Consider the following 282702-nt stretch of genomic DNA (forward strand, 5'->3'; position numbering starts at 1 on the left):
AATACCGATTAAAATTTGATTTTGTGTTGTTAAAAAGGCATTCGTGGACACTTGACAGCATTTGTCTCTTTTGTCCATTTGACAATATGGCAACAATACGTAGTGTTGTTTATCTACTTCGCCGTTTGATAATTGTGTGTTCACTCGATCGCGGGGCCTTCATTATCTCGCTGATTTTATTGCTATTTTTCTTCCTTCTAAGTTGGAGGGATCAGAAGGGACATTTGGTTTTCCATAAAAAAGACCAACGTAGTCCCCAAAATTCTCATTCCTTCATTGTGGGTACATTCTATACTTCACTCAGACTAAATTAAAAAAAAAAAATGTAGTTGTTTTTTTCGGGGTGTTTTTGTTTTTTAAATGGCTTACCTTAACCAGAATATCATATCACATTGGAGCCTGGTGGGTTCATGCACCTTTTGGCGGTGTAAATCCTTGTGGTGGAAATGAACGATATGGAAGTATGGTGTCATGGCAACCATATTCCGTCTCCACAAGGATTTACAGGGCTGGTATTTGTTCTTCATTTTGCATTTCAAAAGTAAAATTTATTTAGCATAACAAGTGTTTAGAAGGGTGAGAATGGAGTGTGGGGCTCTGTAATGGCATGATTTCTTTTATTAGTTTTTACTAAACCTCTACTCTGCGGAAATTCATCTATCGCAGGGGATCATGGAACGTTCACTGACAAAATTGAAGGAACACAATACGAAATGGCAGATGGCAGTTTGCATCACAGTCAGGAGATTTCGGTTTGTTTCTCCACTGGAAAAAAAAATTGGTGGAATTTCCATGTTGCTGCGTACTCTGGTCTCCTGCCACGTCCCTAAAACATCAAGACCTTGAATTAGCACTTTACTGTCGGCGTGTATGACTTTGTGATTTGCTGCCACCTATTCCAGAGTGTAAGCCACTTCTCACGCGGTCAACCAGCAAATCTTTAAAGTCAAATCACTGGGTGTCAGAGATGCCATGCACATTCAAGTCCTGACAGTCGTTTGTCATTTTTACCAATTACACATTGTGGCTCCCAGGAACACATATAAAAGTGTCAACATTTCATATGAGTGGGAAAACACTTCAGCCTTCTCTACTGTTGATTGATACAAGCGGCCCACTTCGTGAGTGCTGTGAAATCACACCACTAACCCCCAACTAATCAGATCAGGGTGACGGCAGGAGCACATGGGAGAAGAGAGCACGGGCCTAAATATTGACCGCAAATATTTGACAAAGGGTAAGTCAGTTGGATAAAGGAAAGTCCTACTTCCCAACACACACGCACGCACACAAACACACACACACACACACACACAACCTCGACGCAGACTGGAGTGTGCAAAGCAAATAGACAACCTTGCACATTATCTCTTTAGTGGGCTGCATACACAACTTCTCAGAAACTACTTCTTACCCAACTGCGACAGAATTGTTATTCCACGAATTTTTAAGATGGTCAAAGAATCTAATCATCGCACTTTATCCTTGAAGGGAATAACAAATTCTAGTACACGACTGACAATGTAACAGACACACACACTGTTGCATACTTGACTGCTCATCTTTTGGAAGATTCCAAGTGGAAATTCAAATGGATGGTTTAAAATAAAAACTATTTTACACACGTATTTCCAGGCAGACAAAACTCAATCGTTGTAACATAAGGGAATTACAGCACCGGGTTCTTGTACACAACAGCAGTCATCCATGCAAAAAGCTCGATTAAATGATCTGGAAAATTGGGGAGGCTGATTTTTTCTTGCCAATTTATCTGTTGCAGCAAGTCATAGATTAAAACAACAGTGTATTTTGTTTGTAATGAGTTACAGCAGTGAGGACCCCAAGGCATCCAGCCAGGATTATCAAGTGCAACAGGTGATCAAAGTTCTCCCTCAAATGGACAAAATCTGAACTGCATGTGATTATTTTTTTTAATACCATGTCAGTCACACGTATGTGTACATTTTTCAATCAAAATGTGATCAATTATATGTAAATAGTTTATTAATTGTCGTTCAGTGTTATATTTTTTCAAAAACGGTGCCATTAACTGCTTGTGTTTACTTCGTAATATTTTTCAGTTTTATTTTTCTTACCCTAATCAATTTCTATTTGACAAAGCAGCTCTTCAAAATCAGGTTTCTCTGATTTGGGGCAATCTTGCAAATCGCTGGAAAAGCCATCAGACGGATGAGGTGTGCCCTCTAGAGGAATATATGAGCAATGCACGCGTCTGATCCGATACATCAGGGTGTTGCAAGCTTGTCTGATGTGCTGTGTGAGTTCTGACATTCGTAAATACGTTATTGTTCTTGGAAGTCATATTATTGCTAGATGCAACTTTTCCAAGTTACACCAATTATGTTTTGGGTCAGTTTTGTCATCTACGATCTGTTGCGCTATTGCGCAGTAGTACACAGCACTTTAATCAACCCTGTATTGTAAGCCTAATAAACCTACGTCGTCCTCACATTCTATCGCAAATTAAGGGCTCTAAAACGACTTTAATTACACTGACATTGTATGTAAAGTGCCAGCGCTCAAGTGCTGGCGAGAGGTTACTTTTCAAAGGCAGGTTAATGGACGTAAATGATTGCACACTTTAATGCTGGCAGCCTGACATTGCACAAACTAGGTTTACTCAAATGTGCTGTTCAAGACGGCAAAGTCGGTAACTGTGGCTTAACCAAGCAAAATATATATCGTTTTTATTTTGATCATAATAGAATTTTCAGTGCTATATCGGAATAACAAAATATTCCAAAGTATATGGGGAAACGCAAGGTGTGTTTTTTTTTCCAATGTCACCTTAATCAGAATTTTGTTCTTTTTAACGGTCTTTTATTAATGTTTACATTATTTACTTTACTTGTTTACTTTGATTGTTTACTTTGATTGAATTGAGTTTTTTTCAATGATACATCTATTATGAAATGAATCTTCTTGGCCAACACACTTGAGAAATGAGGAGAAACACACTTCTGTCTCAAGGGGGTTTATTATTTGGTTGCATAAAGAGTACAGACAGTCTTGCATAAAAGAAAAAACAAAACTTAACGTCCCATAGTGCACATATGTTGCTCTATATTGGGGAAGCTGAAACGCAGGCAATAGAGGGTGGTGCGTGACGTCACTGGTCAGCTGACGGGTTTGTTTTGCTTGCTTTCGGGAGCTCGTCATAATAAAAACACAGAAGGAAGGAAGCACGTCGAAACACATCGGGTAACGTTAACGGCGACTGCCATTACAGCACAGCTCCACGCGTCGATTGTAACGACCGTGTCGTCAACAGCGGCCCTTTTGTTTGCTAACACCGCCATTTACCTCCGTTGTCAATTGGGACGACGACTTTGACGCAGTATGCCTTCAGAAAAATCCTTCAAACAAAGACGAACATTCGGTAGGTATTTCTCTCCCCACATTATTCCCACTTGTTTTTCTATAGATTGTGTGTGTATATTTGTAGCCGTGCTCTGTCGAGTAAAAAAACGTATAATGCGGCCAGTTGAGCTTTTATTTGAGCCAAACTGAAACTGCGTCAAACACAAGTAGGGCAGATGGAGGTTTGTTGACTGGAAGGCCTCACTGTATTAATACTTTATATGTAAAGCATACGACCAAATTGACACGTTCAAAGGAGTCTATATAAAATTCCGTAGCTGACCAAGGGTGAATTCTTCCACAAATGTTTTTTTTTTTTTTTTTTTTTTTTTTTTTAGAGCTGTGGTAGAAAAACAAGTGTCGAAACGGGGCACAGGAGTGAGCTGCAGGATTGGGGGATGGGACGCTTTCGGGAGGAGCAAGAAGTGTCCCGACAAAAATACATTTGATTAAAGTTTCTACTTATATTTAGATAGCATTGATAGACGGCGTAGAGCTCGAATGTGTCCTGTTTGCACTTGGCAGTGTCCCACTTAAATTTCTTTGATGATCATAATAGCAGTTGAAAGTCACGTTTATTTTTCTGTTTACGCAAGGAAAGCACGTGTGGCGATTCGAGCAGCAACATGGACATGTGTTTGTCCTTTCTACCACCCTGGTCAATGTTGTTTATTACACCCCGGCTTCTATTACAGCTACAGCGCCTTGTAATTACTCGGATAACTTTGTATTATCTTAAAAGTGCAAATTAGAATTATGTACACTTGTACAGTAAATTTAGTCACTACCTTGTGGAACTTAAACAGTTGTAAACAATTTGTTGGGCGGGGGCTGCTTGTTAATGGCAGGGCCCTATTCCCTGCATATAGCACTTTTTATATTGTACTCTTGTTTTTAATTATTGATAAAAAGGAAAAAACAGATCTAAAGAAAATAGTGCAGTAAAAAGTATTTCCAAGTTCATTTAAACAGCCTCTCCTGCTGGACATTATAGCTGGTACTAAAGCAAAAACAAATACCACTTGTCTTAGTGTTTTCAAAGCATAATAGTTTGATTTTTCTAACTGTTAATACTGTGTTGCTTGGCTGCATTCTAAGACAATAAGGCAAATCATTATTGTTGGGTTTTTATTAGTGATGGGGAAAATAAAGCTTCAACTTTGCTTTCTGATTTAGTTGACTCATCAAGATGGCACTCACTGTTCAACATCAGACCAAAAGTACGCTGAATTGCGATTTCATGAATCCCTTGATTTCAACATCTAGATGACTCAGCAATTCGCTCACAAAGCAAATTTGATGCTTTGTTTTCTCATCACTAATTTTTACAACAGTTACGATTATGGCTTCATTTCAAATTAGGGCATGAAATCGGATCCTTGTTGACCATTAGTTCCTCAGCTAAATTCAATCAGAACATTAAATCTTTTCCGGAGAATGATCAAAGTAAAAAGTTAATGAAGAAATACTATTTCATGATACTGAGAATATTCATGAATCAAATAATTGCTTGTTAAAAGTACTGTAATTAAAGTTTGGCCAAAATAGCCATTTTAAAACACACTCTTATGAAACAATTACCTCCTTGGTGGTCATAAGACATGTATGACATGTAAAGTCAAAGAAGTGTGAAAATTGTCTTATTCCTTTGACCCCACAGTCAAAGTACGCATACATATATCGAGAGAAATGAAATGCAGTGCACTTGCGCTTTATCTACAGGTGACCAAAGTGCTTTACAAAAGCTTACATTCACCAATATAGTGGATGACTTTATTTCAACCAAAATGGCCCCTTCCGGTTAGTACAAAATACTTGATGAGGTGTCAATCTCTACCAATGTCTTGCCAAGATAGTTCCGTGCTTAGAAAGGGATAAGTCAGCATTATCACAATTTCCATGACAATAAAGACAAGAAATGCAGTAATGGAAAAACCCCACCCATCCCCCTCCTTCTTAAGACAAACACATGCCAGCTCTCAGGTCCAGGGCTTCCTTCTTGTCTCTCCTTTCATGTCCACTGAAAAGGGGTGAGTCAGACGTGTCAAACATCCACAGAGCTTCCCTGTTCCTGCGCACTGAACGTAACCAAATGAGATGTTATCACAGGACATTATTCTACATCTCCCAGTAAGATAAACAGTTTCAGTGTGAAAATTCGATTTGAGCGCTGATTTCAACTGTCACAAGAATTGAGTGGCTGTAAATAACCAGATGGCATGACTCCTAATGTGCCATTAAGTCCACACTTATTGAACCAGAACCACAACCCTTTTGTACACTGGTTTTGAGATGATCAGGTCATTGTTGCAGTTCCATTTGTTGTCATTTGGGCCAGTGGCATTGGCATTGCAGAAGGTTCAAAGTGCACAAAGCTTTATGCAAGGAATTACAGCGAGGGAGGGGCATTAACAACGTTTCAAACTGTTGAGTAAACCCTCGTCAATTATGTAAAGATTTATTTATTTATTTTGTGGAGAGATCATGTTTTTCTGGAAAGGCTCATAGTAGTAACACATGAGCTGTACTAGTTAAATAGAAAATGAGTCGCGGTATAATTTGCTCATGCAACGAGTTTTGAATAAGCCCATTATGCCCGCACTTGGTTTTAGTGAGCAGTTCATTTAGTACATTGTCCTCTTGGGCTTATTTTCCGCTTGATGTCCCACATTATGACAATATGTTAAGAGCTTTATCTCGATTAACACAATATTTGTGAAATGTTGTTGTTACTAACTTGATATGTAGCCACAAACATGATGAGCCAGAATGCTATTAAAAACTGCTCCTCATCCACACTCAGTACTGTGGTGGTGTCATTTGCATTTATGTGCCACCATCGGAAGCCCTGTGTTGTGTTTATATGGCCATATTTAAAACCTTAACGTTTGCCTTTACTAGGCCACGCCCCTTAAACGACCACATCCACTACACAAATACAACAGTACGTACAGGGAGTTCTATTCCTTATAGTGGTGATGTAACCTGGATTTGAACAAAAGAGCATTGACGAACAACTAATTGTTGGTAACTAATCAGATTACATAGTATCATTTGTCCGACCGCTTTCTTTTGGAGCAGTGTGCGCTGTTTCCCGCCCGCTGACACTGCGTTTGCTTTTGTGTCCGTGCAGATCAGAGAGTAGAAGATGTCCGACTGATCCGGGAGCAACATCCTAACAAGATACCCGTGAGTGTTCTTTACTGAGGCTCCTTCGCTCCTCCAGCTAACCAGCATGCCGAGTTATATGGCTCACCAGTTTTCTGAAGCAGAGCCGTGATTGGCTGTGACCTCAGTCCTGCCAACTGTGATGTCATTTTCAGTCGACAGAAAGTGGCAAAATGGCAGCCCCCTGATTTAGATGAACATGCTAAATTCAGATTAATTTGAATGAAACCGCATCAAGCACAGTCTGCATGTGCCCTGTAGGTGATCATCGAGAGGTACAAAGGAGAAAAGCAGCTTCCCATCCTGGACAAGACAAAGTTCTTAGTGCCCGACCATGTCAACATGAGTGAACTCATCAAGATTATCAGGTTGGTCTTTGAGATATTTTCCCTGCGCTCTTATGTTCTGAATTGCATATGAAAGAATTGTAAGTGTAAAAGAATGTCAATTTGATTGATTTATTTTGCTGTGACAACCAGGAGGCGCCTGCAGCTCAATTCCAACCAGGCTTTCTTCCTGTTGGTCAATGGCCACAGCATGGTGTCCGTGTCGGCCGCCATCTCGGAGGTGTACGAGCGAGAGCGCGACCAAGATGGCTTCCTCTACATGGTGTATGCCTCCCAGGAGACCTTCGGGGCCGCCCCAACTCCCCAGTGATCAACCTTCCTCTCTTAATCCTTTTGGCCAGCGATCGGACAATTAGTTTGTTTTTTTTCTCCCCCTCCACCTTTCCTTGTTGTTTCCAGTATCTACGCTGTCTTCTCACCACATTAGTCTTGACTGTACCAACTAAAACACAATCCACTGAACGTAATCGCCAAGTAGAGGCTTTTTTTTGTTTCGTGGGTTCTGACTGCAAAGAGAGGAGAACCAGTTTGTGTGCCGCACAGGTGCACCACAGTTAGAACCCTCTTTATTCTTGATCTTATCCTGCCGGCTGTCATGGCAACGTCGCTGTTATTTCCGTCTTGTGGCTAGACGAATATTAGACCTCCTATCTGTTCATTTCAGCTCGCGATTTTACACAAAAGCAGTGCGGCTCCACCGCTTTTATTTATATTTACAATAGTAACAGAACAAAGCTAACGTTGATTTGAAGCTTAATGGAGACGAGTGCAAGTTAGGAAGCAAATCAACAACAATCATTGAGGCATTGCTTATGTAGACGCTGTGAAAGAAGTGGATGTAGCCTCCTGGCCCGATGCGGCATCAAACGATGACTCAGCGGGTGGCAAATGAAACATTTAAGCTGTGTGTTCATTTTGTAAATAATGTCAGATCAAATCTACCATAAAGCTAAGGGTTCTTTGGCAGGTGTCTACTTTATCATCAGCAACTTCGCTGTCATAGTAATGGCATAATGCGCATCGATATTGTGCATTAGCTCCACCCTTGAGTCTGAATATTGTGACTTCTGGCTCCACAAGAGGCTATGTCCCCTTTTTATACTGTATCTTTATTATAGATGAGTGGTAAGTGTGATCGCACTCCCCTGTATGCGGTTTCAAATATTTTAACATTTATAGAAGATGCAAGAACGACATTGAACGCATAATGTAAGAATAAGTGCAGTTCTATTAAAGTTAGCAACTTGAGTCTCGAACACTACAATGAGTGGTCGAGAAACTTGCTTCATTTCTTGTATTCAGTCACAAGCAATTAGAAGTTGTAGTAGGGGAAACGAGTGACTACAAGTCCCTTATGTGTCTAGTGTGGTGGATTTCCGAGTGCTACCGTTGCGATTCAACACATCGTTGTCAGTGAGAGGCTTCAGCCTGGTCGCCCTGTCTGCACATGGACCTTAGTGCTTTTTATGTTTGTCAGCTGCTTTTATATCACAGTATTTTATCATTTTGGTTTGTTTAATTCAACTTTTTTTTTCATTGTACAAGTCTTTAGTTTCTGTTTGTGCTATTGGACAAGTCCAAGCCACCGTGTGTTCCAGAGAGGGGGAGCATTGGTTTGTGTGTCTTCCAGCCCCTCGGGTTCTCACGTGCGTTCACATCAAGCAATAGCCAAATGTGTGTTTGTGTTGCTATTTTGTTAACAATAAAAAGTTGAAAAAAAGATTGAAGTCATATTGTTTGTTTTTGCCCAGAAAGCCAACTACAATGGAAAGTAGTATCCCCCAAATTATTTTTTATCCACCAGTTTCAACACACAAACACACACACACTCCCACAACAAAAAACATATCTGTCTATTGCAGAAGCTTATGCTTCCTACTGAAAATTGGTGATGTGCATTCCAGTTCTTTTAAGTGAACGGAATCTTTAGAATCAGTTCACTCAAAATATTCGTTCAAACGAATCGTTCACTTAAACCAGGGGTGTCAACCTCCAGTCCTCGAGGGGCCGCGTTCCAACATGTTTTCCAAGTTACGCTCGTTAAACACACCTGCGTGAAAAGATTTTGGTCATTTTCACGTTCGGCAGGAGCTAAAACTTTTCACGCAGGTGCGCTTAACGAGGGAATCACACAGACACTCCATTAGGTACACCGCCATTTTCAAGCGTACCTAATAACAGGCCACTTTATTAGGGAAATATCATGGTCAAAGGTCACAGGTGTCAAGCTCTAGTCCGGGGCCGCGTTCCAATATGTTTTCCAAGTTACCCTCGTTAACACACCTGCGTGAAAAGATTTTGGTCATTTTCACGTTCGACAGGACCTAAAACTTTTCACGCAGGTGCGCTTAACGAGGGAATCACACGGACACTCCATTAGGTACACCGCCATTTTCAAGTGTACCTAATAACAGGCCACTTTATTAGGGAAATATCATGGTCAAAGGTCACAGGTGTCAAGCTCTAGTCCTCAGGGCCGCGTTCCAATATGTTTTCCAAGTTACCCTCGTTAACACACCTGCGGGAAAAGTTTTAGCCACTTTTACGTTCCGCAGGAGCTAAAACTTTTCCCGCAGGTGCGCTTAACGAGGGAATCAGACGGACACTCCATTAGGTACACCGCCATTTTCAAGTGTACCTAATAACAGGCCACTTTATTAGGGAAATATCATGGTCAAAGGTCACAGGTGTCAAGCTCTAGTCCTCGGGGCCGCGTTCCAATATGTTTTCCAAGTTACCCTCGTTAACACACCTGCGTGAAAAGATTTTGGTCATTTTCACGTTCGCAGGAGCTAAAACTTTTCACGCAGGTGCACTTAACGAGGGAATCACACGGACACTCCATTAGGTACACCGCCATTTTCAAGTGTACCTAATAACAGGCCACTTTATTAGGGAAATATCATGGTCAAAGGTCACAGGTGTCAAGCTCTAGTCCGGGGCCGCGTTCCAATATGTTTTCCAAGTTACCCTCGTTAACACACCTGCGTGAAAAGATTTTGGTCATTTTCACGTTCGCAGGAGCTAAAACTTTTCACGCAGGTGCACTTAACGAGGGAATCACACGGACACTCCATTAGGTACACCGCCATTTTCAAGTGTACCTAATAACAGGCCACTTTATTAGGGAAATATCATGGTCAAAGGTCACAGGTGTCAAGCTCTAGTCCTCGGGGCCGCGTTCCAATATGTTTTCCAAGTTACCCTCGTTAAACACACCTGCGTGAAAAGATTTTGTTCATTTTCACGTTCTGCAGGAGCTAAACGTAAAAAACACATACAAAGCGAGGTTCCAAGTCTAAAAGCACATATTGGAAAGTGCACACACCTGGGATCGAACCAAGTGCTTACCGAGTGAGAGCCCGTATCCTTTACCAGTCGGCTATTTCGACCTGGCAATTCATGGCCATCTGCACTCTTTTGTACTAGTGATGTGCATTCCAGTTTAAAAACTGAATCTTTAGAATTGGTTCACTCAAAAGGTTTGTTCAAAAGAATCGTTTCTTATTTATTCTTTTTTCTTTTTTGGATGCCATTGCTGTTACATTGCATAAATCATACTAAATGTTACATTAATGTTCAACAAATGAAAATATTACAGATCTCCAGCAACCTGCTCATGGCCGTATCGGACATTTTTGGAATAATGTTGCAATTATTTGAACACTTGATTACTTGTCTTTTTATTTTGATGAAAAGAAATCTTTTAACTGACTAAATAACTATTTAATGACACAAATGGACTTTTTCCAAGTTTAACCAAAAGTCTATTGAATGAAGCCCAAAAGCCTAAAATTTTCAGTTTTATTGTTGTTATTGAAATACTGGCATGAAAACATATACACATTTTGAATGATTTTACCAAATTGTCTTGCTGCTGTTCTGGAAAGTTACACTTAAGGCTGGCTTTAAGACATCAACAACAAAATAAAGACATCAAAATAGACCTTGAAATTTGAGCACTCTTTCTACAATTTACAAAAGACCCGCCCACTCACATTCGTATAACATTAAAAAAAAAGACATTCAGTAATAATCATTTTAAATAAAGATGGCACATACTCATGCCGCGCCCTCCAGGGGCCCAGATAGTGAATAGGACTAGCCGGCCTTATGTTAATATTTGTCTCGGTCCTGCCCAGACACTTAACAGTCAACTTGGTTTCAATGATTAGGACACAATCCTGAGCTTTCTCTTGTGTAAATTACACACAATAATGTTGTGTCTTTCACCTGCAACAACAATAAACACTCTTAAAAGCAGACATGACAAAACTGGCACTTATTGGTCTTGCCTGAGTGAATGGCGAATGAAGAAGTGATGCAAAGTCTTTACAAACAGGTTTCACTGTGATAGTGAAAAGGCAACCTTAAAAAAAATCCGTACAATGCAGTATTAATTATACACAGGAATCAAGGTGTTCTGTGCTACAGTCTTGTTCTGTTGAGACCAACTCTAAACAATTGAATTTCAAAATGTAGCTTCCCTTCAGATGCAAGTTAGGAAATAGATAATACTACTGTATTGTGTAATAATATATATATATATATATTTTTTTAAACAAACTCTAGGTCTTTTGAGCCTACCAAAAGTTTAGAAGTCCAATAAGGATAAAATAAAACAAATGAAACAAAACATTCACTTGCCCAAAGAACAGGAAGGCTAATTTTTGGAAGTAGGTCTAACGTGAGAGCAAAGTCAAAAGACATGCCATTTACTGTATACATTTGTTCTGTGGTCTATGAATGTGTTTGTCATTATCAGTCCGAAAAGGCTTCCTGCACTTATGGATGCTGTCAAAATACCTCGATGGTTTCCTCTTCCGCTGTGTAGTGCCACTTCCAGCTTTTAATGTTCATTTGTCCTAGTGGCATTTGGAACCGATGATTCTTGCCACACAAGCTGCTGTCTACTCTGAGCTGAGGCAACAACAGCTATGCTCGCGGTCAGAGATGAAAAGACCAACTAGGCGGTTTGACACCAGCTTGAGCTGAACAAACTTTGTGGTGAAGAGGGCTGAATTGTGGCTGGAAAAAATATTTTTGTGTTTCCAAATTCACTGCGGGCTCATCAGTCCCCAGAGTCCTTATTGTCAGAATGGGGAGTGTACTTCAGTCGAAAAGTGCCTGTGAAATAAACAGCCGAGACATCGGGTCACGAATCCTTACTTTACAATTCAGACTTAAGAGGTAGACAACTCAAAAATGCTCTTAACAATAATATGTTCAATGCGACCAATTATAAGTTCTAGTCTAAACACAGTATTTCAATTCATATTGCGTTTGTGGAATATGACTTGACCAATATGACCATTTTTATCCATCTGAGAGGCTGTCCGTTTTGCAACTTGCTGTTGACTGAAAATGACATTGCAGTTCTTCAGGGTCAGGTCACAACCAATCATGGCTCAGCTTGCGAAGGTCACATGACCAAACTCAGATAACAGCTTCGCCATAATTGGTTGTCCTGTTAGGGTTCCAAAAATGAAAATGTATTGAATAAAATAATATTAATAAGAATAGTGTTTAGACTAGTGGCACTCACACAACCTGAAGTGAAACAACTAGCAAAACACACTAGTTGAAGCTCGTCAATCCATTTTAACAGATATTTGAGTGTGAATAGTTTTACTTATTTACTTGTACTTGAGTCCAGAAGTTTAATCAGTGCTTCTCCTTTTACCTTTATGAACACAAGCATCTGTATTCATGTTGAAGTTCAGATTGAGTATTTTTGCCCACTCTGCTGTTTTCCAAATGTGTATGGTCGGTGACATTGTTTACGAGTTGACTCACCTTGCTGTGATGACTCCATGGGTGGTTGTTTGCACCCCTCTGCTCTGTGCCCATGGCCACCACAGTTGTAACAAGAAAGGTTCCCCGCTATTCGCTTCTGGACCGCGTTTCCCAAGATGTCATGGGGCTGGTAGAAGCTAAAGCCCTTTTGCTGGTCATGTGACCCAGGGCTCTGGCAGTACAGGGGAGGTGGTGCCATCATCGGGTAGGAATAGGGCGCGGTAACGGTGCCTGTGGTGCTAGACGAGGCCATGAGGGGGCTGAGATGGAGAAGAGGGCCCAGAGTGAAGACAGAGTTGGCTGAGAACGGCTGCAGGTAGCCGGACGCAGGCGCGTAGGTGGACAGGGTGCCGTAGGCGCCGCAGTTGCCCCGACATCCACACGAACTGCAAACGCACATGGACTGGGTGTGGCCTTGACTTGGATCCAATGAAGTGCCGCAAGAGGAGGAGGAGGAGAGGCCATGAGGGTAGTATATGTTGCCAGGCACTGCGGCTATAGGGACGGTACTTGTGGTTGCCATGGATACAAAGACACTTGCGCCGCTGGAGCTAGCCGATTGTGAGAGGGACTTTATGGACGGGCAGGAGGTGGCAAAAGTGGACAAGGAGGAGGCGGGTGGGTACGAGTAGTATATGGATGGAGAAGAGGATGAAGAGGATGAGAGGTGAAAGTGGAGAGGAGGTTGCGACACATGGTGGAGGCTGTTTGAGGTGGAGGTCAGAGCACAACTGGTCTCGACCATCAGACTCATGGCAGTCCCCGAGTCATGGGGGGAGGAGGAGGCGTCCACTTTCAGTTTGAGCCTGGGAAGCAGGTTCTCCAGCCTCACGCCCATGCCTGCACCCAGCCCAGGACTGAAAGCCACGCTCGTACCGGGTGGACCCGAGGCTGCCATTTTAGTTCTGTCCTCTGCGCACAGGGGTTGCGACCTGAGCTTTCCTGGGGAAGATAGAATTCGCGCCTGGTTTGAGAGTGAAGAGAGCAGGCTTTGAGGGTAGCTTCCTTGTGGGTGGTAGTGGGAAAACGTGAAAGGAAGGTGGGAGGAGCAGGATGCAACGGCAGGAGTGCTGATATCCGTCTGGACCGGAAGGACCTGCGCCGTGGGCCGGCTGGGGCCTGCCGGGCAGCTGGAGTTCAGGATAAAAATGCACGAGCGCTCTTTCTCTTGACCGCCTCCTACAGCATCTGGACCTGACACACCTGAAAAAGACACACAGACTGCTGTGCAAAATGATCCTGAGCCATATATCTCTTCACAAAGAATTGTCCATCTTTCTGGTGATCTGCAGTGAAGCAACTTACGCCGGTAAACGCTCCTGTCCAGAGCGGCATCACAGCAGAGGGGCGTTCGGGGGGAACACGAAGAGCTGGAGTAGCCAGAGGATGAGCTGCTGTCTGCGTGGATGGGCTGATGGTGCAGCACGCTGTCCACCTCCACTCTCAGCTCTACTGTAACACATGTGGGACTACTTTTTGTTGATACAAAGAAAGGATCGATCATCACACTGATCTGCCGAAGAGCAGAAAGCAGAGACAAAAAAAATCTGGACAACCTTTTGTAATTGCTGCTCCTAAATATGACATTTAAAATGCTTACTGTTCTTTTCTTCTTAAAATGTAACTTTTCTCAGATTCAGTCTATATGTTGGGAAGAAAAAAAACCGCATTTGTTACCTGCAGTGGAGGTGTGGGTGGATGGTCCCATATGACTGGAAGGCATCACTCGAGCGATACCACCACAGGTCCGCTTCTCCAGCTTCATCTCCCTGCTGGTCCATAAATAAATAAAAATAAACAATCAGACAAAATAAACATGAAAAGAAAAAAAAATGCAAAGTGTACATCCTCACAACTACAGAAACCTTAAAGGCTTCCTTGGATTTTTCCTCAACCATAAACCAAGCACATGGACCAACAAACAAACTTGAGAGAAAATGTGTACAAAATGGGCTGGTAGTGCCCAGAAATCAGCACCAGAGGGCGACATCAACGCTCAAAGCAAGCTGGACTGCTCCCTTTCAGCGCCATCTGCAAATCTGCTGTATGAAACTTTCCATTTTGTTTGTCTCGTTCAAGCAGGCACACGCACTCATACGCAAATGCCTAACAAATGGAAACAGGGTGAAAATGGAAAACGTGATCAAATGATAACAGCCAGGCTTTTCACGTGTTCATGTTGTGTTTTCTATTTCTGAGTTCCAATTTATGCACATTTGGTTGCATGCCCAAGTGTTTTTGCATTTCTTTCCCTTGATTATCTAAATCTTAGCTCTCGAGTCTACTCAAAGTTCATAAACCGTGATGTGTTGCACGGTCTGCTGAGTGTGTAGATGCCAATCGGTTGCCAAATTGTGAGTAGGCAAACTCAAGCAAGGTGCTCTTATGCAGGATGTTTCCACATCACCACTTGCTGTCCCAGAATGGGAAGAACTCAACGGGTAGCTACCAGCTGGCTCTTCAACGTTTACCATAGTGCTGTAAACCATTAGTGTAGCTTGTTTGCAATCAAAACATTGAAAACAACTTTATTAGACACTTTGGATAGGACTAAGAAGGAAAAAAATGATGTGCAAAACAAATGCGTGATCCTCAAACACAACTTCAACTAAGATCTCAAGGGCGTATCCCTTATTTCAAAGCGTCCTACTCAAGCAAGTTCTGCCTTGCTAGTCATGGAAGTTCAGTACATAAGATTGTTCAAAACAGTTCAGGCCAGATTGATATAGCAAATCAACTGCAGTGGGACCAAGAGAAAAAAGTCTGAGGCTTAAAAAGTAATGCAACTTACTCTGCTGACTTCTGTAACTCCAGCTGAGTCTTGAGTTTCTTCTTTGCACCCTGGGTTAAGTCGTACTTGTTTAAGTCATCTTCTGTCAGTGCTAAAAACTGTATCAAAGAGAGAAGCCTCATATCACGCTCAAATGAACTATTTTTGATAACCGGAAGTCTTGTTTGAAACTGGGCCCACCTCTTCCATTGTCAGCTGTTTGAAGACAGGATAATATTTATGTAGGCGAAGCTTGCGCAGCCAGTCCAGGATGCCATTTTGCTCCGGCGCGTTTGCCTGGGACTGTGATGGAGACTGCGCGTGGGGCTGAGAACGGGACTGAGAAATTGAATACGAAAGGGACTGAGAATGGGGCGAATGCTGAGGTTGGCTCTGGAGCTGCAGTGGGTGAAACGGGGACTGCTGCGGCTCCGAATGCGCATGTGGGTGAAGTAAAGGGCACGCTTTGCTTTGGGGGTGCGGCTGGGAGGAAACATCGCCTCTGCCGGAGAGGAAGCCCTGTGCGGGCAAGGCTGGCACCGTGGGAGGGAGGGAGGACAGCTGGGGAGAGTAGTGCGGAGAAGGATGTGAGAGAGGGAGAGATGAGAGGTGAGGGGTGGAGCGGGTCAGGGCAGAATTGTGAGTGCTGACAACAGGCTGGACACTGGCCACTCTGTACACCGCCCTGAAACAGGACAAGCTGTCAGAGGTCAGAAATGCTGCACATGGCGTTGATGAGCGAGTGATGATGAAATCTTACCTGCTGGCTCCTCGGTATTGCACCATACAGCCGGCTGAGCTTGCTGAGTGACAGATGACAATGAAAATATCATGAACATGCTGTAGAGTTTATTGCACACAGAAATGATGTTCAGGTAATTCTTCTCATTTAGATTCTATTTTGGTTATCAAGATGATGCCATACAAAAAGTAGCTAAAGCGAGCAACAAGCATAATGACATGTTGAGCATTGAAAACGAGAACTGAAGGTGAGGATAAGCGATACAGAAAATTGATGAATGGCTGAATTATGCGGTGTGGTGTGTATTAGTGATTAAAAAAAAATCCCTTTCTGAAGAGCTTGGAAAATGGTTGAGGCTCACAATCCGAAGTGCTCAGCCGATTCAAAAATTACAACTCGAGCCACAATTTTGAGAGTGAGTCCGAGATCTACTGTTCATGGTATTGGTTTCTGCAGAATAAATGTCCCCCCCCCCCCCCCCCCCCCCAAAATGCAATTTATACTCCAGAGCGACTCATATATGTTTTTATTCCTACTTCATTTATGAACTAGTGCGACATATATTCCGAAAAAAAAACAAAAACATTTTTGAAACACTATAATTATGCAAGTTCCTTTTGGAACAAACAAATTTATAAAATTTGTTATTTTAAAATAAAAAGGTGAAAATGTATAAATTAACAAACAGTGCATTGGCTATAAATGCATATTAGTACATGTTTTTTGTATGTCAATTTTGTAATTGTGGCTTGTAACAATTACGCAGTCCTAGACTAGAGAATTGTGCTGCGCATTGTTGGTCACAGCGAGGTCCACAGCACGCTCCGAGAGAAGTAAGCACACATTTTTTTCCCTTGCCAAGTGCCTTGACTGAGCCGATAACCATAAAACAGTCTGTGGAAATGAATGATAGACTTCCAACATGCAGTTTGCAGCACTGGAATTGAAATCAATATTTGTTATGACATACGTGGCAAACTTTTCGGGGTTAGAATTACAAAGACGGCTGAAAACTTGAAATATCTTCAAACAGAACAGGTGACGAGGTAAGCGCTCTATGCACCTTGGACTGGACACCGTCAAAATGAAGTGTTCTTGCTCTGACATAACAAAATATGTACATATCTGTCAAAAACTATTATGCATGCTAGGGTACGACAATATACAGTGCAATTACACAACGCTGAATACTGACATTGACACATCATCCCTTGTGGTTTGACTCACACACACCCACACCCGCGCACACATACTGGAGGTTAAAAATACGCTCAAATGAAGTCCCATTCGTAGAATCAAATGCAAGCATTCACACAGACACACAGACACACACACGAGGTCACCACACTCAGCTTCCCAACACAAACATACCACAATGAATTCCCACACCAGACAAAAATAGATGCTGTCCTCTCCCGGTAACACCTTCAAAACACACACCAAAAATTCTACAGCATCACTACCACCATCTCTTCACTGATATAATATAATAATAATATAATAATCAATATTCATCTCTCCCAGCACCAACACTGCATAACCAAGCGTTGGTGCGTTGGTGCGTGCGTGCGTGCGTTCGTTCGTTCGTTCGTTCGTTCGTTCGTTCGTTCGTTCGTTCGTTCGTTCGTTCATTCATTCATTCATTCATTCATTCATTCATTCATTCATTCATTCATTCATTCTCCAAACTATTTATCTTGGCTAGGGTGGCGAGCATGCTGGAGCCTACCCCAGCCGTCATAGGGCGAGAGGTAGGGTTCACCCTGATCTGGTCGCCAGCCAATCATAGACTGCATAAACAAGACAGGAAATATTCCCTCTGGTATCACTGTCGCTACCTCTAAAAATAGATGCCACATGTTTCGCATCCTCTCGACAGACTTACATGAGTGTCATTGAGTCGCAATGGGAATGAGTACAATTAAGAAAGAACAGACTCACTATGGTTGGAGGTTAATGGGCAGGTTGGAATGACAGGAGCTGTGGGAGGGGAGGGAGGCATGTTAGGGAGGGAGGAAGAGAGATGAGACAGGCAGTTGGGTGAGAGAGCCCTGGTGGAGGTGAAGAAGATTTGGACGCTGTGGTGCTGGAGGACATGGCTGGGCAACATTGTCAGACATCTGAGGGCAGGTGGAGAGAGCAGACAGTTACAGGAAGAACACACAAGTGCAAATATTAACTTGTATCGAAGGTGGAAAACCGGTCCGGTTCTGGCTTTGCATTTTGACATTCTCTCGGTTCTTATGTAGGCTCCCTATGGCTACATCGACTTCCTCCCATTGTCTAAAACGTAACTTTGTTTTGGGCTTAATTTCCAGTGGACGTGAATGTGAGGGTAAGAGGTTGTGTGAGTCCGATTTGGACAATGTTTTCCTCTGAAAAGAGATGGGGAAGAAAAACTGCCTCACTTTGGCCCTTTATTTACATAAAAAGAGTTTTTGGATTTGGAGACATAGTTGGTTGGTGCTGCTCATGTCTTTGAGCTCTGATGGTTAAGGTAGTGTGGACGCCACTGAACAATTGCAATCCAAAAAGGACAAAAGGTTTACTAATGGCTGACAGAGAACGTTGATTTTCAAGACAGTCACAAGTCTTGGTGCTATCGGCTCCTGGTTAGCTCATCAAAAATCAGACACAACCGTGGCTGGCATTTGAGAAATGTCTGATAAATGGTTTGGAAGATGTCAATCATCAAGGTTCAATATTGTGTGCTGTTCCCCATCATCGGTGCTTTACTATATTTCACTTATGCTGTTAAAGAACAATATTCCAAAGTATGAGATGATGGTATTTTGTTTTCTTATTTAAAAAAAAAATCTGAAATTCATCATTCATTGTCTAATCTAGAAGTCAGCTATCATCCTCCACAGGACTGAAACTAACCTGGCATCCGACTCACTGGACTGAGGCAAGAGCTTCTCCATTCGCTCATCAGGAAATGCCTGAGACAACTGTGAAAAAATTAAAATGAAACAAAAAAAATTACTCATCAGCACATTACGGCATAGTCATTACCAAGCATCAATCATTTTAATCAATTTAAATATCCAAATATGAGTGGGCGGTGTAGTCCTCACCTGTGAAAGTAAGTCGCTCACCTCCTGTTGACTTCGCACAACTGATGTAACAAAGCCATCAGACCAGCTGGCCTGAAGGTTCCGGGAAAAGAAGAATAATTTCAATCGTGTTTAAAGAAGGTTTGAGCAAAAGTGTTAACCTACGTTTACCCACCTCAAACATATAATCACTTTTGTCTTCAAACTTATGTGTCACTCCTCGCAAGGCAACTCTTTCAACTGCCACTATAAAAGCAATCGACAAAGAAAATGTACTTATGTCTGATCAAGCACAAGAAGTGCTCTGAAAGCAAGAAAGCAGAAGATAACATTCGGTGAAATTAGCACGAATCTCACATTGTGGAAATGCCTGTTCCTTCTCAGCCCTAGAGACATATAAGGGATTTTTTCAAATAATGAAATCGTTTCCAGGTAAGATGTTTGTGGCTCAAATTGATCACAATACCCCAATGATCAAGCACTTTAGACATACGCATTTAGTATGCTAGTTTTAGAGGCAGATGTGTCTCATTCAATGTACTAGTCTCCATCCTGCCCACATACCGCGAGGTAGCCAGTAGCCAGTACGACATTCATTCATCATTAGATATTCAATGTGGGCCGGATCTCGTCAGTAAGTGTGTTGCGCTTGAGGTTTGGCCGTACCTCCTCTTCTGCCTTGCTCAGCGGTGAGTGTTCGCAGCAGTGGGCTTTCTGCTTCTACTATATCAGCTAAACAGTGCACAGTAAGTCAGCATTTTTTTTCATGTTGGGTACCAACTGTATGAGCAGCATCGACCTCCAACACAGAGTCCGCGGGCATGTCAAGAGGTGTGCGACATCGCCCGGCTTCTTCAAATTTGCTTCATGTCAATACATATGGGATGAAATTGATTTCAAATGGCATCATGGGTTTTGTAGATGGGTGTGATGGGAAAATAACCTCTACACATGAAAGGACTCAGACTCCATGAGGCAGCTTGAAAGCATAGCAGACACGCAGGGACAAGCAGCTGCATAGAGAACAGAGGACATGAAGAAAGAAGGCCGAGGTTTGGACGTGTATGGTGTGTACAGTATGTGTGAGTGAAAACAGTAAACGTTTTGCTGCATGCTGCTTAAGCGGCCAAAAGAGTGGGTCGAATACTTTATTACATACAGTGAAGATGTTTTCCTAATGCTGTGTGTTTCCTAATGATGTTTTGGATTTGTGAAGGTGTAAATCATGTGCCTCCACTTCTTCACAATCATGTTTTAATGAGCTCAAAATGACTGTTGTGTGTGCCTGTGCTCATGTTGAGCGTTTTATGCCGATGACAGCTATGCGATGTGACCATGAGGTAATCTGAGAGAGGAGAGTATTGTGTTTCAGACACAGGCAGGGAGCCAGACAGTATGGTCTAGACCAGGAATGGGCCTACACTCTTGAGTGGTCCTTTGAATCATTTTTCCCCCAAAACAACCAAAAAAAAAATAAAAAATTTGGAATAAAACAATTGGAGAGGTTGATTATAAGCATTTCATTGAGCTCTCCCCAATTTACTTATTCAATGATTTTTATTTTTATTTACTTATTTAGTAGCCCTCCAATTCAGTGAGCCCTCACAAATCAATTTCAAGGATTTTTATTTACATATTTAGTTGCACTGACGACGAATTGTGGCAAAGGTTGCCCATCCCTGGACTACTCTTGGTAAAGTGTAACTTTGTTTAATATAAATTCACTGGATCTCACAGGATGGTTAATTTTTAAATGGTTGATTAAGGAAGATAAGCTACAACACCTCCAATTTCCAAAGTTCCGCGGCCCCCCATACCCACATATACATTGCCTTCTTTTGCATTTATTAGATCTGATCCAATGGCAACGGACAGGTCATAACTTGAGTTTTGGTGATCCAACCAACTAAAACGCTCCAGTCCCCCAGGCTCCTATCCATGCTGTTTTAGATGTGTCCCCCCTACAACACACCCGACTGAAATGATCAGGATCCTTATCATGCTTCTACACAGTTTGGGGATGAGCTGATCATTTGTATCAGGTGTGTTCGACGAAATCAAATTCACTGCGGATAGAATCGGTGTTCTTTGGATCTTTGGAAGCCACACGTAAAAATGATCAATCTTGCCATGCCATTCATTGCGGGCAGATACTTGATGTGATAGTACAAACAATTTTGCATCTGTGTATATGGATACACAGTACAAACGCCGTAGCCAAACTATTTCCACATAGGCACATTTAGCAGGCCAAATCATGACCAACACACACAACAATAAGCATAATAAAGTCCTGCATATTACTATTCAGTCAATAAAGTTGTACTATCGAGATGTTGTCTACATGGGCCATCTGAAGTTGCAACCATGAGTGAAATGAATCCCAGAGTGATATACAACACGGCAATTCCTGAGGGTGCATTCTTGAAGCTTAGTGATGTTCCGTGGGACTAGCATGTTACATCTTGCCCGACGAGGTTGGACCGGGTGCGGTGTACATAGTTAGACACACGTTTCATATGCACCGGTTGGAAGTTCAGGCATTCATCATTAGGTCAAGCTGATGATGACAGTGAAAGGCTATTTATAGAATATGATAGAGTGTGCAAGGAGGCCGACAGGGGTGTCAATCATATCAAGCCATGATACTTCTCCAGAGGCTCACCTGTTCCTCTTTTCCCCTGATGACTAGTAGGTGTTGCCGCAGCATCGTGGCCCTGCCCAACAGTTGGAGGAGGAGGTGCGAGGTCGAGGTGAGGAGCGATGGGTTCCTGGCTAACTGCTGGAGCTCCTCTTCCAATTTTCACCCCTGATCCAAGTGCAGGGGCTGTACTAGCCTCTCTGGGCTGGTTCTGGAGAGCATGAGGGAGAGACCATTCAAAAAGAGAGACGGAAAGAAAGAAGGAAATCTGCAATTTTAGCCTGATCTCAGAGGAGACTAAAGGGCTCCAGTCCATCCCTTCATTTCCTGATTAGGAATTGTGCTCCAATGCTTTGATCCATCGATTCTATACCAAACTATGTAAAAAGAATTTGTGGTACATAATGCAAATATTGTAGCATACTGTCTTTGCAAAAAGCTTGAATTTAAAACGGATAATAATGCTGTTTTCCCCTTGCTTGTGCATATTGAAGCAAACCTGCATGAAACATGCAATTGGGACAGTCTCATTCACATCACATGGGTTGGGCTTTCTCTCAAAGTCTCATAGCACAAACACTGGAAGACACATGGTTTTGATTATGGACATAGAAAACATACTCAAAGACAACAGTTAAGTTTTGTTTTAATGGGAAAAAATTGTGCCTTCTGTTCTCTGTGTTGACCAATTCATAGCTCATGCTGGGCTCAGGTCAAAACTTTAAGATCCCTGGAGCTAATGTCTAGTCTGCTGCAGTTAAGAAAGGCACTGTAACATCCATTAGAAAGGTTTAACTCTCAAGCTACACAAAGAGATCCAGAGGGAGAGAGGATTGCTAGCTTCCTTTGGATTCACTTGAGACACACACACACACACACATGCGCGCGCACACACTGAAGCAAACCACAGAGGGTTGATTTCAGCAATAAGAAATGTGCTGAGCTGCAGTAAGTAGGAGCCAAGGGCAACAAAACACGAAATACAAATGCTCTACTCTGAGCAAGGGTACTTTCCCTTCACCGCTCACTCATGTTTAAACATTTGGCCGAATCCTCTTAGGTTTGAGAAGGATAGAGAAGACATCGGGAGGAACAAAAAAAAAAAAGTCAAAGATTTAATAAACTGATTTAAATCTATAAAGGGCAGTCTGCCTCGAGTTTGATGTATTTTTTCAAAACATATTTTTAGCTGTTATTTTAAGACATGGTTAAGAACTTGAGTCAGAGCATTGATGCATTCACATTAGTGAAGGGCTTGACTTTGGACAGAGACACGATGGGGAGGAGCGAAGCGAGCCGACATGCAAATCTTGCTAGTAGTTTGAAAAAAGTCCCCTTTAAATCTTAACAGCAAGTTTTAAACAGACTGATTGCATGCAATGTTTCAAGCCTGTTTTGAAATACAATAAAATACAGCATCTGGAAACATTCTGCATTTAATGGAGCTCTTTTATTATTGTGCATTGTTAGTCATGCAGCTCGATATGCACGTCATACAAACGATCAGACAAAGGAAACATTTGAATAATAATAGAATGCATTTTATATGGCATTTTTCCATACACTCTGACGCTTTACATACACGAAGAGTAAAAAGGGCTCTGTCATAGTCAGACCACACAGCTGGGATGCCTTCCACCATGTGAGAGTCAATTATATCATGTTCACATGTAATAGTGCAAGAGCACAGATGAGCGCTACCATTATTTCTCTGCCATCAATTCATGACAGTCCTACATGTTTTCGAATGATGGTCTGCAACACCCCCAATAGAGCCATCGACTTCCCAGATTCACAGCCTCATGCGTTGTGTGTGTGGATTAGCATGAGGTCAACTACATTAGGGTCACATACCAGAGAAAATGGCAGATGAATTTGAACATCTGAGCTGGATACAGCTGTTAGATGTTAACAGTTTAACTTTCCATGAAAGACACAGTTGCCAAACCGTCCTACCTTGTGCCAGCAAGTGCAAGGTGAATGACAGAGATGAGCAGGAGACACCGGCAAGGAGGCCGCACTTGTATCAGGAAGCGAGCAGCCAGAGGGAGACAAAGTGGCCAGGCCAGGCAAGGACACATTGTGCTGGGTATAGTGGGGATGCAGCTGAGTGTAAGAGAGAGCCACTTGATCATCACATGGGCCTGCTCCTTGACCGTCAATGCCGGCTTCTCCATAGCTCACCTGAAATATCCAACATGAACTAAATATACAAAAATGCATCTACTTTCACGAAGTCCTCTGTTTTTGATCAATCTGAACAACTATCAAAAGTAATGCTTCCAGCATTGTTTAACAATATATGCAACATTCATAAAGTGCATTTCCAGCCAAGCATATTTTTTGTGGCTCGACTTAATGTGCATATTACAAGCAGTGGGAGTGCTGTGTAGCACTATTTGTAACCACACCTGCGCCCCCCCCCCCCCCGATAAAACGAAATGTCAAATGACCAATGCGTGATGTAATAACAATATATGCGGTCATGCAGCAGACTGTTTTTACGACAGTCGGGTGAAACTACTGGTATAATCCTTAAAGAGGAAGTCAACCCCAAAATGTTCTTTGTAATAATATGTTCTGTGAAGCCCAACTAGTCAACGCTGTGTTGCAACTAATGTTTCTTTTGTATAATATGAATTTAAAAGCCAAAATCCACCTGTTTAGAGCCATATCAATGGGCTTAGCATCAGAAAACTGCAGTTTGTGATCAGAAACCTAGCAACTGTAAAGTTTCGACAAGTGTGGGCACATACAACATATTATTGTAAAGAAAAACTGGAGGTTGACTTCCTTTGAAATATTTGTAGACTGAAGTTACGTTAAGTAAACAGACTCACATTCTAAGTAATAATAGTAATAATATATGTAATACAAAATTAAAAGAAGCACGTTTGGATGTTTTTACATTTTGAAGTGTAATATTCGTGCAATGCATATGCAACCTGGACCACCAGCTAGCTTCACATTATGGTTTTATAATTGAAATTTAAACTAAGCATTCTATTGTTTTGTCTTCATAACACTTACAGTGTAGTTCCATTATTTCAAACGGGTCCAACCCAATGTCAGAGGTTGGCCAAGGTCACAAAACAAATTGGTAGAGCTTCAACTACCATCACCGTGACGTAATTCATTTGATCCTAATTAATTCCAGCAACAGGCAGCGTGATGAACTAGTGATCAGCAAGTCCGCCTCACAGTTTGGATGCCTGGAGCTCATCTCCATCCTTTCAATGTGGAGTTTGCACGTTATCGCCGTGCTCTCTTGGCTTCCCCACATTTAAAAATCATGGATGTTGGCTTAATTGAAAACTAACTAAAATAAGTTGTCCATGTAGGTGTGAACAAAAGTGTGGATGCTTCTTTGTCTATGTGTCTTGCGATTGGCTGGCATGACGTCCTGAGTGGAGACTACCTTTAGCCATAAATCAGCTAAAAGGATAAGTGGGAGTTAAAAAAAAAAAAAAAAAAGGATGGATTTCAGCTTTCTTAATCAACTCACTATACAGCTAAAGATTATCTCGATTTAATAAAAACATGCACAACAGAAAATCCTTCCACGGACAAAAAGGGAAAAAGCCACCTCACTTCTGCTTTTGCAGACATCACTAAAACCTTACTGTCAATCAAAGGAGACGTTTTCACCTACACACATATCATTTACACAACTGAGGTCTGTTGTACGAACAGGTGAGCCGTCATTGACTGACAAACCTGTAATTTTCCATTTAAGACGCCATTTGAGTCTCATCTGGAATATATTTCCTCGGACTGGTTTCATAGTGTCTAGGTACTTTGCCTTACCCTTCTCTTCCAATAAGTAGGTGAACTCGTCACTGTGTTTAGTTTGTTGTCTTAAATATTGTGGTGTTGGCAATTGGCATATAGGAGTTTCTAATGCTGGCCTGCTTTGTGGCCAAAATCTGGGGAAAATCAAATGCACTGAATATTTATATATGAATATAATATAGATAATTCAAATCCCATGCTTCAGAATTGTGAGGCTGACATGCTGAATAGCAATGTATCACCACGCTAACAGTAATTTATCTTGGACAACACAAATCAGATCAACACATAGGGCCCTATTGATCTTGGTGTAAAAAATGGCTTGTCTTCATTTTTGTGCCAGGGCAAGTCTAGTTTAGCCTGTTTGTGAATTTGGCAGAAAGCGCCAAGTGTTTTTTTTTTTTGTTCTTTTTGGGGGGGCCTTGGGCCATCAGGCCAAGGTTAATGTGAGCCCTGCATGTTCAGTAACAAAAACATTTACCTTTCAGCGATGTACTATGCATTTGGGGAAAGAAAATTGCTTTTGCGAAGGATTATTAACCACCGTCTTGCTACTTGTTTAAATTGCTTTAGAAATATGCACTTACTGTCTTGCAAATGTCAATTCTGGTATGAGAAATGTACCAAAACGACTGGGAAATTGCAATCAACCATTGCATTATGTGTACTTGAACCATCTAATGAGGGGTCACTACAAGAAGAAGGGAGGAGGATGAAGAAGAAGAAGAAATGCATTTACAATAACAGTGATCACTGGATTAACAGTCAGACAGTCAGACAGATAACTACATATAAGGTTATTTGAAATAGCCTTAAGGTTTTTTGTTTTGTTTTGTTTTGTTTTTTTTCCATCTATGGCATTCCACGGTTCTCACCTGCAGGACGTCCTGTATCTCGCCGAGTTGCTGCCTCAGGACCCGTTTCTGGTGGAAGCTGAAAGCCGGGTGGTTTGATGCCATAGTGAAAAGCAACAAAAACTGCTCCTCGGCCCTTCCGTCGTTTAAGGCCAAGCCGTAGTTGTTGATCACCGTGTCTATATGTGTCAATGTCTGGTACAAGACCCACGCAGCCTCTCGGTTGTCCGAGCCGAGCAGGGCGAGGGATACCAGCAGCTTACTCCGCACCACCTCGTCCGTGATGTTGGTGAGTCCGGATAAATCGGTGGGGTTGTTAGCTTTGATCTCGGCATCCCGGAGCGAATGGTAGTCCTTACGGGCCAAGTCCTCCAGGCAGGAGCCGAGGAAGCGAAGCTCGATGGGGACACAGAGGTCCAGCAGGCCACACAGGAACTCGGCTCTCTGGGCAGAAGTGAGGGACGAGAACCAGCGGTACACTCCTTCCCTCTGGACGTGGCTGTGACTCTCCACCATAGTCAAAACACCCACTGACAGCGGGTCCGAAGCTTAACCAAAAAAAAACAAAAAATGGACTGTCTTGTCAAATAAAAGTAAAGACATACAAACAAAAACAAACAGAGGGGCGCGCAGCCAAAAAGTCAGAGGCACTGTGAGAGCTATTGAGTTCACCAGCCAGAGCTCTTTCTCGTGTCACACAAAGATTGCTTGCTTCCCTCCACAACTCAAAGAAATGGGTGACACCGTCTCGAGGGGTTATAAATCAACTTGCCGTTCCACTCTAAGTATTCTACTTGGCGTTCAGGACAACCTCCGCCTGCTCCCCTTGCGCCGGTCGGACCGCAGCTCCAGTGATAGCCGAAGAAACAATAAGCACACGGCCAAGCAAACGTTCTAAACAGTCGTCGCCGCCTTCTGCCACTGAAAAAGTCACGCAGTCATCTTAATATCAACGGGCATCTTGCCAAGAGTTCGCCGAAAGTTAACAGCGGCTCCGAAAAGTTTGCCGAAAGTGAACATAAAAGCGAAAATGCGACGTTACCTTGTGAAACAACACTGCAGAACAGTACTTTACCGAAGGACAACCAAGAACGCGCTCGTTGTATGCATTAGTGTGTTGTCTTCATCCTGCTGTGGCACGAGATAGATTGAAGAAAATAACAGCTGGTAACAACACAATCCGGTGATTTGTCAACCGGTGGTCTGCGGCCATCTAGCGGTTCGTGGTGGTATTGCAGGTGGTCTTGATTTAGTTTCCATTTTATTTTGTCAATGATTTACCCATCTAAATGATGTCAAATGTAGCAAATGTAGCTTCGCAAAATAGACATACAAATCCAAATAAATATGTATATTGTTTGTACTCAGGTCTTGGTGCTGTAATTTCAATTGGCCACCAGTAGATAGCAGCAAATCTCCGTGTCTAAAGCCACGCATGGCGCAATGTCGCTTGGCCATTCGTTTAGACAAAAATTAAAACCAGTTATGTTGTGTTTGGAAAATTCCGTTTTGGCCTGTTTTGTTTTTAATCTATTAGTTTAACTTTACAATGTAAAGTTCACATCAACCGCTTTCTGTCATTGACAGCACCTAGGAAGAACGATAGGCACCGGTTGTTATAGTAACCATGCTCGGTACTCCCCTCCAAAATACAGAAGTCATGTACCTCTACTTCCCCTGCAGGGATGATGCAACTCACACTCAAAGGAAAAACACCAATCTTTATTTTAAACACTTTAATTAATTTCTTCACGTAAAACAAAACAAAACAGAGTACGTAATTCCCAGAAATAAAGAAAACAGGGGAAGGAAAGGAAGAAAGAAAGATTCAGATATAGAGAGAGCTTGGCATGCTGTAACATGCTGCAGTGTAACAGGTGTATCGTCACCAGGCTGACAACAAACAGCAGCAGAACCTTTATCAGTCTAGGACCCAAATGAATGAGATTATTATCTGCCTCCTGGTTTTAACACATGAAAGATGGAGAGAAATGACAGAAATGAGACAACAGCTGCGATGCGGTCAGAAAACCAGCAGCAGCTCACTGTTTCCTGAAATAGTTGGCGGTGGCAAGTGGAAGAGACATCCTATCACCCAAAGGTTGCACCTTTGTTTATACTCCCATAAACTTTCATTAATGCGAACTAGAAAACAAATAGGACGGCACTGTGACGCACTGGTTAGCACGTCCGCCTCGCAGTTAAGAGGTTGCGGATTCGATTCCACCTCAGGCCCTCCCTGTGTGGAGTTTGCATGTTCTCCCTGTGCCTGCGTGGGTTTTCTCCATTTCTCCAGTTTTCTCCCACATCCCAAAAACATGCTTGGCAGGCCGATTGAGCACTTCAAATTGCCCTTAGGTGTGAGTACGAGTGCAGATGGTTGTTCGTCTCTGTGTACTCTGCTATTAGCTGGCAACCGGCTCAGGGTGTCCCCCACCTACTGCCCGATGACGGCTGGGATAGGCTCCAGCATGCCTGTGACCCACGTGGGGGCAAGCGGGACAGATAATGGATGGATAGATGGATGGATAGATAGCAAACAAATACAGAGGCTGATCTGCCAGATGGATTTTATAGACAAATCCTTTGTATGCAATCATGAAAGTCAGTGTCAGGACTCCCATTAGAGTGCACTAAAGTACTTTGATTTGTTATTGAATCTTATGATTTCTAAGAAACATTACAAACACAAACTTTGACCCTTTGCATAAACGTTATGAGCAAATTTCTCAGGCCGCTATACGTGAGTTGGTGTTTTAATGACTTTTCCCACAGCGGTATGATATACAGAAGAAAACAACAGACACCATTGTTGAGATTATACAAAACACAAAATGAATTTCAAATAAACAGAGTGGTGGTGCATGGGTGCTGGATAATCAAATTTGGGTGTATATTCATTTTTATTGTGGTTAATTCCAGTCTGTTTGAAGTATGAATCAAGCTTTGCTCAGCCTAAAAACACAACGTAACGTGTTAAGATGCATTTTCACGCAGATGCCCTCTTGGTATTGTTTGTTTATGTGATGGATTACCCCCATACACCCAAATACAAAATCTAACAATCCAAACTAGGGATCTAGTAAACATACATGCATTAACATTTAACCAAAAAAAACTTTGAAATATGGGCATGAATTGACAGTTAAGTTCCAATTAATTGAGTACAGTCTTACTCAATTTTCCACATGTTACTGAACTTGCTAACTACTGCACTAAAGTTGCAGCACCGTCACCTCTTGCAACTAGCTTACTTTTGTTTAGTATGCAATGAATCAATCTTCAGTTCAGCGCAATCGGTAGAATTTGTTGACGTACTTCATGAGACATCTTGTGGGGATAAGCTAATACGTTTTTGGCTTTCTTCAAATTCAGTCATGGAAGATACACAACTAGGTCATTTTTCATGATGAACCCAATATGCAGTACAGGTAATTTGACCTCCTCTATTTTTTTTTAATTCACTTGTCCAAGTGTTTCTGAGAACCGACTCTCTCATTTGACCTCTACTAATTTGCTTACAGGGAAAACAGGATAACTGGCGATACCGCAACCTGAGCTTCACGTACAATCCTAACACACGTGGAACAGAAGAACAGCAATGCAAGGTTCCTTTTTATCAACTTGGGCTTTTGTTTATAATTGATTTAATAACCAATATCTTCCATGTACTTTTAATACCTTTAAAACATGGCTCAGCTTGCCAATGTCACATGGCCGAACCCAGATCAATTAATGCCATTTCAGCATACTGCAAATATATTTTAAAGAGTTTGAGTAAACTGTATTAGTGACCAGAGAGAGAGAGACTTAAACAGAGGACTGTTTAAATACTAATTCTAACCGAACCAGGAAACTTAAGGGTCGATTCTTCGATCGAGCGACTCTATTTAGCTCCTTGCTCGAGATCGAGTTTTGCAAAGAGGACCAAAAAAGATGAACATGTGAATTCAAAAAGGTTTACAGAAGGTCAAATGAAATTTATCGTCAAGGGTTACAGTGCATATTAGGTTCACTCTGAAATTTCCCCCTAAATTCCAGCTTATATTGTTGCCTTAATTGTGACCTGCTTGTACCCCACCCACCACGTACCAAAAGTCAGCTGGGATGGATTTTGTACAGTCACATCTACAGTGATGCACACGTTTAACTTGAATATTGTGCCGAGGAGGGTCTGCGCTGAACTACCACCAACTCAGAGTTAGAAAAGCTCAACGACTGGTGTTTGCAGGTGGCAAAGAGTAGGAGGGAAAGACAGAGAGAGCATCGATGATGGAAAAATGGTGGTACGTTGGATGTGGCTGAATAGAGGGCATGTCCTCATGAGACATTCTCTTTCTGCTCATTGCAAACATACAATGGCTTTTTGGAGGCACACCGTTGTCATGCACTTTACTCGCAAATGAAAGAGTGGAATGGGAATCAAGCCAAGAGTGTGTGTGCATGCCCGGGTTACACAGACAGGCAGCCTCCAACAGTATATCTGGGTGGTGCTGTGAGTCAGTCCCTGCATTTGTCTCTCTTGACAGAGATTAAAGAAATACAACATCAGAAGGAACATTTGGGCAGGCGGAAGAACCAAAAAGCTGGAGTCATATTGAGTCAAGTGAAGAGCTTACAAAATAAATAATATATCCATCAACGTATTATACATGAGAGAAAATCTTCATAAAGAAATATTACAAATCTGTTGTAAACTATGATTTGAAGATGGAAAAGGTATATATTTTGTCTTCAGACTGTGGAAGCAGGCATTACTTGCTATAATGCCATGGCCTGGGAATCAGACCAATTTCAGTCAATATGTGAACTAGTCAAGCTCACTTTAGTCCAGTTTCCGGACCGTATTATGCAGCCCACTCGCCAAGGCTGGCGTACGCTTCTTACATCCAGGTCATTGGGCGCTGCGCTGCAGTGTCGCCATCATAGGAGCTGGACTAAGATTTGAACGCAAATCAACCATCTTTAGCCCAAAATGGATCGTAGCCCTCCGTGTCCTCTTCAGGTGGTTGCCGTCATTTTTCCAGGAACACACAGGGACAGCAGATCCCTCTTAATAACTATGGAAGTTTACAGTTGTAGCACGTATGGGCTCATTCCAAAAACAATGCTATTCTTAAATAAAAAAGTGGACAAACAAAAGAGCCACTCCAATGTTGAGAAGAATCACCATGCCAACCAGGATAACGCTGTAGGCCTGCAGAGGAGACAAATAAAAAGGCTTAATCGTCAGTCAATAATGACAATCTGGTGTCTTTGCAATTGCATCCATCTCAGTTATTCATTTAGGTTACGCACATTCTCCATGTCCAATAAACGCACGTCCCTTGTAGGTGAACTTAATCTAGTCATTGCATGAGAGCAACATTGTATTTATCTCAGTGTGATGATAATTCTGTCCTGTGAACTTGTGTGACACAAATCCCGCTTGGTTCTCTGCAGCTGCAAACACACACTCCATCGCACCAGCCCCCCTTCCGCTGTTGCTGACACCCACCCACCGATTGGCCGCTGTCGAAGCAAGGCATAAGCTGTTCCCTAGCAACAGAGCGCTAGTTAACCAATAGGGGGCATCTGAGAGGAAGCCCTACTTTGCCAATCTGCTGTTACTAAGGTGCAGAGAGCCCCAGTGGGCTTCTCTTAGTGCCTGTGTGTGTGTGTGTGTGTGTGTGTGTGTGTGTGTGTGTGTGTGTGTGTGTGTGCGTGCGTGCGTGCGTGCGTGTGTGTGTGTGTGTGCGTGAGTGAATTTGCTTCGCACACTCTATACCAGTCTGCGCAGAGGTTTTGTGTGTGTGTGTGTGTGTGTGTGTGTGTGTGTGTGTGTGTGTGTGTGTGTGTGTGTGTGTGCGTGTGTGTGTGTGTATGTGTATGTGCGTGCATGTTCATACGATGCAACCAGCAAACCACGACATAACCTCACAGAGGCCCTGTCTGCTGTAGACTAATGATATCAAAGTAAAATAATTAAGGAGTGTATGCACACAAAGAGTGGGTTTGTATCCGTCTCGCAGGTCTGAGGTGTGAGGGTTCGATTCCAGCTCTTTTGCTTTCCTGTGCGGAGTTTGCAGTTCTCCCCGTACCTGCGTGGGTTTCCTTCCACATTTCCAAAATATGCACAGTAGGCTGATTGACCACTCCAAATTGTCCGTAGATGTGAGATTAATTACCATACTTCTCAGACTATAAGAGGCTACCTTTTTCTTACAATTGAACCCTGTGGTTTAATGATCAAAGAAAACAAAAGGCATCAATACAACCATTTCATTTCTATTTGATTGGCTACCAGACTCCCACCATCGCTGGCAATGGACGAGATGCATTAGCGATTTTCAGTGAATTTTGATATTCGAATTTGGTTGTTCAGTGAATTTTGAACATGTTTCAAATTCCCTTGCCACACCTAAAGTACAGGCGACCGTTTGGCGAACATTCGCGACCTGGAACGAACCCAAGATTGGCTGCCTTCGAAAACATTGCCGATTGTTCACCGCTCAGTCTGCTTGTGATTAAGGTCATTTGTATGAGCCATTTTTATCCGTTTGTGTTATTTTTGCATTGTTGTAGTTTACCCCCCATACCACTAGAGGGCATTACCATGCATTGTACTTGGAAGCTATCAAACCCACGGTGAATTTGAACACTGGTGGGGTTGACAGGAAGCCAAGAGTTTTCAATTGTGTCAATTCCTTATAGCTATTCATGTTTACGGTGAGAAACACACGTGGTTATTTTGGTTACTTTTATGTTATGAGTTATGTCCCGTGTTGTTTCATTTGGAAAATAAACCTGCACGTCTTTTCTTGACCTACTCTCCGTCTGCTTACTACGTCAAGTGCAAAGGCATACATTCTAACTCGACGATATGGTTTAGTCTCATTCAGTTCTTTCTTTTCCCCGTAATGTGGAGCTCCACGGCTATGAACGCAAAGCGGCCAATATATGTCCACATTAGTTTTCATGGCTAAACGTAACTGTTGCGGCTTTTGTTCAGTTGGGTTCTATAGTCCAGAAATTGTGTTGTGCTGTGCATGGGTCTTACCGAGTGGCCTTTGCGCTGGATGACTTCCTGTTGCTCTGGTGCGATGGGAGAAGACTTCAAAGGGGGGGAGAGGGTGAGGTCCCGTCGTATAGGCCGAGCATCCATCTTGTCGCCCAGTCGTACGCTCTCCAGCTGGTCTTTGCCTTCCCGGCCCTCTCTTCCTTCCCTCCCGTCTCGGTTCTTATGTCTCTGTCGTTGCAAAGTGTGTGAGCGCCCCTCTCCGTGAGAGTGACTGTGCCCGTGCTTCTCTTCCCCGTGCCCATGGGGCTTGTGGGTCGTGGAGTCTCTGGGCTGTAAAGGCTTCATCTCCATTTCATAATTGCTCATTTTCTCTTCGTCCTGCTCAAGAAGCCGCCCTGCCCTGCTGTGCGCCCCCCTGTGCCCAGACGTCCAAGAGGCAGAAGAGGATGTCTCTGTCCATCTGTCTCCTCTGGTTTGTTTATGATTGGATGAAGTATGGTCCCGAGACTTGTGATTGAGGGAGGTGTGTTTGTGTCCATTGGTCCTGCCGGTGCCTTGTCCGCTAAGTCCACCTCCCCCTTTGTGGAAGACTCCTTTTCTCTTTTCCTCACCCCAGCTTTTGGCCCGCATGTACTCCACCTTGCCACCTTCACTCTCCTTACTGCCTCCCTCTATCACGACATGAATTTCTGTCTGCCCTCCAGGCCCTTCTTTGTCACCCCGTTCTCCTGCTTCTTTCCCCCTGTCTCCGTGGTCAACTGCAGTCTGCCGGTGAAATCGAGCACTTTTGCTGCGTTGCGCTGGCCGAATTAAGGCGGGAGGACTGTGGGGAGGGGAAGAAGAAGGGGGACTGAGATCTGGTGTGGCGTTGGAGGGCTCATCTGAGCCTGTGCTCCTCACATAGAGGTCGGGACTGTCTGCGCTTCCGGCGCTACTGGACAAGCCTTCACCTTCCACTTCACTGGACACCTGACACTTGGGACGTTGCACCTCCATGCCTGCGACAAATAGATTGCAAAATTAATCGTGGCACAAATTAGTAAGTATTGTCATCATGTCACTGATTTAAATCGGACAATTTTTAGAATGTATTTATTTGCATCCCTTAAAATCAGTCTGTGAATTTCAAAAGTAATTCCATTAGGTTTGCATAAATATTTCTGTTTGTCTATGCTCCATATTTCCAAAAGGGTGCATGCATGCAACCTGTCAACAGCATTTCAAATTGAAGAATATGGTTGGGTTTTTTTTTTTCCACCAGCATGCTTTGCTGCTTCTGTAAATAGTTACTGTGGTTACAGCTAGTTACAAGTTTTATCATTAGTATTACGTCTTGTTTGTGTTCTCTTGCTGCATGATAGTAGTCGTTTAATTTTTTGTGTGTAATTTTGTGGTGCTGTGAGCGAATTTGGTTTTTTATTTTAGTGTCCCAAAAAGTAGATGGCGTCTATAATGATGTAGCACTCCCTGACCCTACCTGATACATATAAAACCAAGCAATTTAACAAACTCAACAGTAGAGAAATTGACAAGCCAATTGAAAAATCAAAAATTAAAACAAAAGGAATAAAAGCCTTGGCTCATTTCAATGAATAAAAAGAAGTGTGTACGCGTGTGTGCGTGTGTGTCATTATGCTGAGCACAGTATGGAGGTGGGGCTTGGCTACCTGCGGTGTTTTATAGGTCTGACGGACAAAGGCAGAAATAAAAAGTTCAAGGGTGGTTGACATTGACCTTAATACAAACATGATTTTATTAAGCGTGCTCTGTACACACTAATCTAAGGAACTGCAAGCAGACACAGGCGGATAATGTAACAATGGCCAGTTGGATCACCAAAGGGAAGTGTTATGTGAGCACTTCGAGATGGCTTCCCATAATGCCTGCATCTTGATCCAAATCACATCACATTACATGCGCTACAACTTAAACCCGCTCTGAGCTGGTCAAAAGTCAAGTCAAATTTTTGGGACTAAATTGTTGAGAGCCCAAAAAGCAGGTAGGTAAAAAAAAAAAAACGCAGTTGGTCCACCAGAATGCAAACTCCATACAGAAAGGTGCAAGCCAAGATTCAAACCCAGAACTGTACAGCGGTCTCTAAAGCCTCATGTATGGTGCAAGACTGACTAATGATCTGTTTAATTGGTCGTTCCCTAAGATTTGTATCTACATTACACACGCAATTCTTAAGCGCTGTACAAAAATGTGGACATGGGCAAATGTATATAGCAATTCTGTGAGTGTGTGGGGACCCACCGTTTCCCGGATGCTGGAAGGAAGGGGAGAACTGCTTGGCAGTGACTCTGGCCATGCGACTCTCCTCTTGAGCTTTCTGGGCCGCTCCAACAGCTGCCTCTCCTTTACCCTGCGCATGAGCAGTCCTGACACACAGAAAAAGGAAATTTAAAAGTTGTCAATTCATAAACAATGCAGCCATGTCTTTGCGGTGAGCTGATACTGAAATCCAAAATAGAGCTATGTACATGAATCACTGCCTGCTTTGTAGAAGTTGTATCATTTCATCTAGATACTTAATTGACCTTCTAATTTGCTTCTGGTTACTCTCTGCTGTGACACACAGTTCAGACTTGCTTAAGCCATTTTTCCATTGTACTGGTTCTACGCCGGAAGAGCCATGTTCTGCCTTGTGTGGTTAATTTTCCATTCCACTTTCCTGGGCTGTGCGATGTTAATGGAACCGTTCCTCAGAACCTCTTCCAACCTATTTCTCGACTGCAGGCCAAGGAGGGATGTAACATTGCTGTCATCTGATTGGCCAACAGATGCGGCAAGGAACCCCACTGCTCACTCCCATTTGCTGTTTTTAAGGGAGTGAGACAAAGCCACCTGCCGGCTGCCGCCAAGTCATACAAAAACAGTATACACAGTGCACATACAGCCATTAAAAAAAGATTTTGAAGACCTTGAAGACTGGAACTGGAAATGCCTGGCCTAGTACATTCGTTGGACCCATACATTATCGACAACAAAACCAGCTCATACGAGTTCAATTTAAAAGGTGATCGATATTTTGGTGAAAACCAAAAACTCACTTCACAAGGGCTTTGTGTTTTTAGACATGTTTTCTTTGTAACTTTTAGTGGCACCAGACATTCAAATGAACACTGCACGGTTGTCATTCAAGGAACACTACAGGTCACTACAGAAAGACAACGTGGTCTACAATAAAGAAAGAAAATTGGGATATATTTTAGGGCTATAAAACAGGCACTCGCTCTCGCTCTCATTCACTCTCATCTACTTCTGGCAACATGGGTGCCACTTGCAAAAATGAAATTGTAAATATGATTAAGTATTGTTGTGAAACACAAGATATATCTGTGTGTATGTATACAGAGGTGGAGAATTTGAGCTGGTTTACCTGTGTGACCTGTGGCAAAAGCTAAACTGTGCTAGAATTTTTACTTTCTGGACCTGGATTCTCCACCTGACTGTGTATTTTTGTGCCTTGGCTGCAGCCAGCAGAAATTTTCATCTGAGTGAAAGCTTCTGTGCATTTGATGGGCTATAATTTATTATTCATATTTTTTATCACCACAAAACTAGACTCAGCCACTTGTGAAATCTTATGGCAGAAATCTTCAAACTACACTGTGAGTGTACAGTCGACGCATGCACAGATGAGGCAACAGATTCCAAATCTAAACTCAAACTTATGTATACTTTATACACCGCACAACTCTGGATAACACTCAATACCAACCTTGTAATGTGCTAAAAAATATGAATCACATACAGAAGTAGCTGGTACTTCTCTTACAACTTACACGGAAAAGACGAAATCAGAAAATAGGAGCAAAGTAACGTGGAACGTGCTTTGATGACTACGCACGCTGAAAGTAAATGATGAAAACAGGTGAGGAAGGTGGACGGTGATGGAGAGGCGGGCAGCTGACAAGACAAACAGGCAGCTTGGCAATGAGCCATAATGACTCAGATAACAACCTGCCCACGAGTGGATGTAGAACTGGAGGAGATAGCCTACACAGTGATGAGCGTATGAGTGGCATGTGTGTGTGTGTGTGTGTGTGTGTGTGTGTGTGTGTGTGTGTGTGTGTGTGTGTGTGTGTGTGTGTGTGTGTGTGTGTGTGTGTGCGTGCATGTGTGACAATCGCAGGAGAGTTGAGTAATACAGCAAGAAAGCGCGAGCGTAAGACCAACAGTCCAAAGTGAGGCAACCATTAAATCAAAAACCAGTCCTCATTAAATTTGCTGGTGAGTTGGAGTCTATCCCAGCTGGCATTGAGTGAGAGGCCAAGGGTCATTTCTTGACTTCCCCGGTCCATAGGCAAGAAGGACCACAAAGCTTCTCCCCAAAATAACTAAGACAGAAGATATATCTTAATTTTGGTGTCTGTGTGTTTGACAACAAACCATTTAGCAGAGGGGCCCATTAGGGAGATTCCTAAATCCCGACAAGTGAATGCAGTGTCATCGGGGTGTGCAGTTGACCTGTGTCTCAGTATAGTGTACTTAAACATTTTATCCATCTAGATTATCTTACTTTGTGCAACCACCTCACAAAAGAAAATTGACTCAATTCAACAAAAACCTTTTTCATTGTCGGCCTATTCGCCACTAGCAATTAAGATGCAACTCCACGCATGAGGGCCTCAGTCATGAATCGAATCTACTACATCTCTACTTCGAGGCAGAAGTGTGTCAACCAATCATTTCTTTCTTTCTTTCTTGGATGGACAAGGTTCATCTCACACTAAAACGATGCGCCGTAAAAATCGAACATATCACACACTGTGTATGAATAGCAGACCTATTGTATTTTTAACTATTTATTTCCCCAATTCATTGTAGCTTACAAAACCACTTTATGCTATGAGGAGGAGCAGATGGGGAAATGAATGCAGACATCTCATCCCATCCCATCCCATCCCCACCCTCTCTCTAAGCTCTTTTTGCTCTCAGGGCGCAGCAGCCGTCTTGATGCAGTGTTACATGTCGATGGACATTGATTTTCACCTCGCTGCCTCTTTGTTTCTCTTACCCTGATGCACACGCTTCGCCAACCATGCAATCGTACACGTTGATTTCGAAACGCCACTTTATGCTACGGGGATGGGAGGACTGGAAGATGAATGATACATTTGTTATTTTTTGCCAATCGCGGTGCAACAAAGGTATGATTTCTCCCACATCAAAATCTCTTGCGCTGATCATTTTACCCAGCCTGAATTCACCTTGGTCGTCACAAGACACAAAAAGACATCTGAGTCATTGTGCTATGGTGTACATTTTGTCTTCTTTTTAAAATAGGGTTGAAGGTTTTTTCCAACGATGAGAAAAATATTTTACTTCTCTTACCTTTTCTTCGATTTTTTTCCTTTGACTGAAAAAAAGAAGTGTCTGAAACAAAAAACCTGAAACCTCTTAGTCACTCTCATTACTTTGCATCTCTTCGCCCACAACCACCTGCTCCTGTACTGTAGCAATAAAACATCTGATAGCAACTAAACAAAATTATACCACTTGATCCCTTCACGAGAGCGAAAGGAGAAAGAGAGAGCAGTGATACGAAGTCTGAGATGAGAGTCGGTAACAAAAGAGATACTCAGAGGTGTCTTTGATAAGAGAAGGGAAAGCGTTCTTCCTTATTCAACATTAGTGAATCATTATCATTAATTGCGAACCAGCTTAATTACAGACACGCTCAAACGACTCAAGCGTTTAAGTGGAGGAGAAAGGGGGAGAGCAAGCACAATGTCTTCATTATTGTATTCAATGACCAGAGCTCATTCTTAGTGAGAAGCAAGTCATGCAAGTTGTGACCTTGGGAGACCTCCAAGGACATGAGAAAGAGAGGGCGGGGCCACGGGAAAGGACGCTGATCTATTCCTCTTTGTGTCTGTGTGGTATGTTATGCAAGTCATGTGGGTGTTATTTTTATACATTATTATCAATATGGTAAATCTTGTCAAATAAAAGAAGTGGAACAAAAAATTGAAAATTAAAATTGATTGAGCGATTTAAAGTGCTCAAAATGGCTCGCTCTTTTTGAAGATGCAACGTTAATGATTTAACAAACATGCTGTTTTGGGGTCTCGTAAAAATTATGCAAGTAGGAAGATTCCGCCCAAAGTCAGCAATGATGTCTTTGTGCCCATGCTTTTTCAAAGAATGTGACTTTTGAATTCTACACCTGTTGGGTTTTCATTAGGCGATAAATACACTGAAGTGACACTCTTCAGCAAATAAAGTGGCGACGTTTTCAGGTCATTGATATTTGAGCAAAATGTATGACTCAAGAAATGAACAGCAGGTCACACCTCGCACGATAGAAGGAAACATAGTCCATATGTGCCTTAAAACATGAATAACATTCATTTTAATGTATTGTTCACTTGCTTGCTACCTGGCTTGTTCTTCCTCAGTGTCATTTTTCAATTCCAGCTTATTTTATGGCTAATCGACAGCATGTGCAGTGGAAAAGTTATTATTCTCTAAATCATTCAAGCCCAAAAGTGAATCAAAACTTAGTATATTGTCTACTTGGCAATTTTCCTAATCAGCACTGGACTGCATGAAAAAGGAATGGCAGCACGTGTATTTTACTGGCCGTAGCAAATGAGCAGGCCTTTTAAAAAAGGTACTACGACAGTGTTGCATTTGGATTTGACTGCAGAGGTTTAAAGCGTGACATTGGAAATAGAGTACAACAGATTGGTGACAGAGTAAAACGACCCATTCATTACATTATTAACTGAAATATATGAATTGGTCAAACTGTGGCTCAGGGTTGCACAGATTCACGTCCATCTGCCAGTATCACAAACATACTGAAGACCCAAAATGTAAATAATTACATCTAAAAATGGAAGTGACAACAGCAAAGGATAAGTTTAACACAGAATGATTTTCCTTTATTCTAAAAAAGAAACTTATTTGGGGTTGCAGTCTTCAGTGCACGGCACAGTCTGTCATTTTCTGGACTGTATGTATTGGTCAACATATGCACATCAGAAGATTCAATGGTATTGACTTTATGTAAGGTTTTGGTCCCATGCATTCGAGTGTTAAATCCTTCAGCAGAGATCATGAATATGGAAATCACAACTGCAAGCCCGCTTCCTGATCTTATTCAAGCCCCCTGCATGTGTGTGCTTCAGCTCTCACGTGGTCCAGCTTTGGGAAATAAAAAGTATGTATAGTAGATAAACTAAATCATGAAAAAAAAAAAGGTCATATCTGAGCTGGGACACTGGGAGACAAAATAAAATTGGGTTTACTTGAATCATGTGCGCCAGTCCAGTTCCCAGGACTTCTACACAAAAGTGATTTTTATGGATAACTGTATAAATTAACACAATGATATTTAAGTTTTACAGAATGAAAACTGCATTTTGTGAAAAAAAAAAGGCAAAGTTCCTATTTACTGCCCCGCTACGCACATCCATCATATTAATTACATACGTCAAATTCTCATATATGCCAATGAAAGCAATTCACAATCAAGAAGTAGGTGTGTGTGTGTGTGTGTGTGTGTGTGTGTGTGTGTGTGTGTGTGTGTGTGTGTGTGTGTGTGTGTGTGTGTGTGTGTGTGTGTGTGTGTGTGTGTATCGTTCGAATAATGTCTGTTTTTTTGTTGTCATCTGAATATAAATGTCTATATTTCAAAAAGGACTGGGAAATACTTTCAGTGTTTACGAGATGTCTTGTAAAACAAGCTCGAAATGAGCTGGTCTGGATGGATGCATGCTTTTGATTCATTTTGCTTTGTTAGATTCTCACAGAAAATGAATAATGCCCAAGTGCGTACATTTACTGATTAGAGAAATGACAGGAAAACCCACATGAAGACAAAATGATATGAGATGCTTTCTTATTGTTTTTTTCTGTCTGGCTGCTGTGGTGCTGGAGATGTGGCGGGCAGTGGCCTTAACAGAGTCATCAAGTCTAATTGGATTTCCTCTTTCCTAATTTAGTTCATGTATTAGTTTGCATGCACACAGAAATGACACAGTGTGTATGCAGACAAACAAATACCAAAAACATCAAAAACCAAAAACACACCCCTTATATAATTTTATGCTCATAATACCAGAGCTACAATCTATAATGGTTTGTAGTAAATTAAATTAAATTAAAAAATGTATACTGAAGGGAAATTCAATTAACTACTATCGTATATTGTGTTTTCACACATTACACAACGCAGAGAACCAAATCACACACGTGCGAGCATAAAAACAACTTGCAATAGCATGTTGGGGCCCTTTTTTGTGTCCCTGAGCTGAGTTTGGGAAACGTTAGGGCTCAAAGACATCTCAACAATAGTCAGGAAGCAGACGAGCATCTCTCCAACAACTGACCTCAGTGGGATTCAAGCGATCAGGTGAGCAGGTGACCAATATATTATCTTCCTGTTTGACATTGCATTGGAACAAAAGTCATTGCTCTTCAAGTGAGTCATCCCAGTCTTAAGCGGATTCAGATAGTTTCGCGTCATTTGGCGCACGACTTGTACTATAACCCCCTTAATCCTACTTCCACCTTAACTGTAATCCTGTTCTTAATCAGGCAGAGATAAAATAATAAACGATTGGGCTGATCCGATAGTAGGACAAGGAAGCACGACCAACAAGATGAACATAAACTGCACTGACGACAATCCAGATGTAAAGTTGCACTCACATGCTAATCCAAAGACATAAAAGACAATATCTGTAGCAGACCAAGATCAGCTGTCTTCAACATTACAAGCAAACCACGCTAGAGTGCGTTTGAACTGTACAACAGCTCTCAAACTGGTCCCATGGGTGCCGATTTAGCACTTCCGGCTTAACCTTTCAGGCTTGCGTGGCAAGTTCTTGCACAAAAATCACCCAACAACAATTTTTGCTGCTTTTGAAATTCCTCTGAAAACTTAATATAAATTCGGCAAAGTGACTCAAAAGCTGAAATGCACGTTTCCCCTCAAAATAAAACAAATTTCTTTGCTAAACATGCAGTTTGAACATTTTTTTTTAAATAAAATAATTTAAAAACAATTAGATGACAGTGTGTGGCGAACGTTTCTTATTTTTCCTTGATGTTTTCTTTTTAGGGTTTTTTTCTTGCTTTTCTGGGCGAATGTCCTTAATATTTTCAACTGTGGGCATGTGAAGCCCTTTGAGACTTTGTGGTTACTAAATAAATCTGATTTGACTTGACGCAGCAATCTACAGCGTGATTGAATGCACCCTGCCTAGTTGCCAGATGCTGTGTTAGAGAACAACAGGTTGGGCGAATATTGCGCTTCCCTGTAGTCAAAAAAGCATTTTGCTGGATTTTTGATTGGTGATACTGTTTTGCTTTGAGTCTGGTCTGCCAAGGAGAAATATGATAGTCATGGTCCCATTCTGTCATGGTAGGAACTAAAATGTTGATGCAGTACACGGATTCTTCATTTGACCACATACTGTATGCATGCATTCAATTGCCATTGTGGAGAAGTGACAGATGATTCAAACAGAATGAATGTGGGGCTAAATGTCCATTTAAAATATATAATATAGATGAGTTTGGGCAAGAAGCGGGTTACTCCAATTCACACTGAAGGACAATTTAGAATTTTCAATGAACCCAACATGTAAGAGGAAGCTGAATATAAACATGGGGATAACCCATATTGGAGCCTCCAACGTGAGAATGTGCTGAAAATGAGAGAGTCACATGTTAGTTTGTGTGACTAACTACCTGGAAAGCGCAATCTCTGCTTTCTGGCGTGCGATGTCCGCTGCCTTCTGCGCTGCCTCCACGGCTCGGTCCACCTTCTCTCTGATTTTACTGGCCCGGAGTGGGATCAGGTTCTTCTTCTTGCCACTCACCAGGATGTTCTGCTTGTACTTCCCTTCTTCTTTAGTTCCGTCAGGAAAAGCCGTGCAGCCGTAGCCGTGGCGTTTGTTGCTCAGCCACTCCCCCTCATACTGCAGCCCATCAGACCGCCGGCTGACTCCGAATCCTGTCCTCTTGTCATTTTTCCACTCCCCGCAGTAGGTCTCTGTTGCCGTGGCATCCACATCATCATCAGCTACTGCCAACTCTGCATCTGCATCTCCAAGGCTAGAAAGATGAACTTAGTTAGGTTGATGTTGTTTGATTTAATCGTAAATAAATAAAAATGGTTTTAGACTAACAAACCGTTTCAAGAATATACTACATGTACAGGCTCTTTGGTTTAAAGATCTCAAATTATAGTCAAATTTCAAAATTCCGACATTGCTGTTTTTCTCAGTGGCTTTGGTAGATTTCTCTGATCAGAACTGACACGTGAAAAACAGTAGTTGCATTGATCAAAACAATTCATACAAATGTCGAAACATCACGGTTCCTACACAAAAGCTATTTTCTTTCTCGAAATGTTTAGTGCATAGTATCTCAAAAGTAAATATCTCTCTCACTGCCGAACATCAAGTCTTTCTGTCATGAGTAAGTCAATTGCTCTGTCAGGTTGTCAATATACAAGCGTACAATTGAGGTTCTCTGGTGTAAACTGCCGCTTTAGCTTTGATGACAATTTTTCAAAATTGAGAGTTACACTATGTGGAAGATTCATTGCAAGACACTGGGCAAGATTTACATTTCACATTTACTGTTTACACTGTCATTTGTTGACAAACCATATCATTGTGACGCAAAAAGGAAAAGACAGCACTAAGTGATCACACACACAATGATGAATAATAATGAAAATATTTTGTTCAATGAATTGATTTTAACAATGATTCAGAGGGATTGTCCCATGCTGTCGCCATATTTGTGAATGAAACCAGATGACATCCACCACAAATGTCTGCGGAGCGCCGTATCTGTCTGCCAGGTATAGTCTATAATCAATCTACTTTTTCTCACCGGAATTGCAGATGGTCCGTTGAACTCCCAATGAGGCATAGCGTGTCTATTATTCCAAAATACACTCAACTAGACCATTGCCTGGCACGAAAATGAAGCCACACTCGTTTTTAGGCGGAGCGCAAGGGTGTCAGTCTACCTAAATAGGGCCCCATGTGTGTCAAACAGAATTTACGGATCACTCCAAAACCATTGATAGCATTGAAAATGAATGCCAGTTCAATTTTTCTAAAGAAACAAATACACGCAGAGAGCTTGTTGGTGAAATATTGACCATTTTGACCTCAGCGGTGCTTCAAAATGGATCATTTTCCACATATTTCAACCCCAACCAACAAGGAGCACAATAGAATTGTCAGGCCATCATTCTATTTCTAAAAAAAAAAAAAAAAAAAAACTACGCATTAGATCCGTTTGTATCAGCTTTGCCGATAGCAAGATAAGCTTTTGTCAGCCACTCAGCCCACAAACAAGTTAAGAGCTGATGACAGTGGTCTGTTTAGTGCCTTTAAAAATAAACCACCTCAATCCTGAATGCCTGGAATTTGAGACTGCAGATTTCAAGAAGTGTGGAACTTCCCATAGGAAAATCTGCTCTTTCCTTTCTTGCTCATCCCTTGTCATTTCTTCTTTATTCAATTAACTGACACACGGGGATCTATCTCTTAACCTGCGTCAATCTGCACATAAGCAGGTTAGACCAGTCCAGCACAAGTAGGTTTGCACAGCTGTGTGCATAAACACAGAGGATTTTCATCCTCCCAATAATAGAAATAATAATAATAATATGGTTGATTCATTTATGTCTACAAAGAGTCAGAGAGTTTGTATTTGTAGATGAAATACGTCTAATGTCCACCACACAGAGCTCAAAATCTGTCTTCCTGTGGATCAGTCAAATTCACCCAAATCACATTCGATCAGCAATGCCAGGATTTAGATGTTGTCTGAGCAAGCGTAAGTTTATCCTGACATTCTGCTACCAAGTTGTCATTCTGCCAGGAGCATCTCCAAGAGCACAACCTTACTGTCCTTGATCACCCAGTTTGGCAGGGACCATGTCCGCTAATGTGGTGTCCACAAAATGACAGCCCTTTATCACTCAAACCTTTTGTTTTTTGGCAATATGATGAATAATTACAATTTATCATTTTATCAATAAACAATCATGTGCTTTACTATTTTTTGCTTTTCTTTTACCTAATTATTTTTATTTTCATTTTACTTAAAGGGCTTGCTGAGGTTGGCATACTGTAGCTACCTTGGGACCTGTGCAGAATGAATGAATGAATGAACGAATGAATGAAAACGTGTGAATCCCAGACACACAAAGTATATTATTTGGCCAAAAAAAGAAGCCCATGGATTTACCATGCATCATTGGCTAGGATATATTATGAAACAAATCACACCCATCAACAGAGCAATTAAGCAGCCAAGAGAATCTTTTGTTCACTGCCAAGTTATAAAAATGAGTCTTTGAGCGAGCAATTCTGTGCTTTGCTGGATCATGAAGTAACATTGCAGCTCATTTTATAATAGAGATCCAAACTAAATTTATCTGCTCATGATTTGGCATCTCAGCTGGACAGAGATCTGCAATTTCCAAGGATGATATGGAAGCACTATCATGTCAAAGCTAAAAAAAAATGGGAGCAAAGCACAGTTATCAGAGATTATTAAGAGCTATTAGCATGATCAATGCTATCTTCTGATAACCGGCACATATGTTCAACAAAGCCATATCAACAAATCTGCACAGTATGATTTGGTGGCATGAAGTGTGACAAAATGCTGCTTCCTCGACTAAAATGTCTTTAAAACTAGATTTATACTTTTCCTCACCACTTTTATTTGGTACCAGTATATAAACTGGAAGACTCCGAGATTCTTCTCGCTGCTTGATGCCATCTCATACCTGATGGTAGAATTGATGTCAGACGCAGCTGAAGACACAGTACTCATCCCAGCTTCACTCCTGAACGAGCTCTGTTTAGACCTTTGAGAAGCCAGAGAGCTCCTGGACTCAGACTTCCTCAGCTTCAGCCCGGACAGAATTGACCTCCTGAACAGTCCGCTCTTGTGCTTCCCCTTTAGGAGCTCAGTTTCACTGTGTGCCGTCAGTACGAAGCCCCCTCGAGACACTGCGGGACTACTGCCGCTGCTTCCTGTGCTGCACATGGAGACGCTGGTGGACAAGGTACCAGGAAGAGGTGGAGGAACAGGAACGACTGCGCCGCTCCGGTCAAGTAGAGCTGTACCGTTGCTGTGTTCCGAGCTGGAGCGAAGGGAGTTGATGGATGTACGGAGAGGGGAGCGGATGACGGCCGCCATGCCATACGGGACACTTTGGCGGACACCATAGCCATGCCGCATCCCACCAACCCACTGGCCCTGAAATGTGCCTGGGGAAAGAGAGGAAAAAACATTCAACCCCATCTGATATAACGTACAGGTGCATGGTTACTACGCTAGTGACATAACCCAAATTCAGCTGCTCATGGAGCAACATGGGTCAACTAGATGGTACTGGATGACCCTAGCTTGCATACTGGCTACGAAAAAAATATATGATTCATGACGTGTTTACTTTAAGTGCCAACTACTGTCAGTTATTTTGTTGGATCACATGGCCTTATTGTCAAAGAAAGATTAACTTGCCCAATGTACTAAAGATTATAAAGACAGGAAACGTGTGAGAATGGAGGAGAAACTGCCGTTATGTGAGAAGCTGTGGAAGCTTATAATAACAAAACTGAACACAAACTTTCACACCTTCATTTCATGAACAGAAACTCAATATCAGGGGTCACCGACCTTTTTGAAGCTCAGAGCAACTTCTTGAGTACCGATTAATGTGAAGGGCTATCATTCTGATATCTCTGAAATAATTTTGCTAAAATTACCCTTAATTTGTATTATTTTGTTATTTAGACCTTTTTTTCTTTTTTGTATTGCAGTTAAACTCCTGCTCTAAATTAAACAGAAAATACATTTTCTAAACAAAGCCAAATAACACCTCCTGGTGGGATCCTGGTGTTGCTGTCCATAATGGGAAGTGCCCGACCAACTGATACTGCATAACACAGATTCGCTACTGCATGATAGGACTTATATTGCAATGTTGCTGAAAAGTAGGGCAACTGTGTGTGTGTTTCCATTGTTGCACCTCTCCCTCAACCGCACACACACATAAACACTCTCGCTCTCAAACGGAAGTGTGTTCCAATAGAGTACAAGTGATCCATCCCGTCTGTCGTGGTTGTGATGTAACAGGTCTGTGAATCATTCTGTGGCAAACCCACTAAAGCAAACTATATGACCATTTAAGGAATGCAGCTACGCTCCCTTTTTCTGTCGTAAACACACGCAACCATTTCCCTGGTGGTCTTAAGTGGCACTGAAGTGGGAAGTGCTGAATGAAGCCATTTTTATAAACCACTTGTATTGTTGCTTACGTTATTCAACAAAGTCACACAATAACGACGTACAAGGACTGTTAAAAACAAATATATATAGTACAGTGAGCTCATTACAGTCCATCCTTCACATTCTCACTACCGTATTGGCCCGAATATAAGACGACCCTGATTAGAAGACAACCCCCTCTTTTTCAAGACTCAAGTTTGAAAAAAGACTTTTTGAACAACAAATTAAATTTTTACAAATAATAATTACAGTACACCTGAAACAAATGATTATAACAATATATTCGAGAGAAAAAGCATGTTATTTTGCCTCATTCAAATCGTGCAAAAACTGTCTATCACATCTTAATATCTGAACATTTAAAGATGTAAACTAAAGGGCAATCACATTTGTAAATGAATGGCTTCTGGTTTTTGAAATGTAAATAAATCAATCTACTGTGATAAAACAACAAAATTGCAATAACTGCATTAACCATCAAAGTGAAGTCTAACTGTAACTGTAGTCTTGAAATAAATCTGAATAAGGAAAAACATTGCAATAAAATATTGCAAACTGCTACCGCTATTTTTATTTTTATTCTTCGTGACAGGGGTTCGCTTTGGCCTGGGGAGTTAAGTTCAGCATTCACTTTGAAGATATCTGGCGCCATCTAGCGTTGTGAATGGGTATAATGTCTAGAACCCGAATGTCAGACGACTCCCACTTTTCTTATTTTAATGTAAAAAACACCGTCTAATATTCGTACCAAAACGGTATATTGCACACTTTGAAGTAATAATTTTTTTGCTTCGGTTCATAATACTGTGATTTGAGTGTAGGCCTGCCCTTATTTGGGCAGAATCTTCTTAACTTTCTTTTTCTCATACACACACAAAAAGTGCCTATGTCAATGACATCTGGCCAGCACATCTGCTCAGGCCATTGTAATCATTTCAGCACACAGCTGCACCACCGTATGACAAGCAGATCAAAGTACATACAAACACCCATGGAAGAGTGTGACAGGATTAGCATTTTATTAAACACCCGCCACAATACTTGGTTGAGGCGAAGGAGGCTGGGCTTGGCTTTAGATCAATGCATGAGGCTTCAAAAATACGACTGCCACTCACAAACCATGCCACATCATCTCCATCATCTCACATTCGTCAGAACGAAAAGGAAAACATTATTATAACTGTGATGTAGAGCTCTGCAAAAATGCACAAAGTACTTCCGTTTGACCCGTTCAATTATAATTCCATGGGATTAACTGCTGATCTGGCAATAGACAAGATCATTTCATCATTAAACAACTGCCAAGACCAAGTCGGAACTAACTCGCATCTGGGTGTCGAGACTGAATTCCTTTGAGTACTATGAAAACCCAACTGCTATTATATAAGTAAGTCAGGGACAAACAAGTGAACTTACTTATTTAAAATTGCATTTACGTAACACATAATAAATGAGATTCGTCATGTTGGTGATGAGTTTATCCACGGATCTCATTTGAGGGATTACAATTGCGGAATTAAATTTCTCGGAAGTAAGGACCTTGGAAAGTGACAAGTGGGTGTGAAAGTGAACGGTGCCAATTTGTGTCTTCTAGCGTACTACAGTTTTTCTCGGTTGCTTTGGTACTCAGATCAAAATGTGCAAAACAGTAAGTGCATTTCTAAAAAGAATTTGTACAAATGGCAAAACATGATTCCCCGTAAATACCATCTCAATGTACCGTAATTTTCGGACTATAAGTCGCGTTTTTTTTCATAGTTTGGGTGGGGGGGCGACTTATACTCAGGAGCGACTTATATACATATATATGTTTTTTTTCACTTTTTTGGGCATTTTATGGCTGGTGCGACTTATACTCCGGTGCGACTTATAGTCCGAAAATTACGGTATATGGAAAGGAGGAAAAACTGCAGCACAATTGGAAAACAAAACTAATACAAAAAAAAGTAGAAATGTGAACATGGGGCAGCTGCCTTAGGAGAAATTGTACGTGCAACACTGTAGGAATTTACAGTGCAATCTTCTGACTTACTTGGACGACAAATTATCATTCCCATCAGAGCAATTACTTTCACATATTAGCTGTTTCAGAAAACTGGTTGATCACTGATTGACTTTTTTGGTCAGAATATTTTCAGATTCACAAAAGGTGAGAAATGTACCAAAGCAAGTGAGAAAAACAATGGCTTGACCAACCAACCTTAAAGCAACATCCAGCGTGATGCCTCAGTGAGTAAAATATGCAGGGACACGAGGCTACGTGTCGCTCTCCATGGTGCTGAAATATAGTCTGCGCAGGTGCCGTTTGCTGGTGTTGTCCTTTTAAGATTCAACTCAAACAGACCATTTCAAATATAAACTGTGACATGCACATTTTAGATGCATCAGTCAGAGCGAGGTAGAGTGTTTCTTCATTGTCAAAGAGATGGATGAGACTTTGTCCTCGTCAATGACCGCATATGCAACAGCTGACGAGCTTTTAGTCGTGTCTCACTATTGACTGTGTAACGTAAAGTTCCCTGTGCATACAGTCGCAACTCACATGCCAAAACGATTTTGCGGCTCCTGCCCGGAGGCAAACAGGAAGCACTCGTGAATTATATGGGCCTAGAATTCAGGCCGCGGCAACTGTAGCACGAGGAGCCGTGCAAAAGAGCGTTGACGTGGGGACATCAGAGTTGTGGAAACATTACAGAAGCTGAATTCCTAGTTATCGTCTTAACCAATTTATAAATCCATTCGCTGTCTTTAAAATCCACAAAGTATTCATCATCAATGGATTTAGGTGCCCTGCTGCAAGGCTTTAAGATGCAGCTTTTGCAGACACTGGATGTACGGTACACTTTTTTTTTTGAAAGACACTCATTATAGTGAGGACACACAAGCAAAACATACTTTTAAATGTAAAGAATCGATGGTAAATAAATCAATTTACATATAGACCTCCAGGCACCTTGTAAAGGAAGGAAAACAAAGGGTTGCATCCTCCTACCCATTTTTTGGTAGCCTGGTGTTCCAGTTCCTGGCTGGAGACAAAGGCAATATATTGTGACCATTTGCCTCAAGGTCAATTCAATTTGAATATTCAGGCTGTGCCCTTAAAGAGAGGGACACGGGAGAAGCGAGCACACTGTGCAGACGTCATGAACTGGGGAGACTTTGTGAGATCAGAATGTGAGTGGGATAAAATCTTGATCGAACCATGATGGCTGTGTCAGAGAAGTCCTTTTCCGTCACCACCCAGCTTTGCCCGGTGGCCACTTCAATATACCACAGCAGCTTTTTGACAAAAACATCTGCTCTACGTTTAGCTGACAACATCCAAGAATGGCTAGGAAGAAAACATTCAACTAAGAACTGAACAAAATCCTGTTCAGCATGTGTGGAAGGAGGTGAAACAGGCAATATGAAAAAGGGGGTGGAGCACTTTGCTTCTTATGAGTAGGCCTCAGTAACTGAGTTGTTGCAACACGCTAGGCGAGGAAGACAACCGCCTTGAGCCCCCGCAGGAAGGCTGAGATCGGCCCCAATCTTATTTTAAAAAAGTACTGCTTTAATACTACAACAACAGCATGTGACAGTCGTAAAATGCTTAATATCAACAACTCCATTTTAACAGTCATTGTAATGATGCTTTGTCAGTCTTGTTGATAACGTCGCACATAACTTTCTGGCATGATTTCTCTGCCGCTTCTCCCCAACTATATAAGTACTGAGAGTGGTCCTTTCATTCACACTTGGGGCAATTATGAGTTAGTAATAAAACCACGGTGCATTTAATTACAGTATGCGGTTAGCAATCAAGCTATGCCCACAACATTCCTAAAAAAAATGCATCATGCCTCAAGTGCCTCGCAGAGAGCACAGAGTGAGACGATAGCAAATTGGATGCCTCCGCTATGAATTGGGGGACTACTCGTGGATAATAGCTAGCAGCCGCTAACGGATGGATGTTGGGTCCATTCACAATCTCGCTCCACACCACCCATACATCCTCACAAAAATAACACGGAAGGGTTTCAATGCTGTTTGTTATGTATTTTAAATACAAAAAAGGCATTTTAAATGAAATTCACTTATTAGCAAATAAAAAAGTTATAATTTCAAATTGCTTAAGATAACTTTGCATGTTCCAGTTTTATTTTTTGGGCGAGGGGTGATTTCCTCTTAAGGTTCTACAACAAAATTTAGCAACAATTTTGTCAGTGTGAGATAACATGCCGTGCTTGACATTTATTATTGCTGCTCTGAGATTGTATTCTTACCGTTTTGTAACAATGAGAACAGTAAAGCCAGTGTGGGGAATATTGAGTAAAGGTCTGTAGCATGTGAATCCTGCATGATGTAGTAATCAGTATAACAATCTGATTAAAATATTGGAATCACAAAACGTGGTATGTCAAAAATAAACATAATAGTGAAACAGTGGCAATGGATGTTGTATAAGACAATTTTATAAATGTTGAGCAGCGTTTTGGTTGTTGTAGAATTATAAATGTTGGATTAGTAATGTTTGCACGTATGGTCATTGATCAGTTCAATATGTCAAGCGTGTTAATCTGTCACCCATTTCTGATAATCCAGAAAAGAGCCCACACAAAGTGCTTTCTGGGCAAACTCCCTCAATGGTATGTCCAATTATTACTTAATCAGCACTGATCCTGGGCACATATCCAAAAAAGATTTTGGGAATTTTCGTATGACAGACAGCTCCACTAATCCGCATTTCAAACATCCTAACTCCCTCTTACATAAGAGAGGCATGTGCATATTATTATTATGCTGATACAGTCCGGTATGTGTTTTTTGTGCAGAATCAGCAGGGAAGGAAGACCCTTTTGGGCTTCATGCTAATCTGGCACTAGGAAGAGACACTGAATCGCACTCTCATATGGCATGTGTGTGTGTGGGTGCGAGAGAGCGCGAGAGAGCGAGAGAACGAGAGAGAGAGAGAGAGAGAGAGAGAGAGAGAGAGAGAGAGAGAGAGAGAGAGAGAGAGAGAGAGAGCTCAAACAGAGGAGAAACTCATCAAACTAATATAAAAACATACAGGTAGACAGACAGACATAACAGCCAACGCAGCCAGCAAGACCATCAAACAGCAGGTCGGCAAAACGGGCTTGCGGAGGAGCAACTACTGTCAAGTCGGTTCAAAACTGAACCTCTGTAAATTACCGAGTGATGCCACTAAAGGATTTTGCTTTGCCCCTTTTTTCTCCTTTTCAATTTTTCAAAATTCCATTTGGGGATTTTTCATCTGTAAAAATGATTCACTATATTATATATGTATTGTAATATAACATTGTAAATACAAGGACATAGATGCAAGGAATTTTTTTTTAACAAGCTTGTTTAATCTATTCGTAAAAGCAAGATTTCTTTGTTGTGTTCACACAAAAAGTGTTTGTGTGCATCCTTGAAGTCTAACAAATGTGTTGACTGCATGTTCCTTCCAAACAGTCAACTCCATGCATTATTTATAAACGTTCTCCCTTTTTGCCAACAAGCAGGCTTCTTGTCACGTTTTCTGTCCTAAATTTTAGGCAGCCGTTCACCAAAGCTCTTCCTTGCTCAGCACGATGCCTCTTAAATTGCGTACAATAACACTCGTGTGTGCAAACGTGTGCATGCTTTATTATATCGGCGCTTGTTGAGTGAGCAACGCTGACATCAACACTTCAGATTAAAAACTATTCTAACGAGTCAGAAACTCTAAAAGGGAAACTATTCAGTAGCATGGTGGCGCAGCACGTTCCTTGAGGATTAATGCATTTTAATAGGCTTGGCATAAGGGATGACCTCTCAAATAGCAAACAAAACAAGAGAGTCTGACTTAAATACTGCATACTGATTCTCTCCTTTTCAAATCTTGCTGGGACAAACAGTCACAGTGCATATGGGAAAGAGAGTCACTGAATTCCAAAATGTAAATATTCGCAGTGGTGTAACACATGACACGACCACACTGAGTTGCAATGCACAGCAAGGGCATTAATTCACAGGCAGGCGGTGCCGCTTGTCGGCCGTATAAATTGAGATGCAGATTTACAGATCACTGATAGCCTTATTATATCAAGATAAGGGCCCCTATTGTGGTAGACTGGTGCACGGATGTACGGCATAAAAACTGCATTTTCAAGTTTAATTTTGGGGAATTTGGTAGACAGCGTTGCGCCTCGCTGGGTATTCTGACGAGCCAGCTAAAAGCAGGTCTAAATTGTGGCGCGGGGGGTGTGAGGCAATTTTGGTGGATTTGATCAAGACATATTTTGAGATTTACCGACGCATGTGGTGGCTGTCATTGTATGTCATTCATAAAAATGACAAAAGGATGTATTAATCCGTCTAAATCATTGTAGGAATCAGTTCATTCCTTTAATTATGATTATTATTATCTTGGGTATATTTTTAAATTAACTTGATCTTGTGAAGACCAATGAAAAAACAAGAAAATAATCCCTTAAAGCAACGCCATGGGTCAAGTTATATTGATGTCGAACAAGTTGTTCCGAACAACTGGAAGCCCAACCTTTTATCCATTTGCCACTCCACATTTATGATTATCTTGTTCAGGCTTGTGGTGAACAAAAGACTACTTTGAGGCAAAGGTAGACTAGAATGTTTGCCTTTCAATCGCAGGCTAACAACTAGCATTATCAGTCCATCTCCAATTCTAAGGGAACTCGCCTCTGCATTTATGGTACAAGAAGTGTTATTGTTTTTTTGTTTTTTTGCTTGAATGGTTATTTGCTATGTCTGTGTTGTTGTGTTAAGCAGTCAGATACAACTGACTACCGTAATCTCTGGCTGTTACTGCTGCGTAACACAGTGACAAATAATCTGTCTATTGCTCTCTTCCTCATTGTGCGTATATACGTGTGTGTGTGTGTGTGTGTGTGTGTGTGTGTGTGTGTGTGGATGTGGATTGTAATCAGTCAGTTTAGCTCCTCATCTCAGTAAACACCATTAGCCCAGAAGGCCAAGCCAACCAATCAGAGCCTGGTACAGGCCTTCGAGTGGCCAATAGCAGAAAGGTACAGAGTCTCTCGTGACACGCTGACCTGCTGCACATCGGTGTGCGTTGCTATGGAAACCCACTATACTGTATAGAGTAGCTCTGTGGAAATGCAGTGGGATGCGGGAAGAAAGAGAAAGGTGGGAGGAGAGCAAACGTAGGAGAGAAGTAAAAAGCCAAACAGAAAGAAGAGGAGAGCTGCTTCATATCAGATGTAGTGGAGGGGAGGGAGGGAGGGGGGAGTGGAACTGCCCGTTGATACATGACAGAGAAAGACTGCTGGATCTATGTGCACTCAATGGGAAACTTCACTGCACAAGTATAGAATAAATAAGGAGTAATACTTTAGTAAATGTCAAAAGATTGTGAGTAATTGATTTCACATTCAGACACAATTGTAAACAGAAAAAAATAGCAGTTAATATGCATTTGTAAACTGACCGAGAATGAATACTTCACATATTTAATAGTAAATAATAACCAGAAAAAATAACAATATTGATAGAAAAAATAATCAACTCACATGAATGCATTGTCATAGTTTAACTGTGTCAATGATATAATTTGAAGTAGACTCACAAATTATATTAGCTTCTTTTTTTTTCAGCAAGTGAAACTGGTATTAAAGACTTTATTCTGGAAATTATGCGAGGTAGGCAGAGTTACAGTTCAGATGCAAAGTTTTGCAGTGGTTAACTTCTTTTTATATTTGAATGACGGTTAGTGAATGCTTTTAAAAAGGAGTTGCGTAATGCTCATCTGTGACGTGACCCATCTTCGGATTAATACTTTGGTATTCGACAGTAATGTTAAGACTGAATGTTTTTGAAATCTTGTTAAGGGTGACTAATTTTTACACGTGCATAACCATGAAGAACACTTGTCTGATGCGGTTTTGGTTGAGCGGTCAGCCAAATCGGGGCAATAAAACTTGCCCATGCATAAAAATCTAAATACCGTACGCCAACATTTCCGCATGTGCCATCTATGACAATAGATTTTAAAAAAAAGTTGAAACGCATTACAGTGATGCAAATCCTCCCCCTTTGCATGATTTTGCCCACACCTATTATTCACAACCTCCCTTGTCCTGATAAAAAAGTACTTCCGACGACGATGATCATCCAAACAGGCATCGTTATGCCATGACTGATTCATGCAAACGTACAGCTGTCCATCCAGCTATCCTTTACATTGTCTCCTTCAGCCCATCTGTCTGGCCACACGTCAAGGCATCTCTGTCCTGATGAAACCTTTCAAAGTAATCTCGTCTCTCGATATCATCGCAGCGCTCACAATGGAGTGAGGATGCGTGCAAGTGTTTGTGTGTGGTCTAGAGCAGTATTGTCCCGGAACAGCCTGCTGTTCATAGTAGACTTATATAACTGGTCTGCATGCATATTACTGTCAGCGCTTTTGCCTTGGTTGCATTATGTCTTTGTATACGCAATGTGTCCCTGCAAAAAACATCATTGATCGTGAGCGCATTTACTCAAAAGGGATTTGATAACGTCAAATGATCACACCCAGTTGAGCTGTGTTTTAGGGCCCTATTTTGGTAGACAGGCAGGCGCACGTACACCGGATGTAAATAAAAATGGCACAGACGTTATCGTGTCAGGGCAAGTCTAGTTTACCACATTTGGGAATGTTTGTAATTAGTGTGTCCCTATTAGTGTGAAGATTTCAAACCTCCACTTTGAGACCCGTTTTCAAATGTGTTTTTTTTTTCCAACTTTTACTTTGAGAGCTGTTGCCTTATCAGGGTCTAAAACAAGGCCGTATGCTATGTAGCTATGCGCTTAGTTAATGGCGTACAGGCCTGTGTCAAAAACAGAGAAAATGAAAAATGTCTGCAAGATAGGACGACCCAATAAGACCTCTAGATAACCTCTTCCGTTGTACCTTTCTGTCACCAGCCTCCGTCAAACCTTAATCAGATACCAGACAGTTTACCCATTTGATCCTTTGACAGGCATTCACTAAATTCTCTAAATGTTCTCGCCTTCAAACTAAAAGCATGCAATGTAAAAGTCTTTCCCAACTTACCTCCATCAGAGTACGTTTCAGTGCCGTATCCGTCTTGCAGGCCATTGTTCCACGTTCCCTCGTACTTGCCGCTCATCCCGGTGCTCTCCCGAAGGCCGTAGCGTCCCTTAAAACCATGCGTCCATTCCCCCTTGTAGACCCATCTGCCCTTGTTCTCGACGCCCACACCGTGTCTCTTGCCCTGCGCCCACGTGCCCTGGTAAGTGTTCCCGCTGGGCCACGTGTAGACGCCCAGCAGCTCAAAGCCATGGGCCCACGACCCACAGTACTCGCCTTGGCCTTTGGGTCCCGTGCATATCCCGTGACCATGCGCCTTGCCCTCTTCCCACCCGCCGCAGTATGACCCCCCATCGTCAAAGTTGAATCTGCCTCCAGTGGACATGCATGAAACAGGTCTCGGCAATTCACCTGAAGCCTCGACAAAAAGAAAAAGAAAAGAAAAAGAAAAGAGAGGGAGAAGAAAGGAGGACAGGTTGGTGCTAAAGGGATCAGTCCATGGAGTTTAGGTTTGAGGTGGAGGTCGGAGGAGTAGAAGAAGAGGGAGGAGCGGGTGGGTGGGAGGGAGGGAGAGAACTCCCACTCAGTTCAACACAGGCCTCTGTGCTCGGATGCCGTAAGCTTTACAAACTGAGGAAGAAGAAATGAGTTGACCCTGCACGGCGGCGTCAGGGATCTCCTGGTGGATATATCACACCATTCTCCTGCTTGCTTATTTGGAGCACCAACTCACAACTTGCCGGCTCCTGCCCGATGTGAGGGAAGAGGATGGTGGTCCCATTTCTGCCACTATACGCTGAAAATCAAAAGCTCCAGCAGTCCGCCATGGGCCGGCCTCCGCGCTCCATGGCACGCATTCACCTCCGTTCCTGCTTTCAGCTGCCTCCTATGTGACTATGCCGCCGCCGCCGCCTCCTCCTCTTCCACCTCCTTCTCCACCTCTTCTGTGGCGCGTGGAGCACAGAAGTCTCCCCAATGGTAGCTCATCAAACATCCACTTAGGCTTCCATAATCAGGATCAAGGCCCCAACTGCATGTGACATGCTGTCAGATTTATTAAAATAAAAAAACTTTCCTTTCTCCGACATTGAGGTTTATCTTCTTTGACTCTGCTCTTGCTGATCAAGCTTAGTACATAATGTTAAATCACACAACTAAGTCCATCTGTAGCTCACTTTTGGCTTCACACACACGTAGAGTCAGGGAGCACACGCATACTTAAAAGGCAGGGATAAAAATCAGGGGCAAACATGAATTAATTGCGCTTTGCTGTTTTTTTCTCTGCCAGCAAGCAGCAATGCGGTCTCCCCTCTTTCAGATGCACACACCCACACACACAATGAAAATAAATAAGTGAATAGATGAATATCTCCACCCGTGTTCCTCCTGCGGCTTCTGTCTCAGTCTGTCTGCAGGTCTTTAATCCACTGCGTCCATAAGTGGTTTATCCTCTGCGTGGGTTGCCTTCAGTTTGATGAGATAATATCCATTTATATCATCTTGTTTTGCTCTCTTCGGTGCTCTTCAGCATCCCTCGCTCATCTCCACGTTTCCCCATGGAGAAGCGGCTGACGCATAACCTGCTTGTCTTGCTCCCACAATTTCTCCTTATTCTCTCTCTCTCGCTCGCTCGCTCTCCCTCTCTCTCCTAGAAAATCTGCTCATTACAGAGGACTGTTCCAATGCAGGCAGCCAACCCCGCTCTCCCCCTCCTCCTCCTGCTCAGAAACACGCTCCATCTTTTAAAGTGACACGCTCTCACTCACTTGTAGCTTTTCAACATATCCACACCTCAAACGTGCAGATTGTGCCTCATACCGACAATGATTCTTGCACAAAGCACTTTTGCATACGCCATGTAAAAAGGGAGAACCAAAAAGCAAGCAAGCAAACAGTTGGTGTTTCTATTCTATAAGTGATCTCGCTAACTACTGCCCTGGTATGCATGGATGAATGGACAGACGGACAGATGGTTGGACAGACTGATGTTTCGTTAGACTTGATATGGAGAGGAATAAATTTGGGAACCCAAGCCACACAGCCGATTCAAGAAACCAACAGTATATCTGATAGACAGACAGCAATGCCACTTACTCGCCGTTGCAAGAAGTCAAACCTAGCCTTGGGTCTATTGAGGGCCATCATGTGAACGTTCTTCAGAGACAAAAATATAAACACAAAAAAAGGGGAGAACATTTTTTTTTGGTGGAGGAGTGCTTTTCTGTGAGCAGAATAATGCATTTGTTGTCAAATGGCTTCAATTCTGTTGATGTGTGTTAAATTTCCTGTTCTGGGCTAAATGTTACCATTAACATAATGTTAACATGCAACAAATAGTCTTGTTTTTTATTTTATTTTTTTCATCTCTTTCTCGAATAAGCGATGGTACATTTAATGACTGGAATTGTTCAGCTATACAGTATATCTGACAACTTTGGCATTCTCTTTGTTGAAAGTTGAAATCTTGAAGTGACTTGCTCATGGCCATGTCACTAATTACGTTTCAAGCATGCACATGTACAAACAATGCTAATATGTCCTTCGGAAGAGATTATGTACCCAAGTGCAACTCTTCCTCTCAGCAGTCCTTCTGCTCTTGTCCTTGCCCCTTCTGTCTACCAACCTCTTGGCGTGATAAACCCATTCCGGGCCAGATTACGATAATAAAATCACAGTGAGTTTAGGGATTAAGGTTGAGGCCTCTAAACATGCAAGATGGTGGAAAGAGAGATTGGGGGGAGGGGAGCACAAGGGATCTGGAGGAGCAATGCATGTGACTGCATAGATAAAATAAAAAATATTTAAAAAAACACGACATCACCCATGTTAATTCAATTGGAGCCAGGGACCACGCTGATAATGTTCACTGAATATTTGTTTTTCTTTGGGTTTTTTTTTGGGTGGGGTGGGGGGTGAAACAACCTTGAAGACAAGTCAGACAGATCTTGTATGATGCAAAGAAAAATAACCAAAAAAGAAACCTTTTAACGTAAACTGAGTTGAATTCTCATAAGTTTTCTTTTGAGATTTTAATTTGGGGAATATAAAATGATTTCAGAAATTTGAATGTTTGACTATAATGTATTTTGAAGTGTCAAAGTCAGCGTATTCAGCAGCATGAACATAAACCGACCAAAATAATCAATTCATAACATCAACCTATAGGCAACTATACGTCACTATCGTTGGTGTTATGCAAGAAAAAAAGACGTCCTGATTTGGGTGTGTAAATAAGCAAATAGCACACACACGTACGTACATGCCTGTACATCTCTGACGAATACTACGTCCGCCTACGTCAGCAGTGCATCCTGAAAAAAAATTCTCTTTGGCTATTTATAAAAGCTTTTTTTGGTCCCAGAGTTAAAATTGAAAAGGGGGAACGCAAGAGAGGAAAGAACAGGGGCTACGGAAGACAGCCTCGTTCTCATCCATCTCTTCTCCTTCTCTATTATTCATCAGCCTCTTCTCATCCCTCATTCTGATGGAGAATAAAATAGGTCAGAGTGGAAAGACTGGTGCTCAACCCGTGATTGATGTCTTATCTGACACGGTGCGCACTTTGTCCTCACCACCTTCTCTGCACCGCATTCTTAATTCCTCTTTTCCTCCATCTGCCATCTTTTCGCTGCCCGCTTTTCTCTGAGCTCAAGTGTCAAAAAACAACCGAATTGTGATACTGAAATGTGTGAACAATGTAAAGAAATGTGGACTTGGCCATCCTTGTCAGGTGAGATTTTCTTTTTCATTCAAGTGTAAAAATACATTTGAAAACCAAAGGATCATTTTTCCTAATTCACATGAGAGTGTGGGTTCCTATAATCACATGCCAAAGTATCATCATAAAAAATAACTTCTTGTAAAATTGCCTCAGGAGTAATGTAAAGCCACTATTTGGAACCCAAATGTATACATATACTGAATATTTTGTTTACCTTTGCTGTTTCTTTTACTTTAGTCGGGGTCTCACATTAGCAGATGCTGGCCTGTACAAATTTGATACATACAAAGAAATACACATATTCTTACTTTTTAACATGTTTTGCTTTACCTATTAAGATGATTAAACCATTTTTTTGCACTGCACACATTTTAGACACCAATTCACTAATATGACATATTTGATATTCACCAGATTATATCACTGAATATACAAAGCCAGAAGCAGTTCTGTCAAAGCCTCATGGTGGCCCTGCTTCTGTCAATGTATATATTTCTGCAGGTGTCTAGTCTTCCCCTGCTGGCCGTGATGAATATTGCAGGTTAGAGCTCAATCATTTGGGTCAGGCGTATCAACACCCTGGACATATTAGATTCTGAAATGTGACTCATTTTTGATGGAGATGTACATAAACTGTTAATAGACCACCGATGTTACATGAAAGTAACACTCAGAGCTTTATCAATGAAGGATTGGTAATACATGTACATGTTTTCTGTGGATGGGGTTTATATCAGCTCTGATACCCTAGACAAGGTCACAATTACTCCTATGAGCAATTAAAAGTCTTCACTTGACCCAAAATGTTGCTAAGACAATTTGCATTACAAGTTCAATGACTTAGCTTGCATAAAGCATAACATGTAAATAATGTATTTTACAAAGCGTGGTTGAAGTCAAGTCATTCAAACATCCTGCGCATGGTCTTCATAGAAGACTTTAGCCATAGCTAAGGCTACCTTGGCGACTTTTTTGTCCTTGGCATCCGCACCCATGTTGGTGCGTGCGAGTCCGATCCAGTACTGCTCTGTCCGGGCCTGGTAATCCGTCAACGTCTCCCCATCCTTTGCTGTTGGGTGCTCATGTTCATCTGGACAATGAGAGTTTCATCATGTTCTTACTTGATTCAACGCTGCATTGAAGCCAACGGCAGTGATGTCATCATGAGCTTTCGAGATTTGATCTTGATATCTTGTGGGAGCAGCGGGTTAGATGAACTCTCCGCTTTTTAGGTCGATTGGGTCAAATTGCCCCCAACTTCCTGGGTCAGTCCAATTTTTAACCCCAAACCCTTTTACCCCTTCATTGTCAGGGTGTATTTTAATTTAACATGGTGTTGGCGCAAAATTAATATTAAAAAAATATATTTTGATCTGTTACCATAAAATATCAACATTATAAGTTAAACCCATGGGAAATTAACAAAAGTCCACTTGGTGAGGATTTTCTTTTTTTGTTAATAATGTTGACTAATTGGTGAGATTACAAACCAACAGGTAGGCCAAAATAGATGGAGAACAATCCCTTGCCTTCCTTATCAGACTCCTCTTCTTCTTCTCCTCCCTCTGCTCCTCCAGCCACCTCTTCTTCTTCTTCTTCTTCTTCTTCTTCTTCGTCGTCATCGTCAGATTCAGACTCCTCCAGCCATTCTTGGGTCTCTAAAAAGGGTGAATCATAAATCCAGTGAAAACTCACACAAACACAGATTTTTATTGCGGAATTTCCGAGGCGGTCTTGACGAGCTGTTTTGTCGAACTGGCTGACTCACTTGGATCCATCTCAACCAAGACCTCCCACTGGTCCATCTTGTGGAGGTCCAGACAGTAGAAGTCGTTCAAGGTGAACTGGCGGCTTCCCACTTCAAACATCCCGCCGTAGAGAAAAAGCTTGCCCTGACGCACCGTTGCCATGGCGCTGGACCGTGGGCAGGGTTCCACTAGGGCTGATTCTGAAATCAGAATGCAAGAGGCAACACTGTTTTGTTTGGAGGTGTTCTTTTACCCCCATTCTCTTTTTCACATAAAACACATATTGAATGTTTATCAACATCCATGCTAATTTCTGTGATCCAGCGACTGACCATCAGCTGATGTAAGCACGCGTTGCCTCTTATTTGGAGAACTATGTGACTTTGTTTCCACAAAATTATGTTGTATAATAGTCGCCCATTTCTTGAGAGCAGACTTGAAATTAGTAGAGATGTGCAATTTGATCTTGGTCATCTTGTGTCAGATTACATTTGATAGCAAAAGGATTCTTGCTTATGCTTTTTTTTTTTGCGCTTATGTTTTTTTTTTTCTATCCTGGAAGACTACTGAGAAGGCCAGCTGATCTGACCTCATGTCTGGTGAGAACTCGGTAGTGTTCTTGCTTCGACAAAGGCAACAACCTCTGAAGAAAATGGTGTGTGTGCAGAGACGAAAACAAATCCACTGATTCGGTGACACGAGATTGCAATTCTGTGAGGGTGTGAATTCGATCATACCATCCTCTTCTTCGTCATCCTCCTCTTCATCATCGATGGCCTCCTCCGCCTCCTGAGCTCCAGGTAATACTTCCTTGATGGTCATCACTGTGCCATCTTCTGTAACAATCTCCTTGATGACTTCAGTTGGCCCCGTGGGAGCATCTTCTACTTCCTCCTTATCTGCTACTTCCCCCCCAGCTTCATCCTTCTTCCCTCGCCGACGTTTCTTCTTGTCTGACTTGTTACCCTAAAAGGACACATCAAGAGACGTCAGTTGTGTTGGTGGACCCCAGCGATACCGCACTTTATCATTTGCATACCATCACTGCATTGTGGATGATAAAGCGATTGCTTTTTCTGCAGTTGATAGTCACTCACCCTGAGTTGAGCGGGATACCAGCGGTTCTTCACTGTGTCGTACAAGTAGAGGTCATTATAGAAGTCACCTTCCAGTGTTTCCTCATCTTCTTCATCACAAACCCCACCAAATAACACAGCGCGCCCTAACGGGCCCACCGCCATGGAGAAGCCAGATCGGGGAGGCGGCTTGTTTCCAGAGGGGCTCAATCTGGACCAAGTCCATTTCTCTGGAAAACACAGACAAGGTGCAAGAGCAATAATGTGTTTCAGAATCCCAAAAAATTGCTACTTTACATTACATTGTGCTTACGGTGGTCGTACCTTGGCCATCTTTACCTTCTTGCTTGAGTAGAAACATGTCAGAGTGGATCGTTCCCTTCTCAATGTCCTTTTTCAGTTTCTATGTGAACATAGCATCTATTAAGTCATGAGGACATTGCATTGAAAGTTAAAGTGGGACCTTAACCTGGAAGTGTAATTTGTTCTGTCCCCACCAATTTAACCATTTAAAATTCCTTACTTTATTTGAGCACCTTTCCCCCCCCCAAAAAAAATCAACAAATAGCACAGTAGTGTAATATAAATAGCCGAGTGAGTGTCAGCACATGTGAAGCGCTCTCATAACTCCAATTGTGGCCCACAAAACATTGAAATCATAATCACACATGCTTACCAGTTTCGAGTAACCTCCATATATGATGACACCAGAGCCATCAGGTGTAGAGGTCATCTGACAGGCGGAGCGTGGCAAGGGGGCAACGCCTGACACGGAGAGGCGTGACCAAGAGAAAGTATCCAGGGAGAACGAATGGATGTCATTGTAGTAGATAAAATCTCTGTAAGATGGAAAACGCGCAGATGAAGAATGTGTCGGAGGAACTATTTTATCATAAATAGAAATTTACAAATGTGACCTGCGATCTTTAAGTTTGAATTGGCTGGGTGATAGGTGAACATGTTGCCTACCTGGTGCTCTCATGGAAACCTCCAAACACCAACAGCTGTCTTTTGCTAAGAGCCATCCGGTGGCCACTGCGACCCGATGGACCACCAGGTGCTCTAGACAAACACATCGAATTTGCTTAAAAAGAGGCTAAGCACCAAATAGTGCTTCAATCAACCTCAGTTATGTGTTTGTAATATCAGGTGGCTCTTTGTACAAGCAATAAAATGTCCAATAAGGTTTACTGCAAATCAAAATCAACAAGCAATAGACTTTAACTGAGCCTGGCGTACTTGATATTCTCCCAGGTACATGTAGCAAGGTGCAAAACCCAAAGGTCCTTGTAGTGGTAGAATTGTTCCCCGTTTGGCGAAGCAAACTCTCCTCCAAACACCCACAGCTGGCCCCCACCTTGAGAGACCGCCACTGTCTAAGGAAGGCGATGGTACACAAAGGGAGAAAGGAATATGTTATATGTTACATATATTAGGTATTGCACTTTAGGAAAAAGGCAAAAATGGCGGTTTTGCAGGACAACACATGCACGCCTAAGTTAAAAGGTCGATTTAAAAAAATAACATTGTCATGATGTACCTGGTGAGAGCATCGTGGGGGAGGAGGGTTGGGGATCTCAGACTTAACCCAACTGTTCTTTTTAATGTTGTAGAAAAACAGATCATTGTACAGGTATGTCTTTAAATACAGAAAAAGAAAACAAGAATTCAGATTAGGTTTGAGAGAAAAAGCAAATGAAACATGATATCTACTGATTCTAAGGAATTGACAGCTAAACATATTTATAGGCTCAGAAAAAGGTTTTATATTACCTTCTTCCCATTAAAGAATTCACCACCAAAAAGGATGAGCTCATCTTTGTCTGGGTGAGCAGTAAGTGTTGCACTTAATCTGGAAATTGTTAAGAAATGTTAAGAATGACCTCACAAGTTACAGTATTAATAAAAATGAGGCTTTCAAACTAATAACAAAAATAGGTACATTTTTGAAAGTATGGATTGCAGTGTTTGGGAACTTTTCGGTTTTGAGTGATTATGTGACATTGACGCCGAAATCTCACCTTGCTGATGGAGGAGAACATGCAGTCTCTACAACTTGAGTCTTCTTGGCATCTATGCTCTGAAATTCAGCAATCAGAGCCTCCAAATCTTCCTTGAATAAAACGGCAGGTTAAAATTGCTTTTCAGTAATAATGCTGCACAGCAGTGAATTTGTCAAGGGGTAAACACTCATGTTGGAATTGATTCTCTACAAGAGTGACCAGATTGGGGTTTCTGAAAAAGAGGACACCATTTTTTGGGAGGCAACGGGGTGGGGGGGTGTTAGCGCTGGAGTGGCCTGTCAAAAACTTCAGGTCTTTGGATTTAGCAAGAACAGTGGCTCGGTCACCAAAACAAGCTGCATGCACTACCTGCATATGATTGTCAAAGAAAGACACAGCCAATTTTAAAACTAAAATCAAATGACTCAATTTTAAACAGGCAACTGATTTCCTGCAGGTAATTCAGTTTTGGATGCCACAATGCATGCTGGGATGTGCAGCAGGGGGGGTTTGAATGCCCATGATGCCTTGAGTGTTTGCAAACAGCTTGGTTGGAAAGCCTCAAAACCCATTAGGTTTAGGTGCACATTAAATTTAACCAGGATAGGGGGTGCACCATTTCTGGAGGTACTACAATACCAGATCGATGCGTGGAGTGGACGGAGCAAGCCCCTATTCCATCTCCCTGTCCCAAAAATCAATTTAATATATGGTCCCCAGATAGGGGACGTATCAGATATTAAACTGATAAGAACAGATACTACACTTGATCTTAGCAAAAAGGTCGAGAAGCGATAACCCCAAAATGATCAAACGGGGACGACCTCATTCCCAGCACGACAACCTTAAGTGAGAGTGACAAACGTCACGTGGCGACAACAAGTTATTATTATAAAAACAAATACATATTGAGTATATTGCTGGGTACTACATGTCACGTGACCCATGGTGGTCCAATGAAAAAGCACCAAGAAAGTTATCTCGATTAATGGCATTAAAATCTTTTTTGACACGCAAAGAACCCAATTACAGATGTTCACGAATATTAGAAACAAATGGTGAATTTTAATAGGACAATTATGTTGCTTTGCATGCTACAAATGAACAAAATGTAGTGATCCAGCGACAATAATTTTGTTTTCAAACCTATCTCCCGTGAAACAGATGTGGTTTATAAAAGTTAACAAATAAATTATTATTCAAGAAAAAGGCAGCTATTTTAATCTCTAACGCATTTAATTTGATTTTAAGCATTACAAACGTCTACAGAATTACGAATTAAGAAAAAAAGAAACTTGACAAGTGCTGTCTTATAATGGTCATATGTAAAACAACTGTCACCTCTTCACGTTTGGATCTCTTGGAAACCTTTTTCTCCATTTTGGCAGCGGTCTTCTCTGCTCCCTTCCCCTTCTTTTCGTTTTTGCTTTTTTTACCCATTGTTGCTGGTGATTTTATTCAGTGATAAGCAATTAGACGGTTAAATTGCCCTGCATACAAACTTCCCACATGTTCAGTAAAACACAATGCCGTGGCTCATCAGCTGGCACTATCCGGCTCAGCAACGTGCCTTCGTGGCGGCCACGAAAGTGGGGTCAAATTCTCGTCAAACCTAATGAATGTACGTTAAAGTCATTCAAAACGTGCTTATCTCTCAACCGATTTTCACGAGGTTTACTTTTTGTCTGTCAATTGGACAACCACCTAGTATGCATCGTGTCTATGGCTGACAGCTTTTGCTTCCGGAAACTTGATGCACCGTCTAAATCTGACTGCGCCATCTAGCGTATCGGAAGATAACTTACACTTTTTTATTTTTTTTATTGACTGAGATTACTTTAGAGCTGTGGCAAAATCATTGTTCAGGGGCGCAGATAGGATTTGAGAACAGGATTGACAGAGACCAAGATAATTAAAAAAAATAAAACAGAAAGCTAACGTTGAAACTCCGAGCATGCAAATAGTTTCAGAGAATTACTTATTTACTGTTAATGTTATATATTTATTGTTCCCTCATAGCAAACTTGTATTCAACAACCTCTTTTATTGAGTTCACTTACTGTACTTAATTCAGCATTGTGATGTATTATTTGTCATATGTTATTTGTTTTATATTATTTGTTATAGTATGTTTAAACTAAGTCATTTATATATATTTCTGAACAAACAGACTATTTATTTAGATGTTGAAGTGAAGCACCACTTTACCTCAAATGCTTTTGAGGTCAAATCATGAGCTTGCAACCATGCCAGCAGTAACAATCATTGCAAATTTAGGATTTAAACTCATCTCAATTAATACAAAACTTAAAATGATATCTATCAGGCTTGGTGGTGCGAAGTGACGGGTCAAAATACTTTGTCCCTGTCTTACCAGTAAGAAAGAAGGCCTCGTATGGGGTGCAGCAAAAACAACGACTATTTGTGTAACATGAATGAATATTTGTGCCCATTTATATACAGTGCATGAGGAATGTCACAGACAGCCACTGATGAATCTTCACACCTCTACACAGGATTTTGCTTGCACATCAGTGCTCTATTGAAACTATAAGGTCATATAAGAATGTGATGATTTGCAGATTGTCTGACAACCACCTTTATTTGTAAACATTGTGACACTGAAAATAAGGACAGAGGGAGTTGATAAAATTACACTACACTCTGTAGCCCAAGGGAGGCGTTAGTGTGTCACAAAAATGGAGCCTCATGAGGAAAGGGGGGGGGAAATAAAAACTAAAAATAACTGAACCATTTCTAAGAACATCCTGCTGTGTTCTTTGATAGTTGGAGATTCGATGTTGAATGCTTCTTGTTGAGTTGAAAGTGCTTGAAGATTTTATGGCCTTGTTTGTTACAGAGAAATGGTACCCGCTGCAAAATTAAAAGTGCCAGTCAAAAGCATGTTTACAAATGAATTGCCATCTGCATCTATAGCAAATAAATCATCCCTCTGTGGTTTAATGAGATTCTTTATCTTTCATCTCTGCTCCTGCTTCTGTTCTCATATCACTTCCAGCAGAAGGCTAAAATGTTTCAGAAGAATTATTGATTTGATGCTGAGTGTAATCACCATTTGCAGTCATCCATCAATAAATTGTTATATTGTTTTCCTTCTACAAACGCTGGCCAAAATCCCTCACCTGCACACACACACACACATGCATTGACTTCTCAGCTGATCAAATGCTTCTAGGATATGGCACATGACCTTTCTCCTCACCACTGCGTACGGCATACCTTTGTTGATTTTCTGAGACACCTCACGTGTGTTTGTGTCTTCATCTTGTCCAGCTTGCACGTTAGCTCTGCAAGCACTCAACAAAATCGTTAACACTGACATAGTGATGATGTTCCTGGTATGAAATACATATTGTGTCTTTTGCTGGGAGCCAGAGCCTCCAAGAAAAATGAGTCAAGTCACGTGAGAAGCCATGAGACCATTGTTCTTGGAGTCCAGACTCACCGAATACAGTCAAATCTAACTGTGGTTTGCAAACGTGTTTTTGCAGCATTTGTTTATGTGCCAGAATTAACGGACCAATCTGACATTTGACTTCCATTTTGCTAGTTTGAGTCGATGAGGTGGACGAGTGGACAGGAACAGGTTGTGTTTGAGGTTTTAATCTTGCATCTTTTGCTTCCAAATATACCAAAAGGTGGTAAACCAAATTGCAAATATAAATGCAAAGACTTGCAAATGAAAATTGAAACGCTAACCGCCAACCCTCCGGTTACTAAACGACCCGCTCTACTGCCTGAGCCACAGCCGCCACATGTATTTAGAGATTACAGTTTACGTATTTGGATTTAGTTGGACGTAACTCAATTCAAAATACACAATCAAACTCATTCAGGAGTGATTCATATATCCTGGGGTATGGTGAGCTCTTGTTTACTAAATTCCACCTACTTGACTCATTCATCTTCTGCATTGTTTATGTAAGCATATGAAAAGCAGAGATTATGGCATGTAATTTCTCCAAACAGTTTGTTGATGGTAATGAAGACACATGGTCACTTTGCACCTGAGGCCTTGTAAATGAACGTTCAGTTGCTTCAACGTCAAACGCATCAATGAGTCAGCACGTTTGCGTCAATACTCGTGTGCCGGGTGTCTGGTGCAGAGCCTGCGCGTGACTCTGGCTGCAAAAAGAGAATAAAAAAGGGCAGAGATGATGCGATGGACAAAGCTGGAAACGAGAGGCAATCACTCGGGCTGCTAATGCAATTACTGTATGACGCACAAAGCCGAGTGGTTGGAATATTCATCCACAGTTTGCACTTTTGTACCATACAAATACACTACTGTTCAAAAACTTGGGATCCTTAGAAATATCCTTATTTTAAAATTTGTATTTTTTCAATGAGGGTAACATTAAACTAATCAGAAATACACTGTACATTGTTATGTGGTAAATGACTATTCTAGGTTCGTTTCCACCTCCGGCCCTCTCTGTGTGGAGTTTGCATGTTCTCCCCGTGCCTGCGTGAGTTTGCTTCATGTCCTCCGGTTTCCTCCCACACCCCAAAAACATGCATGGTAGGCCGATTGGGCACTCCGAATTCCCCATAGGTGTGAGTGCGAGTGCGGATGGTTGTTTGTCTCTGTGTGCCCTGCGATTGGCTGGCAACCGGTGGCTAACCCGTGTGCGTGTGTCAGCATACATTCTACAATCTATTTTAACTAACTGATATAGCTAATGTGTTTGTTTATGCATGTTTCAGCCTCCTTGTAGAAGTGCGTCTTGCTTGTAAATGTCACTCGATGTGTTTGTTTTTCAACAGGGGGAGTGAATTCACTGCTGCACGGACCCAAACTGTTTGATGTATTACATCCTCTGTGTTCTGTTTCCTCTCTTTCTTTATGAGACAATGTGAACAATCAAAGTGAATGGGAATAATAAACATCTTCAAATCCAGTGCATTTTGTGTTGTTATTAGTCCATCCATTTTTTATACTCCTCAGGAGGGTGAGCTCTGGACTAATCACTAGTTCCTTATTTAACCAGAAAACCTTTGAATAGCTGTAACCGAATATTCCTATTTATATAATCGGATCTTGAGTAGAGTCACAGCTGGGTATACCCTGGATTGAACACCAGTCGATCACAGGACTGACGAATACTTTACATTTTGATCCAAAATCATTTTTAAAAAATGCATTAACAGCAGAGAAAATGTAACTAAAACATAGTACGTACACAGAATTAAATTGCACAGGAAGATTTTTTTTGCCTAAGAATTCTAAGACCGAAAAAGGAAAACAGAGTCTGGATCTAGGTAAAGAGGCATTACCACAAAGTTCAAGATGAAGTTCAAGTTGGAAGATGAGTGTCAAGAAATTCCACAGATCTAACATGGAGATGTTGTTGTCATTATCAACCTTTGCCAAAGTCATATATGAATTTGATGTAAGTCCTAGTGAGGAAGCTCTCGGCATACATCATGACTGTGGCATAAGGGTGTCAAAGCAATCATACATCAGTCATCCACATTCACTTGGCCTTCGTTTAATACGCTGAATTCTTGAGAGGATTAAGTTGTTGCCTTCTGTGAGCATTCATCGGCTGAGTGTCATTTTGACATCAGTGAGCCAACTCGTCCCCAATGTAATCCCCCCGCAACACTTTACTGCAAATAAACAGTCACATGTCACCATTGTTGAACAGGTCCCGGAGGAAACAAAGGCTCCGTAATCTATTAGGCACATGAGTACTGTTCAACACTTTACCCATATGTTATCATACAGAGATAAAACAGCAACATATATGTGTTGATGCTTTCCAAATGCTAAAAAAACAACAACATGAAAACCAACACAATCTTCTAGAAGCAAAACCAAAACTCAAATGAAGCAGTGAAACTAGGATTGCATGTGAACAAAATTTAAAGTGCTCACAACTAACAATGCAAGTAATAAAAGCATTATTCTTGACAGACGTTGCCCAGTTCACATATAATTGGGAAGTGTCTGAAGTAAAACAAGGTGGTCTGACCAAGACACAGGGATCCAAATTGGGAAGGCGGCAGCAGCTATTGGGACTCTGAGACCGCTTTTCAAACACAGCATATTTAAAAAATTAGATATGGGTTTGATGGTTTGACAAATTACCAATGAAAAACTTTAGACGCAAAAGCCCGTGCATATTCAAATGGAGATACTGAGTTGGGATAAATAAGCTACATACAAGTGGAGTCTAAGAAAAAAATGAGGCAGAGGAATCCATTACTGTTAAGTCTCAATATGAGATCCAAAGAGCTTTCACTATCAGTGAAGCAAGCCATGCTAGGTTTGGTGGGGTCATCAGAGAGATCGCAAAAACATTAGGTTGAACTATTTTGAACATTTTAAGAAAGAAGGCACCTGTGAGATCAGCAACACAGCAACAGGACCCAGAAGGCTGCGGAAAACAACTGTGTTGGAGGACTGGAGAATTCTTAAACTGTTGGTGAAAAACACCTTCACAACAGTTGGAACAATCAAAAACGTTCTCCAAAGATAATAAGAGACGACTTTACAAGAGTGAACACAAAAGGTTCACCACAAAATGAGTGAAAACATCCTCAATTCGGCATCTGCTGATGACCATGTGCTTCAGACCTCAGGCTATTAAATGTTAAAGTTTGAGTCAACATTGTTAATTCATCCCATCACTATCTGATTTCACGATTTACTGTCTGATCCTGTGCCACTTTAATGTTTGCCCTCTTTGTTGTGACTTCAATCCCACTATATATTCATTTTAGAACAGTTCTGAGATGTGCAGTACATAAAATGAAACAGTGACCTACTAATAATAGCAGGAGATAAGGGAGGAAATACTCTCCAACCACCCCTCTACAAATTTTTAATGGGTTGCTGTTGCTTGTCCACCATCTTTAATGTGTCTGTTGCTGCATGCAGTGGTCAAACATAAGCAGTGTTACGCGTCAAATGGTATTTGGGCACCTTTAAAACAATCACGACCCAACCGAACAGAAATAACACGAAAAACATAACGTAACACCTAAAAGCAGGACAAAACAATTTATTTGAAAAGTTTTTCCATAAAATGAACTGTAAACAAAGGAGATTAATATTAACCAACAGTGTTTTCTAGAAAATAAATAAATAAAATATCTACAGTCCTAAACAAGTTAGTTTCCCCATCCACATCTCATCATGTCTGCAGGATTGTACTGTACTTTTAAGAAAAGAAAAAAGAATAACATGATGTACGTTGTGCAACATTGTCTCTATGGCAACAATTGGGTGCCTAAAAGGTGAGGAACGCATCTTCCGAAACCATGAAAATGAAAACATGATGACAAGACAAACTAGGGGTTCATAATGTGTGTCAACTATCCCCAAGACAAGAAACTAAAACCGTTTTCGACATGAATGAAGCATTATTATGGAGCTCTTGTCTATCGCCCTCTTCTTACATTAAGGACATACCCACATGCACACACCAGGACAGAAAACATGGACCTAACATTTTTGGGTGTTGATTACAAAAAAAGTCCGATGTGCATTATGACCATATTCCCATACATGTGCTAATCAACTGACTCACAGACTCATGAATCGTGTTTGCATGTAGCATAATTTCCAGACCAGGGGCCTCTATTTTTTTCCCACGCTTTTGCTGCTTAAAGGGGAAGTCAACCCAAAGATTTCCTTTATAATAATAGTCTAAACAGGCGGCTCGGTGGAGCGCTGGGTAGCACGTCCGCCTCACAGTTAGGAGGGTGCGGGTTCGATTCCACCTCCGGCCCTCCCTGTGCGGAGTTTGCATGTTCTCCCCGAGCCTGCGTGGGTTTTCTCCGGGCACTCCGGTTTCCTCCCACATCCCAAAAACATGCTTGGTAGGCCGATTGAAGACTCCAAATTGCCCATAGGTGTGAGTCTGTATGCTTTTTCGTCTCTGTGTGCCCTGCGATTGGCTGGCAACCGGTTCAGGGTGTCCCCCGCCTACTGCCCGATGACGGCTGGGATAGGCTCCAGCACGCCCGCGACCCCCGTGGGGACTAAGCGGTTCAGAAAATGGATGGATGGATAATAGTCTAAACATGGCATTCTGATTAATAGTTCTGATTAAACGTTTGTGGAATATGACTTAAGCAGCAAAATGTACTTTTTATTATCCATCTCAGGCAGCTATTTTGCCACTCGACCAGTGGTTCTTAACCTTGTTGAAGGGACCGAACACCACCAGTTTCATATGCGCATTCATCAAACTAGTGAAATATTTTTTTTTTAAATTCATGTTTTTTACTGGTGCACAAAATGAGCCGTGCATGAACATCACCTTGTTCAAAGAACAAAACCAACACAATGCATGAACTCAACAAATTACATACTGGCAAATCAGAATTTACACGATAAATCAGGTTTGTTCGGACCTCCTCAGTGGAGGCTCTGTCGAACCCCTGAGACAGACTCACCCCTAGGGTTCGATCGAACCCAGGTTAAGAACCACTGGTCTAGACTGAAAATGACCCTATTTGTGTATAAATTCCTTTCTCTTTTTTCGACTTAAGAGGGTGTGGCTCAGTAGTCCGGAAATTACGGTAATTAAGATGTGGCTGATACCAGCAACTCAAAGGTTGAGTCGCTACCCAAAGATGGTTTAACAAACATTATTAGACTAGAGACTAATACAAGAAAAAAAAGTTTTTTAAAAAAAATAAAAGGCTCCAGCAATTTTTGTTTTGTTTGAATTTCTTCCTGCTACTTGGCCCAAGGTTGTTTAGAACTGAACTAAAAATAAAAACATACATCATAGAAGAATATAAAGACGACCCTAACATAAGTGCAGATTAGTCAGTGACTAACGGAAGTCAACACAGCAGCGGACAAAAAGTTGTACACTGAAGTACAGTACTTCAGACTCATGCATGATGTGGTCTTCATCACTTCTTGGCATCACCCTGCAAAGTGTATGTGTGTGTCTGTGTGTGTGCGTGCATGTAGGCGTGTGTGTGTTGTGTGTCGTTGAGAGAGGATAGCGAGTGAGAGAGATCATCAGGGCTCAGGGCTGTTGAGCTGTGATATCGGAGGAGCTTGGAGGAGACGATCGAAGCTCTTGAGACACCTAAGGCACCACCTCCATTGCTTTCTGGCAAAAGACCGTGGTTGAGACTGCAAAACACACATGTGCAACATTGCCACAGTTATCCACTGAAGTAGAACCGCTGCTTTTACGGAAGGACGACTCAAAGACAGCGAGCTACTCACAAATTGAATTCAACAGCCACTTGGGTTTGTTCTTCCATACTACACCAAAGAAGTAGACCGGTAGACCGGTGGCAATGATGCCAAAACCAATCCCGCACTCTTTTGGAGTCTTCCAGAAGGATACGATGATGAGGAACAGGCAGGCGAGCACAAAGCTCACCGGGAGCAGGATATTCACCTGCGAGAGAGGACGAAAGCATCAAATAAGGAATTTTAGATCCAAATGTGAATCACATCAAAGATGCTATGAAAGTAGCCAACAAACACAGATACAGGCAATACTGAAATTGCCATCACACAATTTGACCAGAGAGTGTACAATGTAGCTCTGCTGGGTACGAGTGAATATCTGGAAATGTAGCAAGTGCAAGTGGAATGTGGGCACCTTTGATCAATTGCCCCATGCGCTTCACCAAGCACAACAAATGGAACTGGTGGGCAACAGGAATGTGACAGGCGAATAAAGGAGATAGTGAGGGAGAGGGAAACAGTGAGAGGAAAATGAGACGACAGACAGTCTACAGTTCAGCTTCTCATTTGTGGATGTAACAATTGCTTCCCAGCGTTGCTATTTCTACGGTTCCTTGCTGGCTATTCAATTTTCAAGAAGGCAAAACAAAAGTGACAACTTCAGATAAAACGCTTTCAGTAGGTTGCATGTGAGCGTTCACATGCTCGTATGCAACCAAATTGCAAGGATGGCACAATGGTCCTCTGTGTGTTTGGCGAGTCCTGCAGCAAGTGGGCCAGTCACTATACCAGCAGCTGACAGGCATTCAGTTTCTCTTCTGTCCTTTAATCTCAAATCAGTGTTCCTTTATTATTCTCAATGAATGAATGAATCTTTGTTGGCAGCGTGAGACAAAGACAGTGCACTGCTAAAATTGCGACCAAGTTCAATATTAAATGAATATGAGTATGCTGTTCAAATGTGGCAATAATTTTGCATCAAACCTGAGCTACTATGATGCCAAAACATTGTTGAGTAGATGTTAAGTTTTGTTAATGACATCTCCAAACTCTTTAGATGACCTCATCACTTTGTTTTGCCTGTGCTACTTTTGATTTGTACCAATTTATACCTGCCTTTCAGACAAATATTGTTCCCTGCTGTCATCTGATTGGTTGATCCAATCGTCTCACCTTAATTGGTCTTTCTAACTCCGGCTTCTTATGACGGAGCCACATCATCCCAACAATCGCCAAGGCGATGCAGAGCCAGTTGAAGAAGCTGAAGAAGTTGATGACGGAGAAGATGTCATTGGAGAAGGCGTAAAGCAGTGTCATTAGACACTGGCGAGAAGGAAAAAAACAAGAAAAACATTATTGAATACCATGTGAGTGTTTTCACTGAATGTTATGGTTCAGAAAATTCTACTGCAATTCTTCTGTCAGAGCCCTCATTACAAATTGACTTTGAAATTAGTGTGACAAATTCCCTTACTATTAATTCGAACTAGTACTGTTTCTGTATTTGTAACTTAATTGACCAACATAAACAAAAAAGACCCCGATTAACGCTTTGAGCAGTCACCCTTTTGAAAAAAAAAATACATATAACAGATTTGTCATCTTATACCCCCCGAAATGTCAATCTTGGAATTTTAAAGAAACATGCATTTTTTATCACCCCATTTATAGCAGTTCTCAGTTGTCTTTAAAAAATAATTGCCTGTTTTGGTGGTACAGTCAGGATGTGAGCTACTTTGCCAAATACTGTATGTATACTGGGCGAGTGACTAGTATTATTTTGTTAACACGATGATTATGGGCAGAGGTGGATTTGAGCGCAGCACACAACCCTCCGAAACATGGACTGTATTTTCCATGACACCCCTTTTGAAGGTAACCTAATCCATGAGAAAATTAAACTTATCTGAAGGGGATAATAAAAATTTTACACAGTATATCATTTTATTAAACTTTACTCACGGTGAATATTAGAGAAGGAAGCGGGGTCAGTAAGGTCGGATGGATCATTGACAGCAGACAGGGCAGGTGTCCTTCCCGGGAGCCCACAAAGAATAACCTATGATGACCAGGAATAATAAGAAATTACATTTTTACATGACTAGAAATGCGGTCAATCTGAATTTCATCCGTTTGCGGAAAAATGGATATTTGTGCAGTTGTTACCTTGATGATGTGAAGAGAGAACCATTGACAGACCCAAAGCAGGACAAGCCCACAAACACTGGAATGATCCAAGCCATCACACCAAGGTGTTTATTGCCAAAATCCTAAAGGACAATGAAACGGTGAGTCCACAGTCTCCACAATATTTGTACTTTGATTATGTCTATAATAATTCAGCAGAGGAACACAGCACAGTAGTAGACTAGGTGTAAAAATAAAAGTGCTCAATCTTGTTAATCTTGACATCAAGTAAACATGACCTCGTTACTCCTCCTAATCTCTAATTTCTGCAATTCCCAATTCTTCCATACGGTAGAAGATTTAACTGTGGATCGTTGGGCTACTGTACTGCAGTGGAAAAATGTGACCGGTAAAAAAACTTGTGTGACCGGTATGTTGATGATAAAGATGATGTTAATGTGATAACTGAACTAAGGCCTGCTCGGCACCGGACACACGCTGCACTCAAATGCATGCGGGTGGTCACGTTTTAATGTGGTGATGTCACTATTTACACAGGAGACAAAACCTGGTTAGATTGATCACCTTGTTAAAACAGTAACCACAGTTGTTTTTAATGTGGCGATGTCACTATTTACACTGGTTGGATTGATCACCTTGATAACACGTAACTGTTTTTTTTAAACCAACTGCTAAAAGCCCTTACCACAGCCACAGCCTCCGAGTTGAGCATCTCGTCAGTTGAGAGGGTGGTGAAATACGCCAGGTTGGTGAGAACATACACTGCTGTCACGATTGGCAGAGAAATGATAATGGCTCGAGGAAGATTTCTGAAAATGACAGAAACAATAATATTGAATATAGTTTTATTTTGGTTTGATCGCTGACATGACAATCAGTCGTAGACTTACTTGTAAGGTTCGATCATCTCTTCAGTAACAAAATTCAAGTAATTCCTGCATACAGGAAGGGGAGATAAAGCTTGGTTAAAATTATTTGGAAGTATGAAGGAAATTAGAAAGGAAGTTGGGATGATCATCCATGTTCATCAAAAGTGTGTATACACTATGCAAAGTCATTATGTGGTGTTATTTACAAATTATTTACAAATCACAGAATGGTGACAGATGTGATAAACAAGATATGGATGCAGTGCAATGGTTCACAATTTGATTCAACTTACCAACCACCGTAAGCAAACAGGCCACTGTAGAGCGCCAGACCGATGCTGCCAAACTCATACTTAGAGCCGTCAAAGGAATTTTCAGGGAGAAGTGAATCGGTGCCACCTGACGAGAATGAAGAAGAGAGAGAAAATAGGGCACAACTTCAGAATCATTTCTTTCCAAACGATAATAAACACCTCAAGGAATGTGTAGTAGCTGGTGTCAATGGAGCAATGCAGCAACAAGTAGCGAGTGCAGTGCCGAGGTGACCATCCTAGTTAGCCAGAATTAAGATGAAGTACATTTATTAAACTAGACTTGTGCATGTCCCCCCCCCCCCCCCCCCAAAAAAAAAAAACTGTATGTGGATGATGAAAGAATTTCAATATTTAGAGCCGTTTCAGACTGGCTGAGGCGTGCAATTGTTGTCCTGGAGGATGGATCAACTCAGCGCAGGAATCAAACTCCAAGAAGTGAGCCGGACAACTGTTGAGAAGGAGTGTTGAGTAAATAACTTCAGCTCACAGCCCCTCCTGTAGAACTCCTGATTTCTGCTGGTTTCAGGGCATCTGAGGCACATTCCTGACAGGGCTAACCCTCGCAACTTGTACACACCACATTCTCAGACACAGCGTCGGTTACTACCTCAACAGCCCCCGGGCATGTTGCTATTAGATGGGTAAACCCTAAACCTACTGTACATACTACGCGTGAGAAATACCGAATGGCCGAAGTGCTTGTTGCTTGTACAGGACATTACAACGGGCCACCCAGGGATGGCGCTAAACTGGGGTTGGTGGGTGTTTTAGATATTATTGTTAATTTAATTAAGAATGTGCGAATGTTTGTTTGTATATCCGTCTTTATATATTGGCTGCTGACAAATTCAGGTTTTACTGTTTCTTCCCCAAGGTCAGCTGAAATAGGCTCCAGTTCACCTGTGACCCTTGTGTGCATCAGTGGTAATACATTTGACAAAATGGATGGATGCGTGGAAAGTTGGAACACTTGTTCAGACCCAGGCCAATTGTGGTTTAAAATGACAAAGGAGATGGTTAGAAAATGCAACAAAAAAATAAATAAAAGCTTATAAATGTTGGGGTACCTTGACCAATCTTGACAAAGCCAATGATGATGATCAGGGCAAGAGCCAACAGCTTGGCTGCAGCGAAGAAATCCTGAACTCTGGTCGCTGCCTTCACGCTGTAGCAGTTCACAAAGGTCAACAAGACTGCCAAGCCAGAAAAGAGAAAAGAGTTAGCCAGTGAGAGAGAAAGCACCTTTATGTAAGTGCTCTTTGCCGTTAACAGAACATAAACTCGTTCTTGGGAGCTTATTACTTTCAACACGACAACTTGATCGTCTCCCCACCCATGTAGAGTCTTGGCATGCCTCATCTACCACAAGGCACAGCGCACCATTAAAAGCGAATAAACCAAAGCAGCAGGTCCCTTCACAGTTCCTAAATCAGGTCGGAGCCACAACACAAAGATGAGAATGGGCACAATGAGGCTCTGTATTCACGAGAATGACAGTCTAGTGTGGAGAGCACACATACCTAACATAAATCAGACTCCCCAAGCATATAACAGGCTGATCATTCCATTTTGGAACAGACATGTATCGCAGGCATGTACGTACTGACTTCTCATGCTTGCACATATTCTTTTTAAATTAAGATAGCCAGGTAAGAATAAAACGGTGCCTCTATATAGTTCTCATGTGGTTTAACACTGGATTAGCCCTCGAACCATATGACGATTATAGGATTAGGTGCTACCACACATGCTAATGCATTAGTTGTTTATGTTCCTACATGGGCCCGTATTTATATGTGGTGAAATTTGGAGATTATTTGAGTCCATTCCTGTTCAACTAAATCTGTAACGTCCCAAAAAAAAAAGGCATTCACACTGAAATGACTTGATACAGAACAAATATCAATAAGCAAGGAACGCCGACACAGATATACAGTATTGTATTGTGTTTAGGACTGTACAATACAGTATATCGAACAATTGCGTTTGCTTATATATGACATTGACCAATCAGATGCAACTTTAAATGTGTATTGCCATCCAATAGGAGAACATTGTCTAGGGGCATTACTAGCATTAAAAAACTTGATTAGATTAATACATTGAAAATGCTTATTTTGGCACATGGGGAAAAAAATCCTTCGTTAATGTAATTTCTTTCATTAGGTTATATTTACTTTATATGTAAATGTATACATAATATACTGTATTATTACAGTACTATATTATATTTGCATAGAATTTATATATACAGTACATTAGTATTGCAGTATTATATCTATATCTATGTTATTTGTTTATTTATTATTTATTCATCACTCTTATTATTCATTGTTTGTGCCTTCTTGTTTTTATTTTGTGTTGTTTACTTGTATGTATATCGTGTACTATGTCTTGTCACCGTGGGATAGTGGAAACGTAATTTCGATTTCTTTGTGTGTCTTGGCATGTGAAGAGATTGACATTAAAGCAGACTTTGACTTTGCTCTCTAAATAAACCTATAGTATTCAACACTCACATCACATTTCACGTGTTTATATCCAATATCATGCAGCCCTGATTATGTTTGAAACTTGAAACATTTGAAATCTATGACTCTAACCAAAAGAGCCCTATAAAATTGTCTTGATGCAAAACAAACAACATGATCAGATCCGATGAATATATTTGAGTTTTTTGTTTAAAACTTCCTTCCTGGAAAGCACATAACCTTTAAATCTGAACACGATGATGATTATTATTATTATTATTATTACTATCATTATTATTATCATTATTATTATTATTAACAACTATATTGGTAGTAGCAACTACTTCATCGCTCACAATTATCGTATTTATTATCGTCATAAAGTTTCCGTGTAATTCATAGGTGAAGCATTTTTAAAAAATCAAATATAGTAATTCATAGGTTAAAGCATTATAAAAAGTCAGATATACAAAAACAGAAATACTGATACAAAGAATGAATACAAGTGAAATGTCAGCTTTAATATTGAAAATCTGTAATTTTGTGCACTGTACGTGAATGACGTAATATCTCGTGCGAGTAGTTTCCCACTGTGGCGCCATACATTAACAAGCGTGCGCTTTTATGTCGCTTTTTTTTTTTTTTAACCCTATTCGGGTACAAAAACGGAAAAGATAATCGATTATGGCCATTAAAATAAAATACATAAACAGTGCGACAATCGTCAATTTCTAACTTGACGAGAGGTTGCATCATCCAGGCGGCCAACTGTCGAGCTCGGATACTCACGGATGCAAAGGCAGGCCACTAGTTTAGCCCCGTTCTCCGGTACCGAGCACACGGGGAAAATGGGCTTGAGGAGGTACGTGGCGAAAACGTAGGCGACAATGTACTGCGAGGACGGCCGGATGATGAGCAGTTCGATCCAGAGTTTGAGGAAAGCCGGCAGCGAGCCGTACACCTCAAGGATGTAGGCATAGTCCCCTCCGGACTTAGTGATGGTGGTCCCCAGCTCGGCGTAACACAGCGCTCCCACCGTGGAGAAGACCCCGCATACAGCCCACACCACCAGGGACAAGCCCACCGAGCCGCACTCCTTCACCACACCAGTCGGCGTGACAAAGATGCCCGAGCCGATGATGGTGCCCACGATGAGGGCCACGCCGTTCATCAGCGTGATGGTTCTCTTTAAGGCGACCGTTTCCTCGCCTGTCTCTCCACCGGCTTTGGCGGGGCTCCCCAGCATCTTCTCCGTGACCTGCGGGTCCTCGTCCTTACTCAACGAGGAGTTCGAGTTTCTTTTTTTAACCCCCGACATGGTTTCGTTAAGTTCCCTTTTCGTGCTTCCTTCGTTATATGGTGGCACACGTTACGGGCTGTCTTCCTCGCGGGCCGGTGCGCTGCCTGATGCCGGCCAGGCTCAACCACGAGGCTTCCGCTGAGTGAGTCGGCGTGAATCAGGGCAGCGTGTTTTCTACTCCACGGACGCTGTGCGCTGAGAGCTACCCCGTGTTTCCATTTCGTTCCTCCTCCAAGGCCAGCCTCATTGGGCGAGAAATTCGGTTCCAACCACTTTCGTACTTTTCTTCCCTCTAGCGGACAAAGTTGAAACGACACCTGTTTACATAGTGTGCGTCCTTAATAAAGCGACGCCACATATTTCATCGTATTTTGTGACGGCACGACACCAAACAAAATCGTCACAACGGCAGATGCACAGGTACCATCTAATGGAACAACCATTTTTGTTCTTCCTGTTACAATACATTGCGAGCTGGCATCAATAATTGAACAAAAATACACTTCTTGTCGTTAGTGAAATTTCACAAGGCACACCGGGTATAAAAGTGACCAAAATGAAAAACAACCTGCTAGTCTTTTGTGTAAAGAGAAACTGCTTTAATAGCATTTTATATCAAGTAATTTCTTTTTACGATCGTCCAACCAATGTCAGTAGTTTGTCTTTAAAGAAAATCAAGTATGAAGACACGTGCAACAGTTTGAAACTGTGTGACTTATGTAATAAAAACCACAATGAAGTGTTCCCGAATGTCATTATTTGTACCCCCACTATATCATAAATGATTGTTATTATTACGGGTTTTGACAGGACTGTATGTTTTCATATTCCCCCACTGGCAGATTTGTTTTCCAAAACTATCATTTGACATTTACTGAAGAACTTGCCTATTTGTTGTTAGTCTGCTCAGGCAAAACCCTGTCTCATATTAAAATGTGACTTTGGCGCAATCTGGTGGCATCTTCATGTCATGCACCGTTGTTGAGCTGAGGCGATGGAGTTTTTATTTAGTCGGGCTTTCAACTTTCTCAACTAAAAATTAAGCATTTTTCCTCCATCTTGTGACATCTATAGTAGGGCCTGACCAATGATTTGGAAGGCTGATTCATTTTCTTCTGCCAAATATCACCATCTGCCTCAACAAATTCCCATCGGTTAGCCCCCCATCAATTGTTTTTATTTTTATTCATGTTTAATGTTTTAGTAATGTTTTATTTTTTTTTTGTCATGAGTTAACTAGAGTGAACTTTGATGGAGTGACATACTGTAAACAACTCAAAGCAAGCACTTCATGTTCTATTTGGAGAATTGTGCCAAGGAAAAATTAAAAACATGTGCACGTGGGAGGGCTAAAACTATATTTAAAATGTAAGTCCGTGTGTTCTCGATCGTCGCCTATTTTTGGGTCTGGAAGGCATTCCCCTGTTCTGAACGGGGATTCACTGAAATGGCATTTGTTAGTCGTTCGAGTCCAAGAGACGCTGTTTCAATCTTGCTGGAAATGACTTACAATTGTTTTCTTCTGAAATATATGGCCAGGCTTTGCCCTGCGATTGGCTGGTTGCTAGTCCAGGAAGTACACCGCCTCCGGCTCCCTCAGTTGGGATGGACTTCTCCATCTTACCCAATATAGAAAATGAATGGCTGCGCAAGGATTTACAGGCCATATTAAAAATGGCGTGTCAGATCCGCTTTGCGGGCCTTGAGTTTCACACCTGTGCATTAAATTCTGCAGGACAAAGACTGTGATTATAAAAGCTAGCCAAACCAGTTTGTTAAACTCTGGAAAGGATAATTTCTTATGAGTAGATGCCAAGTTTACTTAAATGAACCATCAAAACAGCAAGGTAGTGTTCGCACATGAAATGATATGCATGCGTAAAATACCAGTCTGTACAGGTATGTTCAGTTTTGTTGGAGCATGAAGTTCAAGTGGATCTTGTTTCTTTCAGTAAAAGCGGATAAAACCAGGCAGACTGGTTTTGTAATCACAGGGAGACTATGCGGAACTTGATTGCCCTGACGCACCACGTGAACTGGAGAACGTTTTATTTAGACTCTTCTACTCTACATTTGTTTTCGTTAGAAGGCAACATGAGTCATGTGTTTTCATTACACAGCAGCTCTAGTATTTGAAATGTCCTTTTTCGCAAGGTAGTTTAGATCAGATTACAATATGTATCGATGATTTGTAGTTGTAACCAATTTGAAAAAGACCTGTTGTTTCTTTCAAACTAAATCTTAAGTAAATGCGCATGTCAATTGGGTTTACTTTCATTTAAGAACGGCTCAGATTCTATTTGTAGTGAGGTGTAACCCCGTGGCTGGCTTCGGGGTAAAGAGCAGTGAAAAGAATTCTCTAAAATTGACTACCGTGTACTCAACCCACAGCTTTGTAGTGTGAGAGAAGGAGCTGTGCTTCGTCAGTTGTTGTCAATATGAGAACATCACTAGGATAACTTTCATGAGCAGCTAAATAGAATCCCAGGCTGAGTGAATGCTGCAGCTGCTGCTCATACCATCTTTGTATGCCAGTAGGCGGGGTCACCAACGGAAACTTACTGTGCAAGTGATAAGCCCCGCTGCGGTTAAAACTGACAAGTACTCTTCCACACTCTTCCTACTCACTGAAGTAGACACACAGTTGCACTTCAGGTAGCTCCAGACAGGTCATTTCCTGTGCTCAATCCATATATATTGGCCGGAGGGCGCTCTGCATGCCTGGCCTCCCAAAGCCTGAAGAATGTAGGATAATCATATCAAGTGAAGCCTCCAACCAAGAGACAGAAATACACTATGATTCATTCATTTAATTTAATGCACTCATTTTAATCCCTCTAGGATGAGGTTTCATTTACTCTACACTGACTCATCCCACATTTGTCAAATTCTAAATCCATCCGACCGCCCACCCGCCCGCCCGCCCGTCCGCCCGTCCGTCCGTCCGTCCGTCCGTCCGTCCGTCCGTCCGTCCGTCCGTCCGTCCGTACATCCATCCATCCATCCATCCATCCATCCATCCATCCATCCATCCATCCATCCATCCATCCATCCATCCATCCATCCATCCATCCAGCCATCATCCATCCATCCATCCATCCATCCATCCATCCATCCATCCATCCATCCACACTGACACCGATGAGTGTTGCGCAATTTCTCAACCTAACATGCATGTTTTTGGACCGTAGGAGCAAGCTGGAGTATCCAGAGAAAATCCACGCAAACATAACTATTAAACTCTGTGCAGGAGTCGAACCATGCTGCCATGATTGAATAAATATTGCTTAAAATAGCGAACGTGTTATTGAAGAAATGTAAATGTAAATGTATGTGATCACCCCAATGTCTCATGTGATTTCAACAATGATCTTTTTTCATGCAGCTATGACCTTTGGGCTCCTGAATAAGTCAAACAACACGCCCACACTTCCGTTTAACAATTGCAGTTATGAGAGACATTCATCTGCGACGATGAGAAAACCCAAATCCAAGTCACTCAACTGTGGTATGACTGTGGTATACATTTGCATACTGTAGGTGCCTCCAACATCCCAAAGAATCTGAATGATCTGACACATCAAAAAAAAAGCTTTGCCACAAATGATGTCCATTCATTCTAAATCAACAGTATGGCTAATGTTTTTTTATTTTTTTTTATTATTTGGCAATAAAAGCTGAATGCTTCTGTGAAATTTGCTGACGATTTTAAAGACCATGTATGCATGCTTTAATTCTTTATACTTTGTATGATTTGATCCAAAAATGTCAGAGAGGTTTTATTAAGACACCTGGGAACCGTTTTAAACTGATATTTTAAAGATAAATTATGTCATTTAAAATCGTAAAATGAAAATAGTCTTTGCGTTACTAAAGTATTTGAAGTTGTTGATGTGACGTGGATAACTGCAATTATCAACACATACACACACAATACATACAAATACACAATCAGGCCTCATATTCAACAATCAAGGGAAACCCAGAGGAGACTGAAAGCTGCGTCCCGGTAGACCGCGAGCCTTCGACTCCACAGCGAAACACAACAAACAACCTGCAAGGTCAGCTTCAACGGCCACTGTTCTAGTTGGAATGCAATACAGAGTAGTAGCACACCCAGCTGTAGTAACAGTGTAAAGGAGTTCATAAACAACCCACCCTTTGGACCCCAGGTGTCTGGGTGGGGGCCACTAAACATCCCTTTCTTGTGTCAGGGGGGCTTCAAAGGTTTCCGTGGGGATTTCTCAGATAGGCATCGACCAACATTTATTTTCAAATTTGTTCCTGCTTTGATTGAGGCCTTTGATTTGTGAGTCATCCGGAGAACAATGGGGTTAGTTTGGGGGGAAAAAGAAGTAGAGGGTAAAAAAAATCCCCCCGCCCTCCCAAAAAAAAAAACCCAAAAAACACCCATTTTAGGCCCATCTGTAAAACATTGAGTGTTGGTGTTTTGTCTGCTGTACATTGAATATAAAACAACATTGCCTTTGGGTAGCTGCATGATATTTTGTTTTGCTGGGGTAAATGTTATTAATTTAAAAAAAAACAACCTATGTACAAATTCCCACGAGGTAGCAAGTGGAGGATTATGTTGTTATATTTTCCCAGTTCTTTATCTTTACTGCTCGCTAATAGTAAGTGCTAATAGCAATTACCAAGAGACTACCTTCTCAGTTCAACTATTTAATATATGCCAGAAAGAGGAGCCTTTTCTGTACGATTGCTTGTGACAATGTGTGACCTTGCAGTCTTGGAATACACAAAGAAATTTCACAGCAAGATAATGGCACAGCTCAAGCTACCTAGCTAATCACCTTATTAGAGGCCTACTCTAACTGTGTAAAATGCTGTGGTGGACTCCATGGATCTCAAAGATGAACAAGACATTCTAAGAGTCAAAGCAGGGAAAAAATAAGTCCTGACTTACAAGAAACCGTCTGTGACAGAGCAAATACAAGTGATCCGTGTTTTCACATATTTATTTGGATATGCTCTAATTCTTATATGTTAGCAACAGAAAGAAAACACAGAGTTTAATGAAGTCTTGGAGCAAAAAGTCTGAACAATATTTTCACGTTCATGTGATAGTTAATGAAATTCTATTTTCCTGGGAAACTAAAAAATGTGATAGCGCTGTATGATTTCAACTTGTACTTGTGAATAGTATATCAAAGTGTGAAAGAGTTTTTTGTTTTTTTTAATCATATAAGGCCACATTTTAAGTTTGAAAATGTTTTTTGTTGTTATTTTCTTTCGAATTTCTTGAATGCTAGCTTCTGGCTAGAAACAACACAAGAAAGGCAGGTTAGAAATATTGATTCAACATACTATTTAGCCATTTGTATTCATATGCAGAACAATTTTGAGGAAACGCGAATCCTTAATTAATAATAATAATAATAAAAAAAGAGTATACTGATCAATTATATATTCACAACATTGAATGCACATTATGGATTTTTCTTTCTTTAGGTCCAACAATTTTGGTCAGGATCATGTTCAGTGTATTTAAAACCACAGCATTGAATTGTGATAAGATTACAAAAAGAAAAATCACAGACACAAAGTTATTCTTGTATTCCACATCAATGTATTGCTATGACATGAAATAATATCAATTTTCTATTCATCTCCATATGGATTATCAACAATTTGTTATCATACATTCCCTTAAAAGCAAGGGCCTCAAGAAGTAAAGCGCTCCAGGAATGTTGACTGCCTTACGAACAAATAAGCAGCCATAGTATGTATGTAGTGCATACATAGAAAGTGTGCAACATATAACATGACTATGGACATTCCGTGATGGTCGGACTAAAATACAATATGGTTTGTAAGAGCTGCAGATGATAAAAGGCATCATGAATGTCAGTATATGATAATGACAGCAATTGATTTGTAAAAAATAAAGCATGCTACCTTCGTAACGTCAGACATATGTCATACATAACCTGTAGGCCCACAGAGTCAAAAATACATTGAAATCATCATTGAATAAATGTTGATTGTAACAAAAGAAGCTACTATACAGTCATTGAGATGAAACAAAATTGTGTTCAGATAGGCATCAAGGAAGTTTTGCATAAAATGCCATGATACATGAAGACAGTCAAATGCATCTGCAAAACACATAATCAAGGCAGTGATGTGTTGCATTAGATGAAAAACCACAGACAATTATATCAACACAAATTGTTTTGATGCACATTTGTATACCAGAAATATGTCCAGCATACAGACCACCTCCACTCATGACCCGCTCATCGAGGTAAGTATGTAGCCCTCATAACATCTATGCCTTGTCACTCGGGCCCCAAAAAGGACCTACTGGCGAGATGGCTCAGGGCGGGATTCTGTGCTCCTAAGAGAAAAGGCTACTTTCAAGAGAGGAGGGGGGAGTCATCTTGGATGGTAATGTTGGGATTCTAATGACAACCGTGAGTGCTTAGCTTTTCTTCATCTCAAATCACGATGAACAGTCTGCGTCATTTATGATCACAGTCAGACACAGTCTTCAAATAGAAGCATTTTTGTCCAGAAAGTACCCAAAGAACCGTTTTCTACACTGTCAAACTTCTGTCGCCTCATCCCAAATCCCCTCTGACCCCCATTTTGTAATCTGCCTCACTGTGTTTGTTCTACACACTGTCTCAAAATCTGTCCCACTTTGCCAAATATTGCATAGTAAGCTTGACCCCTCAAGGCACACTTGTTGGATATGATTGAGAGTTGGGGTTGACTACTTTTAAATCTTCAGCATTGGTAAAATAGTTTCAAAACAACTAATAATAAAATGACTACACAAGGAAGCGGGTGACGCTTCCTTTTAAAAAGCCTTGAACAGGCCTTGAGTGGTGGAAACTATCACACCGAATGTGGCAGTAGACGTAAACACAAGACTTGTGAACAAGGTCATTTTAGACCACTGTGGAGATTCCTTTTTTCAATTACCCCAACATGATGAGGACAATTTGAGGCTCTGCAATTCAACTGTGGAGGTCCGCTTAACAGAAATCAAGGAACTGTACTAGATGAAAATATCCATATGGCATGTGCGAATATATGTGTTCTGATTAAATGCCAATCAATGTTGCTTAACAACTTTTACTTTGTTCTGCGGGAAGCTTGTCAAAGTCAGTGTAAGTAAAAAACAAAGACTCAGTATAAAATATGACGTAATGTAATCCACAGTGTACAGTACTGTCCATCAATGTGGTGGAAAAAAATTGGTGGTTACTATTATACCGACTGTGGCCACCATTGCTTACCTTAAGCTGCTTGATTTGATAGAAACTCTTAAACATAAAATCATTAAAGTGCCAATTGAAAATAAATACAATTGAGGTGAATATGTATCTGTTAAACTACAGATTTCACCTGTTATTAGTTTGTAAAACCAATAGCCAAAAAATTAAATGGCATTTTTGAAAGCTACCCTGAAATAAAACTTTCCCCACATCCTTCCAGTACCATTTGTAAATGTAAAAAAAAAAGAGAGCTACCGTTTGGACTTTAAAATACATTTCTATGATCAAAATACACCAACTGTAAGAAGATGCAACGCACTGCACTTGGTGGAACCAGTGGGTGTGCTGATCATCTTATTCAGACGGCAATTCCTTCAGGAAGGGACTAAAGGAGGAACGCACAGTGCGACCCTGTAGGGGCTGCTGCACACGGAAATTGTTCACCATGCTCTTCTGAACCTCCTCCTCAGCCGAGGTGAACAGAAGGCTCCGGAAGACAGCAAGCTTGGAGGGGGGACAAAAGGCAGAAATTTCACATGAGCAGGCATAATTACTTATATCAACACTTTCAGGATTTCAAATGATACTGGTTAGAAACATTGTGACATCCTAAAAAAAGTAAGAAGCAGTTCAATGAAGTTGATGAATGGCAGCAAACACACATTATTTAGGCTGACACTAAAATGTGTAGTATGGGGGGGCTTGATTACTTAAGAGGGCATCATCTTGAGCATCCTCAACATAAATCAACATGGTAAATATAACAAAATCAAACTCTACTTATTGGGGGGGTAATAAATTGTTGCCCCCCTGGTCTGCTCCAAAAGTGCAACAACAACCTAGGTACCAATAGAAGACAAAAAGTGGACAGCTTTTGACGTCACAAGAAGCTTGACGGGCAAAGCACTTTAACGAGGTTCTGAACAAACATCAGAACCGCATGTCCGGCATGCAGAAAATGACCAGCGTTTCAAGGTAGAGCCAGACTTTGGCGCCGAACTAATTAAGCAACTTCTATTCAAAGGTATTTGGGGGAAAAGGTTAAGATACCAAAGAGGGACAACTTGAGCGGTTGTAAGAACTGCCGCAGAATTATAACTTTAGTGAAAAAGAAAATCACCGTGCAGCATCTTACAGACAGAGACAGGAGACGAAAAGCAGAAACAGGCGTCATTGACCAACTATTTGCGCGACACATCATTGAACAATGCAAAGAATAGCAGAGAGGATTTTTAATAGATTTGAAAAGGACCAACTCAAGAATGTATGGATCCACTATAGTGGACCTCATCAAGACATTCTATGCATTTCAAATGCAGGTTAGTCTATCTATTAGGTAAGAAAGAAAGAAAGAAAGAAAGAAAGAAAGAAAGAAAGAAAGAAAGAAAGAAAGAAAGAAAGAAAGAAAGAAAGATAAGGATGTGCAATGTCAGCATTGCTGACTGACATTGTTATGACCTCGGCGTTGGGCTGTATGACAGAAGACAAAACAAGAGGTCCGAATGGAGACATTTTCCCAACACCGTATTTGGGGATTATTTAACGGCACAATTACATAACCCAAACAATAAAGCCAGGGATGCATTGAGAATGCTCACCAACATATGGAAGTCTCAATAAAATAGAAGGACAAAGCTCAAGTCATATCAGAGCTAAGTTCTACAGACTCCATGATTGTGCCGTGAACTGGAATGAAAGCCAATTAGGAAACTGGCGCCGTTACCTGACACTAATTAAGAAGCACTTGGTGGTGTTCAGTCAGTGTATGTATGATGTTTCTCCCAGATCGGAGTCACCACACAAACTAACAGCTGAACTTCTATTACAGTACTTGTGCTCATTCAGCATCGTGTTGTCTGGAGACCGGATTGCCCTGTGGCGCCATGCTGCCTCTCACAGGTTAGTCTTAGTACTGCAACAAACATCTGGTATTGGGGACCAGCATTGTCAGTGGAGATTTTATGTGTGGGACATGGGCGCTAAAAGGTGATGTAAATTTTGTAAACTGTCCACCTCATGTACCTGATCATGGCTAACTTCTATGGGCTGCTTCATGACGATCCAGGTGACAGACTCTGTCAGAGGAGGTGTTGTCAGAGAGCCGTGATACGTCCAGTAATCCTCAGTGTTGTCCGGCAACAGGCAGCCAGGGTCAAATTTTGTAAACTCTACCACACTTCCCTACAGACACAGAACACAATTAAGGCTATTTTCAAATACAAATGTTATTTAGTATTCAGCGTTAGTATATTAATGCAATTTGTGGAGACTTTATAATGATTAATGATTATTTGTAACTTAATAATATGATTCGAATAGGCATGACAAGCATTACATGATTGCACGTTTTAATAATGCATTACCAACAGTCATATTTGATGGCATGATTGAATGAACAACTGGATTGTCGCTTAGTAATAAGTAAGACGCATGAGAGCATGTCAGTCTCCTGAAAATGATACAACCATGTATGTGACCTTCATATACATTTACCAAGCCACTTTATTAGGTACATCTGCAAGATCTAGTAACAGGTCAAATGTGAGAGGTGTAGACATTTTTTTCCTAAACAAGGACATTGTCAGAGAGCATTTATTTTTGCGTATACGTGTGTGTGTGTGTGTGTGTGTGTGTGTGTGTGTGCGTGTGTGCGTGCGTGCGTGTGTGTCCGTGTGCAATAGTGGATTTACCTTGTGTCTGATTGCAGGGAGAGCATCCACCAGTTTCTGCAGGCCATTGTGTCTCTTCCCCACCTACACAAGTGTAGAGTTGTTTAGATTTGGGATGTGTATGGTACATCATTGGGTCATTCTAAACGCTTCAAATTTTGTAGCCCATGTCGAAATTCTTTTACCATATGTTGTGTAGTGCTAGGTAGTAGTAAAGTCACGAGACAATTTAGCAGGAACAAACAAGTTATTTCAGACTCAAGTCAGTAGCAGCCAAACTAAGCTCCTTTGACATCAAAACAGGAAGTAATTGTGTTTCTCACTTCTTTCTCAAAGTAAAATTGTGTGATACCTTGAGAAAGACTCCAATAACCCCAAGGCCATTGTCCTCCATAACTGCCTCCTCAAACAGACTGTACTTATCAGAGTTCCAGTGGACCAAGTGAAGCTGTGAACACAAACAGAACACACGTCAACCATTAGCTTCAAAGCAGGTGCGAGGGGCAATAAATTATGAACTCAAGCTTTTCTTTGAGTCCCTTGGGTGCATACTCTCTGACCCAGATACTGTACAGTAAGTACTTTGTGACTAATCGGAGCCACTGCAAAAAGTTACGGCACATATTGGTCCGCATGAGTCTTGCGATTACAGGTTATACTTTACTACACAGGTGTCAAAGTCAAGGCCCGGGGGTCAGATACGGCCCGCCACATCATTTTATGTGACAAATTGTGCATCAAATCCGTGTGTCATTACTAGAATTGCAAATTGTCTTCACTTTTAATAATATCTTCTTTTTCATTTTTTAATATTTGACCAGTTTTTACTCGTATGATTTGAAAACGAGTTATTTGTCAGTTTGTTTTGTAGCTTTTACTCTATATAATATGAGGTGCTCATACATTTATTTAGGTTGACAGTCATAATGGCCCCCCGAAAGAAGCTATGACTACAATGCGGCCCGCGAAAAAAAATGAGTTTTACTAGGTGTGGTAGCAGGGAGACGTCTGAAAATGCATGGTATTTATTTTGACTAATTTTGCCCCTCTAGGCCTCATCATCGCTGCACATTGAACTCTTTATTCTTGTTTTTACAGATAAGACCCTGTTGATATCATATTCTGAATTTTTATCTTTGCAGACATGCAAATTGTGACTAATCATCAGCCTTATCTTTTTCTCTGATTTGTTCTAGCCTATGTTGTTACTTGTTTATTTGTTATCTGAGCGATTCTGGGACCTTGGGTATTGAATTTCTTGCCATTTCATCTGGAAATGTGTGTTATGAGAATAATATTCCTTGAATCCTTGAAAATAGTCTTTGTTTGACCCTGTCAGGGAGGTACTGTTTCGTGTAGTTTATAGTAGTAAACTGACTTTTTCTGGAAAAAAAATCACGCTGTGATTTAACTAATTAAGGAAACCAAAATGCTGTATTAGTTTAAAAAAAAAAACAGCTATAATGAGTTAAAAGCAGATGTCAAAATGTGTTCAATGCACTGTATTAATTTAAAAATGAGCTATAATGGGTTAAAAGCAGATGTCGAAATGTGTTCAATGTACGTACAGTAAAGAGCAAAACTGACAATAAAAGGGGACTCATTTTATAATTTCTTAAAACATGACCAATAATTTAAATAACTGATTTAAAAGCTGCGATCAAAGGTTGTATGAGTAGTACAATGAGTAGTTTTATGACAATGTTATTCTGGTTGTAAACCTTAAGTGATAAGTTACATCAATGGGACTAACAGTACATTCAGAAAAGAAAAAAACTACTCACACACACACACACACAAGCCAACCCCCAAGGAATTTGCAACACATTAACGCAAAGGTAGCATTCCTAGCATCGGCGATTTGGGTTTGGCGAAGGACATATACAGGTGGAAGACGCACCCATAACTGTAGAAAATTGCAGCAGTAGAAACACACTTCGTGTATCAGTTATGCAACGAGTAGAAAAGATTCATTTCAATGTGAACAAAACACAAGATTAGGTTATCAACCACACTTTTTGTTACTTAAAACGGAAGTCAACCCCAAATTATTTTTGCAATGTTGTATGCGTCCTCACTAGTCTAAACATGGTATTTACGTATAATAATATTGCATTTGTGGAATAGGAGTTAAGCAGCAGAATTTTGTCTTAGGTCACAACCAATCACAGTTCAGCTTCAGGAAACTGGTAAGCCTCATCGTTTGAATGTTATTAACAATTAACTAAAGTTCACTTATTAATTAACACTCAAAAGCTAACACATAATATACTGTAGCTAAATGAATGTCTGTAAGAGTGATCATGACTTGCATTCAATAAATTTTTTTTACCACTCATTGTGTTAGGACAGCGGGTGAGCTGAAGTCCTTCCTATCTGACTTTGGGTGAAAGGCAGAGTACACAAGATTCGAACCCAGAACCTCTCAACTATGAGGTAGACGTGCTAAACACTGCTATAATGTTCTGCCCTAATCATTTCATACTATGTTTATATTAATAGTTATAAATATTATTATTCTTGTTTATGGACGTTACTTAAACTTGCTGCACTTGACGTCCCATTTTGGTTCATACATTTGTGCCTTTTATGCATTAATGTGGCACATTTTTCCACAGAACAAAAAGTAAGATAATCACTGTTGCTCATACGTACGTGCCACCATCGAGTGGAACTTCTAAGGTGAGCATAATTTGCTCTCCTGACCACAGCAAAGGACTAATAAGGGAAACAGCACAGTAAAGATTGTAGCATACCTCTGCGGCGAATAACCTCCTGTCCACGGTGTGCTCCGACCCCCAGGCGTTGCTCTCACCCCAGTGGAAGTGAAACTGGCACAGCCTAAATTTGTCTTGCAAAGGGCCCCCTTGCAAAGCTGTGGCGGCAAATGAGAGGACATACTATGTTGACATTAATGCGAAAATGTAACAATGACAAGTACAAGAGCTGACAACCTCACATTTGACCTTCTTCCAACACACACGTGGCTAGTAAGTAAAGCAGCTAGCAACATCAATGAGTGCATGAATGTAGACACTTCTTGCTTGGACATAAAGTTATAATCACTGAAAGGTTGCAACTGTAAAATGTAAATAGAACTAAAAAGGAACCTGAATACTGATTTGACCTAGCCAAGCCGGTGTCATATATAATTTAGAATTGATTCATGTTTCAGACTAAGACAGCTTTATTATATGAGCCATTGCGCAATCTAATGAGATTGAATGAGTTCAGGAGTTGGATCAAAAATTCTGCCTTTTACAAAGCTAATAATGCTCCGTTTTGATAATTGTATTATAAAGGGCCAATTTGTCGTAAATGACAGTCTGTGGTCTGTTAAATAGAGTAATCAAATGTTGTTATCCACATCTTAATCTTTTCGTTTCCCCAGCAATATTTTAAGATCATAATACAAAGACACCAAACATGTGACCTAAATCAGTGATCTTTCTTTTTAAACACATTAGCACAAGCAATCTGTGACAAAACATTTGTTATCGGTCAGTTTCATTGCGCAAGCCCGTTATTTTTTTGTGAATGAGTGACACAGTTACAGTCACATGACAGTCACAGGTCCACATGCTGGTTTTGTATCTGTGTTTCTTCACTGTAACGTTACGTTCATATCTGAGGCGATCTTTGAGAGAGGCTGATAGAGGAGAGCATCTTTTGCGCATGGCTAAAATCTCAGTAAAACTACTGTGGAAATGGCAAAGAGACAAAAGTTCAATGATCCGCTTTATTTTGAGAAGATCGACTCGTGAAAATTGAGCAGAAAATCACTTACTTGACTTGTCCGTAGTGTCATCATATTCAACCAGGAAGGAATAACCATTATTCCAGATTTGTTGGCAAGTTGTTGGGTCATAGTCAGCAATCAAAGGTTTCAACTGGGAATCAAAGACGCTCTTGCGGACGACAATATCAATCGGCGACTGGCGGGCACCTCCGGGAATCGCGAGGGGTCCTTGCCACATAGGGTGCACTGCATAAGGGAAGGGGTGGTTAAGAGAAAGAGGAGAAATCTGTTAAAAGAGACAGTACCCAGAAACACAAGACAAAGAACAAACCTACTTTCCATGTTGTATTCGGCTGCTTCCTGCATTGATACACAGCAGTCCATTTTAAAATAAAGTTTTGACGATGTCACTGTGAGAAATGACTCAGTAATGTTAAAAAAAACACATAAAGAGACTGGCTTCTCGGGCCGCTTGGAATAACTGAATGCAAAAATAGCAGCTGAGTAAGTCATTCCACTTCCTTCTAGCCGTATATTTCTTCCTTAAAGGTAATGACTAAATAAGAGCCAAGTGGGCTGGCTGTACAGAAAGTGAGTGACGTGCGGAATGTCCTGGCACGCCCCCAGCTTCACTCCACAGGGAGGGGAATCGGACCGGGAGACCCCTGGCTGGGACAAAAAGCCTTCTCAAGGACCAGACTAATTACACGAAAGTCAGCTTTTCCCTGCCGGCCTTCTTGTGATCGGATCTTTCCCTGAAAATCACGGAAAACAAATGGCAGCGTATAGGAACAGACGCCCGAGCTGCCTCAAGCATGAGCGAGAGCATCGACAGGGTAACAAACAATCATTGTGGTGCAGCTGCCAAGTATTCAGAAACAAACGCTGATTGTCTTCATCTTCAATCATGCAGCACAAGGCTTAAGGTTTCCGCTGCGAGCAAAGCTTAACAGGTCTGACTGGGAGATGACCTTCATCTCCTTAAGCCTTTCGCGACTCCTCCTGGGAGCACTTGGCTGCCTAATTCTGTTATTGCAACGGTGCGAATGACATGCTTTCAAAGCTTTTCACGCTGTGCGGCTGCTTGGAGTCATCGACATCACCAGTCTTCCTCACCACAAAGCAGACAACAGAACGAGAACAATGCTGAAAATAAATGGAACTTTATAAACTGTAACGTGCTGTATGTAAGATTAGTTTTCTGAGCCTGCCATGTGTGGAAGCAAGCTAAACAGCAAGAAATCGTAACTACTTATTGTAGTGTAACTCTCGGATTTCGCTGTCTCTACAGTTTGTCTTTAGATAAAAAAAAAAGACTGTCTTTGCTTCAGCAAATAGTTTTTGTGCCAAAAGAAACATACCCCGAATTCTGTTTCTTTTTATATATCCAGCTTTCTAGCTTGGTTAATATGAACTTGATTTTATAAGTACAGTACTGTACGTCAATGTAGCTACAAAGAATGGCAATAGCGACCTCTGCTGCCTTACGTGGTAATTACACGAAGCGGGAGTATTGTCTGATCAGAGTGAGACGTAGAGGGGGGAAAGGCATTCATACTTCAATTCAGTCATGAAGTATTACAGTACGGGTTATGATTTGCTCTACTAATATGAGCTTGATTTTACAAGTAGAGTACTGTACATTAATGTAGCTACAAAGAATAGCAATAGCGACCTCTGCTGCCTTATGTGGTAATTACACGAAGCAGGTGTATTGTCTGACCAGAGTGAGACAGAGAAGGGGGGGAAAGCATTCACACTTCAATTCAGTACAGTGAAGTATTACAGTACGGGTTATAATTTGCTCTACTCGCGGTAGTAGGCTGCATTAATAGCTACCGATCCTTACCGCCGATGCGCAGTTGTGTAAGATAGTTATTAGTTTTGCTTTGCAGTCAACACATTGCACTTATCTTGCTTGCTAATGCCTTGCACTTAAATCTGCAGTAACACTCATCTCTGTTAGAAATAAAATCAATGCAAAATAGCACAAACAATCTCATTGGGGTTGCAAATGAGCTGGAACCTATCCCAGCTCACTTTTGGGCGAGAAACAGGGTGCAGTCAATGCAAAACAACCATTTGCACTTCTGGACAATTTGGAGTCTTTATTTAACATTCATGTTTTTGGCAGGAAGCTGGAGTACCCAAAGGAAAGCTACGCAAGCACAGGGAGAACACGCAAACGCCACACAGGAAGGCCAGAATCGAGCTACACCCCCCCAAACCTTGAAACTGTCAGAAAGATGTGCCGAACCCCAATCCTGTAAATTTGGTTTTGTACACACAGAAAATTTCAATGGGCAAATTAACGTTTGAAGTATTTAACCTGACAACATAAGGTGCAGCGATGAAATCTGGTACAAATTGTATGTCCCAGTAAATAGTTAACCTCATATCAATGTGCTTTTAAAAGAGCAGTCAGAACCGGATTTACCATGAGTCTGCACTGTCCTCTAAAAAGAATGAATGATTGTGATCATTTTGTTTGTAGAAACAAAATAATTCAAGAAAACATTATGTAGAACAATATGGGTTACAAATTGCATCCTATGTTAGTTCATGTGAAGGTACCGTAAGCCCTTTAGCCTTGGGGGAGGTGAACTCATGCATGATTTGCCTCTGAGTCAGACACCTTGAATGAGACTGCCCACACAGGTTCAAGTTGGCACAAGAAAACGAGAAAGGCCGGTTTATGGGTGTGGCAAAAAAAGTTGCCGACATTTCTCACGGGGGAGTTTGTTCGCATGATTTGAGTCTGGGTTTAAAATGCTTCGCTAGCAACATGCTCAATGTGTTGCTGCAGTGTTCAGAATTGAATGGAGTCCAAAATACTGGACTGTGTGTAGTCAAACGTCAGTCAAGGTCTACCCAGAAACACGTCATAGTGATGCTTGTGAAAAGCAAAGCATCCTGAATTGTAGACAGATAAGGAGATTAACTACACGAGCTCATAAAAGGACGTCTGTATGCTACATGTAGTGATCAAAAGCTGGGGAAAAACATTGCGGTATCAGTGACATGCCTTCCAAAGCCAGTGAAAACAAACATTTGGTCCGAGTTTTCCAATATACTCTGCACGTTTCCAACATCAACAATGCTGCCGATTGCCAGCATCTCTCTCTCACACAGTAGAATGGACACACAATTCCCAAGCATATCGTGGTGTTTTCAAGAGCAGGTACATACTCACTTTGCGACAACACAAATCTACTTGAGCACGCTGTCAGATTACATCCTCGAACTGGAGTGAGCCGCAAACTCTTGCTGGCGTGTCTGAAGAGCTGTCGGTGAAGCTGAGAAGCCAGAGGTCGAATTACTGATGATAAAGTCACCATCTTGATGCGAGCCCGCGTTTCCTCTTTCTAATCTAACAAAAAGCTTTCCGAACCGACAGCTAACCACTGTTGTTGGTAAACTAGCCCAAAGTCAACTGTCAGGTAGACATGAAGGCTTCACTGACGGACGGCAGGCTGCTTCGGTGTGTCTGCTTCCGTCAGTGAGGCGGGGAGAGGGCAGTTTTTCCGTCACGCGCTGCCTCAAAAACACATGGAGAGAGAGAGAGAAAAAAAAACGATCAGATGTTTGTAGAACGCCTCTACGTTCGAAGTTTCTTAAATGAAAGCAGATAAGTAGAGCCGTTGAGACGGGGTGGCCAGGACCCCCTTCCCAGGAAAGGACTGTTGACTACAGACGTAATGGGGAGGGTCTGCGTTGTCGACCAATCAGCGTCGACCTCAAAGGGGAGGCAGTGTCAATATAGTGATGGTTGCATAATACATACAAATATGACATCTTAAAATCGATTTTCACTTATTGTTGAGATAAGACCATTCACTTCTTTTCCAGACGTATTGTAAAAAAATGACCACTTTAATTATGGAAAAATATGAGCACGTCTGCTTTTTTATCACTACATCATAGACATCAAACGCATATACGTATTTCATTTTTTCACAATACATTTTGTCAATGCTTGTCTAAAAGAGGGTTTTAACCATCATAAAAAAAAGTGATCCCCCCCCCCCCCCCCCCCCCCCGCACAAATGGCTTTCTTGCATAAGAACTACAATTCAAGGACAGCATATGACTGCCGAACAGCAAAGTGCAATAATTTATTTTGTGGATTTTCAACCAACTCACTCAAAACTTATATTATTTAGGTACTATGTCCTGAGTGTCATTACAAATCCACAAAATTATTTGAAGTTGTAGTATAGGTCAGTATAAGCCCCAGTGAAAGTGGATTAAGCCGTGTCTATCATGCAGTGATGAAAGTTGATATTAAAACAATACAGAGAAAACGGACCGGGCCGGCCCGCAAATGGCACAAATCCGTGTATAATTGACGGACATGGAAATATCTTGAATTTTTAATTTGTAGTCCAAAATGAAATTTAAAAAAATACATCAATAGTGCTGATAAACCTTTAGTACACAACACCTTTTGAGTCTTCTCTATGAGAAGTGCTACTTACTTATCACTTGCTCATCCTGGTTGCTATTGTCATTCTGTACAACTCTGAATTTTAATCCTTTAACACTGTAAATATTTACTGGAATAGCATAAATGCATACAAAACAGATTCATCTGATGTTGGCAGAATGGTACACCTTGCGGATTGGACAACTGACATATCTGATAGAAGTCATCAGATAAAACTACATTTTTCTCAAAGAATTCAGTGACATAGATAGTGAACACCCACCGTTCTTCTTAACATTCTTTGAGCCTTTCCATAACAAAGACAGACACAAAAAGTCTGCTTATAAATTTCTTTTCCAAGTTTATTGGTCCAAAAAGTCTTTCAAGGCCTTCCAACAAACGTGATCACAATGAAGTATGACATTTTCAATAATCCGTGTATTTATAGGTAGGTCACTGGTCCAGACATCTCATCTGCAATCCTCCAGAGCAAACGTGTAATTTTAATTAATCTGAGTGAATTTAATTTTCAACTTTTTAAACAAATTTGCCATTTATTCAAACACAACCAGACACCATGGATCATCAGAGGCCGTCGCAGTGAGGGATGAAATTTTTCGACTGCTGGTAAAGGTAGTAAACTGTGCATTTGAGTCAGAGTTTGCAAGGTTCATTCAAGATTGCAAACTTTCCCAAAAGTCTGGTGAACGCTTAGCCAACATTTGTGACCTTAAAAGAGCCCTGATGACAACGCAACATTCGATTTCAAAACACTTGTTCAGCCCTCAGTTAAGGCGGCAATGCTAAATTCAAATAATTCACTGCTGTAATGCCTCGCAATTGTTATATTGGACTGGCAAAGAACTGCCGACATTGCAGATGGCATCAATACCACGACGAACAAACAGATGTACAGGAGAGGTAACACACATCGCCTTCATGGTACCAATTACTCAAGTGCCTCCATGCCGTTCCACCTGAGGTCAGATCTGAAGCTTGTCTTTCTTTACGCTTCCGTTAAAAACACCACCAAGTCTGTTTTTCTCCCATCATAACATTAAATATTACATATAAAGAAAATGGTTTTGGTTCAAACAGTATTCCTTTTGTCTGTTGACAACGCACATAACCCGACCTAAATAGCATGAGAAATAGAATTGACATCTCAAGAAATACAAAAAAAAAAAAACATATTTAGTTTTTTGTTTGAATATCATGTTGTTTTATAGTTACTAGAAACAAACGATAACAAAAAGCCAAATATTTTAAGAATGTATTTACAAAATCATCTGATAATACCAGGGAGAGTATGAAAACTGCCTGGAGGAAGGAAACAAAACAAAAGCTGAGAATTGCTCTTTGTAAAAGGTGTTTAAGTTTACTGTCTGCCTTGATACAAAATTGTAGTAGTTCGTGATCCTCCAGGAACCGAGAGGAGAGCTTAGTCCAAAGTGATGATGTCATCATCATTATCATCATGGTCTGCTTCTGCACTTGACTGGTCTGTCCGTGGGCGCTTGGTGGGAGTTTCGCCAGGTTCTGCGTTTGCATGCTTCCTCTTGGTGGTGCTTGTGACTGCTGCAGAGCTGGACGATGCCTCAGCATCAGCACCATCATCAGAGTCCACAACCATAACGTCATCGTCCTCTGCTGGGACTGAAAGGTGGAGGACATGCTTACTAACATGATAAAGTGTAAAAGAAATTCATGCATCATTAATTCTTTTTCAATAGGCAATCAAAAAACGGTTGTGGGCATCATTATTTGACATTTATTTTTTTACCATAATTTAAAAATCGGAGACATGGGAAGAAATAAAAAAAGAAAAGAAGTTGTTACCAACCTTTAGAGGAGGTAGACGGCTGGGCCGAATCATTATTGCCGTTGGCGATGTTGTGCACCTCTCCCTGGTTGTTTTGGGGTGGGGGTGCTTTGTCTGGAGCTTCACCAACCACTTCAAATTCTACATCCCTCTCGAGATCTTCACTACCAGTGAAAACACACATTGTTTTTTTTTTTTTTAATCAAAGAACAAGGACAATACTAAAGCTGTGCTTCACACTATACAGGCGACATACCTGTGCAACACATTAATGAGGAGTGTGTAGTCTTGGAGGAAGTCATCAGCTTGTAGTCGACTGCCATTCCGAATCCCAAAGTCAGAAAGAAATTTGCTGTTGTTGTCTATTATACAAGAAAGCAAGACATCAAAAGTCAAGAGTTTAGTTTTGTGCATTCATTGGAATGATATGGCTCAAAACAGCACCACTTTGACTCATTTGAACAAAATGGATCAACACTGTTTACCTTCAGTCTCTCCTTCCTCTGAGGAGATGAGTATTGTCCCTTTTCCATCTTCTATCTGAACATCTGGCGCTACCATGCCGAACCGCTCCTTTAGAATCTGCATGCAACAACAAAATGCATGGAGATAAAAAAATGAAATGGAACACAAGATTTTGCATTATCAGCAAATCCAATCAGCAATGGGGAAGCCCCAAAGCTGTTATCTTATTGATAACCAGCTACCAAGTTTTGCCAGTATCAGTGACTGAGAATATATTCTCACAACAAAAGAAAATATTTGCTTTTTCAAACTAATTATTTAGATAATTTTGTCTGTGCACACCCTGCATTGGTATTAAAAGTGTGAATAGAAATTTCAAAACATTATTTAAATCCAGGTATGTGCCAACACATTATAGCCTTGATAGCTGCACTTGTTCTATTTTTCCCCACTTTTTGCATTCATTCTTATGGAAAGAATTGCTCCTACTTAGAAGCTTTTCTACCTACGAACCCGATCACAGAACAAATTAAGTTCGAAAGGAGAGGTTTCACCTGAGTATGAAAAACACTAGGCTAGCTGCTATACATATAAATCAAGTACGGAGCAAACTGAGTTTGCCTTCTTGTGCCACATGACATATTTCAAGGTCGCTGCGCAAACTATCTCATTGTGTGCCATTAGGAACCTTGTAAACTGAAACCACTGCAAACCCCCCTGTAAGATATTTAACCACCAATCAAGAGTTCCTTGCACAGGCACTAGTTTGCTAGGTTTTGAGTGACATTATCTTCACCAATCACCTTGTCTTGTAGAGAGAGAACCATTGTTTTGTGGACGTTAACTTTGACAGTCACTTCAGGCTTGTTGGCACACACGTAACAGTTGGCCCCAGGTGGGTCCAAGATGCATGGAACTAGCAACTTCTTCCTGAGGTTAGGACACTTGTTCAAGAAGATCTGGATATGAGATACAAACAAAACAATATTAACAATCTTCGATCACTCATTTTGTTTGTGACTAGGGAAAGAGTAATGAGGACACCGTAGTGAGAGGGATGACAGGTTTTGGCTCGTTCCAATAAATTATAAAGCTCAGGTTTGGAGCATCTACCAGTGGTTTTCTACTTTTTGCCTACAGTACCACAAAAACATAAAATACTTTGCTCCCCAAGTCCCACCATTAAGACAAACATTAAATACAGTCATGTAGTGGGCCCAAGTGTTCTTGAACATCGGAAAAAGAAAAATGAAGTTAAACAATTCAATTCAAATATATTGCACGTAAAGATGGAAGACAATTTGTACTAGGGCTGAAAGTTTAAGAAAAAAACTATTACAGTTTTTCTGACAGATACTGCAGTTTCAACTCAATTTGCGATTTGCTTGAAATCAAGCTTCATTGTACAATCCACAATGTGCCGCAACATTTCTAAACATGACAGAAAATGACATACAATTAAAAACATTCAAACCTTTGACTAGACTTAATTGCTTCAGAGACTGTATGCTTTATGAAATGGTGTATTTATTGTGTAGATCTCAAAACCCAGTTCTCTGTGGTGCAAAATAGTGCAAATAACATTGGTATAAAATTTTATTGAAATTGAGCTCATCACAGCTGAAGTCAGCTGTTAGTATGTTCCAGTGTTAGCGCGTGCTAATTTGCTAATATAGCCGTAATCTTAGTTTATGTCTAGAATACGTATTAATCGTAAATACAAATTTCTGTTCATAGCTTCTAGCTCTCTTCTCGAACGCGGCTCTAACCAAACTTCTGTGAAAATTCTCCTGTATAAGGAAGCACTTATTTTGTGTCTTTCCCAACTCTGTATTTCACTTTAACGATCGTGCCCGAGATTGCGATTTCGGTCCTAAAAGGATATATCGTTCAGCCCTAATCTGTACCTTGATAAATGTTTCAAAAGAAACAGATTAATACAAATACTTCGAAGTAGTAAAAGCCAAAAGTGATTTTTGTCAAATAAGATTTTATGTTCTTAGTTGTGATGGAGGAACTAACCGTGCGGCAGGATTCCATTTCCCCTGCCAGAATCTTGAGTGCCTCCAGCACAATGAGTCCGGCGATGACAGCATTGGTTGTGGCAATGGCCGGGATTATGTTACCTGCCATGGCTGGTAAAACAAATGCAGTTAAATGCATATGTTCTTCACCAGAGGGTGCCACGTGGAAGCAAAAATAAAAGAAACCAACTTACACTTGACATCGAAGCGACTCTTCATGTTCATGCTGAAGATGTACATTCGGAGGTTTGCTGCTGCAGTAACAAAATCCATGGAAGGAGGATCATCCTGACAAGACAAGCAGGGACTATTGTCACACAAGTCATGCAAAACATAGCAACAGTGAATTTCAAAAGTGGAGAATGTAATGTGCGCTATTGTGTGGTAAGACCAAGATAAGTGCACGAATGTAGACAACGACAAGCTATTTCACCAAACAACTTCAACTTGTTAATTTGGTTATGAGTAAGATGCTTTTACTGAATTAACTGAATTCTATTTGGATTTAATTTGAGATCATTTAATCATTGATAGGTCTAAATACATTTTAACCCAGGGTAAGAACGCAATTTGTTTGTTCGCGCAGTTGGGTTTTTTATTTGATGCATCCAAATGTTTTTAAATGTATGCAAGTTTTATGTCAAATGTATTTCACAACAAACGTGAAAATATGAACGCTAGTTGGAAACGTGTTACCTTATCCCAGACGAGCTCTGCACCGTCTCCTTTCTCAGCCAACAGTGAGTGGAGGGTCTCCACGCTTTCTCGGAATAGCTTACAGTAGCCCCAAACACCGAGAACCTGCTGGTCCTTTAAACCTGAACCCGGAGACTCCTCCCGAGGGCACCCTGGGTGCAAAATAATACCAAAGTCACTCTAACACACAGCGTCTTAGAACACTGAAAGACACCATCACCATTTAGTATTTTCATATATTTGGTTAAGGGAGTTACAACAGCTGCCTGAATGATCCGCGACCCACCCCCAAAAAGCTATCAATGCAACAGCTACCTGAATGATCCGTGACCCCCCCCAAAAAGCTATCAACACACCAGCGTTCTCCAGCTGCTGCCAGTCCAGTGGCGTAGGAGCTTTCCTCTTCTTCCACAGCTTGTCCATTGTTAACAAGTACATAATGTCATCTTTGAAAAGCTGGAGAACAGAGCCAATGAGATCAGATTAGCAGTGACACTCAATTCACTTTAACTGAAGCAAGGGTAGCATCCCACAGTTGATGTACTACCTTACTTTGGTTCTACTAAATACTACACCAAACCAAACAGGTAAAAGAGAAGAACCAAATTATGTGGACAAAGATATGACTCTAGCTGCGTCTTGTGAATATTTCAGTCAATGTTTGCTCGTTGCATGGCTAGTAGTTGGTACCTTGTTGAAGAGTTTGATAGCATCATATTTATTGCGGCGTGCCCACTGCTTGGTAGAGACGCGCTTGACATCTCCATCCATTTCTGCGGCCGTGGCACGAGCTGCCGTTTCTTCAGGGTTCCCTGTTTTGCACAACACAATTTTCACACTCAAGTTCGAAAACTCGCATTCTCTCGAGGCTTTCAACAACCACCCAACAGAGATTTAGCAAGATACACACCTAAATGAGTCACTACGAATCAACGTGTCTTAATGAATGTTGTTAAAAACGGAAATGCTCCAACTCACATGAAGCCTCTGGATCGGCTGTGTCGGGAGACACATCTTGATCAGCATCCTCCTCTCCAAACAGCTGGCTGGAATAGAACAAAGGAAACGAACACCTTTGGTCACCCATTCAATAGTTGATGATAAGCGTATAGTACCTTTGTTTTGGTCAAAAGTCATGCATCATTGATAGCTGAATGAGACTCACTTGAAGAGATACTTTGCCCAGACAATGCAGTGAATGGGTTCAGATGGTGTATTTCTTATAGTGCAACCTGGGAAGGTCTTCTGGGCAGGTTTAGGTTGGCACTCGTAACACTCAGTCATTCCCTGAGGGAGAAAGGAGAACAAAATGGCTTTTGTATTAAACTAAATTCTACAAGTGTATTAATTGATCAACAACTAATCAATTATAGTAATTGCTAATGATTTTTGATCGATTCATGGCTTAGACATGGCTTCCTTAGATTTTGTCAAAACCCTCAAAATTTCAGCCTCTCAACTGTAAATATTCTCATTTATGATAGCAGACCTTTGTGTTCAATCAATATTTAATAATCAATATTTTTGATTATTTTATAACATTTTAAGGCACAAACCAGTTAGTGAACCATCATCAATTTATGTTTGTGCATTTTGTCTGCACTGTTCGAATGTCCTATTTTAGGATACTTTGACATAAACTTGCTTGCATGTTTTCATTTGACAACACAACAGCAGATATTGGAACAGTATATCTTCAGAGGAGGGACATTAAGTGAGCACCTTCTTGATTACTGTAACCTGTCCGAGGTATCCTGCTGTGCCGCTCTCAATGAGAGGGATGTCGGCCGCCAAACACATCCTGTTCACATGGTTGCGAGCAGCTGAGGACATAAAAAGTCAATTAATATCCTCATCATTTTGAGAAAGTTGGAAAACACACCATTGAGCCCAGGCGTGCCCACCTCGGTTATCCAGAGCGTTCATCACCAGGATAAAATCTTTAAAGAACTCCACGTTGTAGTCAGGACTGTTGGAAGAAAGAAATTGTTCCCCTTTAAATCTATAATTTGCACAAATGGTATTTGTGGAGCAAAATGGATACACAATAAAGACAATTACTTCATGATGCTGTCATGGTAGGCGGTGATATTTGCAGAGGGGCAAAAGTGCAAGGCACTCTCTTTGGCGACCTGGCAAATACAAACACACAATCTGAAGTTACTGGAGCACAAATCCAGCAACTGTGCATCGTTCCTCCAATGGCAGGTATCTCAAGATGCCACTTACCTGTGCTTTAGACTTGCCAACATGCTTCTTCTGAAAGAGGAATTGGCGATTCAAATTGCTGACATCAATTGTGTCCAGGTCAATCTGAAAGATAAATTATTTCATAAATCGCATGCAACATCTTAAATCATCTCAACACATAGATATGAGGAACTTTATACAGATGACAACACAACGTGAAAAACACAAATGACAGAGTGAGAGAGGTCAACTACGATTGACTACCGGATCAAGATCTTGGGGGCAGAGACACGAGAGAACGTATGATGTAGACAAGCGTGTCTATTATTTAGGGCGATTTTTGCTTATTTTTCAGGAAATGTTGAAATAATTACAGCACTCTGCAGAGTACTGTGATATGGTGTCATGTCACATTTCTTCTTGACGTGGGTGCCACCCAGTGTTCGGATAAACTGTTGACAATCTAAATGTTAACTTGAATTACTCTTCCGTCTACAACTTTATTGTACTTATGAATTAAATTAATGATTAAATTATTAATTTCATACTCATTCAGGAATATGCTACCACTTTGAACCCAAAAGAAATTCCATGCCAGCCCGACTAGTGATTAGCTTTGAATTTAATCTGTAAATAAATGGCATCTGTAAAGGGATGCTTTTCCTTGGGTATAATGAACCACATTTCCTCCATTCAATGGACCTGTCATTCAAAAGCAAATCTTTTTTTAGTAATGCTTATCTGAGCAGTACAAATGGTGCAAGGAATTGACCTAGCTGTCACTATTGCACACAACCTACAATCATGGTTATTAATTTTTTAACATCCATCAATCCATCCATCCAAATCTAAATTTAAAAGTGACACCCACAAGACGCAGAAAATTGGAGTGAAACTTTGCATGTAATTGATTTTTTTTTTTTTTTAAATTAATCAGCCAATTAATCTGTAATGTGTATTTTCTTTTCTTTCAAAAATCATCATTGGCCTCAGAAAATCCATATTGGTCAGGCCCCAATGACAACTACATCTAATTTTAATGTAGCTTTTTTTGTCCCCAAATTCACAACATTAGCAAAGCTTTTTACTCACAATGTAAATTCATTTACAAAAGTATGAAACCAATAAATTCATTTGAGCAATGCTTTCATGTCCAAATTGATTGACTTTGTTCAAAGACGAACCGGCATGCTGTTTTGATACTCATCTGTTTTTCAATCTCAGTACAATGTCAGACTATTTTGTGTGCATATAACTGCCAGTAATAATTCATTGTTACTTATAGGTTCATCAAAGTCTCTACATTCACATAAGTCCAAAAGTTGAACCAATACTTGAAATGTAATCATTCTTATACTTGTCAAGAATCAGCACTTCTACTCAAGAACAAATTGCGAGTACTTTTGCCACATCTATGATCACAGTGAGCCATATGTCCCATGGAGGCAAAATATGATTCAATACACCATTGGAAACAAACCTTGCGGCTTAAACTTTGTTGACTTTAAGTTGATTATAATCGCAATAAAGACATCGCATACGTCATTTGAAGTTAACAGTCGTGTTAATGGCGCCAAAATACCTCTAGCTCTGTGTGTACGTACATTTTACGAACGTAATTGCTCCCAAACATTCAGTTCAGTAAAAGATGAAGCGAACCATAAACATGCATGAATATATTTGTGCCTCGTCTTCTAGTAGAAGTCAGACATTAGTGGTTTAGTGCTGCACAAAGACTTCACATGGTAGCACGCTAGCCATTCTGTTCACAAAGAACTTAGCGCGCTAGCCGGCTAAGCTAATAGGCAAACAAACAGACCACTTCGATGTTTTTGAAGCCAGTGAGGACGAGGTTCTTGAGCAGCTCACAGCCGATACCTCCCGCTCCCACCACTAACACTTTGGACGTCGAGAGGGAGTCAGCCAACTCCTTTCGGAGGGAACCCACAAGTTGAACCATGTTGATGGGTACAGCCTCAACCTCAGCCTGTAGCACCAGGATGCTCGCAGTTAGCTTTGGTATCCACCGCAGACCGACTGTAAAGACGATGCCCCGCATAGACATGAATAAGGCTGCAGATTCCTAGTTTGCCGGCATACGTCATCTTTTCCGCCATATTGAATGTGTCAGCATGCACGAAATTTATATACAATGAAAAGGGACACGCTCGCAAACACACGCACGCACACACACACACACACACACACACACACACACACACACACACACACACACACACACACACTTTTGTGAGAGCAATCATCTAAGATCCAGAAATATATATTTGATGTGTGAATTTTCTGAATCAAGAGTAATGACATTCTCCTTTTTTTAAAAACTCAATTTAGTATATATTCATGTATTATGATCATCAATATTATCAATTATATCAATTTTGCCATTAATGATCACGCGGGAGAAAATGCCCTATAGTGGTCATATAAAGCCTACGTAAAAAGTGGCCGAACATAAACCATAGGTTATTGCCTTGTAGTAACCTCACGTCTGTGCATCGGTGTAAATACTCAACGGGAGAGCACAGAACACGGTCGGTAAGCACTGAGGTTAAAATGTGTTCAGGTAATTCAAAGACAGTTTGTGATCTGCAGAAATTTATTGAGCGTTAAATACACGCTGGATAACATAATAAAACGTCCTACTGAATCACGTCCACGCACGAATATTGACGAAAAGGGAAATTTTGGGAGTACCCTGAAGGCAACAGCAGCTACGGGGAAAGTGGTGAGGGTTCATACACTCTTCTCTACTGTCATTTGGACTCATTCTACCAAGGGGACAGCAAGTACCGCATTAAAACTTCTGCAAGTCACCTTCCTCACGTTGCGTCTTCAGTAAGTTATAATGTCAAGTTTTATAAACTGCTGTAGAATGACGAATGAGACAATCACGTTATTCTTTTCCCGTAATCTTGTCAGAACCAACAGTGCGTAAATAAATAGGTGAAAATCAATCGTGCAATGAAAACACCACTCTTTTATTTGTCCTTGTGCGTGCGTAGGTGTGTGTGTGATTAAGCCACAGTTGAATTCATCAGCCATCCCGCAAACCAGAACAACAAAGGCTGCCCACAAACTGTTCGTAAGGTTACTGTTATTATATTAACTTTTTTTGTTTTGTTTTTGTCTCAGTTTTTCTCCCCTGTTTTTTTTTCCAACCAAGCCCCTGCCAGCAGTGTTGCCAAGCCCAAGAGGAGACATCGGCCAACATTGCAGCCGGAAGAAAGAACACTAAAGAACAATGGGCTCCCTAGGACAAAGTTGGCCTTTGCTGACTGTTGGACTTTTGCTGGGGCTTCATCACACCTCATGTTTCTGGGTCCTCAATGTTGTCTTCCCTCCCGATTTGAAACCTCAAAACCATAGCAACATCACACCTCCACTCATCATTGGTAAGTGAACCTTACACTGTGAAAAGTACAGGACACTGAAATGTACTGCATTTATAAAAAGTAAAAATCCATTCATGCTGTCAGTTGTATGAGAACTTGGCACAAAAGTGTTTTCACGCAAAAAAGTTTCCTTCATTCCCCTTTAAACCCGCCGGGTTAAAAATAGAACCGACCCAGAAAGTTGGGTCGATTTTGGGTGATTTTGCAAAAAGAAAAAAGAAAAACCAACCCATTAAAAAAAAAAAGATCATTTTGTTTTGTGTCGGTCCAATTTCTAACCCAAATTGTTTAATTGTTTTTTGACACCACTGTTTTAAGAGTGTTTATTAACTTGCATTGTTCATACTTGTTGTAGTGAGTTGAGGAGTTGCATTTGGATAAAAATAGTGCTCTGCCACTATCTTGTGGCATATTGGTGTCAATTTAAATGAGTTGAGGAGTCTCATTTGTTGCATGTTGATTTTTGTTATTCATGGCAAGATTGCCCTCAAATAGCCTCAAGACAGAAAGTGTCAGGGAAATCACTGCAATACTATTGGAATTAGAGATGGCAATTATCAATTATTAATTGACCTGAGTGAGGTTAAACCATACAGAGAATGGATATTAACTGAATGTTTATAAATGTGTTTGTTTGTTTGCTAACTTTTTCCCACTTTACCAAATCATGCATGCAGTACAGTAATCAAATGCATGTCTGTCTCTGAAAGAAGTCAATAGAAAAGCTTAAGCAACCCTTAAGATGCTCACAATGCTCAAGTCTATGAATCTGAAGAATTGAAATTCAAATAGCACTAGTTTTCAGGTGTTCCATTTTGAAGGTCCCATTGTAAAGAGATTAGATTAGATTATAAGGTACCTTCTGGACATCATGTGGGTGGTAGTGTGCCAGAGGTAAGCGTTTGTGAGCTTGGGGCCCACACAGCTGTTTGTTTAGTGAAACAAACCTCAACACTGACTAGATGTTTGTGACCAAGCTGTTCATTTACATGTTGAGTCATGAGTTTAAACTAAATGAACTACATCAGTTGATTAATATGTACATTTTCAACGCATGGACTCTATGCTATCACGGTGTTGCATTTGTATCCTCTACATTTTCTGTTACACTGTCAGCAAAACAAATATTACTGGAGTTTCAACGGGACTTGTTTTTCACTTTTGGGCGTTTTATATGCTCATCTCAGAGACTCAGACTTGTTTTTGCAGTTCCAGGAAACTTGGGCAACCGTCTGGAAGCTAAGATAGACAAGCAGGAGCTGGCCCACTGGATGTGCTACAAGAAAACCGATCACTGGTTCCCCTTGTGGATTGACCTCAACATGTTCATGCCTATTGGTGTCGATTGCTGGATCGATAACATTAGGTAACACTGACCCATATGCGTTTCATCTATTCTCTGCTCACACACATGGAAAATACTGTCGGAAAATAGTTGATGATGATTTTTTTGCTGCTCCCCGCGATCAATGACATTGGAAAATTATTTTGATATTTTCTCATGTGATTTTTATTGCTGGAGTCCTATTAGAGTGTGTGTGTTTATAGTAATGTCTGAAACACATTTCTGCGTTCAGACTTGTTTACAACAGGACAGCAAGACGATCATTCAACTCGCCAGGGGTGCAGGTGCGGGTGCCAGGGTTTGGACAAACCTATCCCATTGAGTTTCTCGACAATAGCAAATTGGCTGGTGAGATGCATGAATCTGTTGGTCAAATTGTGGATATTTATAAAGACGTAAAAGTCGTAAAAAAACACATTTCCTACCGACATTTGTCGAGCATACGTCAACATTTATATTGATGTTGTGTAAACTCCACAGACTGAAAAAGAAATGAATTGATTGTGTGCATTATTTTGAAATGAAACTGTGAGATGTATTTATTTCCATAAGGGTAATATTGCAGTTACGAGATGCTCTGTGTTTTGCAGGTTATTTTCACACTATGGTGCAGCATTTAGTCAACATTGGCTACACTCGGAATGAGACTGTCCGTGGAGCCCCGTATGATTGGAGATTAACTCCGAGTAAGTGGTAAAACATTATGGCATAGACCACACTATATCAATTATATGAGGGTTGTAAGATGATCATCAGAAAATATTGGCATTTCATACTGTGTTATTTTTTACTTTGTATTTAAAAATGAGTATGTAGCCACGCCCCGAGAGTATGGATGACGTAAAGGAGCCATATCATATCTAAATCATCTTTTTGGAAATGTTAGGGTTAGGATTTTTCACCCAAAATACCCCAAACTGGTGTTCTCCATTCACTCCTGCTCATCCAATTCTCTAAGCAGCAGCTCCGCCAGATCAAACAAAAAACAACCATACTGCCCCTGCAGATTAAAAATACGCCCAAGTTCCCAGAGTAGCTGGCCCTACGACTGTTCTGATTTTGGTTCATCAAATAAATTATAAAATGTTTCCACATTTCCGCTGCAGTGTACTAAAGTACTAGTCATGGCTGTTTTCAACATAATTTTGAGATGTCCTACTTTGTGAGTGGACATTGAACGCACCTCCAGTCGACTGACGAATTTGTGTGACGAAAGCAGAGGTGGATCAGGGGTCTTACTTTCGGGATAGAAAGATAGCCAAATAACTAATTTCTTAAGAAAGGTATTTTCTTTTAGGACCTGTCTCAAATTGTTTATTGATTTTTTTCCCCCACTTTTAATTATTTTTTTCAGTTTTAAATACTTTTTTTTTATTGCTTTCTCATTTCAAATCAAGTCAAATTTAACCTGTGCTACTGGAGAGTTTTAAGAAAATTTAAGAAAAACTTTTAAGATAAGTCACATCATTTGAAAATTGTTAATTATATTTCAAGTTGTGAATCTTTTTCTAAAAAAATAAATAAAAACAGGAGTCTGTGCAACAACAATGGATGGATGGATGAATGTAGATGTCCTTTTCTCGCCCTCTGACAGATGAGAACGCAGAGTATCTCATGAAGTTGCAGGAGCTGGTAGAACAGATGTATGAGCAGTACCAGGGGCCTGTTTACTTATTGGGACATAGCATGGGCTGCCACTACGTCCTCTACTTTCTCAACCATCAGCCTCAGGACTGGAAGGACAAGTACATTCGGGGCTTCATTTCCCTCGCGGCTCCATGGGGGGGCGCTGTTAAAGTACTCAGAGTCATGGGATCAGGTCAGTGTTTTCCCTTGTCAGTCAAATTAAAAAAATTCAATCTGAATAATGTGATGCACACCACAGAAATAAATGGCATATGTTGTAGTGTAGTACAGGCTCTGTTTAAAAACAAAGTTTTTTTTTTTTTTTTTTTTTAGGAGAAAATGACGGCCTCCCAATGATTTCCAACATTAAGATCCGAGAGGAGCAAAGGATGACTTCAACGAATCCATGGATGCTGCCAACAGAGAAGGCGTGGCCAAAGGACCACGTTTTCATATCAACACCAAATTTTAACTACACGACACAGGACTACCAGCGCTTCTTCCAAGACATCAATTTTGAGGATGGCTGGTAAATTCATACTGCACATGACATTTTTCGATGTTAACTTCATCCAGTTTAGTTTAAAATGTTCTGCTGACCAAAATTGATTTCATATGCATTTGTATTGTGAAATATTCTCTTTTTGATTTGGAGATGCCTGACACATTCATCCAAAATTGCAATTATGAAGCAGTAGTGATTATCCTGTCTTTTCATCATTTGTAATAGCAAACCAAAAATGTCATGTACCCTTCCATATCATCACCAGTAGAAGTTAAGGAAAAATCAGATCAACTATCTGACAGCTGACTAACATTTGGTTGGTTTCAGGTACATGAGCGAAGACTCGAAGAACCTGACTGCTGATCTCCGCCCACCTGGTGTTGAGGTGTGGTGTATGTACGGCGTCGGACTACCCACTCCAGTCACGTATATTTACGATGAGGGGTTTCCCAACGCAGACCCCATAGACTTTATTTACGACGATGGGGATGACTCCGTGGGCAGCCGAAGCATGAGTCTTTGCAAAAATTGGGCCGGGCAGCAGGAGAAGCCTGTGCATGTTACGGAATACAGGGGGTTGCCACACTTGGATATTGTATTCAATGAAAAGGTGCTCAATCAAATTCAGCAAATTTTAGAGGGGAAATCAGAGCTGCCTAAAGAAGTTGATGTCAGGTCTGGCCAGATATAGCAAACTATTTTCAAGTTATATTGATTAAAAAGCACGTGCAGCAGGCCTGGGAATAGCAGCAACAATGAATTGTGCATGCCTGACCTCAAGTTTATTAAAAAAAATATCCCTATAAGTACTCTGAACGTTGAACTTTTCAACATATGATTTTTTGTTGTGAATAAAGATGTTCTTTTAACTGGCATTTTAGAATTTTTTTTGTGAAAATTTGATTTGCTTTTAATAATTTAATATGCTAAACGTGTTGTAGCTGTAGAGTCTGAAGCTACCAAGAACCCATCCAGTTTTACTGTGCTATCTACTGTAAACCCAAAATGTAATTTCGTGACGGAGTGAAAAGCAGCGTTACGGTTCGACTCATCTGAGCTCGATGACTTCGGCCTTGACTGAGGTTGCGTTACCAGATGAGATTGCTCTCCCTTCTGCTTTGAATCTCGTGACCGCGTCATCATCATCTTCATCTTCTACGCAAACAACACCAACTATTAAAGGGTCGACAAACGAGACAGGAGAAGTTAGAAAAGCGTAATGGCTCTTCGGCTATGAGACATCGGAAGTCATGGATGGTAGACCGCGGGTAACCGCCTTCTCGCTTCTCAGAGTCGCTTTGCTATTGTGGCTGTTTTCTGGAAGGAGCTCCTGCAAACCTGTGGGAAAATGTGCGGGCAACAAGCCGTGTCAGTCTCCGAGACCTCCGGTGGTCCTCGGTAAGTGTTTACTCTACTTCCCTGCTTTACACTGGCTTTGTTTACACCACTGTTGAATGTCAACATTTGACAAACGAGAGAATTACCAAACAGTAAAGGGGTGAGGAAAAATTTCTGTTGTTTTCTTTTCGGATCCTGTCAACATTTTGTGATTGCGCAAGCACTAACAGATCTAGGTTTGTAAAATAATCGTTTCGACTAACTTTAAACTGACATCGCCACTCGTTTTTACAATTATATTTGCATCACGTAGAACTGTAGAAGTGCGACTCCAGTCGTTTTCTTAACACTTTTAATTGCATATAGCATCGACGGATTGCGTCCAACGTTTTTGTGCATTTCGTACCATTACGAATTGTATTAGACAAAGTCACTGAAAATTAAAAGGTGCAATTAAAACATCTCGTTTCCTATATTTGGAGACGTCTGTTGACAGAGATATCACGAGACAGTTTTTATGCAGCCAATCAGATTCCTCGGGGAAATTTGAGCCAATCCCGTCATTTAATTGCACGATACGTCATGTGACTCTTTTCATTGCAGGTTTATACAGTAATCCAATTTAAACACCATTACCATTCTATCCTCCTTGTTCTCCGTACCGACTTGATCAAATGTGGTTGAGTAGTGGAAACCTTATCTCGTGTGTACTTATTCTGTTGACATGAGGTCAGGGTAACAGTTTGTCTGGCTGCTGTTGATAAGCACACAAAAAAAAAAAACCTGGCAAAAAAAAAAAGTGGGGGACTCACCAGTCTCAGAGGATGTTCAGTCAGATGTTTAAATTTGTAGAAAAAAAAGTCAGATCACAGACATGAGAGAAAAGGGGCAACTTTTTGTAGATAAGAAACACTTGAATAAATTAAGGAAAAAAACTATATACTCAATGAGATAAATGGGCTGAGCAAAGGCAATAGTGGACTAGTTTTGTGATTCCATCATTTTTGTCAAGGGTTGAAGTTTGGGCAATCATTCATGTATCAACCTCCTCCACTGAATTAGTTTCGGAATGTTTCAGACTACTTTCGCAACATTAGGGGTGTTTTTTTTTATTACACAAACCAATCTTTTCCCATTTTTTTTTACCTAAACCAAACTTTTCTTGATGAAGAAATATATGTGACGAATTGTTAGCTAACAGTTGAAAATGAACGATCAATGTTTTGTTTTTGAGGCAAAACAATACATATGTTGTTTATGAGGCAAAATGGCCACGTGGACTCATGGCCATCAATGGTCAAATGTCAATGCGAACTCAGAAAACGATCTGTAGCTGGAGACATCCAAACAACACGTTGCATGATACAATAGCTGCTGGATAAAGTACATCTTTTGAGCACCATCCAAAATTCAGACAAGATCTTGCACATGCGTGAAAATGAATGTTGCTTGCTGCTGTATATAGTAATTCCAAATTTGAAAAAGGGCTGACATTCATATTTCTTTCGATGAAATAAAAAAAATATTGCTTTGCTTTTGACATAATACTGACAAGCTTGATCATCATAATCAAATCAGATTTGCATACCATTTCTTTTGTAAATATGGAGTGCGCTTTGTCAACACCTTATATGTGTCTGTTGGATGATTGCAGTTCCGGGAGACCTGGGAAATCAGCTGGAGGCCAAGCTGGATAAACCCAGTGTGGTTCATTACATTTGTTATAAGAAGACAGACTCCTTCTTTACTTTATGGCTCAACCTGGAGCAACTTGTGCCTGTTGCCATTGACTGTTGGATGGACAACATAAGGTATGGTACCTATCAATCAAATATGCTGCTATTCAAAGCTTACGTTCCTAAATTCTTGCTTTTGCACTCATTCTTTAATAGATATTAGTACACTGGTACCTTGACTTGCAAGTATCCCAAATTATGAGCTGTTTGAGTACGAGTTGTCGTTTGATTCGTTTTTCTTCCCCCTAAAAACATAAACGGAGCAAAAAAAAGCATGTTTGGGATGCTGCATGGGATGACTGGCATGTCAAGATGGAAATTTATTTGATAACTCAACTAAATTGTGTTACAAGCTTTCTGATGCCACAAATTAAACCGGTTCCACTAATTTAGCATTCTACACAATCAATTCCATGCAGTTTTGTCAGTGTTGTTCATGTTCTAGTGCTGTGTGGGTAAAAGAAAAGTAAAAATCTGATAGAATTAAGGTTGATGCCACCTCCCCCGTATTATAATTGATGTCGTTTTAAATTGCCAAATTTCCCTTCCAAATATAAATCAATTCAGATCGTTTGGAACTTAAACCCTGACCATCCTGCTTTTCTTTACTTTTGTTTCGTGAGATGAAGTGGAAGATTCCAAATTGATTTATAAACATGTTTTGAATGGTTGTATGTGCCCGAGCTGTGCTGGTCTTGTTGACACAAATCATTCATCCTTCCAAAGGTCACTTTTCCCAATGAGAGCTGATGCAAACAAAGCTCAAGGCAATCTTTAACACTTGGAAATACATTCACAAAAACTGCTAAAAACTACATTTAAAATGATTATTATTTAAGATTATTAAAGAAAGCATGCGTGAGGCTTAGCAACCTTCCCGTTGCAGGTTAATCGGTAATCTTGGGATTGCTGTGTCATGCATTCTAAAACAATTTCAATTTTTAGGGTAAATCATCAACATTGAATGTGTCAAGGTTCAGTTTGATTGACGCATGGGTGAAGCCAAAAACAAGTATGTAAGTCAGGGGTGCAGAAAACGCATACCAGAATATTATTATTCAGAATGTTTATGATTTCATATCTTTTATTAGTCCCTCAAAAGAGCAATTTTGCATTGCATTTGTTTGGTGCCGCTATACAATATTGCATGACTCATCTATTTATTTATTTAAAATGTTTTTGTCTCTCACAACGGCATCAAATACTGCAGATGGAATTGATATGTGTACTTCATGAGAACATTCTGCATTCTCCTCTATTTTCAGTCACGTATTAGTTGAGAAACATTTTTATTTGATGGATGCCCACAGACAGATCTGAGCCCAGCTGTGCAGGAAACGATGTTTCTTGTAGTAGCACAAATCAGAAACAGAAGGCCAAAAAAAACTGAACATGTTGCCAGAAAAGGTGATGCAAATGCAGTCAACCTGTCTTCTTGTGACATCTTTTACCACAGATGCGGAACTAACACCTACATAAGGGCTTGTTTTTCACATTGTGTGTGTGTGTGTGTGTTTGTTTGTGTGTGTTTGCAGGCTGATCTACAACAGAACCACACACACCACCTCATCGCCTCCCGGGGTGAACATCAACGTGCCGGGATTTGGCCAGACGTCCTCGATGGAGTATCTGGACCCTAGTAAACGTGGTGTGGGTGAGTGTGGAAGAATAAAAGTTTGCTTCCAGTCTTAAACAGTCACCATTTATCAACAGTACTGTGCGCGTGATATAAAATGAATGGCTGGACCACAAGAAAGAACGTTATGTTCGGCTATATTTGCTTCTGCCTAAAATGGTCAGCCTACAAGACGTCCACTGACGAAACATGTTGCGGTTGTCCTTGTAATTCACAATATGTCAGAGGTGGCAAATTCAGGTCCAGAAAACAAATAAGGCTGCCACAGTTTGCCTTGAGCCACAGGAGCCTCTTCTCAGGGAGCTTGCAAGCCAAACCGCGGTAGCGTTTTTACTTTCTGGACCCGGCCGGATTTACCACCTCGGCTGCCTGGTAAACTGTTGCACGAGTGTAAACAAAGAACGTTCATTTAACATCATGTGCTGTAGCTGAAATTGCCTTCATTTGTTATTTTATAACAAATTAAAATGATTATTGTTTTTCGGGAAATGCTGCAGTTATATGTTATTTTATACAAAAAAAACAAGTGTCTTATTGTTTTTGTAAAAGGGCATTGGGGCAATATTGCAACTTTATATTGATGTTATATTGATGTATTTCGCATCACGTTGATGGAGTCTGTCGGACTGTGATAAGTATTGAATACACACACACGCAAACACACTGATTTGTGATCGCACGTCTGAGCTGTTTAAAGACGGCCATTGTCTGTGCTGCTTAATCACATGCGACAATCTTGATAAGCGTGATGTGATATACTCAACTCATTACATTTGTCAAACATCAATTGTCTTTCCTTGACGATTTAATAAAACAATCTCACTGTGGCTTTTAAACAAGGAAACACTATCTTCAATTCTGAGCATCTTTTTGTGTCGAGATGAACTGACTGCTTTGAAGTAAAATGCCCTTGAAAAGATACCAATGCTTCCATACCACTAAAAGCAGCTTGTCCCCTCTTCTGCCTTTTAGGGATGTATTTCTTTAATATCGCACAGGCACTGGTGGACTGGGGCTACACTCGAGGTGATGACGTGAGAGGTGCCCCCTATGATTGGAGGAAAGCACCCAGTAAGCACAACACACACTTATGTGAGCAACTTACCCATCAGCTCCTCAATTTTGACTTCCGAGATGCCTCATTGCTTTCTTCACAGATGAGAACAAGGAATACTTCCTGGCATTACAGAAAATGATCGAGGAGATGGCGAAGAATGCGGGCGGGCCCGTGGTTTTGATTGCCCACAGTATGGGCAACATGTACACGTTGTACTTCCTCAACCAGCAACCTCAAGCCTGGAAAGACAAACACATTAAAGCGTTCATCGCTCTGGGAGCGCCGTGGGCTGGCGTGACCAAGACACTGCGTGTGATCACCTCTGGTGAGAGAAGAAACCGTACACTTTTTTTGGGGGGTGGTACCAGACCACTATGACAGTTTGAACCGCTGCTACAGTTATTATTAGCTGTTATATTTTATGAGAATTTGTAAATAATGAAGAGGTGGCAAGTCTAATCCTTAGCGCATCTGCCAGTTCTGAGCTTTTGGGTTTCGAGTCTTAACTCTGGCCTTCGTTTGTATATTTGCACCATACTTGCCTGTCTTTTTTTTTTTTTTTTTTTTCTTCTCGGGGTTCCTCGATTTTATCCGGCATTAAAAAAAAAAAAGCATGTTAGGGTAATTGGAGTCTCTAAAACAAGGGATCGCCAAATCCAGTCCTCGAAATCTGTTATCCTGCATGTTTTAGATGTTACCCTCCTCCAACTCGCCTTGTGTGTGCTTACAATACTCACTGGGTAATTATGTTTGCCTGTTTGAGAATTAAAAAAAAAAAAAATTGAAAAGTAAAAACAATCAATTATTGACTCGTGACGCACCACCCAACACATCAGATGATTCAATACACCACTCACAGTTCGACTAAGCCACATTTCTCCTTCCTTTTGTTCCTCTCTGTCTCCGTCCAGTTCCTCAAAGGTGGCTTTTTCTGTTTTGTGTTGCAGGCGACAATAACAACATCCCTGTCATCAGACCGCTGAAGATCCGCACTCAGCAACGTACAGCCGTGTCCACCTCTTGGCTCCTTCCTTATTCCCACACCTGGCCTAAAGATAAGGTGTGCACGCTTGTTTATTAATCGTTTGAGCTCGAAAAACTCACCACACTTGTGTGACGACGACGTCACAACAATCTGCTGCTTCTATGGCACAGGGCGTAATGGAAAAAAAGCCAGACCTCGTAAAAACATTTAAAGCATTCCTTATAACCCGTGAACACAGCGGTTGACTCGTGAGACACCACCCGACACAAATACCTCAACTATGCCATCAGGTATCAGAAGTTAACGTTAAGAGTAGAACAAAATAATGACATAGTCAATACAATGACAGCAAATAGAAGTTCTCCTTTCCACATTTTCCTGAAAGACAAAGACCTGAAAGAATGAGAATTCTGGGAGTCTGCCTATGGTGTCACTCTTGTTTCACCAGAGAAAGAGTCCTACCAACCTAATACTCGGATCCATCCGTATGTAGGTTTTGATCCAGACCCCCACCACCAACTATACCGTGATGGACTACAAGCGACTATACTTTGACCTCGGTTTCGAAGACGGCTGGCTGATGCGTCAGGATACGGAGTCGCTGCTCTTTGACCTCACACCGCCGGGCGTGCCCGTCCACTGCTTGTACGGCTCGGGTGTTCCCACCTCGGAAGCCTTCCAGTACAACTCCAAGTTCCCCGACGTGGATCCCACCGTGGTGATGGGCGATGGCGATGGGACAGTCAACCTGCTGAGCGCCATGCAGTGCAAACGCTGGGTGGGTCGCCAGAAACAGCCCGTCACCTTGCACGAGCTTCCTGGGAACGAGCACGTCAACATGCTGCTCAACGTCTCCACCGTGGCCTACATCAAGAAGGTGCTCTTCTAGACTGCGGCAAGTTTGCCAACATACAGAAAAACTCGTCTCGTCCATTGTGCTGTTCATCTCGTCATTTGCGCTGCTCTGTTATTTGCTCGTGCCGCAAACGTGGGCGCAGCAGTGACCTTTTAACCTCCTGTAACATCCATTCGTGTTATCTAATTAATGGCTGCTGCCCAAGTACTTTTTTGAATTAAAGAAATTGTCAATAAATTTTGTATCGTCAGAATGTTTACGGATAAATCCTTTTTAGCTGTCCAAGAAGGCATTCCGAGTGCAGTTAATTTGATCAAGGAGGCAAAGCAAGGTGACTGGATATATAGCATATATGTCATTCAAATTTGATCTTTAAATCGGTCCATATTTTTAACATTTTTTAATCGTATTTTCCCCAAATTTTAAATATAATTTGCATTTATAGGAGCTTCTGTGGCCTTTTACATTTGTGTTCATTTAGTGTGACATACTATAAATTCGGCACAGTTTTAAATAAATTCGGATTTCTGTTTACGATTCAACACTCCATAGTCACTAAATGAGGAATTATGAATATCATAACATTACAATTTTTAGGAAGAAACTTTCCAGATGTTGAAAAGCTGACCTCATTCTTGAGGTAATTAGGGTCAATTGTCATATCAGTACATGTTTTTGGTTTTGTTCGTCAGGACTGTTAAGGTCCCAACTGTTTCTCATATTTAACATGAACTACACACTGGTTGCTGATTATTATATTTGTGTTTAAGAAGTATTTTTAGGAATATGTGTCTAAGAATATTTTGTTCTGTCGCTTAAATTCTATACTCGTCCCAGTAAACACTAAAGACTTAATATTTGGGTTGGTTTGTCAAACTAAAATATTGTCTACCTGGTTGATTTGTATGAAATTGATTTGACAGAACATGGCATGCTGTTTCTTTTTTTGTTGGAAATCCAATGACGTTAAGCCTTTGCATGCTGCCTTTTATTTTCTATCGCAATTTGAGATGATTTTTTTTGGCTCAAGACAATCAAGTGTTGTGCTTCTCCAAAGGTGATTGTGCTCGTGGAAATGACTTCATTCTCTAACTGGAGTAATTGTATTACCTGACTGAACAGTCAATTAAGTACTGCCAGTGATAAATTGTTTATTATACAAATGATTTCTGTATGTTTCATTTTGAGTGCCCTAAATTCTAGTAAATATATCTCAAATATAAAAGGAGAAAAATAAGCATTGGTAGAACATGCAAACTCCATGCTGCATGTTTGCACCGACAGTTTCATTTTATCTCGCGCAAACACGAGAATCTTTGCAGCAAAGCCCTTTTATAGTTGTAATAGTGTTGCTAAAACAATTAAAATGACACAGTATGGATATGTACATACATATACACATTATGTATACGAGCATATGCCGCCTTTTGGCAATTTTGAAAGAAATACCCGACGTTAAATGTTGCGACTTACCAATGGTGCATTCACCAAAACGCCATCTATTTTCTGTGGCTCTTTATCAGGATTTCAAGGAGCTGCAGTCTAGCATAGCTGATTTAAGGTAAAAGAAGGACTTCTTGGACACCCTAACTGTTTGCCCAGTCTACCATAGAACACATTTCCGGAAAACCATTCACACTTTTACCGTGTCACTGAATGGGGATTGAAGCACACGGATCGGCTGGAGCAGGGCGACCAAATGCAGCTTAGACCAGCGTTTACTGAAGGGAACTGACATGACTTAACAAAACAATAACTAGACTGACTGACCGGAACGTGAGACAAGAAAACAACAGGACATGGAGACATCAAGACATAACGACGACGACAACACAATGATCCGACCGGAAGTGACACGCAGACAGGACTTAAATACGAGACAGGTAACGAGATGTAGGTGACTGTGATTAGTACATAATTTGTGAGTTGACACAGGAAGGGAGGGGCGAGTACACAGACGGACAGAAACCATGACAACCTAGACACATATAGTAACACGGCTGGGGACGAGACGTGACAAAATGAATCACTAAGCAGCAAGTGATGTTCACAAAAATGTGGTGTTACTGTGAATGAACTGAAAATATAAGCAAGAAAAGAAAAGCCTACATGCATGTTTGATTGCTCAACCTTTAATGGTTAAATCAGTATTATAACACATTACATTTCAGTCTATTTATTTTTATTATTGTTCGGCCTGGTCTCCCGAGAAGAGCTATACCATCTCAGTGGGACACTGTAGAGTAAAGTAAAGCTGAATTAAAATCAGAAGATCATTACGCCTGCTGCCTAATGTGTCTACTGTTGCTGCTGAGAAGTCTGGGGTAGGCGGTGCCGAGGGAGCGTCCGTGTCGGACGACCATCAGCTCCATTTGACACTGGTCGATGTTGACCAGTACTGTGGTGCTTCTCTCCGTGTTCATGAGGAAGATAACGGTGAAGAGGGCCATCTCGAACTCGGGGCTGGTGCCGATGAAGGAGCTGCCCACGGGTTTGAGGACGCTGTGCCAGCTGAACTGGAGGCTCATGACATGGTCGTCCTCGTCGGGCTAAGAGGGATGCGAGCGTTTGGTCACGTGACGGCCATAGCGACGAGAGACAGACTATTGTGACGTACCAAGTCGTGCTGTCTAGCCTTGTAGCCTTTGTAGTCCAACAGACTGCCCTTTTCTTGCATGTAGAACTGGATCCAGTTATGGAAGCCTGTGATTTCACTGCTAGATTTGATCTCTCCAACAAACACATGCTCAAAGCCGCAGGAGTCAGGCCTGCAAAAATGATTCCAAACATGAGTTGTAAATTCCAAATATTTTGGGTGTCCCTTTAATTTTTTTGTTTTTTTTAGCCAGGCAACATAGTAGACAGCTACAGGGTTTAATGACATCTCGACATACCTTAGTTTACTCCATATAAAGCATCCAAATTCACTCTCTGTCTCAAAATATGCACGAGGTCATTATGCTCTTACCCAGTGTTCCTCTGTCTGTGGTAGAGGTGAAACCAGATCAGGAGCAGCTGATTCTTAAAGTGTCTCAAGTTAGATGAAGACTGTCCTTTACTCACCAGATATCTGTGAGTGTGCTGCAAATAAATAAATAAATAAATAAATAAATAAATACATTTACATAAGTTACATAAGTTACATAAATACATACATACACACATACATACATACATACATAAATCTCGACTGAGATGGGCTTCAGTTAAATCGAGACCCTAATGAAAACAAGCGCTATTACATAACAAGAAAAAAAAGACAGCGATAGTCAGCCCCCTCCCACAAATTCTTCAAGCACTGGTACGAGTCCAGTTTGCATTGAGGCCGAGAGAACGAAGCATTCCACATCTGCACACAGATGTTCCACATGTTTACTGTTCTGTGTGTGTGAAGGAATGTTTCCAGTGAAAAGCTGAGACAGCTGCAGCCTCACCCAAGAAGCCATTCAAGAGGGCCAAAAAGAACATTCTGTAATATTTGTTGCATGAATTTAGCCATTTCCTCCAAAATTGTTTTATTATTAATGCTGATTACATACTATCTAATTTGAACTTTTTTCTTTTTTAACCTAATCTAAAATTGACCTGCCTGGTCCATTTTAAAAACCAAATGTGGCCCTTGATCACAAAACTCAGCCCTGATAGGAAGTCATGGACAGACCATCCAACCATATATGAACCGTACCTTCATGACTTCTGTCTCTAGGATGGCGTCCAGGAACCGGCTGGTCTCTACCCGCTCCACGGCGGTGACTCGCTCAGCCACGCCGGTGGACCTCTCGTAGTTATCCAGCAACCTCAAAAGCCCTGAAGGGCCATTGATACAGTAGAATTAGACATTTACGCCCACATGGACCCCAGTTTCCTTTCACAAACTAGAATCAATATCATCGCTCACACTTTTGACCCAATATGATGGTATCAAAGTGGTCACTAACTGGAGATGGTGGTGGTGTTCCTCATCTTGACTTCATTGACGTTGGAGAAAAGCGGCAAAGAAGCATGATCAAGTACAATCTGACTTCCAGGGCTCACGAACTCTGCTCGGCCCTTGCACAAACAAAAAGAAATATGTATTTGTAATCAACATGAAAAAAAAGACACACCAAAATCACAGTGGATTCTACATACTTGAACAGAGACGGTGTAATCTACACCAGGCGTCATTCGATTCGTATCCAGTCTCCAGAGCTCGTTGAAAAGGTTGGAAAGTTCTTGGTTTAATACCGGTCTGTCATGGGAATATTCAGCAGTATTATATTGTTTTGCAAACATGTACAACAAAATGGTAAAGTTAGCAAGTACAAATAGGTTGTTACTGTGATCAAGTCGTTATTTCAGGTATTAGTGCTTTACTTGAGTATTTCTTTTCTTTTCATGATTTTCTACTTTTAAGTCAAGTTATCCATACATTCTACTTGTTAGTTTGCCAAAATACAACTGTCGAGGCCTATGACATGATGTATAACAGACAAACAAACAAACAAACAAACAAACAAACAAACAAACAAACAAACAGTAACGTATTTGTTACTAGTATTAGCACTAGTGGTATTAAAAGAAGTGACATATTTCGTGTGAAGTTTTCCTTTTTTTTCCCCCTCCATTTTCAAAACAGGTAGTGTATTTTGACGTTTAAAAATATACTCTCTTGTTGAAACAGTACATTTCAATCTGTACTTGATTACTTTTTTAAAGTGCTTTATTCTAACACAAATCTCTGGGGGCGAATTCTACTTAAGTGTCACTTCTGACAAAATAATTGCAGTACAGTACCTGGATGCATTCAGTCCACTGAGGAAGACTCCAAAGAGGAAGGCTACACATATCCTGATAAAAAAAAAAAACATAAGAATTATCTCCCCTTTAAAAGGTGCATGAAAAAAATCGAGACCAAAATACAAACCTCCAAGTCATGATGCTTTTTTCCTCGTACTTCACTTCTGGAACGTACAGCGAACACCCAAGACTGTGCAGGGGTCTGGGGTCGTGTCCGAGCGGACAATTTTGCAAGTTATACCAATACGCATGCGCATAGCAAAAAAAAAAAAAAGAAAAAGCTTACTAGAAATACATATGCTGGCCACCAGAGGGGGTTGTCCCTCATTAACAAAAACAACTAATTGAACGCTCAAAGAAATATTTTAACAGTTGAAATACCCATATTACTCTTTTTTTTTTTTTTTTTTTTTACTTGAGTTAAAAGCTACACTAGACTTAGAATCTCGGTTCAGGCTTTTTTGAGTGGCATTCCCATGTTCTCCTGTGCTTGCATAGGTTTTGTGCAGGCATTCCAGTTGAATGTAGAGTCCAGTTAATTGAAAACTTTACATTGTACATAGATGTGAGTGTGACTGATGTATTGTCCATACAGATTCGTGCCTTGCAATTGGCTGACAATCCGGCTAGTTTCACCTACAGTTCACCCACAACCCGGAGGACAAACACTTCAATACGTCTAAACAAAAAAAGAAATCTCAAACCCCACAGAGGCACAAACCACTGTGATTTAAATTACTTTATTGATCTTTGAATTAAAAGTAGCATGAAGTTATTCATGTTCTCTGTCAGGTCAGTGGATGCATTATATGGCTACTACTGAATATGACAGCTACTTTAAGCAGAAAAGGTAATAAAACAATTTCGATTAGCCAACAATGGAAGTAAGAACTAAAGTGGAGAAAAAAAAAAAAGAAATGTAACAATTCTTAATAGTAATGTGTTAGCCCAAAAGGTTGTACTGTTTCATGTATTGATGCAAATGCATGCAGTATATTATTGTTGAAATGTTCAGTGTAATATAAAATATACGACAACTTACTTTTAACTAGAAAGGTACTTTTTTTTGTAGAAAAGATAGCAGCTGTCATTTAGAAATATAACTTTATCTCCCCTTGTCAATAACATTGGGTTGTCACCCACTCAACACTAAGTAGGTCATTTAAAAGAAATGACATCTTAAAATGGCATAATCTCTTCTCAACTTTGAGTTTGATAACAACCCCCCATAAACATGCCAGCACATAACTTAGTAGAAAATATTTCCAGAAACCAGCTGGCAGGCAGTGGCGTTGTCCTCAATGTCCTCCCCCTTCTTTTGGCAGTAAAGGAGACACAACGAAACGACTAACATGAGCTTGATGAAGAAGGATATGGCTCATCATTGAATGGAACACTAACAAAAAACTGCTGAGCTAAGAGAGCATGCGGGTGGAAATTCTCTGTTGTTTTTTTCATTCACATCAAGACCAGGTCACATGGTGCCGTCAATCTCATGCAGTGGAGTCGTCATCCGTCACGCTGTGATTTGGGGAGTTGGACAAGCCCTTGAAGAATTCGTCTTCTTTCAACATGCTCTGCAAATGGAGAAGATCATATCAATTCAGAGTCTGATCCAAGTCCACTGTCAACATTCTTGAGCGTTTGTACCGTTAGGTTCTGGATTCCCTCTGAGAAAGCGCCAATTTGTCTGACAGTTCCCTCTGAGTCGTCCATCTGTTTTACGGAGAGCACAAGTGTCACATAAACATGTAGTAACTGAACAGGTTTGTTTGAAAGATAGAAGCGGTCCAAGCTCACATGGTCCAGTCGATCGAGGTCGTCCTCATAGATCTGGAGCTCAAAGCCTTTTTGGAAGCTTCGACCCTTCGGCATCTCCACGTCCATGGGACACACGTACTCCTCGTTTTCCTCCTGCCTTTTCTTCCTCAGACTGCCGAAGTTCCCAAACGACAGCTTCTTCGGCTGGTGTGGTAATTAAAACGAGGGACGGTTATAACGGCGTCCTTCACAGACTTTGACAAACTAACCGAGATTGTTAATTCCTCGGTGATTACATTCCTAATCTGGCACTGATGCAGATGTGCCAAGGACAAAATTACCACAGGGTCACAAAGTGTGGTAAATGCCCTTAAAGGGCTAATCTCCCTGAGTCACAAGTGTTTGAACACGTAACAAGAATATTGGCGTTTTGCCTGGGTTCATAAAAGGTTGCAAAAGTTTTCAAACCGTTTTTCTTGTCTTCTGTCTTTTCTTGTTCAAAGTTCTTTTGCGACAAGAAAAACGGTTGTCGACTATTAACTCTGTCAGCAAAGGTCTTTGCGACCGTTTGCAACCTTAAACGGACCCTGAAGAAAAAAAAAACATTCAGGCTGTGCGCAAATCCTCACTAACAGGGCAAGATCGAAAGCCTAAACATGATTTGAAAAAAGTTGCTCATTTTAAACAAGACTGTGTTCCATTCTGTTCCTCATTATAGCAGACATTTACAACTCAACTTTACGCGAGTCCCCGGTGAAGAAGGCCCAGCCCACTAGTGGTGTCACCATTAACCATGTTTGTCTTAACAAGTGACCATTAAACACAGATTTGCCCAACGAGCACATAACAAGCCTGAAGAAGCACCAGTTGCCAACCAATGGAGAAAATAACCATCAGAAAAAATGCTTACTATAGAAGTGATGTTACCTTGACCTTGGTGGTGGCAGTCAGCAGAGTGTAATCTGGGTTTTCCAGACACTCCTGCTTGAGCTGCTGAGCCTCTGAACCAACAAGCAGGTTGAAATGTGTAGCCAAGTGGCGACGCAGCAGCGTCTTGTTAGGGGGGATGTTCAACAGCAGCGCCATGGTCTCCACGTTAAACCTTGGCTCCAGCACCTTTAAGAAAAACAAAGGCTCTCCAATTCAAGTGATGCGTGCACACTAAATCAATTCAGCACAGCGACTCACCATCAAGCCTCCGTGCACGCCGCTGCCTCTCAGGTTGGGAGCGTATTCGGCCAGATCGGCGGAGCGCAGCCACTCCATGACCCTGTGGTTAGTCCACTGGGAAATCTCTGCTGGGGAAATATTGTTCTGCGGACCCAAGGAAGAAATCAGAATGAAAATGTTGAAGAGTGAACGTGAAGCAGCATCCGCGTCTACTGGGCAGGCACCTCATCAGACGGTCTGCGGCGCAAGCAGTTGGGCTCATAGTTGTTGAGTCGCAGCACTTGGATGGCTCTTTTGATACTGAGGTGGTGCAGGACGCTTCCCACTTTCATAGAAAGCAGGTCATCCTGAAGGAAAAACACACTAATGATTAACAACAATAAATGATTCTCAAAATACCATTGAAAAAACAAGTGAGCAGAAAGAACGTGCTCGAGTAGCATTTTTTTGCAAAGTTTATAATTATCATAGCATATATTCTGTTATACAAACCTATATCAATACAGTAAGTATACATACCTTTTGGTTTACAATATCTAACTAAATGGAAACGGTTAATCTTGCAGCCATTGTTGCCCAAATGCACGAGTGATGCGAACCGCTCTCATCAAATGAACCAATAAATGAACCTTTCAGGTATTGAAAAGAGTGAAATGAGGCGACATTCATAAACTGCTAGCAGCTTAAACATTCCATCTTGAAACAACAGAAAAAATGATTCTCTCCTGGAAGAAAACGATACAAAACGCATTTCTTAATGAAAAACAACATTTTTTTGTTTGACAGGGGACTCGACCAGCGAGAAGACGAATAAAGGCGCCCACTATCAAAAACACTCACCACAGTCATGTAGTGCAGCATGCGGCCATCTACCCGTCCCTCATCAAACTGGGTCTTATACTGTGGCAGCCCAATGTCATCCAGCCACCCTGAGGAGACGAGCAGAACGAATCAGTGAAATTGGGATTTTCCAAGCATAGCCCAGAGAACAGCTGCGACTTACTGGTCACCCAGTTGTAGTCCAGCTTTCCCTTGTTGTCCTCTTCCTCCGAGCCCAAAGCCTGCAGAGCCAGCTGCAGCTTCTTCCGGTGTAGCGGGTGTTTGATGCCCAGCTCCTGGCGTGGCGAGAGTGATTCGACATGTTTTAACCATTTGTTATGACTTTTAATAGGTTGAAAGGCAACCTCTGTTCTAATTTCTCTCTCTCTTACCCTTTCCAGGTCGTGTTGGGACGCATGGAGTAACGTCTGTCCAGAAGAGACCCACACATGTGCCATGTTCACGTAAAGACCAAGACCTTGCTCTTGCAGCCACTCACACACTTGGTCCTTGGACCAGCGTGCGAAGGGAGCGTCCACATCACTAAGAAAGTCCCAAAGCAGCTTGTTAGAATCAAACTGAATAAGGCAACAACATGTATTTTGTCAAGAGGCTTCAGAATAAGAAAGCTCGATTGCGAACGTGATTACGAATCAAACGCTTACTTGTTGACTCGCTGGAAATCACGAGACCAACCCAGTCTAGGTCCAGCTGTGGCTCGGACTCCCCCCCTCTTAAAATCTCCAACCGGCGGGTTGTCATCCAGGGTAAACGTTGTGGACTGGCTTCTCTTAAGCCTTAAAATAAGAGATGATTTGCCTTTTGAACATAAGCAAGTCTGAATCTTGAACATGACAGCATTTAAAGGTCAACGTCGTGTCATAATAATAATAATAATCCACTCACCTGCCAAATAGCTTCTTAATTCCTTTAGACTTCTTCTTTCCCTCTGGTGTGGTGGAGAGCGTGTGAGTGCTGTCACTGTTAGGCGACCTTTGCGGCATTCCAGCCAAATCTAGGTGATCGGTGCCTTGGTGTTCAGTGTCAGCTGTGCAGACAAAATGGACACAAAACATTACTGGCATGATGAGAATCCGATTGCGCGTCTTTGCGGAGCCAGAAAGCAGCCGGACGGACAGGTGACGACTCCTATGGAGACGTGGCGTTCAAAAGCAGAACTGTTTACATGCGGAATGGTGCATGCAGACTAAAACATTCAACAAAAAAAAAAAAAATTCATGCTCTTTTTTTTTTTTCTTCCACTAAATGAGGCAGAGCTAAGAGGTTTGGTTGCAAATGGAGAAACGTGGCAGGTTCGTTCAGATGCGTGATCCTTTCGGTTGGATACACATTTGTGTTTGGGGGTGGCTGTGGAGCGAAAAAAGAAATGCATGCAGGCACGCAGGCAGGCATATCAGCATACACAACACCACTGTTATGTCTCAGACAGCCAAAGTGTGACTAATGACGAGAGTTTTGCCGTTAGGACACTGCAGCTGCTAAAACGTGAGCCGAGCGATGAGTTGAGAAAAAGGCGGCGTTATACAACAACAAAAGTAGTTTCTTCAGTCCTTCCTGTAACGACCGCTGGGCTATACTGTACCTAGCATAGGCGCGCTTGCACTGCGGTTGCGATCTTCATGTGTCACATAAACACACAAAACATCACAGGTGCCCAACAGAAAGAAAAAAAAAACAAGACAGACAAAATTCATGATTGAAAACCCAAACGATTGAAAAGGAATTGACTTCTAAATAGGAATTCACATACAAAGGTCACACAACACCATACAAGCAGACTTGCATAATCAAATGAGAACCACAGTTTGCAGCAAATGATGGCCTTGTGCGGTTTATCCCATGGGTGTGTCTGTGTTCTAAAAAAGCTCCATGGCGGAAGAGAAAACTACATTTTCAGTCCCCTTAGCGCGTACCAAGATTCTGGGAGACTCCGGTCTTTTTGCCGCCACGCAACTTGAAGAAGCCCTTCCCAAAAGATGAGCGGGCCTTTTTGGACCCGAAGCTGTCGTCCTCCGTGGTGATGAGCGAGGCTGCGGTAGAACTCGGTGGTGGCTTCTCACCCGTTTGAATGTCTTCGCGTGTGTTCTGGATTGGAACACACATTTGGAATGTCACAATGTAGTTTGTCGGGACCATAGTAAACAAAGGACCGTCGACCAATTATTCTTTTCAGCAAAGTAAATCTTACCTTCTCATTTTTGCTTCTTTCAACATGTTGATGGCTGACAGACTGACTTGTATCTTGGCTGCTGTAATGATGAGATCAGAATTGCAGGGTTTGAGTTGAGCTTTGCGAGTTTGTCTGCAAATTTGGGTGTCGACAGACGCACGCAATACATGGGGAAAATGAAATGTAGAAAAATCCCTCTTGGTTGCCGGCATAACTCAAAGCCTACAAGAAATATCTTTTTCTTTTGATATTTTTCAAAGGATGTACCTATCTACATCTGTAGCTGCAGACTCTGCGGCTTGGTCAGGATCGGAAGTGCTGGACGAGGGTGAACCATCTTCACACAGTCCATTGAGGATCTCCAGCTGCACAGAAGATGAAGACAAGATAAACACAAGACACACACAGAACCCAAAGTAGTGTACACTGGTTAGACCAACTTCCTTTCAAGGACTCTTCCCGCATTAAGTACACGCAGAGAACTGACATAAGAAATGATTCAGTTAATTGGATGTCAACATGTCAGCTGAAGGTGCGACATGCGTGTGTGTGACAGTGTTTTAAATTTGTCACATGGTGCTGGCAAACCTCATCTGCGTTCTTTTGCTCATCACCATCTGTAAGCTGGTTTGTGTCTCCAGACAAATGGCTTGACGACAGGCATGAAGCATCAGCGTGAGACACCGCGTTCACGTTCCCATTAGGATTCTCTGGAAATCAATGAAAACAAATACGACGAGAAGACCAAATGAGATTACACAATAATGTGCTTGTTTGCTAACAATAACCCCATCACACACTATTGTCTCCAAACATAAGACAATAATCAATAGAAAGCACTGTCAGTATTTTTCAGACATTATTAGAAGTAATCAATTAAAAGACTGATCCAACCTTTTTTTCCTTGCACTGACATCACCATTTCTTGAACTTTCTTGTACCTCTGCAAGGACTGCTTTAGTTCCTCAATCTTAAGGTCCTGCAAACAAGAGTCTTGGTTCAACTAACGCGAGGAGTAAAGGGCCAAACCGTGACATGTATTCTCGGAAGACAAATGAAAGCGATTGCTGGCAACTGTACCTTCTGTTCATTGGCTTCCATCAACGATTCAACTGCTTTCTTCATTCGCTGTACTTCGAAGTCTAGTGAGTAACAAGAGTTATTAGATGTGTGAAAGTTAGCTGGGCAAGCAGAAATAACACAGAGTTTGCAATTATACAACCTCAAATCTACCAAAAAAAAACATTTTGTGTTTTTTTTTTTAGGTTTATTTTTGTACACATATCAGGAGGCTGGCTGTTTCCAGAATACTGGGCTCTGTGGAAAGTTGAGGGGAAGGGCAATTTGCACAAGCAACACGATGGCATCGCAAGGATCTTACCTGGGTTATGGAGAAAAGGAACTGTAGCTGCGGTCCTCTTTATTTTTATATATATTTTTAACCTGTTTGCTCAACTCTGTAAATGCAATATTTTTGGAAGTACGTTCAAATCTGTATCCTATTGGAAAATATTAAGTTATTATGCTCAAGTGATTAAAACAGAAATGAAAACAAATGTTGATCAACTCAGGAAATACTTTTAAATATGACTAATAATACTTTGAATATTTTTGGAAGCACCTTCAAATCTGTATTCTATTGGAAAATATTAAGTTATTATGCTCAAGTGACTAAAATATAGAAATTAAAACAAATGTCGATCAGCAGATGAATTCCAATTATTGTTTTCTGCATGCGATTAAATGGGCGAGCGTCAGTGGCAGACGAGTTACAGTGTTGAATGAACACATGAAAGATCAGTGAAGAAAAGGAACAAATATGGACACGTTCAAACAATGTCGCACACCGCTGAGCACGACAGCAACGGTGGTTAGCGGGCCGCACATTGGTCACTGGTGTGAGCAAGAAATGTTTACAGGAGTTCCAGCGGAGTGGAAGGGGGGGGGGGGGGGGGGGGGGGGTCAGGGTTACTGGGGTTGAGGCAGAGGGATGAGTGGACAGCCTGAAAGGTTACAAACACATTTCATTCCTCATTCTGGTCAAAAACACAAAGCAAACCGGCCTTGTCGCTTCTGCAGCTTAGATGTTAAAAACAGTGGATAATGTTGGTTTGCTTCGGTTTTAAATCCTTAGAAACAACAAAGTTTGTGGGCGTTTGCCATGTTCTCAGGGCACCTATTAGCGCTCTGATGGGCAAACACAGTAATGGACAAGCAGAGTTCACATGGCTCATGCTCGTTCATGCAAACAGGAGTTGAGATGGGTGCAATAATGAACAGAAGCATAAACCCTCTTACGTTTCTCTTTCAGCCTCTTTCTAAGAGTTTCATCTGGATGAGAGAATAAAAAGGAACAACATGGGGAAAACAAAACACAATCTGCAGTCAGTCGTGACTTCTATCAAAGAGGGACCCCATTGCCTCGGCGATTCAATGACCTGACGTAAGTTAACGTCATGCGTGCTCACATTCAGACTAAATCATGTGTCCCACCTCTCTCTGCAGGATCTGAACTGTTTGAGGCCATGGCTTTGAAGCCCGCCTCATCCTGTAGTTTGCCCTTCTCTCCGTCTTTGCCCTCCAACTGCCTTCTCAGCATGACAAGCTCCTCCTGTCAAACGCAGGAGACATGTGATGACATATTCTTCTCAAAGACACCCTGCCTAACCTCACACCAAAGCACAACACAAAAAGATTCACAGATGCTGAGGTGGCCAACGGGCAAGCAGACCACACCTAGGGTGTCTCTCATCAATCTTATTTGCAAACCTCTTTCCTCCTTGATGCTTTGGCCACGTTCCGCTACATATTTTTATTCCAACATATTATTGGGACTCTCAAGTGTTTAAAGAAGGAATCAACCCCAACAAATTTCCTTGTAATATTATGTTCTGAGCAGCCAAACTAGTCAAAATACAGTGTTCGGGTTCATGTTTTTTTTTTTTTTTTTTGGAATATGAAAATAAATGGGCAAAATCCACCAGTTTTTTTTTTTTTTTTTATCATCTCAGGGGGCGGCCATTTTGCCACCCACTGTCAACTGAAAATGACATCACAGTTGCCAGTTCTCAGGTCACATCCAATCACAGCTCGACAGTTTTCTGAAGCTGAGTCATAATAGGTTGTGACTTGAGACAGGGCAACTGTGATGTCATTTTTAGTCGACAGGAAGTGGCAAAATGGCCAATGAAATTTGTTGCTTAAGTCTTATTCCACAAATGTAATCGTTTTCAGAATGTCGTGTTTAGACTAGTGGGGGCACATATTACCTATTACTGTAAAGAAAATTTATGGCTGACTTCCTGCATCGAGGATCAAGGAGGTTCCACCGAGGCAAGACATCTCATAAGTTATCACATTTCTCCCTTCTGGGAGGATTTCCTCAACTTCTTGATTGATTGTCTGGGTGGGAGGATGACCTTATGACTTCAGAGAAGCTTGCAAGTAAGAAAAAGAGAGACACCCCTGCTCTGGAAGTAATGTGTGTGGGGTGGGTGCAGTAAGCACTGAGTGGAGTCAGCTAAAAGAGGATAAAAATACAGCACACGTTATAAACAAATATTAGGAGTAGGAAGCAAGCATGTAAAAAAAATGAATGCGAGGGAGGGTTTAGCTTTCTTTAATTGGTGTCTGTAGTCTTCATTTCTAATGGTACTTTTTGGTTAAAACAAAGCTTAAAAAAGGTATGCAAGGCAACTGAATCTCTTTGGCATCCTTAAAAAAAAAACAGAGGTGGAGCTGAAGGAAGGGAGAGGCCAAACCAATAATCATACAGCAGACAACAGTGATCTTGTAAAAGGCCGACCTTCAGAGCCTGCAGTTTGTGCTCCTTCCTCTGTTTCTCATACTGCATCTGGCCCATTTTGATTTTCTGGCTAGAAAGCTTGGCCATTAAAGACTAGCAGTAGGGAGGAAGAACCGACACAATGAGAGAAAATGTGCAAGAATGTTAAAGTAAAAGTGACACACTTTCCAGACAGTGGTATTGGGACACACACACCTTCGGGTGTAGCACACGATCAGGTGTTTAAGCTAAACCCCTGAAAATTATTTCTTCTTCTGACTTTGTAAGAATAATACGGGGAAGACCTAGCATGACTTGGCATACCGAGTAAATCACGTTTGAAGAACGTCTGAGCCCATTGTAGCAGCAAAAGCCAACTCCGCAAGTTTAGCGACTTTCAGTCCCAGTACCTTTGTCCATATCAGGGATGGGCATTACAAAGCAATACATTGATTTTGGATTATTAAATGTTGTTAGAATTTCATTGATACACCAACTCAACTTGGTTTTGTCAAAGTATTGTTGTAGCTCGTATAAATATGGAGGCATATTTTGGCCAAATGGGTGATAAAGGAAATGGGAAGTTTTCAGTAGCAAATTTTGAGCATCTTTGCTTAATGGTTTGGTTTTAATTGCATGAAACAAACATTTGCTGGAATAATGATTTGCTATTTGAATTAATATGAGGAAATATGTTTAAATGCCCAAACAATACACTGTATTGTTGTACTATACTTGAATTAGTAATTGCATAAAGCGCACAAAAAAAAAACAATGATGTGTGATGGTCTAAACATCAACTATCTTTACACAAGCAATTGTTTCTACACCTAAATCTCGATTTTACACGGACTTTGGGGTACAGAATTTGGGAATTGCGTTAACCACAAAAGCGCGTAGTATAGAAAGGCATGATTTAGTTGTATTGGGTACACCCCAATTCTAGCCATATAGAAACATAGAAGTTACTTGTTAAAGCCTTATACTGTATTTCAGTTCGGAACATATAAAATAAATAAAATTTAAAGCATTTAGGTGGTGTTACGATTTGTAACGGTTGTGCACATTGCTCAGTGATCTAGGTAGTGCAAGATTATTTGTATACTTCTTTCTGGAACACAAAAGAAAAAACTGTTGTTTAATCTCATCATTTGAAGTGATGGATTACAGTTTGCCTTTGACGAGGTTTTACTGGACATTGACCACAGAGAATAAAGAAAAGGTGGAGAATAAAGCTTCAAGCCAGAAAAAGAACTGCTATTTTTAAAAACAATGTGAGTTTCAGTATAACAGCTCACCTTTGTTGTTTTCAGTTTCTTTTCATACTGTTGCTTTTCGCTCTCCATTTCCGTCAACCTGTACCGCAGTTCATTAATCTCCAGAATTAAATCCTGAAAGAGAAAACTTCAATAAAGTGATTCTTTTAAGGACTGCGAATAAGAGACAGAAATGCAGACACACATTTTTCAGCTAGATGATCATTTCCCAGATCAAATGGCATTAAGCTCCAACAAGCTCAAATTGCAGTGTAAAAAATGCCAATAATGTAAATGTAAATAATGTAAAGAAGAGTGACTAGGAAAATACGTGACACAAAGACTGTGTAGCATTTGCCTGCATACCTCACTGTCCCGAAATCGTTCATCAAAGTCCAGTCTGTCTTTCTGTATGGAATTCAGTTTCAACTTTAGATTGGACAATTCAGTTACCAGCTCCAGTTTTTGGGTCTCAAGCGCTGTTCGGCACATAAGTTCCTGTCATGAAAAAATGTCCGTATTGGCAAAAATGGCAGATGACAATGGTAGAGGAAAACAACCACGATCAATACTTGTGACTGTCTAAAGCTGACTGACCTGTTGTAGCATTTCCTCAGTGGCGTTGAGCTTCTCTCTGTGTTCATCCAAGCACAAGTCGAGGTCCCGAATCTTTTCTCCCTGAGCGTCCACCTGGTCCGTTAGCACGCTGACCTGTGTGCAAGACGACATCAGTCTCCTTCGAAAATCATTTTGTGTGTCTGTGCCCCCTGGCCTTACCTGAAGCACCAGGGACTCCTTATCACTCTCGATTCGAGTAAGCCTTTCCTGATAGTGGTCCCCGGCTCCCACAGAGAGGTGCCCGTTGGACTACGATGACAGGACACAGCATGGATAAGTCAAAGTTCACTGTAGAGGGATATTAATTGGGAATGCTCGAACAATATGAAATGTTTTGTTCCTCCATGGCAGAAGGGAAGGCTCATGGTTAGACTGCCAACACAGGGTGAATTACATCATGACACAAAATCTGTGGCGTCTAGCTGGCAGTGGGCCATCCATTTCCCAAACCCAATTTTGGTCCCACAGGATCAGCATTTTTTCTTCTGACAAAAGACAACAGTTCACGCATTCCAAAGGAAATCCACAAACAAGGCAGTCATGTTTCCACTTAGCAAACAATTTTGTTGTCGCCTCTACCAATTGATGCCTGCTTTTCTGGATTAAGCAACGTTAGCAGCAATAAAATGCAAACGTGCAGAATTAAGCCAGAGAAAGCAAATAAAGAAACCCAAACAAGCATCCATATTGCCATCAAATTCCAACACAATACCATATGTTGCCTGTTTGTCTTTAGCAAGGGGTACAATAACACAAACACATCATTAAAATGCCTCTAAAATGAATGTATGGCATCATGCAGCACATAAGCCATTTGACATGAAATAATCATTTTATGGGGCGAAGAATAAGCTACTGTGACGAACATTCTACGCATGAATTGGAGGCACTCACCATACGACCTTGGAGCCACTCGACAAGACTTTCAGCTGTGGAGTCGGGGATCTGGCAGCGAAGACTGGTCCGTCCATCATTATCCAGCAACTCCAGAATGCCTCTGAGGTCTTCCAAAAGGTGAAGAGCTCGTAAATTGCCCATGAAAGGAGAGCTGGGTGACTGACAGTCATACAACCCATTGGAGTAGTCAAGAGCCTTGGACCCTAAAAAGAAATAACAGAATATGGGAGTGATAATAATAATAAATAAAATAGTAATAAAGCAGACCTCGTTGGCCTTCTGATTATGTACAGACACAAACCTGCTATAATGCCATCCATCTGCTCAAGAGCAGCTGCCAACATGTCGCTGGCATCCGCCATCATCTTCAGACGCTACAAAAAAACTGGAAAGAGACAATAACAATTTGTGAATGGAAAAACTAGAAGGAATGTGTTTATGGATATTTGAAATTGGAACTATTAAGTGAATTGACTCTTTTGCTAGGTGGGAGGAAATACAACAGCGTGTTTTTTCTGTCAAGTATGGAAGAGGTTCAAGTTCACTGGACCTAAATATGACAGCACTACCAAATGAAGACAAAATACAAATTCAGAAAACTTGAGTCCTGAATAAACTTTGACTATGACAAAAGGATTCAATATTGATTGTAACAAGATAAAATGCTTGGGCATAAAATTAACTTTGATCAGAAAAAAAATCTGGTCAATGAAGCCCTTGTGAATATCAGTGAGACAATTTGCCAAGAATTTCGGCTCAATGACTTTCCGCTTAAATGAGTCTAGTACTTTGTTTGCGAGTGAAGTCAAGATGCATTTCGGGATCCCAGTATTGGAAAATAGGCAAGATGTGGATTCTTTTCTCCTGGTTAATCAAAAGGTATTACGATCACGCAAGGACAAGTACTAGTAATACGGATTTCTAACCTTAAAGGAAAAGTTGCAGTCATTTAATCCTCAAAATGCCTCTGACACATACAAACTCTCTTTTTTTAAACGGCTGCCTCACATCCTGGGAGTGGCCAACATTGGACACATTTTTAAACTTGATGCAAACCACCCACAGCACTGTTATTTTAGCATTCCTGTGGGCAAATTTTCCACTTCGTGTAAACTAAGCAGCCACTGAAACATACAAAATATGAGCGTTGAGAGAACAGACAAGCCCGCAAAGTCACTACTATGCTTAAGTCATTGTGATTTTCAGTATCTAGGGAATCTTGTTTTATCTACACGACATTTAACTTTACACAGAACACATCTGTTTTATTCTGCTTTTTTATTTATGAAAAGAAAAAGTATCTAAACATCTCTGTTCATGTGAGACAACAAAATGTGAAAAAAGTCACTTGAAAATAGACTAAAGTAGTCATTTGTATTTTTGGTCTGCCCACATTCAGGTTAAAAACCTGCCTCAATGACACGTCAGCCTGCTGATGTCAGCAAGAGATGACAACCCGACTTGGCTCATTTGTTTTCTGGGTTTGGTCAAGTGACATTCGCAATCTGAGCCCTTAGGCATTGTGATGTCACTTTCGGTTGATCGAAAGTGGCGATACAAGGTACATATAAATGTTAGTCTGGTTACTGTCCCTTCAAGCCTCTCCTGCAAGACGTAGAAGGTAATATATGGCACCACTGTGCGCGACTTCAGAAGCACCAGTAACAGGGAGTCATTTCTCAGTTTTCCCAGAGTGGTTTCTCAGAACCAGTCGGTTCCCAATTAGATTTTTTGAATCTGGACTGAATCAGAATGAATTTATATTTGTGCATTCTATGCCCTGGCAACTTGGAATAATGTCCTGTTTTTCCACAAAAGGATGGAAATTAAACTTGTTTAAAAAAAAAAAAAAATTTATGGTTTAATCCACAAAATAATCCAAAGATTAAGCGGTTATTAAAACAAGAAGAGAACAACTTTTGAACACACCATAGGTGTAAATGTGATATGTTTTAAGCATCACGAAAACATAACAAGGCAAGAAAAAGCATATTTACTTCTGCCTTCTAGCAAAAATTCTTCCAATACAAGACCAGACACGCTGCTCAGATAAGTGTGATCCATGCGTGTGTCACCACTAAATTAGTGTTATGACCATGCATGTAGTCGTCATGAGCAGTGCAGGGACCTAGGCTCAAAGAAAGCTTGATTACAAGGAAGCCCAATATGTCTTTAGATCTCGGAACAGTTTCATCCTCAAGAAAAGCTGGAACACAACTAATTTGCCCAATTGTCAGTGTGTCTTGAGGAAATACAATCTGAAGCCTTAACACAACGTAGTGAGTAAGGTCAAATGGAATCCTTTCTTGTACACAGATTCATACATATCTTAAATATTTTTGATTTTTTTTTTTTTTAACCAAGTAGCCTTGAGGAGGAGATGTTGTGTAACTCTGTCTATATGTAAATATCCCATCTGTGCAACACATCCATCAAAAGAGACATCTCTCAAAGCGTCAGTCCCCAAAACAAAGTCTTACTGTCTGACCCTCTCAGAGTAGCACCCAGGGCAGGCACAAAGATAGCCATTGTTGCTGCTGGGCTAGCAGGGTGTTTTGACTAAAGAAAAGAAAGAGGGGGAAAAAATGCAGCGGTACATTACACAAGATATGTGGGGGAAAGAAAAAAAAAAAAAACACCTGCCCTCAAACACTGAACCAGAGCGCTTCCAAACCCCGAGTCTTGCCCTAAGGTGAAAAAATCCGTACAATTAAGGAAGACAAGCAGAGAATAAAAAAACTGGTGCGAGAGTAGACCACAACAATGACTGTTTCAATCCATCAGCGCAAATCCCTCCAGGCGGTGAGAAGAGACACACTCAAGACAGCGCAAGTATTCCAGCAATCCAAAGGACAACAATCTTCTATTCCTCAGCCCCTGACTGACCTTGTCTGCACTGCCTCTGTATCAAGGAGAAACGATGATTTTAGGGAGTCTCGTCTAAAAGAAGCCATTCAACTCACTTTCACAGCTAGTGATGAGACACTGAAAATAAAGTTTTGTGCAGAGTTTGGAGTAAATCATTTTTAAATTGTGGTCAAAGAGCTAAATCCACTTGAGGTTGGAAAAAGTGCACCAATAAGAACTCAGATTATTGAACTTGTGACATACTTAAAGGACAGGCTAGGCTATTTTTAAGTGACCCGTTCAGTAGGTGCAGTTGTCCAATAATCTCTAAGCTGTTAGTTTGATCCCCACCACCTTGACTTCGAGCAAGATATAGCAGTGCCCTTATTTACTCTTGATGGACATTATACAATGTGAAGTGAAAGGTTAACGTAGTGCATAACGGGGATTCTGAATGCATCAACGTCGTGTTCATAAACAGTACATCGTATGATTTTATTCCATCCCTTCATCAGACACCAATGCTGTCTTGCAAAAAAAAAAAAAAAGAAGCGAGATGCAAACTGTGTACTTGCAGTCTACTTGTGGCAGCCGCTAAACAGCAGTCGCCTGCTCTCGGAATAACCTGCAGCTATTTACAACTTAAGCAAGTAGATTGCATCATCATTCATTTTACACAGCAAATCAACAAATGATGTGTGAGTGAGAGATGGATGTAGCGATGTATTATATATATAAAAAAAAGAAAGAACAGAATAAGGCACCCATCTTCTGCAAGTCTACTGGCAAAAAGGAAATGGATCATGGTGTGATTCGGAATACCATGTGATTAAAAATGTCTCCCGTCTGTACGTTTGCCAAACATCTTAGCAACCGGGTGTTTACTTTGGAGAGTAGGCCGCATTCCTTACATTTGAACTAAGTGTACTCCTCTTGACTTATTTCGGTATTTATTTGACTTTGTGTTTAAATCTTGGCACCAGGCGTCCCACATCAGTGGCTGTGATGCATATGTTGAGACGCAAAATAAAAAAATAACGTTTTATTTTAAAGAGCCAGTGCAGTGAATGTTTTGATTTCCCAGTGTATGACGCATTGAAATGTCTCGCTGCCATCTTTCTCCTAAGGATATCCCATCACCCGATCACAAATTTGCTGGGTCGATGACTACAGCATGTGTCACAAATATAATGCACTTACATCATCACTTGAAGGAAATGGTTTGTGATAAAAGTTTGCTTGCATCTCTGCTGACAATATAGTAATGTGTGGTCTCTCTGAGACACCATAATACACATGCTCATCGTGTTAATTCACCACTGAATGGCAAAACAAATTCTACACACTGTCCCTTTAATGTTAGAGGAGCAACATACATTTTCAAATGTAAAATAACATTTAAAAAATGTCAAAACTAATATACCAACATGCTGAAATGAAATACTCGTTATTTATTTCCCAAAGTCACAGAGCCACTGCAGAAAGATCGAAGAGTCACATGTGGCCGGAGGTTTTCAACATCTGCTCTTAAGGCTGGAGCCTACCCCGATTAACTTCAAGCAAAAGTAGCCACTCTTTCACAGTGCACTATGCTCACATTCACACCATCGTTGTGTAGGAACTGAAACTGCACAGAAAACACGTTATCCTGTGTATGCAATGAATACACACTACTCAGAAACAAGTTAAGGATATTGTGCTTTGGGTGCAATTTCATGATGAACATAAAACGCTTGATCTTTTCTAAACTTTTGACGCACGCGTCCAATTTGTTCAGTGTTTCAGTACATTGTGCACTCGTTCTTTAACAAGGAATTGGACCGCAAAATTCTCAAGAGGTTTTTGAGCCATGAACTGACCAATATATTTTCACTTAAGTCCACTTCTGCGCCTTTCAAGCCTCTCTGTATCTGTTTTAACCTGTTGATTACATTGGGGACACTCTGAGCTCAGTCTCCCCTTCATTCTGAGAACCTCCCGACAAGCCTCACAATAGTGAAATGATGATTAGGTGTCAAAATATGAACTATATGATCAAGAGGACTGTTTGAAAACCAATTGGAATTGAACCAAGTCATCTTTTGGTGACAAGCTCCTTGGCAAAAACAACTTGAGTAGAAAATACAGAAACACAGAATAGGTTGCACATGTGCATTTGAAAGTTGAGGTCAAATTCAGTTCACCTGTAAAGGACACAATGTGTTACAGGTTAATCCTGAAATTTCACCCTAAAGCCAAATATCTCCAACCTGTACGCGAGTAGTGAGGATAAGCGGCATAGAAAATGGATAGACAGCTACGCCCAACCTCGGAAATTATTACACATTTCCTCACAAATCTGAAAAATAAATAACTTATTCGAGAAAAGTCCTGAATAAATGTTTCCCCATGGTCATGACCTCCACTCACGATGTGCTGTCGATCTAAAGGAGCTAGAATTAGAATCACAGTGGTTTGTTGACATTGTCATTGGAGCAGCTCATTTTCAGACGATTGATATTGTCCAGGGCAATACCGATTGTTATCGCAGGATAATAACTGGAATGAGCCGATGATCAAATGTCAGTGTTTTACAAAAGCGCAAACTCTTTGCTTGTGGAATAGGTAAACACTCAAGGAAATCTCTCCAGACTGCCTCTCTTCGTTCTCAAACAGATGACCTGATATGTGCTAAAGACAGAGGCAGTCATTACCAAGACCGCGGTGGCAGCATTTAAAACCACACTACAAAGAAATACATACTAACAGACGTCGTTCGTGATCTGTATTACATGTGAAATTGCTTTCAATTTAAAATGTTAGGTTATGCAATACACGGGGAGTTCATGGGAAATTGTGACAAAAAAAAGAAATGGATGAAATGTAAATTGCATTCAATGAACTCTTTCTTTTGGGTTACAGCGATGGCACCGTTACAATCTCGGCTTTGTGGATAGTTGTGGAAAAATAGGAATTCTAGTGGTGCAACTATGTGGAAACGTGGACAAGAAGCTACGCAGTGCGAGCCACGACAGCGAATTATTCCAACTAAAGCGCAGATTTCTTTCTCTCTTTTTTAACACAAAAGTTTAGTGGGTACCTGAAATCATCGCCAAGGGGACAAAGTCACTCACCAAGACACAGGGCGAAATATTTCACCGTTGACGCTGGTCTAAAAGCTTTACTAAAACCTCAAAGTGTCGAGTGGCTTGTTCGTAAACTTCTCCGTGTCCACCAGTGCAGCCGTGGGTCCACATCGCTACGCCATGATGGTCCCGTCACAAGACTGCTGGAAAAGCGGTGACGTCACAGCCGGAGTCCTGAGCGCAGATTGAGGAGTGGTTTAACGTGGGGGCGTGGCCGTCTGAATTCCTGAAACATTCACGTACAGTCCCAAAAGGAGGAAATACTGGATAGAGAAATAAGAAACTGGTAATCTGAGATGATCATTTGTTTGATAACGTTTATTTTTTTTCAACAAAAACAAAAAATAAACTATCATACAATTTGATTCGTACAGCTCAGCCATCAACGGTATTTTTTATGTGCTGTTGTACTTTTCAGAGCATATAGTATTTACTTGTATATTTAGTTTGGTGCAACTCTAGTCAGGTACCTGAAATACTCATTTTAAAAAAATATTGCAGAATGAAACCTGAACAAGGTTGCGTTCGAGTTTTTGCTTGAGTACATTCTTCTATCTGTGTAGGCTTCTATGCTCACTGCCAGACTTTGATTACAACTGTACCTCATAGCTCCCACTCTGCGCTTGTATACTTGGTGCAAAAACAAATCCATGTTTGGACGGTGCATCCCACTAGGTATCCCACCCATCCATCCATCCATCCATCCATCCATCCATCCATCCATCCATCCATCCATCCATTTTCTGAATCACTTCTCCTTACAATGTTGCAGGTGTGCTGAAGTCTATCTTAGCTGACTTCTGGGAGTAGGTGGGGGACACCCTGAACTGAGTGCTAGCCAATTGCAGGGCACACATAGACAGACCATCCACAGACATGCTCAGACCTATGGGCAATATGTAGGCACGCGGGAGAACATGCAAAGGCAACATGCAAACCGTGCCGCCCACGTTGCATCCCATTTTTACAAAACATTATCTGCACACAATGCTATAATGCATAAGATTAGCTACTATATTATTATTGTTGGATCATCTCTTCAAACAAGCAAACAAATAATAAATATTATAAATATACATTATCCAAAATCTTAATACATATGCAAACCACCATCAACACAGAAATGTAACACAGGCATCACTGTCTCAGCTGTCTCATTTATAGCTTTATAAGCTGAATAATGTGAAAGAAACTTATTTCTAGAGATTTCGATCAAGAAGTTTGAATCAAGAATTGACAAAAAAAGTTTCAATCAATCCTAGACTCCCATTGCCAAGTCCCTCTTCGGGGGCCTCTCTACCCTCACGGTGCAGGGATCACATTCCAGCATCTTTCTGATCCAGTCATCATCCAACGCTCCCTCTATGAACTCCTCCACACTGATGATGGCTACAGGCAAAACAAGGACGGGCAAAGATGACACCAAAACAAGCAGATAACAGGATATACCAATGTTTGCAAATGTTTTCTTGCAAACGTAACAAGAGAGTGTGAAAGTGTGGAGGCCCTCTTAGTTCCAGCTGATGAAAAGTCAGAATTGAATATTTTTCAACGCACCTATCTGGCCACCCAACTTATTTCATTTGAGTTGCGCAGGTTATAAAATGGTGGGAAACGTTTTGAAAGGATTTACGTGGCATTTCAACGAGAAGGGGTTTGTAGACTTTACAGTATATCCACTCTAGGCACAGTAAAAAGATTGGAAAATAAATGTTCTCACCATTTTTGTCTTTGTCTAATCTCAAAAATAGCTGGTCAGTGCATTCTTCAGCTGTTAGGGAGTTTGGTTCATTTAAATCCACTGCTTCATTCATTTTATAAACAGCCTGGGAACATATGGAGAACACAAACTAGGTGATGTCAGGAATGACGCGTCAAACATAAACAGAAAACACACCTGCATAATGCCCAGCATCTCCTCCCTTATGATGGCACCATCTCCATCTTTGTCAAATAGCTTGAAGGACCAACGAAGCCTCTCCACTGCCGAGCCTTCAACGAGCATACTGATGGCCATGACGTACTCCCTGAAATCTACTAACCCATCCTGGAACAATAGGTGCTCTTTTTTTACGACAGCTTTGTGCTCACGATTGTATTCAGTGTACATTTCTTACCTCATTTTTGTCCAGCGTGCGGAATATCTCTTCTGCATACTCAGCTGACTGCATGCCCACTGTTACATTACAGAAATGCCTTTGAAACTCGTGGAGAGTAATGAGTCCACTTGGGCATTCATGAATAAACATTCTGCCGCAAGACAAGGAAGATACATTTCCATTTAGGGGTAGAACAGTTTTCATTATTTGTCATGTAATGTTGACGTTTTAAAAAAATAACATCACAATCTAAAAAATGATGTAATAAAACATGTGTTTAGGTTTTAGAACCACTGTAATTTTTTCAGCTAAGAGATATGTATTGATTTGCAGGATTAAAATCGATTACATAAAAATTTGGCCAGAGTGTGAATAAGTTTAACTTTGGAATTGTTTGACATGAAGCAAGGAAATTCTATACAATAAATTGGATGTCAAATTAATGAGGGGAAACACGTCCAAGATTAATGCAGGCAGATTACGTGTGCTGGAAATCTTGACTAAATCCTGCAGATGAGTGCTCAGATATAAGTCAAATGATTTTGAACCACTTTTTCCCTAAAATGACTCACATTCATGTCTTCAGATAGTTTGATTTCCTCTTAAATAATTAAATCAACTTAAAATGTTACAAAAGATTTTAGTCATAAGGGAAGTGCTGCATTTTGTTAAGCGAAAAAAAGGCAAGCTGGTGGTAACACACTTTCTTGCACTCTTAAATTCCTAATCATGTTATATACATACATTCAAAAGCACAAATGAAATAGACATTACCTGGACCATTCGTAGAGCTCAGTAATATTCTTTTCTTTCCAGTGAGACATGCTTGCAGCCTGCCCCATTCTGTGGAGCAATCAATCTGAGTTGAGCCTTCACTTCTACACAACAAACAAATCCCAGCTTAGCATTGCCTTACGAGAGTGCATCTGAAATGTATTCAAAGCTGATCACCCCAGTGGGTACGGTCAGACTTTTTAGAGATAGGATGGAGAAAAAAAAAATCCTTACCACTATTCCAAACTGGCCAGATTTGTGGAGTGTACGACTACATACTTGTCCTCTGGATAGATGAATAAATACATTTGCATGCCCCAATTTGAAGGTTTATATTTGCAAACAAACAAACAAACAAACAAAACAGTATCGTTTCCTTTCAAAAGTTCAAAGTCCAGACGTCTGCATGTTCTCCTCGTGCAAGCATGGCTTTTCTCCGGGTACTCTGTTTCCTCCTACATTCCAAAAACATGCTTGGTAGGTGAATTGAGCACTCTAAATTCTTTGTAGATTTGATTGTGAGTGTGAATGTTTGTTTGTCTCTGTGTGCTCTGCAATTGGATAGCAACCAGTTCAGGGTGTACGCTGCCTGGTACCCAGAGACCGCAGGGATAGGCTCTGGCATGCCCGTGACCCCCGTGGGGGCAAGCGGTACGGAAAATGGATGGATGGAACTTCAAAGTAGAGCTGCATCTCGTGATTATTTTAATAATTGATTAATTTTGCAATTATTTGACAAATATATCTGATACACAATGTTATAATTTACGCTTTATTGAAAATGCATTATCTCACATTCACAGTGTAGAAAAATGCGTAAATGTTTTATGATTCAGTCACAGATTTGGATGGAACAAGCCAGAAAATAGGTAAAAACTTGTATTTCAACGTATAAACAAAAAATTCAACACAAAGATGATCATGGATACATGGGGGACTACAAAAATCTGAGAATATACGTATACTACTGATAAGGTGAAATTCTGAGGAATTGGACTATTAAAAAAAGCTAACGATTAATTGATTGAAATTTGATACAAAAAATTATTCATTTGCTCATTGATTAGTTGACGATAAATTGTTGCAACTCTCGTTCAAAGCTTAGAATACTTCTAGTAGTAGTTATACATTGAACTTTGCATCTAATTGACAGTTTCTGAGAAAAAAAATGCACATGGGGTCATGTTGGCCCAACATGACCCCATTGGCATTTTAATTAACTCGAGTTAATTAAACTACCATTTATTAACAAGACTGCCTGGTGAGACATGCCACACTTGTTAATTGTAGCAGCAATATGCCATAGACAAATACAGTACGGGCTTCCTCTTGAGCCAAACATGAAAGAGTAATTAAACTCTGAGTGGCTGAAAACAGTACACCATGTTTTACAAATGTCAAATTTAAGCTTAAACGTCCTGTGCATGGGTAGTCAGGTGTATGAATGCTCACACGCACCAGTCAATCATGGCATCATATAAAGAGCCATGCGACAGGAAAGAGAAAAGAAAAACATAAACTCAAAACACGATATCCGAGCGAACAAAATCTATGAGGTAAAACATGAACCCTTCCTGGACGGCGGCGTCTCACTCACAAAAGAAGCTGAAGTGGAGCGTGACAAGAATGGGAAAATGTAGAGCTACAACAACCCACAAAATGTGTAGAAACTAACGAGCTTAACTAGCATCGGCGGAAAAACTGCCCTGCTCTCCAGGTAGTTAATGGTCAGGTAGTTAATAGCAAAGCTGCGATCACGGCGTCTGCTTTATTCAAATCATGACATGTCAACACAGTGTCAAGTCAAATGCAGCTCTGTATTTAAACATCATACAAGTAGCCCTATTTTCAGTTAGCTGAGATGTCACACGTGAAAATAAAACAGATCGGCTTATTGCATGTTAAAGTGGAAATGTCCAAAGGCACTTTGGACAGAAGCAGGAGTGTCCACGGGTTTAGAGCCTTAATCTGTGGGCCCCTTGTATTTCGAGCATACGACACATAATTATTCATCAATCATAAATAAGTAATAATAAAACCTGCAACAGTCCCAAAAGGATAGCAGTAGGAACAATGGCAGTAAGGATACATGGAATTATAATATATAGCTCGGCTGGTACTCAGTCTTTGGGCGTGTTGGTTTCGGTGACTGAATTGTATACAAACACTATGGGTGAATTTCTAAGAAACAGTGGCTTGCAAAAGTATTAGATAGTATATAAAAGCCCCCTTGAACCTTTTGCCAAATCTCAGGTTTTAACAGATATGTATATTACATATACAAGATATTACATATATATATATATCTTTGCTGCAGGTGACATTGTGTCTAAGGAGGAGGAATACTAGTTAACCAGTCTGTGGGAGGCAGAATTGTTAATGGTTGGCAGGGGATCAAATACTTATTTCCCTGGATGAAATGCAAATCTATTTATATCCTTTATATAATGTGGTTTTCTGCATTTTCTTTTCTATATGCTGTCTCTCATTGTTAAAAGAAAACCCTACCTTTAAAATTATAGACTGTTCACTTCTTTGTCAGAGGGCAAACTCACAAAATTAGTTAGAGATCAAATACGTATTTCCTCCACTCTATCTATCTATCTATCTATATTATATATGTACATTTATTTACATATATATGTACATATATATATATAAATATATATACACACACATATCTATATATACATACATATATTTTATATATACTTATATATCTATATATACATATCTATATTTACATATATATGTATATATATATATACACACACACACATATATGTATATACACATATATATATATACATATATATTTATACACACATTAATACATACACACAATCAAGCAGTGGAGCAAAATTCTAGGTATTCTAAACCCTTTTTTGTTTTTTACCAAACTGAAAGTGGGTCATGTAAAATAATTCAGCCCCCCTGAGTTCATACTTTGTAGAAGCAGCTTCGCCTACGGTTACAGCTGCAAATATTTTGGGGGTATATCTATCAGTTTTGCACATCGAGATACTAACATTTTTTCCTATTTTCTCCCTTGCAAAACAGCTCCAAGTCAGGTAGATTGCATGGAGAGCATTTGTGAAGAGCAATTTTCAGACCCTTCCACAGATTCAGGTTTGGACTTTGACATTCTAACTGCATATGTTTATTTGTGAACCATTCCATTGTAGATTTTGCTTTATGTTTTGGATCATTGTCTTGTTGGAAGATAAATGGCCATCCCTGTCTCAGCTCTTTTGCAAACCCCAACGAGTTTTCTTCCAGAATAAGCCACTGCATCTCATCCTTCACAAAGCACTTAAATACAAAAGGCCTTCATTAGCACACATACACAAAATGTCTAACAGGGTAACAGATGATCTTACAATGTGTTAATTTTTTTGATGATGAATAATACAACTTTTTGCAAATTGAAATGCACCCTAATAAAATATACTATATCAAAGAGCTGGATTAGTTCTGCCTTCATTGACATAATTCATCTAGACTTTTTTTTACAACTGGACGCATTCCACTTTATGGTAAACATTGGGGAGGGAAGACCCAATTCTGTTCCCACACAATTTGCACCAATGTTTGCAGCAAGGTTCATAAATGCATGCCTGGGTGAGTTTTGCAAGGAAGTATGAGGCCTGGCCCTACAAAGCCATTAAACACAACTGTAATAAAACACAACAGTGACTCTAAAATAGGGAGCTTTCCCAGAGTAGTTCAAAGTATTAGTGCTGCAAAGGGGCTGAGATACATATTTGTAATGAGCAGATGTCCAAATACTTTTGCCACAATAATGTGTATGCTTATTTTTAGTGTGTAGTAGTTTGAGACACCTCCAACCCATGAAAGGCTAACTGGTTCAATAGCTCTATCCCACACAAGCCTTCCTGTGTAGTGTGTTGCGTGCAAGGACAACTGTGGACTAAACATGAGGTAACGCCGACTGAAAGACTCTCATTCAAATGTCAGATCAAAGTACAGCAACAGAAATGTACGTGTATCATAAACATTTGTGGAATGCATGATGACTAGTACGTAAAATAATCCCTTAAATCTCTGAATAGATGACTGCCACTGATAAAAACCTTCTTATAAATCAGACCAAAAGTAAGAACACAGTTGCACATGTGAACAAAACAATTACACGTTTCAAGTTTAAGTATGTAAGGGAATAATGTAAATTGTTAAATACTGCTACAGCTGCTAAGAACTGCGTGACTTTACGTTAATAGTGGGTGGCTATTTTTCACCCCCCCATCAGTCCTGAGTATTCACCTTTTATACTATCACACTTGAAAAATAAACTATATCATAGCTTTAATAAGACAGATATGAGGTGATTGATGAGCCATTGTCTCTTAATGTCTATTTAAGTGGTATTATGAATTGCACATGCGGGTAATGCAATGTTCATAAACCAACAGGGACAAAAACGTGCTCTGAGGCAAAAGTGGGAAGGGGGAGGTTCACCAACAGGAGTAGAATTGCTCCTTTTTCATCAGAGTTCGATGGAACACAAAAAAAAGGGAGGGGGGGCAGTTCAGTGCATTTTTTGCATCACTCTCATCCTGTGTTCAAGTGTAGGTGGAAAACATAAGCGGAACTCCCAAACCGCTGTTTGTCTCAACAATGTTCTTAATGACAACAGATTTGCCTCATTAAATTATCATTTTTCCATGGCAGGCAGATTGCAGTAAGGTTTTGGAGGCACATGTAGATCCTCCCGAGAAAAGCCAGTGTTCCTTATCTTTGGCGACACAGTTGCCTATTAAGAAGAGTCGTTCACATAGCTTATCGTAGGATTGATTCATGAATCAAACACAGCCTGACAGAGCATTTTTGTCACTGTCTCGGCTTTCAACTGCGGATTCTATAAGGACCAGTGCATCTCTTCAAAGTCCTCGCCTTCACCCAAGTTGGAGTCTGTCTCCAGGAGTCTCATGATCACTGCCATCGCTGCTTCGTCATTACTAAGACTGCCAAGGCCCGGTTCAACCATGCTGTCCAGGTCTAGCTGTGAGCTGTCCTCTGTGGTGGGTTCAGGGTGAGAACAAAGTTATGGACGTGTAAAGAAAATTGGATTGGAAACAACATAACTGAGGGAGATACCAACAAATGTAGACAAGAGAACAAACAAGCACATGCACGGACACCATTTAAATGATGGCATTGGAAAAGAATTATGGAATGTACCCATTAGTGTCTCCCTTCCAGGAATAAGCGCCCCCTGAAGCTCATCTTCTGAGTTGGACTTTTCTGGCATCTCCTCCTCTGTCACATCCCCATTTGGCACCTGGACAGCAAAATACATGGTGGTGAAATGAAACTGTGGGGGCTAAATATAACTTGGCAAGGTAGATGGTAACACACGCTATTAACAGAACCGCTCCTTCAATAGCATGAGAACATGTGTTTAAAAATCTTCTCTATGTCAACACCACAAGACATCTGTCTCAGTTAAAGTATGTCCAATTTTTATTGTATTCCACTTCTAGCTACACTCCTAAAATAGTAGTTTTATATTCATGCTCATCCTCAAGCAGCAACAGTTTTTTTTGTCTGCCGAAGCCTGAAACATTGTTTTTTTTTTTGGTTCATTTAAAAAATATCTAATTCATGAAATTTTGATGGCAGCAATGCTTTTATTAAGGAACTACTAAAAGGTATTTTCAAACAGACTTTGAATGAAGAGTTTAGAAATTCACTCACATTGTTGTTGACACTCACATTGTGGTTGACTTGGTGATGAGTCGTGGTGAGTGGAGATTTGTCCAGCGGCAGACTAAATGGGCTCACATTACCACTGGAGGGTGATGAGTTCATTCTAAAACGGCACAGAAAATGAACTTCAATTATATCAAGACATTTCTGACAATGCAAGTTTACAGAAAATAAGGAGGGAGAGGTAAAGTAGACACTTATCACAATTATTCCTCACCTATTAAAGTCAAGCAGCTCATTGGCAATCTGAGTCCCAATGGTTCCAGCGTATATCATCGTACCAGGTGTGGTAGAGATGCCTGGTATTATCGGAAGAGATTTCTTTCCATCTTCTAAAATAAATGAGCGGGAACAGTAGATGTACCTTTACCATACTTACTTCCAGGACTCAAGTTATTTTACAACACCATACAATGAGTACTTTTTAAGTCATTTTAACTGACCTGCTACAGCCTTAGAAGACTCTTCAGTCTTGTTCCCTGACCGACTTGTTTGACTGTGATCATTCCTGAAGTGAGAGAAAGGGAGAGCGCTGACGAAATAGCTCCCTACATTTAGCCGATAAAAATGAACCCTTGAAGCTTCTACTTACGATATGACTGTATTTGTTGACACGATATATTCAACTTCTTTGGTCCATGGGTTTACAAAACTAAACCACTGACTTTGCAGCGTGACAAAAGAGCCATATTTTGTTTTAAACTTATAACGGTTCGTGTCTATTTTCTCCTTACTTCGTAGCACTGGAAGATGGAGACGCAGCAAAAAGGAATTGTGTTGATATAGCTCTCGCCCATTTAGGCAGAGGGATTGACTGTCAAGAAATTTAACTTACCTTTTCGATGACGGTCAGCTAAATGCGCTAAGTCGTCTTGATGGAAGTACTCGTAGCATGAAGTACCGAGCAATTCTTGGGGAAGGTAACCAAGAATGGTTGTTGCTCTGCAAAGAGTCACCAATAATTAGAACAAAACACTTGTGAGTAATAGCAGTGTAAATTAATGTGTAAAAGCTATGAAATATGACTCAAACATCCTACATGGTTACATTACCAACATTTGGTACGAAAGACTTTGAAAATAGCTCATTTGGAACATGGATAATCATGATATAGAACAGGGGTGTCAAACTTTTTTTTCGCGGGTCGCATTGTAGTCATAGCTTCTTTCAGAGGGCCATTATGACAGTCAACCCAAATAAATGTATGAGCACCTCATATTATAGCGAGTAAAATCTACAAAACAAACTGACAAATAACTCGTTTTCAAATCAGACGAGTAAAAACTGGTCAAATATTTAAAAAAAAAAGATATTATTAAAAGTGACGACAATTTGCAATTCTAGTAATGACACACGAATTTAATGCACAATTTGTCTTCGCGGGCCACATAAAATGATGTGGCGGGCCGTATCTGGCCCCCCGGGCCTTGAGTTTGACACCTGTGATATAGAATCATAAAATTATATAATAAATTTGATATATAATATAATAAATTCCCCAAATGTTTCACACAGAAAGTTTGGAAAGTATTGAAGCACTGAAATTCCAGTTTACCTTTGATCAACAAAGGTAAACTTGCCATCCATGGTATAGCGTGTGACGAACTCTGTGGGTTTGACCCGGAAAGCTCCATTAACTTGCGGGGACGAGTTGGAGTGGATGCGCCCCACGGCGACCAGACAGCTGAAGTGAGAGCTATCCTGCTTATCTGCGTCGCACTGGCCCTCTGCTTCCAGCTGACTGGAGTGCCAGCTACGCATGTAGCCTGTACAGTGGACTGTGCAGTATTTCTGCGACTCTAAGTGCACACAGATACAGACCAAATTGAAATAGTACGTTGGGATATTAATACAGTGAAACCGCGATTTACGAATTTGTCCCGTGATCGTGTTCGTAGGTCAAAAGGTTCGCAAGCAGAAGGGATTTTTCCCATAAGAACTTTACCTTGAAAGACGTAGACAGCTTGCTCTAGTCTAGGAGTAGGCGCTTGAGAGACAGTGGGCTGTGGGAGATGGCGAGTGGGAGAATCCATGCACGTATGCTTAATTTCTACATTTGCGACACCCTCTTCTGACTACCCTCACATCTTTTTGATTAGGAGACATGATTGACTGTGTATGAACTTGTCAATATGCTAACACGCGGGGAAGGTAGGGTAGAGACACACGTCACCCGACATGCTCCGACAGTCGCTCACGGGTTCAGATGTCAAATTTGGTTCGTAATGGAGGCAAAAAAGTTTGGAGACTCCGGTTCGTAACTCGAAATGTTCGTAAGTAGAGTTTTCTCAGAACTTCAAAAGCAAAGAGGCAACATAAGGCAAACGGATTCACAGAATCACTTGACTACCTTTCTTTTTGGACGTGCTGGCTTGCAAGTCCTTCTCCTCAACTTTGAGGTTTTTGTTGCACTTCATGCGATAGAAGAAGGAGCGCCGTGCACCTGAACACAATCGTGCTGCGCCCACTGGAAGGTCAGCCTGCACCTGCAAACCAGCTGTAGATACGACAGTATCACAAATGTTCTCACGCGAACGCACACACTTAGGAAACAAAAATAATTCTTTTACTTTTTGCATCTATTAGCCGTTCCCGTGGGTACAGTTCAGAAGCCGACAGCTGCTCCTTTACTTTGCCTATGTCTTTAGGGTGGACATAATCAAAGAAGCTCTGTCCAATCAGTTCCACCTAGAGGGAAGAACCAAAATGTGTCAACCTAACCTACAATGATGACCAAGAAGTCAGAACCATAGTTTTAATTATTAACAGGGTATGGTGATAATAGATGTCACACCCCAGAACACATCACTAAATGGAAGTCAAGAATTCATTTTATACACAGACCATGGACTACGTTATGACAACTTGCACAATATAGAAGTTCAATTATTCTTTGTGCCTACAAAAATGTATATTTTGTTAATTATTAATTGGGCAAGACGTTTATTATTGTTGTAGTAGTTTGCGGGCTTGTAGTACTGCATCGTCAAAATGGAGCACACACGATACAATTGTTTGATAAAGCCCTTGTATTGAATATCTGCATTCTTGTGGTTGTTGCTGATTGATGATGTGTACTCTGTTTTTAGGTGTGTCGCATTAAGTGTGTCAGGAGATGCTGCAGGTAGAGTAAAAATAAAAACAAACAAAACAGATAAAGCAAAAACAAGTGTTACCCGACTATAATTTAATATCTTCGTGATGGACTCAGAGACAAAAACAATTTTCCCACGATCACAGCCGACTACAAACAGGAACCCATCCGCAGCCTGCCGACAACAAAAAAGAGAAAATCTGTACGGTGCGCCACTGTGAGAACATGGTCAAGACACCCTCACGTTACCAGAGAGACTACACATATGAAAAGCCCCCAAATTAGAATTAGTGGTGCTCCGATCATCAGCCAGAGATTGTGAAGGGCTAATTTTCCTGAAAAAGTACATGATCATCATATTAATCAATGCAAAACCCGGCCACTCACATCTCATGACGTACCCTCCCCCTTTTCTTAGCACTACACGGACACATGGCAAACTACACATTAGGGCTGCTCGATTATGGGTAAAAATCATAATCACGATTATTCTGTTTAATATTGAAATCACGATGATGTTTTTGAAATTGGAAAAGCATGTTAAAAGGTTTTATTTTGAAATCTAAGAAGAGAAAACCTAGCATCCTTGAACAAAAATAAACTGCCGTTCAAAACCATTCAATGGTTTTGAAATGAGCACGTTCACAAAAACGTCCATGGAGCAAAAATGTGCTACGTTCAGTTCACGTTTGTCCAAAATATGAACACTATAACACTGCCTGTTAATACGGCCTACATCTCCACTCTAAACACATGCGGGGGCGTCGCTGTTGAGTTGCGCATGCACGTCTCAGAACAGAAACACCAAATAATCGTTTGGCCTCGATTATATTAATTTTGAGATCATCTGAAGCCAAAATCGTGATTATTAGAATGTGATTGATTGGGGAGCCCTAATACACACACATGTTGCAGTGCAAAGATTTTGCGACTTAAGAATGTGCGGTGATCAGGATCGGAATCGGTTGAGCTCACTGGTGGATGATCGTTAAAACCCTGATCGGAACACCCCTAATTAGAATAAAGCATGGCAGGTTAGTGCAAATGAAGTCAGATGGCTACCTTTAAGATAAGGTCTTGGAGCTCCTCATCAGGCAGGAATGACGGTTTATAGTTGGTGTCAGAAAAAGAGCTTGCAGAACCTGGAGTGTGGGAGAATTCAAAACCATTCGAAAATAAGTGAATCATGCTGCTTAATTCTTATTCCACAAACACAATATTAATCAGAATGCCGTGTTTAGACTAGTCGGGGCACATACGACATATTCTAAAGAAAATTTGTGGACTGACTTTGCCTTTAAAAAAATACTTAAAATATACAGTATATAGTCTATCACAATTTTTCACATATTACAAGTAGATCTGTAATGGAGATTTAATCTACCACATTAAAAGGGGTCCACTGTAAATCCTATTCCTAGATTTCACATTTCATTCTCTTAATATTCTGGGAATTATGAATAAGTGGTGAAAACAATACGGGACATCCCAAAACACATTCCAAATATAATTCATCTATATTTATAGGGAGTGATGATTCATTCCGAGTAATATCTGGTACCTCTGAGGGATTTGAGGTGCTGAACGGCCATTCTGAGCACAGTGAGTTTGTCCAGCTTCCGAGACATTGGGTTACATGTTGGAATCAAGTCTGACAGCTTGTCAATGAGCGTGTTCATTTTGTCCCGCCTTCGTTTTTCTATTTGGCTGTGTGGCTCCCTGCATAGACAAACAATGATGTTTTCTTTTACCCCAGGAGCGCAACAGCATATTCCACATTTGTTTGGGATGTGTGGTGTCAAAAGTGGTGTTTACTACCTGAAACATTTCATTTTGGCATGTTGATCCTCTCCATCTGTGCTGTAGAGAAAAAAAACCTTTCAATTTGACATTATATTATTATAAAATGGTGTAAAAAACAAAAAAAGAAACACTGTAAAATGCAGACCACACCTCAATATTTAGTACGGCACACACAATATTTTGATTAAATTATTTTCAAAAGTTTCCAACAAAGTGGAAATTTTATGCATTTCTTGATTTGAACGCAGCAGCGGGGTTGTTTTTAGCTACCAATATTGGAATCAGTTATCGGTCGGGCTCTAGTATACATTTCCCAGATAGATAGGTTCAGTACAATTACATGTGCACTCGCACGTGAACACCTACTCGTTTTGATCCTCTTCCATATCTGCATTGAGGATGGGGGTCAATCTTGTTTCCCTAAGAAGATGAAGAAACAGAGACAATAGTCATCATCGGCAGTCATTTTATTAATTTGTGTTTACTAAAGGAAACAAAATTGATAACATACTGTGTGTAGTCTTACTTACTGGTTGTCCACACTGCCCTTTCGCTTCCGGGGCATTTCCATGCTCAAAGACATGCCAACCATCGAGGATGGATTCATCAGGCTGGGTAGAGGGATGCAGTTCATTTGGTTTTCCTCAACCAGCACATCATCTAGGAGGGAAAAAACAGAGCAAGCTGCAGGTGGATGGAAATGCCGCATGAACGGGAGCTCCCAGAAGTCGAATGTTTCTCGGTGTAGAAAACTTCAAATTTCTGTCATCTTTGTAATATTTTGGGAAATCTCAATACAGTTGAAGCTCGATTTTACATGGATTTCACCATTTTGTATTCCCATAGCTCGAGGGCAGTCTTTGTCACAGCTAATACAATTCCGCACATCCTCTGATGACAGGTAATCACTGATGTATGTTTAAACATTCTGGATGCTTCTCTGTGGTTGCAAAATGGAGCGCTGTTGCGACATCTTCTTGTCAAACGACTTGAAATTAGTCACGGAAATTAAATCACTTGCGCTAAGGTTGTGTGTTGTTTTCCAAATGCTATAAAGTTAGTGCTCACAGTTAAAAAGAAAATGTATGTATTTACGATGAAAAAAATTGGGGTCCATGACTAAACCGCGTTAGACAGAAAGTCAAGTCAAATCAAACCAAACCAAACCACATAGAGTCGAGCTTCAGCTGTATTATAGTAATGCAATATATATCGACTACACATATTGGGGAATACAGGGGTGACATTGATGACAGTGCAGAGATCAATAAGATTCAATGTTTAAAAAATACTTCTATTGTGTACATTTTCCATAGTTTAACAGTAAGAGGATCATCTATTAGGCAACAAACCAGGGGTTGTCTCGAGTCATAAATCTCCTCCATCTGAAAAGAGTGAAAATCGTGGCTTGCCAAGTGTTCAAAGAAAAGCTTGCATGCGAGAATATTATTGGACACAGATGTCGATGAGTGAATGCAGGCACTGCCAGCGGGATACTAAAGCTTAGCTTCAGTGGTTGAGGCGCTCACAGGCTACACATGACACTATACATACACTAGCCTGCACCTCTTCAACACAGATGAATCTTTCCCCCCAAAGCCATCCATCCAGCAATCTTCTATGGCAGAGATTTCCAAAGTGTGGGGTATCTATCACAAATTGTATAGTGGGAGTAGGTTCAGGAACTTTGGAGGCAGAGGCTGCAGTGGTAAACAAAATTGTTATGATGATTGTGATGCTAAAATAGTTTTGACATACTATAGTTAATGTTTAAATGTCAGAGATTAATATTACATACCCCTAATAATCTATTGCCCTTTCTGCAAATGCGTCTAAAATGTCAAAATGGCTAAGAGGTTCGGTTTTCTAAAATATTTGTTCACACAGCCTTCATACATGTTAAGATTTTATTGCAATCGAGTATAATAAGCGTCACATAAGGACTTGTTTCAATGTTACTGGATCACCCGCCCCCAAATAAATGCATGTATTTGGCAAGCTACTAAGGCTCAAATAAGAGAACGGCACGAGATAAACCAAATGCAGGCAAAATCCATGACCTCTATTTTTAGCTCTTTTCCACGCTGTGACCCAAATAGTAATTAAAAGATCATCTGCTTGATAACTAGGTTATAGAAATGATTGGGCATCCCTACATGCATAATCCTGGTCTCTACATTGATAGCTCATAACCATGAATGAACATTCTACTGAAGTCATATCTGCTGTTTCCAACCCCAAAGACTCACTTAGTTAGTTTATACAAAAATCCTCAGTGTATTGACTCGCAGTGCAGCGACTGATCCAATCAACTGCTATTTTTATTTTTTTATGGTCGTTGAATTGTTTAGATACCCTGTTTAATTTAAAATTGTCCATATACTCAAAATTACAGCCTCCCAAGCAAAAAATATTCTCCGATTTTTTGTAGTCATTCTTGAATGCAGACTGATTATGTTTGCGTTTTCTTTTTAATGTTTCTGAATACAGGGATATAAATTAAAATCACTGAAAAAAATCTGATTCATCAACAAAATTAGGTATGAACGAGAATCGATACCAAATATCGGTGCCGATACCACCTTTATTACAAGCCGCCCATTTGTAACCTTTTTACGATCAGGAACTGGAAATCGGAAGAATCGAAAATTGCCATAAATTTAAAATGCGATTTTAATTCTTTATACCCTTATATTAGTGCATGTCAAAATATGACTTAAGTGCATTCTGTACAAGATAAAAACAAATCTGTTGGGCTGTCACAAAATTATGTGAGACCCTAGCGTGTAAAATTGACAGTGAATACATTTTTGACATGCAGGTATGTCCAGCTGCGATATGAAACAGAATTATGATTTTTCATGAATTTTAATCACAAAGTGTTGGGGGTTTGTTAACTTTAAACTGGCCGCCTTAACGTGATATATTGATCATTTGATTCGATGGTGTACATACGTATAATAAATATGAAGTCAGCATAAGTGGTATTTAAACATCCAGTCCTAACATGGGGGGAAAAAAGCTCGAATGGGTACTTTTGAGATCCGATAAACAGGCCTTGCTACAATGCTAGGCTAACATTCATTTGATTTTGCTCGTCTTTCAGACTGCTCACGCTTTCATTTCAAATGGAATTATGACAGATCGACACGGTCTTGTTAGGCAGAAGTGTCTATAAATGTGAAAGATAGTTAAGCGTTGCATAAAGAGTCGAAAGGGTGACTTGGCTCTACTGATCTACTGACCTACTTTTGGAATCAGCGCAAACTTACGGTCACCGTTGCGGAATAAACAAGCGGAACGGCAACGCTTATCACGCTCGCCAGAAAAATCCCTACGCGACACGTTGAGCCTGGACGCAGCAAACAATCAAATTAGGGAGAATTGCATTAAATGATTGAATAACCTCTTGCTTCGTCGTCCGTTGTGTCACCGCCGTCGGCGGCAGTATGCTTGGCCGCCGCCATGGCTGAAGCCGGTGCGCTGGGGCCCACGACTCCACGGCATAGATGAGGCGCTCGAATTGCGTCGGAGATCGCCTTCTGTCTTTACCAAGACGAGGAGTTAAATAAACAACGAAAGACACATTGTTTGCAGCTGTCCAGCTTTTATACGATGAATACAGAGAAATCGTCTCGGAAAAGCGAGCGCGGAAGAGATGGCACTTGTCTCCTCCTACCGGATCACCACCGTATTTCCCTCCTGTCACGCCACTCCAACACTCAGAAAGTCATTGTTTTCATTATTTGTCATGACTGAAGTAATAAACTTGATTAAAGTCAAACTACTAGTGTATTTTATTGCGCCGTTATAGTAGGAGAAGGATGAACTATATACCTATGAACGGTATTTCCTCATGGAGACAGCCATAACAATGTACACTGCTAATATAGTATTTCTTTCAAAACACTTCATAAAACGATTTGGCCTGATAATACTGTATTCAAATATTGATGCATACTGATCAAATATATTACGTATTTACTGGCAATTATTTTAATAATTCATGCTTATCTATATATTTCACATTCTTCATTAGAAACGGTTAATTTCAGTTGGCGTTTGGTACACAATATTAATGTAATTTTACTTGAAATTTGTATTTCACAATTAGAACCGAAACTATATCTACACACAGCAATGTATTGAATTAATTTATTATTAATTCATGATAATATGCCTTTTGTAAATGTATTAAAAATGAAAAAAAAAAAAAAAGAAGCGATTTGCATGTCTGCTCGGGGTTCCAGTTTCTCATGTGGCCCTTCTGCAAATTTAATTGCCCAGCCCTGGGCTATATCGTTGTGTGCTTCCCTAATGACCTGTCCAGGGTATTAAATCTGATTTTATCCCATGTCAGCTAGGTTGGGCTCCTTCATTGTTATCATTGAATAATAAGACAAATAATGTCACATTCAATGGCAGCACTCACTTAAATTATCAGTTCACAACTCTTATTCTGAGATATTATGTGTTTAGATTATCAAACTACTGCTGGTCAGAGGCATACATTGTACTGCAGTGGCTTCAGGGCTGCATTAATCTCGCAACACTTCTCACGCTGACCACAAGATGGTAGACTAGTAATGTTATGAAACCACGGCTCTGAGTCCATTTCACAATTTTTAAGTTTATTTGATGTGAAGTGAATTTGGTAAACTGTTCTGTCATTTGAATAAGTAGTACAAATTTATTCAGTTTTATTTAATTTGCCAGGAAGCATTATTTATTATTTACAAATAAACTGTTGTGTCATTTGAACAAGTAGTACAAATTTATTCAGTTTTATTTAATTTGCCAGGAAGCATTATTTATTATTTACAAATAAACCTGTTCTGTCATTTGAATAAGTAGTACAAATTTATTCAGTTTTATTTAATTTGCCAGGAAGAGAGGAAAATTTTATTATTTACAAATAATATAATTTTCCTCTATCTATGCCAGCGATTTGCAATTAAATGCTTTTTCGTTACACGGCACATGATAGTAAATCGATTTGTGTATGAATTAAGACAGGATCATCATTATTTTAATATCATATATAAATATCTATCTATTAATCTCTTCTGAGGTCTTCCTCTTGCTCTCTGGTTGGGAAACACTGCTTTAGCGAATCACCTACATACAGTTTGGATGAATTAACCTAATCAAAAAGTAATAAATAAAGACACGAAATGATGTAAGAAATAAAGTATACCAGTTTCCTCTCTTTCAATTTTTCAACACCAAACCTATCCAACAACATGTATTAAGACACAGTTATGCTGTAAATGTTTTTTCTCACATTGCTCACAAAAAGTTGGCCGCATACAAAATGTCAATCATTTGAAATGTTCCGTTTCTTGAGCTGGAGAATTCAGAAACAAATGGACCCCCCTGTTTTTCTTTTTAAATTATATTCAGACAAAGCAGACAAGTTTCGATAAAAATTCAGCATTGGAGTAGCGTATGTAATAATAAACTTAATAATGTCTCGTGAAAAAGGGGTCTTTTGTTGCCTTTTCATTTAGAAGTCAGGCAAAATGATAAAATAGCAGCCATGGTAACGCTTCACCATTATGAGGTCTAGTTCTAGTTCACTTCCCCCCAGTGTTGTTCCTGTTGGCTATGCCAAGTGGATGTGTGATGTACCAAAGCTACTCTGTCTATTTGCACAATATTAAGGCTATGTCAATCATATCAAGGCTAAATAGTCTGCAAGTGGCTGGCTGTCTATTCTCACCTAAAGTCGTTACCAAATGGCAGATACACAACAGAAGATGGACAAATATTAAAGCTGTGTTTGCCAGCAGGCAAAACAATTGCTCTGTGTTGACGTAACAACGTCTCTCACTTGACTAAGAGACTTGTTGAAGTTGGAACATCCCTAATTTCAAAACATTATTAAGTGAAATCAATGCAAATAATATAATAATGACTGTAGCAATACACCGTAGCAAATAATATAATTCCCATTTAGGAACATGTACTTTGGTCTCGCCAATCTCATGCAATTTTGGTCTTGTCAATCTCATGCATCTTTCATTGTTCACCTGACTGGCTGAGATCAGATGAACTCACAGAGATGACGGTGGCGCGAAATAGTGATATATAGATGGTGACGATAAATAGGATGAGAACGGAGTGAGCGAGGGGTTGGACAACACTTGCACCTCCTTTCTGGGAGTATATGACATGGAGAGATAGCACAAAGGTGTGCCTTCAGTTTAGCTGTGTATGAAAATGATCTCTTGAAGCCGTTAAACTAAAAACTGGATCCAGTGCTTTCATATGCGCTCGACTTACAGACAAGTCCTTCTCTCAAATGGAACATCTCGAAGATGAAACTGGCACTAAGGGGTACGCCAACATCACCAAGCCCTCCCTCTACCTCACTGAGACCCACTGAATTATTGGACTGAGTGGTTTGGTAACGGGCTTTATATCCACTTAAAGGTGGATCCAAATCTTTGGGCCGCAAGCTCACCAAGAATGGAGATCATCTAGTGGATTTTTCAGGATTCAGAAGTATCAAGACACATTAGGAAAAAAAAAAAGACACCAACATGTCTTTGGAAGCTTTGAAGGGGCAGATGCTAAACCCTGGAACAGAAGAAGTGAAGAGTACGGTGGGCAACTCTTTAGGGAAACTGCAAAGGTGAGAGGAGTTTTTTTCCCAACAGTTGTCTGCCTCGATGGAAGATATTTAAAAAGTATTTATTATTCACTCAGTGTGTTGTGACGTCTGCTGTCAGAGGGATAAAAAAAATTCGAAGATGATGCAGTCCATACAGTAAACACTAAATTGTTGTGCTTGTAATTTAAGCTTGGGTCAATTTTAAAACAGTAATACATACCTCATGTCTGATAAATAATTCACAGTGCTGTGTGTGTGTGTGTGTGTGTGTGTGTGTGTGTGTGTGTGTGTGTGTGTATTTAGAACCAATGCAACAGTTGTATCGAGAAGACTCTTCCTCTCATATTGCTGCTTAGTTTTTCCATTCTTAATTTACTGTGTTTTGTTTTCTATCGTGAAGAGTTGCAAAAAGGTAGCAAACTGAAGTAACAAACATGAGAATCATCTTGAAGTAGAAATAATTGCAATTTGATACATGCCACCGCAAATTACACTCACAATTTTCAACATGTTTAATCAATATCTCTTTGACACAACATGATGACATCATTGGTTTTTCATAAGAAGACAATATTTTAAGTAGACATTTATCCGAATAAAAATATGTTCTATGTGCCCCTACTAGTCTAAACATGACATTCTGATTTGTATTGCGTTGTGAAATATGAAGTAAGCAGCAAAATCCACCCGTTTTTATCCACCTCAGTGACTGACCATTTTGCCACTTGCTGAAAATGACATCACAGTTGCACAGGGCTCAAGAAATGACCAATATCAAATATATATACATATATATATATATATATATATATATATATATATATATATAATATATACATATATTGAGATATATACACATATATATATATATACATATATATATAGTATATATATATATATATATATTATATATATATACATATATATATAATATATACATATATTGAGATATATACACATATATATATATATATATATATAATATAGAATATAGAACATGTTACATTAAATAAAGAAAATAACTTAACTTATCTCATTAGATTGCACACGTGGTGGATACTTAGTGAGTTCAAATATTTCAATCAATCGCATCATGCAAACCTTGTGATTGACTGGCAACCTGATTTAACCTGCCCCCTGCCTAAAGTCATCTTGGGATAATCTCCAGCTCACCCACGACACAAATAAGGACAAGTGAATTCTACTATTTTCTGTGCAGGAAAATTGATGGCAGCAATGTAGAAGAGGAGAGCCACATTGAGTTGACAGAGGATGGGCGTCCGGTGGCATCTATGACTCGTCCTGCTCCGCTGCTGGATTGCAGCTGTGGCGGTCTGCCCAAGCGTTACATCATTGCCATCCTCAGCGGTCTGGGCTTCTGCATCTCCTTCGGCATCCGTTGCAACCTCGGTGTTGCAATCGTGGAGATGGTTAACAACAACACTGTATATGTGAATGGAACTGAAGTCCTCCAGGTAGACATTTGTTTGAGATATATTTAAAGAAATTCTATCTTGATAGTTAATCAAAAAGCTGTGTGCTTTCATTATACACAGTCCATCTTTTTCTTTTTAGAAAGCTGAGTTCAACTGGGATCCAGAGACAGTTGGACTTATCCATGGCTCTTTCTTCTGGGGCTACATTGTCACTCAAATTCCTGGTGGTTTCATCTCAAACAAGCTGTCTGCTAACAGGTCAAATCTATTTATTGATTTTATTTGCTTGGCTTTCTGTAACTACCAGTTCATGACACTTGTTGCTTGCTCTCAACTGAAAGCAGACGGATTATCGTTGTATTGATTCAAAAGAAGATACTTGCAAACATCTGCTTTTACAACTATCACAATTTTTTTTTTTAAATTTCCCGATTCATTGAATAATCAACAAAATTATTGACAGATTATTAAAATATTAGTCAATTGTGTCTTTTGTCTTCACTAGAGAGGCATAAATCTAACTCTATGAAGGATTTTGCAAGATATGACTTCTTTTGGTTTGTTTGCTTATGAATGTTTCTCCCAAATGAGATTTATATCATTAAAATAAATTAGTGAGCACTGCCATTCATAGCCAGTAACAAGGTGAATCACTTGAGTTACAGTAGCCTCACTATTTGACAAGAAGTAGGTCACTCATATTGTTGTTTTTACAAAGTCTCAATATATTCATGAATATGTAATTAATCCGGCTCCTCATAAAATAAACCTCGCAGTTTCTCGAATAACTGGATTCCACAGGTATTGGAAATACAGTTTATCCAGTTGATGCCAAGAGCATTTAGATTAGAGTGCGTGTCATTATCGCATAAAAAAACATAGTATATTTATTCTTCGGAACAAAAAGACAAACACCATTGAGAAACAGCCCAAGAGTGTTGTGTTTAAATGGTTAAACCTGTTCAGTGCTCCGAGCAGTGCCGATGAAGCAGATAGTCATCCTGTAATAAAAGCTTCACAGGAAAAGAGGACACGCCACTGACAGAGTTAATAATGAAAGATCCTGCCTCTGATTTCTTTCTGAAACACCAGCCGCTGGAATATTACAAGTGTCACTTACACTGTTTTGGAAAAAGAGAGCAGGGAAGATTCAGAGAAGGAGAAAAAGGGATGCAGGGAGCAGAGACGACATTCAAATAGAGTACAGGAGTGTCAAACTCACTTTTGTCGCGGGCCTCGTATGCAATCTAACTGCGCGTTATTCATCCTTGTAATATTCAGTACTCACTTATAAATACAGTTGAATTGAATTTTGAAGACAAATGAAAGTATAAAAAAGATATTAATTTTCTGCAAATGAGTAAAGCGGCCAGGGACAATTAATTACTAATTAATTATTAATTAGTAATTAATTAGTAATTAATGGTCAATGTCTGCTTTTTTTTCTCATCAGGGTGTTTGGAGCAGCCATTTTCTTGACGTCAGTGCTGAATATGTTTATCCCGTCCGCAGCGAGGGTGCACTATGGCTGTGTCATGTTTGTCCGCATCCTTCAGGGCTTAGTTGAGGTAAGAATAGGAATAGAGAATAAAGAAGTTACAAAGAAATGACTAAAGGACATGCTTTCATTCATTTTGGCACATTTCCCATCTAGGGTGTTACGTACCCAGCGTGCCATGGGATGTGGTCAAAATGGGCCCCGCCTCTCGAGCGCAGTCGACTAGCAACAACATCCTTCTGCGGTGGGTTAAAGTTTCTAAAGCAACCATCGGTTCATCCATTTTCTATATGTACTGCAATTGTCCCCACGAGGGTCACGGCTGAGCTGGAACCTCCACTCCAGTTTCTTGTCAGAATACATAAATTGTCAGTATGTGCGAATGGATGTTTCTCTCTATAAAATGACACGTGACGAGCTGGCGACCAGTTCAGAGTGTGCAAAGTCAGCTGGGATCGTATGTTCCAGCTCACCTTTGACCCCAATGGAGACAAGCGGGATAGAAAATAGATGGATGGAAGAATTGGTCGTCAGGGTTAAGCGATGCAAGCTTGTTGCGTAAATACGTTTTTGATCGATGTTCGCATGCATGAGCAATGTACTCATTGTGGACACTTGAGTGTGTTACAGAAAGGTTTCATATAAATCAGATTTTTTATCTTTATCTTTTAGCCTACTGTTAAAATTAAAAATACTAGATGCACTGTAAAATGACCACATGACCTAGCATTATCTTATGGTAATAAACCGTAAATCCAAATACACTACTACAGTTAAAGCAGTAAATTATTGGCCTGCCCGGTGCCAGTAATTTACTGTTATTACCGTAAAAGTCTGTACAGCGTGCCCAACAAATAACCTCAACCCCATCAAACGAGCTGACTCAACATCAGACGTGGAAAAATTGCACATAACTTTGCTTAAGTTTTTCATTCTGTGTCCTGTAAAAATTGTCTGAAATGAAATGCATCTTGTTCCAGGATCCTACGCGGGAGCCGTGATCGCCATGCCTTTGGCTGGTGTGATGGTTCAATTCATTGGGTGGCCGTCAGTATTTTACATATATGGTAAGAAGGTAATTGTCAGCATCTGTTAAATGTAAACATAATTAGTGAGAATAAAGTGTCTAGAGCTGCCCTGAGCATTACGACAATAAATCAACGAACTGTGAGAGAGGAAATGGTCATGACATTTCAAAGTAGAAGCTAGTCATCCTTTAGTTTTCACACTGGAAACTAATTCCACAAATTAATTTAACTGATCCATAACAGCAAGTTTGCATAAATCATAAATCACTTACCAGTAACAAATCACCAATTTTAAGCATTTACAAATAAATAAATACAATATTTTCACAGCCAACCAACATGCAAGAAAGGCACGTGGAATCATTAATGGATGCCTATCGTCACCAACCAATCAAGATGTTAGTTGGACTTTGAATGCGTTGCGCAATAAACCTTATCTGAATTGCTATGGAGATTGATTAAAATGATTAACAATGACATCAAATTTACATCTTGCTAGATGTGTTTTAATAAAAAGCCACTCCGCTTTTTGGGTGATATGATCTCATGATTTATTGATATAAAACAGCCCTTTCCTGTCTGGGTGCTGTGACTCATCTTTTCATCTGAATAATAATGAAGCTTCTCAGGTAGCACGTCAAAGGTTTCAAATTGGTTGAATGATTCTGCCTTGCGCTCATCAATACTTTAAAAGGATTTTACCACATAGGACGTTCTCGTCACTCCTTTGTTCCATTGACAAAAAGGTGTTTTCGGAATCCTGTGGTACGTCTTTTGGCTTCTGTTGGCCTATGGAAGTCCTGCGGTGCATCCGACCATCACGGACGAGGAAAGAACGTACATTGAGTCCACCATTGGTGAAACAATCCACTACCAGAGTGTGAATAAGGTATTATTGCAAAGATTATTTCATGCAATATGTCAATGTAACAAACTCAACACCCCCCCCCCCCCCTTTTGCTTCTTATGCAAAAAGAAATTCAAGACACCGTGGCGTCGTTTCTTCACTTCCATGCCAGTCTACGCCATCATTGTGGCTAACTTCTGCCGCAGCTGGACCTTCTACCTGCTTCTCATCAGCCAGCCGGCATATTTTGAAGAAGTCTTTGGATTCCCAATCAGCAAGGTTCAGACCTCGTGACACAAAGACGGAGGAGAGCAAGAATCATGGCAGCGTTTGATGTTAAGACTATTTGTTGCTTTTACAGGTGGGGATCCTGTCTGCTGTGCCCCACATGGTGATGACAATCGTTGTTCCGATCGGAGGACAGCTAGCGGACTTCCTGCGTAGTAACAAAATCATGACGACTACAAATGTGAGGAAACTTATGAACTGCGGAGGTAGGTTGAGGAAACCATAGCAACCTGTAGACCAAAGGTGAACACTCGGAAATAAATACATTCTTCTTCATTAGCCCACAAAGGTGCATACTGATTTACTACCAGTTGACAAATCTTAGTATATTTGTTAGTGAGGCAAACATGAATTATTTGCCTTCTAGCTGGTATTTCATTATCATCACTTCTCTTTGCAGGCTTTGGTATGGAGGCTACTCTGCTGTTGGTGGTTGGCTTTTCACACACTCGTGCGGTGGCCATCACCTTCTTGGTGCTTGCTGTTGGCTTCAGTGGATTTGCCATCTCAGGTACTGCAGTGATACCGCAACTTTTTGAGAACCTCATGTGAGCCTCAGGCACCAGTGACAGAGACAGAGAGAGCTATAAATGTGCATAGGCGTACAAAAAACGTTTTTGGACAGCTGAAATAATAAATGAAATGCAATTTGCACTCATTTCAATGGAGGAAGTGGATTTGAGATCATAATAAATTGTTATGATTGTGGTCATAGAATTCATCTACTGCACGTGCAGAAACTTCCAGCAGGCATTATTAATTCATGTTGTTCAATAGACAAGCACGTGCTTCCATACTTTGTTGGCAGGCTTTAATGTCAATCATCTGGACATCGCTCCTCGCTATGCCAGCATCCTGATGGGTATTTCCAACGGGGTGGGCACTCTGTCTGGGATGGTGTGCCCTCTGATTGTTGGAGCCTTGACCATTCACAAGGTACTTTTTTTTCTCGCACAGCTGAACGACTATTTTATAGTTGTGATGAAAGTTCAGTCAAAATAAATTTATAGATATTTTATACAGGAGGTACAATTTTTTCTAATGAAGTTATTCATTTTAATTTTATAAATCTTGTACTCTCTATGGCAGGGGTGTCGAACTCATTTTTTTTCGCAGGCCACATTGTAGTCATAGCTTCTTTCGGAGGGCCATTTTGACTGTCAACCCAAATAAATGTATGAGCACCTCATATTATATACAGTAAAAGCTTCTAAACAAACTGACGACTCGTTTTCAAATCAGACGAGTAAAAACTGGTCAAATATTTTAAAAAAAAAGAAGATATTATTAAAAGTGACGACAATTTGCAATTCTAGTAATGACACACGAATTTGATGCACAATTTGTCTTCGCGGGCCACATCAAATGATGTGGCGGGGCCGTATCTGGTCCCCGGGCCTTGAGTTTGACACCTGTGCTCTATGGGTTCAATGTAAAGGCGTGGCACATGGGTCGCAGAAGAACACATTACATTCCTTCCTTCCTTCCTTCCTTCCTTCCTTCCTTCCTTCCTTCCTTCCTTCCTTCCTTCCTTCCTTCCTTCCTTCCTTCCTTCCTTCCTTCCTTCCTTCCTTCCTTTGTTTCTTGGTTCTATTCTATTCTATTCTATTCTATTCTATTCTATTCTATACCAATCGTGATAAAAATAAAAGCTCCAAAGATTGTGAGTTTGGAATTTTATTTAGTATCAAGATGGACTCTGCTCAAAGAAAATTGATGGACACATTCAACTTGGTTAAAAGATGAGAATAATTCACCATTTGGAAAAACTGCAGCAGTATTTCTAGTGCAAGATTGATCACAATCCCTTTTATCTCAGAGGCATATCAAGCAGCAGTGGCAGTGTTTTGTTCAGGATATTCCTTGACTTTATTCATTCCTCCCTTCCGACAGACCCGTCTTGAATGGCAGAATGTCTTTTTTATCGCATCCATGGTGCACTACACAGGGGTCATCTTCTACGCTATCTTTGCTTCGGGAGAACAACAGGAATGGGCCAACCCCGAGAGTACGAGCGAGGACAAATGTGGCTTTGTCAAAGAGGACGAGCTAGCTGAAGAATCTGAGCTCAAAAACGAGAACATGAAAATGAGTTACGGAACCACGGATAATGCGTCAGATCGTAAACACGGCTGGACGAAGAAGAGAGGGGTGACCATGCAAGAAGAGGATGAACATTGTGCTAATGAAGACTACCTGAATGGATACCAGTGAGCAGCTCTGTGGAGGTTAAGACCTTCACACTTTACACCTGTGGAATTCAAGCATAATGTCCTTCAAAAACGTTCATCAATTTATATGAAAGCACCTGTTTAAGAGTGAAGACTTGTGTTTGAAAGCAATTCATCACAAAAGAAGAAATGTTGTATCTCGATCATGATTTTAATAATAATAATAATAATAATAAATTCATTGTAATAATCCGAAACAAGAGCTGTAACAAAAACTGTGACTTCACAAAAATGATAACTCTCATTTTTGATTAACACGATTAGATAGAGGCAGGACGGTGAAGTTGTGGCTACCCTGTCGAATTTCAATCTTCTTGTCTGGCATTCACAAACATCAATTAAATGGAGTTACTTAATTAAAGACTCAAATTGTCCATATGTGTGAATGTGAATGGTTGTTTGTGTATTAGTATCTATCTTGTGACTGACTAGCAAGTACGTACTTAAGATGGCAACCCGCCTCTCGCCACTCAGCCAAATGGGTTAAGGCTCCAACTCACCAATGACACTTAATGAACTTAAAAAAAAATGGATGGACTATCAGAGAGGTATGTATTTGTTTGAGTTTTGGAAAGAGACACAATGGAGTGCAGTACATCACCTCAACTAAAACTATAACAATTATAAACAGAAACACAAATTATGAAATCGATACACCTGTCAAAGACATTCAAAAGTGAGCATTCTTCGTTTTGATACAGTACCTCGTGTGATCTTGGCTCATTTGACTAGTGTATTCGTGAAAGTATACTATAAGGTGGTATTTGATGAGTGCTTTTCTTTTCTGAAAGTACAACAAAACTGTCCCTATCTCTGACTGTTTATATTTGTAGGTGTTTACATTTTGCTATTTTTTTAAGGCTGAAGATGGCTCTGTTTCCCATCACAGTGTGGTAAACATCCTTTGTCTTATCTATGTTCATACAGTGCTTCAAAATAATTACTTGACAGGATATTCTTCACTGGTGTCACACATACAGTGTTCTTTTTTTTTTTTTTTAATAACCTGCTTTTTGAGACAATATTATTATTGATCATTCTTGTTGTGCTAAAGTCCTTGTGTTCTCGTGTGTCTGTGTATCTTTAACCCTGACCCTCACACTACATGGACGGGTAGAAAAAAAATAGCCTTTCAGCTTTTTGTCAATGTTAGATGTACAGTTGTAACTGTCCCTTCACAGAGTCCAGCACTGGTGGCTTGTTCCCAAACACAAACCACAGAGTCCAGCAGCCAATGGCAAAGGTTCTGTTTATTCCAGAGAGACTTTTCTGTTGACTCAGAACAACGCCATTGAATGGAGCAACAGCCCATCAATGATTAAACTATTGTTTATGGGGAATATTGAGGGGGGGGAAAAAAGAAATGTCTCATCCTATGGTCGCGTGGACAAGCAGAGAGACAAGGAAAAGGATACAGTTAGATGCAGTCCACAATTATTTAGGCATTATTGTATTTTTATCCACTTGCGCAAAGGTCAAGTGTTGAAGTTTAGGTTTAATTCAAGAGCCTTGTATCATTTTTTTCAATTACAGCTGTTGAATTAATTTCATGACTACTTTGCCGCCATTTTCAAGTATTTGGGCAAATGAGTTGCATCTGAGAAGTCGCTTATGATGACTTGAAATAATGATAGTAATAAAAATATAATCAAAATAAATATAATGTGTTTCTATAAAGTGCTTCACTGTTGGTTTTTAACTCCGACTTGAGTGTGCTCTGCACATACTAAGTGGATGCACTGTATGTTCCTTGTATGTGTTTGTGTATGTGGGTGGGATACTCTGATTACCAGAGACTACATGCGATAGCCTCTCAGTCTTTTTGAGATAAAGAGAGGCTTTTTTTGGCAAGTGTGTTTCAGCGGGTTTGGGGGTGGTGGGGTATGAGGACAGGGATGGACAGTTTAATTAATAACCACCATCCTTTTCTCCCTGACCTTAGCTGGTCGCACATGCTTTAACCGAAGCTCAGACACAAGCATGGTGCATTAGGAAATATTAATGGGTGCTGTTTAATTAACAGTGTGGACATCTGAAAACGCAGGGAACAAAGAGATTCAAATAGTGGGACTCATTCAGCGAGGAGAAGGTAAGGACCAATCGCGCATGTTTCATGATGGTGAGCCCACGTGTGTCCAAAAGTGTGTGCTTGGTGGCGGATGAGGTGTCGAGCTGCTGTGTGGGCAGTGGGTTGCAGTAGGATCCCTTGGGAAATTATTTTAGTTCATCAAGTATTGTTACTGATGGCATATAAAGTCTATAGACAAACTCGAACACATTTGAATGCCGGAAAGGAATGAACTTTCAAACTTGCTGTGCTTTGCTGTGCTGGTGTATGTTGACATTATGTTATGGCATGATTTGTTAAAATGAACATAAGAAAACTAAAGTTGGCTAGATTAAGAGTCAAAGCATTGTCACAATAATGACCAATTTGTTGCGTAAAAATCAGTGCAGTTTTCTCAGTGCATATGAATCCAAAACAAAAAAATAAACCAATGGCTCAATCAAAATGCATTTGGATATTTTATTCATCATACTGTACCAGTGTGAGGATGACATCCGAGTAATCCGACTGGACGCCTAGAGCTGTGATCGTGTTACGACATAATTGATTTTTTGTGTGAAATTTTGGCTTGGATCATCCCGTAGAATTGTGCGATATTTCACAACCATTAAGAGGAAGTCATTGTCTACCCCTATCAAGGTGGGCTCATATTTTATTCATTAAGTTTGAGTACCTCTATCATGCAGTTGAGTTAAGGATGATAAAAAAGACTAAACGTTTTCATTTCCTAAGAGGAGAACAATACACTGAGGACTACAGTTGTGACAAATAAATCACAGCATGTCATAGAAACTCCCGGGTTCCATAAATAATCTCCCATGTGGTGTCAGGAGCATTCCGATTGGAGTCTCAATATGTGCAAATATAATGCCTTGACATCACTGCTTTTTTTATTCTCATGGATATGAAAACAAGCAAGGGGAGAACGTGCGCTAACTTACCAGTTACCACACAGGGAAGCCGATGTTCAAACCAAGACCATCAGAACTGTGAGGCAGACCTACTAACCACTGCTGCTATTAACAAACCCATTTATTTAAGTGATACCTCTAACAGAGTTGAACTGATATTAGCAAAGGCGGAGTCAACAGCTGTTGTGTGATAATACAAACAATATTGGTGCATTAGATTGTGCAGGTAAAATGAGCAAAGTGTCCAGTTAGTCTCACAAAGCTAGAGAAAGAGAGAGTTTGTTAGGAAACCTCCAACATTGTACAGGCAATGGAGTAACACTTGTTTCTTTCATGACCTTCACCTGCCACCTCCCTGCAGACAGCTCAACCCTGTGTGGGAGAGAACACTTGACAGGTTTGTTGATGTCCACACTCACAAGCTTCTACTTAATTACTTTTCAATGAATGTGTCACTGGCTGCTACAGGTAGACCCAGATGAGTGTTGAAGAGATCTTCGCTCTTGTTACAGTGGGAAACGGACACGGAAAACGTCCGCGTGGCTCAGTTTCGCCTAACAAGCTTCCTTCATGAATGAGTGGGTGGGCCCCGACATTGATGTGGTGGGACCACTACAAATCCCACCCACAGATGAATTTTCCATCTCAGAGAACTCCCATTTATTTGGTAAGTCTGCTTGGCACGAGACACATATTTGCTAATATATAGGCAACTGATTTGGATTTCTCTTCATTCTTTTGTCAGCTTTGTACCTCACACATAAACATAACACAATGAGGAAGAATGTATAGAAATAACCTCACACACACACACGCACGCACAGACACACACACACTGTGCTGTGTGTCTGTAAGGGGCGTGACCTAATGCGTGACATCCAGAGTTGTAGTCATGTTGGCCATAGTTCCGTGTTAGTGTCTGCTCCATTTTCCTTGAGATTGTTTCCATTTTCTGCTTGTGTGTTTGATTATTTGGCCATTCACTAAATGGCTAAAGCCCGTACCTTGCTGGGCCGCGAGGGTTTGCACACATAGAGAATGTAAAAAATGTCATTGGGGTTCCTAAAAGGTTGCAAACAGTTTTTATTGTTGCAAAGAATGTCTAAATTTTCTTTGCAACAAGAAAAACTCTTGAAGACTATTAGAACTGTTGGCAAATGTCTAGCAAAGGTCTTTCTGACTCTTTGCATCTTTGAATGAACCCTGACGAAAATACTACGCTTCGTGCTCAGTGAGATTTAGACTTCAGAGTGCATCAGCGACTAGAATTGTTAATCACAAATGTGTATTGAATTCAATAAGGCTGGATGCACCAGCAGTACGTGAACCACCAAAGCCTTTTCATATCATCTATTTTTAATCCAACTACTGATCTATTGGAATCAATTGGTGCGACAACATCCTTTCCAAATAGCAGATCACTATCACTCCTCGTTCATTACTCATAACCAGTAACATGCCGCACAGTAGCCATTTGCATTGCCCTAATGTTCAGGTGACTTCGCATACTGTCATGCTACCTGTAAAGAAGAAAGGGATTGCTTAGTTAATGAGTAGCTCTGGCAACCTTTGCGCCTCTTGGGATGTCTCGGGAACACGCCAAGTTGTTGGAAGCCTCTTGCTTCTGTTCTGAAAGAAGATGTAAACTTACAAAGAAACAAGCAGTGTGTCGCTGTAACAGTATGTACTATACTGTGAATGGTCCGTGTGTTCGGAACCTCCGATATGGCGCTCGTCAGAACCAAATCTTCAAGAGGTTAGTGCTGGATTGTACGTTTGACAAAATGCTATGCTTTTCTATGTAGTATGTGATAATAGTTCACCTGATATGTGTTAATCGTTCTTTTTTGGCATGTTTAATATCGTCACATCTTCAGTTTCCACAAAGCAGCGTGTTTGGAAATGTGTTACATGTCACTCCAGAGACATGGTGTGCTCTGTGAGAGTTTGTTGTTAATGATTTATGGCCTTACAGTATGTGGTGTGGATCTTGCATACAACTGCTGAGCTGGTTCTCTGGGAAAGAGCTTGAAAGAATTAGATTAGATTCCACTACAGAGAAATCACAAGTTCAAATCGATTGTTATCAACTTTGAAATACTATGTTGTCCATGGTGCTTGTGGAAACACGGTAATGGTGGCTCAGATGTCAAAATAGGAAGAGACAATATTTTTATATATCAGTCGCTTTCACTGATTTACATGAAATGAAACAGTCTGAGTTTTGCATAGCTCAATGGTATGCGATTATAAACCACCAGGATTCTGCATTTCTTAGAAAACCGATGTACAATTCAGTCAGCTTCATTAAAACAGATGTGTAAATCCACCATTTGTAATAAGTGGAATGAAATAATTTAAGGCTGTATCAAAATTGAGGAACAATTTATTCTAATTGCACTAAAAATGGACTAATCTGTAATCTGTCATCCAAAAATAATCAACAAGCTTCTTTTAGTAGAAATTATGTCACGTCATAAGCATTTAATTGTGTCCGATGGAGGGCATCATGCGCCAGACACGGCGAATTTATCAGTGGGAAAAGGGTATACACCATTTTGCCACATTCCTGACAAGAATTGCTGCCTGAGCTAGAGTTGAACCTTCACCTAAAAAAAAGGGACATTTCACATCTCACCCAATAGGTTACTCTGAACCTACCTGACTGTGTTATTCCATTCACTCCTACAATGTCTATTCTGGCTCTAGATGGGCATGAGATCTGGGCTCTCAAATTCTTTACTACCATACATAAGAATCTTAAAACACAGTTGGAAGCATACAAATGTTTTTCATACCAGGTATACACAGAAGCATCTACAGTGACCCTGAGTTGTTTTCTCATGCTGTTCTTGTTCTTGTAGATATTCTGGCAGATCAGAGCAGTCCTCTGCTACAAGACCCTGACATGTTACCGTTCAGCAGCTACCCGGGCATGCAGTACACCAGCATGGAGCCAAGCGTGCCCACACCATATTACTGTAGTCAGAACTACTACCCCCAGTACACCGGAGAGGAATGGTACTCCCACACTGGCCTGTATGAACTAAGGAAAGGAACTTTGGAGGCCAGGTATGACGGTGATAGGGAGGAGGTCTCTGCTGGCATGCCTGTTGTGTGCAAGAGGGCCCGGCATATGTCACAGACTGGACGCATCAAAGGGGAGGAGCTATGTGTCGTCTGCGGAGACAAGGCGTCTGGCTACCACTATAATGCGCTCACCTGTGAGGGCTGCAAAGGTGAGAGTACAGTACAGTACATGACGTCCCCCTTTCAAAAAAATTATAAAATACACACCATTTATTATCAAGTTTATCAAGGCTTTTTCTTTCGCGATCGATGCCTCTGGTGGGTGAATAGAGTTGTTGTCGTCAGGTGTGGACTGTCCAGACATTCACCTGTTTGGTAGCAAAACTGCTCGTAGGGGTTAATTGACTTATTTTTGTGGTAGATGCTAAGGGTTTGGGTCTCCATTCAACCCAAGAGGTATGGATGAGTGTACAGGTAATTCCACTCGGTGATATTAAACAATGTTAGGAGTGCGGTATCATCATTGGACGAAGAAAAGGTTCAGGTCTCCCTCCTCTGCTCCCCGTGGTGCTAGGTTTCCTCTCGACTTTCTGCAGAACAATACAGGAGAAACATGAGCTATGTTGCATTATTGCCTGCCATTGTGCTGAATCTTCTGCCAGAATGTCCTGTTTCAAATTCATCCTTTGTGTGTGCGTGCGTATGTACTGTGCAAGCCTGAGTGCGCTTGTGTGTGTTTGTGTGTGTGTGTTTAATAATAATATTCTCAGCAGGGGGGCAAGTGTTGCATATTGTAACCCAACATACAGTGTTGGGGAAAAGTGTTGCATATTGCATATTTATTTTTTTGCTACTTATTCTGAGAAATAATGAAGAACGTTAAAATTAATAAAGAAAAGAAAATAATCATGTTAGTAAAAGTAATTTGAGCAAATTGGTAGTTTCAAAACTGTGTCAAACTGGTATGTCACTTTGAATGAGTCTGTACCCAGAAGTAAATCTCAGCTTCAAAATTGATGTGACACCAAGCCTAGATGAAGTAGGATCCATTTTTTGTAGACAAGTACAAAGTAGTAGCTTTTGATTGACAGTTGTCAGTTGAGCGGTGGTTTCAACACTTGCAACAAACAAATCTTCAGTGTTTGAGAGCAGACACAACGGCTTGATTTTTCATGATTTTGAAGTGTTGCTATAATGTTTAAATTCACCCATTAAAAATTGCCAGTGAGGTTCACACATTTTTCTTTGTGGTTAAATAAAGACTTCTACTTTACACTTTCAACCAATTAGGCTGTATCTTAAACTGTTTCCGAAGAATGAAGTGCATGCCTTCGTTACTTAACTCTGTCTTTTTCCCACCATATTAAGGTTTCTTCAGACGGAGCATTACAAAGAATGCGGTCTACAAGTGCAAAAGTGGAGGAAACTGTGAGATGGACATGTATATGCGCAGGAAATGCCAGGAATGTCGACTCAGGAAATGCAAGGAGATGGGCATGTTGGCAGAATGTGAGTATTCACTGTTTTGTGTACCAAGCAATGGTGAAAGAATTAGGTAGGCAGGACTTAAATTGGGCTCGTAGTTCTCAAACTGGGGTCATCTGTGGGGTCACAAGCTGTAGCTTTCGGGCCCCTGAAAACTTTATCACAAAGTATTATGTATTCTTTTTGTCGAGAATGTAGTCTTTTTTTTTTTAGAGAATTAAATATATTTTCCAGAATGAGTGATGGAATATTATAAGAATAAAGTTTAAAAATCACTTCAAATCCCCTGTTAAACTTTTCCATCCATCAGTGATTCGACAGCAGTGAGTTGAGGTCTGTTTCTATACAAGTTTCGAAATAAAGGCCTCCTCTAAAATAGAGGCCATACTCTTAACACCAAAATGATTTTTGACCTTGAAGTGAAAAATTAAAATTTCATTTTCTGTCAGGCCTGCTTACTGAGATCCAGTGCAAATCGAAAAGGCTGCGGAAGAACACCAAAACCTCCCCGGGACAGTTGACTGGAGATGAGACTGAGGGGGCAGACAACAAACAAGTCACATCAACCAGCAAACTGTCAAAGGTACTATTGTTTGCACAAAACAATATTATCCCTTTTTATTAAATATATGTTGTAATAATGAAGGATATAAACACCAATGATGTATTAAAGGAGCTGTATCATGCAATTTTAAGATTTCCACGGTTAATTATAGGCATATACGTAGATGATTATTCCGTTTATTACCTATAGCCCAATGGCGATTTATTTTTTCATGAAATTTCATTTCTTTTGTTGGCAGCAAGTAAGACGCCTTTGTTCACTACAGGTTGGTAGACTCAAGGTGCATTCAATTACCATTCACAAAGTGGGACACCTCAAAGAAAAAAACGAATTTAATGCACCAAACAGCCATGACTAGAACTTCAGTACACTGCAGGATGTAGGTGGAAACATTTGGTAGTTTTTTGAATGCACCAAAATCGGAACAGCCACAGGGACAGCTGCTATGAGGAACCGGGCATTTGTTAACTCTCCAGGGGCGGTCTCAAGGGTGGTTCTTCATTTTGTTATGTCACAGAGTGAGGACCTGGGTGTTTTCTTGGATAGGGCGGGGCTGGTGCTTAGAGAGGATGAATGAGCAGGAATGATCCAAAATGGGTGAATGCAGGAAAACACCACTGGGAGGTGTTTTGGATGAGGAATTAGCATTTTAACATGGCTAAGAGTTCCAAATAAGGTGATTTAGCCTGATAGGGCTCCTTTAATTTGCACATGACGCTTTTTGTAGCTTAGCAAAAAAATAAAAAATAAATTCTAACACCATTCAAAATTGTAGTATACGAATGCATAGTTTTACTCGCCCTGTCGGTTTCCAGGAAAAAATTACGGAAGAGCAGCAGGCACTCATAAAGGCCATTTTAGACGCCTACAACAGACATCAAATTCCCCAAGAAGTCACCAAAAAGCTGGTATTGTGCTTTCATTTGCTCTCTCTTTATTCATAGAGTACAAAAATGTTTTGTTTTTTTGCAATCAACCCAAGTACTCACTACTGTATAAATCCTTTTTTACTTTTTATCTTTACTTTCATTCTCATCTCAAATGATTGTTGTTTTCTCATACTAGCTACAAGAGGAGTACAGTGCTGAAGAAAACTTTCTCCTCTTGACAGAAATTGCAACAAGTCAAGTCCAAGTTCTGGTGGAGTTTACAAAAAATATCCCAGGTTTTATTCACTCCTTTACAAAACCTACAAAGATTTCTGTTTTACATGAAAAACCAAAAGAGAAAGATGAATTGTGTTCTTTTTTTCCATGACGTTTCTCACAGGCTTTGTGTCCCTGGATCATGAAGATCAGATTGCTTTGCTTAAAGGTTCAGCAGTAGAAGCCATGTTTCTGCGCTCTGCTCAGGTGTTTAGTCGAAAGATGCCCAGTGGACACACTGAAGTCTTGGAGGAAAGGATACGTAAAAGTGGTCAGTCCCTCCCACACAAGTAGTGTTATAGTCTGAATACCTTTTTTTTTTTTTAATGAATTTCTTTCAGGAATTTATAAAATACTAAATTGACCCCTCAACAAAAAAGACTTTTACAAATACTATCCTTCAACAAGCTATTAATGCATCTTGTTATTTGTGGCCGTTGGAGTCAGATGCTCCATGTGTATAATTCATCAGCTGAGACGTACATCTTGGTGACTTGTTGATCTCTCAGCCGGTTTTGGTTACAGTGGGACACATTTCCCTTCTGGGTTATGTTCCGTTTAGTTCTACGCATACGCCTGCGCCTGTGTGTGTGTGTGGGGGGGGGGCATTGCTGGCAAGTAAGAGTGAATATTGTAGGAAAGATTTATAGGGAAGTAACCTATTTAAATCATTCTCATGCTTTATGTCACAGGTGTCAAACTCAAGGCCCGGGGGCCAGATACGGCCCGCCACATCATTTTATGTGACAAATTGTGCATCACATTTGTGTGTCAATACTAGAATTGCAAATTGTCTTCACTTTTAATAATATCTTTTGTTTTAAATATTTGACCAGCTTTTACTCGTCTGATTTGAAAACGAGTTATTTGTCAGTTTGTTTTGTAGCTTTTACTGCATATAATATGAGATGCTCATACATTTATTTGGGTTGACAGTCATAATGGCCCTCCGAAAGAAGCTATGCCCGCGAAAAAAACGAGTTTGACACCCCTGCTTTATGTAAAGTATGTTAAAATTCCATTCACACTGAAATACAAAGTTACCAAAAAAAAAAAAAAACATTACCCCGTGCTTGCACATAGTCAGTAGTTGGCAATACCCTTTGTCAGTAGTTTTGAATACCCTTTGTCAGTGTATGTACTGTATTGCTTTAGAATTCAATGGAGAGGCGTGACCACTCATTACGTGTGAGGTCACTTTGCTCCGAGTGATCAGTGAATACTGCTCTAAAGTCAAATGAAAGAAATTAGGCAGTTTGAATGGCAAAGTGACATCGGACAGCATTGTGTCCCCTGAACAAAGAGTCGAATGAGCACGCTCCGTCTGACTCCTGTGCGGCGTTTGCATATTTGCATATTCTCTCTGAGCTCGTGAGGGTTATTCTGGCTTTTTGGCAGATTTGAAAAACATGCATAATTATGCTAATTGAAGACTTTAAATCGCTCAAAGGTGTGAATGTGGGTGTGTGTATAGTTGTTTTTCTATATGTACCCAGTGATTGGTTAGCAACCAGTCAAGGATGTCCACCTGCTTTTGCACAAAGCTTGTTATTTAGTCGATGTGTCAAGATGGACAGTTGACAGAATGATAGCTGATGATGAGCTGTGATTGGTGGTCAGAAGACATTCACACATAAAGGCCAGGGAAGAAGACCAAAGAAGCAAAACGGTCGGAGGAGACTATTGTTCCTTATCCAAACATCTTGAGTGCTATTGTTCAAATTTCTCTTTTGGGCCCTGCTGGCATTTCTGAATGCTCGCTGATGTGTCCGAGCGGACAGACATTCCATTCTATACAGCTGCTTATTTGTGAGACTAAAACGAGCACAAAATTTAAATAAAGCTACATTTGTAAGTAACTTTTAATTACTGTTTGAGCAAGACAATAATATAGAAACAGGAACCATCCATCCATCCATCATTCATTTTTTTCTGCTTTGTTGCATTTATTTATTTATTTATTTATTTATTTATGTATTTGTTTGTAAAGCTGCTTTCTTTGTGCTGTTGTCTTTCAGGCATTTCAGAGGAGTTCATCACACCAATGTTTAACTTTTACAAAAGTATTGGTAAACTCCACATGGTGCAGGAGGAGCAAGCCCTCCTCACAGCCATAACCATCCTGACACCAGGTAAGTGGCTGCTAGCCGATACACACGCAGCCTTCTTGTGTCACAAACGTGAACATTCAAGTATTTCACTATGTAATGAATCCTACTCTAGATCGGCCTTACGTAAAGGATCAACAGGCTGTCGAGAACCTGCAGGAACCTATGCTGGACGTACTGAGGAAGCTTTGCATTTTGCAGCATCCGCAGGATCCTCAGTACTTTGCACGGCTGCTGGGCCGGTTGACCGAGCTGAGAACACTCAACCACTATCATGCAGAAATGCTTATGTCGTGGAGAATGAACGATCATAAATTCACACCTCTACTCTGTGAGATCTGGGACGTGCAGTGAATAAACCTCACGCGATGTAACATGAACATTTTCAACTTAAAAGTCAAGGTCCACAATGGTGCATATCAACTGGTACACAAGTTTTAAATAAACTCCTGTGCAACTGTTTTGCTTGATAGTACCTGATTACTCTCAACAAATACCGTTATATATTATTATGTCTTCTGATCTATTTTTTTAACCATCCATTTCTATAGTTCCTCAATTAGGGCGAGATGAACCCAGTTTACCAACAAGAGGTGGGGTACACCGTGGACTGGCCGCCAGCCAATCACAGGTCACTTATTGACAAACCACACTCAGATGCATATTCACATCTATGGACAGTTTAGAATCTTCATTGAAGCTAACGTGCATGCTTTTGTAATGTTGGAAAAAAATCTGGGTACCCTGAGGTAACACACGCAAGCATAAGGAGACTATATGCTCACCACATATTTTGGAATTTTGACATTCTCTTTCTATTTATTAAAATTCGATGGTATTTTAATTTCTGATGTGGTTATACGGTGAACTACCTACTACTTTTATTCAGCGGTAGGTTAGCTGCTGCACAATATCTCTAAATCACAGGTGTCAAACTCAAGGCCCGGGGGCCAGATACGGCCCGCCACATCATTTGATGTGGCCCGCAAAGACAAATTGTGCATCAAATTCGTGTGTCATTACTAGAATTGCAAATCGTCTTCACTTTTAGTAATCTCTTTTTTTTTTTTTTTTAAATATTTGACCAGGTTTTACTCGTCTGATTTGAAAAGGAGTTATTTGTCAGTTTGTTTTGTAGCTTTTACTGTATATATCAGGTGCTCATACATTTATTTGGGTTGTCAGTCATAATGGCCCTCCGAAAGAAGCTATGACTACAATGCGGCCCCTGAAAAAAATGAGTTTGACACCCCTGCTCTAAATGTATTTCTTGTAATAACTTAACCATTGTACTGTATGTAGAAATGACATAGTAGGTTAAAATCTAATTTCTTACAGCTGATCAGTCCAGCTCCATATACTGTACGGTCAAGAAATAAAATAAAATAACTTGCGGATTTCTAATGTGTTTATTCTTACATTGAATACACATAATTAAAAATATCACTATTGAAATGATATTACAGTAATTTCACATGTTCAACCAGCTCACAAGATAACTATACAAAATGTACATGATTGGCGTCATGCCCTTACACACCGTTTTAGTTTAGAGCTCCATGTACGTAGCATTTTTTTAAGAACATCGATAACTGTGTTACAGCACCACCCCGTGGAGATATTTGCTTATAGCTCACACAATGCAATTACCTTAGGTTAGTTCTTAAATGAAATATTGCAAATAAAATAAAATAGCAAAACTCTTTTTGTTTGACTACTTGACTATTTGCTAATAAAAGTAAAAAAGCAACGGTGGCATTTACAGTTCTGTGCTCATTTATGTGTGTATGTGAGTGAGTCGGCCTCGGGATACACCAAGAAGCCTGAGAAGGTGGTGTACCTCCCCTGGTTGCTGTATACAGCGTAGCGATTATCCTGCTGACTGTACAGCCACACAGTGTCGCCCTTGTGAAGGAAAAGCATCAAACTCTGACTCTGCATCTCCCGTCTCTTCGACGTATCGTCGTCAAACACCATGGCCTGTACCGCGCCCTCCCCAGTCATCAGCTTCACAGAAAGAGCCTTCCGAGGGTGTTTACCCACTGTGAATGCAAAATAGTAAGCCCCGGGGAAGCGGCAGGTGAACCTGCCCGAGGATTTATTGAAATGGCCCCCGATGTTGACGAATTCTACGTCAAAGGTCAGAGGTGACTTGTGCTGCTGCTTGCGACGCTGGCCTATAAACGTGGATGTCCGTGCCACAGAGAAGGCTGATCTGGGCTGCTCAAATGGCTGATGTCTGACCTGAGGGGGACAGTCTGGGTGAGGCATCAGGTGGTTGCTGATGTAGCTGCTTGGAGAGGTGTCGGGATAGACGAGGTAACCAGAGAAGCTGACGTAAGGGCCGGCATTGCTGTACAAAGCATACTGAGAATTCTGCTGCAACATTAACCACACTGTGTCCATTTCCTCCAATGCGATCATTATGCTTTGACTCTGAACTTTTCTGCCCTTCTTGCGGTAGTCATCATAAGCCATGGCCTGCACCTCCCGCCCGTTTTTCACCAGAATGACGGAGAGCATTTTGTTTGGGAATTTCCCCATGGAGAAGGAGAAGTAGTACACTCCTGGGAGGCGGCAACGAAAGTAACCAGTGTCTGGATTGAAGTCCCTTCCGATGTTGACCAAGAGCTTGTTAAAGGTCACAACACTCTGCTTGCCCCCCAGTATGCTGCTGGTACGCGTCGCAGAGAAAGCTGAGCGCGGACCTGTTGTCACTGGAGGGGCACGCTGGGGGGAGCTTGGGCCACAGGTGCTCACTATCAGTAAAGCTGCAAGATAAAATCGGGGGGCCCATTCATCTGTAGAGGGAAAGACAAAGCGCAGGTCAAAGAATCAGCCCACTGTGATTGAGTGTGTCAGATTGAGTATCGGCAGCGCAAGTTAATGTCAATCATAAGAAGCAACATGGCGAACTGAATTGGTGTGAGCAGTCGCCCCTTTATACTGTGGCTGATACTGTCTGTGCTCTCTGTGAACACATGGGACTGGACTCAATTAAGTTCTGCATCATCTGCTCCTGTGTGAGGTGAACAATAGACATCTTTAGAAGAGTTTGGTGAGGTGGGTTGGAATGGAATGACTGCTATTCGCTAAGTATAACAAATGAAACTTTTTTTTTTTACATGAAATGTTCATTGTATTGTTTATATTTTTTTAATGTTTAATGTGACACAAATTCCCTACTAGTTTCAAGTCACAATATTTGAGAAAATTAAATCTGTTGTGCAAATTTTGACAGAGGATCAAAATGTGTCTAAAAAGAAGTACAATTATAATTATTACATAGCAAAAGCAGAAATATTTTGACCCTATGACATCACCTAACACAAGTAGTAATTTAAACTTGAACTCGATGAGCGGGTTAAAAAAATACTAGGAGTCAAATAATCTTTACGTCTATAAAAAGAAAAGAAAAAATAATTTTCTTAATGCTAGACTCAACAAAGTCAATAATGGATTGAATTGGGCGTTCACCTGTCGTCTAATTACGCCACAATAATTAAACATGTATCATTGTCATCCTACCAAAAAAATACAGCTCAACATTCTAACTATTTTTTACAAGATAGAATTTTGTCCATCTCTGTTAAAGCAATCCATCTGCCATGTCAGGTTATTATGGTCCATGGCAAAATTCTTGATAAAAATATAACACTCACCTGTTGAGCAATGTAGAGTATGAATTCCTACCATCTTCCTAAAGGGAACAAAAAAGACGGAGTTCCAAAGAAGTGATCGTTGCTCAACTTCAAATGCCCCAATAAGTTCTCATAACGGGCCTGAAGTGCAAACGGCCGATCCTTTTGTCTCCATGCATTTATGAAGAGGAGGAGCTTCACACCATCCTCCAATGTTTAGCCTGCAGAGCATAAAAAAGGTCAAATTCAAGGACTATCTTACGTGCCCTTATTTGGCTGAAAGTGTAATTCAACCTTTGTTTTGTCTAAAAGAAAACAAACTGTGATAGAGCGGGCCCATAGAAAGACTAGCCAAGGCACACATTTCACTTGAAATTTTATTTTCTTGCTTTGGTTTCTTTAAACTGTGCTTTTACATTATTACGCACCCTTATCAATAAGATTACATTTATTTATATTCATTTTGTCTTCATTTCTCTACATAAATGACATATTGACATCTACATTATAAGGAAATCAAAATATCAGGCAATCAATCTTTTATCACTGTCATTTCAGATTGTAATAACTGGGACGGCTGGCAGTGATTCATACAGACATGCAGGCTTAATACAGTCAGTAACAGCTCATAAAATATCGCCTACCTCGAGTCAGAAATTGGGACACAGCAATATATGTATATATGAGTGTGTGTGTGTTTTGTGTGTGTTTTGTGTGTGTGTGTGCGTGCATGTGTGTGCGTGTGTCTGTTCCTGTAGGATATGATTTGAAAAAGATTAAAACAAAGGACATCTTCACTTTAATTATACAGTGATCCCTCGCTACTTCGCGTTTCGTTTATCGCGGCTTCACTACATCGCGGATTTTTTTCCCCAAATTAAACAAACATCTAAAAGTCAAAATAAAACTTCTAAATTGAGGAAACATGTGTCTAACCTTTAGGACAATGTAGTATTGCTCCAAATGTTCGTTTAATTAGCATCTTTCCGCTAACTCGTTAGCCTGCCCAGTACTTCCTGTTGGTAAAACGTACTTCGCGGATTTCACTTATCGCGGGTGGTTTTTTTAACCAATTATCCGCGATAAACGAGGGATTACTGTAGTTAGTTTTAGTTAGTTTGAAGGTTCAGTTAGTGTTAATTTAGTAAAAAATATGTTTTTAATTTTTATTTTGTTAAGTGTTTGTTTAAATTATTTTAACTTTAGTTTTAGTCAATTATAATAACCTTGAAACTGTGCACACAGAAGGATGGCGGACGTCTTCACCATTTACTCAAAGACTTTTACTCAGGAAATATTCTACAAGGAGCCTTTGACGACTATCAAAGTTATTTTCTGCTAAGGTAATCTTACTTTTACTCAAATATCGCTTTCAGATTTTGTTATTGGTGTGCACAACAGATGGCTTGCTGCAAGTGCTTCCTCCCATCTGTGGTCATGACGCAGAGAACCCGGAAGTCGTAGGTGTGTGCGTGTGCTGTCAACGAGAGAAGGCACTCACTGAGCTAAAGCTCGCATTTAAGACAAGATGACAGGACTGCCCCGCAGGATTATAAAGGTAACAAATTCACGTTCAAAGATTAACCCCTGTGATTTATTTCTTGTGGTTTTTGCTCAACATATTCGGCCCACACGCGCAAAAGATCGAATATGGGCTTTTGATGCTAATGGTAGCATTCACCACGATACCGTTAGTTGTCCGAAGTGATTTCCGTTTTCTTACCGTGAGAAGGTCAGTCAAAAGTTTGGGTTAAAACGTGACCACCACGTCTAATCGCGTTTCCTGCTGCTAATGGTAAGAAACATAACAAACTGTGTGTTTTCGTTTAGATCCATTGATAGAATGCATTAGGGATTGACGACCTCCCTGGCTAAGCAGGCTAACGAAGCTAACCATGCTAAACAGGTCTACCCTCGTTGAGTGTTTAAAAATCGAAAACTCGCCACGCCATTAACATTTTGTCCCTACCCAAAACAGTGGTTTTGCACTCAAATATAAACGATGCGTTTAGAAGTTGGATGTCTTTCGTGTAATTTATTTGATCGTGGGGCCTTTTGGTGCAATTTCTACGTGCTAATTTCAATCTAATTCTTGCAGTAAGACAATGGGCGAATGCTCGTCCCTAGTGAGCAATAACGATATATTTAGGAATAAATCATGATAAATTAAGTGTAGGCGCCCTGCTCAATTTTGTATTCTGTAAGGCCTATTTCAATCGATCATTAGAATAAGCATAAACCTGATTAAAAAGGGTTTCACCAAAATTTAACCTTTTAACAATTGTTGTTGAACTCTTCATCAGTGGTTAATATTATGAATTACAAACAATGCTGTGCATTCTTTCGTGATGTCTATAACTGGTAAAAACTCAAATGAATCACACCAAAAAATCTTATGTATATGTCGTATGTATCCAAACTTCTGACTTGGGGTGTTCTACATAAGAATCAAACCCAGGCTAATTGACTCTATCCCACTCAATCCTTTTATAAATCCAAATGTAATTGAATCACCTCGTATAACAAGCTGGTTATCGGTGGAGGTCTGGATCATTTGGTTTGCACACCCAAGAGAGCTAACTAAGTTAGCCAAAGATGTTGCTACTCATATATCCTGCACGCATTGAGTCAGTTTATTTGCATTTCACACTGCATTTGGAGTATTGTGCTACACTTCCTTTTCATATCAAGCAGCGGTTTTAAGTACACATTACTCCACGCACTAAGATGCCTAGTAATCACAATTAGATGCCAATTCCCAACATCTGAAATATTATGTAACATCTACCATTTTGAGGGTTTGATGTTAAACACGCATTGTGATCAAAGTAATTCAATTAGGCTCGCACACTAGGTGGTTTCTAATTGTGACTTTACCGGAATTTGTAGATAACTTGGATTGTCAAAATGATAAGTGCTAACTGCAGTAGTAAAGTCATTACAGTAAATATTTAACATGCATACTAGGCCATACTTACAAAACAATCAAACGAAAAATGTGACTCAGCATCCCTTATTGTGCTGCATGAGGAAGTACTCTTGCGCCACAGCACAAACTAGTTCATTGGCTGCTGATCATAACCTCTAAATATCATAATTACAATTAATATTTGAATAGTAAAAAAATGTCTACACCATAAATATAAAGATGCCAAATCAAACAGTAATTACAGTGAAATCTCTACTTACTAACTTAATTAGTCAACGTCATCAGACACGCTCTGATCGAGTCGCTCACGGGTTTGGAAGTTGAATTTGGTTCGTAAGTGGAGGCAAAAAAATCTCGAGGCTCCTCGAGGATTATTTTTCTCGAAATATTTACGAGTATAGACATTTGTAACTAGAGATTTCACTGTACAAAAATGACTAACACTGGGAGGATTGTTTGAACTCACCAGTACAACACCAATACAACTGTATTTGAATAAGGAACATTCTCAGACCATAAATGTAAAACAATTAAATGGAAAAACAGTATGGCGGCCAGGTTTTTGGCCTCAAGATAACATAATCTTATACCAGTGCGAAAATTAATTCTCTGATAAAATGGTCTAATTATTGCAAAATGTCATAAAGGACCCCTCACTGCATTTACTAGAAATTAGCAAAAGTTGTCATGGAAAATCTGATCATGTTTAGGCACTGTACACATCATCATTATAGGAAAATATTTTTACATACAAAATCAATCAAAATAATTTCATTCTTCTTGTAGGGTAAAATGGGTTTGTTATGCGTTTGTGCCTAATGTTTATCGGAAGTTTTTGCAATGTATTTTGCTTTAAGTTATTTTGTTCAATACATTTCAATCCACATTAATTATACATGGATTTTATTTTGACTCTGGAGGTACCGATATAATTCAACCGACAGAAAATAATCTTTCTCATTGAATGTTTCCCACAATGTGTGGAGTGGGGGGTATCCATGTAGAGAAGAAAGCCTAATAGGAACAGAAAAATGTAAGCTCTACAGGTGAGTGACTAAGCCAGCCGCAGACCGACATTTGTGGGAAAAGGCGGGAATGTTGGAAGCCTTGAGCCTTTGGCACGTGGGACTGGTACTGGGAGCCCCTCTTGTCTGTGTTTTCACTGCATGGTTTTGTCTGTGGGTAATCTAAAATATTTCAGGAATTTCCCTCCGAGCTGCATTCAGGAGAGGCCTGTCAAAAACAAGTACGTTAACTAGTTAACACTTGCACTCATTCCTAGTTAGTGGATTCTGTTCATTTCGGCCGGCCCACGATGGACATAACATGAAGCTTCCTGGCTATGTCAGATAAAAACGGAAAAAGCAGGGCAGAATACCGTATTGGCCCAAATATAAGACGACCCCCTCTTTTTCAAGACTCAAGTTTGAAAAAAGACTTTTTGAACACCAAATTTAATTTTTATACAGAAAATAATTACAGCACAACTGAAACAAATGATTATAGCAACATATTCGAGAGAAAAAGCATGTTATTTTGCCTCATTCAAATCATGCAAAAACTGTCTATCACATAATAATATCTGAACATTTAAATATGTCAACTAAAGTGCAATCACATTTGTAAATGAATGGCTTCTGGTTTTTGAAATGTAAATAAATCAATCTACTGTGATAAAACAACAAAATTGCAATAACTGTATTAACCATCAAAGTGAAGTCTAACTAACTGCAAAAAACACCGTCTTATATTCGGGCCAATACGGTATATCGTGTTTGTATATAGCGTACAGTAGTGTATTGATTAGTTTGCTGGATTTCTTTCAGGATATGTGATGATTGCGGCATACTATTGCAATTGGTGGCATAATTTGACTGAAACCTTCACGGGTTTTGTGCTGTGTGTGTCACTTTGCTGTGGTTCAAAGCAGGGAGTAAGTAACCTTGCTGCAGTGGAAGTTTGTATATTCCCCTGTGTCGCGGAGCCTTCGTGTCACCTCTAAAAAAAAAAACATGACATACGGGCACAGGCTTTGTTCGTACACACACAGGCAAACACTCCCCCATCATTTTTTTGGGGGGAGGGGTAATAACATCTACCTCCCAGAGTTCAAGTCTTCGCTATTTTTCCACAATTTAATTATTTTTATTATCAGAGGTACCTCGTGGACTCAAAAGTGTTATGGCCGCAATCTTTTTTCTGCCGCCATAACGGACAGTTTGGATGTTTATTGGTCACAACCGTTTTTGCAACTTTTAAGGGCCCTTGTTTTGCAAGGAGTGCCGGCATGTCACAAAGTATTCACTGCATAATATCTCAGAAAGGTAGATCTTTTTTTTTTTGTTTTTTTTAATAAATACATGATATTGTAAGCAGTCAAATCTGGCGATTAATTTGAATAGGGGGGGGGATTCGCACTCGTGAACTGGGTCACCATTCGCAGCCCTCAGTGGACCATGTTTTCTGAAAAAACTAAAGTTTGTGTCTGTGCACTTTGCAGTCAACAAATAACTTATAGGTAAAAACACAAATATACATATTTAAGAGACATTGTTGGGCTCTTTGCCAACTTCACTAGGTTGGTAATTCAAATTGATTCTTTGCTCCCTGTTGTGCCACCTACTCTTGGATGACCAATGCGGGATAGTAGCGTGCTACACAAGTGAAAACAAAACAGTGAAGGGATAGTGTTATGGCAAAATAGAGTTGGGATGTTGCACAACACCATGACATAAGAAGTTTGCCAATTTGCACGGAGTCCTCATGAGAGTGGCTGCCGCAGTCTCATCTTACATCAGTGGAAGTGCGCATGGAGGTCGCCTCATCGCCACCTACTGACTGAGCATACATGCTACACCGAGAGAACAATTTGACAACATTGGCTCCTATGGAACTTCTCAAAAACTCTTATTTTCAAGTAATTTGTAGCATGAGATGAAAGCAAAAGGTACACAAAAGCTAAACGGAATTTTTGCGTTGCTTTGTTTTTGTTTTGCCAGGAAACTCAGCGCTTGTTTGCAGAGCCTGTGCCGGGTATCCAGGCAGAGCCGGATGAGAGCAACGCTCGCTACTTTCACGTGGTCATATCTGGACCGCAAGACTCACCTTTTGAGGGGGGTACATTCAAACTTGAACTCTTTTTACCGGAGGAATATCCCATGGCAGCACCTAAAGTTCGCTTCATGACTAAAATATATCATCCCAATGTAGACAAGCTGGGAAGAATATGTTTAGACATTCTGAAAGGTAAGTTACAAATTATGATCATATTGACACTTAAGAGTGTGCATATTATAGCCTCCCTGCCAGAAGTGATAGAAAATGATTAGTTTTTCAATCAGCCTCCTCTGTTCTCATTTCCTTTTTATTCACTAATTATTTCAGATAAATGGTCACCAGCTCTGCAGATTCGCACGGTGCTCCTGTCCATCCAGGCATTACTCAGTGCACCAAACCCTGATGATCCCTTAGCAAATGACGTTGCCGAGAAGTGGAAGACCAATGAAGCTGAAGCTATAGAGACGGGTAAGAGCTGCTGGGTTTGAATGAAATTACAACTCTGATGTCATTCTCAGTCGACAGCAAGTAGCAAAATGGCCGCCCCCTGAGATGGATAAAATGGGGGAGATTTTGCTGTTTAATTCATATTATAATTCCTAAAATGTTCTTGTTGACATTTTGTTTTTCTTCTCAACCCCTCTTCAGCCAAGTCATGGACCAGACTTTATGCCGGAAACAAATGAAGCGACGAGCAGCCTGTCAAGTGAAGACCCACACGGAAGTCAAGTGTGAACACAAGTCCTCATGTTCTGCCAATACCTCCTTTATTTGCATTTGAAGGACACGGTCAAATTAAAACACACGTACACACGCACACTTATGCTATAAATAAACATGAGTATAATGAAAAGGGAAAAAGTCCTGGCAATTAGTGAATGCATTCTAGTAAAACGACTCGTCTTTGTCCTAAATAACTCACTACTGTTTGCTCAGAGGTTTAGGTCAGCTCACCTTGGCTTTCTTTGTACATCGTCTGTCAGTCTGTCAACTGCTGCTTTTTTTAAGCTTTTCAAGAGGGAGGAACCTGCATCCCAGATCATTGCTTGAGGGAGGGGAGTCTTGAGGGTTATAAGGAGGAGACAGCAGTGGAACAGGGTGAGGAATGAAGGGCCAGTATAGTCATATTTTATGTTTATTTTAACTTTGTGTTCCTTTATCACTGTCGATTAAAAGCAACTAACAACTACTAATGTTTACCATCTGTGGTGTTGTATGACGGCCACGTGGAGATAACAGTGTTTGTTCTGGCCAATCACAAAACAGCTCTCCTTATTTAAACTCACAGCTAATAGGACTGAAAGCCAAAACTGAGCCTTTTACAAATTGCATACATCACCGTCACTTTTTAACCACTTCTAGCTGGAAATTGTGTTAAGTGCGTGTCAGTGCTGTTAGGATGGACATTATGGACCTTGACTTAGTTTGAGCTTTTTTTTTTTGTTTTAACTTTACAGTATCTAGTCCTCAATGTATTTTTTCTTCTTAGTACAGTCATACTAAAGTCCACTCAGCTTTTTTCTTCTAGTGCATTTTCAGTCTTGACACTACATGACTCAGTTGTGTATGACCTTCTTCCAATGGCTATTAATCCACAAAGCAGGGGTTCCATTTGCGCTTTCACCTTATTTAATAATAAGTCAGAATTGGAATGTCTTATGTGATGTTAAGGTGTGGTGTGATCAGTCTCCTCCAATTTAGGTCAGTGTAGAATTTGACACTTGACATTTGTGGCTACAAAGCCGAGTTAAAATGTAAATTTTTGATCATCTGGGAGGAAACTTTTTCCCGTTCTGAGAATGTTATGGAAAACGATCATCTGCATACATTTTAGTTCTGTAAATAAACTCCGTTAGATAATAAACACATGCTTGCGTTTGATTTTTTTGCCGTTAAGCTGAATAAAACTGATCAGTAGTCACAATTTCAAACATCCCTCAGACATGCTTTTATTTATTGTTATGTAAGACAATAGAACAACTGCAAGATCTGAACTCACAGGAGTGAAAGACTTTGTCCAAATAATGTAAACTGTTCAATGACTTGACAAGACAGCACCTGGAATACTCACAATTACAATAATCGTAGATGTGATTACTTCTAAGATGGCACAAATTGACACAACAAATACCTCAAGTTTTGTGAGCAAGCTTTATATTAAAGCAATACATCAATACTAATATAAGTCGGGGATTGTGAGAAAAACCTCACTCTCATTGTAAATTGTATACATCTCATGAATACTGTCATTCGTTTTAACCCATTTCCAGAGGAGTATGGATAGCGCTCCAGACTCTGTTTGTGGATCAGACAAACATATTAATATAGATGGATGATTTATAAATCGACGCCGCCATATTGGATGTGGCATAAAGTTCGAAGATTTACCAGTGGTTTGACAAGATTTCGAAAATCTTGTGGGATTTCTTTTCACAGGTTAGATTGAACAATTACCATGGATTGTAATTGACCATTATAAAATATTGTAAAAATGTGTCATGAATTGGTGAAAAATAATATATACGGAAACATTATCACTAACACTGGTATAAAAATATATGCATTGGCTTGATGCTACATCCCAAACATAGAATAACTCAAACATCGCTCGTCATCAAATAAAAATTCCATACTTTTTTTATTTATTAAACATCTGCTTTGAGAAGGATTACTTTAGTGAATTTTATAAAAAGGTGTTTCATGGAGTTTTTGGTTACCGGCCACCGGGACGGGATTTACCACGACCAATATGGCTGAATCGCTGGCGTATGGCAGCAGCTGGCCAAGACGAATGTCTATGTATTTATGTCTATGCGAAGTCAGACTCGTAAAAGAAGCCCGCGGACCTCTGACATGAGTGTGACATCGGAACCTAATTTCCATGCCATGTTCCATGAACGACCAGTTGCAGCCTGACACGGATGAAGAAAAGTCTAGAAATGAATGAAGCAACTCCACATTTTGGAATTGCGACTGTTACATAGTCTGGCCTCGCGGACGACTGAAGCTCCACGTACTACCAACCTCTGACCTTTATTTTGATGCGTTTCCCCATTGAGGAGAACATTTTACATGATGAAATTTAAGACCAACAAGACCAGGACGTACGACGGCGAAGGGTTCAAAAGACGAGCAGCTTGTTTGTGTTTCAGCAGCGAATCCGAAGATGAGGTAAAAACGTAACCGCTTCTTTTTTGTTGTTCAACAACTGTTCAAAATCGTGAACGTCATATTTTATAACGTAACTTTAGTTCTCAAAACATTATAGCTTAATTGCACGCTCTTTTTATCCGAGTGCATTCAATGACATGTATAAAGTGTCACCAAATTAAAAAGACCATAAAATGTAATGTGCGATGGTGTGCTGTAAGCATTTGTTAGCAGCATTACCACTCAAGTTTCCAAATTAAGACCTAAACTGAGTCCTAGTAAAGACCGTTTTATTTAAATACCAAGCTCTTACCTTACTTCACATTGAGCAGGAGTACCAAATGCGCTGGTCAATAATGTCTTATTCAGCCATCTGAATAGTGAGCCAGGTTATTTTATTCCCAATTGGAATGGAATCAGTTAAGGCCACACAAAATGATAACTAAAAAAAGTCTATATTGTTAGCAGGCCAATATAGATCAGTTTTAGGCCAACACTGATTCCGATATTTGGCAGAATAAAATTCTGACAATTGATTGTTCAACCTATTGAATTAAATATATGTACAAATGTGTTAATGTGTACCAAAACTTTAAGTTCATATCATCCAATCAACCTGTATTTTGAAGATTTTCTATTTGTTGGGCCGGAGGTTTGAATTTCATTGTCTTTGTTTTGTGACGAATTAACTTCAATCATTTGATATTTGCCAATTAAAAAAAACAACATCAGCCGACCAATCTGTCGTGCTTTTAATTGTTACTACAATGAAGACTTTGACGACCACTGAAGACCTGCCAAAAAACATTAGGTGCGTTAAAAAGGCTTTCAAATGGTGATGAACTATTAAGTCCAGTGAAAGTCACTCCACATCAGATGAGAATAATTAATCAATTTTATTTTAAAGTAAGAGCTGTATGTTATATAATAGTCTCTATTATTTCATCAAAAGTCATAGCTTCTGTGTCCTTGTCTGCAGAGTGGATGTGTCCGATCTGAGCTGTGCTTGAGATGTGGCAGTGGATGGGTGACGAGGTGTTGAATGTTACACAGTGTGCTTAACACCAAGTGACCTATGAGCTGCAATTTTTAGAAACAAGGTGCAGGTTCTTGCTGTCCCTTGCAGATTTGCTTTCATGTCCCCCTCGGCGCTGCCAAATCTCTGCACAGATCTCCCCATTGGTTGGTCCTCTTCACTATGTCCTGTGTTTTGATCAAATCACTTCCATAATTTCTGATTGCAGAGCAGAAAGAAGCTCTCGTCTCACTCGCCACACAACATTCTTCTTCGGCATTTGCTTCCATTGCACACGTCACAATTTCTATGGGGGAGTCTTGTATGAATGCCAGGTTGACAGCCATTGCCCTATAAGGTTTAGGAGGATAAATGAACAAAAAAGTTCCCCTTTTCACTTTGATCTAACACATTTCCGTTAAGACTATGCCCGAAAACATGATTGGCGCAGTTGGTCAATGTTTCTGCTGCATGTGCCACATGCACTGATCTGCACTCTAATTGACGAGTTGACAAGTGCCTCCACAGTTGAAAATGTTTTTAATGTCTTTATGGACACACAAACCTGGACCTCCGTTTCTTAAAGTAGGAGGTTTATAATGGAATTTGCAGCAAAGGCTTGCATTCTCGACACGACTTGTTCTTAAGTACCATTATTGAACTCCAGGACTGTTTTGAATGCACAAAATGTGACCTAATTGCACTGGACGTTAACTAGGACTGTATGCTATCACTGTTGACAAGCTATCTGCTCGGGTCATTCACCTCCTCTGCTATGCGCTCTTGTTTTCACGCTAAAAGACAACTGCTGATCCAGGGGTTTTAGAAAAGCTTGTTGACCGAGTATGTGTGCACACATGTCCACATACTGTACAACTGTGCATTTTCAGCATGAGAGCAGTGATATTGGAGAATAGTTTATCATTTGGTTTTAAACTTGGGTGCTACATTGGACAGTGATTTTAAATTGGACTGGTAAATTGTTGCTGTTGTTAAATCCAACTTTTTTCATCTTACGCAGCTGGCTAAAGTAAAGAATCTCATTTCTCAAGAGCACTTAGAAATGGTATTCCATGCCTTTGTTACATCTCGGCCGGATTACTGTAATGCACTTTATTTTGGAGTCAGCCAGTCCACCCTCAAATGTTGGAGAGCGTTTTAATACAGCCACATTTAAACGCACATTGGTCAGTCCCCTTTGGAGGCTGTGAGGTTGCACAATGTTACCACGGAGGTAGATTTATCTAAAGTGGAAGTTAACCCCCAAATTTTCTTTACAATAATATGTTGTACGTACCCTGCTAGTCTAAACATGGCATTCTGATTAATACATATTGTGTTGGTGGAATATGAGTTAAGCAGCAAAATAGACCCGTTTTTATCCTTCTCGGAAGGTGGCCATTTTGCTACTTGTTGTCGACTAAAAATGACATCACGCCAACTCTCAGACTACAACCAATCACAGCTGAGTTTTCAGAATAGTGGTCAGCCGTGATTGGCTGTAACCTGAGACCTGGCAACTGTAATGTCACTTTCAGTCGACAGCAAGTGGCAAGATGGGCACCTCCTGAGATGGATAAAAACAGGTGGATTTTCCCAGTTTTATTTATATTCCACTAATGACTCATTAATCAAAACACTGTCTATTAATTATTTGGGCTGCACAGAACATGTTATTACAAAGAAAATGTGGGGGTTTACTTCCCCTTTAACAAAAAATAAATACATCAAGAGCACAACTGAAAACCAGCCTGCCTCTGTATCACCATAGAGAAAGAAAATTAAATATTCTCCTAGTGGTGCTCCAATCAAACATGCCTGCCGTGTGGAACTTGCGATTTGAGCGTTATGAAAAGTTTGCATACTGCAACAGAGTCCATGATAAATAAAATGATTATTCCACAGTCAAAGTTAGTCAGGCATGACGTTGCTATTATTTGGATGGCACTTTGAAATTAGCCAGTCCATCCATCAGAACAGACTTAGTCTTCTCTCACATGTAGGTGCTACTGGTGAGCAGCAGCCGATACCCGGACCGATGGATTGTGCCAGGGGGAGGAGTGGAGCCTGAGGAGGAACCCTATGGAGCTGCTGTCAGAGAAGTTTATGAGGAGGTGAGCTCATCATCTTCAAAAAGTGACACTCACTCATACGTCTGCCAGTAGCATTATCACATACTGTTATGTGGATAACTGTAAAGATAACATTGTTAATGCTTGCATCCATGGTGAGATGGAGTCTTATTATCACTTTGGGTGAGAGACAATGTACCTTGATCTTGGTTACCAGTAAATCACAAGGCAACATACAGACAGACAACGTTCCCACTGACAGCATACAGGAAAATTATTCTGGAGTGAACCTAAAACACACTTTTTGGACTACTGGAAGGAGGTAGAATGTCAACGAAGCAGAACTTGCAATTGAGTGCATCAGTTCACTTAAATCCACTTAGCTTCAATCTCTCAGCATGGTTTCATTTGATATGGTTTCATCTTACCTTAAGGTATATTAAGGCAAGGTCCGTAACCTATTATGCTGAGCTCAAGATTTACAGTGGTACATTAAAATCGAATGAACCATATTTTTAGGACTATTGAGGATGCAGTGAATTAAAAAAAGATTGAAAAAAAACAAACAGTACATAATAGGGCACAGTTGTCTATAAGCCACAGGTGTAGCCGCATCATTGTTTAAGCCCCAGGGTGCAAAGTGTGTACCGTATTTTCTGCACTATAAGTCGCACTTAAAAGCCTTTAATTTTCTCAAAAACCGAAGGTGCGCCTTTTAATAAGGTGCGACTTTTATGTGGACCGAATTCCAAAATCTGCAAACATTGTCAAAGAGACATGCTTACGAGGCTTTCTGAAAAGCCGGGATCATTGCCGAATAGCAACGTGACAACGAGACAATGACCAGAGCGAATATGGCATGTTGAATGGTGAACTTGCCCAACTGTTTAATTCGGATACAGAAGAATATAAAATAAATAAAAATATCAGCTGCATTTTTTTCTTTTTATTTTGAGCTACCACTCATCATGTGATCGTTAGCATTACGTTACATGTGGATGCAGGTTTGCGATGTGATCATCCACTAATGGTAACAAACTGAAAAGAGTTTAACATACATTGACTTGATCACTTCATTACCATATTGTATACACGAGACCCAAAGACAAAATGGTATCCAGCATGCGCATCCCGCATTCCTCGAATAGTTACTATGTCATTGGCAACTCGATCAACCCAGGTGATTGTTAAAAATGTTTAGCGTTGATGTCTAGCTACTGAATTGCTTTGTGGTTTCATAAAGAGTCCTCAATTGGCTACAGACTGATTGATCGGTTTGCGTTGTGAGGTTGTGCCTTAGATTGTAGCGTGCTGACAACTTTGAAGTATGGCAGTGACATTTGGGAAGGCTCTCGGGTTACTTTGTGCTTATGACCAGACGTGTCTGAATATAGATGAGTTGCAAACCAACAACTTGGAAAGCCTACATCTCAAATCATCACATTACAATACACTGACTAAGTTCAACTCGACAACATGGATACATGTAATTTACAACAATATAGCTTTATCATTTTATTTCATGTCATTAGGTTGTTTTACGATCTCCCAAAGCATTTTTATTTCAAATTTGGATGAAAAATAGCATAGCACTGGAAGAAATGTCAAAATTGTGTGTTGAATGAGTATTGTAACGAGCCTCTTGGATGAGCTGTAGTTTCTCTGATGCACCAGACGGCTAGCATTTTCCACTTTATTGTATTTTGATTTTTATATATACACACAGGAAACATTCAATGTGTCTTAGGGAACTGGGATACAGCCGGTAAGACGGATCCCTACTAACTGAAACTGGCAGCTCTAAAGGCCAGGTTTAAAATACCACACATCAAAGGTTCATGTTGCCAAACAATTTCTTAATCCTCTGGAATGCATCATATGCAACAGCAGACAGAAACTTGAAGCATTTTGACGAAAAGTTGGCCTGAAAAGCCACAGACTGAAAATCTCTGTGAATCTCAGTCCAAGACCATTTAAGTTGATGTTTTCATGTCTCGTGAACCACCATGCCTAATGAGGTCAAGCAGTAATAAAAATGGTAAACGAATTCAATGTCCAAATTTTAGTTTCTCAAATTCAAAGGCCTTTCTTCCTGAATATGTTTTGCTTCTTGTGTGCACAGGCTGGGGTCAAGGCAAGGCTTGGCAGACTTCTGGGAATTTTTGAGGTAAGCCTCTAAAAGCGTCATAGGAAATTCTGATTGAATCCATGCACAAAAACAAAATCATTCTTGTTAAAATGCAAAACAGCTCTGAATGGGTTAATTTTGTTTCGTTTTCATGCTTGTACTCTTATTTTGATATTATGTTCAGTGTCTTTTATTGCAAAGTTGTTGCATTCCTCCTGTGTCTACGTATCAAGAACAGCTACACATGAAATGCAAAATTGCAGCAAAAATTAAAAGCATGCTTTCCATCTAAATCTTTACCGCACAACCAGGACAGAAAGCACAGGACACACGTCTATATCCTCATTGTCACGGAGATGCTGGAGGACTGGGAGGACTCCGTCAACATAGGTACAGTAGGCTGCTTTTACTCGCACATGAATATGATATTTGGATTGCGGTCTGTGTTTGCTTATATTTTCAAAGACCAGGTATAAGGGTGTATGACTACCAAAATCCAACAAATTTTGTTTGTCACGCATAAACAACCAAACCGAAGCATGACAAGTGTGATTTAACCACTCTACTGGATAATCAGCATGCTCCAAATATACGCTCCGTTCTCTATTGTATGCAGGAAGGAAACGTGAGTGGTTCAAAGTTGATGACGCCATCAGGGTACTGCAGAGCCACCGACCTGTCCATGCCGAATACCTGCACAGATTCAAGAACACCCGTAACTCCACCTGCAGCCCACTGTGTCACCCAAGTAACGGCAACGCACCGGGCTCCCAAGTGATGGACAGCAACACTCCTTCCTCACTACGTTGTTAGTGCCGCACAAACCTCTCGTCAATTGAGAATTATGAAGTACTCCAAGATGGACTTACCTGAAACACACTGTTACCTAAATGACTTGCAGTTTTAGACCATGAAGTACGGACGCTAATGACACTGATTTGAAACCCATTTTGAGGTGGGCTTGTAGAGTGACAAATTGTTTTTCAATAATGGCTACAGATGTATGTTTATTTTTATAGTGATCATCACCAACTGTGTGTCCCTTTTAATGCTTTCTCTTTATTTTTAGAGTGTTGCGTCTGCACTTTAAAGGTCATTTTTATTCTTGATTAATAATACAGTATTTGATTGTTGCTGTTGCCAGTGTTTGCTTGGTTTCCTGGTGCTCAGTACTGAGAAGTGCTACCTCTCAGAGGAAGTCATAATGCTCAAAGTGCCTTGTTGACAAATTAGCAGAGTATATCATGTGCTTGAAAGAAAACCAAACTAGTTTTGTGAACTGCGAAGATACAGAGTGACTTAAAATAACCTAAAGTAAACTATAGCTATTAATATTAACATTAGAATCACATCTGAATTAAGTAAAAAATAAAATCACTTCAAATGCTGCGTACAATGTTTCCCAAAAATGTGCATCATCTGAATTGGGAATATCTGAGTAACTAAATAAAACATTTATTTATCAAAATTGAAAAAAAAGCTTCATGAATTGCTTGTGAATAAACTATGTAATTGTCAATTTTTGATTGTATATTTTTTTCACTAATCCCATTCTGAATGATCTCCAAGATGGCAAAAAGAAAAAGTTTTTGGGCGTGCCGAATTGTTTTTTAAATTTCTCATTTGACATTCACATACAAATGTGTACTGAACGGATTATTTTGAAATTTATTTGGAAACTGTTCAATTTGAACGAAATCAACCTTGAATTACATTGCAATTAACATTAATGTACCTAAAAAGCATTTATTTTATGTATTTTTTCGGGAAAATGCCTCTGCAATTATTTTACAGCATCAATGCAAACGTCGTCCTACTTTGTCACCCTAATTCATGTTAGTAGTGAAATGTGCTGCTGTGTACTCTCATGTAGTTTGTTCTATTTAAAAAAATAATCGCCACCAACTAACAATCCACTAGTTCGGTGCGTTTGTATTTCTCGACAGGACTTGTGTAGTCCACTGTACAGTCCCTCCAAGGACCCGCCCCTTCTCTGTTTCTCTCTGCCTGGTCTTGGTCAGGTGTCTGTGGTACAGCGACGCAAACGTTCCGTCTGGGAAACCGATTCAGGTTCGTGTTGGGACAAACACTGAGAAGGCCATGCTCAGACGGATATTACAAATGGTAAGCTTCCACGACAACATTCCGCGCTATATGAGGTTTAGTGGAGCCAAATATGATCTTTTTTTTTTTTTTAAACGTAGGCCCATCCCTGGTTTATACAGGGGGCGCCCCTTTTAACTCACAATCTGTCGCGGATGGGCGGTGTCATGTGTTCGAGACGACGATTTACTGACAATGGCGGAAAATAGCACATCCCGCCAAGTCGCGGTCAACATATCAAGCGCTCCTTATGATGGGCGGCCAAAGTTAGCATTTGATGCTAACCCGTTTAAATCGAGGGAGGCTACTTTATTCAGTGGCGTTATCGACAGAGAACGTCAATTTTACAATAAAAAAACACCGCTGCATAGTTTGGCAGCCTGGAAACGCATGTGAGGGTGTTATATATAAAGATAACATCAGTGGCCAGCAAATACCACGCACTTTATCTGTTTCCGTTAGCTATACAATGTTGGGTTGATTCATCAACCATTTCTTAAACGCTAATGGCCCTATTCTAACTGATCTTTTTTTTTTTTGCAGTTTAACCACCTATTTAGTCGTGAATTACCATGCGATGATTTAATACATCTCATTCATCGCAACAGACGACAGTGACGTGACCTTGTTTGTATGGGAGCCGTGTTTTCCTCATAACTCACTGTCGCGTTCATTTGCGAAACATATGTATATGACACATTTCCACGAAACAGTGAAATGTGGCGAAATCTCTGCCCATTCAAGACAGCACCACTTTTACATTTGGCTTCATAAGAGATTAATGTCATCCTCACTGAATGGCATAAGGTTATTGGCTAAATAGAGCCTATTCTTGGAAAGACATTTCTCGATAATAATACAAAAGTAACGTTCAAGTAACTGCTATATAGGTAAATATAATGCTTATGTTTGGATGATCATTATTCTTTTTTTTTCTTTGCGATGAAGCCAGACTGCAGTTCTGGTTAATGTTTGAAATGAGTGAAGGGGTGTGTAATGATGCAGATTTACAGGCCCTCCTCCACGCCTCCAAGTTCCTACCATATTATGGGCCCACAGTCCTGAGTCCTGAGATAAAGAGTTATCTCATGTATCAACTAAAAAAAGTGAATGGGCCACATGATGGAGGTGAGACCTTTCTCCAGTAGGGCTGCAATGAGGTGACCCTCCCTGCTTTACAGTACTTCAGAGTGAAGTATTGTACTGATTGGATCCTGGCCAATGTTCCAGCACGTAGCCATTAAGAGCATTTGAATAACTGCACCACTTCGAGCTATCAGTGAACACGTCCTGTCCTGATTCGTGATGTGGGAAAATTTCTGTGCTGTAACCTGATGAGGCTGACGAGGCCATACAAATTAACAGTTTCATCTTGTTGTCCGGACCTTGGACTTTCACCCACACACTCCCCACTTACGTTCCAATTGATTTGTTCCACAGTATATGTTAAAGCCTTCAAATAACTGTTGCAATATCCCAAATTCTTTAATCATTCCATTTGTCCTCATGTGGCAATCAGAACCAAACAGTTATAAGGACAGTATCTCACTTACCCAACATTAGCTGACAATAATAAGTCTAAAATGCACAAGAGATGAATGAAGAGCCAAATTTCTCATCCGTGCAACATACAGGACCCGTTGCTGCACCTATTTAATTACCTGCAGGCCAAGCACAGAAGGATAACAATGCAATAGTAGGTTGTAGCTTACAGGTAGGTTACAAATTGTGTTGAACTGCAATGTGCTGTATTAAATATGTGTCCAATATTACAAACCTCTCAAGCTGGTTTATTTTTCTGCCAAGAAGTTTTTATATAGTTTTTGTACGTATTTGTCGTTAGCACATGCAAGTATACTTAGTAGCTAATTCTATGGCAAGTCATAAAGGTAAATTTTTAAAGTGAAAGCTTACTCGTATGTTCAAGTTTAGCTGATCCCTTTCTGTTTCTCTTGTTTTCCAGACTCCTGGAAAAGGAGGCGCCCAGAATGCAGAGTCGGAGCAGCCCAGCACAGACGTTAACCACGAGCAAACCTCTGAGGTAGTTAAATAAATTGTTAGATTTTTTTTCTTCCTAATTAGCAGGCATGGCATAATTAACTTATTATTACATTGACATTTGTGTTTAGGGCTTCATCTGTCCTCAATGCATGAAGTCCCACAGCTCAGCAGAGGACTTGTTCAAGCATTATGAGCTGTTCCACGACACTGGAGACCTTCCTGCTCATGTGGCCCCCACTAGGTGGGATTGATTTTTATCCATTACTTCTATACCCCTTATTATATTGGGTGCTTGACTGAGGCCTGGTACACACATAATTTATCAAATCGTAAAAAACAAAATTCAAAAAAATTAAATCTGTGACAGACAACCAAAATAAAGGTAGAACATCTGTCATTTTGTAATTTTGGTGATATTGTGTGGTCTGCTGCGATAATCTCAACAGAGAGCACCAGAACCATTAAGATTCTCTATCACCATTAATCCTGAAACTAAGTCCACTGAGGCGGACATTTTTCATGATTAGGGATGGGAATTGAGAACCAGTTCTTGTTGAGACCTGGTTTCCACTTTACCAATTCCTTGGAATCGTTTGCTATTTTGCTAAAAATTCCCTTAGCGATTCTAGTCCGCACGAATTACGTCACTACGCACGCTATGCAACATGCATAGCAACGTAGACAATGATGGCACCTGTGAGGTTGAAGCGTTCCAAAGTTTGGTCATATTTCGCTAAGAAGGACAAAAATGGAGCGACGTGCAATTCTTGCAATGTTGAAATTTCATCAAAGTACCTCTAATATGCAAAAGCATTTGTACACGCAGCATGTCCTTAGTGTAGCGGTACGTGTTTGATCCGCTGCGGAGGATCAGTCAACAACGAGCAGCAACATTAGCCCGAGCCCGACGTGCAGTTTTACTGCAGGTAACTGACAAACAGCTTTTTGTGCTCGCTCTATTTCTATAATTGTAAAATCTGTCACGCAAATTGCGTCTCATGTTTTATTTTAGATGACGACAAGAGACACTGACGCCAGCAGTACTATACCTCTAGCTTATCCGTTCACGGAGGCAGGGAGGATCAAAATGTCTAACGAAAGGACTGATGAATGTCATTGTGCAGCGACAAAGTTTGTAGTGAAAGGCTTGCACCCATTTGCCACTGTAGAAGCCCCTGATTTTCGGTAGGTGATGATTTCTATTGTAGGAGAATGTTTGCATTCTTTACTCTTAGGCTTGTAATGTCATATTTACACAAAGTTGGAATATATAAAACAAAATCATCATAATCATTTGTGCTTCTTTTTTCCCCCAAATGTGAATCGATAAGAGAATTGAATCGTTAAACAGAATCGAAAATGGAATCGGAAAAAGCTTATCAATTCCCATCCCTACTCAGGATCACACAAGATCTCACAAAAACTGTGGGACTTCTGGATATGCACGAGTATTGGGAACGTAAGATGGGGATGTCAATGAGAAAAGACTTCCTTTGGGAAACACTTAATGGTGTCTGGGGAACCCACTTTTATTTATAAAAAATAAAAAGAAATGTTATTTTACTTTTTTTACTCCCGCTTCCTTGTGTGTCAGTTAGGGCACGTCTGTGATTGGCTACATTCTGTACATGTCACTGTTCATAGTCAAATACCCGGGGTAGACGTTTCCCCAAACACGTGTAAATTTTTAGTCGTAAATATTAAACACTTTTATCAATTAAGATTGTTAGCCCCAACTTATTATTATTATTATTGAGACAAATCCACTGTAAACACATCCCAGACAGAAGGACAATCTTATAAAATAGTCAAGGCATTTGACGTCCTTGGTCAGGAAGGGGATTAATCGGGACAGCCCGATTGTCTTTGTGTTTACCCAGAAGCCTATTTTATTTGATCGACACTTAGAGAAGTGAAAACATTACTGTGGTACCTTCACGTAAGTGTGGCCCAAGTCACATAAAAGCCGTCACTCTGTCAATTCTTTTTTTGTGTGCGATATAAATTTTTAGCCACAAGCCAGTTTCAGATCGACCGCTTCCTCAATAAAGTGGGGAAAAATATTGAATTAAAGTGGCGCTTTGAGATACAAGTTTAATTCGCTCACACTTAGTTTGGTTCGCTCACACTTGTATATCAAATCCCATTTCCTCATTGAAATTAATAGAACGTCCTTCCAGAACAACGAAAAAAAAAGTGCAATGTTTTTTGTATAGCACTCTATAATACTTTATTTGATAAACAAGGTCGAGTAATAACATAATTAATCAAATGGTGAAGAATTAATCAGTTTGTGCATCGAGTTAATGCTGCAACCCAACTCATTCTGCAGCTCCTTCTGGTGTACCGCCTTGGCCACTAGGAGGGAGTATAATACTGTACTGTCATGCTGTACAAGAAGAAGAAGAAGCACTATTCTTCTTTGATTGTATTTACAAAGAACAGTGCTTCCTCATCCTTTACACTGCTATTGCTGTAAGTGACTCATGCTGTAATATGGGTCATTTTTCGTACTAGTTAAAGGATTCATGTCTGTGAGTATTGCTGTATTATTTGTGTATATGTGTCACTCCACTATTTGTGTTCAAGTATGTAAAGTCAAGAAACCTTTTTTAAGGTAAAGCCACGTGGTTGGTTGAAATGCGATATGTGGAACTTGCTTTGTTATTCATGTTTACTTTGATTCTAAACTTCAACGGCAAGTAGCATTAATCGGCATGAAGCCTCATTTGTTTTCGAAGAATCTTTTAATGTCTCCCAAGTTACCTCAGCTGACAATTCATAGCCTTGTTGCTCTTTAATCTGCTGATTTGTTGAGATTGGATCAATAGAACTTCTGCAATCAATATTTGGATCCTCATTTGTGTTAATACACGATGGAGCAAGAATCACTTTCACACGGTGGACTGAATTCTTAACAATAAATTTATTGATTACCATGATCATCCCTATCAATTATCCTGGGGCTAAATTTGAAGGTACAACCATGACTAATCACAAGTTAATTGCAGTGAAGTTGGACATTTATTGAGCTATAACTATGCTTAGCAGGAATTCTAAACAAAAATGATTCCTGTCTTTAATTTAGAGAAGACCTATCAATCTTGCGACAGGAGGTTCAGGACCTTCATACATCACTTAAGGTATGTGCTTTCCTGGACTTCACTTTAAACTGCACAGTCATTTTTGTTCATTTAAATATTTATTTGATTTGCTTTCTATTCAGGAAGAAAGATGGTTTTCCGGGGAGCTGAAAAAAGAATTAGACAAAGTCCAAGGACACCTGAAGCAAGTAATTCCTTCAAGATGTTTCAACTTGTGTTAAAGAGGCTTCACTCGTTAGAAATGTTGTGAAATAGTTTGTTATCAACATTGTGGGGATGCTTTGTCTTGTGGTATGGTGTCACAATGTTTTCCCTCAATCCCACAGAATGACGGACAGATGAGCTCAGAGGATTCAGGTGGGGGTTGCAAAACACCCACATGTATGCATATGCAAGATGGTAACAATGTCACTAATGTGTGTTTCTGCCCCCCCTCAGTACTAGAAAAGAAGTTAAACGAATCAGAGACGGAAAAATTTAACATGAGGCAGAAAGCCGCCCAGCTGGCCACGGAGATAGTAGGTTAGTGTGTGCAAGGGAATAACATCCCATTGATGCCCAGTCCATCCACTTGGCTGAGCTTTTATTATATCTTTGCTATATTGATGAACTAAGTTGGTCTCGTGTCAACCTCTAGATATAAAGTCCCGTTATGACGAAGAGAAGAGTTTAAGGGAAGCTGCTGACCAGAAGCTTTCCAGTGTGACTGAGCTGCTTCAGCAAGAGAAGAAAGAGAATGAGAAACTCCAGACTGAACTGGTACAACAAACAATACATCGTTAATATTTGGCAACTCTGGGCATGTGAAAATGATCAATTTGACTTGACATTAAGTTTGTGCCTATTCTCAATGGTATTAGAATACATGAGCACTGCCCTCATTGAAAAGATCAAGAAAAATGTTGAACGTCGTCTGTGAAATTTGTTTACATACAAAACATTCCCAAGATACAGTACGTTTTAAAGCAGAGCTTGTTCCTTAATAGGATCGTGTCACATCCTGTCACTAACCAATGTTAACCTACTCTCCATGTGAAATACGTAACTTCAAAATGTCGTATGCCGGGAATGACGTAAATCAAGGACCCTCTACAGTACGAACATTTAAACCCCCATTTATCGTGAGAGAGATGTTCCAGACCAACATACGATAGGTGAAACCCTCCTGCACTAAAAACACATTTAGTTGTTGAAACTCACTTAATGCCAACATATAAGGCAAAACACTGTAGATGAGCTAATGGAAATAATCATGGATATCACGGTAATTATAAACATTCAAATAGTTGCTAGTTGAACACACAACAGCAACTCACAAACGAGAGAGCATATAATAATACTCTGCAAATTTTGTCTTTGCCCTTAGGGACCACAGCCTTTTCTTTTTGCTGTTAATTGCGCACTTTTCCAGTTGACCTCAGTGCTGCTGGGCATTTTGCGGCACAATGTGGTATCACATTGACTGTGTGCAATTCTAAATATGGATTTACCTCTATTCAGTGAACGTCAATTTACTGTACTAATTGGGGAAGGGGTTTTGACCATTCGAGTTGATTTAAAATGAAATACTTTTTTCATGGCCAAACACCTGATACAGTACACAATTATTGTTGAGCACTTGTCCAAAAATGGCCAGCACGCATGCACCTATGGATGAAATAGACATGCAGTCTTGTCGGCAAATGCATTGTGCAGGTTGCACCGCAATTCAGTGAATGAGGGCGATCATCGAAGCCACTTCAAAATGTGCACACATAGTCCTGTATAATAAGCAAATAGTGCTAGTTAAATTAGAGTGCTGTGAATGTAGCAAAGTACTCATCCAGACTCAAATTGTCAGAGATGGCCTTCCACCTTTGCGACTAGGATGGCCTACACTGTATGCTTTTCCTGTCTGACAGAATTAGAGCTCTTGGTGCATTTTTTTCCCCAAGCACTGGATCTTATGAATAATGGTATTGCATCATTTTTACCCTCGAAAATTCCTGTTACGATACTGGTACCAATACCTGGTGCAACGCTAGTAAGATACAAGTCGGCCCTTTTGAGCCGTTTGCCTTTGGCTATGCTAAGCCTAATGTCCATGCTTTTTATTGCTTGTCTTTGATGGGACGGCTGGCATAGCCGACATGGTCGCCACGTACTGTATGTGCAAGTATTGCCTTTGATAGGAACATAGTCACTGCCAACATGGCTTGTCTTTACTGTAAAAGAACCCATAATGATCGCCTAAAAATTGACAATATAGCGGGAGGACAAACAAATTGTGTTATAGTGGGGGAAAACTGTATTCTTGTGGCACTAACTGCTTCTACTCTGTCCCCAAGCTTCAGCGTCCGGGAGTGGAGGACGTTGAGGTACTGCAGAAGGAACTTGTGCAGGTGCAGACATTAATGGACCGCATGACTCGCGAGAGAGAGCAGGAGTCGGAGCGCCTCAGAGACCACTATGAGCAGCTGCAGGCTAAATTCACTTCCTCAGAGGTGAGATTGGAACACTTGATTGGCTCCCATCTCCAATCATTAGCTAATGTGCTGTAACGCAAGTTGCCACCCTTTTTCTCTGTATATTTGGATTTCTGTCGCATACACAACAGCCCTCCATTTGACACTCACTGAATGTTTCTAGCAGGAGCCGAAATATTTCTACAATGATACTTTACAACTTCAATTTGTTCCGTGAACAAACTCAAATCATCATTCGTCATTGAAATAAATGACAATTTGGCTCATGTTTATCATGCTTTAATTCAATGGGCATTGTACTGCTTCTTGTAGTGTGCACACCTTGGTCATTAGGTGGCACTGTTATACATATTTAATGGAGGAACTTAAAGATGACTAAGTATAAGAAATATTGGATGTTTTTGCAGAGCCTTCTACACTATTGCATTCAAATACCTGTCGTTTAAAGTTTTTGTTCATGAAATACTTTTCTTTCCTCGTGTATGTATTTCCATCAAACGTCTGGTTGATTTTCCATGTTTTTGTTTCATGTTCTCCAGCTTCATTAACTCCTGGTCCTTTTAAAAGTCTTTTAATGCCTGAGTCCAACTTTTCTTTCAGATGACTATATCACAACTGAAAGCAGAGCTGGAGAAGGGGCCACAGGAAGCAGCTGTCTATACACAGCAGATCCACCAGCTTCAAAGTGACCTGAATAATGCTCAACAACAAAACCAGGTAATATGAGGGAATTGGGAACCATTGAGTGGGCTTCTCTTTTGTCTATTTCTACACCACTCTTCTAGAAAGACTTTAACACATCACACAGGTTAATGCTTCAGTAAGGCCAACAAAACAGGAAATGTTTAAACCACCAACCTATGGATGCACAAGGATACCAATTTGATACGTGCTTCTGAAATTTGATCATATTACCTTGAATTACAAATGAAACTATGTGAAGACACTGAATGTGTCAATGACTTTTCGTAATAATTAGCAACCACAATTTAACAAGGTTAGAAACAGATGAATACCAATATGCTACATGTTGTTTTAATAAATTTCCAATAATCACATCTACACCATTCCTAGGAGCTCACAATGTCATCGGTTAGCTATGTTCAATAAGTGCAATTCCCATTAGGCTGTCAATGGTTCTCGGCTGCTTTGGTTATTTTGATATCTCGAAAGGCCAGGGGCCTTGTCCCACTCCCCAGTTAGCAGCATGCTCTAATGTCAGCAATTATTTGTGTTCTTTATCAGTCTTTAGTCATATTTACTGCCAGGACTAACACGAGGGCAAGCGCTACACACGTACCACAGTATTCCAAGCCCGCTGTCATAAAACCTTCCTTTAGTCACTAAAGTTTAGTGGGTCCACTGTACTCACATTTTTCAATATAGTATATGCAGATTTGCTCCGGGACTTCAATTTAATTTTACTTTATTTTTTTTTACTGACAACCACCATTCCTTCTTTCTATGGTCTTACGTATGTCTTCCCTATGTCTGCCTCCTTCCTCCAGAATCTTTCTGAAAAACTGGGACGCAAGGAAAAAGAGTATCAGCAGCTAGAGGAGCAAATAAAAACAGAGAAAGCTGCCAAAAAAGCAGGCCAACATAGCCTTAGAGAGAAAGAGCGGGAAATCCTGGAGCTGCAGGCCCGAGCCACAGGAGCAGAGACGTCCTTGCAGAAAGCCAATGCAGAGCTTGGAGAGAAAACTGAGGAAGTGGCCAGGTTGAAGGGTGAGATTACAGACCTGGAGGTGAAGCATGCCGAACTAAAGGTTGAGAGGAAACAGTTGGAACAGCAAAGGGAAGAAAAGGACAGCCAAGGTGCTCAGCAGCAAACAGAAATTGGTCAGGTGAGTCCAATCGATCAATGCCAATTTTGTAGCATCCTGGTACATTTGAGATGAATTTCCAAGATGATGATCAGTAGGCGTTCATCAACAGTAGCCAATTGCTAGAAGTAGTCCTTATGAATAGACATGTAATTAATCCTGTGAGGAAAATTAAGATTCTTGTCAGATATAATCTTCACTGTGGTTTGTCTAGCTTCATCTTCACTGTGGTCTGTCTAGCTTCATGCAAAACTACTGGAGGCAGAGAGGCAAGTGGGTGAGCTGCAAGGTCGTCTGAAAGAACAGAGGCAGCTGTCTGGAGAGAAACTGAAAGACAAAGAGCAGCAAGCAGCCGATTTGCAACTTAAACTCTCACGTGCTGAAGAACAGGTACATCCAAGATAGAACATATAGGGACGCTAACTCTGAATTAATGTCAGCCGAGAACAATGAACAAAAATGAACCTGATTGTGTCAGGTTGTTGTGCTGTACATATTTTAGCTACCACATATTCATTAAAAAAACACAAATCCAGTGGCGTGATATAAATGAAAGGTTGGATTTTCAAAAAATAAGCATAATAGATGATGGAAAATACAGTTTAAAGAAAAAAGAGACTATTTGAGTGTTATCTTGTAGATGAAAGAAAGTGCCAGTAAGAACACAGACCTGCAGCACCAGCTGGAGAAAGCCAAGCAGCAACACCAGGAGCTGCAAGCACTGCAGCAGAACACCAATGGCAAACTCCGTGAGTCACAGGTACTGCGCACAAGAATCAAGAATGTACTTAAACCCTCAACATGCATGCAAAGCAACTACAAATTCCATTTATTTTCTAACCTTGAAAAAAAGTATACAGGTACAGGTAGTCCCTGATTTCCAATAATTTTATTCCTTCATCAGTGCTGTAATTTAAATTTGTACGCAAAGTTGGTATGTGCCACAGTCTATTGCTGACCTACGCGAATGCAGTAGTCATGTCATTATTGAAGTAAATATTTTTTGACAAACACTTAAAGAATGTGAATATATTTATGGTTTATAAACAACAAAGTAATTGCAGGCTGTTTGGGAAAAAAATAACATAATTACTGTAAATATTGGTATAAAAAAAACCACCATCAATATAAAACAATCAAATGAAAAGGTAAGTGCACCCGTAACTAAGCATTCCTTATTAGTGCAAATTCTTGAACTGTTTATAACATCAAAATAACATAAGTACTGTAAATATTGGTATAAAAAAAAAAAACACTTATTCCCATCAATATAAAACAATCAAATGAAAAGGTAAGTGCACCCGTAACTAAGCATTCCTTATTAGTGCAAATTCTTGAACTGTTTATAACACCAAATAATATGAACGGCAGACCCCCTAAAAACTGTTTATTATCAGGGAGCAGGATAGAGCCTTGGCGCAAATAGGAAAATTTGCGAGTAGTTAACACCTTCCCAAAAGAGATTTTTTTGTTTAATGGCCCTATTAAAGGTAGTTCCTTCCGTCACTTTAACATAGCTGCTTGGTTAAAAAAGGCTACTAGATTTCACTAAGTCAACATTTTCACACAAAACATGTCTTAAGTCGAAGCACAAATAAATGGAGATGGGTTTTCCAGTGATTAACAGAAGATATTTCTGCTGCAAAATCTGTGAATGCCAACCGGTGACTCTGGCTATTTTCCTAACTAAACATTTAAATGCTTTGAGGCCCTTTCCATTACCTTATGTGAAGTAACTTCTAGTTTGCTTCCAAATACCTTTAGAATGACCTGGAGCAGGTATTACGCCAGATTGGAGATAAGGACCAGAAGATCCAAAATTTGGAGGCCCTGCTGCAGAAAAGTAAGGACATTGTGACTCAACTGGAAACTGAGAGAGAAGACTTGTGTGCCAAGATTCAAGCCGGGGAGGGCGAGACTGCTTTGCTCAACCAACTTAAAGAGAAAAACCACGCACTACAGGAACAGGTTAGTGAGTTGTCACTCTCACACTGAAAATGTGCAGTTGTCAATAAACAGCATACAATTAAAATAGATGTAATTTAATTCACAGTTTTCCCTTTTTCTTTCCCTACTTTTATTTTCAGACAACTTGTGCAGATGATTCATTTAACTTGTTTACATGCAAGAAATACAGATGTCTCTCTTTCTCTGAGATCTTTACACCACTGAAACAAAATTATATAAACCAAATTACAATAGATATTTTTTTTAAAATCATTTACCTTTTCATTTGATAACTAAGAACATTTGATAGTAGAAAATTACTTTTGATGCTTAAGTACAGGTACTTTGACTTTCACCAGAGTAATATTCTACAAGGTGACTTAAACTTCCACCAGATTTATTTTACATTAAGATACCTTCATTTTAACTCAAGTATCATTTTCAGGTACTTTATATAAAACTGTTGAAAATAATAAGTGATTAAGAACAGACTTTCTTGTAATTGACGAGTACAGGGCTGGACCTTTACATAGTGAAGCCTGTAACAAAGACTTCATAAGGAAGTGTTATTCCTTACCTAGTTCCTACCATGTTAGTGTGACTGGCACAATATGTATTCTATTCTAGTCACTAACTTTGAAGTTCAGCATTTACAAAGAAGTGCTTCATGAATTCTTTTTTTTTTTTTTTTGCTGAGGCCCCTGTTTTACAATAGAAAAACCTCACACCACCTCACAACCTCATCACCAGCATTGCATTGCTCGGCATAGGCATAGGGTTGGTTACCCATGCCCGAATGAAAGCAAGTGCTATAGAAAATGGAGTTGTACAAGATCCTTTACTTATGTTGTAATCATAACTAAAAAATTATAAATCTATATGTAGATTTTAACACTTTCTTGTTGTCTTGATACAAAGGTAACCCAGCTGACAGACAAGATGAAGAATCAATCGGAGAGCAACAAGCAAGCCCAGGACAATCTGCATAAACAAGTTCAGGATCAGAAAACTCTACTGCGTTCATCCCAGGACCGGGCCCACACTCTGGAGACTTCTGTCACTGAGCTCGCCGCTCAGCTCACAGACAGCAAGGAGAAGGTGACTCAGCTGGACTCTCAGGTAGCCATTGGCAATCAATCCCTTTTAGTCTTAAGGGCAAGGTGATCTGTTCTGAATAAATTCCGACTTCGGATGTGGGCTGTTTTCCACCAGCTGAAGGCAAAAACGGAGATGTTGCTGTCTACCGAGGCAGCCAAGGCTGCACAGAAGGCCAACCTGGAGAACAACCTAGAGTCTGCTCAGCATGCACTACAGGACAAGCAGCAGGTGACTTGTTGGCTTTAGTGGTTTTCAGATCTGGTCTTATGTTAGGTTTGAAAATGAAATGCAAACTAAGGACTTGGTTGACATCTTGGTTATGAATGCTATCTTGTGAAGGAGCTTATTAAAGTTCAGAAGAAAGTAGAGGAGCAGGCACAGAGACTCAAGGAGAGGCAGGAACAGTGCAGTCAACTGGAAGCCTCTCTTAAGGAGTACAAGGACAAACGTCTGGCCTCGGAGCAACATGTAGAGAAGCTTGAGGGGCTCAATAAGGTCAGTGCCAACTGGATTACGGTACATGTGCAAAGGTGTCAGCATTGCCCTCAAATGGATTTGACAAATTGTTGAAACTGATGATTGAAACTTCTATCTTAGAAACTGGAAGCACAGGTGGCAGAGGTGCAGGCTGCAAGGGATCAGACGCGAAAAGAAGTGAAGAATCTGCAGAAGGAGGCATCTGAGGTCAAACAAAAAGTTAAGGATCTGCAGCTTTTGCTGGACAATGAAAAAGCAGCGTGAGTATGAAAATTGATGGATGGATATATGGTTCACAAACTGGGGATGTAACTAGAATTTGTTGTCAAGTCAGAATGTGCCATAATTTATCCCTAATGTATGGTCATCATTACATGTTTGCTGAAAGAGCTTTTTTGTTGACAACCGGTTCAGAAAGCGCGAGACTTTCACATAGGTTAGCCACCTGAATCCAGTACATGTAACATTTCATGGAGATATATTTCATAACGCAATTTTGCAACCAATGTAATGTATCCAATCAGCAATATTTCTAGATCATCCTTTCCGGTTCATTTTAACAATTGACAGTCAGTTGCTCCATTTAGGAACGTGACGCTTCAAGAGGAAATAAAGACAAAGGCTTCCTCGTTGAGTGACAACCAGAAGCAATTGGAGTGCTGCGAGCAGGGCAACGCTGCTCTTGAACTCAATGTGGCCAAGCTGACCCAAGAAGGGGAGGTTCAGCATGCAGAGTGGGACAAGAAAGCAAAGGGCTTTGCTGCAGACTTGCTCAAGGTCCAACAGGAGAAAGAGACTCTAAAGAAAGAGCTGTCTTCCACTCAGGAAAGTCTCGGCAAGACCCGCAAGGCCCTGAAAGAATGTGAGCGTCAACTGGACACAGAAAGGAAGAATCAAAAGGCAGCCATGGAGGAAAAGGTCAGTTCCAGTTAGTTTATTATACACAGTGTTTGCACAAACACATGACGCAGAGGAAAGGCATAATCCCGTTTGTGTAAAACGGGGCACTGATGTCAGCATTTGGCACGCTAGTCCCAGTTGTCCAGGGGTTCCATATATTTGCCTTGCCCCAGGCAACATTTATTTCATTCCATATGTATCAGATCTTAAAAGCATACTTGACTTTGAGCCTTACTGTTTCTGTGAACAAGCATTTGGTCAGTCGGTTCAATTATTACATGGTCACTGGTAGTTGTGAGAGGGCAGACGTAAGGACGGATAGCCACTTAAGAAGTTAGGGGGAGTTCCAATTAGTGACCAGATTAAAAGCTTTGACTATCTCGTTTTTTACTTCAAGAAACATGAGTGTATCTTCACTTCATAGGAAAAGTCCTATGAAAAGGCAAGAGGGGATCTTCAGAAGAGTAACGAGAGCATCAGCAAGGCAATGACGGAATCTAACCAACAACTGGAGCAGATGAGAGAAGTAAGTGCTGAAAAAAGGCGTGTAACAGTGTAAAAAAAAAAGGATCAACAATGTTCAATGAATATTCTGTTGTGGTTGTTGTTGTAATAAACAGTGTATGAACATTATTTTCTCTCCTGAAATGTCAGGTAGAGAAGAAGCTGAAAGTGCAGTTGGTATCATTGGAACAACAGAACACAAAATCTCTGAGGGAGAAGGACCAAATGTTGGGGAAGCTGGAAGAGCAATTTAAGACCGCCACTGTAAACTATAAGGAGGAGATAAAGAAGCTGAAGGGAGAAATTGCAGAGTTACGGGAAGTCAGTGTTAAGAAAGTAAGTACGATTATTGTTTTATACGAGCCATCGATTTATCCCGATGGTGTTATCTGAGTGTTTATGAAGCATTTGGATTGTCTCATCCAGGTGGAGGAAGAACGCCAACTAAGGGAGCAGGCAACAGAAGTCAGCCAGCAGCTGGCTTCTGAGAGGAGCCAGACAGCAGAGCTACAAAAGGCTTTAGAACAAAGTCGCAAAAGCCTCATTAAGCTTCAGTCGGACCTCTATGGAAAAGAGTCTGAGCTTTCAGCACTACAGGAAGACCTCAAAGTAGGTTTTATATCATTTAAAGATAAGTGTGTGTGTGGGTGTAGGTGTGTGTGTGTGTGTGTGTGTGTGTGTGTGTGTGTGTGTGTGTGTGTGTGTGTGTGTGTGTGTGTGTGTGTGTGTGTGTGTGTGTGTGTGTGTGTGTGTGTGTGTGTGTGTGTGTGTGTGTGTGTGTGTGTGTGTGTGTGTGTGTGTGTGTGTGTGTGTGTGTGTGTGTGTGTGTGTGTGTGTGTGTGTGTGTGTGTGTGTGTGTGTGTGTGTGTGTGTGTGTGTGTGTGTGTGTGTGTGTGTGTGTGTGTGTGTGTGTGTGTGTGTGTGTGTGTGTGTGTGAGAGAGAGAGAGAGAGAAACGTAATGAAACAAGATGAGCAGTCTATAAAAGTATACATTCAACAGCGCTGTTTCCTTACATTGAATGAGAATTGTAAACTGCAACCACCAAAGTTAAATTTCACTCACTTAAGTCTCCACAAGATCACGCGCACACACAATCTAAATAAATAATATTTATTGACTTGTAGGTAGCTGAGGACAAACTACGGTTGAACCAGGAAGAGTTGGCAGCTAACCAGACCCATCAGACTGCGTTAGAAAATCAGATCCAAGAGCAAAAGAAAAGCTGGAATTCTCTGGAGCAAGAGCTCGGTAGTCGAGATCAGAGAATCCAGCAGCAGGAGAAAGCATTGAATGATCTCCAGAAGGCACAGGTGAGACATTGGACATAAGGAAGATCTCCATGCAAATACTTGGCTTTCTCTATTAATGTGGTCGCATGCAACAAACTATGCAAGGGCCCCTATGGCAGGGGTGTCAAACTCATTTTTGTCACGGGCCGCATGGTAGTCATAGTTTCCCTCGGAGGGCCATTATGACTGTCAACGTCTTCTATACACATACAGTGTAGGCTACACAACAAACTGATGAATAGCTAGTTTTGAAATCAGAGACTAGTAAAAACTTTTCAAATAGTTTAAAAAGATGAATGGTAAAAAAAAAAATGCTAGCAATATCTCTGCTTTTAAAAAGTGAAGACAATGTTTTTGTTTTCGCGGGCCACATAAAATGATGTGGTGGGCCGTATCTGGTCCTCAGACCTTAAGTTTGACACCTATGCCCTATGGTAAAGTCATAATATTGAATACAGCTCTTGTATTGGATATCATTTGTGATAATGGTGTAAATGATGTTTCCGCTGTGACCGTAGTTTAGAAACATGAACGACGAGGATTTGCGGCTGAAAAGCTGAGTATGACATCTGCCCAATGCTGGTGTTTTAGGGTCAACTTAAGGTGGACCTGGAGAAGGAGAGGAGCAAAATGGAGGAGCTGCTCAAAGATAAGAGTTACCTGGAAAAGAACAACACCAGGCTGACTTCGGAGATGAAAACGCTAACAGCAAAGAGTGACAAGGTCAGTTCCTTGCAAGGTTGTTCGTTCTCTGATAAAGGCTATTTTTATTCTTACCATCCTTATGACTCATTGTCTAGGAAACGTTATACTTGAAATACTTTGTTGAAAGAACAGTTTTTATGTTCCATTCAGCTCACCAAAGCTGTTGTGAAATGTGTCTAAGACTGGAATTACGCTACATGGTTCAAATGACAAAATTGGAATCGGCCACTTTGACCTACAATGTAAATCCATCAGCTGCTGGATCAGAGAGAGCGGCGTGTGACTCCCATCAACAACAATGAATATGTACAAATCCAAAGATCGTGTGTGTCGTACTTCAGGATCTGCGAGAGTTGCAAGAAGCCAAGCAGCTGTTGATCCAGCAGAAACTGGAGCTGCAGAGCCAGCTGGAGATTGCGCAGGGTGCCCTCCAACAGGAACAGAAAGAACACCAGACCACCAGGGACACCTGCAATCAAAGAGCGGATCAGCTTCTCGCCAAAACCAAAGATCTCCAAGATCAGCTGGTAGGCTCAGTCAAGGAATGAATCTATGAAGCACATATTTTGTACACTTGGCAAAAGTCTCATTTGTCGGGGGTCATTTGATTTAATTAGCCTCAATGGGTGAAAATCTTGGCAATAGCATTTGACCCTTTCCACACGATTTAAACACATTTAAACTCGCTGAAATTCACTTGAACTTTTTACAATACACCGTTAAAATGATTCCCTAGCACATTTTATCACCATCACTGTCAAAAAACCTCAACAGCTCTCTATAAAGAGGCAACGGTTGCTTAAAGCTGTTTGTCATTGCCAGTTGAGATTCATTGTATAACTGGCACATAAAAGAGAACTGGTTCAACCAAATCATGAAATTAAAATTTGCTAAATGAAAGCTTTGTCACTAATGGCAATGTGTCAGTATCAAGCTTAACAAAATAAAGGAACACCATGTTGTGCAAAGGTGTCACTGTAACATAATTATGCAATAAAAAGAAAATAATAATACGACAATAATACTAAATACAGTATAGCTGTTCCGCTTCACCTCATCACCTCACTTTCTGCTTGTTTGTCCTTGCACACGGTATGAAGTCGAGTCAAAAACATGAAACATATTGAATTTGAGGTCGGACAGTCTTCCGAGCAGCCGAGAGCAAGCTGAAGACTCCGCACGCGTGGAGCCATGACGAGAATCGGGCCTGACCTACGATTGTCAGGAGGATAGATTTGGGGCTAAAATCACGGCGATAATCCTGTCTTATGGCTATTTTTGTCATCTCCTCTTGCAGTCCTCCGAGAAGCGAGCCAATGATGAGCAGGTGAAGCGAGGAGAGGAAGTGGAGGCGAAAATGGGTGCCCAGATGACAGCGCTGAATGAAAACGTGGCCACCCTAAAGAGAGAGTGGCAGAGTAGCCAGCAACGAGTGTCTGAGCTAGACAAGCAGACAGACGAGCTGAGGGGGGAAATTGCTGTGCTGGAGGCCACTGTGCAACACAACCAGGATGAGAGACGTGCGCTTTTGGAAAGGTGTGGGACATTCACCCCCCGGCGGAAAATTGCTTAGCGCTGCAACCAATCCTGACTTGCCTTTGCAATGAAGGTGTGTCAAGGGAGAAGGAGAAATTGAGAAGCTCCAAGCCAAGATGCTGGAACTGAGGCGCAAAGTTGACGACACGACGGCAGCCATGCAGGAGCTGGGCCGAGAGAACCAGTCCCTCCAGGTTAGTGAGCGACAGACCCTACCTTTTCAGAGAAAAGCTGCTTCATATTTGCTGCGTTTGGTTCTTAAGATTAAGCAGTCCCAGAGTCTTACCAGGAAATGGGCAGAGGATCACGAGGTGCAGAACTGCATGACGTGTGGCAAAGGCTTCTCTGTCACTGTCAGGAAGGTAAGAAGGAAGTTCAGATAAGTCTGAAGGCCATTCACACGATAACAAGACTCCAACCGGCGGCATTATGACCGATCAGCAGAATAAGATCCAACGGCGTCTGTACTCTAAAAATGCTCCGATACTATGACACACAATCTCGCTCTTTTTTTCTCTTTGCCTTGTCCCAAGTGTCAAGTAAACTGTGGTGACATATACGTAGCAACAGTGAAATAAAACATACTGTTGACAAATTGACACAGATGAAAACAAAGCACATTTTTGGGTATAATTTTGTTAAGTAAATAGGTAAAGATTTTGTTCGTTTAATAAATAATTTCAGTTAATTTATTTTTATTTAAAAAAACATTTTTGTTTTTATCTTTCATTCATTGGCAAAAATGTTTTTTCAACCTTTGAGTTATTTCATTCATTACCTATAATAACCTTGACTCTGACTGAAGAAAGGTTTTAGGTTACGAGTGCAATTTATGCAAATTATGTAATCTTGATCACCACTCTGATAGATGTTAATTAAAACATGTTAATTTCTGTGGTTTTAATTGTAGTTTTAGGTGTACTCCATCATTCTGAGCAATAAGTATTTTCGATTCTCATGTAACTGAGTAATTGAAAATATTCGCCACAGCTGGCATCCTAATGCACATTGTACGCCTCCGCAAACTTCAACCACGAAAATAAACTTGCCGTTATATGAATATTTTCACACTCTATTTTGTGTGCATTGTCATTTTCTTGCAGCATCACTGCAGACACTGCGGAAATATTTTCTGCGCCGAGTGTTCGTCGAGGAACGCCTTGACGCCGTCCTCCAAAAAACCCGTGCGGGTGTGCGAGACGTGTTTTGAGGAGCTGCAAGGCTGAGTCAACTCTCAAGGCGAAAACTCAAGTTGTCTTTGTCGTGTAAGATGTGCACCAAAAAGGACAGAGCCAGTGTTGTGAAGGTAAGAGAGGGGCCTTTTAGTGGCAAACGTGCTGACGCAGGAGCGCCCAGACTTGTGTGTACAGTGCGTTTTTGTGCCTTTGCTCATTCTGTGACCGGCCGCTAGGTGGCGACAGAAGCAAATAAACGCCTCCCATGACTTCTAAGTTGTCTTTATCTGTAGTGTTTGGCTTCTGTAAAAGTGGCTTAAAAGGTCGATGGGAGATTGAAGTCATCACAGTGGAAGTCAATCAGTAAATGTAATGTTGAAAAGCACAGCTGCCGCGCAAATGTAAATGCAAGTAACTATTTTGTCTTAAAAACAAAATCACAAATATATTTTTCTTTATACATAATCCCTCCGTTTGTCTAGCATAGTACTTTGATAAGTTGGGTTGATGGTTTGGATCTGTTAATGTCACACATCAAATGTGAGAATCGAGAAGTAACACACCTGGAAAAAGTCGTCTCATGAATCGGTTCATTTCTGTGCAGCTTTTTACACCTCTGATGTCAGAACAGTTACTGCATGTTGCCTTTGTGTGGCAGCCCATTTGTGCGTGCGCGCGCACGTTTATCTGTTGACATTGTTGTATATGATGACCAAAGAATGTGAGCAGAGGAAAAACTCAGTTTCATATTTCAGTTAAATCATCTTGTCAAGTTCAGTTCTTAACACAGCACTGCACGCCGTGGCTGACATTCTTTTATCGTGCCACATTTCTATTGTGCGTGTTAATATCTTTAAAAGAGGTGGTGCTTGTTTTTTCAAACTGGCAATGCAGTCATGAAACGTGCCTGCATGTTCTTTTGTTTGCGAGTGTGGGTTAAGTGTCAGGATGCACATTGCACGACCTGCAGACATTAATGCTCAATTTATGTCTCGCGCTTGTAAGAATTGAAATCTTTATTTAATTTATGACTCCACTTGTGAATCATTCGTTAGTTCTTTTAAGCACTGAAGCAGGCTGCAAAAATGTATTACAAAAAATATATATTTTGGCATCACGCTCCAACTTAGAATGTTTCACAACCGTTTCCTTTTTTGTCTACCTCAGACGGGTAGGGGAAGGGGAGCTTTATGTCAACCTTCAAGACGTCATGTCATATAGACTGCAGTACCTAATTCTATTCATAGCTCCCTTTCTCATTGTAGTGCTACTACAAGAGTCAGCATTTCTGTCCCTGAAAGGAAACGTAAAATTGAGTTGGTGCAGTATTATTTTTCTTTTTTTAACCGAGCACCACCACAGACTTGTAGATTAGACACTCTGTCATTCTTTTCGTTCTTCCAGTCTGCTGTCAAACATGTTAAGCAGCAAAACGATGTCTCGTGGTATGAAGGGTTTGATTTGATGGTTGTGGGTGAAGGTGTATGCCTTCACGCACTGTTACCTTTGTTTAGGTGGGCCAACATGTATTAAATAGTGACAAGAAATATTTTGTAATGCACACTCACTTGAATCAGTTCATTTTCTAATTCATGGCAATGAAAAACGTAAATAAAACATTCATAATTCTGTCATGTTTCCACTCTGAATTCTTACATTGTGGTAGGAACGTCTCAAAGAAATGCCAACTGTGAGTTTGATAGCAGAAATGTCAGATGCTAAAAATGAATACAGTATGAGGCACATCTTGATTCAGGATTGTAAAACTTGGAAACGTTCCTTGCAGCATAATCTTAGCCTGCCCTAAAATATGCTTAATTCTTGCATGAATTTTTTGGGGGTTAAGCACTTCCTGTAAGTGTGCTTATGACAAAACCAAAATGCTCATTTCAACCAATCTTGAAAACATCCATATAACTGTCAACATAAACAACGTGTATAGTGTACATATTTTTTAACATAAGATATTCCTATATTTTTCCCACATGAGGTAATTCCATAGTACACAAATAAGTGGGAAGAGACATGTTTTATAACTCCCACCATTATCATGGTTTATACCTTGCACAACTCATTTGGGAGGAAAAATCTTTTCAAGAGCGCACACCCACTTACTTTGTACAAAAGACACATTGAGGTAAACTGAGAACCATTCTTACTCATCCACACCAAGAATCATGACAAACTTACCAGTAATACATCTGGTACTCATTGTTGTAAATCTGAATATTTTTCTGTTTTCACTGTCTTTGTAGTTGTATCATTGTTTTTATTATATGTTAGCACTTTGTTGAAACGAGCTGGTTGTATAAAGTTGTATTGTAAAATAAAGTAAATTATTAAATTAATTAAATTAACAAGTTAAATTAAAAAGTGAAGTAAATTAATAAGTAAATTAGGTAAATTCAAAAACACCCAATGTGATCCCATACCTTTATATAAAGAGAAACACTGTACCAAAATGTATTACATGTCCAAAGTTTTATTGGTAGACTACTACAGCAGTTGACTGTGTACGACATGCTAGTGGAATCATTGTCATTGGTGACACGGAACAGTGAAGTGCACGCGGACAACTGGGCATGTGCAATGGCATCTCGTGTAGCGGGACATTTCAGATCTGAGAAGATTCCAAACACAGCGAATCGTTTTTTACTCGTGGCTGCCGAGAGTCCAGCTTCAGCAGGGCCGATACGGCCTCCTCTATCTTCGATAGCCATGCTCTCTGGAAAACAAACAGTATGCAAGTATAATCTTGAATATCAGGTGCACACCCTAGTAGCACTCATACTTTTCCTTTTGAATACAATGGCAGAAAGAATAAAGCTTTACAAAAGGGTGACAGCCAGGTAGCATAAATAACACAGTAATTTATCCAAAATATGCACAGATAAAGCTGAGCTGGTAAAGGGAGTCAAAACTATGTCAACAAATCTCCCGAAATAGTGTGTTGATTAATACAAATTGACAGAATGAAGAGAGTCTAGCTCATAATTGGAATCAATAAATATAAAGAAATTACCTTGGAAGACTCGGACACAGCCTGAAGGACAAACGCACCAATACACTGCTGGTAGCGGTTCTGGTGCGTAATTATAAAAGAATGAGGCAGCCCTGATGCTTTAAAAAAAATAATAAAATACAACGATGAAATTATGTAAACCTCACAAGAAGTGCAGATGCATATCAACACTCTTGTTATTACTTGAGGCATTGAGCTGATCGATGTTCCTGAGCCGGAGTCGGTCCAGAGAGATGGGCTGGTCGAGAACCGTGAAGGTGCACCCTTCCTTCAGCAGCTGGTCCAGCTCCAGGTTCTGCGTCAAACGCAGGGAGTTGGCTTCCGGTCCAATGGACCTCTGCATTCATGCGCACCAGGAACATGTACAGTTTTGTTTGGAACAGGCTTCAAATAGTTAAGGAATTGTGGCCCGCTAATAGCATCGCACTGGCATAGTATGTTCGTGGATGAAAGACACCTATGCACCTACACACCTTCTTGTTTCTCTTTATCTTGGTGATGAGCAGGAATTCATCAAAGAGGAACAGGTAGACGTCTATCTGCTTGGTGTTCTCTGGAGGAGAGCCAAAGAAGGATGGTGTGAGTGCGTTTATGGTGCTCGCCAAAATGCATCTGAGAAGCAGACTGGCAGACCTGTGAGCACCAGTTTGCCTTCGTGCAGCAGACTTCTGTGAGAAATAAGATTCTCCAGCGTCACGGCCTTCAGCAGATGTTTCACAGTCTGAAGAAAGAGAAGCATTTCAGCTGGGAGTTGACATTTCAGAATGTCACAGGCGACCTCTTTTTTTTGCAGGCAAGAGCTTACAACAAAACGGTCTGAGAAGAAAAGCAATCCTCGTCCATCAACAAAACTGTGATAGATAGATAGATAGATAGATAGATAGATAGATAGATAGATAGATAGATAGATAGATAGATAGATAGATAGATAGATAGATAGATAGATAGATAGATAGATAGATAGATACGACAGCCGTCCGTTCGGCAGCACCGACCTCGGGAATGAAGGCCCGCTTGTCCCACTCCCACACAGGCAGCCACACCAGTGCGTCTCTCAGTTGCTTGACCTTCTGATAGTTGTCCAACCATTTCACCTTTCCCTCCAGGTCACCTTAGAGGGAAGACAATGTTACTATTCGTAGTACATAATTACTTTCTTCTACTAGTATCAGGGTTCCAATTACACGGGAGGTTCCCACGAAGGTTACTTGAGCTGTCGCAAAGAAAAAAAACTCATGGATTTCCTGGCCTTTTGTGCAAGAACCTTTCGCCAAATGAAGGAGCAGCCGAACAATGCAAAAGAGAAGAAAATTTATTAGAAGTGATGCGAAGCAAGGCTCCAGCAATAGCTTATGTCCCCTCGCCAAAGTTGCTCATTTTAAACTTGTCATGATGGATTGTTTATGACTTTTCAAGCATGAGTAAGCAATGTAAGGCAAGCAGCTGAATATAGCCAGCTCCGTTCTTTAATCCGGCCGACTGAGTATTTACGTACATTATGAGTTCTGTAATTTGCATTGTCTGGAGTGCGAGAAATTGACTCGCAAGTGAACTTCAAAGTGAATTTTACAAAGTGAAAATAGAGCTAACTTGTTTTAAACCTTAATATGACTGATATTTGAACACAAATGGTGCAGCAACACATCCATCCATCCGAAGCATCTAAAAAAAAAGGGCATATATTCCTTATCTGCCACAAAAAATCTTTTACTCCAACTTTTCTGGGGCTTGGTTAATGGCAGTCATATTTCATTTCAATCATAAAATTGATTACTAGGTTATTAGGCATCTCTCACTCCAACAGACCATGTACTGAACAATGTATAGTACAAAGAGAGTATGAGATGCGGTAGTTAGCAGTTAGTGTGCTTTGTGACCCTAAGAGAATGAAAGAATGACGAACAGAGTATTAAAAAAAAAAAAAAAACGGCTTTTCAAATAAGGCTATGCGGTGAATGAGTGCCACAGTGCATTTTATAGTTGTAGAAATTTAAATAAATGATTTCGCAAACAAATGCCCTTTCTCAGTTTTACATTTGTAGTTGTACAAATTTCCTGAGCCACGTGTCAGTTTTCAAAGTCAAACGTGGCCCTTGGGCACAAAAGTTGTCCCGCCCCTTCTTTGGCTGTCCTGCTGCACTTTGGTCCCATTTGGAAGCATTTTAAGCTTGTCCCAACACGTTGCCTGTCCAACATGGACGGACGGGTGTGACAGCATGCTGATAGACTCGAGCCTACTGCGCTTGATAAAAGAAACGCGTGCGGCTTTTCATTGTCTCAACACAAACTCGCTTTCCCAGATCTCGAGTCAAGATCTGTAACGGCGGTGTCCCTGCATGTGGAACCGATTTCTCCTTTGTTCTAAGTGGCGGAAGAGGAGGACATGCTCACATATAGATATGTCCACTTGGTCCGCGACCGCCTGCAAATCCCTGCTCTCCTCGTCCGTGTGGAACCTCCTCGCGATGTTCCGTAGGAGCAGCGGGTAGCGGGTCAACCTCTGCAACGGCGCCACCAGCAGGTCGCGCAGTCGCAACCTGCGGCACTGCTTGTTGCTCTCGCACCACTGGGTAACACGACAGAGTGGAAGAAGTCATTTAAGAGCAGGATAAAGAGGTGATGCACGATGAAAATGAGAGCAAATATTAAGCACTGAAATGAGAACATAAGCAGGATGTCTGCGGCCTTCTTTTCAAGGTGTTGTCTGAATTAGAATGCTTTATTGATCCTATTTGTGAGCTATGACGCACAAGTGTTAAGTGCCCTCGTGTACCTTGACGTAAGACCCAAAGTCCTCTCTGGGCTTGAGGCTGTCCAGATAAAGCAAAGCTGTGGTGTAGTTGAGGCAATACTTCTGCAAGCAGTGGCATATGCTTTCTCGGAAAGCCTGCAAACAGATAGCAATGCCACATCAGCTGGTACACGACAGATAAATACATCATAAAAGCAGAGGTCACGTCCGTAGGACACAAAAATGTGACGGTCAATGAATCAGCAGTTAGACAAAAAAAAAATATATATATTCATACCCTCCCAAACCAATGTCACTGAGTTGGAAATTAACTCATGAAAATCAGGCATTGCTTTATATTTGCAGAACAAGTGAATTAGTTTCATTCTTCGGAGCAACAATATTGGTCTGGATAAAAAAAAAAAACTTTAAGTGGGAGGTTCAGATCTTTGTCATAGGTTGTGCAAGGTGAGTATATTGTGTAGTCAAGAAAGATAGGTTCACAACATTCTAATTAATTTGTGTGTGTCTATTGAAGCTTTCTCGCCACCAGCAGCTTGATGTGTCATGGAATGTTTTGTGGTTCATCACAGCCGAGTGTTTGCACGCAAAGCTACTAACTGCTGGCACACCGTTCCCTGTCCCTCCCTTGAATGTTGTGGCATTGTTGTCTGTCTGCACTGCCTGGCACACAATGTCAACTCACCCAAGAGGTAACTGATGTATTGAATAGTTTCAATGACATCAAACCATTTAGGGAGAGGCCATGAGTCACTTTGCCAAGCCTTTCTTTCACTTGTGACTCAATAGGGGGCATGTTATTTGTCAACATTGTACATTCAGCGGCCTCTTCTGCTTATCAGAAGAAGAAAAATGGACACCCCACCTCCGGGAATCAATATGAAATATCGATATGACATGTTTTGCTATTGCGCAAGAGGTGCACTGGAGTCTTACTTTGCTCAGCAGCTCCAGCAGAGTGGCTCGGTTACCATCGGTGATGTCCAGCGAGTCCTTGATGACGCGCAGCAGGTTGTTAAGGAAACCAAAGCTCACCTGCAAACAAAGACAAAGCGTGTCTTCTTTTGCAGTAGTCCCCAACCTTTTTAGCATCACGGACCGAATTACTGTCAGAAAATATTTTCACGGACCGGTATACCACCAATATACAGTGATCCCTCGCTACTTCGCATTTCGTTTATTGCGGCTTCACTACATCGTGGATTGTTTTCCCCAAATTAAAAAAACATTTAAAAGTCAAAATAAAACTTCTAAATCGAGGAGACATGTGTCCAACCTTTAGGACAATGTAGTATTGCTCCAAATGTTCGTTTACATTCCTTTCGAAGTCGGTTTTCGCGTGTTAGCATGATCGCAAATTAGCATCTTTCCACTAACTCGTTAGCCTGCCCAGTACTTGTTGTTGGTGACCGTACTTCGCGGATTTCACTTATCGCGGGTGGTTCTTGGAACCAATTATCTGCGATAAACGAGTGATTACTGTAATATAATAATAAACGTGAATCCACTGTGTATTTTATGCAACTTTACTTGCAACATAACATGAGTAACAGTATGTTATGTTATGTTATGTTATGTTATATTGTGTACACGTCACTGAGGTGTAAAATAATTCAAGTCATATATTCTTTCTTGTGCGGCCCGGTACTAAATGATCCACGGACCGGTACCGGTACCAAGACATCCTTCCTGTTGCATCAAGGCATTACGGTAGTACGTCTAGACATTTTGTTGCTGAGATGACAGGTGAGTATTATCATTTTTTGCAGGAGCAAAAGTCACGCAAGCCACTTTGATACCGTGACGTTTGTGATGATTCATTGATGCGATGTACGTGCAAAAGTTATCAGGGTCTCGTGCTGTGTTTGCGTTAATACTCACCAAGCAAAGCTCACTGAGGTTTGCAAATAGCCTCCAGGCGTCGATATCAACCAGGCAGCTTCTCGTCTGAAGGTTAGCGAGTGTAGCCAAGAACACCTGAATGCAACAAAGGAGTCAGACAGACAATCGGCTTACAAAGACTCTTGTTGCGCTCTTGTTTGTAAGCACAGACAACCAAAAGAGACTTCAGGAATGCAGAGGGAAAATGTAAAGAACAAAGCAACAGGTATTGGCTTTTTGTTTGAGTTTGGTGTGTTTATTTATGGTGCTGTGTGTGTGTGTTTCTACCCGCAGTAGGAGGCATTGTGTGGCGAAAAATCACCTCTTTGAGAACCATGAGCTGATCCAGGAAGTAAACACACTCGCTGGTGAAGAGTTCCCAGATGGCCTCTTGTCTTTTAAAGCTGGGAGGGTCAGAGGTGGCGCTCCACTGGGAGGACTGGTCCTGCAGGAACTCTGCTACAGAGTAGTCCTGCGCAGAAGTCACCACAAGGTATCAAGTTCGTGCAGAAGTAATTAGCTTTAAGGTCGAGGGGAAAGTGAGAAAGGAGAGAAAGCACTTTGCTATGTTATCGTTTGTATGTGTCAAACACTTATCACATGATAACATCTGTGATGTTCCTCCCACTATGCGGAGGCACTCAAGCGTGTGCAGTGTGTATTTATATTTATACGCTGGATGGTTACCGCCTAGAAAATCAGGTTGTTGCACTACTTGTTATTTCAGGGTAGCACGCTCTACGTAGATTCTATTTGGATTAGAAATCTGAATGTGTTAGCATCTCAAATCGAATTCACGGAAAATCCCTCGCAGCACGATGAGACGTATTTACACAACAAATAACGCGGCGCTGCTGATGCAGGCCGTTTCTCACCTTGTACTTTTGAAGGTCACAGTTCCTCCAGTCTTGGATTTGGGCTGCTGAGAGATATCCTTCAATATCCGTCACCGTCGTGCCTGTTTGGGACTTCCCTTTAGTCTGAAAGTGAGAGAAGTATCTTCATTTTTTCAAAGGGTGTCATTGTGTGCGTGTGTGCGTGTCCTTGTCAACCAAACCAAAACTGTGCTAGCGTGCGACTGTGCGCATTCAGGCCCAGTCTTGCATGATCAAAACTTCAACTAATCAATTTGGCTCAACTTTTACAGTGGGCATATGTCCAATGACTGCAAACTCACACTTTTCTCTAAGTGGAAAAAGGGATGAGGAACCATAATCTGCTTTGTGAAATGGGTCAGGGAACAATGTTGTAACCTCAACAAACACACGCACATGCACAAAAACAAAACACATCAAAAGAAACCAGCAGCAGCCGCTAAAGCACAAGACTTACTGTGCTACGCCTTGAAAACCACTTTGACTTCTTTGTGTCTGCAAAAAAAAAAAAAAGCATAAATACAATGACAAAAGGAGCTGGGAAGAACAGCTCAACAATTGGAAACAAAACAATGTGCTTTGGGTACTTAGTTTGATGGGATTGAAGACGGACAAACATTGCTGGTAAAAATACAATCAAGCAATTGATGCGTGATTGATGAGCAATATTTGAACTGACGTGTCATGACAAACCATTTGAAGTGAAAGTTATGCTGGGTATTCTGCCCACATGGTATGACAAGGTACAGCATGTCATTTTTGTTTTTCTTTTTACCAGAAAAGTTGTCTAGTAAGTCAGCTGCTCCATTGGTTACAAACAGGTCCCCAGGTGAAACATCCAAGCCAGGTAAACTGACCACTACAGAACTCCGCCTCCTTTCTTCCAACCTGAAGTAGACAAAAGAAAAAGATGTTTCATGCCTTTGGATTAGTCTTGTAACATTTATCTAAGCAACGCCGATTTGAGCGTATACTTCCTGTACGTCAGAAGGAAATAACTAAATTCCATTTATGATTCTTCTTGAAATGCCAGTGAAATACCTTCTGCACTGTGCAGCAAATTGCAGAGCAGAAATAAGCACCGTGGCACGTTTCTGCCCGTTTGACAGAAACCTTGTCAACACCTTGTCAATGTTTCAATGCCAAAAGAGGCACACTGTGATTGTGTGGCACTTTTAATCCTCTTGGTCTCTTTTCAGCGAGTTACCAGGGCAAACAAAAAACACTGGGGAACTATTTTGCCCAAGGCAAAGTTAGCGCACCGAAACGCCAATGCTGATCGCCAGTCAATTGCAGTCAGCAAGCCGACAGGTAATGCAACCTAAAATACTTTGTTTGAGATAAAAGAACCAGTGAAGTCATTGAAAAGTGAAAACAAAATGAACTTAATACAACTATTGAAAGCTCTCGGTGGTTTCACTTCCACTTCAGAGCAACAGAACTGATGAAAGCAGATCATTGCTTTTAGTGTTCTGTGCACATTCTTATCAAAGTTACACGCCCATTGTAAAGCACCACCTTACACGTTCATTATAATAAACAGGAGGAAGTACAAGAAAGAGGAATGATATTTGCGTCAACCCGTGATAATATGCAAAATAGCAGTAACCTTTTTTTTTTTCCCTTCCTCGTAGCACACAATGAGCTCTGAGGTTCCATTTCTGGAAGTTGCGTGAGCTCAACTGTCAAACACCTACGTATGCCCGCAGGTGAGAATGGGAGGACTTGCTTAGTTGCATTCACCCTGGTTGAACTTTGGCAATGCAAACTGATCCTTTCGGGTAAAGTAAAAAGTGAGTGGGCAGGTGCACCTGAGGAGGATACAGACCTAATGAGATCGGGGGAGAAGAAAGGGGGGAGCCAACGCTAGCCACCCCGCAAACTAGGTCGGAACTTATGCGAGCGCTTCATTCCGCCGCATCCTCACAATGACGTGCTGTTGCTTTGAGGCCACTCAGAAAGCCGTCTCTGTGTCCACTCAGGGCATTGGTGAAAATGGGTGCTTTGTTCCCCCGCTCAACAGGAGAAATAATGATGCACGGAAACAAAACTCTAGCGCCGCCAATGCCTTTGCGGGGCTCGGCCACTGGAAGAGAAGAGGCGTAGTGCCAGCGTGTAATTAAAGAGACAATAGCTGCCTAATTATCCAGACGGGGAATAACCCAGCTGCCCATTAGGACCAGGAGGGGTGTGGGTGGCAGTAAAGAGAAAACAGCATTAATGAGGGTTTGTCTAGTCCACAACATGACCATGGGACTCTCAAAACTTAACTGTGCTCCACTAACAAAGACATGAGTGACAAAGAATGCTCAATGGGGCTTCTTAAACCAGAGATCCCATCATCCTTGCTCACGGGTGCCCACTGACATAAGGCAAGGCCCCAAAGTGTTGGAACAAGATGGGGCGGATTAGGGTGTTTTGTGCTGACATCCAGTCATAACACAGCCGGCGCATCGTGACAATTTGAGACTATTCACAAGGAGGGAGGGCGGTGGGTGGGTGGGTGTGTTTGTACATGCCTCATATTCAAAATGTTTCCCTCAAAAGGCGTGCGTGGATGATGTTGATGCATGCAAAAAACTTACCGATTAGGGCGCTGCTCTTTCTCCTGCAAAAACAAAATAATGCAGTCAGTGACAAATTTCAAGATCCAATTTGAATAGACATGATGCCTTTGGTTGTGTTTTACTACAGCTGCAATGATTAATCGACAACTAATCGATTATCAACTCAATCGATTATTTTTGATAATCATTTACGTGCCATTTTTTAATTTACAAATGATACAAATTCAATTTTCTCAACAGTAAATAATCTCAGATTTCTTTTGAGTTCCCTGATAGCAGACTGATTATCTTTGTATTGAATCAAAATACAACAGTTGCTTTTATTTTGGAAACAATTGTGAAAAGATTTGCCAATTTTTGGACATGTTACAGATCAAAATTATGGCAATTCATTTGTTTGTGCATTTTATGCACTGTCAATTTGAAATGGCATGTTTTTCAACAGAAATCTGGACATTAAGATTTTTCCTCCAATCCATCGATTAATCAACAAAATAAATCGACAAATTAAATCCATTCGTAAAATAATAATTTGTTGCAGCACTATAGTATAGGCTTTATATTCTTTACTTATGGCTTTGGAATTAATACACTATTCACCGGAAGGAGGAGGGTGGGGACTAAAGATTTACTCGGGCCTACACCAATGCCATGAGTCGCCATCAGTCAAGTCGTTTTTTTTTTGGGGGGGGGGCTAATCCTACAAACAGCAACAAAACCAGCCTTGGCAGAGGTTAAAAAACCACACGCGCTATAGCTTTGTCTTACAGTACACTGCATTCCACGAGCAATGCCGAGGGTTCTTCTTGCAAATGGCGCCATTATATCACTTTCAAAGACATTCAGATTTGAAACAGCGTTTTAAGTGGTCTCTCCGATTCAAAAGCCTCACGATATCTGAGGAGAATGCCAGTACTCCATTGAGAATGTGTTGTGTTGAATAGCAGGAGCTGATGAAAAGATTTCCTATTATCTTCTTCCATCGCTCAGTGACCCCTCCATTATGAGGTGACTGCCGACTGCCGTGAATGGGGGCCCTGGGAGAGCACTTCCCAGGCCTCGCCGGGCAGTGGGCTCCGTCCGAGCTGTCAGTGCATGTAACTGCTGATTCATTGCTTGTCAAAAGCTTGCACTGTGGATGACCACCGCAGGGGGCAAGCGAGAAAGAATGAGCCTGATAAGGAATGTGTAACAATTTAATTTACAGGCTGTGAATTAAAAGCCGTACCACTCAGCGGCCTAGATTTATGGGTTGAATTTCCACAAATGCCACAAGGATATAGGCGATGGAAGTAAATGATGAGCGTTGACACCCCCCAGCTACATATTTCAAATGCAACATGCGTGTGACGTAATCTAATCAAAATACCCCAAGGGTTAAGAATTACAGCAGACTTCTCGGCCTCTTTTGAAGAAATAATATCAGCATGTTTTGAGGGGTTCCGTGCGCTCATGCAAATGAGCCAACATGGCTCCTTACCATGACGACTTGAGTGACACAGCCCGTACATTGCTTAGTATTGTGTTAATTAGACCGATCTACGACGAAGCAACATTTCTCAGACAGTCTCAGGAATGGCTAGCTCACTAAAAGTTTACTTAGTTGATGCAAGAGAAACATATAAAGTCACTGTCAACCATTTGTCCCCTCTATGGGAGACAAATCTCTCCACCCGACGTCTATCTGGGTTCTGCAAAGATGCTGATGATGTATAGCGATCTCAAAATTCAGCTTGCATTTCTCCAATTTAAAATGCTTTCAAAAAATATTTCTCACCTGCATTATATTTTGGAAGAAACTGCATTTCAGACTAACTTCCTGCGCAGGAGGCACAACCTGCCAGAGTCTAGTTTGTCATTTATGCGGAGAGTCCTAAATTCCTAACTGTACCTAACACATTAGTCAGGTGTATTGGTCAGAAAACCTTTTTTTTTTTTTTCCTTAAAATAATCCATCTATCTATCTATGCCAGTGGCAGGTAGAACAATGAAATTATCTCCAACTGGATGGGGGAATGTAGAATTAAGTGTAAAGAAACTTGTTGCCATTCACACAATGTAACAGTGGTCAGCTTTGTGTTTAACTAAACAGGCCAAGATTTTACACAAATGAGATTATAATTATTTCACTGTATATATAGTTTTTGTGACATTTGTTTGGAGTTGTGCTCGGAGATTTTTTTTTCCAATGTGAACTATGCACCTTGACTCAAAAGATTTGGAAAAGCTAGTCTTGAAGGGTGACTGGATTTTTTTTTTTTTTTTACATAGATAAACACCACTGCTCACCTGTAATTCACTATCAGGAAATCCAAAATCTTTCTTAACAGTAGGATGAGCACTGCGACACTGCGGCTTCATGGAAGCGATAGAATTGTCAAAGTTCTTTGATCTATATGATCTGGTTCTCTGTCGGCCACAGGACGAAATTGGCGGATGCTCATGACAGATCTCGCCACCAGACAGGAGGGGGCTGGTGGCTAGGGGAGACTTTACTCTGTGTAAAGGTGATGACAAGCATGCAGCGGAGGGCTCCTCCTGGGTGATACCCATCCTCGCGGGATCCTGGGAGTCCAACACGGGACGCCTGGTGCTCCTCATCCTCCTCAAGGTGGGAGAGGTGGAGATGCGGCCGGGAGCCTGCCGGTCAAACTGGAAGAAAGGTGCTACCGTGCCGTCATGATCGAGCAAAGGTGAATGCCTCAGCTTGGAGTGTGTCCGTGTCAGATCAATGTGCATTATCACCGGATTGCTGGTTTGACACTCCTTGTGCTCCGAAGGCCCCCGATCTGTTTGTGTCTCAGCATTTGCCACTCCTGAAGTGACAACTTCATTTTCCGCCCATTCAATGTAACTCCAGCCCAACGTCTTTTCAACATTATGGTCGACAACTTGCTTCATTGTAGACATTTTAACCCCAAAGGCATCGTAGTGCAGCAGGCTTTCAGAAAGTGGAAGGTTTAGGGGTCTGGAAGCTTTGCTTCCTCTGACTGAAGGTCAGATCCTGGGGCATTCCAGCACAATTTACACCAAGATCCTGACAGAGAGAAGGAGGAGGGGGGCGTCAAATCCATACAGGCAAAACAGAAACAGTCTTACGGCATAATATTCATCTGAAGAGGACGTGGTAACAGCACACAACATTGAGAATTCACACGCGCCTACTCTTCTTTTAACGAGTCTTAGAAACCGTGGGAGCTCGCTGAAGGCAACAAAGTGGATTACAGGGTTTATTCCATGTGACAAGAGCACGACACAAAAGAGTCGCGCACAGGGCTGCGCGATCGAGGTTAATAGTTCACGTATGTGAACAGTCCAGCGTGTTGTACTTCCATTGGTAGATCATTCATTATCGCGACTTTTGCCATGACTGTAACATTTTCATTGTTTTTCATTTAAAAGCGAGCCACTTGCTTCGGGCTCTTCCAGGAGGCAACAAAGGAACTCGACGACGTCTTTTGCAACGTGAGAACACCTGCACCCGGCACACTATAACTCAGTAAAGTGGAACAAAGTCAGGTGTACTTACATGTGTGGAACGGAACGGCTGAGACGCGAACCAAGGGCGGCCGGCGGGGGCAAGAGAAGCGTGACCGGGGGAGGGAGTGCGTCCTGGTGCAGCTGGAAAGCCGGATCGAAGAGACGAAATAAAATGCCCCGAAATGAATGAAACAAAATGAAATAGGCTGTGTGTCTGAGATCGTCTGTCAAACGAAACGACCACGTGAAAAGTGAAGAAGCTGGTGCTATGCACTACATGGGGGCGTGGAGACTTTGGCAAGGCAAAGTTTAGGTGCGTCTGTGCACCGCCCGTATTGAATCATCAGAATTTGATTGTTTGCTTTGCAAATTATGTACAAACCTTTCATTAGTTTTATGGTTGTATAATATTTTTTTACTGGCACAGCGTTCCTTTTATCCAATGGAAATTATTTTTAAGAGGCACTACTGGGAGCTGCAGTGATAGTTAAAAGTCAGAGCCATATTTTTACAAGCATAAAAAAGCTTGTTCGCTGGTTTAAACAACGGACGGTTGTTTTTATTCAAACACGTTCAGCAGGTGGATCACCTGTTTGTGTACAATATGAACACTAGAGGGCGACGTAGATCAAATATTAAGACCTAGTGGTGCAGTGTCACTTGAGGGCTTGAGTGGCTTGATGTCCAGCGCCGCCTAAAGTAAATGGATAAATCATCAGCATCTTTTTTTTTCTCCTTTCCACTTTTCTTTTTTTTTCATCACAAAGGATTCATTCCTCTCCATCCAGGTCTATCTTCTATTATACCGTTGTTCCCTCATGTCTATCAACCATCTATTAGCTCTCTTTTCTGGCAGATCCATTCTAACCCTTCTGCCATTATCTCTCCTCTGAATGTGTCCTAACAATCAAAGTCTGGTCTCTATAATTTTACAACCTTTGACCCGGTAGCTCCGAGAATCTCATCATCAACAGCAGCCTAGCCTTATAAACCTTTGCTTTTGTCAGTCCAATCTTTTGGCTATTTGAGATATATAGCTTCCTCGGAAATGTGTATAGCTCCTAGTTAAGCCGCTCCAGCATTTAATTTTACATTCTGAATTATATTTTATTTTCTCAGTCCCCCTGTGTATCAATCAAGCCCCCTTTTAGCAACAGGGGAGACGAAATAATCCTGGAGCTCGTCACTGCTGTGTCTGTACTAACAAACTGATGTTCTTCGCCCCTCTTTCATGATCTTTTTTTAATTGACTAGAAACAAATCTACAGCAGAGACTTCTTGGTGTATATGAAACTCCAGGCAGAGAAGACGTTCAACCCCCTCATGACCAGACTACAAATGAAGCCACCGCTTTCTAAATGAACCTTTCACTCCGCCTTCAATTGCACTTGCAAAAACAGCAATTCATCACCAAGCCACTAAAATTACACTTTCAATTAGTGTGAGGTCACAATTTGACAAAACGATATGTTAAGATATGGTGTATTGTGTTTTCAAACCACTCATTTAGTTCTGCTTGCTTTTCAAGCACAATAAATTATGATGCTTCTGTTTCTTTTTTACAACTAATGCTTGACTTTTTCAGAGCTGTACAACTCACATTTACTTTAATTGATCAACGCAGTTGATCAGTTGTTGATCAATTACCAGTAGTTCAAAAAATGATTTTTGATAGTGACAGCTTTTCTTGCTTGCAGCTGTTTTTGCAAGCTAGATGGTGCTTCCCGAGCTTTCAATGTAGTTTTATAGTAACAAGATACTGACGAAGTGTGATGAAAAGCACATAGAAATAGAAATCTGATCATTTGGACATTTTAAAGTTAAAATAGCTCTGGTGGATTAAAAGATTATCAAGCCATAGACAATTTATCTGTGAGCCCCGATTTAAGGGTCTCCCGAGCACACCACACACGATAGGATTCACTGCTACAATTATCCTTCGAGCAATTCCGAAAATGGGGGCCAAACAACAAACAAACAAACAAACAAACAAACAAATAAACAAACTTACAGGTGCAGTTCATTTGTTTTAGTTGTTGTCATTAACTTACTTAGCCTTTTGTGATAGCCAGTTTACAACATAAGCAAAGGAAAACACTGTTTAATAGCATGTCCAGTGTTTTTTTTTCATCTCAGTACAATGCAAGTTAATTAAATAGTTAAATTATTTTGTAAGCAGGGAAGTATTTTATTATTTTGTCAAGTTATTCAAATGAATAGCTATCTAATATAATTGATAGCAACAATTGTTATTGTTTCATAGGTCAGGGATTGTCAACCTGTGGTCCGCGGCTCTCTAGTGGTCCGTAGCGGTATTGCAGGTAATCTGCGAAATTGGAAATGGAAAACAATTGTGACATTTTTAAAAATAAAATTGATTCATTATTTAGACTTGATTTATTTTCCAGCTAATTTTGTGAATCATTTACCCATCCAAATGATGTCAAATGTAGCTGAGATTCCCAAAATAGACATACAGATGCAAATAAATAGGTCTATCCTCCTTCGGTATCACCAAAGCAGTGTTCTTTTCTTTTCTTTTTGAATACTCTTGTGCTTAGGGACAGTGTGAGTAAATATACCAGCTCTGATTTAAAACGTCTGTCTATGATCCATTGAAAAGAAACGACGCGTGTTATAGTGAGAGGGCTTGGTGTTAAGGAGAAGTGAGCGGACGGAATTTGCTCAGAGGCCTGACAGCAGCAGCAGTCTCCGCCCCCTTGAAGTGGATGTGAAAAGCAGATCTCTGCCACTCTGACATACAGGAAGAAGTTCAAAAAGGCTGACAGAAGACGCCACTTCGTTTGCAAGACATTGGCACGTCCTTTGCTCTACTTGAATGGGCCAGCTGATCAAGTCGAACATGAAGAGGGAAGGTTGATGATCTGGACGAGCGCAGCGTAACGCGTGGATTACTTCAAGCAAAGACGTGTGGGGGGCAATGGGGGAAGTTTGAAGCAGATCATCACGTCTCCAAAATGTCAGACCACAGATCCAGTTTCCTTCACATTGGAGACATCGTGTCTCTCTGCGCGGAAGGCTCGGTCAACGGCTTCATAAGTACTTTGGGGTACGTCGCTCCTCGTCGTTCCCTGTCTCTTTCAAACTCCGCAATCTGGATTTAACTCCGGTACTTCCACGTGTGTTTGTATGTCTCGCTCTCTTTTGCACCCCCACCCCGCTCTTTCTCGCAAAATCACACAAATATGTAAATGTGAAAGCACAGTCGCTTGACGCAAATGCAACAGGTATGCAAAGCAGGAAGTCAAGTGCAAACGATTACGATCAACTTTCTTTTCCTTTTTGGCTCAGTCCCATTGAGGAGGAAGTGGCGCTTACCAGTGCCATGCTGCTTGCATACTTCAAAAGTCCCCACTTGAATGACATGAGTATCAGCAGTCAACTCTAAAACAATGCAGGGTGGAGACTGAAGACTCATGACACTTTACTCGTGACGTTTTCAATATTAGAGCACTTATTTTTGCTTGCACATCACAATGCTCTTTTTATATGGAAAGAATAGTGGGTTAGCAACCACTTAACAAGAGAATTGCATCCAATTCAAAGCCTGAAAAAATAACACTAGGGATGGGCAAGTGCATATCAGGTGTCAGTCTGGGTTGATATGGGACTTATTTCAAGGTATCGGAACCTTGTGAAGTACTCTGATACCAGGCACTGATGCATAAGGCAAAAAAATGTGTTATCAAAAAAAGTCTTCTATACCTGTGGTTGCTACTATATTTTAGCTGTTTGACGCATTGATATGTCTCACCATGTGTGTCAAAGACACAATTATCTGTCAATTTTGGACATTTTATACATCATAAATAACAGAGGTATTGATACTTGGCATTGGTAATGGTGAACATACTCGTATTAGTCTGGGAAAAAAAAGTGCTTTTGCACAAACCTACGTACGCGTTACCACAAAATGCAATTTTTACGTAGAACGTTTCATCATCTTTGTTTAGCAATTTAAAATAGTGTTTTCCAACACTTTTTGAGCCAAGTGCCATATTTATCGAAAGGAAAAAATATTCTGGTCATATACTAAAATAAAATAATCTCACATCAATTTACTCACAAGTTTACTGATTCTATGTGTCTGTTAAATTCAACACAATCTCTCATTCCTTCATATGAATGCAACAGGTGGATACGGAGGTCAGTTGTACCTTTTGCCATCTAGCGGAAGAACATTTAATTTGCGTAGCATGTCACATGTTGCTGGCAGAGATAGATGAACAAACAAATGTAATCGAAAAATGTTCTGACCACTTTGGACCACATACCACGTGACAGCCTTTTTTGCTGCTCTCCCGTATCGGTGTGAAAACAACACTGTGCAGGTCACTGCTATCTTGGAAAAATATTCATGCTAGGCCTAAACCAATAAAAAACATATTTACATCACAGTATGTGAATACCAATAGGGCTGTGGAATATATTGAAGAAATATCGATCACGATATTGGCTCAAGCAATATGCATATCACAAAGACTTGCAATAAGTTTATTTTGGAATTGTATGCGTCTAGCTGAATTTGACCAGTCAGACGCAAACTTAAATGTGCATCGCCATCCAATAGTTGAATATTATTTTGGCTAAAATGCATTGAGCTTGCTTATTTTACAGAATGACATATTGCATGCCTTTTTTTTTTTCCCCTTCATTCTTTCTAATATCGAGCTGGCTACAAAAACTGAGTATTGGTCGTTTGTCTTCGAGATAATATGAAAAATACAGTAAACTTAGGAAACACCCATCTTAAGTCGGTTGGCTAGTTCTAAGTTGTTCCTGTCTACTTAATTCAACTCAGTCGTGATTGACTATGAATGGTAGTGAAACGATTAATCATTCAATCGACAACTAATAGATAATCATAACAAACATAATATTGAATGTTTTAAGAGATTGAGTGGTGGTTTGTTTTTCAACATTGTTCTTTCACCAAGTGGTGCTGCCATGGACCATTACCTCCACATTTCCAGCTGCTATGAGCACCAGAGAAAAATAATTTTGGTTTAGCAATTTAGTTTCAGTAATCTGATTGCACATCAAACTTTTTGTTGAGTCATTTTTGTGAACAGGTAAAAGGCGCATCACTTCTGCAATGCATTATCTCAATCAATTGTGTCATTTTTCAGTCTGCTCGTGACATCATATTCAAGGTGTAGTGGTTTAATGGACACATAGTGTAAGCATTTCAGGGTGGGATCTGAATCCTTCAAAATAAGCAAGATCAACTAGTTGAAGAATGACTTTGCCCCACCCTCTCTTTCTCAATCGTACCTTCTTTGTTCCTCAAAACAGTTTTTAAAACCAGATTTTCTCGCCATTTGTTCTTCTTTTAATTTTAAATTTGATGTTTGTATTTGGCATTTGCTTTTGTTGTGTTCTTTCTCATTTGGGTCCTGAGAGGGAACCACATTTCTAATTTCGATCTTTTAAAAAAACCTATTTAAAAATGTAAATTTAAAATACATCAAATAAAAATGTTCTACACTATTTAGGTCTTCAATATGGAATTTCACAGAGAAGGCTCCTAATATTGAATAACACCGATGTTAATGCAAACAGACAAACAGGAACAGTAAATATAAAAGTGTCCATGATTTGATTGTATGGCTAAGCAGTAAAATAAATTTCCCAAACAAGAGCTCTTAACCCATTGAGGCAAAGAGCCCAACCCCTGTGAGCACACTTTAAGGTGAGCTGGGCGTAGTGCCTTTGTTTGCATTGGTTAACATGAAATCTCTTCACCCCCTACACACCTTTACAGTCCAAACAACCAGAAGCCAGAAGGTTATTAGAAGTTGACCCGGAGCCGTCTGGCCAGATTCATCTGAGCCTTTTCCAACTTGGATTTTGTTCTCTAATTTGATGCTGTCATCCTTCACTGTTGTGTTAACTGCCTTTGTACCACAGTCTGAACCTGACAGAAACCGACAGAATGACAAAGGTGGCAGCAATTGACAGCGGCTCCTAAATCATCATTAAAAAAAACAACATTCTAAGTTGCCACAGTGTAAAGCTAAGCCTTGTTAAAATATGAAAGTTGCTCACTTTTGGTCTTCTTTAAAGAAAGCACTTTGTTGGGGTTTCCTCTTTTTACAATCATAAATATGCTCAGAAGTAATTCATCCTGTTTAAGGTGCATAGTAGTGTGATGACGATTGACCTCAATTTAACTTTTCTGGAATGTTTTGCTCATGTTTTGATCTGAATAGAATTTTGCTTTACTGGTGCCAGGCTTTCTTTTATTTTTTTCTTTGCTGCATGCTGTAAGTCTTCTAAGTTTGTCATTGGCGCTCTACTTAACAGGTTGAAGCATGCAACAGCAAGCCTGTGTGGTGTAAAATATTCTCCACGTGCAATGTGTTTCTTCTTTCCCCCTTCCTTTTCCTTGACACAACTCTGAATATTTTTCAGTTCTCCCCTTTCTATCTTGTTTCACTGCATTTAACGCCGTCTTCTGGGCTATAATTAGCTCCTGTGTGTCCAGCCTGGTTTCTTTATCTGTGGTTCATGGTTAACCCAGTTACAGAGCAAACCGGACACACTGATTGCGATCGTCAACGCTCCTCCTCTGTACTCCTTTCTCTGTGGATATGCGTTATTTCTTTGTGAGCTTTTGGCACTTTACTGTTCACTTATGGAAGTTATGGAATGAATCAGAGAGAGCCGTGCTTATCGAAGCAGTTTGCAGCATTGCATGAATTGGGTGAATTGTGCTTTGCATTGCAGCAGAATGAGTGGTTTTGCTTGTTCTTATCAGCCTTTGTATAGTGAGATTGAATTACATGCTCTTTGACGAGAAATACAGCCAGTGGTAGTGTAGCAAAGATAATGCGGCAATAAAACTGTCAATATCCACTGACCACAACTTCACAATATAACGACCTCCATCCATGTAGAGCAGGGGTGTCAAACTTTTTTTTTTTCGCGGGCCGCATTGTTTCTTTCGGAGGGCCATTATGACTGTCAACCCAAATAAATGTATGAGCACCTCATATTATATACAGTAAAAGCTATAAAACAAATTAACAAATAACTCGTTTTCAAATCAGATGAGTAAAAACTGGTCAAATATAAAAAAAAAAGATATTAGAAGTGAAGACAATTTGCAATATTAGTAATGACACACGAATTGATGCACAATTTGTCTTCGCAGACCACATAAAATGATGTGGCAGGCCGTATCTGGCCCCCGGGCCTTGAGTTTGACACCTGTGATGTAGAGAATGGCATAATAAGCTGCTAAGCGATTAAGAATTCAGTTAGTTGTGTGCAATTATGTAATTGTTTATTAGTGGGCTATCATGGGCTAATCATTCTGAACATGTATACATATTGCACATTCTTTTTGGATGAAAAATAGTCCGTGAGTTTCTTTTTTGTGTCTGCATACTTGGCTGTCTCTGCCGCCATTGAAATGTCATGCGCTCCTGCTAAGTGCAACAGCAATGCTTTTAGCCTAGCATCTCCATTTATGTTCATGGCAGTGGTGTAGTTGTCAAACCTTTGATTGATGGGCTAAATATGGGCTTCTTGATTGCAACCTGCAGAGATTCTATTCATTCAGTCTCAACTTGTTTTGCTCTGTAAAGAACTTAGAACGTAGTACTCTCATTTACGCAATTTATTTTATACCACTTTACACATTTTTAAATGGATGCCCCTTTGACCCTTGACACAGCTCATTAGTGCAGGAGTGTCTAGAATTGTAGCCCAGTCATTAGTAATGTTGACTTTCTAATCAACACTGAACAGTTTCCTCTCGTGGCAACATCCCACTGTTGCTCGCTTTAGTAGCCTTCAATGGACGAACAAGAACTATGCACCCGCTTGATAACGGAGAGCAAAAATATGTCAACGCCAGGCACGCACTTTCATGGCTAGTGTACAATAATAATAGCCGCAAGGACACCAGTTACGATGTTGATTGCACTTCTTTTGCTCTTTTTTTGCAGTCTTGTCGATGACAGATGTGTAGTCCAGCCTGATGCAGGAGACTTGGCAAACCCTCCCAAAAAGTTCAGAGGTATGTGGAATTGATCTCACTCATAGAAATCACTCGGGGTGCACCATGTGCTTCTTATGTGTCACTGTTACTCCAGTGATGTTTTGTTGCATTTAGCTGACTCTTCTGGCCTCTGCTGGGTAAACAAACATGACCTCCAACTAAAGTGCACCTTTGCCATAATCAAAGTCTGACTCACGCAAGTAACACCAGCATGCCTGACTGCTTTGTTCGTTTGCTTTACAGATTGCCTCTTCAAGGTGTGTCCCATGAACAGGTACTCTGCCCAGAAGCAATTTTGGAAGGCAAAACAAGGGAAACAAGGGAGCAACACACAAGCAGACTTATTCAAAAAATTACAGGTTAAACCTCAGGCAGCCCACATCATCCGTTAAATATCTTATATGCGTGCCTTATAACAAATCCTCTAACTGTTTTTGCTTCCCAGCATGCAGCAGAGCTTGAGCAGAAGCAGAATGAATCTGAAAACAAGAAGCTCCTTGGAGAAGTTGTCAAGTACAGTAATGTTGTCCAGGTACAGTCAGTCTGCAATTCAAGTTGTCCTTCACGCCACAACCTGCTTTTCTTTATCGTGTTAATCGTGGCTTGTCACTATAGTTGCAATCGGCTCCAGTAATCATTCCTCGTGTATGTAATTAAATTACTTTAATTTAATAAGGGCAGGTTGTGCTTTAACTGGTTTTCCATGGAATTGAGATTTGGCATTATACTGTCAGCCTGTGAACGTGCCTAATTCCTGGCTCTCAGCTCCTGCACATCAAGAGTAACAAGTACTTGACGGTAAACAAGCGTCTCCCTGCCTTGCTGGAAAAAAATGCCATGCGAGTTTCTCTGGACCCGGCTGGGAACGAGGGCTCCTGGTTCTACATTCAGCCTTTCTGGAAGCTGCGCAGCGAAGGAGACAATGTAGGTGCCCATCTGCTCGCGCTTGTTATTTCTACAGACACTAACAATACGCCCAAATGGAAACTCTCGCTGTCTTCTAGACTGTCCCGTTCCATTGACTTTTCTTATTTTGTCCCTCTTCTCTGGCTTTAGCATCCTGTGGTTAAAGGTATTGCTCTTGTTTGTGCATGACCATTGATCTTTAGTGGCTGAGATCGGAAGAAGCATGGTTAGACAGGTTTTCTTGCCACTCTAATCCATTTGTCACTAGTTATGCTTCACTTTGTTGTAAATACACCAGCGCAGAAATATAAAACTGCATTCAAAACCACAGTGTGCTTGAGAGTTGATAGCATGTTTTTTTTTTTTTTAAGTTCTCCAATTAAAGAAAAACACCAAATGCAATGATTTGCAAATCCTTGTACACTCCTCCATTAGTTAGGTTTTACTGATATGTAAATATCATTTAGGACACTAACGGAGAACTTGATAAAATAGGATAAGGTTGAAAATAATGTTAGTTACAGTTTGCCAAGAACATTTGATATTCCGCTGCTCCACAATCTATAATATTGTCAAATGATTCTGATATTTATTATTATCCCTGCTGTTCCTTTACTCTTATATTGTATTTATTTATGACATAGCGCTGGAGAGCATGAGCTGTGACACCCCATATGCTGCACTCATGTCCACGTCGCTGGGGTGGACAAACCCGTACAAACATACTGACATAGTGTTTGCAGTGTGCATGTCTTTACTTTACCCTCTTGCACACAACACCTCAAAAATGGGATAGGGTGGGATGTTTTCAGGCCTTTGCATGGAGAAACATTGGCCGTCGTTTACATTGGGATGTTTCAAACACATTTTCTGTTGAGAAACGAGTGTCTCCAATTTGATTATAAAGGTGGTGCTTGGAGACAAGGTGGTGCTGATGCCAGTGAATGCGGGGCAGCCTCTTCATGCCAGTAATATCGAGCTGCTAGACAACCCTGGCTGCAAAGAGGTGGGACCAGGGTTCTATGAACTTTGCAAGTTTGGCTGGGGGTCACCTGCTCACCTCTGCTTGGTGTTGCAGGTTAATGCGGTCAGCTGCAGCACGAGCTGGAAGGTCACATTATTCATGAAGTTTAGTGACTACAAGGAAGACATCCTGAAAGGGGTTTGTTCTATTACTGCCATTTGTGTGTGTGTGGATTTTAATGAAACTGCTTGAATGTATGTGCTTAAGAATAGTGTGCTGTGTCATGTATGTGTGTGCCTTCTCCCAGGGAGATGTGGTTAGGCTCTTCCACGCGGAACAGGAGAAGTTTCTGACCTGTGACGACTACAAGAAAAAACAGCATGTCTTCCTGCGTACCACATTGCGACAGTCTGCCACCTCTGCCACCAGCTCCAAGGCTCTCTGGGAAGTGGAGGTAAAACATAAACAGATCAAGTTTTTAAAAAAATATATCATGATTTAGTATTTGAACTTGTGTGGCCAGCTAGTACTTTTAGTTTTAATGCTTTTTGTAGCTTTATAAAGAATTAGTTGTTTATCACCCCGCATTTCAATTCTATCTTTACTTGTAGTGAAATTTCCTCAGTGTCAGGATAAAGTCATTTGCCACAATTTACTTGATTTACAAATCCAGCCACAAACGCCAAGACTGTCAATCACGGTGCCATTCTAAATATCCACATCCAGCAAAGCCTTGAATTTACAATAGCATGTAGATTATAGGTTGCCAACATCAGGATCTAATATGGTCGCACTCTCTTGCTCTGCTAGTTCAGTGTTGATTTTATATATATATATTTTTTTTTAAATGCTCTGAGGCCACAGTTACTACTACTACTTATAGACTATATGTGCATAAACTATATTCACTGCACATTGTAAGTCTTGATTTTAGCATTGGCATTCACTGTGAGTTGGATTTTAAAAACAGCACTAAAATTTAGCATGGACTCTATTTTGACCAGGATGAAAGTCTGGCATCCTGCCACAACAAATGTAATTTACAATGGAAACAAAACTTGATGATTCTCTTTGGATTTTCTCATGCTTCTCTGTTTTTCTTTCTTGTTTTCATACCCACCCCCTCTTTCCAGGTCGTTCACTATGACCCCTGCAGAGGTGGGGCTGGTCAGTGGAACAGTTTGTTTCGTTTCAAGCACCTCGCTACTGGCAATTACCTCGCAGCAGAGGTGAGGCGAACATACTTTTTTTTTTTTTTTTTAGAACATAGCAAAGGAATGACCAATAAAGTGGTATTGTATTGTTTTTTATTACTTACTGCAAAGTATCATACTGGATAATTAAATCCAACTGTACATCTTTAGTTTTTATTGTATTTTTTTTTTCATTATGTTAGTAACTTTTGTTAACCTTGTGTAAGCAATCTTAAGTAGGATGATACTGTAGGTGGCAGTGTTTCCTTTGATACAGGCAGCGTCCAGTCTTGACTGCAGTTTTGGTTAATGTTTAGTCCTAACCAAGTTAAGATGAGAAAAGTCTTCCCTTGCAGTCACTTTTCATCTTTCTTTCTCTCCAGGAAAACCCTGAATTCAAAGTCGAATCATTGGAGCCTAAAGGAGAGGTAGGTTTGTCCCATGATGACATTGAGCTTCAAAATAGCATACGAGTAATCTCCCCCTTGCACCATGTTGGTAATTTATGGAAAAGGAGTTTGGGCACTTTATAGATAACGTCGGACCGCAAGAGAATGAGTCATGAGAAGAAGTTGTTTCTCTCAACTCCAGGTCCCCCCCTGTCTCGTTATGCAATTTTGCACGCTCTCACAACACGCACGCGCATGCACACTACTCCTATTCTATAGCTAGATTCTTAAGCCCCTAGCTACCTTGCCCATTTGTATTCAGGCAGTGAGCACACACACACACACACACACACAAACTGTCTCACCCTCACACACTTTTTTTTATGCCCACGCTGAATTTCAGACACACAGGGGGCTCCTTACATAACGTCTGGGTGTGTGTGTGGTGGCGGCGGGGGTACTCTGTGAAATGGGTGGGAAGGGTAGAAGACGTGCTGTCTGCTCCGCTCTGCTCGTATGTGATAAGCTGAGGGGGTGAGTCACCAGTGGACTTGGTGGGGGGGTTTAGGGGTGTCGGTGTATCGAAGCTGTGTAAAGGCACCTCCCTTCCTATTAACATGCAAAGAGCAGTAAGGTGGAGTTCACTCATTAACGTCTGCATGCTAATACTTCTTCAGTATGAGCAACACTGCCTTCTTAAAATAATAGCGCAAGCCATTTCTTGACCATCAAATACTGATGAAATCATATTCGTTCATAATTTTATTGATAAACATTATATGAATGTATATGTATATAACTAATGATGTACCCGATTGTAAAAGGGGAGTCTAGCATCCTGAGATGTTTAGGACACATTTTGCAAATATGACAATATGCAAATCTCTTAGCCTTCACTTGGGTTCTGACAGCATCTGTCTAATGTTCAAGAGCAGATTTTGAGTTGGCTTATCAGTAACTGTGTTCTCTGAGTGGACAGACGGTGAGACACAGCTAAATACTTATAATCTCACCTTGAGTTCTCGAGATATTCAACAATGTGCATTGCACTAAGAGGTTATTTGGCTAAGTGAGGGACACCTATAAGACATCAGCTTTTGATGAACTAACTTGGTGTTAGATGACAATGTTTGCAATACATTACGACCTGCACCACTGGAGACCCTTAGCCCACTGTACAGAACCTACCAGCAAGCTTCCTGAATTTCCACTCACTTATTCATTAATGAATTAATCCAGCAATCCAACAATTGTTTTTATGTGAAGTTTCAAGAAGTGCATCAGGCATTTTGTAACCTTTTCGACCATAGACACTGTCAACCTTTTTAAAGACAGAATGCAACTTTTGTACTTAATGAAAAGTTCAACTAAGGTCAATCAGATAATTTCTTCAGAATCTTCCAAAAAAAGTTATTGCCGTAAATAATGTATGATACCGTCTGAATAAGTCATCAGAAAAGAAAACGCTCTGGTCAGTGATTATGTAAATAAATGTCCACTTTTTGACTAATTTCTTGTGTATTTTCTAGAACTGTACTTTGGAAAAAAAAAAAACATCTGAATTTGCCTGTGCATCTGTTGCACGTGATTACGATTAACATGTAATGCTTCAATTATTAAATCAAAATATTACAATTATTTTCCATTTCCAATTTCGAGTGCCATCTGCAATACGGCTATGGACCACTATAGGGCCGCGGACCACTGGTTGACAATCCCTGAGTTAAATAAAATTTTCTATTCACAATACATACACACGAATATCTCTGACCTCTGGGTGTTTGTTGTTGCAGAATGAGACAGACTCTGTGTATTCCAAGAGAAAGCATCAAGCTGCAGACAGAATTGCCTTTACACTGGTTTCTGTCAAACATGGCAATGACATCGCATCCCTCTTTGAGCTGGATGCCACCACGCTGCAGCGGGCAGACTGCCTGGTACCCAGGTCAGTATCTTACAAGTGACTTCCACTTTTGTCATAAAAGCAGACAGACATACAAACAGACACAGACAGACAAACACGGACAGACTGACATGGACACTGGCGAAGAGACACTGACGGTCAGACATGGATGGACGGATAGATATATAAACTGTGGTTGCCTGAGTGTGTTTGTTCAAATTAGAATCGTTTAGCAACAGTAATATGGAATTGCCGTATAACAAAAAACAACCTATTGTAAAATGTGGGCTTGCACCGATGATCTGAATACTAAAGGACTCGCCATTGCTTTTGCAATTGACACCAGAAGTCGGGGGCAAAGGTGCAAAAATGCCTTGTAAAGTTCAGTAAACTTGCCATGAGCAGTTGCAGTCTGGAATTTGGGAAATTGTGAAGTTAGACCATTTTAGAACCGTATGGGAATAAAATGTTTTTTGGGATAATATATACAAGCCGAATATGAGCATTGTGTTTTAAAATGTGTAACATTTATATCTGTGATTAGTACTGTGCTATTGTCACTAGAATAAATGTAAAAATGTGATCTCTATATTGTAAAAATATTGCTTATAAAGGTGGAATGCACGAAACATGCACGCGATATGAGTCAAACTATGTTTGGATCAAATATAGTTATGCTAATCATCTGCGAGATATTTTCCAACTCCATTTAAGGACCCATTATTGTAATGCAGTTTGTTTCCCTTAGTTCCCAGTGAAGGTGTATGAATTTCAGGAATTTATAAAAGCCTTTCTAGATGTGAGACTTCACCTTATCAACTGTTTCACAGAAACTCTTATGTGAGGTTGAGGCACCTGTGCACTAACACATGGGTGACCAGCACCAACGTGCCCATTGATGCAGAAGAGGAGCGTCCAGTCATGCTCAAGGTTTGCCTATCTATGCTCACAGCCAATTACTGTGAAGTGACCTCAGATAAATGTCAGTATTTCTTGCGGTTCTCGCAATAGATTGGCACCTGTTCCACTAAAGAGGATAAGGAAGCTTTTGCTATTGTATCCGTTCCCTTTTCGGAAGTCAGAGACTTGGATTATGCCAACGATGCCAGCAAAGTACTCGAGGCCACTGTGAGGAAGCTTCAATATGGAAACATTGCTCAGAATGAGAGAAGGTAAAGTCCAGTAGGGTCACAAACTTGTGTTTTGTGAGTTCGAAATTTCCCTGAACGTTCTTTGCAGGTTTTTGACGAAGCTGCTGGAAGACCTGGTTTTCTTCGTATGTGTGGTTCCAAACAATGGCCAGGAGGTTCTGTCCGTGGTCACTTCCACACCTGACCGAGAGAGGCAGAAATTGATGAGAGAACAGAACATCCTTGCTCAGGTCAGCACATACAGTGCATCTCAACAGTTTCCTTCACACGCTTGCACGTGTATTTTCTAAGGCTGATTTACAGTACATGGATAAAGTGACTTAATTCAAATTTCTCCAAAGGGCAGTTTGGTGTTTAGAAAATAAACAACAAATAGAGGAATATGATATCCTTGATTCATACAGTATTTTTTTTTTCTTCTGAACAATACACAAGTGAGCCATTTCAGCATTATTTAAGATTGTTCATGCATTTTTAACAGTTCAGGCAATGCAGGTTGATCTGTTCATGAAAAAGGATGTGCAGTGCAAATTATAATAAAATAAATGATCTGTGACATTATTACTAGAGCATGTAACTTAACTATATCGAAGTCATAAAAGGATGTGAAAGGTACATTGATTCATCCAGCTGTTTGTTCCTCAGATCTTTGGTATCCTCAAGGCTCCATTCACAGACCAGGGTGATGGCCCCATGTTGAAATTAGAGGATTTGGGAGACCAGCGCTATTCCCACTTTAAGTATATGCTGAGACTCTGCTACAGAGTGCTGCGACACTCTCAGCAGGACTATCGCAAAAACCAGGCACGTCTTAATGTGTTGAGTTCAGACACACAGGTATTCAGGGTTGTCTAAGGATACTTGGAGAGTTTGTAAAACTTCTACCAGAATGTCTACAGTAGGAGGAAAAAAAAAAAAGGTTTGCTGGGATATTGGGCTGCTGGACATATGACATCAATTAGAAACCTGATACCTCACGTCAGTCTTAATTGTGTAAAAGTGAAATTAATCAATTAACGAGAATAACCACAGTCATTTTCAGATGAGGTGAAACAATATTTTAGTTATGTGAATAAAAAGTATTACGAATTTTGGACATTTTGTAAGTTCAGTCCTATATGAATGAATATAGGGGAGCTGACAAAACCAATCTGTAAAATTAACACAAGAATGACTAGGTGACTGTAAAACATGTATTAGGCGGATGGAAAATTAGTTTTTTAATGACCAAACCAAATAATTTCATAAATATCACTGTGCTTTTTGTCCCATTACGTATTATTAATTCAATAACATGTTTGCTATTTTTGATTCTATTCATGTAGGAGTATATAGCAAAAAAGTTCTCAATCATGCAGTCTCAAATTGGATATGAGATTCTGGCTGAAGATACCATCACTGCTCTGCTGCACAACAACCGCAAGCTCTTGGAAAAACACATCACAGCCAAAGAGATTGAAACATTTGTCAGCCTTCTAAGACGGAATAGAGAACCCAGGTATGACATGGTTATCTCTCACACCTCAACAGCTAAGGAAGTAGAAATTGGTGCAAAAAAGAATTGAACACTTTGCTGTATACTTGTAGAATTGTATGACCTTAAAGATATTTTATTTTATTGAATTTAACCAGTAGTAAATTGTTCTTTCAGATTCCTGGATTATCTCTCCGATCTGTGTGTGTCCAATAAAACGGCCATTCCTGTCACACAGGAGCTGATTTGCAAATTTATGCTCAACCCCGCCAATGCAGATATCCTTATCCAGACAAGGTGAGTTACACCATGTGGGATTTATATTACTTAAGTCATACCTGCGAATGTAGTATTTTTCTCATTTTGCACTGTATGTTTCTTTACAAAAGAAAATTTAGCCACCGTTGTCCCCTTTTTCAACCAGCATTTCCCACAAATAAGGCATCTTAATGTCAGGATGTTTTGTAACAACTAGTCTTTGTCACTCTCACACATCCAGACTAATCCAAAATACCGAGACCCCCCTGGAGTCCTCTTTGACGCAGGAGGATGGAGAAGAGGAGGAGGTTTGGCTCTACTGGATCGACAACCACAAGGAGCCTCACGGCAAATCTATCCGCCATCTGGCTCAGGATGCCAAAGGCAACCATAAGATGGATGGAGATATCGTCACTTACTACAGGTGGCTGTTACTTCCCTGATCTGCTAAAACTTTTTTTTTTTTGCCCTGTGGAGAAATGATTAAAAAAAGGACCAGAGTTTTTTTTTACTGCAGAATACCAGCCTTTTTCTAATCACTCATTTATTTCCTGTTGTCAGGTATCAGCTGAACCTGTTTGCTAAAATGTGCCTGGACCGTCAGTACCTTGCCATCAATCAGATCTCCTCTCAACTTCCTGTGGATCTCATCTTGCGCTGCATGTTTGATGACTGCCTGCCCTACAACCTGCGAGCATCCTTCTGCCGCCTCATGCTACATATGCATGTGGACCGTGACCCACAAGAAGCTGTGGTTCCCGTGCGCTATGCACGTCTCTGGACTGAGATCCCATCCAAGATCACCATTCATGAGTGAGCATCAGACGTGTGATGACATCATGGCGCGAGCATACGTTGCGAACCGTAACCTGCCTATTATTGTTGTGTATCTCTGCAGGTTTGAATACGAGTCGGCAGATACCTCGAGAGAGGAGATGAAGAGGAAGTTTGCACCCACCATGGAGTTTGTTGATGAATACCTTAAAGACGTGGTCAGCCAACCTTATCCATTTGGGGAAAAAGACAAGAATGAACTTACTCTAGAGGTATAATAAGCCTGATAAGTTGCAAATCCTATACACGTAAATTAATTCTACAATTGTGCAGTACGTACTCTCAATGTGTTCAAATGTCTGCTGTTGTATATGTAGTTTTTTTTTTTTTTTGACTACCATAAATTCTGATAGTGCTCTGTATTTATAAAACATTTTTTAAAGGTAGAGTATGCATCTTTCAAATTGCTCGCAAAATTTGAGTATAATCTGTCCTCGCACACTTGTATAAAACAAGAACGTACTCATTCACCAACGTAAACGCAAGGTAGCTGTTCGTGCAATTAAAAGTATAAAAGAGCTAGAGTATCACATTACCTGACAAATTGGTGAGAACAGTGACGTTGGCACCAGTGTTTGTAGCCATGTGCTGTCGTTCGCATCTGGGACATCACTATTATATATGTGTGTTGACCCTAGAGTAGAGGTACCATTTCCTTGTTTTGAACTTGCAGAGTTCAATAATCAGGGCAAGAAGCGAAGGTTACGACTGTAATTACGGTTCTATTTCATGCCAGGACTTGGGGCTTAAATGTTTGAATGATGAGTGACATGTCACGTTTGATTGGCTGGTATTGTCGCACCATGACGACATCACTTGAAAATAATGTTAAAAATTCGAGGCAAAAGATAATCCTACTGTCGACAAGTTTTACTACAAAGTGTTTAGAAAATGCATACTCCACCTTTAAGGAAAAGAACTGAATATCTTTTAAGCATGTGTTGTGCCACCTACAATGTCTTTAGGCTTAAATAGAGCACACAAATTACTTTCCTATTGTACATTTTTTGAATGGCTTTATTTTATTTACCCTTCTCTCTTCTAGGTGGTGAATCTGGCTCGTAACCTGGTTTACTTTGGTTTCTATAGCTTTAGTGAACTCTTGCGACTCACCCGCACTCTACTGGCCATACTGGATATTGTTCAACACCCGCTCACTTTCATGAACAAGCTCACCAAAAGTCCGGAGGCTGGTGCGTGTTACTACTACAGATTTTATTTTACTGCCTCGGTTATTTTTATTTATTCATTCTTTTCAGTCTGATTAGCTCCTCGCATAGACCTCGGTGCAGTCAGCATGGGTTCAATTCCCTCTCAGTTCCAGTGTGAATCCGAGACTTGTCTTTCTCTATTTGTGCCCTACCACTGACTCGTAACCAGTTCACGGTGTAATCTGCTTTTTGCCCAAAGTCAACTGGAAGTTCCATGAAAAAATGTATTGATGGTCAGCCCATCAAAGCGTTTAAAATGTAGTCATTTTTATAAACTATTGAAACAGTAGCTAATTATCTTGGTGGACAAATGTGGCTTGCCTGAAACATATGTAAACAAATCCTAGCCAGATGTGTGAATGTGGTCGTCTCCTCCAGGTAACAATGTCCTGCGTACAATCCACGGTGTTGGAGAAATGATGACCCAGATGGTGATGAGTCGAGGTGTGCCACAAGGGCTGCCTGACACGCCTCCTTCACTGCGCTACGGCAAAGGACACATGCTTCTGGACACTGAGGACGTCATGGTGATGGACACGAAGCTAAAGATCATAGAGATCCTGCAAGTACGAGTTCTCGTGTTAGTGGGCAAAGAGTTATCTGATGCAAATTCATCCGTTGAATAATTTGGGTGTGTTTTCACTTCTCTTGGTAGTTCATCCTGAGTGTGCGGCTGGATTACAGGATCACATATTTGCTGTCCATCTACAAGAAAGAGTTTGGAGAGAAGAGCGTATCAGAGAGCACTGTTTCACAAACTGATGTGCTCCTCATCACGACGCGTAAGATGTCTTTTGAGATTTGTGTAGATGTCACTTCTCTAGCTGAAATGCTCCACTGTACACGTTGTGTCTCCAGCTCCTGAGCCTGACATTGATGAGATTGCGACTAAAGCAGAGAGCATGTTTGCTGGAAGGTAGGTCAAATATCCACCTTCGCTCGTTGCGTTACTAACGCCCTTTATACTTTCAATAAAACCAAATTAAATGATACCAATGCTTCTTGTGCATAAAGCTCATCACTCTCTGCACCTAAACCTGACATGTGTGAGAGTTAAAGTTTCCGCTTATCTCAGCTCTGACTTAAGTGCAGTGGAGCTTGATGATGAAGGTGGCCGAACGTTCCTGAGGGTTCTGATCCATCTCATGATGCAAGACTATCCTCCGTTGGTATCTGGCTCACTGCAGCTCATCTTCAAACACTTCAGTCAGCAAGCTGAAGTGCTGCAGGCCTTCAAACAGGTACACAACCATCTGTCTTGCTAAGCTGAAACATTTTGGTACGAGTTAATTAAGTACAGCGTTATCTTAAAGGATTTCTATGGGTATTGTTAGATATTATTGCTGCTGGTGCTTCATTAATTTCCTGTGTCTGTGTATTTTCCAGGTCCAGCTCTTAGTTTCAGAGCAGGACGTGGAGAACTACAAGCAAATTAAGGCTGACCTTGACCAACTGCGTCTAACTGTTGAGAAATCAGAACTGTGGGTGGAGAAGAATGGAGTCTACAACAGTGAAGACCTTGGTGACAGACCGGGCAAAGAACTCATAGAGGTAAATAAAAGGGTATCCACAACAAAGTTGAAATATTACAATTGCGATGACAGTAACATTTCCCAACCTTTATTGAGGCAAGGTACATTTTATCCTTTTTTTTTTTTTCTACATTTTCATATATTTAGCAATACAGTTCAATGTATTGAATAAATAAAAACTCAAATCAAGAGGCCATCAATACTTTGGCCTTCAAAACTATTCAAAGAAAGAACCTATAATAAAAAAATATATGTATTATAAAATTAATGTTGTCCAGAGTCATTCTGGTGTCGCATGTTTATTTTGGCTGAAACAAAAATGTTCATGAAAATCCTCAAAATCGAATGTTCCCGATGAAAGGGGGGGTGGCATCTTTGAGTATGCAAATATTGCCAAGTTGTAATTCCTGATTTTCTTTGTCTCTTGCCAGGAGACTGGACTGAGCATTGTCCATGATGGGAACCATAAACCTCAAATAGATAGCAACAAGAAAAACAACTACAAGATTGTCAAAGAGGCAGGTTGTCTCAAGATTGGATATCTAGCTGGCAGATGTCAATAAAGTGTTCTTTGTGTCTCATATGTAGATCTTGCTACGTCTCAGTAAGCTGTGTTACCATGGTAAAAAGATCCGTACGCAGCAGCAGAGGCTTCTGAAAAACATGGGGGCTCATACTGTCGTGCTGGACCTGCTTCAAATCCCCTTTGAAAAAGTGAGCATTAACCACAACTGCGGAGTAACTTGTCTCAACCTGCCTGGCCGTATCTCCCATCACCTCTCTTGATTTTTTTTTTCCCCCCAGAATGATGAGAAGATGAATGAAATCATGACCCTGGCACATACATTTCTGCAGAACTTCTGCAGAGGGAATCATCAGAACCAATTTCTGCTGCATAAACACCTCAATCTCTTCCTTACTCCAGGGGTGGGTATGATTGTGACTAACTGCAATCATATTTAGGGAAGCATTAGAATAAAACTGAAAAAGGCATTTTATCTACAAAATTTAAAGGTGGACTATGTCATTTTTAAAACTTGCTAGCAAACCTCAAATGTAGCTTAACATTACCGTCCAAATGGGTCGAATCACTGACCAAAGCACTGCCCCTAAAGACAATCATTTGTCTTAAGGAGTGTCTATTTTCATTTTGCTGCTAAGTGTAATTCAGTAATTGCTCAAGTACGAGGGGGCTGTGTTCTTAGCCGGCCGGGTCAATCAGACTGAGAGTGCGTGTGGGCGGCGTGCATGGAAAAGTGATTGACATGTTATTTTCTCACTCTGACGGTCACTACAATCTGTGATTGGCCAAGTTTGTCACACTGTGTCAAGTTTAGAAATAAATTGGTCCGTACCGTCGGTACAGTGGTGCGCATACTCTTGAAACTGCTCCGAGATTACGACACTAATACGCATTCTAAACATTCGGTGCAGCTTAAATGTAAGCATGGATAGCAACACTCAGGTCGACTACGATAGAAAGTCTTGGATTTGAGTGACGTTCAAAAGCAAATATTTTTATCAGAATTGCAAGACATCAAGTTTTGTTACTTAGTGTCAGTGAATATTCTAATGTCAGTACTTGTAATTTTTTAGTGGTGCACCACTACTTCGTATATTGTCCTGTAACATTTTTTAAAACGTTACCGTGAAAAGCCCTCTGTCATTTTTCACAAGACTGAAATATGACTTTTTGTTTCTCAACAGTTACTCGAAGCTGAAACAGTGCGTCACATCTTTATGAATTACTACCAGCTGTGCAATGAAATCAGCGACCGCGTAGTTCATCACTTTGTTCACTGCATTGAAACGCACGGGCGCCATGTTCTGTACTTGAAGTTCCTCCAAACCATTGTGAAAGCGGAAGGGAAATATGTGAAGAAATGTCAGGACAAAGTTATGACTGAGGTGAGGGATCAGTCTATGAATCTTCAAACTGTATTTTCTTCAGCAGTGTGTCAATTAGTCATTATAAACCATTTGTCCGCTTCCTGTGTAAAGCGCATCATGTTCAGTAAAACTCATTAATTCATCATTTGTTACTGCAAATATTGTAATTCGCAATGTTCTCAAATAACTAGTAGGTTGAGCTCATCAAGCTTGTGATAATAAAAGGAAAGGTGTTCTTTCTTGTTCATCTTGCAGCTTGTGAACGGGGGCGAGGATGTCCTGGTGTTCTACAATGACCGCTCCTCGTTTCCAGTCTTGCTCCAGATGATGGCGTCCGAGCGTGAGCGCACCGATGAAGATGGCGCTCTGGCTTACCATAACACGCTTGTGGAGCTGCTTGCTGCCTGCACTGAGGGCAAGAATGTCTACACTGAGCTGAAATGTAACTCTTTGCTACCACTGGATGACATTGTCAAAGTTGTGACAGATGTCAATTGCATCCCAGAGGTAAAGTCTACATTGTTCATCTGCTCAATCGTTGTTTAAATATGAAAATTGATTGCGCTGCCTTTGATTATAAATACAAAGTCCAGTCATGCCAAGCCAGAACTATCCAGAAAGCAAACGTTTGTCATACGTCAACTTCACAACTCTTAAACATCTTGAGCAGAGCAATTAATAAAACAATGGGCCAAAAGATGGATATGTTTAGCTAAATGTTTTCATGCTTCTCTTTTCCTCCTAACAGGTGAAAACTGCGTATGTGAACTTTGTCAATCACTGTTATGTAGACACAGAAGTAGAAATGAAAGAAATCTATACCTCCAATCATATCTGGAAGCTGTTTGACAATATCCTGGTTGATATGTCCAGAGTAAGGCTCATATCTCAAGTCGCAATTCAGTTCACAATTTCGTTGTGTTCAACGAAAGGACCAGCTAAATCATACGCTATTTGTATCTCTAGGTATGTAACACTACCACAGACCGGACCCATGCCGATTTGGCCCTTGAGAAGTATGTGACGGAGCCAGTGATGGCCATCATCACTGGGTTTTTTAGTTCGCCATTTTCTGTCAACCACTCCAACCTTCAGGTATACTTAAAGACATAAAGTACATAGTTAAACAAAACATGGGACGAATAACCCGCTGCCAGTGATTTTATTAGGAGCTTTACTGAGTTTAGCTAATTTCATAGTTTCGTTGTAAAGTTTCATTTAGTCTTTGGCTGTTTATTAAGTGCCAATTATCGGCATATTTAAAGTAGGTATTTAATGTTTATTTGTCGAAATTTGCGCTGCATTTGATTGCTAGGTGTCCTATGTCTTCCCTTTGCCACAGACAAACCAATCCATCTTTGTCAAGCTGCTCCAGTCAGCTTTCAGGCTCTACAGCTGCACGTGGGTCACACAGAAGGCAAATATTGAGAACTGCATCAGAACACTAGCTGACGTTGGTAAGGACTGAGCGATTACAATTTGATTGACAGCTCAACATTTTTGACTCATTTGGCTGAAAACAAAATACTACAAATTCTGCATGCTTTTTTTTTTTTTTAGCCAAGGCACGGGCAATAGCAATCCCAGTTGACCTGGATAGTCAAGTCAACACGCTGTCTCTAAAGGTCCGCAGTAACATGGTTCAGCGGGCAGCAAAGGACTGGAGAACCTCTGCTCGTGCGCGGCCCCGCAAGGAGAACCTGGGTGGTCCTGACTACAAGACCATCATTGAAAAGTTGCAGGTATTAATCAATTATCTGATAAATAGCTATCAGCAGGATGGAAAATCCCCAAAATCCTTGACAGACACCAAAACCATCTTTTGCTCTGTGATGAAAACATTTTATCTTCTTTCTTTGTACCATGTATTTGTGATGTTCATCGAAACAAATGCAGACAAATCTACTAAAACCTTTACGTAATGTATAGCATAGAATGGTTGCCCTCAGATTTAGAGTACTTCTTTGATGCATATATTTAAGGCAATATTCTGCAAAATGAATGTTAACATCAAAGAGACACTATATCTTTTGCACACCAATTACATCCATTTTCTTGAAAAACCAAAATAATGTTTTGAGTCCATTTTGCTTCAAAATCAGTTGACGAATGTGCCTGCATGTGTGTGCAGGGTGTTGTGTCCCATCTGGAGGAGCAGTTTAGTCCGATGGTTCAGGCCGAGTTTTCTGTGCTGGTGGATGTCCTCCACAGTCCTGAACTGCTGTTCCCAGAAGCCGCTCGCCTACGTTGTGAGAGTGGAGCTTTCATGTCAAAGTAAGTCACGAACGATCACAGCAGATTAAGTAAAACAAGAACTTTACAAGGTTCAGTTGACAAGTTTTCATCTCCACAAAAAAAACCTGTCATTTAAAAGTTCTATGAACGTTTTTGTTGTTTTGCTACATAAAGAGATGCCAATTGATAAGGATTTATTCCACTTGTTTCCCAATGGGTACTTGAAACTCTTTTGCAGATTACAAATTGCATAATGGCTCCCTTAATAACAAATCATTTCCTTTAGATGACTAAATTTTTAGATTGTAATCTTGATGGTTTAACAATTTGCCATTCTAATTAAAAATAAGTCAGGGTTAGTGCATTCCCAACTTGTGAACATCACTGTATTGTTTTTAGCAATCCTGTTCTTGTTTACAGACAGACAGTTTCCGTTTGTTTGCACAGACTTACCAATCCTTTCTATTATCTTTAAAAAGTATAGCTAAGTCATTGTTTGAGATGATTTTAACTTGCATCAAACTCATTTGCAGCTGAATGTTCTTTTATTGCATGAATTTTACCTCAAATATTTATCAACTCTAACCCATATTAAAGGTCACCCTTATAAAGGTCACACCTTGGACCTCCGTTAGCACTGTCAACACATCACATCTGTTTGGTTTTAGCAATCTCAGATCACTTTTGTAATACTTTCAAAATGAATTGTACTATTGTACAATGGCCTTGTTTTTTGTGAGGTAGTGCAAACTCCCTTATATGTAGAATTGTTTTCTAATTTTCTTAACTTTTTAACAGAAACCCCCCTCAGACATTAAATCCCCCCCCCCCCCTCTTTAAATCCCACAGCACAGATGAAACAAAACTACAAAAAAGGAAAATGTATTCAAATAAGAAAGCTATTGCTACCCTACGTTGGGGCTGGGTTGGCTTGAGCGATGCTTAACATATAACAATGTGTTAATTGTTTGACCGAGAATAATCACTACTATGAGAATACAAGACTAGCATAGATTGCAAAACAAACCTTGTCATCTTTTCATCATATAAATGCCATCAAGACAGAACACGCACAATGCAAGATTTCTTCTATCCTTGCATTCCTCTTCTATTCTGAACTCGTATTTGGTTGCTCTCTGATGTCACACTATTCATGGATCTGTTAGGCTTCATTGTTCCAAACTGTTCAGTGGTGGCTGAACTGAATTGTACAATTTGGTGAAAACGGAGGAACCATCCCAACATTTTATACTTTTTGCACTTGCTAGTCTAAATTACAAATATTAAGTGTTAGTTGTTCTATTAAATATGTAAGACAAATGGCATCAGTACTACATCGATTCAGCCATTCACTTTCTTGCATTATCTTTCATTTCATTACATTCTCAATCTTACATATGACGCAGAAATTGTATGATCGATTATGAGACTTGATGGATTATTTGCCAGTGTCATTTTGCCACCAGATTTAAAAAAAATAAAAATAAATAAGGCAAAATATGATTAGCGCTGATATAAAACCTTTATGGCTTTTTACAGGCTTATCAAACACACCAAGAAGCTTATGGACAAAGAGGAAAAGCTTTGCATCAAGATCCTGAAGACACTCCGAGAAATGCTGGACAAGAAGGACTGGGTTCAGGAGTCTGTGAGTAGTCCACCCACACGATTTGGCTCATAGACACAAAGTCCTTGTAATGAGGGGGAACATTTTCAAGGTTTGTTGTCTGCTTAGCCCTGTTTGTAAGTGTCAGCGGTGCTCTGCTGCTGCCGGCAACCCTCATTCTCTCCCATGTCTGTGAGCCAAGAATCTCCCTCATCTGTATGCAGTGGGCCTTTCTGAGTTACGTAAGGATAGGAGGCACTTGAGGACACAGACTGAGAGGCACAGTAGGGGGAGGAAGCAAGGAGAGCTGGTAAAGGATGAGGGGTGAGGTCTGAATAAGCAAATCAATACTGCAGAGGCTGTGCGGAGGACACTACTTCAACTATTTGGTGATGGAATAACAGCTGGTGATTGAGGGAAGTGACCTCGTGATTGTGTTTGGTCACGATGGCGTGGAAAGTAAAGCTGGAAACTGCAAATGTCAGGTCCCTCATGACGATTACCTTGAGGCGTTGATCATGTTCCTCCTCTCAGGATATTGCATATTTATTTTCCATACGCAAGCTTGCATCACTTTATTAGTACTGGTGTTCCTTATCACAACGCCTGTTATTATATTACCATCATTACTTTTGTATTGCATGCCACCATTGCAAGCAAACCCAGAGAACCCATCTTGTCCCGAGCCCGCGGATTTCTCTCCGAGCCAAACCACTGATGGTGCAGACCAATCACAAAGCAAGTGTGTTTTTGGATCTGTGACGAAAACAAGAAGGGCAGAGGCCGGTAGAAACAAACTAAACATGGCGACACCGGTGGACAAATGCACTGACTTTGCAATAACATTTTTTCTTGCAAAATTAGATACGGTTTCCTTTTTGAAGGAACAACAGCTTGTTTATTTTTAGCTGGTAAAAATGCTGGTGATGATATAATCCATTTTGGGATTGGTCAAAACAAAATTTCGGTACAAGTTGCTGCATTGCCATATCAGCTCGAAGTATTGTACTGTTATAGGAACCCCATTGGAACTTAACTAAATAATCCATCCATCCACTATCTGAAGCGTTTTCTCCTCACGAGGGCTGTGGGTGTGCTGGAGACTATCCCAGCAGTCTTTTGGCAGTGGGCGAGGTACAGCCTGAACTGGTCGCCAGCCAATCAGAGGGCACACAAAGACAAACAAGCATTGACACGATCACAACTAAGAACCATTTAGAATGCTACCATGCATGTTTTTGGAACGTGGGAGTAAATTAAAGATTAAGATTAAGATTAAAGTCCCAATGATCGTCACACACACACCTGGGTGTGGTGAAATTTGTCCTCTGCATTTAACCCATCCCCGTGTGATTTTAATCCATCCCCTGGGGGAGAGGGGAGCAGTGAGCAGCAGCGGTGCCGCGCTCGGGAATCAGTTGGTGATCTAACCCCCCAATTCCAACCCTTAATGCTGAGTGCCAAGCAGGGAGGCAATGGGTCCCATTTTTATAGTCTTTGGTATGACCCGGCCGGGGTTTGAACCCACAACCTTCCAGTCTCAGGGCGGACACTCTACCACTAGGCCACTGAGCTGGTTAATCAGACTATACCCGAAGGAAACCCACGCAGGCACAGGGGAGAACATGCAAATTCCACACAGGAAGGACGCAGCCTGGAAGTGAATCCACAATTTCTGCAATGTGAGGCATACGTACCTGCTAACCACTGCAACACCGTGCCACCTCCTGATTAAATAACTGATGAACAAAATATGACATCCGCAATGAATAACAATGTTTCTTATTCGTGTAGACATGCAAAATGCTGGTTATTTCCTGAATAAATGTTAACAACCTGTGAGGAAATGAAGGGACATGTTCGTGCTGGTGTCTTGTGGACACTTAATTAGTTTTTTCTTCTTGTGGTATTCGTAAACCTTAATTGACTTGTACTAAAAGATCAGATAGTGGAAAACTTGTCTCTTCTCTGTACATGGCATTAAAAAGCCAGACAGTGCGCAGAGGTAGGATAAATATCGCCTTGTGTAGGTGTGTGTCTCAGTGGCCTCTGTCATATCCTTGTAGCCCTGAGCGTGGAGCTGCAGCCTAACTGCACAGAGAGGGGGGGGGGAGGCACAGAGGGGGAGGCGAAAGAAGTTGATGGAAATAATGAGAGACAGACAAAAACAGACAAGGAGAGGGAGAGGGAGACGGAGTGACAGCATTAGCATTAGAGGCTGGTGGCTGCCCAGGGGTGCAATGAGTTGGTGGGGGGAGAGAGAGATGGTGAGGAGGAAGAAAGGGAGGCAGCCATGTGAGGATCCATGTGAGCGAAAGAGGGGGGGAGGGTGCGACGGCTGCAGCGTGAGGGATTGGAGAGAAGCGGCGTCTGCTCAGTCCATGAGGCGAGAGGGCAGGGGTTGTACTTATGTAATAGCCTGCAGTAGCTGAGCCAACGTCACGTGGACCATCGCGTTCTCACTCATAGCCACCCCTCCCTCCCTCCTTCGTCTCGCTCTCTTCCTCCTTCTCGCTGACATTCTCTTCCTTCTGTCTTTGTCTGCGTCCATCACGTTCTGGATGTACACCTGGCTTAGCTTCTCGCGCCGCTCGTTTATTGGTCAATAGAGTAACCAAAGAGAGATAATGGGTACTTTCCAAATAGTTACTGTTTGTGGCTTAAATGGAAGTGGGGAGAATGGTTGTGGGTGCATGGGAGGGAGAAATTGTCATGAAAATATCTTAGCAGTACTTCATTATTCACTGAAATATGATAAGCCATTGTATGTTTACAAAGGTACATGTTTTGTTTGTCCGAGTATGAGGAATTTAATGAAATATTGATCGCCTCATACTTTGTCACTCAACGGTTAATTACGCCCTTGCAGCCTTTGGTTCATTTTCACCAAACATGTTTTCCTGTTGTCCTTCATAGTGTGACATGTTAGTTGAGGTTTGATCACAGTAATTGAACTTGGCGCTGACTGGTTCCAAACAAACTCATGCATTGATTGCTTGTGGGCCTATGCAATCTAGTTGCATCTTCAATTTAGCATGTATGAGGTTAGCGTGTCGTTTAATAAAATCATTTCTGACCTTTATTTACTGTATTTGATTTTTATTTTAAATGATGGCACACCACCAATGCAAAATGTCACAAAAACAAGGAATACTGAAAAAAGGATGATCTCCTTTCAGTACGCTCACAAATTTCCAATATTTAATGTGGAATGTGGGTTTATGAAGCTTCAACTGTTCACACTCACAGCATGACTGTACTGTACCTTCTGCTATCTAAAGGAAGATTATTTAGTACTTATTCTTTAAAGTATGTATGCATCAATCAAGATGACGTTTAATTTTGCCACTCACCCTCCCTGCTCACCTTTTTTTCTTTCACACCTAGCCTCTGCCAGTCAGTCACTCTGTCTGTCCCTTTTTCCCCTCGCTTGCCAAGTTTATCACAACCTTGCCAAGGCAAAGCAGATTTACAGATTACCACCCTCTCAATGCTAAGCGCATCGCATGCACCCATGTGTATGGTAAGACTCTCTTAGACGCACGCACATTCCAAAGCATGCAGTGCCATGCTGGCTGTTCCTGTGTGTCAACTCATCCATGAGTTCACCTCAAATGCTCAAATGACCTTTATTTGAATTCTGGAAGTTTGTTGTAGCCAGTCAGAAAGTTGAAGTCACTTAATTTAAACTCTGTGACCCTTAATAAGTAATTTAATTTTAGGACAACAATGATAATAGTGAATGTGATAATGGCAGGAAAAAGGGTGTCCTTGATTCATCAGTTAGGTGTTTGTATATTATGTTCTAGTTTCCACAGTGACAAGAAATCAGCACGTGTTGTTTGTCTGCTCTGGCCGTGTCTGGGGACAGGAAGTCGGTGTATGTGTGTGCGTGCGCATGGGCATGTGTGTGTGCACGTGTGTGTGTGCACGTGTGTGTGTGCATGTGTGTGTGCGTGCATGTACAAAATGCGTTCTACTCAGCACACTCATTACGAGATGTAAAAAACAACTTAAAAACCTTTTTTTCCCCACAAATAAGATGCACCGCTTTATAAGACTCACATATTTAACATAAATATAAAACAAAATACAAAGTCATTTACTGGATGTTCATTCAAAGTGTCCCAATTGCCTTTTTGTAACAAAAAAGCTTTCATACTTTTAGTTTTCAACACTGACACCACCAAGGAAACAGTGATACAGTAGCAATTTGAAAGTTTGTAAACTCGATGTGAGATTTTTTGTAATGAAATTATCTGACTCTCTACCCAGCGAATACAGGTGTGCCCCAGGGCTCTGTACTGGGGCCCCCTGCTTTTCAATATCTCCCTTCCTCCCTCTTTTTCATACATTTTTCTTTGCTTTGACGCCCAGCTCTACCCTTTCTGCAACTCCAATATTTCTCTGTCCTCATTAACCCTCTGTTTATTCGACATTAACACCTGGTTCACCACTAACTTTATATAATTAAACAATGACAAAATGAAAGTCCTCCTTGATGGCACAAAATCTGCATTCTCCAGTTAACAGTTTATCCGTCTTAGTTGATCACGCTTTAGTTTCCCCTTGCCCCAGTTGTGAAAGTTGCGAAGCAGACGTTTGTCAACAACATAAAATGTTCAAGAATTAAAAAACAAATCAGCAAATTTATTGGCCACACGTGCAAGTAGATTAAAGCTTTTGTTGCAATGTCTCATAGTGCCTCTATCCTTGCGCACAGCCTTGTTGCTTCTTGTCTTGACTTTTGTAAATCTCTCCTCTTCAGACTCCTTCACTAATCCCACCATCAGATTCAACCGGCTCAGAACTCCACTGCTTGTAATAAATGCAATTCGTTGCCTTCAACAATTTCAGGTGTACGCTTGACCAGAACCAATTTGAATGTAAGAGTTTGACTTAAGGAATCGGATGAGTTAACATTCATTGGAAAATTAATGAACAGCAAACAATTTTGGTGTGTTTAAGATGAGCTAAAAATACATTCCCGGGATTGGGAAAATCTGCAAATAAATGGTTTCATTGTTTAAATTGAAGCCTTTAAATCCAGGACAGAAAGAGTTGTGCCTTTTAGCCTAAATGTATAGTAAATGGAGGAGTTTGTTAAATTGTGACATGCTTTTGAGTTCAAATTTTCAGAATATGGGCTAAACGTCATGGAGTTGAAATGCAAATGGCTGGCAAACACAATGGCATGCATGACCTCCACGCACTTCATACCCTTGCAATTTGAGAATGAGTTATAATCATGTGATGTTTGTTGAGATCATTGAGATAGTGTCAGTAGCATGGCTCTCGTTTCTAAGGTTTTGCTAGGTGGTGCTAATAAGCCAACAGTATCCGTCAGTATTAGTGAATATGCACGAACCCCTTGTTTCTCTGTTCTTTTTTTTTTTCTGCATTTAGCGCATGTTGAGTGACATCATCCAATTTGTCCTCTTACATAATTTGTGTGGCATCATTCCAGCCTTTGAGTCCCACTGCAATATCTCACCCATGACATCCCAGCTTGAGGGGAAATGTTTTATCTTTACACTCTGCCCTATATCAGAATAGTAAAAGGATCTATGAAGATGAATTAATGTCAAACAAAAACAACAAACATGTCGTCCTTGGACAGAAAACCTTTTCTTTTTTACATGTCAGTTTTTCTATTTTTAATATGGTTAAGGAATCACATGCTGTCCTCCAGCTAAGAGTTTTGAACACTTGTTTATGCTGCAAACTCCCTTGAAGCAGTCTTGCCAATTGCTCTCACATGTGGGCCTAATTTGTTTTGCTGTTGCGCCTGTTAGCTGAATAAAAGCATTTTCTCTGCCATGACACAGTGCATCTCGAAAACATTGTAACTGGAGGCATGTGATGAGTGCGTAGCTTTTCATGAGGTCCCTAGATGTAGGCATTCAGATTTGAGTTGATTCAATTAGAGCGTAACAGCATTACTAATGAAATCGTGTCAAAAACACAGCCGATGATTAACATTACCCCTGCTAACGTCATCAAAATGATCAATTGCAGTCCTAAATTTATGTCCTGCTTAAACTTCTTTTGAAGAAAACGCAGCTTACAGAAAACAACAGAACTACTGCATTATTTATACGAGCAACTCTATTTTGAAATCACTCATGGTTCTTTAGCCATTAAAAAGTCAGACTTTCCAATATAATGTTTGGAGTTTTACTACAAGTAAACAAGTTTGCTGCTCAATATTAATTATGGTCATATGTTATGTGGCCAGAGCACAGCTCCGCAATTATGCCTGTCCATTTGACATATTCCAGGAAGCAACACATTGACGCTTTGTTCTCTTCATGTGAACTCTGTACTGTCCACAGGAATGTTGCTATGCTCTGTGAGCAAATTAAATCTACACAGACTGTATGTTTTGATTTCACATCAAAAGATCGTTTAGATTCTCTTATTTACGGCTGTTTCTGAAACAGAACCTGATGTGTGAAACCACTTGTTTTTAAAGTTGGAAGTTGTGATATGTATCTCGTGTGCTTTTTATGTACCAGGTTAGCATGGCGCACAACCAGGTGTGCACTCTTACATTGTTTATCACTGATATAGTCAAATAAATTGCATTGATGCTCAGATTCAGATAGAGATTTTGGCCATGAAGACTCTATTTTATTAGTTAAATATGCAAACAATCTGAGAACCAGAGAACAGTGTCTTTGCCGTTTAAAAAAAATAAAATGAAAGATATAATTTCATAAAGAAAACAACCTTTCCCAGGTCAAGAGATCAAAATTTGGGAAAATAGTGTGGTGCAGCACTTGTGGATTCACCGCAGTTTTCAGAATATATTTATTTACTTAGTTTTGCCCGCATTCTGCTTGGCCAGACGGTTCAGCAGCTTCCCCTCGAGTACCACCGGCCAAAAAGGCCAGATAGGACTTCCAAGTCAACACTTTAAATCTTTGATTAATATCACTTGTGCTTCAAAACCATAGTTTGGTGATTTTTGTTGTTGTTGTTGCACTTTATAAGTTATGGAAATGAAATGTGATTATTGTTATTGTTGTTATCATTGTTGTTTATTCATTGGTACTTGAATTTGTTTTGTAATTGCTCATTTTAGGTTGTTTTAAATGCCCACAAAAATTAAGATTTGATCCCCGCAAAATCAGGATGGTTCGCTGTGGAATCAACACTTTTTTTCCCCCTGTTATTTCCTGGGGTTCTATATTGTTATCATGCTGGCACCGCTGTAACTGTCCACATGATTTGGACCCCATTTATTTGGCACTGTGCTTCCTATGGCCTCAGTTTTGCAGACAATTGACCTTGTCTGACCGTAGTCTAGCAAAGGGCAACCTTTTTGACTTTTTTTTTTTCCATACTTCTTTGTTGTGGTAAAAAATGCAGACAGTAGAAACGTGAGGCATGGGGAAGGTGGAAGAAGTGTGGAAGGAGGGGGAAGGTGTGTGTCTGTGTGTGTGAAAGCCGAAGGTGGGGATCGGCAGCTCTAGACACCACAGCCGCAGTGTGGCGTGCCGGTGCACATTTTAAAAGTCTGCACCGTACTCGTTTTGTTTCCTGGGCAACCTTACATATTCTCATGAGTTAGTCTACCTCTATTTCTGTCACTCCTCTCATGCCTACTACACGTCTGACTGGAGGGTTTCTCGTCAATGCAGCAGCAAGATGAGTCAGACTGGGCTGACTCTCATCTGCCGCCATCCTGCCCTCCTGTTTCTCTCGCTCTCTCTCTGCAGAGCGAGCCAGCAGACTGCAGCACCCTGAGGAGAGAAAACAAGCAAAAACCCTGGAGAGTTTTCATTTCCAATTTATACAAAACTAACACGTCCTGGTAAAAAGAGGAAGCGTTAAGTCCAACATTATTCTCTCTGCAATGTGAGAAAGTGTACTTTGGGACGAGTTTGTAATGTCTGTCATGTAGTCGCACACAGACTGTGTCTGTGCAATGCTGCATGGAAATGAGGAGGGCTCAGTGGATCCTCAACTTTAGTTGTCAAGAAGGGTGTGCTGGTGTTTTTGTGAACACTCAGCCAGACAGTGCAGGCAGACAAGTGTCTCCACTGACTGCAGATGAGATGTTTACTGACACAGAGAGCGTCAGCTGCATGGCCACGTCCACATCTTCTGCTGGACTGCACCTAACCAACAGCGTTGGTGAGGCGTGACATTGCCTCATTTGTCTCTGTATGCACTTGAAACGCGTTATGCTATCCTTGCAGTATAAGCATCGGGGATGCACTTATGCAACCAGTCATAATTTAAATACATCTTAATAAAAAATACATTCATCTTACATTTGAAATAATGATTATATGGATTTGAGAGCATATTTTCTTTCAATTTAGGGAAAGGAGTTGAGAGAGATTCTCCTCACTCGCTACTTTGGAAATCAAAGATGCGCTTCTAAGACCGAGATTGGGATTGGAAACAGCTCACCTCCTTGTTTTCCCAAGCCAACATTTGCAGGTACCTTGTATAAACTGGCACCTCACAAATGTAATGGACTGTCAATTAGAATGTGCAACTTTCAATATCACACGTGTCCAACTGCTGTGAACTATTTCTATTGACATGGCCGTAATGCATGTTTGTTCTCGACAGGAGGTTCTCTCACAGCCGACTTTGACAAGCCATGCAGTAGTATCATGGAAATCCAGTGTCAGCTCGACATTGTTGGAGCGACTGAGCTGGTGATTGACCTCATTGTCAACACGAAGAATGACCAAGTGTTTGAGGAGAGTGTCTTGTTGGGCAATGCCCTTCTGCAAGGTGGAAATACACAGATACAGGTTATTGTCATAGACTTCATAACACATCCATTTTCTTTGCAAGTGTGACCAACAGTTGAAATGAAACTTTGTCTGCCTTTCCTAGGACTCCTTCTACAGTCAACTTTACAAGCAGAAGAAGTCGGAGAGGTTCTTTAAGGTTTTCTACGACCGCATGCGTTTGGCTCAGCAGGAGATCCGCGCCACTGTGTCCGTCAACATGTTTGAGCTCAACTGCAGAAAAAGGGATGATGACGCTGACTTTGGTGGTGTCGGATTCAGAAAAGGTACAGATGAGCAATGAAATATTGACAACTCCACTTTTTATGTCATAAGCAGTGTAGTAAAAAGACAGGATCACAAGTGGGCTGCAAAAGTTGAAAAGCTTCAGGCTCCTTAAAAAACACACCTCCAGGTCTCAAAGCGACCTATTTTATGCATGGCCCTCAAGTTGAATTTGCAACAGTGGCGGAGAAAGCAAAATGTTGCTTTGCTGACCTCTTTGTTGAATATTATTCTCAGTCAGCGCTGTCACATGTCAGAGACCATGTGACTTCCAGCATCCACGGTCTATCAAAAGTCCATTGTGTCAAGACTGTGTGCTTTCATGTTGCAGCACCCAACTCAATGCTTCTTGCTCTTTTGTTCACTCCAGAAATGAATCTGTCAATATGACCTATGTTTTTTTAAGGCAGTGTGAATCGTCAATTAATCAATTTGTAAAGGCTTGGTTGTTCCAAAATACCCTTCTGCCTTTCATTGAAACATGTTGTTTTACATTTTCATCCATGCTGCAAGGGAAAGACTCAGGACTTCATATGAGGGAGGACATGCGAGGGCAACTTAAAGAGGCTTCGTCTGTGACCTCTAAGGCTTTCTGTGCTTTCCGAAAAGAGCTGGATCCTGATCTTGAAGCCTTATGCCACAGCAGTGGAGTGACAGGGGCTGAAGAGGTCTTAGAGGAGACTCGCATGAGCCAAGCCATCACCATTATGAAACCCATCTTACGCTTCCTTCAACTTCTCTGTGAGAACCACAATTCTGATCTGCAGGTACTGGTTTTGCTATTATTGTCAAATAAGCTTCGGTTGTGGATTTCACTACTCTTTGACTTTTGTCCATCTTCTCGGTGTGTAGAACTTTTTGCGCTCACAGAACAACAAGACCAACTACAATCTAGTATGTGAGACACTTCAGTTCCTGGACTGTATTTGCGGGAGCACCACCGGAGGCCTCGGACTACTTGGCCTTTATATAAATGAGAGCAATGTTGATCTGGTTCGTCAAACCTTGGAAACCATCACAGAGTACTGCCAGGGCCCCTGCCATGAAAACCAGGTAGACTGCCATCTGAATTATTTCTAAAAAAAAAAAAAAAAACATGTACATGGCGTGACAGTAAACAATGATTACAAAGAATGCAAAACCAAACCAGACAATTTGTGTGCCTGATGAAATTAAATGCCAACAAAAGAAACATTGTTTAATCACAAGAAATTTTACAATAGACGTTCATGCATCATAAAATGTCATATCAACCCCCAGATACAATGCTTATCTTGAGCTGTGAACTGCTTCGGGCATACATCTAAAGTGATAAGTCACCATCCTTGTCATTAGGTTTGATCTGAGACATGGAGATGTTGTCACGCACCATTAAAATTAGCTGATTACATATTGCTGTTAAGGTTTGGACGGTTACAAAGGGTGTACAAACTTGTAATGTGTTGTACTCATTCTCAGTCTTTTCACCATTTCAAATTCAAGTCAAGTTTATTTGTATAGCCCTAAATCACAAGCAGTCTCAAAGGGCTTCACATAGACAAAAATTGACAATTATTCTCAAAGCATCCCCTGGTCTTAAGCTCCCAAAAGGGCAAGGAAAAACTCAAAAAAACCCTGCCCGGGGAAAATGAGAAACCTTGAGATTTCATTTTTTTCAATTTATTTTCTAATAAGAGCCACGCTCATTCATGTACTTCTTTCATTTCCAGACATGCATTGCCAGACACGAGTCAAATGGTATTGACATCATTATTGCGCTGATTGTCAACCACATCAATCCCTTGGGGAAGAACCGCCTGGACCTGGTGCTGGAGCTCAAGGTGAAGCTTAAGCATGTGTCTGCTAAATTATGATTGCACAATGATTAAGTCTGAGTATTTCAGTGAATTAACTGTTTTCTAGAATAATGCTTCCAAGCTCCTGCTGGCTATCATGGAGAGCCGCCACGACAGCGAGAACGCGGAAAAAATCCTCTTCAAGATGAGACCTACAGAGCTTGTGAGTGTCCATCCTGTATATGCGTGCTGTGGTGCATATAGAGGAGACGGCTCATTCGTGGATGCCATTTAAAAATCTGACCAATTGTTGTGGCTTAGGTGGATGCCATGAAAGAAGCTTTCGCCCAAGCTCTGGAAAGTGAGGAGGATGAGGACAGTGCTCTATACCACATCAAGCCATTGGATGTTGGGCATAACATTTACATACTAGCCCACCAGGTTAGTTACCAGTAGACTTTACACAGAACTGATGGGCTGGATCGGATCGGCCGATATTTTGGAATTTATTACTTTGTGTGATCTGCCATAGTGGCCATTCAAACTTTTTCAGCCTACTATCTAGAGGGAGACACCAATATATTTAGTCTAGACAGCAAACGGAACCAATCAGTACCATAGTACAGTAGCACAGGTGTCGTCGGCAGTCATATCTAAAAAAAAATATATATATAAGAATCTGTCTTCAGAATATGATTAATTTTTACAGTCAATGTCAATTAATCCATTATTTTCACGTCATAAAAGGAAAACAGCATGGCTGAGAAGTCATTGTTTATCATTACCTCCACAGTCATGGTTTCATAAAATAAGATGCTCACATCCATAACCTTGCTCAACACATTCATAATACAAGCAAGCGCAAACCTAAGTAAAAAACAGCATTTAGAATTCTGAAGCATGAAGAGACTAAATCTCATTGTGCCTTTTAGATATGAGTTGAACTGATAGACTATTAATGGTGTGCAAAATGGAGCTCAGCAAATCAAATCACGGCAAATAAACTGACATTATCTAATAAATTAAGTTCTATAAAACTTAGCTTTTTCATCGTACATAATGTGGGTGCGAATAGCTGTTTGTCTCTATACAGTATGTGCTCTCCGATTGCCCAGGGTGTAGTCTGCCTGATTCCTGTAGTCTGCTCTGACAGGCTCCAGCCTCCTGCAACCCTGAACAGGATGAGAGCCATAGACATTTGTCACTAAATGTCTTTCTGAGCATTCTTTTGTGATTTGTTCTCATGGCTATATGGAGAAGGCAAAAAGAGTGTAACTGAGAAAACAACTACGACATGGGTTGCATGGGTTTGACTCTTTTAACACCAGCATCATGCATACAAATGGTGCAGTTGTACATTTATTTAATGACTGACTAATATTTAATTCCTTTTCATTTCTGCTCAACTTGAAACCAATTGTATTTTTTTTTTCTTTCCTCTTCCCAGCTGGCTCGACACAGCAAGATCCTGCAGCAGAGTCTGAGACCAGGGTCAAGTTTGGTAACTGGAACAAGCTCAGACCCTGACAATGATGAAAAGGATGATGCACTTCAGTACTATGCCAATCACACAGCTCAGATTGAGGTCAGAATTTGGTGTTATATAATATTCTTCTTGGAATGTACCAAATCAAATCATTAAAGAAATTGCATTTGCTAGATTGTGCGGCATGACCGCACCATGGAGCAGATTGTTTTTCCAGTCCCCAACATCTGTGAGTACCTGACCCAAGAGTCGAAAATGCGCGTGTTCACCACCACTGAACGAGATGACCAGGGCAGCAAGGTTAACGACTTCTTTCAGCAGTTTGACGATCTCTACAATGAGATGAGTTGGCAGAAGAAAATCCGAAGTGAGTTTTTGCATGGCAGGGGTTGTTGTTTATTTTTATAAAATGATTTGAAGAATGAAACCGATTAATCTGTCTACTCTCCTATTTTCTGTAGAAAATAAGAGTTTGTTTTGGTTCTCACGCCATATCTCTCATTGGGGGAGTATCTCCTTCTACCTGGCCTGCCTGCTCAACATCTGTGTGGCTGTATTCTACCCATTTGGAGATGATGGAGATGAAGGTGACAAAGTGATATTAAAACGTAAAATAGAAAACTATCGATTCGATAATGCGTATAGCCCGGCTACATTTCTTGATTTGAAAATTTTACCCAACTGAATTCAATTCAATTCCTGCCCGAGGTAAAGCGTATCCCATTAAGTGTTTGTGAGACAAAACATCATTTTCAAACAGTGTTTGGAAGTGTAATTGAGATTCCAAAGTTTAGGACTGAATAATTCGTAGACGAAAGGCAGACACCGATGTCCTGTTGTTCCACCATTTTTTTCTCTCCACAGGAATCTTATCAGTCTTCAACTGTGTAATGCTGTGGGCTGCATTGGCAGCTTCCATTGCTTTACTTCCAGTGTTACCCAAACCGTGGGGCATCCTTTTCTTCCTGGTCGTCCTCATTTTACGTGCAATTTATACCATGGGCCTGGGTCCTGCTTTGTTACTACTTGGTACCATCAATGTAAGTGGCCGAAGACGTGAATCACGTATTGTTCTAACCTCTAAATGTGTTTTTTTTTTTTTTCCTTTTATATACTCTTACAGTTGTTCAACAAGTTGGTATTTTTAGTGAGTTTTGTGGGAAACCAGGGGACGTTCATCCGTGGTTACAAAGCTGTCGTCATGGACATGCTTTTCATCTACCACCTGGGCTATGCACTCATCTGTGTTCTGGGTCTCTTTGTGCATGAGTTCTTTTACAGCTTTCTGGTAAGACCTACCAAACACAAGAAAGATATATTGGATGAATAAATACGTTGTAGGTGATTCACGATAACCTCCCCCCACACAGCTCTTTGACTTGATAATCAGAGAGGAAACGCTGCTTAATGTCATAAAGAGTGTGACGAGGAATGGACGTTCCATTATCCTGACCGCAGTTCTGGCCATTTTTCTTGTCTACTTCTTCTCCATTATCGGCTTCCTCTTCCTCAAAGATGACTTCCGCATGGAGGTGGACCGTCTCCCTGCATCAGGTCAGAATTTTATTAGTCGTCACTCTGGTAAAAATCAACTGCGTGGCTGTGTTTTTAGCCGCAGCTGTTATTTTGGTAGCATGACTTATTTGTGGAGTGGTGTGTTGTAATCCTTGTTTTTTTTCTCGGGACCTGTTAAATTACTTTTTGTTTTCATTTTAATTATTTTTAGGCATTTTTAACACACCATGGAACATTTTTTTCACTGCGAACTCCCCCGTTTTTCTGTTGCATTTGAGCTGCTGTGGTTATTAGCGCTTGATTGTTTTTTTTCTTAACAATTTCAGGATGTCAGGTTGAACGTAACAATATTGGCACACAATTTTAAAAAACAAGTCAAGTCAATTATTGTATAGCACCGCATTTTACATGAAAATGCCCTGTGTAGTTAAATGTTGATAAGTCAAAAAGGCACGATCATTCCCAATCAGGCTTGAGAATGAACAGTCTGTTCGCAGACACATGTTTTGAAAACGCTGCACAGTGTGGGTGTGTTAATGAGCTGTGACTGTGAGCATTGCACGGTCAGGAGAGACAACCAGCAGGCACATGTGCACCTGTTGCATAACCTGGCGGCCGTGCCATCCTGTGTACTGCCGAACAGCGTGCAGACACACGCGCACACAGCACAGCAGTGGCAGGTTATGTAAGCGGCGGCTTTCGTGGTTCTGTGGTTGTTGGTTCGGGAAGGAGCTGAGGTGCAAGGCTCCAGCAAACCTGCCCGGAAGGCTGTCCAAACAGCAGCCAACCCACGGCTTTGACCCTTCACCTCGCCACGGCTCCACAGTCTCAGGGCTAGGGCCGTTCCCTTTCCTTCAGACGATTACACTTAAATAGAGGTCCTAAGTTGCTCAGAACTTTACTGCTGTGCAATTGATTTGTTCAGTTTTATTTCAAGCTGCACTTTGACATCCGCCCACCCGGCAGCTGCTGTTTACATAACAATCATATACAGCGTCTTGCTGATTATCAGCACTAATTAGAAAGAGGACGGTTTTAGAAGCCATTTCATTTTTAAAAATTCTTTCCCTTGCATCTGTTTAGCCCAGTTTACTGGGTGAGAGGATGGCTGAAGTCTGAACAGATTACCTGTCAATCAAGGGGCTGGCACAGACATACATACATTAACACTCGCATTCACACCCCTGGATATTTAGTATTTGTTGAGCCTAACATACAGTATGTACATGCTTTTGGACTGTGGGAGAAAGCGCTGGAGAAAAAAAACCCAGTCAAGCCCAGAAAGAACATAAACTCAACAAAGAGAAGCCAAAGTTGACTCTGCCACTCTGCATAACATTCAGTGACAACGGCACATCTCTCATTTTTAGGATATGGACATTTATTTGGTAAACAAACGTTGGAAGATTCATGCCCGAAGGACAAATGCTCTGGTTCTATTAAAACTGCTCCTGGTAAGTTTTTCTTTCTGCTTTTCTTATTGCTTTCCTTATCTTATGATGAAGGGTGAAAGATTTTGTGGTTTGACGGACATTTGAAAACTGTGTAGCTTTTCAGCACAACCGTATCCATTAACCACCCTAACTTCAGTGTTCGTGTATTCACACAAAAATACAGACACACAATAGCTCGCTCGCTTTCGCACGCGTACACAGTCACACAAAGAAATCTGATGTGGCAAAAAGATGACTCATCAGGACACCTCACCTGTGTTAAATCCACACACACGTGAGTCCATCCATTCCCATCTGCAGTGTTCATTGTTACCATCACTCCAACATTTAAAGGTTAAATGACATTTTCACATTTGTATATTTCCTATTTGTTTGATTGTAGGAGTTCGTTTGGTCTTAAGTCACGCTGTTGCTAGCTATTGCTGTGATGTTTTTTCAGAATCATGAGTCATCTAAGATCTGAGTACAATCATTTTTTTCTACAATATTTCCTTAGTGTCTAAATGACATGTTTTTACATTCAAATACCCCAACGAGTAAGAACACTTGAATTCTTACCCTGCGCAGAGGCACTCCAGAGCCCCAACTATTTGTATACAGTGCAAGCAATTAAAAAGTTATTTTGTCCTAGTATGTCCTCTTTGTTCAAGATAGAAAATTTTACACGAATAACATGTAACAATAATGATCCTGTATGACTTATTGTGCGTTTACAGATGAGGACGAGGGAACAGAGAGGGTGTGCGACACTCTGCTTATGTGCATAATCACCGTGTTGAACCAAGGACTACGTAATGGTGGTGGTGTTGGCGATATTTTGAGAAGACCCTCCAAAGAGGTCAGATATGGACAGAAATGTACTGTATACATAGTAGATGATATTTGTGTTTCATTGGTTAATTTGCATTTTCTCTCTATTCTGCCGGTCACGGGCCTATCCAGGAACCGCTGTTTGCGGCCCGCGTGGTTTACGACCTGCTGTTCTTCTTTGTTGTAATCATCATCGTTCTCAACCTCATCTTTGGCGTAATCATCGACACCTTTGCCGATTTAAGGAGTGAGAAACAAAGGAAGGAGGAGATCCTGAAAACTACTTGTTTCATCTGTGGTGTGTACAACTCTGTGGTCCATAAAACCTATACCCTTAAAAATGCTGGGTTGAAAACAATCCAATTTGGATTAAAAATTGGACCAAAACCAATTTTCTTTTCTGTAGAAAATAACCCAACAAATTGTTTTTTTGTTGTTGTTTTTTTGCACAAAACAACCCAAAGTCAAATTGATTCCACTTCTTGAGTCGATACGAATTTTTAACCTAGCAGTTTTATGGATGTACAAATGATGGTGGAAGAGATGAGGCTATGCTTGCAAGATGATGAGACAATACCTTTCAGGATTGGAAAGAGACAAATTTGACAACAAGACGGTGTCCTTCGAAGAGCACATCATGTCTGAGCACAACATGTGGCATTACCTTTACTTTTTGGTTCTGGTGAGAGTGAAGGATCCCACCGAATACACCGGCCCAGAAAGCTATGTCGCCCAGATGATAGCGGTCAGTATTACATGCACACCCCAAAAATAACATTCCAAATGCCTTCAAATACACTCTTTCAGTAATACAGGACTTTTTTTCTAGTGTGTTTGCTTTTTGCACCACATTCATTAGTGTGAAGACATGTACAGTACGAGTTGTAGACGCCTCTATTGCAGTCACAATCAAAATAGAGACTGAGTCTCTGGCCTATGCCAAGCATCATTTCCTTCTGCTTTTGCTTGACTGGAAAGAGACGTGGTTTCGTTGCTAAGGTAGTTTGCTGAGTTAGCCCTCAGGGATAGAGTGTAGTTAAATAGTAATTAAACCCGGTCCAGCTCTATTAGCGTCAGTGCACCGACTTGCAGCACTGACACACAGACCAGAACGTAAAGGAGGTAATGGCAGCTCAAGTTGATATTGTCAGTTAATGGGTTTAAATAAAGCCTTAGAGCATAATGGCACGTTTGAGATTAACTTTGATTTTGTGATTGGGCAACGGAATGGTCAAATTATAATGAGCAATTTGCAAGACAAACACATTAAGTTCAATATGCGTCGGCAGGGCTTCAAACTGCTGTTTAAAAAAAAAAAAAAAAAAAAAAATTAAAACAAGTGATGGGTTTTCAGTCAGTTTTCTATAGCATTGTGTTGACCTAAAAGTGTTCATTATCATCACCATCATCTTGGTTAGTTTTGTTAATTATTCCAAGATCTACAAAAAATATATACATTTCTTTATAACTGCTTTAATAAAATAGTTTATCTGGTCATCTATGGGAAGTCAGTTACATGAATTTGTCAGTGCAGTTGCAACAGAAGGATTAGAAACTGTGGGTTACAAAGTGACTTGTAAAGACACTGTTCAGATCATTCTATACTAGGACTGTCGCTGAATATTTTTAGAATGGATTTTTCTATTGATTATTCCATCGAAAGATCTGCTAGAAATGTATTTTGCATGAAAGTGTATTACGTAACCATTTTCCCCATTTACTGTTAGTTGGTATTGTTTAGCTATTAAAACAACTGAATAACAATTCAACAATATCACACGAGAGGAATCAATGTTGTACTCACCAAACGTTTTGAAACTGACTCACCATTGACTCATTACAAGTGAGTAAGACTTCAGTGCATGCATTCATTGATATGAGTGCAATGGGTTTGGTGGGACACTGGGTTGAAAAGCATCATTACTCAATGTAGACAGTGAGTGTATAACTTGACTGTGTGTGTCTGTGTATGCGCTCGTGTGTGTGTATGGTGATGTTTGTGTGTAAAAGGACAGAAGCTATAGGCTCAACAGGTCCTGCATCAGCCGGATTACATAACCCATCCCAAGTGGCCTGCTAATACCTTAGCCTGCCTGGCACGTGCTCTCCTGTCCCTTTCACTCTCGTATACAAGCACACAAAACGTTTATTTTGAGACTTTCATTTATCGTACAACACACATGGACGGGCAGAAAATTATAGAATGTAGACAAAACGGCGGAGTTGGCGGCATAGGAAAAGAGACTGCACAAAGCAGAGGTCATTTTTTGCTCTGTAGGTGAAACTCTATTGACAAAGTAATGGTAATGCAAGTTAACATAAATATCTATGTGCAAGAGTGTGAGAGAGAGATTGGACTGAGAAAATTGACGCGATCAACAGATCAAGTGTGAGGTCAATGTGCCATTGTTGCCATCACTTTCAATTCAGAGATTTGTTGGTCCATTTTCACTCACTAAACAGCTGGGATTTTTTCTTGTGGCAGCGCTACATACAAAATAAAAATAGTCAGAATTGCCACTCTATATGCGATACCATTTTCGATACTGTGGCAATTATTAAAAAAAAAAAGACAAATACTTTAAAAAAAAACATTTAAAAAAATTCTCGAATGCCATATAGGGTCAATCAAATAAAATTATTAAAATCAGAAATGAAAAGATGTAAAAGAATAAATAAAAAAATCAAGACTATCGATACTTTGCAAAATATTGAAACGTTTGACAACACTGTAATATTGTAATTTGTTTTCACTTAAACAATTGTAAATATCTGTGAAAAATCCCTTTTGAGTGTATTGACTAGGTAACAAAATAATTAAAGCTGCCCTGTGCAGTGCTGGTTCGACCTGAGGCTCCTGAAAGTCTGGCAATATATCTCTTGCTGTTTGCACATGTACAGTACAGTACATTGATGCGATCATGACTGTAGCAACTGAGAAGCACGTGGAAATTTGTAAATGCAAGCTCATTTAGGCGTAAGAATTGATCAGTGGAGCAACAGTGGAGCGAAGTCATTCAGGCAAAACGGCACTAAGTAGAAATGAAAAGCAAGAAGATGTAAATCTTCAGATTGCCTACATCCACGTTTCAGTGTGAGTAATGACTGTGTCTTCAGCAGAAAAGTGTTGTGTTTCTTAAAAGCCTTTTCAAAGTATACAGAAAGGAAACCTTCCCAGAATTGGGGTTTTTGTGCAAAATCTGTATTTTTCATCCAAACAGTTCAGTCGCCTTTTAAGAATCCGGCAGGTAGGACCGCTTTTTGAAAATGAAACTAGTCCATCGTCCAAAAAAACTTGCGGATTGCTTATCACATTTTGTTTTTATTGGTAGAACTCCAAACATTAACTCAGTCATAATCACAGCATTGAATTAAAAAATCATGCGCTTCTTTGATAAAAATGTGTCTACACAGTCGTCCGCCAACAACACACCGCATCCTCTACATGAGGCATTTTCAAATTCAGTGTTTTGTTGGGGGTTTTTTTTGCACATATTTTACTGGCGTTCACAAGTATCAAGGAAAATTTGCATTCTATGCGTTTAAAAGGATTTCGGCATGAATGTGAGAATATGGCCTTTGGTTTGCCAGCTCGTCCTCAACATCTCGCACTGATCTTACCATGCCTGAAATATATTCTTACATAAGAGTAGGTGGGAGAATACCTCATTGCTCTCACAGAACACGTCATGGTGGTGCCAGTCTGATCCCACTCACGACACCATTTAGGTCGTTCTTATCGCAAGTGGCCAATAAATATTACACAAGATCAGCTGATGACAGTTTGTCTGCGTGAAGTCATGTCTCTCCCCCACAACACGTTC

At 40.6% G+C, this 282702-nt stretch overlaps 21 protein-coding genes, 3 long non-coding RNA genes and 1 other non-coding gene across 47 annotated transcripts in view; 10 read left to right on the plus strand and 15 right to left on the minus strand.

Moving 5' to 3' along the window:
• Positions 1–3141: 3141 nt before the first annotated feature.
• On the plus strand, positions 3142–8618 carry map1lc3b (microtubule-associated protein 1 light chain 3 beta). Its single transcript, XM_037254642.1, has 4 exons — positions 3142–3400; positions 6515–6570; positions 6811–6917; positions 7029–8618. The coding sequence occupies exons 1-4, from the start codon at positions 3361–3363 to the stop codon at positions 7204–7206; spliced, it is 381 nt and encodes a 126-aa protein (XP_037110537.1). The 5' UTR covers positions 3142–3360; the 3' UTR covers positions 7207–8618.
• Positions 8619–10684: 2066 nt separating this feature from the next.
• Positions 10685–27710, minus strand: zcchc14 (zinc finger, CCHC domain containing 14). Of its 4 annotated transcripts, none has more exons than XM_037254408.1 (14): positions 26569–27709; positions 23858–24085; positions 21926–22112; positions 19436–19506; positions 19282–19353; positions 19088–19155; positions 18146–18324; positions 16223–16265; positions 15664–16147; positions 15484–15581; positions 14370–14464; positions 13998–14141; positions 12693–13913; positions 10685–12023 (listed from the first exon to the last, which is right to left on the minus strand). In XM_037254408.1, exons 1-14 carry the CDS (start codon positions 27061–27063, stop codon positions 11968–11970), a joined length of 3441 nt encoding a protein of 1146 aa, XP_037110303.1. In that variant the 5' UTR covers positions 27064–27709; the 3' UTR covers positions 10685–11967. The 4 variants fall into 4 exon arrangements, with proteins under 4 accessions (XP_037110303.1, XP_037110302.1, XP_037110304.1 ...); XM_037254407.1 differs by having other exon boundaries at positions 13998–14144; XM_037254409.1 differs by having other exon boundaries at positions 12693–13895; positions 13998–14144; positions 26569–27708.
• A 1228-nt stretch (positions 27711–28938) lies between these two features.
• jph3 (junctophilin 3) lies at positions 28939–58822 on the minus strand. Its single transcript, XM_037254412.1, has 6 exons — positions 56907–58822; positions 46332–46818; positions 43259–43624; positions 35804–35928; positions 33587–34545; positions 28939–31744 (listed from the first exon to the last, which is right to left on the minus strand). Exons 1-6 carry the CDS (start codon positions 57286–57288, stop codon positions 31664–31666), a joined length of 2400 nt encoding a protein of 799 aa, XP_037110307.1. The 5' UTR covers positions 57289–58822; the 3' UTR covers positions 28939–31663.
• Positions 58823–60623: 1801 nt separating this feature from the next.
• klhdc4 (kelch domain containing 4) lies at positions 60624–67199 on the minus strand. Of its 2 annotated transcripts, none has more exons than XM_037254951.1 (13): positions 66793–67199; positions 65470–65561; positions 65222–65300; positions 64989–65087; positions 64688–64824; positions 64418–64510; positions 64125–64287; positions 63788–63851; positions 63470–63678; positions 63110–63338; positions 62393–62572; positions 62154–62282; positions 60624–61714 (listed from the first exon to the last, which is right to left on the minus strand). In XM_037254951.1, exons 1-13 carry the CDS (start codon positions 66889–66891, stop codon positions 61530–61532), a joined length of 1758 nt encoding a protein of 585 aa, XP_037110846.1. In that variant the 5' UTR covers positions 66892–67199; the 3' UTR covers positions 60624–61529. The 2 variants fall into 2 exon arrangements, with proteins under 2 accessions (XP_037110846.1, XP_037110844.1); XM_037254949.1 differs by having other exon boundaries at positions 63773–63851.
• LOC119125054 lies at positions 66057–66247 on the minus strand. The gene has a single exon (XR_005098426.1). It is a non-coding gene; the product is annotated as a U2 spliceosomal RNA (small nuclear RNA).
• A 6784-nt stretch (positions 67200–73983) lies between the features above and the next one.
• On the minus strand, positions 73984–82018 carry slc7a5 (solute carrier family 7 member 5). Its single transcript, XM_037254729.1, has 10 exons — positions 81236–82018; positions 79043–79168; positions 77955–78060; positions 77683–77727; positions 77478–77601; positions 76811–76914; positions 76607–76703; positions 75818–75967; positions 74675–74852; positions 73984–74578 (listed from the first exon to the last, which is right to left on the minus strand). Exons 1-10 carry the CDS (start codon positions 81762–81764, stop codon positions 74532–74534), a joined length of 1506 nt encoding a protein of 501 aa, XP_037110624.1. The 5' UTR covers positions 81765–82018; the 3' UTR covers positions 73984–74531.
• A 5290-nt stretch (positions 82019–87308) lies between these two features.
• On the minus strand, positions 87309–99092 carry ca5a (carbonic anhydrase Va). Of its 2 annotated transcripts, none has more exons than XM_037254737.1 (7): positions 98595–99092; positions 95450–95647; positions 94419–94537; positions 92015–92110; positions 91684–91746; positions 91016–91174; positions 87309–89497 (listed from the first exon to the last, which is right to left on the minus strand). In XM_037254737.1, exons 1-7 carry the CDS (start codon positions 98737–98739, stop codon positions 89348–89350), a joined length of 930 nt encoding a protein of 309 aa, XP_037110632.1. In that variant the 5' UTR covers positions 98740–99092; the 3' UTR covers positions 87309–89347. The 2 variants fall into 2 exon arrangements, with proteins under 2 accessions (XP_037110632.1, XP_037110631.1); XM_037254736.1 differs by lacking the exon at positions 98595–99092 and adding an exon at positions 95737–95941.
• A 1071-nt stretch (positions 99093–100163) lies between these two features.
• LOC119124603 lies at positions 100164–100762 on the minus strand. The gene is made up of 2 exons (XR_005098303.1): positions 100404–100762; positions 100164–100360 (listed from the first exon to the last, which is right to left on the minus strand). It is a non-coding gene; the product is annotated as an uncharacterized LOC119124603 (long non-coding RNA).
• Positions 100763–100823: 61 nt separating this feature from the next.
• Positions 100824–108984, minus strand: uba2 (ubiquitin-like modifier activating enzyme 2). Its single transcript, XM_037254728.1, has 17 exons — positions 108844–108984; positions 107064–107147; positions 106896–106966; positions 106739–106803; positions 106557–106657; positions 106000–106121; positions 105813–105880; positions 105525–105646; positions 105191–105290; positions 104835–104986; positions 104333–104426; positions 104137–104249; positions 102918–103073; positions 102135–102231; positions 101906–102011; positions 101671–101813; positions 100824–101483 (listed from the first exon to the last, which is right to left on the minus strand). Exons 1-17 carry the CDS (start codon positions 108982–108984, stop codon positions 101269–101271), a joined length of 1950 nt encoding a protein of 649 aa, XP_037110623.1. The 3' UTR covers positions 100824–101268.
• A 734-nt stretch (positions 108985–109718) lies between these two features.
• Positions 109719–114785, plus strand: lcat (lecithin-cholesterol acyltransferase). 4 transcript variants are annotated; one of them, XM_037254730.1, is made up of 9 exons: positions 109721–109879; positions 110045–110129; positions 110206–110434; positions 111644–111800; positions 112012–112127; positions 112370–112465; positions 113374–113598; positions 113739–113934; positions 114238–114785. In XM_037254730.1, the coding sequence occupies exons 3-9, from the start codon at positions 110284–110286 to the stop codon at positions 114599–114601; spliced, it is 1305 nt and encodes a 434-aa protein (XP_037110625.1). In that variant the 5' UTR covers positions 109721–109879; positions 110045–110129; positions 110206–110283; the 3' UTR covers positions 114602–114785. The 4 variants fall into 4 exon arrangements, with proteins under 4 accessions (XP_037110628.1, XP_037110627.1, XP_037110625.1 ...); XM_037254731.1 differs by having other exon boundaries at positions 109721–109877; positions 110062–110129; XM_037254733.1 differs by lacking the exon at positions 110045–110129 and having other exon boundaries at positions 109719–109877.
• Positions 114786–114977: 192 nt separating this feature from the next.
• pla2g15 (phospholipase A2, group XV) lies at positions 114978–122699 on the plus strand. Its single transcript, XM_037254734.1, has 7 exons — positions 114978–115308; positions 116903–117059; positions 118520–118638; positions 119593–119691; positions 119778–120002; positions 120625–120737; positions 121156–122699. The coding sequence occupies exons 1-7, from the start codon at positions 115161–115163 to the stop codon at positions 121549–121551; spliced, it is 1257 nt and encodes a 418-aa protein (XP_037110629.1). The 5' UTR covers positions 114978–115160; the 3' UTR covers positions 121552–122699.
• A 933-nt stretch (positions 122700–123632) lies between these two features.
• Positions 123633–126569, minus strand: endouc (endonuclease, polyU-specific C). The gene is made up of 8 exons (XM_037254738.1): positions 126425–126569; positions 126295–126348; positions 125650–125749; positions 125457–125568; positions 125204–125325; positions 124487–124599; positions 124136–124286; positions 123633–124067 (listed from the first exon to the last, which is right to left on the minus strand). Exons 1-8 carry the CDS (start codon positions 126433–126435, stop codon positions 123795–123797), a joined length of 936 nt encoding a protein of 311 aa, XP_037110633.1. The 5' UTR covers positions 126436–126569; the 3' UTR covers positions 123633–123794.
• A 449-nt stretch (positions 126570–127018) lies between these two features.
• On the minus strand, positions 127019–144925 carry ppfibp1b (PPFIA binding protein 1b). 6 transcript variants are annotated; one of them, XM_037254598.1, is made up of 28 exons: positions 144754–144925; positions 139095–139178; positions 138791–138996; positions 138056–138145; positions 137876–137989; positions 137645–137776; positions 137321–137413; positions 136044–136136; positions 134732–134849; positions 134537–134569; positions 133319–133380; positions 133133–133217; positions 132827–132948; positions 132506–132603; positions 132257–132317; positions 131982–132153; positions 131651–131683; positions 130954–131095; positions 130713–130844; positions 130440–130590; positions 130232–130343; positions 130069–130157; positions 129453–129575; positions 129247–129372; positions 128986–129174; positions 128098–128262; positions 127948–128013; positions 127019–127874 (listed from the first exon to the last, which is right to left on the minus strand). In XM_037254598.1, the coding sequence occupies exons 2-28, from the start codon at positions 139156–139158 to the stop codon at positions 127791–127793; spliced, it is 2955 nt and encodes a 984-aa protein (XP_037110493.1). In that variant the 5' UTR covers positions 139159–139178; positions 144754–144925; the 3' UTR covers positions 127019–127790. The 6 variants fall into 6 exon arrangements, with proteins under 6 accessions (XP_037110493.1, XP_037110496.1, XP_037110495.1 ...); XM_037254601.1 differs by lacking the exon at positions 136044–136136; XM_037254600.1 differs by lacking the exon at positions 134537–134569.
• Positions 144926–145129: 204 nt separating this feature from the next.
• si:ch211-245j22.3 (uncharacterized protein LOC563798 homolog) lies at positions 145130–147006 on the minus strand. The gene is made up of 4 exons (XM_037254646.1): positions 146883–147006; positions 146663–146812; positions 146486–146591; positions 145130–146154 (listed from the first exon to the last, which is right to left on the minus strand). The coding sequence occupies exons 1-4, from the start codon at positions 146934–146936 to the stop codon at positions 146024–146026; spliced, it is 441 nt and encodes a 146-aa protein (XP_037110541.1). The 5' UTR covers positions 146937–147006; the 3' UTR covers positions 145130–146023.
• Positions 147007–148389: 1383 nt separating this feature from the next.
• On the minus strand, positions 148390–150364 carry LOC119124819. Its single transcript, XR_005098340.1, has 2 exons — positions 150316–150364; positions 148390–150246 (listed from the first exon to the last, which is right to left on the minus strand). It is a non-coding gene; the product is annotated as an uncharacterized LOC119124819 (long non-coding RNA).
• A 168-nt stretch (positions 150365–150532) lies between these two features.
• Positions 150533–161958, minus strand: arntl2 (aryl hydrocarbon receptor nuclear translocator-like 2). 5 transcript variants are annotated; one of them, XM_037254694.1, is made up of 18 exons: positions 161672–161958; positions 159832–159965; positions 158796–158925; positions 158632–158685; positions 158281–158322; positions 158024–158181; positions 157525–157604; positions 156545–156637; positions 155939–156056; positions 155719–155865; positions 154924–155167; positions 154204–154310; positions 153961–154111; positions 153812–153876; positions 153586–153700; positions 153357–153471; positions 152841–152940; positions 150533–152675 (listed from the first exon to the last, which is right to left on the minus strand). In XM_037254694.1, the coding sequence occupies exons 3-18, from the start codon at positions 158897–158899 to the stop codon at positions 152518–152520; spliced, it is 1851 nt and encodes a 616-aa protein (XP_037110589.1). In that variant the 5' UTR covers positions 158900–158925; positions 159832–159965; positions 161672–161958; the 3' UTR covers positions 150533–152517. The 5 variants fall into 5 exon arrangements, with proteins under 5 accessions (XP_037110589.1, XP_037110590.1, XP_037110587.1 ...); XM_037254695.1 differs by having other exon boundaries at positions 159820–159965; XM_037254692.1 differs by lacking the exon at positions 159832–159965.
• Positions 161959–164448: 2490 nt separating this feature from the next.
• slc17a8 (solute carrier family 17 member 8) lies at positions 164449–172322 on the plus strand. The gene is made up of 12 exons (XM_037255300.1): positions 164449–164902; positions 166101–166356; positions 166457–166575; positions 167771–167885; positions 167972–168059; positions 168796–168882; positions 169590–169732; positions 169820–169969; positions 170052–170184; positions 170379–170489; positions 170787–170914; positions 171872–172322. Exons 1-12 carry the CDS (start codon positions 164811–164813, stop codon positions 172190–172192), a joined length of 1743 nt encoding a protein of 580 aa, XP_037111195.1. The 5' UTR covers positions 164449–164810; the 3' UTR covers positions 172193–172322.
• Positions 172323–174135: 1813 nt separating this feature from the next.
• Positions 174136–184312, plus strand: nr1h4 (nuclear receptor subfamily 1, group H, member 4). 3 transcript variants are annotated; one of them, XM_037254570.1, is made up of 11 exons: positions 174136–174298; positions 175550–175585; positions 175701–175855; positions 178053–178427; positions 179587–179727; positions 180153–180286; positions 181084–181176; positions 181334–181433; positions 181538–181684; positions 183432–183545; positions 183637–184312. In XM_037254570.1, the coding sequence occupies exons 3-11, from the start codon at positions 175759–175761 to the stop codon at positions 183873–183875; spliced, it is 1440 nt and encodes a 479-aa protein (XP_037110465.1). In that variant the 5' UTR covers positions 174136–174298; positions 175550–175585; positions 175701–175758; the 3' UTR covers positions 183876–184312. The 3 variants fall into 3 exon arrangements, with proteins under 3 accessions (XP_037110465.1, XP_037110464.1, XP_037110466.1); XM_037254569.1 differs by having other exon boundaries at positions 175657–175855; positions 183637–183875; XM_037254571.1 differs by lacking the exons at positions 174136–174298; positions 175550–175585; positions 175701–175855 and adding an exon at positions 176758–176944 and having other exon boundaries at positions 183637–183875.
• Positions 184313–185016: 704 nt separating this feature from the next.
• On the minus strand, positions 185017–187258 carry c1qtnf13 (C1q and TNF related 13). The gene is made up of 2 exons (XM_037254572.1): positions 187184–187258; positions 185017–186322 (listed from the first exon to the last, which is right to left on the minus strand). Exons 1-2 carry the CDS (start codon positions 187215–187217, stop codon positions 185295–185297), a joined length of 1062 nt encoding a protein of 353 aa, XP_037110467.1. The 5' UTR covers positions 187218–187258; the 3' UTR covers positions 185017–185294.
• Positions 187259–188574: 1316 nt separating this feature from the next.
• ube2na (ubiquitin-conjugating enzyme E2Na) lies at positions 188575–195016 on the plus strand. Its single transcript, XM_037254573.1, has 4 exons — positions 188575–188720; positions 193091–193337; positions 193476–193616; positions 193797–195016. Exons 1-4 carry the CDS (start codon positions 188691–188693, stop codon positions 193832–193834), a joined length of 456 nt encoding a protein of 151 aa, XP_037110468.1. The 5' UTR covers positions 188575–188690; the 3' UTR covers positions 193835–195016.
• Positions 195017–195976: 960 nt separating this feature from the next.
• nudt4a (nudix (nucleoside diphosphate linked moiety X)-type motif 4a) lies at positions 195977–202981 on the plus strand. The gene is made up of 5 exons (XM_037255014.1): positions 195977–196319; positions 199317–199427; positions 201508–201552; positions 201825–201903; positions 202130–202981. The coding sequence occupies exons 1-5, from the start codon at positions 196221–196223 to the stop codon at positions 202324–202326; spliced, it is 531 nt and encodes a 176-aa protein (XP_037110909.1). The 5' UTR covers positions 195977–196220; the 3' UTR covers positions 202327–202981.
• Positions 202982–203482: 501 nt separating this feature from the next.
• On the plus strand, positions 203483–224279 carry eea1 (early endosome antigen 1). 2 transcript variants are annotated; one of them, XM_037254548.1, is made up of 29 exons: positions 203483–203637; positions 205580–205657; positions 205746–205858; positions 208706–208760; positions 208844–208909; positions 209048–209078; positions 209160–209243; positions 209359–209480; positions 211049–211204; positions 211787–211903; positions 212695–213033; positions 213253–213402; positions 213653–213772; positions 214777–214980; positions 215878–216078; positions 216172–216285; positions 216397–216552; positions 216655–216794; positions 217122–217452; positions 217859–217960; positions 218089–218274; positions 218365–218547; positions 219065–219250; positions 219821–219952; positions 220276–220461; positions 221232–221470; positions 221544–221664; positions 221734–221832; positions 222574–224279. In XM_037254548.1, exons 1-29 carry the CDS (start codon positions 203614–203616, stop codon positions 222694–222696), a joined length of 4158 nt encoding a protein of 1385 aa, XP_037110443.1. In that variant the 5' UTR covers positions 203483–203613; the 3' UTR covers positions 222697–224279. The 2 variants fall into 2 exon arrangements, with proteins under 2 accessions (XP_037110443.1, XP_037110444.1); XM_037254549.1 differs by lacking the exons at positions 203483–203637; positions 205580–205657 and having other exon boundaries at positions 205772–205858; positions 208844–208905.
• Positions 224280–225107: 828 nt separating this feature from the next.
• On the minus strand, positions 225108–237400 carry plekhg7 (pleckstrin homology domain containing, family G (with RhoGef domain) member 7). Its single transcript, XM_037254802.1, has 17 exons — positions 237272–237400; positions 236032–236779; positions 233761–233783; positions 231951–232063; positions 231633–231670; positions 231176–231280; positions 230623–230772; positions 230301–230396; positions 229356–229454; positions 228441–228554; positions 228059–228233; positions 226663–226778; positions 226301–226388; positions 226141–226220; positions 225851–226004; positions 225668–225765; positions 225108–225370 (listed from the first exon to the last, which is right to left on the minus strand). The coding sequence occupies exons 2-17, from the start codon at positions 236650–236652 to the stop codon at positions 225260–225262; spliced, it is 2181 nt and encodes a 726-aa protein (XP_037110697.1). The 5' UTR covers positions 236653–236779; positions 237272–237400; the 3' UTR covers positions 225108–225259.
• On the plus strand, positions 236322–237427 carry LOC119124645. Its single transcript, XR_005098307.1, has 2 exons — positions 236322–236435; positions 237145–237427. It is a non-coding gene; the product is annotated as an uncharacterized LOC119124645 (long non-coding RNA).
• Positions 237428–239935: 2508 nt separating this feature from the next.
• itpr2 (inositol 1,4,5-trisphosphate receptor, type 2) overlaps positions 239936–282702 on the plus strand; it is a 45597-nt gene continuing 2830 nt past the window's right edge. Inside the window, exons 1-55 of one of the 3 annotated variants that reach the window (XM_037254993.1) lie at positions 239936–240292; positions 245199–245269; positions 245495–245610; positions 245697–245783; positions 246017–246175; positions 247065–247163; positions 247236–247319; positions 247429–247575; positions 248255–248350; positions 248698–248742; positions 250497–250648; positions 251437–251536; positions 251618–251778; positions 251846–251987; positions 252403–252561; positions 253083–253255; positions 253409–253528; positions 253731–253913; positions 254051–254302; positions 254388–254535; positions 255369–255516; positions 255913–256100; positions 256190–256316; positions 256393–256450; positions 256610–256775; positions 256921–257085; positions 257498–257584; positions 257655–257780; positions 257871–257993; positions 258774–258974; positions 259212–259463; positions 259705–259830; positions 259923–260051; positions 260299–260413; positions 260517–260698; positions 261088–261230; positions 262731–262839; positions 271131–271251; positions 271387–271574; positions 271660–271840; positions 272352–272605; positions 272691–272891; positions 273548–273658; positions 273741–273836; positions 273935–274054; positions 275061–275198; positions 275274–275466; positions 275561–275686; positions 275964–276139; positions 276223–276387; positions 276470–276653; positions 277985–278068; positions 278785–278906; positions 279011–279176; positions 279463–279623. In XM_037254993.1, the coding sequence (XP_037110888.1) occupies positions 240201–240292; positions 245199–245269; positions 245495–245610; positions 245697–245783; positions 246017–246175; positions 247065–247163; positions 247236–247319; positions 247429–247575; positions 248255–248350; positions 248698–248742; positions 250497–250648; positions 251437–251536; positions 251618–251778; positions 251846–251987; positions 252403–252561; positions 253083–253255; positions 253409–253528; positions 253731–253913; positions 254051–254302; positions 254388–254535; positions 255369–255516; positions 255913–256100; positions 256190–256316; positions 256393–256450; positions 256610–256775; positions 256921–257085; positions 257498–257584; positions 257655–257780; positions 257871–257993; positions 258774–258974; positions 259212–259463; positions 259705–259830; positions 259923–260051; positions 260299–260413; positions 260517–260698; positions 261088–261230; positions 262731–262839; positions 271131–271251; positions 271387–271574; positions 271660–271840; positions 272352–272605; positions 272691–272891; positions 273548–273658; positions 273741–273836; positions 273935–274054; positions 275061–275198; positions 275274–275466; positions 275561–275686; positions 275964–276139; positions 276223–276387; positions 276470–276653; positions 277985–278068; positions 278785–278906; positions 279011–279176; positions 279463–279623 (7818 nt within the window). In that variant the 5' untranslated portion in view covers positions 239936–240200. The remainder of the gene's footprint in view (positions 240293–245198; positions 245270–245494; positions 245611–245696; positions 245784–246016; positions 246176–247064; positions 247164–247235; positions 247320–247428; positions 247576–248254; positions 248351–248697; positions 248743–250496; positions 250649–251436; positions 251537–251617; positions 251779–251845; positions 251988–252402; positions 252562–253082; positions 253256–253408; positions 253529–253730; positions 253914–254050; positions 254303–254387; positions 254536–255368; positions 255517–255912; positions 256101–256189; positions 256317–256392; positions 256451–256609; positions 256776–256920; positions 257086–257497; positions 257585–257654; positions 257781–257870; positions 257994–258773; positions 258975–259211; positions 259464–259704; positions 259831–259922; positions 260052–260298; positions 260414–260516; positions 260699–261087; positions 261231–262730; positions 262840–271130; positions 271252–271386; positions 271575–271659; positions 271841–272351; positions 272606–272690; positions 272892–273547; positions 273659–273740; positions 273837–273934; positions 274055–275060; positions 275199–275273; positions 275467–275560; positions 275687–275963; positions 276140–276222; positions 276388–276469; positions 276654–277984; positions 278069–278784; positions 278907–279010; positions 279177–279462; positions 279624–282702) is intronic. The other 2 variants (XM_037254994.1, XM_037254995.1) reach the window with 2 other exon arrangements.

Source organism: Syngnathus acus, chromosome 6, assembly GCF_901709675.1.
Source record: "Syngnathus acus chromosome 6, fSynAcu1.2, whole genome shotgun sequence".
Lineage (NCBI taxonomy): Eukaryota > Metazoa > Chordata > Actinopteri > Syngnathiformes > Syngnathidae > Syngnathus > Syngnathus acus.

Bases quoted from the DNA above. Each gene is read 5' to 3' on its own strand.
- map1lc3b (XM_037254642.1), top strand. From the start codon at position 3,361: ATGCCTTCAGAAAAATCCTTCAAACAAAGACGAACATTCG. The intron at 6,571-6,810 runs GTGAGTGTTCTT...TGTGCCCTGTAG, and splicing joins AACATCCTAACAAGATACCC to GTGATCATCGAGAGGTACAA. The intron at 6,918-7,028 runs GTTGGTCTTTGA...TGTGACAACCAG, and splicing joins GAACTCATCAAGATTATCAG to GAGGCGCCTGCAGCTCAATT.
- zcchc14 (XM_037254407.1), bottom strand. From the start codon at position 27,063: ATGGTGGAGAGTCACAGCCACGTCCAGAGGGAAGGAGTGTACCGCTGG. The intron at 19,507-21,925 runs GTGAGCCTCTGG...TTGCTTTTATAG, and splicing joins TCAGGGGAAAAGAGGAACAG to TGGCAGTTGAAAGAGTTGCC. The intron at 12,024-12,692 runs GTGAGTCAACTC...TTTATTTCACAG, and splicing joins CATGGAGTCATCACAGCAAG to GCACTTTTCGACTGAAGTAC.
- jph3 (XM_037254412.1), bottom strand. From the start codon at position 57,288: ATGTCCACTGGAGGCAGATTCAACTTTGACGATGGGGGGTCATACTGC. The intron at 43,625-46,331 runs GTATGAGATGGC...TCATCTTTCTAG, and splicing joins GACATCAATTCTACCATCAG to CCTTGGAGATGCAGATGCAG. The intron at 35,929-43,258 runs GTAGTTAGTCAC...TCTGTGTGTCAG, and splicing joins GCAGAGATTGCGCTTTCCAG to GACTGCTCATGCGCAGGGTA.
- klhdc4 (XM_037254949.1), bottom strand. From the start codon at position 66,891: ATGGGTAAAAAAAGCAAAAACGAAAAGAAGGGGAAGGGAGCAGAGAAG. The intron at 64,288-64,417 runs GTAGGCAACATG...TCCATCTTACAG, and splicing joins GGTTTCCATGAGAGCACCAG to AGATTTTATCTACTACAATG. The intron at 63,339-63,469 runs GTGAGTGACTAT...GTGTCCTTTTAG, and splicing joins GGTATCCCGCTCAACTCAGG to GGTAACAAGTCAGACAAGAA.
- slc7a5 (XM_037254729.1), bottom strand. From the start codon at position 81,764: ATGTCGGGGGTTAAAAAAAGAAACTCGAACTCCTCGTTGAGTAAGGAC. The intron at 76,915-77,477 runs GTAAGGGCTTTT...ATTGTCCTTTAG, and splicing joins ACTCGGAGGCTGTGGCTGTG to GATTTTGGCAATAAACACCT. The intron at 76,704-76,810 runs GTAACAACTGCA...TGGTCATCATAG, and splicing joins TCTCTCTTCACATCATCAAG to GTTATTCTTTGTGGGCTCCC.
- ca5a (XM_037254736.1), bottom strand. From the start codon at position 95,914: ATGACTTACTCAGCTGCTATTTTTGCATTCAGTTATTCCAAGCGGCCC. The intron at 91,175-91,683 runs GTAAATCCACTA...CTGTGTCTGTAG, and splicing joins TCCCTGCAATCAGACACAAG to GGAAGTGTGGTAGAGTTTAC. The intron at 89,498-91,015 runs GTACATGAGGTG...CCCCCCTCCAAG, and splicing joins TAGAAGTTAGCCATGATCAG to CTTGCTGTCTTCCGGAGCCT.
- uba2 (XM_037254728.1), bottom strand. From the start codon at position 108,984: ATGGTTCAACTTGTGGGTTCCCTCCGAAAGGAGTTGGCTGACTCCCTC. The intron at 105,881-105,999 runs GTGAGTCTCATT...GTTCTATTCCAG, and splicing joins TGGGCAAAGTATCTCTTCAA to CCAGCTGTTTGGAGAGGAGG. The intron at 103,074-104,136 runs GTTAGTTCCTCC...TCTCATATCCAG, and splicing joins AAATGGAATCCTGCCGCACG to ATCTTCTTGAACAAGTGTCC.
- lcat (XM_037254733.1), top strand. From the start codon at position 110,284: ATGGGCTCCCTAGGACAAAGTTGGCCTTTGCTGACTGTTGGACTTTTG. The intron at 110,435-111,643 runs GTAAGTGAACCT...TTGTTTTTGCAG, and splicing joins CACACCTCCACTCATCATTG to TTCCAGGAAACTTGGGCAAC. The intron at 113,935-114,237 runs GTAAATTCATAC...GGTTGGTTTCAG, and splicing joins ATCAATTTTGAGGATGGCTG to GTACATGAGCGAAGACTCGA.
- pla2g15 (XM_037254734.1), top strand. From the start codon at position 115,161: ATGGATGGTAGACCGCGGGTAACCGCCTTCTCGCTTCTCAGAGTCGCT. The intron at 120,003-120,624 runs GTGAGAGAAGAA...TTTGTGTTGCAG, and splicing joins ACTGCGTGTGATCACCTCTG to GCGACAATAACAACATCCCT. The intron at 120,738-121,155 runs GTGTGCACGCTT...ATCCGTATGTAG, and splicing joins ACACCTGGCCTAAAGATAAG to GTTTTGATCCAGACCCCCAC.
- endouc (XM_037254738.1), bottom strand. The intron at 124,600-125,203 runs GTACGGTTCATA...ATTTATTTGCAG, and splicing joins TAGAGACAGAAGTCATGAAG to CACACTCACAGATATCTGGT. The intron at 124,287-124,486 runs GTAAGAGCATAA...TCATTTTTGCAG, and splicing joins CACAGACAGAGGAACACTGG to GCCTGACTCCTGCGGCTTTG.
- ppfibp1b (XM_037254598.1), bottom strand. From the start codon at position 139,158: ATGATGGCGGATGCCAGCGACATGTTGGCAGCTGCTCTTGAGCAGATG. The intron at 133,218-133,318 runs GTACAGTTGCCA...TCTTGTTTGCAG, and splicing joins TGGAAGCCAATGAACAGAAG to GACCTTAAGATTGAGGAACT. The intron at 132,318-132,505 runs GTACATCCTTTG...TCATCATTACAG, and splicing joins GCAGCTACAGATGTAGATAG to CAGCCAAGATACAAGTCAGT.
- si:ch211-245j22.3 (XM_037254646.1), bottom strand. From the start codon at position 146,936: ATGCAGTCAGCTGAGTATGCAGAAGAGATATTCCGCACGCTGGACAAA. The intron at 146,813-146,882 runs GTAAGAAATGTA...CTATTGTTCCAG, and splicing joins GCACGCTGGACAAAAATGAG to GATGGGTTAGTAGATTTCAG. The intron at 146,155-146,485 runs GTGAGAACATTT...TTTTGCCTGTAG, and splicing joins ATTAGACAAAGACAAAAATG to CCATCATCAGTGTGGAGGAG.
- arntl2 (XM_037254692.1), bottom strand. From the start codon at position 161,732: ATGGCGGCGGCCAAGCATACTGCCGCCGACGGCGGTGACACAACGGAC. The intron at 158,926-161,671 runs GTTATTCAATCA...TTTCCCTCCTAG, and splicing joins AACGGACGACGAAGCAAGAG to ATGATGTGCTGGTTGAGGAA. The intron at 153,877-153,960 runs GTAAGTAGAAGC...CTCTCACTTCAG, and splicing joins TCAACAAATACAGTCATATC to GAATGATCACAGTCAAACAA.
- slc17a8 (XM_037255300.1), top strand. From the start codon at position 164,811: ATGTCTTTGGAAGCTTTGAAGGGGCAGATGCTAAACCCTGGAACAGAA. The intron at 168,060-168,795 runs GTGGGTTAAAGT...ATCTTGTTCCAG, and splicing joins AGCAACAACATCCTTCTGCG to GATCCTACGCGGGAGCCGTG. The intron at 169,970-170,051 runs GTTCAGACCTCG...TTGCTTTTACAG, and splicing joins TTGGATTCCCAATCAGCAAG to GTGGGGATCCTGTCTGCTGT.
- nr1h4 (XM_037254570.1), top strand. From the start codon at position 175,759: ATGAATGAGTGGGTGGGCCCCGACATTGATGTGGTGGGACCACTACAA. The intron at 175,856-178,052 runs GTAAGTCTGCTT...TTGTTCTTGTAG, and splicing joins AGAGAACTCCCATTTATTTG to ATATTCTGGCAGATCAGAGC. The intron at 179,728-180,152 runs GTGAGTATTCAC...ATTTTCTGTCAG, and splicing joins GATGGGCATGTTGGCAGAAT to GCCTGCTTACTGAGATCCAG.
- c1qtnf13 (XM_037254572.1), bottom strand. From the start codon at position 187,217: ATGGTAGGAATTCATACTCTACATTGCTCAACAG. The intron at 186,323-187,183 runs GTGAGTGTTATA...TTCCCTCTACAG, and splicing joins TACTCTACATTGCTCAACAG to ATGAATGGGCCCCCCGATTT.
- ube2na (XM_037254573.1), top strand. From the start codon at position 188,691: ATGACAGGACTGCCCCGCAGGATTATAAAG. The intron at 193,338-193,475 runs GTAAGTTACAAA...TAATTATTTCAG, and splicing joins ATGTTTAGACATTCTGAAAG to ATAAATGGTCACCAGCTCTG. The intron at 193,617-193,796 runs GTAAGAGCTGCT...ACCCCTCTTCAG, and splicing joins AGCTGAAGCTATAGAGACGG to CCAAGTCATGGACCAGACTT.
- nudt4a (XM_037255014.1), top strand. From the start codon at position 196,221: ATGATGAAATTTAAGACCAACAAGACCAGGACGTACGACGGCGAAGGG. The intron at 196,320-199,316 runs GTAAAAACGTAA...TCTCACATGTAG, and splicing joins GCAGCGAATCCGAAGATGAG to GTGCTACTGGTGAGCAGCAG. The intron at 201,904-202,129 runs GTACAGTAGGCT...TATTGTATGCAG, and splicing joins GGAGGACTCCGTCAACATAG to GAAGGAAACGTGAGTGGTTC.
- eea1 (XM_037254548.1), top strand. From the start codon at position 203,614: ATGCTCAGACGGATATTACAAATG. The intron at 209,244-209,358 runs GTTAGTGTGTGC...GTCAACCTCTAG, and splicing joins GCTGGCCACGGAGATAGTAG to ATATAAAGTCCCGTTATGAC. The intron at 216,795-217,121 runs GTGAGTATGAAA...TGCTCCATTTAG, and splicing joins CTGGACAATGAAAAAGCAGC to GAACGTGACGCTTCAAGAGG.
- plekhg7 (XM_037254802.1), bottom strand. From the start codon at position 236,652: ATGTCTACAATGAAGCAAGTTGTCGACCATAATGTTGAAAAGACGTTG. The intron at 232,064-233,760 runs GTAAGTTTTTTG...TGTCTACTTCAG, and splicing joins AAAGAGCAGCGCCCTAATCG to GTTGGAAGAAAGGAGGCGGA. The intron at 226,389-226,662 runs GTCGGTGCTGCC...CTCTTTCTTCAG, and splicing joins AGCGGGCCTTCATTCCCGAG to ACTGTGAAACATCTGCTGAA.